Source organism: Canis lupus, chromosome 6 (assembly GCF_011100685.1).
Source record: "Canis lupus familiaris isolate Mischka breed German Shepherd chromosome 6, alternate assembly UU_Cfam_GSD_1.0, whole genome shotgun sequence".
Lineage (NCBI taxonomy): Eukaryota > Metazoa > Chordata > Mammalia > Carnivora > Canidae > Canis > Canis lupus.
The window spans coordinates 5,764,259-6,036,887 of NC_049227.1; the positions used below are offsets into that span (position 1 = coordinate 5,764,259).

The 272,629-nt window shown below is 53.6% G+C and overlaps 2 protein-coding genes, 1 long non-coding RNA gene and 1 other non-coding gene across 10 annotated transcripts; 1 reads left to right on the forward strand and 3 right to left on the reverse strand.

Annotated features, from left to right (window-relative positions):
• Nucleotides 1-40,434: 40,434 nt before the first annotated feature.
• Nucleotides 40,435-42,000, forward strand: LOC111096191. The gene is made up of 2 exons (XR_005360530.1): nt 40,435-40,650; nt 41,103-42,000. It is a non-coding gene; the product is annotated as an uncharacterized LOC111096191 (long non-coding RNA).
• GTF2IRD1 (GTF2I repeat domain containing 1) lies at nt 41,851-152,885 on the reverse strand. Of its 6 annotated transcripts, none has more exons than XM_038539071.1 (26): nt 117,560-117,682; nt 114,923-115,064; nt 112,322-112,477; nt 110,214-110,397; nt 109,091-109,392; nt 107,419-107,508; nt 105,324-105,407; nt 101,972-102,155; nt 96,736-96,761; nt 95,746-95,854; nt 94,771-94,808; nt 94,229-94,309; nt 93,508-93,597; nt 86,909-86,956; nt 85,916-85,981; nt 84,739-84,922; nt 78,613-78,662; nt 78,337-78,393; nt 76,992-77,075; nt 73,301-73,484; nt 72,718-72,746; nt 51,530-51,607; nt 49,490-49,682; nt 45,550-45,587; nt 43,221-43,354; nt 41,851-42,106 (listed from the first exon to the last, which is right to left on the reverse strand). In XM_038539071.1, the coding sequence occupies exons 1-26, from the start codon at nt 117,680-117,682 to the stop codon at nt 42,038-42,040; spliced, it is 2,823 nt and encodes a 940-aa protein (XP_038394999.1). In that variant the 3' UTR covers nt 41,851-42,037. The 6 variants fall into 6 exon arrangements, with proteins under 6 accessions (XP_038394999.1, XP_038395000.1, XP_038394998.1 ...); XM_038539068.1 differs by lacking the exon at nt 41,851-42,106 and adding an exon at nt 152,748-152,885 and having other exon boundaries at nt 43,104-43,354; nt 117,560-117,688; XM_038539069.1 differs by lacking the exon at nt 41,851-42,106 and adding an exon at nt 151,049-151,212 and having other exon boundaries at nt 43,104-43,354; nt 117,560-117,688.
• On the reverse strand, nt 64,112-64,254 carry MIR2387 (microRNA mir-2387). The gene has a single exon (NR_128826.1). It is a non-coding gene; the product is annotated as a microRNA mir-2387 (primary transcript).
• A 29,818-nt stretch (nt 152,886-182,703) lies between the features above and the next one.
• CLIP2 (CAP-Gly domain containing linker protein 2) lies at nt 182,704-254,893 on the reverse strand. Of its 2 annotated transcripts, XM_038539074.1 has the most exons (18): nt 254,781-254,893; nt 243,703-243,809; nt 235,053-235,240; nt 220,159-220,721; nt 212,083-212,207; nt 210,352-210,565; nt 209,225-209,422; nt 208,299-208,402; nt 206,665-206,725; nt 199,857-199,961; nt 197,304-198,239; nt 194,702-194,759; nt 193,085-193,168; nt 191,979-192,135; nt 189,839-189,998; nt 188,071-188,256; nt 187,665-187,727; nt 182,704-184,753 (listed from the first exon to the last, which is right to left on the reverse strand). In XM_038539074.1, the coding sequence occupies exons 3-18, from the start codon at nt 235,174-235,176 to the stop codon at nt 184,742-184,744; spliced, it is 3,150 nt and encodes a 1,049-aa protein (XP_038395002.1). In that variant the 5' UTR covers nt 235,177-235,240; nt 243,703-243,809; nt 254,781-254,893; the 3' UTR covers nt 182,704-184,741. The 2 variants fall into 2 exon arrangements, with proteins under 2 accessions (XP_038395002.1, XP_038395003.1); XM_038539075.1 differs by lacking the exon at nt 199,857-199,961 and having other exon boundaries at nt 254,781-254,892.
• Nucleotides 254,894-272,629: the final 17,736 nt, after the last annotated feature.

The following is a 272,629-nucleotide window of genomic DNA, read 5'->3' on the forward strand; positions in this document are numbered from 1 at the left end:
ATTCTTTGTTATTTCAAGGATGCTTTTTTAACTGATTATAAAACACTGTTTATGGACAGTTTTCTGTCTAGATAATTTGAATATTGAGAATGCTGGATAAATGACCTTTTCCAGAACTCTTCTAAAAGTGGGGAAAGAAAACACCTAAATCCCAGTTATAATTTATTCATAATAATTAATAATGTAGATGTGATATAAACAGACCTTTCAGCTCTTGCTGTGCCTTTCATGCAAGCATCTGCCCTATCCACTAAACCTAATATTCATGAAAAACTGGTTGAAATAAACAGGGTTTTTTGTGTGGGAGGGGTTAACAGGATTTAGATGAATATGGTTTTCTGTTTAGCATTATGTTCAGATGGCTGTAATCATGTAACTTAATTTTTAAAAAGTAAAATCTCTATAATATTTTCTCTGTCTCCCTCAGGGATTTGGGGGAATCAGATGATATGTAAACGAAAATACTTTAGAAACTCTAAGTGTTCTATAAATATTACATAGTATAAGTTAGCCTTCCAAACATTATTTTTAAATGTGAACAACATGGGCATGTTTCTTTTCTAGCTGAAGAAATACATTGCTCATTTCTAAAATGCTTTATATTCTAGTATCTGAGAAAATACATCTACCAAGACTGACTCTTATCATCGGATTAAGGTGGACCAGCAGCACATCCTTTCAGGATATTTTATCAAAAATATTGTAGAGGGCTCAGAAACCTGAGTGTAAAGTTGTGTCAAGGAAAGTTATTTCCAGGGCAGCCCTGGGTGCCCCAGCGGTTTAGCGCCGCCTTCAGCCCAGGGCGTGATCCTGGAGACCCGGGATTGAGTCCCACATCAGGCTTCCTCCGTGGAGCCTGCTTCTCCCTCTGCCTGTGTCTCTGCCTCTTTCTCTCTCTGTGTCTCTCATGAATAAATAAATAAAATCTTTAAAAAAAAAAAAAAAAGGAAAGTTATTTCCAAATAAAATGCATAACCCACAGCCTGACTTCCATAACACCGAGAGAAGGAAAGTCTGGTTTACATGCTGAAAGCAAATCTCCCCATTCCTTCTCTTTTCTCTTTATGTTTCCAGTGTCAATTTAAGGCCAGTGGTCCAGATTCTTGAATCTTTATCTTTCTATTTTACAAACCTTTCCTCTTTTTCTGGTGACTCATAACCACCTTTTTTATAACCCCCTTTCAAGACCTTGTATTTATGATGATAATTAAGGTAGATGCGTTGAGGGACACCTGGGTGGCTCAGCGATTGAGTGTCTGCCTTTGGCTCAGGGGTGATCCTGGAGTCCTGGGATCGAGTCCTGCATGGGTTCCCCACAGGGAGCCTGCTTCTCCCTCTGCCTGTTTCTCTGCCTCTCTCTGTGTCTTTCATGAATAAATGAATAAAATCTTAAAAAAAAAAAAAGATGAAAGATGCGTTGGGGAAATTTTCAATCAAGAATAAAGGGAATTTTTAAACAATGGATTAGGAAAAGGAAGAAGCTATGATAAGGAAACTTCACATGTGAAGTTAGCCACCATGGGTGTGTCAAGTACTTTTTTAATTGTCTTCCCAACAGTGGGAAGGTGTTAAATTATCCTCTTCCTTCCCCTTGTACCTGGGGAACAGGCTGGCCAGGGTCTCGATTGTACGTAGGGTCTTAGATGGACTTCATTTATTATAGTAAACTGTGTGTTCCCATCCCAAATGAACTCAGATTGGCCTTGAGATAATGGGGGAAGTGAGGGACACATAAGCAACTGGAAAGAATCTGAGTTTCTTTTAAATTCTGGAAAGCTTGTGAGACTGTCTCTGTCTAGATAAGATTGAGCATTCCTCTCTTTGATGCCATACACTGTGCTCCACTTTTAATTATCTCTTGCATACTGACACAACCCCCGCTATAGTGGGTGCTTGGAATCTCCCCATTCGCTAAAAGGCTCAGAAAGGTTAAGTTACTTAGCCAAAGATACACAGATGGCAAAATCTAGACTCTAAATCAGCCTGTATCCAAGCCTGAATTCTTAACTACTGCTGTCTATTTGTAGGCTCCAGCCATCTCATCCAAGCAGATATGATAAGTGAATTAAATACAAGGTATACTTAGGTTGATGCCATGAGATAGTACCAGAATGTTGGAGACGAAACAGGAAATTTTGCATGGAGGAAGTAGCATTTCCAATAAATATTAAAGGGGGGTGGAATTTTTAAAAATAAAATAACATGGGGCACCTGGGTAGTTCAGTCAGTTAAGCATCTGCCATTGGCTCAGGTCATGATCTCGGGGTCCTGGGATCGAGCACCCGGCCCCTGCGTGGGGCTCCCTACTCATAGGGAAGCCTGCTTCTCCATCTCCCTCTGCCCCTCCCCCTGCTTTTGCTTTTTTTTCTCTCAAATAAATAAATACGATCTTAAAAATAAAAAAGATTATGGTTTAAAAAAAGGAGGTGGGGGGGGGAGTCAACCTTCCAACCTCTTAACAGCAAAACAATCACTTCAAAGGATCTGTGCACCTAAAATGTTGATACGCATTGCCGATTTGCCCTTCAGAAAGATTGCGTCACTGGACATTACACAGTATGAAAATGTCCACTTCCTCCACATCTGCCAAATTCCAGTGGAAAGTAGCATTCCCCCCCACCACAGTTCTACTGTGCACATTGATTAGTCTTTTCATATCTTCTTTTGCGATTTGCATGCATGTTTCTGCAAACAATATTCATGTTTGCATTTTTTTTTCATGTTTGCATTTTTGCCATTAAGCACTTTGTTTCCCCACCCCCCACCCCCTATTCCTTGTGTGAGTGCTTTATAAAATGAAAGAAATTTGCGTTTCTTTCCTCGGGTGTGTTGCATATATTTTCTCAATTTGTCTTTTGATGGTGACATTTTTGTGTGTGTTGTGATACTGAAGTTTCATGGTTGACATAGCCAAATTTATCCCCCCCCCCCTTATGTGTTCAGTGTTAAAAATCAGTAGTGAGGGACACTGGGTGGCTCAAAGAGCATCTGCCTTTGGCTCAGGTCGCCATCCTGGGTGCTGGGATGGAGCACCCCGTCCGGTTCCCCGCAGAGAGCTTGCTTCTCCCTCTGCCAGTGTCTCTGCCTCTCTCTGTGTGTCTCTCATGAGTAAATAAATAAAATCTTAAAAAAATCAGTAGCGAGAAAAGCCTCCCCCAAACAAAGATGTATACAGACATAGATGCATATGGATATCCAGATATAGGCACGTATGCGCGCGCACACACACACACACACACGTTGTCCCCCAGCACGATTTCTGCATTTCCATCTCTATCCATCCCCCTGGTTTGCTTGGGCTGTGGGGCTCTCCCTCCGGTCCAGGTCTGGGTCTCGCGGTGGGCCCCAGGGCACCCCTCCCGCGGGGCCCGCGGGCTCGTCACTTCCCCTGCAGCCCCGGGCCGCGGTTCTCCGGGCGGGCGGAAGTCCTGCCCCGCCGGCACCTGGACTCTGCCCTCCCCGCAGCTCCCCCCGCGCGCCCCTCGGCCCCGCGGAGCCCGGAGCAGGCGGCTTCGGGGCGGTCCTGGAAATGCCCGAAGCACTCGGCCGCAGGGAGTTGGGGCGCACCTGCGTGGGGGGGGCGGGGGAGGAAGGGCGGGGGAGCCTCCTGGATGCGGCCGCCGCCGCCGCCGCCGCCGCCGCTGCTGCTGCTGCAGACCCTGGGGCAGCCGCCAGCCGCGGAGAAATCCCAGGCCAGGTAGGGATTTCCATTTCCATGCAGTTTGCAGACAGGACAGAAACAGCTGGGAACAGAGCCTGCTTCGGCCCAGCTGACCGCTCTGTCCATCTTCACAAACTGTGCCCGGGTGAACCGTATTCTGGTTTCATGGCTCAGTCGTTCGGCGCTTGCCAGACAGCATCATTGACCTGAAGAGTCGAAAAGGCTTCCCTTGAACACGCTCTGTCGATCTAACTAGTTCCAGAGAAAGCCTCAGTTTGGTGTGCCTTTTGGTTTGGCTTGGTTGTAATATATATATATATGATAAAATTTACCGTTTGAACCACTTCTGGGTGGACCGTTCTGTAGTATTAAGCCGTCCACAAGGTTATGTAACCATCGCAATGACCTATTTCCAAAGGCCCTATTTGTTTGGTCACTACCCAAACAACTCTACCATTAAGCTGTAACTCTCTATTCTCCCTCCGGCGCCTGCTAACTTCTATTATACTTTCTGCCTATTCTGGATACCCGGTAAAAAGAGGATGGTACGATATTTGTCCTTTTGTAACTGGCCGCTTTCATCTGGCAAGATTTCACTTTTTATTTTAAAGATTTTATTGGGGATCTCTGGGTGGCTCAGCAATTTAGCACCTACTTTTGGCCCAGGGCGTGATCCTGGAGACCAGGGTTCGAGAACCACATCGCGTTTCCTGCGTGGAGCCTGCTTCTCCCTCTGCCTGTGTGTCTCTGCCTCTCTCTCTCTGTGTCTTTCATGAATGAATAAATAAATAAAATCTTTTTAAAAATATTTTATTTATTTATTTGCACATGGGAGAGAGAGAGAGAGAACACAAGCAGCAGGGGGAAGAAGAAGAAGCAGGCTCTCCGTCCCCACCCCCGGCAACAGAGTCCTACCTGGACAGGACTCTGGGACCATGAACCGAGCCAAAGGCAGACGCCCAACCAACTGAGCCACCCAGACACCCTCATCTAGCCAGTTTTCAATGCTACATGTTGTAGCGTGCAACATAAGTTTCTTTTTAGGTCTATTATTCCATTGTATCTATAGATCATATTTTGCTTGTTCATTCATTGGATGGATCATTTCTACATTTTGGCTATTGAATAATAGTGTGAATAACGCTGCTATGAACATTCATACACAAGTATCTGTTTGAGTTTCTCTCTCTTTTTTTTTAAGATTTTACTTTTTAGTAATCTCTACACCTCAAACAGGGCTTGAACTCACAACCCTGAGATCCACCTTCGACCAAGCCAGCCAGATGCCCCTATTTTCATTTCTTTTAGATATGGCCCTAGAAGTGGAATTGCTGGGTCATACAGTAATTTCATGTTGAACTTTTAGAGGAGCCACCAATCTTTTTTCTTTTTTGTTTTCAAGGTTTAATGTACTGATTTGAGAGAGAGAGGGCCTAAGCAGGAGGAGGGGCAGAGGGAGAGGGACAAGCAGGCTCCCCACTGAGCAGGGAGCCCAAGGCAGGGCTTGATCCCAGAATCCTGAGATCATGACCTGAGCCAGAGGCAGACACTCAACTGACTGAGACATCCAGACACCACCAAACTTTTCCACAGGGGCAGCACCATTTTACATTCCCACCAGCAATATATGAGGGTTCTAGTTTCTCCACACCCTCACTAACACTTGCTATTTGCCATCCTGTTAGTGTGTGCTTGTTCACACGCGAGTGTCTAATAATAGCCATCCTCCTGGGTGTGAAGTGGAATTTTGTTGGGGGTAGCTTTGATTTGCATTTCCCTCATGACTAATAAAGTTGTGAGCATTAGTGTATCTTTGGAGAAATCCAGTCCTTGGTCTATTTGTTTGAAGTTTTTATTGAAATTCCAGTTAGTATAAAAAAAAAAAAAAGAAATTCCAGTTAGTTACCTATACAATGTAATAATACTTTCAGGTGTACAATATAGTGATTCAACACTTCCATACAACACCTGGTGCTCATAATGACAGGTGGGTACCTTAATCCCCATCACCTCTTTCACCCATTCCCCGCCCCCCCCCCACACACACACCTCCCATCAGGTAACCATCAACGTATTCTCTGTAGTTAAGAGTCTGTTTTTTGCTTTATCCCTCCCCTTTCTCTCTCTCTCTCTCTCCCTCCCTTTGCTTGTTTTGTCCATTTTTCAACTGGGTTGTTTGTCTTTTTGTACCCCCCCCCCTTTTTTTTTAAGATTTTATTTATTCATGAGAGACACAGGGAGAGAGGCAGGGACGGATCCCAGGACCCTGGGGTCACTCCCTGAGCCAAAGGCAGACGCTCAACCGCTGAGCCACCCAGGCATCCCCTGTCTTTTTGTCCTTGACTTGTAGTAGTTCTGTATACAATATGAACATTAATCTCTTATCAGATATACAATTTGCAAGTATTTTCTCTCATTCTGGGCACTGTATTTTCACTCTCTTAATAGTAAAATAATATGCACTTTGACACTAAATTTTAATCCTGATAAAGTCTCATTTAGCTATTTTTTTCTTTATTAGTGCTTTGGTATCATATTTAAGAAACCATTCCGAGGGGTATCTGGCTGGCTCGGTTGGTGGAGTAAGTGACTTTTGACCTTGGGGTTGTGATTTTAAGACCCACATTGGGTGTAGAGATTACTTAAATAAATAAATGTTTTTTTAATTGCCAAATCCCAGGACATGAAACTATCCTCCTATGTTTCCATCTAAGAGTTTCACAATTTTCCCTCTTGCATTTAGCTCTGGAACATTATGAGTTCCTTTTCATGTCTGGTGAAGTCAGGATCTTGCCTGGGTGGCTCAGTTAGTTAAGCATCTGCCTTTAGTTCAGGTCATGATCCCAGGGGACCCCCCCCCCCCAATCTGGCTCCCTGCTCAGTGGAAGAATTTTTTAAAACTTTTTAAAAATATTATTTATTTATTTATTTATTCATGATAGACACACACACACACACACAGAGAGAGAGAGAGGCAGAGACACCGGCAGAGGGAGAAGCAGGCTCCATGCAGGGAGCCTGACATGGGACTAGATCTCGGGACTCCAGGATCATGCCCTAGGCTGAAGGCGGTGCTAAACTGCTGGGCCACCCAGGGAATCCCATGAATTTCCTTTTTTAAAAAAATGATTTTATTTTATCGTTTGAGGGGGAGAGAGAGAGGAAGAATAAATGGGGCGGGGGAGGCAGAGGGAGAGAGACCAGTAGACTCCCCAACAAACATGGAGCCAGACACAGGGCTCCATCTCAGGATCCCAAGATCACAATCTGAGCCCAAGTGAGATGCTTAACCAAATGAACTGTCCAGCCACCCCTGTTTTCTTAATTTCCTTTTCAAGTTGTTCATCACTTAGTGTATAAAAGTACAACTCATTTGTTTGTGTTGATTTTGTATCTTGAAACATTGCAGAATTCATTTATCAGCTATAACAGTTTATTTGTGAATTCTTTTTTTTAAAAAAAGATTTTATTTATTTATTTATGAGAGACACACAGAGAGAGGCAGAGACATAGGCAGAAGGAGAAGCGGCTCCATGCAGGGAGCCCAATGTGGGACTCAATCCTGGACCTCCAGGATCACACCCTGAGCCAAAGGCAGACCATTGAGCTACCCAGGCATCCCTATTTGTGAATTCTTTAGGACATCCCTTATAGAACATCATATTGTCTGTGAAATGAAATAATTTTATTTCCTCCTATTCAATTTCTATGCCTTTTTTTCTTCTTGCCTAATTAACTCAGGTTAGAGCTTCTATGTGGAAAATAAATGGTGAAAATGATCATCCTTATTTTCTTTATTTTTTAAGATTTAAAAAAATTTTGAGTAATCTCTACATTCAATGTGGGTCGCAAACTCAAGATCAGGAGTCATGTGCTCTATGCACTGAGCCAGCCAGGTGCCCCTGCTTTGGCATTTCTTATAGGACAGATCTACTACTAATGAACTCCCTCAGCTTTTGTTTGTCTGGAAATGTCTTCGTTTCTTTCTTACTCATGAAGTATAGATTTACTGGATATAAAATTCTTGGTTAATAGGGATTTTTCCCTTTTTTATTTTAAAGATTTTATTCATTTATGCATGAGAGACACAGAAAGAGAGAGAAGCAGAGACATAGGCAGAGGGAGAAGCAGGCTTCCTGCAAGGAACCCCATGAAGGACTCCATCTCAGATCCCAGGATCAGGACTTGAGCCGGAGGCAAATGCTTAACCACTAAGCCATCGAGGTGTCCCAATAGGGCTTTTTTTTCTTTTTTTTTTTTTTTTATTTATTTATTTATTTTTTTTAAAGTATTTTTTTTCAATTTTTATTTATTTATGATAGTCACAGAGAGAGAGAGAGAGAGAGAGAGGCAGAGACACAGGCCGAGGGAGAAGCAGGCTCCATGCACCGGGAGTAGGGCTTTTTTTTCTTTTAAGACTTTAGATATGTCATTTCACTGCCTTTTGGCCAACATGGTTTCTGCTGAAATACCAGCTGTGATTTTATTTTATTTTTATTTTTTATTATTTTTAAAGATTTTATTTATTTATGCAGAGAGAGAGAGAGGCAGAGACACAGGCAGAGAGAGAAGCAGGCTACATGAAGGGAGCCTGACGTGGGACTCAATCCAGGGTCTCCAGATCACGCCCTGGGCTGCAGGCGGCGCTAAACAGCTGTGCCACCGGGGCTGCCCCCAGCTGTGATTTTAACGAAAGTTTCTTTGTACATGACAAGTTGGTTTTCTCTTCCTGGGCTTTCAAGTTTCTCTCTCTGTCTTTAAGTTTGATAATTTCACTATAATGTCTTAGCATGGATCTCTTTGAGTTTTTCCTGCTTGGAGTTTGTTGAGTTTCTTGGATGCGTGTATTTGTGTCTTTCATCAGACATGGGCAGTTGTGAGCCATTATTTCTTCAAATTTTTTTTATCCTTTTCTTTTCTCCTTCTAGAACTCAGAGGTATTACTCTTGGTACTGTCCCACAGGTCCCTCGAGTTTTACTAAATTTTTTTTCATTCTCTTTTCTTTTTAGACAGGATTGTTTCTATTGCTTTATTTTCAAATTTTCTGATCATTGCTCCTTGCTGAAATTGATTGTTAAAACTCCTCTAGTGAATTTTTCATTTCAACTGTTGTATTCTTTCACTGCAGAGATTTTTATTGGTTCCTTTTGATCATTTCTTCTCTTTATTGATAGTCTCATTTCATTCATACATTGTTTTCCCAATTTCCTTTTGTACTTTGTCCATTGTTTTCTTTATTTCATGCTATCTTACTTTTATTATTTTTTTAAGTTTATTTATCTTTTTTAGTAATCGGTATACCCAAAGTGGGGCTTGAACTCATGATTCCAAGATCAAGAGTTGCAGGCTTTACCAACTGAGCCAGCCAGGCACCCTTTTTTGTCCATGATTTTCTTTAGCTCATTGTATATATTTAAAATTGATTTAATATCTTTGACTAGGGGATCCCTGGGTGGCTCAGCGGTTTGGCACCTGCCTTTGGCCCAGGGCATGATCCTGGAGTCCCGGGATCGAGTCCCGCATCGGGCTCCCAGCATGGAGCTTGCTTCTCCCTCCTCCTGTGTCTCTGCCTCTCTCTCTCTTTCTCTATGTCTATCATAAATAAATGAATAAATAAATCTTAAAAAAAATATCTTTGACTAGTAATTCCATTGTCTTCACTTCAGAGATAATTTCTGTCAAATTCTTTTTTTTCCCTATGAATAGGCTGTACTTTCCTGTTCCTTCAAATGTTTTGTAATCATTTGTTGAAAAGTAGACATTCATCTGTTTTTATGTGATAGCTCCAGAAAATCTGATTCTCTCACTTCTTAGAGATTGTTGATTTTTCGTGTTGAAGGCTAGAACCATCCTTTTGTATCTTTTCCAAACTTTTTATAAGGTGTGTATGCCTTATTGCATGTGGTTACTGAAATACTTTTCCGTTATCTCTGTAGTCAGCCAGTAACCTGGAAAGATGCCGACCTTCCGATTTGGACGCCCCCCCCCCCCCCCGCCCCCATCAAAAGGCATTGTTCCTTTAAACTTTTCAAAACATACTGCCAGGAAAGCTCCTACAGCCTAAGGGCAGGCAGGGAAGGGGGAGGGTGTGCAAAACCAATGCAAGTGTCTACACTAGTTCCCTCAGGTAACCACCAGACTAACCAAAGTGCACAACCCCAAATTTTGGAAGGAGAAGATCACCACTGCCCATCCTGGCACCAGTCCAGCCTCTCCAGAAACACAGGCTGCTGTCCCCAGGCTCATGGTGGGGGCTGAGGAATGGGCAATAGTAGCTGCTTTGTGCACATTGGTTATGAAACAGCAGCCTCTCCCTCATCAAGCACTCTTTTGGTTGATACAAGGGTTTGATCAGGCTCCAGAGTTCTGAAATAGTTTATTACAGTCATTCTTTTCAGCTCAACGTTTGGTTCGGTGGTGGAGGACTGACCCCCAGAGCTTCCTACTCAACCATTTTGTGTGACACTGGAATGGATCCTTTCTTTTTGGGAAGGGGGGGAGTCATAGGAATGTATTTTTTATGTTTTTTGCCAGCCTTATTGAAGTATAATTGACATAACATTATGTAAGCTTAAGGCAGACAACCTGATGATCTCTCTCCCTAGTGAAGTGGTTATCGTAATAATGTTAGTTAATACATCCATCAACTCACATAGTTACCTTGTACGTATGTATGTGTGTGCGCTCATGATGAGAAAAAGATAGATTTGTAAAATTAACTTAAAGACACTCATTTTAGGAGTACAGATCTTTGGGGCACCTGAGTGGCTCAGTGGTTGAGCATCTGCCTTTGGCTCAGGTCCTGATCCCTAGGGTCCTGGAATCAAGTCCCACATCAGGCTCCCTGAAGGGAGCCTGCCTCTCCCTCTACCTGTGTCTCTGCCTCTCTCTGTGTGTCTCTCATGAATAAATGAATAAAATCTCAAAAAAAAAAAAAAGAGTACAGCTCTTTGAATTTTGACAAATAAATAACGACCATTGTCATCAAAGTATAGATCACTTGTAGCACCCCACAATTTCATTTGTGCTCTTCCCATTCAATCTTCATCCCTTACTCCCAGTGCATGAATCTTTTCTACACCATAGATTAAAATTCATCAATCTTGGGATGCCAGGGTGGCACAGTCAGGTAAGTGTCTACCTCTTGATTTTGGCTCAGGTCATGATCTCATGGGCATGGGAGTGAGCTCCACATCGGACTACATGCTCAGCTCAAATTATGCTTGAGATTCTCTCCCCTTCTCCCTCTGCCCCTCTCATTCATGCTCTCTTACTCTCTGAAATAAATAAATCTTAAAAAAAGAAAAATAAAATCATCAATCTTGATGTCTTATTTAAATGGAGGCATACAATATATAGTTTTCTGTATCTGTCTCCTTTTGCTCAGTGGTGTTTTTAACATTCATTTACATTATTGTCTATATTAGTGGGTTTTGGATTATTTTTTTTGGCTGAGTATTTTGTTGCATAGATATGCCACAATTTGCTCGTCATTTGACTCTTTTTTTTTTTTTTAAAGATTTTATTCATTTATGGGTAGCCCCGGTGGCGCAGTGGTTTAGCACCGCCTGCAGCCCAGGGTGTGATCCTGGAGACCCAGGATGGAGTCCCACGTCGGGCTCCCTGCATGGAGCCTGCTTCTCCTTCTGCCTGTGTCTCTGCCCCCCCCCCCCCGTCGCTCCTAAATAAATAAAATAAAATCTTAAAAAAAAAAAAGATTTTATTCATTTATTCATCACAGACACAGAGACACAGGCAGAGGGAAAAGCAGGCTCTATGCAGGGAGCCAGATGCAGGACTTAATCCTGGGACCTGGGATCACGCCCTGAGCCAAAGGTGGATGCTCACCAGCTAAGCCACCCAGGCGTCCCTATTTGAGTGTTTTCAAATAGTCTTTTCTATGTTCTAATCTTCTGACTTTTCTATTTAAGAATATTTTATTTTGGGACACCTGAGTGGCTCAGTGGTTGAGCGTCTGCCTTTGGCTCAGGGTGTGATCCTGGGATCTTGATCCTGATCAAGTCCCACATCAGGCTCCCTGCAGGAAGCCTGCTTCTCCCTCTGCCTGTGTCTCTGCCTCTCTGTCTCTCTCATGAATAAATAAATAAAATCTTAAAAAAAAAAAAGAGTATTAAAAAAGTATTTTATTTTACAATTGGGAAAAAATAATAAAGACCTCAGTGAGCTCTCTGTTAAGATATAATTTCTTCCTTCTCTGCTATTTTACAGTTCTGTATCAATCTGTTAGGATACCTATCATGTTCTGTCTTGTATTATAAATATCTGTGTACTTCTGATCTTATTTACTTGATTCTTTTTTTTTTTTTTTTTTACTTGATTCTAATTCCTTGAGAAAAGAGATCTCATCTCTTTCATTTCTTGATCCCCAGTCTTGGCCAGGGCAAGTGCCTGTCATATGACAGATGCCTGATAAAATAAATATGAGTCAGCCAGTTATTCCCAATCAGAAACATAGGTCCCTTGTCACCAGATTTTCTGACTCAGAGGAGCCAGAAGTTTGGATTTTGGTAGAACTCTCCTGATTTTTAATCATAAAATATTCAGAACTCAAAGTGAAAGAAAAAAGAAACCAGAAAGGAAGGAGTTTATGAATGAGCATTACTGAAATTGGAATGGTGTTAGTTCTTTAGATTGCAGAGTGGACTGATTTTCTGGGATCTGAAAATGACTCTGGGCCTCATTTACGAATCAGCCATTCTTGTGTGTGTTCACTCAGTCACATTTAATAGCTAAATATCGTATACTGAGCAAACAAAACAATAAACCAGAAGGTGCTAACTTAGAAGTGATCTTTAGGAGGGGCATCTGGGTGGCTTAGTGGTTGAGCATCTGCCTTTGGCTCAGGTCATGATCCTGGGGTCCTGGGATTGAGTCCTGCATCAGGCTCCCTGCAGGGAGCCTGTTTCTCCCTCTGCCTGTGTCTCTGCCTCTCTCTCTGTATCTCTAATAAATAAAATCTTAAAAAAAAAAAAAAAGAAAGAAAAGAAAAGAAAAAAAGAAATGATCTTTGGGAACATTTTTGTTTCCATGTATCATGGAGGTGTTCTTTTTTTTTTTAAGATTTTATTTATTTATTCATGAGAGACAGAGAGAGAGAAAGAGAGAGAGAGAGAGAGACAAGCAGAGGGAGAAGCAGGCTCCCTGCGGGGAGCCCCATGTGGGACTCAATCCCGGGACTCTAGGATCACACCCTGAGCAGAAGGCAGGTGCTAAACCGCTGAGCCACCCAGGGATCCTTAGGTATTTGTTTTTTAAACGAATTTGTAATCATGAATTAAAACAATCCCATTAGGCAAAATCTTAAGAAATCAATCAATTAAAATAGATCCAGGTAGGGATCCCTGGGTGGCGCAGCGGTTTGGCGCCTGCCTTTGGCCCAGGGCCCGATCCTGGAGACCCGGGATCGAATCCCACGTCGGGCTCCCGGTGCATGGAGCCTGCTTCTCCTTCTGCCTATGTCTCTGCCTCTCTCTCTCTCTCTCTCTGTGTGACTATCATAAATAAATAAAAATTAAAAAAAAAAAATAGATCCAGGTAATATCACTCAGTGGTAAAAAAAAAGGGGGGGGGGGGAGGAGATCTTGCCATTTGTGACAATGTGGATGAGCCCAGAGGGCATTATGCTGAGTGAAATAAGTCCGACAAAGAAAGACAAACACCACATGATTTGACTTATGCATGAAATCTAAAAAAGAAAACAAATGACCAAACAAAAAAAGCAGAAACAAACCCTTAAATAGAACAAACTGGTGAGGGATGCCTGGGTGGCTCAGCATTTGAGCGTCTGCCTTAGAATAAAATAAAACAGATACAGGTAATCTGATAGTTTAGAAGAACAACAGGTCCAAAATGTTGACCAAGTGAAATGAAACAGTTGTGTCTGGCTGAGGAGTACAGCGCTGTATGCTCTGCTGTGCCCCCGCAAGCGTGCCTGCCGTCTGTCACCATACGACACTATTACAGTACCAGTGATTATATTCCCTATGCCCAACCTTTCATTCCTGTGACTTAGTTATTTTATTATTGGAAGCTTGTACCTTCCACTCCTTTTCACCCAGGTTCCCCCTGCCCCCATCTCCCTCCCAAACCAAATTTTATCTTATTGTCACTATTTGCTTGTTTACAGAAGCTAAAGTGCAAATGGATGAAAGCCCCTTGTTTTATCTTGAAAAGGTGCTGAAATCTGGCTTTGTCACATTAACATTTTTATTTACAATGCCAGGCATACACACAAGAGCACACACTGGTGAACAGCTTTATAAACTTTTTTTTTTTTTTTTAAAGATTTTATTTGGGATCCCTGGGTGGTGCAGCGGTTTGGCACCTGCCTTTGGCTCAGGGCGCGATCCTGGAGACCCGGGATCGAATCCCACGTCGGGCTCCCGGTGCATGGAGCCTGCTTCTCCCTCTGCCTATGTCTCTGCCTCTCTCTCTCTGTGTGACTATCATAAATAAATAAATAAATAAATAAATAAATAAATAAATAAATAAAAAAGATTTTATTTATTTATTTATTCATGAGAGACACAGAGAGAGAGAGGAAGAGACACAGGCAGAGGGAGAAGCAGGCTCCCCGTAGGGAGCCCGATGTGGGACTCAGTGGGGGACTCCATGCAGGACTCCAGGACCATAGCTTGAGCCGTTCAACCACTGAACCACCCAGACACCCCACAGCTTTATAAACTTTAACAGTGAGCACAGTGTGGCCAGAATGGAGACCAAGAAATAGGACAGTGAGAACATCCCAGAAGACCCCCTTGGACCTTCCACCCTAATAACCATTGCCCCGACTTCCTTTACCACAGATCCATTGTTCCGCTTTCTGAACAGCTTTTTCCTAAGATTTTATTTATTTATTTATTTATTTTTTAATTTTATTTATTTATGATAGTCACATAGAGAGAGAGAGAGAGAGAGAGAGAGAGGCAGAGACATAGGCAGAGGGAGAAGCAGGCTCCATGCACCGGGAGCCTGACGTGGGATTCGATCCGGGGTCTCCAGGATCGCGCCCTGGGCCAAAGGCAGGCGCCAAACCGCTGTGCCACCCAGGGATCCCCTAAGATTTTATTTTTAAGTGATCTCTATACCCAGTGTGGGGCTCCAACTCACAACCTCAAGATCGAGAGTTGCACACTCCAGCCAGGCACCCTGCCTCTTTCTGAAATTTATGTAAACAGGGAATTATGATGTGTCTGCACTTTTTTGTGTCCTTTTTCTTCCTTCAATATTCTGTTTATGAGGGCAGCCTGGGTGGCTCAGTGGTTTGGAGCCACCTTCAGTCCAGGGCGTGATCCTGGAGACCTGGGATCGAGTCCTACGTCGGGCTCCCTGCATGGAGCCTGCTTCTCCCTCTGCCTGTGTCTCTGCCTCTCTCTCTCTCTCTCTCTCTGTCTCTCATGAGTAAATAAATAAAAATCTTAAAAAAAAATTATGTGTATGAGATTCACCCATGTTGTTATAAGTAGTATTTTTTTCTTTCTTTTTTTTTTTTTGTTATAAGTAGTATTAATTTGGTTACTTTGATGATAGGTTTAATTCTTATAAAAGCACAAAGTAGAACATAGGTGCCAGTTTCTCAGTCCCATTGTTCTGGGTGGTACCATGAAGTCAGATAATGTAGTGCAATTCTATCTATTATTCTACCGATAAATTGAGAAGGAAGAGAAAGCGAGTATGCCTGGCTCCAAATGAAAGGTTATGCTTTGTTTTCAAGTCAAGTAAAATTATCTCTGAGCAATTTCCTAACATATTGCAGGCAGACATAGGAAATGAAAGATTTTTTAAAAATCTGACTAGGAAAGTTGACTCTCCCAAAATCAAGTTTCAGAAAAGGAGATGGACAGAGTTACAACAAATATTGGAACATTTACTACATTCCAGCCCTGTTCTAGGCACTCCCAGAGCTATTAAATTTATGCAAGGTTCACATTCTAGGCAAAATGCAAGCGGTGCCAGCAGAAGCCTCATTAATAAAATCAAAAGGTTTTCATAATAGAGTGCAAAACACAACTGTGACTATAAGCCCAACAAAAAACTATGAATCCCGGGCGCCTGGATGGCTCAGTTGGCTAAGCGTCTGCCTTGGGCTCAGATTGTGTGATTTCAGTGCCCTGGAATTGAGCCCAGAATAGAGCTCCTGAAGAGCTCCCTGCTCAGTGGGGAGTCTGCTTCTTCTTCTCCCTGTGTTCATCTTACCTGCTCATGTGTGCTCTCTCTCTCTCAAACAAATAAATAAAATCTAAAAACAAACAAACAACAAAAAAAAACAACGATTAATCCATTGGCCGAACTAATCCCTGAGATCCATAGCTGGCTGTCTTTGAGATGGGGTGTGCCGAGGTTCCATGGGTTAGGTCCCTCTGAGGTGGGCAGAGGAGGGGGGAGCACCTGCTGCACTTATGGGTTCGTGCTCCTGCAGACTGCAAAAGGGAGGAAGGGCGACCCGAATGCCTTCATTCATTCACTCATATTTCCATTCAGTGTATGCTTCCCGCCATCTGTGAGTGTCTCTCCTCTAGGAGCTCACTGAAGTCATGGACTAAGCCCCACTCACTGTCCTATTCTCTGTGCCTTACACTTAATGATGCTGCATCTTGCCTTTGATATCTTCAGCATCATCGCCTGAACTTCCTCATCTACAAGTTGGGGAGAATAACATCTATTTTTTAAATAAATAAATAACATCTATTTAAGAGAGAGAGAGCGCACAAGAGCGTGAGCTAGGGGAGGGGCAGAATGAGAATCTGAAGCCAACTCCAGGCTCACTGCAGAGCCTGATGCAGGGCTTGATTCCACCACAGCGAGATCACGACCTGAGCTGAAACCAAGAGTCAGACCCTTGACCTACTGAGCTACCCAGGTACCCCCATATCTATGTTTTTAGGAAAGTTGCGAGAATTTACTTAGATTTATTTAGACCTACTGTATTGTGTAATAGGCATTCAGGGAAAGTGCTAGGTGGTTGGGGGAAGCAGAGAGAATGATGGCACTGTCCCTGACCTCACGGAGGTTACAGACTGTGGGGAGACAGGAGAGTAATAGATTATAATATGGTGTGGCTAGTGCAGCTACAAGGAGAGCCCAGCTGCTGTGGGGAAGGGCACCTGAGTCAAGCCTTTAAGGATGCACAGAGGTGGGGGGGTTGAGCGTATGCCTTTGGCTCAGGTCGTGATCCCAGGAGCCTGCTTCTCCCTCTGCCTGTGTCTCTGTCTCTTTCTCTGTGTCTCTCATGAATAAATAAATAAAATCCTTAGAACAAAAAAACAGAGACATTCAAGTGTCAAGGTGCCCAGCTCACAGAGGAAATGGTGAATAGTTTGAGCTGGCTGGGGCTCAGGGCCAGGTGCAGAACAGGCTGGAGAGAGACTCTGCTCTGATCACAATGGGCCTTCTGTGCCACCTCAGTGGTTTGTCCTGGCCACGTCTGTCAGGATGCCTGTCATTCCAGCTTCCATTTCCAGGCGAAATTGTGCCACCCACTCGGGGAAGCTAGGCTAAGCTGCTTATATTAAAAAAACAAAAAAAACAAAAACAGAAACAAAAAGCTCCTTTATTCAAGTGTTTTATTTACACAGCAGAAAACGATTCCTTTTTCTGTGTTTAGTGCAATGAGTTTTTGACAAATGTGTTTACCCGTGGAACTCATGCCACAATCAAGACATAGGACATTTCCTGTCACTGGAAAAGTTCCCCTGTGCCCCCTTGCTTTAGCCACTCCCCTCCCTCCGCCCCCCCCCACGCCCCAGGCCACTGCAATTTTTCATCTGTTCTCTGTCACTAGATTGCCTGCTCCAGAATTTCCCATAAAGGGGCTCATCCAGCCCATACTTGCTGTCAGGCTTATTCCCCTCACCCAGCCTAATGCTTTAGGGTTAGATTCAATGCAATTCTAGGAATTTGTAATACATTCCTTTTTACTGCAGCGCAGTATTCCTTTGTATGGATGTGCCCGACGACCATTTGGATTATCTCCATATTGGGGTCATTATGGACAAAGTTGCTGTGGATGTTATACGAGTCCTTGTGTGAAATGTTTTCATTTCTCTCGGGTAAATAGCTGGAAGTAGAATTGTTGGTTCTTAGGGTAGATGTGTGTTTAACTTTTAGGAAACCGCCAAACTGAGAGAAGAAAAGGAAGGGGAGGGAGAGAGAGAGAGAGAGAGAAGCCCTTAGGACATATAATCAGCCAGCTTCCTTTGGCTGGTGGGAGATGATTTTTTTTTAAGACTTTATTTATTTGACAGAGAGACAGAGAGCACAGCAAGGGGGAGAGGCAGAGGGAGAGGGAGACTCAGGTTCCCCACTGAGCAGGGAGCCTGATGCAGAGCTCGAACCCAGACCCTGGGATCATGACCTGAGCCAATGGCGGATGCTGAACCCACTGAGCCACCCAGGAGCCCCTGGTGGGAGAGGGGTGTAGGCGTGTGAGGGTCACTCATCCTCGCACCCATAGCTCTGTGCCAACCCAAACCACCATGGTCACTGCTGGCATCCTGAGGAAGTCCCTTCTTCACCTCATGTGTGGAATATTGCATCGGACCACAAGAGCCCTCATGAAAATGCCAGGGTGGGTGCAGTGTGGCCCCAGAAGGCTGAGACGCCTGCAGGCTGGGGGTGGGAGGCGGTCTGGGGCTGTTGGAAATGAGGCCTCAGGGAAGGTAGGTGGGGCAGGACGTAGCCAAGGGGCTGTGTGGACAAGCAGGGCCTTGTTAGGAGACCCAGTGGCCCCAGGAGCCCCATATCCCCATGCCCCCACCTCTGTGTCACGCCTGGGCACTGGAGGCCAGTCCTTGTAAGCCTTTATGGTTTAAAAAGGAATCACAGAGGGGTACTGGGAGGCTCCGTCAGTTAAAGTGTCCAACTCTTGGTTTCAGCTCAGGTCGAGCCCCAGGTCAAGCTCTGCACTCATGGGGAGTCTGTTTGAGATGCTCTCTCTCCTTCTCCCACTGCTCCTCCCCCTACTCTCTCTCTCTTTCAGATAAATAAATAAGTCTTAAAAAAAAAAAAAAAAGTAAGAGTAGAACTATCCAGACAAATTGCCACAAAGGGGAGAGGAAGAATAACAGTCCTGAGGTCTCAGGGAGGGCCCTCCACACCCACAGGCCTGCCACTCTGTCTTAGGAACATGGGTGAAGCCACAGGTCGGGCTGCCCGAGTCCTCTGGCAGTGCAGGCCACCCGGGCCCCCAAGCTGCTGGCCGATGCTGGGCCCCCACTCTGGCCCTGCCATCAGTGGGGGCAGCCGGCAATGATGCGTTCCACCCCAAAGCCACTTCCAGAACCTTTTGTAAAGTAAGAACACAGTGGTTGTCAGAGTGGAGACAGTGAGAAGTTGTTCCTGATGGGCTTCCTGTCAAAGTCCTCAGGTCCCCTGTGCCTCGGTTCCTCCTGGGTCCCGCCTTGACCCTGGACTTGGTGGCCATGGGAGGTGCAGACACCGTGGGGAAGCAGAGCAAGAAATCCTCGTATCCAAACCTGCAGAACCAGATGAGAGTCTTTTGTGGGGTTCCCAGGCAAGAGCTCTGAGCCCCCAAGGCTGCTTTGCACACAGCTGGCCCTGGGTTTGATCTTGGAGGGGGCCGCTCTCCCCTTTGCAACTGGTTTCATGTCAGGTTTCCGTTCCGGATTGCGTCCTGAGAAGCCTCTCTGCAGGCCCATTCTTGTAGAACTTGAAAGACCTTGACCTTCGCCAGCTGCCAAGAGCACAATTTTCTCTTCTGCTCATGCAGGTGAAACATGCAGAGCAGTAGTTTTGCTAAAGAGGCCTCCAGTGGCTCCCACGGCTGGACTTTGTCCCATGGGGCTCAGTTCTATTAAGAAATGTGTATCTGTCAGGATGTGTGTATGTGTGAGTGTGCACGAGTGTGTTTTACACACTTCTTCATAAAGTCCAAACTTTCAGATCTTCTTACTGGCTGTGCATCCGATGGGATGAAGTCGTGGTTAAAAATCATTTTGCTGGGGAACACCTGGGTGGCTCAGTGGTTGAGTGTCCTTCTTCATCTCAGGGTGTGATCCCAGGGTCTGGGATCAAGTCTTACATTGGGTTCCTTGCAGGAGAGTCTGCTTCTCCCTCTGCCTGTGTCTCTGCGTGTCTCTCTCTCTCTCTCTCTCTGTGTGTGTGTGTGTGTGTGTGTGTGTGTCTTTCATGAATAAATAAATAAAATCTTAAAAAAAAAATCTTTTTGCTGGGGCACCTGGGTGGCTAGCCGGTTAAATTGGCTCAGGTCATGATCTCAGGGTCCTGGGATCAAGTCCCACCTCTGGCTCTGCACTCAGTGGAGTCTGCTTCTCCGTCTCCCTCTGCCTCTCCCCCCTGCCGATGTGCTCTCCCTTCCCCCGAATAAATAAATTTAAAAATGAAATGAGTTCTGGGGATCAATTGTGCAATAACGCAATCATCATCTGATGAACTGTATACTGAAAAATGATTAAGATGGTATGTTTTATGTTGTGCGCACTTGACCACAATTAAGAAACAATCTGCTTGGTCTGCAGAAGATCGTGAATATGTTGCAGCTTTGTTAGGCCCCACACTGCAGGGCTTTATATGGAGGGATGGCTGTCAAATGCGGTCAGCAGTTAGAATGGGCTATCAATGTGGTTGGGATGCCATAACTGAGGTGCCACAGGTGTGCAGTGTGGCCATATCCCAGGGGATGTGTGGCCCCTACCAGAGGAATACCCGGACTCCAGCAGCCTGAATTGCTTTTGGTCAGAAGTTTTTCCTGTGGGCTGCTCTCTGGTTTCCACGGCTGCAGGAAGAGAGTATCTCTATTTTGAAGAGGGGAAGTTTGGTACACATTTATTTTTTTTACCAAGACATGTCAGGACCACACTTTACAAGAAAGCCTGGAAAGGAAAGTTGTATGAAAATTGTTTGTTTTGGTTTTAATACAGAATATATATTTTTTAATTTAGGGCATATTTAGAAAAATTATGAATCATGTCCAAATATATGCAGATACCTTCTAGAAAAAGTTAATATTATAGTAAATTAGTCTTGATGAAACAGCACAGAGAAAATTTCTGGAATAGTCACATTCAAAGATTCCTATTTAATGAATGCCTCTAAGGGGCACCTGGATAGCTCAGTGGTTGAGCGTCTGCCTTTGGCTCAGGTCGTGATCCTGGGGTCCTGTGGGATCGAGTCCCACATTGGGTTCCTTGTGGGGAGCCTGCTAGTCCTTCTGCCTTTGTCTCTGAATAAATAAAATCTTTTTTTTTTTTAATTTTTATTTATTTATGATAGTCACAGAGAGAGAGAGAGAGAGAGGCAGAGACTCAGGCAGAGGGAGAAGCAGGCTCCATGCACTGGGAGCCCGATGTGGGATTCGATCCCGGGTCTCCAGGATCGCGCCCTGGGCCAAAGGCAGGCGCCAAACCGCTGCGCCACCCAGGGATCCCTGAATAAATAAAATCTTAAAAAAAAGTGAATGCCTCTGACTTAAAACCAATATAACCAAGGGGGAAAAGAGAGAGAGAGAGAGAGGATAGCAAATCATAAGAGACTCTTAACAATAGAGAAAAAGGGACTCCTGGGTGGCTCAGTGGTTGAGCATCTGCCTTCAGCTCAGGGTGTGATCCTGGGGTCCTGGGATGGAGTCCTACCTCGGATTCCCTGCATGGAGCCTGCTTCTCCTTCTGCCCTGTGTCTCTTGCCTCTCTGTGTGTGTGTCTCTCATGAATAAATAAATAAAATCTTAAAAAAAAAAAAAAAAGACAATAAGAGAACAAACTAAGGGTTGATGGAGGGACTTGGGTGGGGAATGGGCCAGGTGGGGGATGGGCATTAAGGAGGGCATTTGTCAAGATGAGTACTGGGTGTTGTATGTAAGTGGTGAATCACTGACTTCTACTCCTGAGACCAGTATTGCACTGTATGTTAACTAACTAGAATTTAAATAAAAATTTTAGGGGTGCCTGGGTGGCTCAATGGGTTAAGAGTCGGACTCTTGATCTCAGCCCAGGTCTTGATCTCAGGGTTGTGAGTTCAGACCCTGTGGTGGACTCCACTCTGGGCGTAGAATCTACTTAAAAAAAAAAATCCTTTTTAAGATTTATTTATTTATTTTAGAGAGTGAAAGAGAGAGAGTGTGCACAAACGGGGGAAGTAGAGGGAGAGGAAGAAAAAGGATCTAAAGCAGACTCTGGGGGCAGCCCAGGTAGCTCAGCGGTTTAGCGCCGCCTTCAGCCCAGGGCCTGATACTGGAGACCCAGGATCAAGTCCCACATCGGGCTCCCTGCATGGAGCCTGCTTCTCCCTCTGCCTGTGTCTCTGCCTCCCCTTTCTCTGTCTGTGTCTCTCATGAATAAATAAATAAAAATCTTTAAAAAAATAAAATAAAGCACACTCTGGGGCTTAATCACATGACCCGAGCCAAAACCAAGAGTTGGGCACTTAACCAACTGTGCCACCCAGGTGCCCCCCACCAATTTTTTAAAAAAATTTTGGGGATCCCTGGGTGGCGCAGCGGTTTAGCGCCTGCCTTTGGCCCAGGGCGCGATCCTGGAGACCCGGGATCGAATCCCACGTCGGGCTCCCGGTGCATGGAGCCTGCTTCTCCCTCTGCCTGTGTCTCTGCCTCTCTCTCTCTCTCTCTGTGTGACTATCATAAATAAATAAAAATTAAAAAAAAATTTTTTTTGAAGAAAAAAATTAAAAGAGATCTGCAATTATAAAAAGATAAAACAAACAGATTTACCCAAAAACTGCTAATATTGTCATCAGAGAGGCTTTACAACTAGGTCAGAAGAAATAAAGTACTTGTGTCACTAAAAACAAACACACAAACAAAACAACCCACCTGAAATGAAACATCGTTTTGGGGAAGGGACAGAGAAGAGGGAAGGCAGGTAGGCAGGCATTGAAGTGATGTATTGGCATAGTCATCTAGTGCCTTTGGTTATTTGGACATTAATTTCAGAAGTGTCCTTATAATTATAGTAAATTAAAGATCTTGCAAATTATAGGTCACAGATTTCCCCTTTGAATGGTGAATAAGTCTGTAAAGATGCCAGCGAAGATGCTGCTCTAAGACCAGAATGAAAGTGTGCCCGTTTACCTCGGTGGGGTCAGGCCGGCTTCGTACCCCCAGGGATCTGCGAGGTTGAATTTGAAGTAGCTGCTTAACAGATTCATTTAAGCAAAATCTTTGGCTTCTGGGCTGGCAGTGTCCTTAGCAAGGACACCATGTGACCACTGTGGGTAAAGCGGAATCCCTTCAAGTTCAGAGGGTCTGTGAAGTGGCTGCTTCAGATTCACACCCCACCCGCAGGGACAGGGAAGGTGGCCGTTGCCCTGGGCTGGGACGGGGGCTCGAGGGGGATTGTGCTGTGCAGCCAGGGAGGACAGCCAGCCAGGAAGGGATTGACAAGAGGATTATTATGGCTTTGATTTTATTTCCACCGTCTTTCTTGCGTGGGAAACAGGCAAAGGGGAAAAAAGCCAGCGGGGAAGCATATTTTGATGGCCTGGTAAAAGATCTGCTGTGTCTCCACCTAACTTGGGTGGCACATACGACGCCCTCTTTGCGCTCTCCGCTCCTGTGAAGAGGTATTGTTGTCATTATGTCTAAGGTTGAAAACACTGGCTCAGAGATCAGGTGAGGGCCCAGCTGGTGAGAGGCGGAGCCGGGGCTCAGACTGGCCTAATCCATCTGCCCCTTTGTCCTGGGACTGAAACAATTCCCTTCTGTGCGGGCCCATCCATTCTACTTTTTGTTCTCTGGTGCACTTTAGCTAGCTCGGCTCCTTCTTCTTGTCTCTTACCCACAGCGTAAATGGAGATCGGTGGGATTTTGGAGAAAATAGCAGTTAACAGGGCAGCGGCCTGAGAGTGCCCAGGAAGGGACACACTCACTTGGTGTGAAGCATGAAACACTTCCAGATGCCAAAATCACTTACCACTTGCTTCACTTTGCTTGGCTGGGCTGACATTAAACACCGCTTTCTCCTAGCTGGGGTGGGAATCGCATTTTGCATCGTTCATTAGGCGGCTCAGAAATGTCGGAGTGACCTTGAGAGGTAGAAGAAAACCTCCCGGTGTCATCGTCGTCGTCCACCCCCCCACCCCCGCCCCCATTAGCTGGTAGAGAACAGCATCCAGAAAATAGCGACGCTGGAAACCAGTCTCCCTTTTTAAATCAAGGAACTTTTAAATCGCAGGTTTACTCAAAGATAGGCAACATTCCTGTGCATGAAAGAGATCTCATTTTAATGGCAAAACAAAAAAGAAACAAAAAAAAAGCCCCCAAACTTGAATTTTCAGCCAAGATCATTTTCCACAACTACTTGAAGAACTGCTGCCACCTCATGGAAAATTTTTATAAACTTCTAGTTGAGGCAGGAACCCATCCATGTTTGTTATCTTCCCAGGTCTTCTGGTTACTACTACTGTGTGATGTTGCCTCACCCCAGAAGCCCCCGAAGTCTTTGGTCTCCAAACTGTAGTTTTTATATTGTTCTGGGTCTGTTTGAAAGCAGTTAGGATATCATAGACACATGTGATGAAAAATCAGTAAATAGGGATGCCTGGGTGGCTCAGTGGTTGAGCGTCTGCCTTCAGCTCAGGGCATGATCTTGGAGTCCTGCATTGGGCTCCCTGCATGGAGCCTGCTTCTCCCTCTGCCTGTGTCTCCACCTCTCTCTGTGTGTCGCTCATGAATAAATAAATAAAATCTATAAAAAAAATAAAGAAGATTAAAAAATAAATTTTTCTTTTAAAAATATTTTAGGGGCACCCGGCTGGCTCAGTTAGAGGAATCTATGACTCTTGATCTCGGGGTCGTGAGTTCAAGCCCCTAGTTGGGTATCAAGATAACTTAAATAAATTTAAAAACATGTATTTTAATTGTGAAGTTTTTAAAATTTACATTTCATTTTTTTAAAACATTTCTCTCTCTCTCTCTCTCTCTCTTTTTAATTTATTCATGAGAGACACAGAGAGAAGCAGAGGCATAGGCAGAAACAAGCTCTCCTCAAGGAGCCTGATGTGGGACTTGATCCCAGACTCTGGGATCACAACCTGAGCAGAAGGCAGATGCTCAACCCGTGAGCCACCCAGGCTGCCCAACATTTCTGTTTTAAATAAAGAAATGTGGGCAGCCTGGGTGGCTCAGTAGTTTAGAGCCGCCTTCAGCCCAAGGCATGATACTGGGGACCCGGGATCGAGTCCCACATCGGGCTCCCTGCATGGAGCCTGCTTCTCCCTCTGCCTGTGTCTCTGCCTCTGTCTCTGTCTCTGTCTGTCTGTCTCTCTCTCTCTGAGTGTTTCTCATGAATAAATTAATAAAATCTCTTAAAAAAATAAGAAGGAAAGAAAAAGAAAGAAAGATGATCTCAGTTGTAATTGAAATGAGCAGAGACGACATAATGAGTAAGAACACAGGGTCGCTCCCTGCATGGAGCCTGCTTCTCTCTCTGCCTGTGTCTCTGCCTCTCTGTCTCTCACGAATAAATGAATAAAACCTTAAAAAAAAAAAAAGAACACTGTTCTCTGTAGCTCTTCCTCCCTGTTATTTTAAGGAGAGCACTTCTGTAACAAACAGACCGATGCTAACTGAATACAGTGAGCCCCTTCACGGCTGTCTGCTCTCACACAGACTTGAAACAACCTTCCCACCATTGGGTTCTGGTGAATTCTTTTTTCAAGGTTCAGCTAGGGAACGATTCCTCCATGGAAACGTCCTTCAACGCCTCCAGGTAGAGTGGACTGTTTCCTTCTTTGTTTGTGCAGGACTTTATGGCTACTGCCAGAGCCTTTTTTTGTTTTGTTTTGTTTTGTAATCATTACCGTATTTACCACTACCGTATTTGCTGCTTAGCACCGTATTTGTTCTGTTGTGATAGTTTTGTAGGAGTGAATAGCATGATAGCTGAGAGCTCCGGCTCCAGGTTCAAATCCTGACTGCTCATTATTGGCTGTGTCACCTTGGGCGAGTTTTCTCTGCTGCAAAAAGGAGAAAAAAGTATCACCTCTAAGGGATGTTATGAGCTTTAAATGAGTTCATCTTCATCAGGGGCTTAGAGCTGGGCCTGCCACAGAGGGAGTGCTCTTGATGTGTGATGTGCCACTGCTACTGCCCTCATATAATTGTCCTCACACAGGTCTGTCTCTCCCACCAGACAGGCTTCTGCAGAAAAGGAAAGCCCGATTCATCTCTGAAATCCCCCGTGCTTACAAAGGGCATCAAACATTGCTCAGTTGTGGTTGGTGAATGCAGGCGTACATGAATGAGACACACTAATATTGTCACAATAAAGATCTTAGAAGGGTGCCTGGCTGGCCCATTCAGTAGAGCATGCAACTCTTGATCTTGGGGTTGTAGGGTCAGGCCCCATGTTGGGTATAGAGATTGCTTAAAAATAAAATCTTCTCCGTGTGTGTATGTGTCTCATGAATAAATAAATAAAATCTTAAAATAAAATCTTAAAAAAAAGATCTCAGAGGGGTGCCAGGGTGGCTCAGTAGGTTGGTCGTCTGCCTTTGCTTCAGGTCGTGATCTTGAGACAGAACTCCATGTTGGGCTCCTGACTCAATGGGAAGCCTGCTTCTCTCTCTCCCTCTGCCTTATCCCTCTCCCCCAACTCCTGCTCATGCTCTGTCTCTCTCAAATAAGTACATAAAGTCTTTTAAAAAAACAAAGATCGGGGATCCCTGAGTGGCTCAGCGGTTTATTACCTGCCTTTGTCCCGGGGCGTGATCCTGGAGATCCGGGATGGAGTCCCACATTGGGTTCCCTGCATGGCGCCTGCTTCTCCCTCTGCCTGTGTCTCTGCCTCTCTGTGTGTGTCTCTTATGAATAAATAAATAATTTTAGGGATCCCTGGGTGGCGCAGCGGTTTGGCGCCTGCCTTTGGCCCAGGGCGCGATCCTGGAGACCCGGGATCGAATCCCACGTCGGGCTCCCGGTGCACGGAGCCTGCTTCTCCCTCTGCCTATGTCTCTGCCTCTCTCTCTCTCTCTGTGTGACTATCATAAATAAATAAAAATTAAAAAAAAAATTAAAAAAAAAATAATTTTAAAAACACAAAAAAGCACAAAGATCTCAGAGTAAGTATGTGTATTTGGAGACATGGGTCATTCACCACTGCCCTAGCATGTTCGAGTTCCACACACCAAGTCCAGTTCCAACATGCACATTATAGCAGGCAGCGTCAGGCGCGTAAGGGCGACAATAGCTAACCCACAACCCAGAACAGATGCACATGTTGGTAACACATTGGTGTCAGGAGCCCAACATGGGAAATAGGGTTTCCTTTATAGACACTGAGCCACAGACACTGCCAGTTGTCTCTATTACCTCTATTCTCCTTCTGTCTTCATTATTTTGTTAGTTTCCTAGGGCTGCCATGACAAAGTACTATGAACTAGGTGACTTAAAAATATTAGAGGGGCGCCTTGGCTGGGTCAGTTGTAGAAAAAGTGACTCTTGATCTTGAGGTCATGAGTTCAAGCCCCATGTTGGGTGTAGAGGTTACTTAAAGAAAATCAATCAATCAATCAATCAATCAATCAATCAGAAATTCCTTGTCTCACAGTTCTTGAGGCTGAAAGTCCAAGATCAAGGTGTTGGAAGTATTGGTTTCTTAGAGGAGTGGCAAGGAAGAATCAATTATATATCTTTCTCCTAGCTGCTCATGGTTTACTGGTCATCTGTGGTATTGACTTGTAGATGCATCACTTCAAATCTGTGCTTTTGGGGCACCTGGGTGGCTCAGTTAGTTGAGGGTCTGCCTTTGGCTCAGGTCATGATCTCAAGGTCCTGGGATTGAGCCCTCCATCTCCATGCTCAGCAGGGAATATGTTTCTCCCTCTCCCTCGGTCCCTCCCCCTGGCTATGCTCTTCCCATGACCTGAACCAAAGACAGATGCATAATCAACTGAGCCACCCAGGCACCCTTAGATTTATTTTTATTTATTATTTATTTATTTTTAGATTTTTAAAAATATAGTCTATGCATACAATGAATATTATTCAGCAACGAAAGGAAATAAAATACTGGAACATGCTATAATGGGGATGAACCTTGAGAACATTATGCTAATTGAAAGAAGCCAGTCACAAAGGACCACATGTTATATGATACCATTATGCAAATCATCCAGAATAAGCAAATCCATAGAGACAGGAAGTTGAGTAGTGGTTGTCTGGCTGAAATGTGGTGTGGCTGCTAGTGGGTACTGGGTTTCTTTCTGAGGTGATGACCATGTTGAAAAATTGATCACAGTAGTTGCACAACTCTGGGAATATACTAAAAACCATTGAATTGTACAATTGAAATGGGTGAATTGTACCTCAATAAGCTATCGTAAAAAGTAAATTATAGTATGTAACCTGTTGGACTATTATATGGCCATTTACTTATAAAAGTTTAAACCATAAAGTATATGTTCAGGGGTGCTGGCTGGCTCAGTCAGTAGAGTGTACAACTCTTGATCTCAGAGTTGTAAGTTCCAGCCCTATGTTAGGTGTAGAGATTACTTAAAAATAGAATCTTAAAAAAAAAAAAAAGAATACGTTCAAAATATGACATTCAGTTGGAATAATAAGGACACGAAATTGTATCATATCAACTATCTAAATATATTTGTATAGAAGACACTGATGGTAGCCACCCATCCTCCTTTTCCTCTTCTTCCAACCTTGAAGATCATGTGACTCAGGGGAAGCTGCCCCAGCTCTGAGGGTGATAGATCTAAGTCAATGGCAGTAATCCCACCACTTAACCAGGTCTACACTGGTCAGTTAGCCTATGGTATTCCCAATGATAGCATCGTGTTCAGGAGTGGGGATGTGAAGCAAGTTGGCCCAATCAGACTGAAAGGAAGACTTTCAGCCCCTCTGATCATCTCTCTGCCTTAAGGGGTAAATGGGATGCTGCCCTTGCTATAGAATGACCCTTGGGATCAAGTCAGTGTTTGGATGGCCCTGGAGAAGTCCTTTGGGTCCTTTAGGATATCATGGTTCTCAACCAACCCTAACATCTGGCCACCTTTATGTTTCCTGTTCCCTGGGGTCCTAAATAGCTTTCCTTCTATTTGAGCTTGTTCAAGTCAGGGTGGTTTTTGTTACCTGACGAAAACATCCTCACTAACATAATATGCATAGAAGAAGGAGTGGAAGGAAATGTATAAAAATGTAGGTGGCAATTATCTTTCAGTGGTGGGGTTATGGGGGTTTGAGATTTCTTTTGCATATTTTTCTGGGTTTTCAAGTTTTTCTAAAATTAGCATGCATTACACTTCCAATCAGGGTTAAGTACATTTTAAAAAAAAGATTTTATTAATTTATTCATGAGACACAGAGAGAGAGAGAGAGAGAGAGAGGCAGAGACACAGGCAGAAGGAGAAGCAGGCTCCCGGCCGGGAACTCGATGCAGGACTCCATCCCAGGACCCGGGATCATGACCTGAGCCAAAGGCAGACTTCAACCACTGAGCCACCCAGGCGTCCTTACATTACATTTAAAAAAAATTTTTTTTCTTACATTACATTTTAAAAAAGAAAAAGGCAATATAAAAGAATATGTGTCCACCTATCTATAGCCAGTGGGGGGACATGGCCCCCAGTGTTTCTTGCCTCCTCGTATCCACATGCCGGTGTAGTTCTCCCCTGTAGCAGATTCTCCCACCCGGATCCAGCAGATGACAGCTGCCCAGCCGTGGCTTGAGTTGCAGCCTCCTGGGACACGCTGATCCAGAACAACACATCCAGCTGCTCCTGGATTCCTGACCCTCAGAACCAATATGAGACAGTAAGTTTATTTATTTAGTTTAGTTTTTAAAAATAATTTCTATTCCCGGGACGCCTGGGTGGCTCAGTGGTTGAGCATCTGCCTTCAGCTCAGGGCGTGATCCCAGGATCTGGGATCGGTTCCCGAGTTAGTCTCCCTGCGTGGAGCCTGCTTCTCCCTCTGCTTGTGGCTCTGCCTCTCTCTCTCTCTCCATGTCTCTCATAAATAAATAAATACAATCTTAAAAAAAAAAAAAAAAAACAAAGAATCTCTATTCCCAACATGTGCTTGAACCCAATGACCCCAAGATCAAGAGCTGTATGCTCAACCGCCTGAGCCAGCCAGGTGCCTCAGCCCCAGGAAGTTTATTAGTTTAAGCTATTAACTTTGGGGGTCATTTGTTCCATGGCGATTGAGAGCAATAGACATGCCACTTTTTCACTCAGTAAGCCACATTGGGGAAATCTGAAGTTCAGAAACAGAAGCACCAGCACCAAAGGATGTTTCTACAAGGGTGTTTATTGCCACTGCCTTTGCTTTAGAAAAATATTGGATATAGTCAGAAATAAGGGTGATACCATTCTGTGGGACTGTTGTGCCATTTTTGGTAGGTCCGTAAGGTAGACCTGTATGTGTGAATCTGGAAAGATTCATGACCTATTAAGTGGAGAGCAAAAGGGTTGCAGAGTCTCACGTATGGTATCTGTGGAAGACGTTGCTGGACATGGCTCCCCAGCATCTATCCCCCTCCTTTCCTCCTTATTCACAGACCATGTTCCCAGCTTCAAAACTAAAACTCGGGCACTGGGGTGGCTCAGTTGGATGGGTGTCTGCTTTTGGCTCAAGTTGTGATTCCAGGGTCCTGGGATGGAGTCCCACCTCGAGCTCCCTGCTCATCAAGGAGTCTGCTTTTCCCTCTCCCTCTTCCTGCTGCTCCCCCTGCTTGTTCTCTCTCTCTGCAAATAAAGAAAATCTTTAGAAAAACCCCACAAACCTAAATCTTGATTTCTCAGCTTCTCTTGCAGCCAGGCACAACCATTTATTTCTGGCTAATGAGATAGAAGCAGAAATCCACAGGAAAGAAAATTACTGGTTTTTAGCAATATGTATACATTAAAAAAAAAAACATTTAAAAAATTTATTTGAGGGGCGCCTGGGTGGCTCAGTGGTTGAGCATCTGCCTTTGGGTTGGGGTGTGATCCTGGAGTCCTGGGATCAAGTCCCACATGGGGTTCCCTCACAGGGAGCCTACTTCTCCCTCTGCCTGTGTCTCTGCCTCTCTTTCTCTGTCTCTCATGAATAAATAAATAAAATATTTTTTTTAAAAAAAAGGAGGTCCTGAGGACCCTCAGAGGGGCAGGTGCAGCCCAGCAGATGAGGGATGCAGCCAGAGGGAGCTGTGCTCTGGAATCTGGGGCCAGGGGATGCAGGAGATGCAGGGAGGGAAGGGGGGACTGTGACCTAGCACAGCCGTGGCCTTTGGCATTGGCCCTGAGCTCCCCAGAGATGGGTCCTTCCTTTTGGGAGCAGGGCTGGGGCACCTAGGAGCCAGGTATCTAGACCAAGTCACAATGTCATGTGGCTGACTGGGGATGTGACAGTTGTCCTCTTGGTCAGTGGCTCTTTGCTTCTTGGAGCCTTCATGGTCCCCACTCTGTGCTGGGCCCCTGTGCAGCCCAGGGGCAGGGAGGAGGGTGACAGGGCTGCTGACTTGGACTTCGCCTCCCCTCCACCCTCCACCCTCCACCCTCCACCGCCTCCCGGCACGATTTCCTCTCTTGTGGCAGCTGGGGTTTCCTGTTCTCTCTGGCTGTCTGGGCAGCTTCCTCATTTCCCCCAGCCTTGCAGCAGGTGTCTGGATGGCTCCTGCTCTCGGAAACTCCGTCAGCCAGGGACCAAGCACAGGGGCCCTGGATGGCGCGGCAAAGGCGTGCCATGGAAGGAGCAGCGGCTCTGCTGGGCCAAGGGAGCCAGAGGAGGGAGGCTGCTGTTCTCCCGAACTGGGTTATGACCCAGATATCACATGGAACATATTCACACTAAAGAATTCTTTGTCGCTTATCAAAAATTTCCATTTAACTGAACATCCTGTATTTTTCTTTGCTAAATCTGGCAACCCGATCCGCAGACGGACGGTTCAGCTTTCAAAGTTCTAATCAGATTTTCCAGAAAGGGAAGAGAGGGAGGAGAAGAGAGTCAAGAAAAGAAGAAACTCCCCACGGATAGAGCCTGTGTGTGACTCACTAGTGGCTCCTCCCCGCTGTGGGCCAGAGACTGAGGCCCCAGGAGAGAGGGCAGGGCTGGAAGGGGCAGCCCGTGCCAATCCTGGCTCAGCCACCAACTTCCTGTGGTCACCCCACTCACTGGGCCTCTCTGGGCTTCCAGGCTGGCGTCCGTGGCCTCCAGCACTCATTCCTTCATTCCATTTGTCCCAAGCTCCCTCTCCGTGTGCCAGACCCAGGTCTGGGAGAGGAGCTGGACTCCTGGGCCCTTTAACAGCTGGCTGGCAGGTGGAACGTGGAGGATCTAGACATGAAAATGGATCCCTGTGATCCAGGAAGATAGAATTTCCACTTTCTTCCTTCAACAGGGGAGCTACTCAGTCCCTGCTGGGCCCTGTCCCTGCCCTCTTCTTCTTCCTGATGTCAGTGGCCACTAGGGGACCTGCGGGGGGCTGCTACTGGTGGCCTCAGCTGTCAGGGCATTTCTCATATATCATATAGTGACACCGTCATCCTCAACAGAAAGCCCTCCATGAAGCCACGCTTTTTCCAGTGACCCTCAGAATGGTGGGGGTGAGCTTCATGAGCTGTGAAGTGTTCTGGGTGACTTGCTTCCCCTGGACCAGCTGGGTTGGGTTGGATCAGGCAAGCTTGGGTCTCTCAGATGCCCACCTGTGTGCCCAGAGGCTTCAGATCACCTGGTGGACCCAGGATTAGAGGAGGTGGGAGTCTCTGAATGGCAGACCTAGGATGGTATGCTTAATACTACCTGTTTTTTTTTTTTTTTTGATAGTCACACACACACACAGAGAGAGAGAGAGAGAGAGAGGCAGAGACACAGGCAGAGGGAGAAGCAGGCTCCATGCACTGGGAGCCTGACGTGGGATTCGATCCCGGGTCTCCAGGATCGTGCCCTGGGCCAAAGGCAGGCGCTAAACCGTTGCGCCACCCAGGGATCCCAATACCACCTGTTTTTTTTTTTTAATACCACCTGTTTTTGCTAGCATGTGTGGATGTTGGGGGAAAATGGAAGGAGGGAATTTGATTTTGATGACCAGGGGCTAATCTAGAAGCCACCATTTTCTTCCACATAGCAGCCAGGGTGCTTTAAAAAATAATTTTTTTGGGGGGCACCGGGTGGTCAGTCAGTTAGGTGGCCAACTCTTTGTTTTAGCTCAGATCATGATCTCAGGGTCTGCTTGAGCCGAGGAGCTGAGGGTTAGGCTCCTCACTCAGCCTGGGAGTCTGCTTGTGGAGTCTGTCCCTCTCTCTCTCACTCTCTCCCTCTGCCCCTCTCTCTGCTCTTTCTCTCCCTCTAAAATAAGTAAATAAATAAATCTTTTTTAAAAAAAATTAAAATAAAAATTAATTAATTAATTAAATTAAAAAAGAATATTTTATTGTGATAAAAACTATAACATTTACCATTTTGGTATACAACTCAGTGGCATTAAGTACATTCCTTTTTTTTTTTTTTCTTTTTTAAAGATTTTATTTACTTATTCATGAGAGACACAGAGAAAGAAAGAGAGGCAGAGGCACAGGCAGAGGGAGAAGCAGGCTCCCAGCGGGGAACTTGATGCAGGACTCGATCCGGGGTCTCCAGGATCATGCCCTGGGCTGAAGGCGGCTCTAAACCACTGAGCCACCCAGGCTGCTCAAGTACATTCCTGATGTTATGTAACCATCACCACTATTTCTATAATTTTTTTATCATCCCAAGCAGAAACTCTGTACCCACTAAACAGTAATTCTCCCCCTCTTCCTCCTCTCCTCCCAGGCCCTGGTAACCTCTAATCTATCTATTGTCTCTGTGAATTTGCCTGTTCTCAATACCTCGTTCAAGTGGAACCTTATCCTATTTGTCCTTTTGTGTCTTACTGCTTTCATATAGTGTGTTTTCAAAGCGCACCCGTGTGGTAGTGGTGTCAGAGCTTCATTCCTTCTTATGGCTGAATAATATTCCATTGTGTGGCTAGCCTGCCTTTGGCTTATCAATTCATCCATTGGTGGACAGTCAGATTGTCTCTGCCTTTTGGCTGCTGTGAATGATACTGCAAGTAAGTGTGGGTGTACAGGTATCTGTTTGAGTCCCTGCTTCCAATTCCTTTTTTTTTTTAATATTATTTATTTATTTATGAGAGACACAGAGAGAGAGGCAGAGACACAGGCAGAGGGAGAAGCAAGCTCCCTGTGGGGAACTCAATGTGGGACTCGATCCCAGAACCCCGGGATCACGACCTGAGCCAAAGGCAGATGCTCAACCACTGAGCCACCCACATGCCCCATTTGAGTTTTAATCTGGTAAAGATAAGTCAAGAATGTGTGTCAGGTCAATCTTTACTTTTGAATCAGCACGGGAACTTTATCACTGATTTATTGTCCCTGGTATGATTAGGCTATCTCCTGGTTTGACAGTGGCTGTTTGTTCTTACATTCTTTTGTTCCCTTAAAAATCATTATCTAGTGGGGCCTATCCTTCTGCAATTTGCAAGATATCCCAGGAAGTCCTACAAGGAATATGCTTTGGGCAAGGAAACCTGGTCAGGCCTAGATCATAAAATGGCAGAGATTGGGGGTTGTGGGCATTAAAATGACTTATGTCAAGAAAGCCATGCCTCGGGGTGCCCTCCCAACCCCATGTGCAGACAACCCCTTCCTCTGTGGAAGGAAGACACGCAGAAATATCAGGAGCTTGTGCTTTAGGCCAGGGCTTCAGTATCTTTTTCAGGGGACAAGGACACAGGCGTTGTGAGCACCTGAGTTCTGAGAACACTTGCTGGGTTGGGAGGCCTGGGGCAGAGGGACCTTTCTGCTGGATCACAAAGCAGGGCAGACCCCTGTGGAGCAAAGGAATGAGGAAGAGCCAGTCCAGCAGAAGGCCTGGGCAGAGGCGTGGGGGTATGAGAGGCTCTAGAATGTTCAGAGGATGTGAGGACATGGTTTGGCTGGGGCCCAAGGTGCACAGGGAGATTCAGAGGTGTCGGTGGCCTCCGATGCCAGGGTGAGGCCTGTGGCTTTCTCCCTGGGGCAGCCCAGGCCAGAAGAGGCAAGCGCTATCAGGGGCGGAGCATGCTTGGAGCTGTGGCTGAGCTCGGTTCCTTGATGCTGCAGTTTCTTTTTTCAGAAGCCAATTTCTTTTCTTTTTTTTTTCAGAAGCCAATTTCTGAATGTCTGCAAGCCAACCACTACACTGAGATTGGGGATTGTGACACCTCCTCTAATTAACCAGTTTTTAGGTGGGTGTGAGTATGTGTCTGCGTGTATGTATGTGTGTGACTGTATCCATGTGTAGATGTGAGGACGTTTGTGTATGGGCCAATGTGAGTGTGACTATGTATTATTGTGTGTATGTATGTGCATGAGGAGGTGTGTGTGACTGTATGTATGAGTGTGACTGTGAGTGCACGTGTATACGTGACTGTAATTGTGAGTGTGTTGTACATGTGTGAGTGTGACTGTGTGTGTGAGCGATTGTGTATTGTGTGTATATGTACACACATGACTGTGTATGTTTGTATGTGTATGGATGTGACTGTGATTGTGTGAATGTGTGTACATTTATGTGCATGAGTATATGTGAGTGTGACTGTGTGGGTGGGTGTGATTGTGTAGTCTGTGTGAGTGTGTATGTGTATAGTGAGTGTGACTATGTGTGATTGGGCGAGTGTGATTGTGTGGTGTGCGTGTGTGTATTGTGAGTGACTGTATGTGTGTGTGTGGCTCAGTATATGTGTGTGTACGAGTGTGTTCCTCAGGTCCCTCCAGCTGTGGCCTCCTCATGAGATCCCTTACCCGTAGTGTGAGGTCTGAGCAAGCCTGAACTAGCTGCTGCTCATGTCTTCCTTTCCAAATGTACGTGTGTTCTTTAAACAAGGGGAAAGCCAGAAGAGAAGCTCCCCCCAGTGTGCAGCTGCTGGCTGCTTTTCCAGGCCTACCAGGAAGGGCAGTTGGGTGCAGGATCCACCCTGGGATGGCCTTGGTGGCCTGAATTTTTGCTTTTTTCTTTTTTAAACACTTAAAAAAATGTTTCTTTCTTCTTAAAAAGATTTTATTTATGTATTTGAGAGAGAGAGAGCAGGAGCAGGGGAGACGGACAGTGGGATAGAGAGAAGCAGACCCCCTGCTGAGCAAGCAGGGGCAGGGCTTGATCCCAGGACCCTGGGATCATGACCAGAGTGAAGGCAGATGCTCAACCTACTGAACCACCCAGGCGACCCTATTTATTTCTTTATTTAAGTAATCACTACACCCCATGTGGGGCTCGAACTCACGACAGGGAGATCAAGTCACACGCTCCTCTGACTGAGCCAGCCAGGCGCTCCTTGAATCTTTGCTTTGAATCCTGGCTTAGTGCTTAATTTGTTCTGGTTGTGTAACCCCGGAGCTAGCCCTGAGCTTCCTGGACCTCAGGTCCTTCATCTATGGAAGGAAGAAATACTCTTTACTTTGCAGGGCAGTGAGGATTAATAGTGTACACAAAATCTTGCCTAATGGCTGTGACATTGTAAACATTTAGTACATAGCAGCATTTATTTTTAATTTTTTAAAATTTTATTTATTTATTCATGAAAGACAGAGAGAGAGAGAGAGAGAGAAAGAGGGAGAGGGAGGGAGAGGCAGAGACACAGGCAGAGGGAGAAGCAGGCTCCATGCAGGGAGCCCAACACTGGACTCCATCCCCGGCCTCTGGGATCATGCCCCAGGCTGAAGGCAGCGCTAAACCTCTGCGCCACCGGGGCTGCCCCATAGCAGCATTTTTTAAAAAAGTATTTTATTTATTCATGAGAGACAGAGAGAGAGAAGCAGAGACACAGGCAGAGGCAGAAGCAGGCTCCCTGTGGGGAGCCCGATGCAGGACTCAATCCCAGGAACCCCGGGATCACGATCTGAGCTGAAGGCCGACGTTCAACCACTGAGCCACCCACGCGCCCCCATAGTGGCATTTTGACAACAATCTGCAAAAGTGTGAGCAAGGCAGAGTGCTTTCCATGCCTCTTAGAGTGGCCTCCTTTGCCTCTTCTGGCACCTAGTGTTTCTCCTGAATCCCATCACCTGCACCACGTGGGGTATTGCAGGGCCATCGGTGTGAAATCGAGGGCTTCTGGAGTCCAAACACTTGGCCAGAAATAAACAGCAAGTTTTAGTGGTGGAAGAACAGACAGAGGCACAGTTCATGGTTCCTCCATAATGGATCCTGGGGTGGGGGAGGTAAGGTGGGAGCAAGATTACTGGAGTCACATGGAAGGAGGACGTAGAGCTAAGGGATCATCCAGGTTCTGCTACCAGCAGGGATGAATGTGATGGATTCATGCATCCCTGCGGCTCCCACTGAGCAGAACAGGCAATGGCTGAGGCTCTGGGGTAAGTACAAGGGTAGGATGGTGAGCTGGCTCGACACCATCCCTGCCATCGTAATGCTCAAAGCGGGGAAGACAGCCAGAAAATGACTGCCCAAGAATAAACTAGGACACATGGTAGTAATAATGTGATTTGATAAAAAGGAGATAAAACTTAAAAATTATGTGCTGAGGGGGAGCATCTGCTGGGTGTTCTGGAAAGGCCTCTGAGGTGGAGACTTCTCAGTGAAAGGTAAAGCTGGGGGGTGCCTGGGTGGCTCAGTGGTTGAGGATCTGCCTTTGGCTCAGGTCATGATCTCCATCCTGGGATGGAGTCCTGCATCGGGCTCCCCACAGGGAGCCTGCTTCTCCCTCTCCCTGTGTCTCTGCCTCCTCTCTGTGTCTCTCATGAATAAATAAATAAAATAATAATAAAAAATAAATAAAGTAAAACTTCCCCCACTCTAAAGATGTTATAGTCATCTTTGGGGATTAAAAAAAAAAAAAAAAGGTAAAGCTGGAAGGAAGTGCTACGTTGAGCTGGGAAGGAAGAAGGACTCCTAACCCAATGTGCAGACAGCCCCAAAGATGACATCTGAGGATGCATGGGGCAGAGACCAAATCATGCACAGAGCCTTAGGGCAGTTGGGTTCTGTTTTAACCCACACCTAGCTTCTCCCCACATCCCCCTTCGTATCATCAGATATCATCCAGGATAGATATTTTCGACAAGGGCAGTGCATCCTGAGAGAGCTGGCTACCCTGAGACTCGCCTCCAGCCCTGCTCTTCTACTGATCTTGTGCCTCAGGTTCCCCACCGAAAAATCATTATTACTTTTTCTGAAGAGTATTTCCCCTTTCATTGGGCCACCACATGAAGTATTAAAAAAAAAAAAAAAAAAAGGCTACTTTCCCTCTCCATCTTTTCTCTTCTCTGGCTGGGCCAGGTGGGAGGGCAGAGAATTTGCATCGTTGGGCTTAGTAAACAACCTTCAATAATTTTTTAAAATTTTATTTTTATTGGGCAACCCGGGTGGCTCAGCGGGTTAGCATCGCCTTCAGCCCAGGGTGTGATCCTGGGAACCTGGGATTGAGTCCCATGTCGGGCTCCCTGCATGGAGCCTGCTTCTCCCCCTGCCTGTGTCTCTGCCTCTTTCTCTCTCTCTCTCTGTGTGTGTCTGTCATGAATAAATAAATAAAACCTTTTAAAAATTTTATTTTTACTTTTGGGGTGCCTTGGTGGTGTAGTCGGTTAAGCACCTGACTCTTGGTTTTGGCTCCAGTGGTGATCTCAGGTTGGTGAGACTAACCCCTGCATCAGGCTCCATGCTCAGGTGCAGAGTCTGCTTGAGAGTCTCTCTCAATCTCCTGCTGCCACTCCCACTTGTGCTTCCTCTCTCTCAAATAAATAAATAAATAAATAAATAAATAAATAAATAGATTTTTAATTAATTTTTGAAAGATTTCATTTATTTATTCGAGTGAGAGGGAGAGAGCACAAGCAGGGCAGAGAGGCAGAGGCAGAGGGAGAAACAGACTCCTTACTGAGCAGGGAGGCCTATGTGGGACTCTATCCCAGGACCCTGAGATCATGATCCAAGCCTAAGGCAGACACCCAAACGACTGAGCCACCCAGTGTCCCAATAAGTACACCTTTTCTCTTTTGTTGATGTTAGATTTTATTTATTTATTCGTGAGAGACACACGGAGACAGGCAGAGACACAGGCAGAGGGAGAAGCAGTCTCCCTGCAGGGAGCCAGATGAGGGACTTGATCGCAGGACTCTGGGATCATGACCTGAGCAGAAGTCAGATGCTCAACCACTAAGCCACCCAGATGTCCCCAAATAAAGAAATCTTTAAAAAAATAAATTTATTTTTAAGTAATCTCTATGCCCAACATGAGGCTTGAACTCAGAAACTTGAGATCAAGAGTCACCAGGCTTTATGGACTTAGCCTGCCAGGTGCCCTATAAGGTCTTGACTCCTTAAAAGAAGGCCCCTTGCAGGGCTATAGGGAATCCCTGCCACTGGAGCTCCGGCTCACCTCCTTTTTAGCAGAAGGGGTGCACCTGGGCTGTGAAGGAGGCTGGCTGCAGGGGAGCAGGTGCCTGAGAGCCACCCCTCCCTCAGTTCCCCTCCCGCCTCACCCTAGCTTTGTCTCAGCGTTGATTATTGCTTTATTACTGTTTTCAATCAGATATAATTCCAGCATTTTCTATAATCTTGATCTTTTCACTGATACCAGATTTTTGTACAAAGATTTGTATATAAAATGATTATGTACCCACCAGAATACATTCCCCGGCAATTAGGATGTTTAAGATGCAGATCCTAACACTCCTTCTGCACATTCCTCATTTATTACTTTTGAAAATGTTTTGTGATTTTTTTTTTGGTGGATGTGTTTACAAATCCAATAACAATCCTCATTTAGAGTTGCAAAACACGAAGCCATTTTGAACCCAGACAGATGGCAGCTAAATGAACTTTAATTAAAGAATGAGTGCTTTGAATCAAATCACTTTAAAAAGTACAGTGCACTGAGATTCTGGAGAGGTTGCATAAACAGCATCTGGGCTCTGCTGCAGGAAGCAGGGCTGCGAGCGGGGAAGGGGAAGGCATCCCCAGGGGCTGCGGGCAGCCGGCGGCCCAGGCACGCGCCGCCCAGAGCGCAGGGCTCCCGGCACGGGAACGGGCCCAGGCCGCCCCTGGCTTCAGGGCGGTGTGCGGGGGGCACCCTCCTGCTTTGACGCGATGGGGTCGGGCCCCAGGGCGCGGGGCCGCGCTGCACAGCCGGCTTAACTGCCCAGTGGGCCCGGCGCGGTGAGGCGCGGCGCAGGCGGACGGGCGCGGGAGGCTCCGCCGGCCGCCGCGCGCTTCCCGGGCCCTCCCCGGGCGCCCCGCCCCCCGCGCTGCCGCCCCTCGGGGCAGGACCCACTTCCGGCCGCGGGCGGGGCGGGGCTCGTCTCTAGGCGACCGGGAGGCGCCAGGCGGCCGGGGCGGGCTGCGGGGCGGCGGGGGCCGGGGGCGGGCTGCGGGGGCGGCGGGGGCCGGGGGCGGGCTGCGGGGCGGCGGGGGCCGGCGCTCCCGCTCGGTGGCCGCGGTGGAGGAGGAGGGGAGGGTGGGAGGCAGGGGACGAGAGTGGAGGAGAGGGTCCCCCGCCGGGCCGAGCAGCTGGCGCGCAGGTCTAGGGGGGCCGGAAGAGCCTCCGAGGCGTCTAACGGGCAGCCGGGATGGATGGAGCGCGGGAGGGCGGCCTCCCTCCAGGGGCCGGGGGCAGACGCAAGCTTGCCTTCTAGTCCAGTCTCTGCCCCTGCCGGCGGTGGGGGCTGTGGGGGCGCCCCGGCCCTGAGCCTGCGCAGGAGGGGCAGGGGTCTGAGGGTGCGGCGCGGAGCCCTCGTGGGCCCCCGGGTCCCGGGGCGCGGGGACGAGGCAGCGAGGCGGTGGCAGCAGCAGACGGGGGAGCGGTTTGGGCGCCGCGAGCCAGCCTTGCGGCTTCTGGGCTTCTGGCTTCTGGCATCTTTCCAGGACGAGCGGAGTCCGGGCCGGACGGGGCCTCCCCTCCGGGCGCTGCGCTCTGGGCACCGGGCTGACCCTGGGGGTTGGCAGACGCTCCTGGCCGGTTTTGATCACTTAATTGGCTGAGTCACAGCGCAGCTCCTCCAAGTGGTAGGCCCGCTTCTGGCCCTTGGCTTGCCCCTGTGGTCACCCTGACCCCTCCATGCCCCGGCCTGCCTGTCCAATGGACTTCCGAGTCCTGCTGGCTGACCTTGTTCTGCTCCACCTGGCTGGATCCGGGGCCAGCTCTCCTGGAGCCCCTACAGGAGCCTCCGGTGTGGTCTCCCAGCTTCTCCTTCCTTCCTCACCGCCCTCCAAGGCACTCCCTGCTGGAAGGTGGGCCCTTCCATAATGCAGATCCAGTGGTGGCCCCCCCAGGCTGCCTCTTCCTGGCCCACAAGGCCAGCAGAAAAAAGGGGTGCAGGCTGGCCCCAGGGTGCATGGCTCAGCTGAAGAACCCAGGCTGCATTCCTGCTGCACTCACCCCTTCAACCTGGCTCCCTGTGTGGGGTGCAGCGCACAGCCCACTGGGCATTCCCACTGATCCCTCATCTTGCCTCCAGGCACTCTCTGTTCCTGGAACGCCCAAGGTCTCGGGCAGCCTCCCAGCCTTGGCACAAGCGGCTCTCCTAGAACACCATTCAGCTTTGCCCTTGCCAACCCCGACTGTGCTCTTTAAGTCTCCTCTTCAGAGATGGTCCTGGATTCGGTGCTGAGGTCACCCTGCCTTGTGCTCCCAGGGTTGCCTGCCTTCCCCACCCCACGTGAATGGGCCGAGCAGCCCGGTGCCAGGCCCTTTTGATCTGTCCCCTTCCTTCATCTTCTGACCTGCCACCAGAGTGGCCTTTCTGAGACACAGCTGTGACCCATCACTGCTGCTCAGATGCCCTGAACTTTATCAAAAATCCCACCCCCCCCTTCAGCCCCAAAGCAGAGTCCCTTCGCCAAGCCACCTTCTCTCCAGCCATGGAGATCCCAGCCTTGACGATTATATTTAATACCTTAGACTTCACCTGTTACTCAGCACGACAGACCCCTGTTGCCACCCTGTGCACTCCCCAAGGCCAGGGGGTCAGTGTGCCACCTGCCCTTACATGGCACCTTCATCCGGAGGTCATGTGGCCCCAGCAGCAGAGAGAGAAATACGAGAAGTCAGCCCCAGACACCAGGACCCAGTGGGGGACAGGGACACTGCCTCTGCTTTGGCAAGGAATGGTGGGGGGACCTTGGTGGGTCATCTGAGCTGTGTTTCCTGACCTTGTCCCAGTGACAGCCGCAGTTGTAATTCCAAACGAGAAAACTCAAAAGTTATAAGCAAGCGCAATTTTTTTTTTTTTTTTTTTTTTTACTTATTTAAAAAGGCCGTGGTGGCAGGAATATAGTGTAAAAATCATTGGAAAAACTAAAAGGCATCGATACATATCCGAATATACACTTTGTACATAAATTACATTTCCTTTAGTCTTTCTGAGTGAGGTCCTGATTTCAGCATTGAGGTCTAGTAATTCAGAGGTCCTGGGAGCTGCACGTTCAGGCCGGCATAGTCCACCATGTACATTGGCCATTGCTAGAGAGAGGGGACAAATGGTCTGGGTTAGGACTCCAGATGACACGGAAAGAACGCCAGACCACTTAGCTCTGCTTTCGGAAGGGCCTTCTCAGATGCTATTCACTCTGAGGCGGCTGGAGGTCCAGGGAGGGGATGTGACCTGTCCAAGGTCACACAGTCCACCAGTGGCCATGGAGCCTGGGCTGGGGCCTTCTGACCTGTTCCCACCTGTCCCAGGCACTACTCATGTGGACCAGATGGGATTGAGGAGTGGCTCTGAACACTCCCAGGTGGTCACCCCCACAAACTCAGCCCTCTCCAGGGCTTATGCTCCAAAGAGTCCTGTCTCTTGGATGTGGGAAGAACTAGGGACCCCCTATAGGCACTCGTGGTGGGGAGAAAGGTACAGCCTGAACTTTGGGGTTTCCTAGGAAAGGGGTTAGAGGGAGGCACGGTCAAAAATAAATCCCCAAATCATTTTCAAATGTGCTCCAGCATTCTCCCCACTGGACTCAGGATTTCAAAGCTAGTATTTTGAGATAAGAAAGAACTGGCAAGTATGTGTGCCCCTAAAATGAGCTCTTCTCTTGGATGGGAGAGAACCCAATCCAACCACATGGCAGGATAGGAGGAGCTTGCAGGTGGGCCATCCATCCACCACCGCTGACCACAGTGAGGCCACAGTCAACCAGCCCTTGACCCTTGTTTCCCTCCTCCGTACCCTGTGGGTAACACCCACACCTCACAGGGCTGTGGTGAGGCCCAGGGCGCATGATATGAGCACAGAGATTAACTTAGCATCTGGCAACCCAGGAACCTGAGAGTCAGCTCTGGGTACTGCTCTGGCACCGCCCAGGGGAGTCCCCTACCCTCTCCCAGCTTCGGCTTGCCCACATGCCCAGTGGGGGTGTGGCTTCCTGCCCAGGTGCACGTGAGCAGCCCGATGACAGGCCTGGGCTACCTCTCCAGTAGGTCCGGCAGATGGGTGTGCAACCCTGAGGCCAAGGAGCCCCACTCAGAGCTTAGTGCCTCCCTGCACCCCAAACCCATGTCCCAGAGCAGACGGCCCGGCCCAAGCGCAGGGTGAAGGCCAAAGAGCAGGGCGGTCAGGTCCGGATCTGTGCAACTTTACCACGAGTGAGATCTGGTTGGTGGATGCCACGGACTCCGGGTTAGAGGATGAGGAGGAGGAAGACGAGGAGGAGGAGAAGGAGTTCCCTTCAGAAACCCTCTTTCTCTTGCGCTTGGGAATGCTGCTGTCTTTGGCTGGTGGGAGAAAAGGCTGTTGACATCTCATGCCGGCTGCTGTGTCTGCGCTCTGAACCCCCTTTGAACCCCCCTGGAGAAGGCTTTTTTTTTTTAAACCCAGAAAAGGCTTTTATTTTCATGTTTCAAGTCCTCTTCTCGGCATTCAAGGCTCCAGACCTCCCTGCCGCTCCCCCCACCCTGGGGTGGCCAAGGCCCATCCCTCCAACCTCCTGCCTTAGCTGGGCCCCACAGCCCAGTGGTCATCTGCCTGCCTTTGCTAACACAAACCTCATGCCCCAGGTGTGCCTCCCAAGTGGGCTCAGTTCAGGCCCAGGTCTTCCTGATACCATCCCCGAGACCATACCATCCCCAGACCACCCTATGGGGTCAGGCCTCCCTGGAACTCCCAGGGCCTAGCATCCCACAGGGAAGGGCTCGGCCTCGGGCCTTGGAGAAAGTCACTTCAAGTTACTTGGCCCTTGTCCTTCATTTCCTCTCAGATGAAATATGAGTCAGATCCTGCAGGGTTGCTGGGAGGCTCCCGTGGGTGACCTGCCTGGGCCTCCAGATCTACTTAACAATCAAGAACTAGTATCTGTACTGTCGCTATTGTTAACTGTGGATAATGCTGTGACAAATGACAGTTCACAAGTACAGCAGTTCACAGCAGGCAGTGTCCCCGTGGAAAGAGACTGTGCTTTACAATCGAAAGTCCTAGATTCAAATTCCATTACCGCCAATGCTAGCTCTCTAGCATTAACCTCTCTGAGCCAAATGGGGAAAACAGTGTGATGTGAGACTCAAAGGAGATTATGTGTATGAAAGAGCCCAGCACAGGGCAGGACTCAGCAGGTGTTCTGTGGCTGCAGAATTAAATTGATATGAATATAAGAGACTTGGAAAAGATTTGCAACTGTGTGTCACACAAGTAGGGTTTGGTGCTTGACTGAGCGGCCAGCTCACTGAGTAGACACCAGAAGGGTTGTGATAACACAGTATGAACACTGGGTGGGCCCATGAAGTGGCTGTTTGTCCAACTGGCGGAGACAAATCAGAGGCTGGGGGGTCTGTGACATGGCATAAACAGACATCCTGGGAAACAGAAGACTCAGGGCAGAAGGAGCTCAGGGAATGGGCCAGAGACAAGGGATTTTTGTAGGAGGTCTCACATGAACAATGAAGGCAGAGGTGCTGGCCAAGGGCCATGGCCAACCTGGGGTCACTCTAAGACCCCAAAGATGGCCTTGGTGGAGTGGTGGATGCAAGTTATGGCATCTGTGCTCCGAGCATTTGTCCTAAACTCTCCTCCCGAGGCCTCAGCAGAGTCTTCTCCCCTCTGCCTTTGACCTAGAACAGCTCCCAAACCTGTCACCTCCCTACTACAAATCTGGTGTGACCAGTGCAGGACAGAGGGAGGGGGCTCCTGGTTGGGCTGTGCCACCCTAGGCCCATTCTAGAGGTGGGGCCTTGGGTCTCAGGCCAGGATGGGGGCTCATCACAGTGCCCACTGGGCACTTGCTGGGACTGCAGCTTAGATGGATGGCTCAAGGTGGCCACCAAGTCTCCTTGTGGCCCTGCTAACCCCCCTTCCCTCTCCGGGCTTCAGCTTTCCAGCCGCGCAATGTGTTTGGGACTATATCTGTGTATTTTAATCAGTGGTATGCCTCCAAATCACCCACCCAGGGAAACACCCCCCCATCCCCAGGGTACATCTTCTCAGGCAGAACCATCATACCAGACGGTCTCCCAGCTTCCTGTGAACTCATAGGTTCTAAGAGACAATGTCTGGTGCAGGTGTGTGTTCTGCAAATGCAGGGAGAATGGTGGGGTATCCCCTATGCCCAGCCCATCTCAGCCACTCGGCCTGCCCCCTCTGCTGGTATTGTCCCTGTCCTCCCCAGGTGGCTTCTATGATCCCACCTACTGTCCTCTCCTCCTGGCTCTGGCCTGCTCCCATCATCCCTAGCTGAGGTGACACACTCAGCTGTGCTATAGCAGGGTCCCCCCTTGACGGACACCTGCAGGCTCCCTGGGGCCTTCCAGGGACACTGGCCTGCAGGGGGAAGTCTCAGGCTCCCTGTGGACGTACTGGGCAGAGGGCACTATACTTCCTCAGGGTGGTCAGCTACCTATCACATGCCACCTGGGCCAGATCTGCCCACAGACCTGGTCCCCAAGAGGCAGTGAGGTGGTCTCTTCAGTCTCCACCTTACCTGGCACCTTGGCATCATTGCAGATTTCTGTGAAAGGTCTAAAACAGAAAGAAAGGAGGTGGCAGTTAGAAAATGGGGCTTCCTCTCTTTCTTCTCACCTGCCCCCTGAATGTGGATGACACCTCTCATGAGATGAGAGGCTGTGGCTGCCACTGGAGTGCCAGCTAAGACCCGGATGGAAATGGTGAGCACCCCTGAGACCATGCAGTGTCCTGCCAGGCCAGCTGCCCCTCCGCTGCTGGGTTCCTGGTCTAGAAATTGACAGTGTCACCTGACCAAGTGATCAGAAATATGTGCCCAGGGTGCCTGGCTGGCTCAGTTGGTCAAGCATGAGGCTCTTGATCTTAGGGTCATGAATTTGAGCCCCCTGTTGGGTGTAGAGATGACTTAAATAAATCAATTAAAAAAAAAATGTGTGCCTGGATTTAGATAAATGTATATTCATCAAAATACTATTTTTATATATCTTTTAGTTATAATTTTATTATTTTACTTTTAGCATTATTTATACAAACCCCCCCTCCCAAATGAGATGCAGCCTAAGCGTCCATCAGTAGAGGACATTATGGTCCATCTATTCAGATGATGGGTCAGTCACCAAAGGGAATCATGAAGGATGTGGATAATGTTCGAGCATGTACAAGACAGCCAGACGAGAGGGCGCCTGGGTGGCTCAGTGGTTGAGTGTCTGCCTTCGGCTCAGGGCGTGATCCCAGGGTCCTGGGATTGAGTCCCACATCAGGTTCCCCACAGGGAGCCTGCTTCTCCCTCTGCCTATGTCTCTGTCTCTCTCTGTGTGTCTCATGAATAAATAAATAAATAAATAAATAATATTAAAAAAAAAAAAAGGGGGGGGGGCAGCCCCGGTGGCGCAGCCATTTGGCGCTGCCTGCAGCCTAGGGTGTGATCCTGGAGACCCGGGATCGAGTCCCATGTCGGGCTCCCTGCATGGAGCCTGCTTCTCCCTCTGCCTGTGTCTCTGCCTCTAGTCTCTCTCTCTCTCTCTGAATAAAAGAAATAAATCTTAAAATAATAATAATAGGGATCCCTGGGTGGCGCAGCGGTTTAGCGCCTGCCTTTGGCCCAGGGCGTGATCCTGGAGACCCGGGATCAAATCCCACGTCGGGCTCCCAGTGCATGGAGCCTGCTTCTCCCTCTGCCTATGTCTCTGCCTCTCTCTCTGTCTCTCTCTGTGTGACTATCATAAATAAAAAAATAAAAAATTAAAAAAAAAAAATAAAAAAAAAAAAAAAAAAAAAAAAAAAAATAATAATAATAATATATTTTAAAAATTCTTTTAAAAAAAAAAGCCAGATGAGAAACAGCAAGTTGCTCTGCCCCTCCCCCCTGCTCGCTCAAGTGCTCTCTAATAAATAAATAAAATCTTAAAAAAAAAAATCTTATGTAAAATTGAATAGAAAATGTGAGTAGGGGAAAAAGTTCGAAATCAATGCATCACACGGTGTTAGCCTTAAAGAGGAGAGTTAGTTATGGTTATCTCCTTTTTTTCTTGGAAACAAGAAAAGTTTCCAAGAAATGTTTTTGTGTTTTCAAGTTTGCTGTATTTTCTTTTTATCGAGGTATAATTTTTTTTAAAGACTTTATTTATCTGAGAGAGGGAGCACATGAGAGTGAGCACAAGCCAGAGGCAGGGAGATGGGCACAGGCAGGCTTCCAGCTGAGCAGAAAGCCTGACTCAGGACCCGATCCCAGGACTCTGGGATCATGACTTGAGCTAAATGCAAATGCTTAACTGACTGAGCCACCCAGGCACCCCTTTATTGAGGTATAATTGATATATGACATCATAGTAGTTTCAGGTGTGCAACATAATGATTCAGTATTTGTATATACTGTGAAATCACCACGTAAGTCTGGTTAATATCTGTCACCATACATTGTTACAAATTCTTTTTTTATTTTTTAAGATTTTAAGTACTCTCTACACCCATGTGGGGCTTAAACTCACAACCGTGAGATTAAAAATCACATGATTGGGCAGCCCCGGTGGCGCAGCGGTTTGGCGCCGCCTGCAGCCCAGGGCGTGATCCTGGGAACCCTGGATCGAGTCCCATGTCGGGCTCCCTGCATGGAGCCTGCTTCTCCCTCTGCCTGTGTCTCTGCCTCTCTCTCTCTCTGTGTCTCTATGAATAAATAAATAAAATCTTAAAAAAAAAAATCACATGATCTACCGACTGAACCAGCAAGACACCCCACAAAATCTTTTTTTCTTCTGATGATTTTTAAGATCTACTTTCTTAGCAACTTCCAAATGTGCAATAAACTATTATTAACTATAGTCATAGCAACTATGGTGTGATTTATTTTTATTTGTGTTAATTTTTTTTAATTTTTTTTATTTTTAAAGTAATCTCTACACCCAATGTGGAGCCCAAACCGACAAACTTTAGATGAAGCATTGCATTGAGCCAGCCAGGTGCCCCTAAAAATAATCTAATAAACTATTGTACTTTTAAAAAAAGACCATAAGGATACATGGTGGCAGTTATCTCTGGATGATGGGAGTACTAAATATTATTTTATGAATATATTGAAATGGGTAAAAATTAATGGTATAGTTAGAAAAAGCCAAACACCCATGAATGTTGGGGCTGTGTGTCTGAGCAGGAAGGGGCTAGAATCAGAACACCTGGAGCTATAGACTGAAAGTCTGTGTCCTCTCCACACCCCAAATTTGTATGTGGGAACCTAATCCCGATGCAATATTGGGAGGTGGGGCCTTTGGGAGAGATGAGGTCAGGAGGGAGAAGCCCTTAGAAGGAGATAGTACCCTCAGAAAAGAAGCCCCAGAGAGCTCCCTTGCACCTTCTTCTTTTTCTTCTTCTAAGATCTATTTATTAGAGGAACGTGCTCATGAGCAGGGAGAGGGGCAGAGGGAGAGAATCCTCAAGCAGACTCCTCACTGAGCACAGAACCAGACTCTACTCAGGGCTCAATCCCACGACCCGAAGATCATGACCTGAGCTGAAGCCAATAGTTGGATGCTTAACTGACTGAACCCCCAAGAGCCCCTCCCTCACCCCTTCTAACATGTGAGGACTCGTGCGAGATGGTTGTCTAGGAACTAGGAAGCAGGTCCTCTCCTGGCCCTGAATCTGTCACCACCTTGATCTTGGACTTCCCAGCCTCCAGAACTGTGAGAGGCAAATGCGTGTTGTTTATAAACCACCTCGTGTGTCTGGTGTGTCGTATTGTGTTACAGGGACTTGGATGGAGTAAGATAGCTGGGTTTGCGTTCCAGCTGACCCACCATGACTTACACCAGCCCTTTCCTCACTCTGGGTATCAGTTTCCTTATGTTTATGTGTTGTTGTTGTTGTTGTTGTTTTTTAAGATTTTCTTTATTGGGGCATCTGGGTGGCTCAGTGGTTAAGCATCTGCCTTTGGCTCAAGTCATGATCCGGGGACCTGAGATTGAGTCCTGCATCGGGCTGCACACAGAGAGCCTCCTTCTCCCTTTGCCTCTGTCTCTGCCTCTCTGTGTCTCTCATGAATAAATAAATAAAATCCTAAAAAAAAAAATCTTAAAAGAAAAGATTTTATTTATTTGACAGAGAGAAAGAAAGCACAAGCAGGGGGGAACAGCAAAGGGGGAGGGAGAAGCAGGCTCACCACTGAGCAGGGAGCCCAATACAGGACTCAATCCCAGGACCCGGAGATCATGACCTGAGCTGTAGTCAGATGCTTAACTGACTCACGCAGGTGCCCCCCCGTTTCCGCATATCTAAGATGAGACTGTTAAGCTAGCTTGTCTCCTAGATTCCGTGCAAGCAGGAGGCACTTGCCTGCCTATCTGTGTCTGTCTCTCTCGTCTCCTGGCTGCACCTGCTTTGGGAACTTCCCGACCGGATGCAAGCAGTCTTCTTCCCATGGCCCTTGCCCACTCTGCCCACCCCACCCTGGGCACTGGGGCACTCACTGGAGCTGGTTGATGATGACCATGCGCACGTGCTCCCGGGCCTTCAGGATCTTCTCCAGCCGGTGGATGTCATACGTGTTGGGGTTCCGGAAGGGGATATCGTCAGGCAGGCCCGTGACCTCAACGGCGTCAGGGCTGTCCCGGATCAGTTTATAAGGTACCAGCACGGGCCGGTTCAGCCCCAGGGCCTCACCTACAGGACACAGTGGGTCAGCGCAAGGAGAAGTTGTCCCCAGGTTAGAAGCTAAGTAAGCCCTCTAGGGAAAGGGCTGGATCCTGGCACATTCTAGCTCAGCAGCCACTGTACTAGAGCTTAAAAAATCAAAACACACACACACCCTTTTTAAAAATCCACTTAGCAGAGTAAAAATCTAATGCCCAGTGCTGACCATTAAAACAGATGCTTCCACACGTGCCTGGTGCAATGATTTCACATGTGCCTGATTTGTGAAGTGTGCATACCTGGAACTGACAAATGAGGATGTCTGCCTAAAATCTACTATCATGTTAGAAAAAATACAAAGTTCTTACTTAAATATTTATGGATGGGGATCCCTGGGTGGCGCAGCGGTTTGGCGCCTGCCTTTGGCCCAGGGCGCGATCCTGGAGACCCGGGATCGAATCCCACATCGGGCTCCCGGTGCATGGAGCCTGCTTCTCCCTCTGCCTGTGTCTCTGCCTCTCTCTCTCTCTCTCTCTCATAAATAAATAAAAATTTAAAAAAAAATAAATATTTATGGATGATATGAAAGGGTGTCTTGGGTTTGTTTTCAAAAATTTAGAAGTGTGTACACGGAAAGAGAAGTGACATTGGCAAGATGCTAGTGATCATAGGAGCTGGCTTTGGGTGATGGGGTGGCTCACTACGCTGTCCTCCCGCATCTGTACACGTTTGAATTTTGATTTCACAATAAGTGAAAAGGACAACCCCCCAACACCCAACCACCAGCAGAGTTGCTTCTCACTCTCAAAGTGAAACCCCAACTCCTCGTTAGGCCTGCCTGGGCCTCCCTGCACATCGGGGGCCTCCCCCAGCTGCTTACTCCAGGCCCTCTGGCCTCCTAGCTGGTGTCCAGTCACCCAGCTGTCCCGGCCGCCTGGCAAGCTTTTCATGGCCTGTGTGTTCCCTCCTGACACTAGGTCTGGGCTAATGTGTCCCATCTTCCCAGGGGCTTTCCTGCTCCACCCATGCCCAGCAACCCCCCTTGTCCTGCTACTGGGGTTTTGAGTTTTGTCTTCTCCTTTATCACTCTCCAAAATTCTACTTAAACATATTTTTTATCACTGCCTGTCTCCATGCAACAAAACGGAAATAATACTAAACTCATCACAAATAAAATGTAACATATACAAAGTATCTAGCATACACAGTCTGGCAGCTCAATGATCTAGAAAGCTCCACTGTACTTGGCTGTAACCATATTATTATTATTTATTATCTTAAGATTTTATTTTATTTTAAAGATTTTATTTTTAAGTAATCTCTATACTTAATGTGGGGCTTGAAGCTGAGACCCTGAGATCAAGAGTTGCACGCTCTACCCACTGAGCCAGTCAGGTGCCCTGTAACTGTATTAATTGTCCCACCTGGGCTGCGCCCGAGCACCCAGGATGCCTTCACCTAGCATCGCATGGCCCTTACCTATTCTGTGTCCACCTCCCTTCACAGATTCTGAGCCCCAGGAGGGCAGGGATCGGACCCTGCCCCACAGCTCAGTGTGTGTTGGGCAGATGCAGGAGCCCTGCCCTTGGCAGTGGGCATGGCCTCTGCCGCACAGCCCACCCCTACAGGAGTGGAGATGCTGACCACCACCATTGCCCTGGGCGCTCCTGACAGGTTCTTTCCCCTTCCTCAGACGGGTAGGCTCCCACCAGTCATGGGCAGGGTAGCTGTGTCCCCAGGAAGCAGGCAGGCCAGCTGGGGGGAAGTGGAGGAGACCAGGTTGGCTGCAGAGGGAAGGAGGGGCAGCCAAGGAAGGCGGCCCCGCACACCCTGCCCCGCACACCCTGCCCCGTGGGCCCTGCTCCTCATGCACTGACCGTATTTCTCATTGAAGAGCTCCTTCACCTGCTCGCGGAGGATCACCTTCTCCCCTAGTCTGTTGGCGTCATCTTCATCTACAAGAGGAAGACAGGGGGGCTGTGAAGGGTGGCACCCAGATGGGCCCTTGGATGGGCTCCTGCATGGCATCCCCAACCCTCACCTGTTGGAGCCTTCGTGCCAAGCCCTGCCCACCGAGATGATCATCAGGCAGCTGTGTTTCTGGCCCCGGTTGTCTGTTTATATCAACCCATCCATCCCTACTTCTCTGAACAACTTCCCCAGCACAGGACCCCCTACCTCCGACCCATGTCAGGCATGGAGCACTCTGAGGCTGGAGAGGCAGTGAGCCTCCTTGGAGGAACCCCCAGTCTACTGGGGGTGGTACACACAGTGTCCAGCCATGAGTGTGACAAGCAACACGCGGCAGGAGTCTGGGTGCCCCCCCCGCCCCGCTCTGCAAATCTGGGCAAGCCTCCTGGGGGAGGCTGTTTGAGTGTCCTCTCAGAAGGCAGGCAGGCAGCTTCTGCTGGATGGGGGTGGGCTGGGAAGGTGTGGAAGGAAGTAACGCAAGCGAGGGCACCAAAGGGTGAAAGATCACGGTTTGTGGACCTGGGCTGATGCACAAGGTGGTACCAGGGGCGCTGGCAGGATTGAGCGGGGCTGTCAGATACTAGCTCCAGCTGCCTGGCAGGGCCTGAGCCTGAGGCTTGTGAGCAGGGAGTCAGGCATGCAGGGGGAGTGTTGGGGGCTGCAGCCTCTGCACCCAGGGCCCAGGGCAGACCTCTGTGGGCACCTGCTCTTGGACCTTTGGCTCCCCTCGCTCCCATCCTCGGTCTGAAGGAGCAGCAGGTCAGGTGAGCCCTGAGATGGGGCCTGGGCCAGGCTTGGGGTTGTGGGGAGTGGGGAGGCAGAGGGTGTGGATAGGATGGAGGGGTCCCGGGGGCAGAGGGGCCTGCAGGCTATTGCCCCGGGCTGGGGAGGGAGTTGACTGGGCCTCCGGGCAGGCGGGCAGACAGGGGTGGGTGTGGGGCGCAAGCAGGCCGGGAGCCAGGGGCCTGGGAGACGCGGGGCAGGACAGACAGAAGGAGTTTGTGCAGAAAAACAACTCCTGTGTTAATGTGGAAAATCTCACAGAACTCAGTTCAGCTTTGGAGGCCAAGTCAGGAGCTGCGTCTAGCGGGCTGGGCTGGGCTCTGCGCCGCGTCTCTGCCGCCCAGGACGACCCTGGCCTCGGGGGTGTGTGTGTGTCCAGCGCTCCCCACGCACCCACCGCCAGGGGAGGGCCCCCCTCCCAGCCTGATGCCCTTCTTCCCGGGGCTCCTGCCCTGCTGCCTGGGCCCCCGAAGGCCGGCGGGCCGGCTTGGTCCCGGTCATGCCCACGCTCCCCTGAAACGAGATGTGCCGTGTCTCGGACTTCCTGCAGAAGAGCCTTCGACCGTGGCCACCCGGCCCCCGGGGTGCCCGAGACCCTGCACACGTCACGCATCCCACACAACGTCCTCCTCGTGTGTCCCCCTCTCGGGGAGTAAGGCCCCACCAGCCGGGCCAAGCCACGGAACTCGGCCCCACGTAGAGCCGTCCTTCCACATCGCCCTCCAGGTGGTCCCCAGGACCCCACACTGACAAGCATCTACCTGACCCTCTTCCAGGTCCTGTGGACAAGCTGACACAGTCCTGGGGTCAGGGCCACAGGGAGGCGGCAGAGGTTTTCCACACCCACCCCACCCCCTTGCCACCGGGGATTCCTCTGGTGGCCGGGATTCCGAAGAGACATGCGGCACCCCACAGGACAGGGAAGGACGGCCTGGATTCCCATTAATGAGTGTCACTTGCTCTGCTGGCAGCTTGCCCGGGCACCATCATGGCCACCCCTCCCCACAGCCGAGGATGCAGAGGCTCAGAGAGGTTAAATAGCTTCCCCAAGACCACACAGCTGCTAAGTGCCTGGAATAGTCCATCTGTCTGACCAAGAGCTCTGGGTTCCCCAAGAGCTCGGTCTCCCTGTCTGTGGAAAGAAGGGCTGATCTTCGGGATGTTTCCTCTAAATCTCTTGTCCTATCAGCTGACAGTCCTGAGTCTCTGTCTCTTCTAGGGCCCAGGGCAGGGCCAACAGGGCTGTTCTCCCCAAAGCCAGGCAGTGCACAGGACCTCAAGGACGAGCCCGGTACGCTGAGGTCACTGTGGCTGGGGACACGGCGGTCTCCTGTGTGTGCAGGTGTGTCTCTGCTACCCTGCCCTGGCCTCGAGGCTCTGGCGGCTGCGTGGACAGAGAGAAGCACACATGGGGCAGGCCTGAGCCTCACCTTGGTAGAAGCCACACCAGGCTCCAGAAGGGCACAGAACCTGAAGCCACAAACCCAGGCTTGTGCCAGCCCTGCCACGTGAGGGTTGTGTAATGTCCCCTCTCAGTGTTTCTGTTCACTGTCCTGACACAATATTGGTCTTGGACAAATATTTCACGAAGACCATCCCGCCTGGATATGGTGTTGTTCCTGGGCATTTAGCACAGACCACAGAAGACAGCCCTGGTCCCAAGCAGGGGATGGTGAGTGACACGTGGTGACCCACTGGCCTTGATAACTATCAGTCCAGGGCACATAGGGGGGACTCTAACCCAGCTGAGAATCAGGGAGGGCTTCCCAGAGGTGATGGCCACACTACCCATGGGATGCAGCCTCCTCTGTGCTGGGGCTCCCGGCATCCTGTGGGTGCTAAAAACACATCAGTGTCTAAGTCCTGCTTGGTCTGGAGGGGGAGGGGAGAGCACCCCCAGACTAGGCTGTGGCTATCAAGGAGGAGTGACACCATGGGTCGCAAAGAGGAAGAGCAGTCGGGTCCTGATGGAAATGGTGGGAGCAGTGAAATGTCAGCAAAGTGGGACCTGGGCGGCCTGAGGGATGCTGGTAGCAGTGGGAAGTGTCCCTGACACCTCTGGAGGGTGCTGGGGGGCTAGGTGCTGCTGGGTAGTAAATACATCCTGTGTGCACACCACCAGGCCTCAGAAAGGGTGTCTCCTGGCCTCTCCTAACTCTTCATTTTTATTAGTTATTTATTATTTTAAAAACATTTTTATTGTTCTGTTTTTATTTAATTTGAAGGAAGGGAGTTACATTTTTCTTAAAGGACATGTTTTTGAATGAAACAGGCTAGGGTAGGCTCTGGCTGGGGCTGGAGGGGAGACAGCCCTGCCTGTCTGGGTGCTCAGAGGGAAGCAGACGTGGGGTGGTAAAGGCGGACCACAGGGGCGGAGAACCCCCGCCCCTGCCCAGCGTGGTGTCCCTGCTCCAGCCCCAAGCAGGAGAGCCATGCTCCCTGTTGGCCTGGGTGGCCCAGCCAAGTGGCCCACTGGGTAGGTTGTGGGCAGGTCCTGAGACCCCTTCCCAACAGCCAGGCTCCTGCCACCACTGTCACACACTCATCAGCTGGAGAGGGTGTGGCCAGGCCTGCTGGGTCACTGGGGAATGGTCCCCCGGAGTCTGGTCTGCTTGCGGGCAATAAACGACCAGGAAACTGCCTCAGAGGACATGGGGTGGGGTGGAGAGAGCTCAGTCACTGGGGCCCTGTGGGGCCTCAGCCATAAACCCAGTCTGAAGGGCAGCCCAATGGCCAGGAGTTAAGTGTTTACTCTGAGAGCTGACAGCTTGGGTTCAAATCCTACCTCTGTTATTAGCTCGTGACCTTTTTTTTTAAAATAAATTTATTTTTTATTGGTGTTCAATTTACCAACATACAGAATAACACCCAGTGCTCATCCCGTCAGGTGCCCCCCTCAGTGCCCGTCACCCATTCACCCCCACCCCCCGCCCTCCTCCCTTCCACCACCCCTAGTTCGTTTCCCAGAGTTAGGAGTCTTTATGTTCTGTCTCCCTTTCTGATATTTCCCACACATTTCTTCTCCCTTCCCTTCTATTCCCTTTCACTATTATTTATATTCCCCAAATGAATGAGAACGTACACTGTCCTTCTCCGATTGACTTACTGCACTCAGCTAGCTCGTGACCTTGAACAATTCCCCAAACCACTGGATTTCCTCATTTGGAAAGTCGCTACCACAACAGAGAAGGCCACGAGAACCAAGTGACGACATTACGGCCGTGCCTGGCATGGTCCCCAGGGCTGGTCTTACTGCTTTGAGGCCCAAGTCACCAAACCTATTCTGGGGGGGACCTACCTGAGCTCCCCTGAACCCAGGCTGGCTATAAAGGACACTGGTGTCTGCAAACATTTCAGAATGTTCTCCATTTGGAGAGGTCACAGTCAGGGCTCAAGGTGGAGTGTGCGTGCCCCCAGTGTATCCGCCTGGATACCTGTATGCAGTGGGAAGAAAGGGGGGCCTAGGACTGGTGACATGGGAGCCCCTGGCTCAGCAGACTGCAAGGCTATCTCGATTTTTCTACACCTAATGCTATATGGTGTTTGGAGAGTCACTCAACCTCTCTGGGTCTGTTTCCACATCCCCCAGATGGGAATCCCGGCCTGCCCAGGAGGATCCCGTGATGTCACATGTAAAACAGCTGAAGGCCTCCCACCATCAGAGTCAGGCTGTCCCCGACATTATTAGCAGATCAATGCTTCAGTTATCCTGGAGGCTCGGGGAATTAAACTTGACATGTGAGACTCTTTCAGATAACAGGTGCTTATTCTCTCAAATCCCCTGGTTTGCTGGACCCATCTGGGGGCAGGCCATTGACTCAAATGCATCAAATAGCTCTTTCTGATGTAGCACACGGTGGGGCAGGGGGCGGGGATAAGGGGGGGGGGGTCGGCCTCAGGACCCTCCCCCACCCACCAGGGACCTTTACCCCCTACCCCCAGGGCAGCGACACCCTTGATGACAGGCCCACCCTGTGGGCATTTCTGCCTCTCTTCCTCTTATTCCGGTTTATTGGTCTCCTCTCTGGCTCCGCCTGCCCCAGTAGCTCTCATTTGCTCCCTTCTAATCCGCCGTCTGTTAGCCCCAGGATTAAGGCAGTTTTGCCTGAGGGAAGAAAGCAACCAAGCTTATTAAATCCTAGCAGAGCCAGGTGCGCAGTGGAACCCAGCTGGCTCGGGGGAGCTGCCCGCAGTGGTTCCACAGCCCTCTCCCAGGGCAAAGTACGAGAGCCCGGGCCTCTCCACCAGCTTGAGGTCGGCAGCTCAGACTGGTGTCTGCGCGCAGGAGGGGCGGGGGGGGGGGGGGGGGGGGGAGAGGGAGGAGCCCGATTCCTCCTCTCCCCTCTCCCAGGGCTTCCACACATCCCCTCCCCTCCTCTCTTCCAGGCCTGGGCTGGGTCTCCACAGGGGTCCCCACCTGGTTGGAATAGCTGCCTCGTGCCCTCCCCCACCCTTGGTGGGGGGCACCTTGCAAGCAACACCTTCCTTTCCTGGCTCTGGGCCTTCGTCAAAAAAGAAGATGGGCTCAGCATTACCTTTCCACCTGCCTCGGTGCAGCAGGAATTCCGTCATTGTTTTAGAGACGGAGAAACGGAGGCTCAGAGGCCAAGCATGTGCGGCAGTGGGGTGGAGGCTCTCACCCCCCAGAGAAACTTCTTACATGTGTCAAAGGAAGTACGGTCAAGAGTGCTAGGGGCACTCTTCCTAACAGGAACGGCGCGGAAGCAACCCAAGCAGCTGAGGACGGCAGAGTGGCAGGGTCACCCGCTGGAACCCCACGGAGCAGCGACCGGCAGCCGGCCCAGCACCGCATTACATAAGGGCAAGTGAGGAAAGCAAGTCCAGACCTGGCACATGAGGACACACCTTGCTTAGAGAAGTAAAAAGCGGGGGCCGCCTGGGTGGCTCGGTCGGTGAAGCGACCGACTCTTGGTTTCCACTCAGGTTGTGATCTCGAGTCATGAGATCGAGCCCCGTGGGCTGGGGCCCCACGCTCAGCGGGGAGTCTGCTTGAGAGTCTCCCTCTCCTCTCCCTCTGCACTCCCTACCCGGCCCCTCTTTAAAATAAATAAATCTAAAAAAAAAAAAGTAAAAAGCAAGTGAAAGGAAACCATTTTGGTTTAGGCAAATCACACATAATCAGGCCACTGTATATGCACTAGATGTTTTTTCCTAGACGTACACACCGATGACAAAGTATCAGGCCCTGTAAGAGATGAACAATAACAAAACAGAATTCTAACTGTACCATATTGTAACAGAAGTCGTGGGAATGTGGTCTATTTCTCTGTCAAAATACCGGATTGTAGTGTACTTCCCCTTCTTGTGATGATGTGAGAGGATAAAACGCCTGCGTGGGGAAATGAAGGAATGTGAGCGGTGTGGACGTCAGGATGCAGAGTTAGGCTACTATTGGCCTGATGACCCATCAAGAGGACAATCCCTGCTCCTGGACCACAGTGGACTGCGAGTGGCCAAAGCTCGGAAAACGAAACCGCGGATAAGGGGAGAGAGGAGGGCAAGATGAGGGAGAGCATGGGGGTGGGGGCACCTTATTGGAGTGTTCTAATTCTCGGAGGGTGGTGGGCTCACGGGATTCACTGCAATATTCATTGACAAGTAGACGAATGAGCAAGAATACGAATGAAAGACTAAAAACGGATGCATGGGGCGCCTGGGTATCTCAGCTGTTGAGCATCTGCCTTTGGCCCAGGGCGTGATCCCGGGGTCCTGGGATCGGGTCCCACATCAGGCTCCCTGTAGGGAACCTGCTTCTCCCTCTGCCTGTGTCTCTGCCTCTCTCTCTGTGTCTATCATGAATAAATAGATAACAAAATCTTTATTTTTTTATTTTTATTTTTTCTTTATATAAAATATTTAAAAACAGATGCATGCTACATGCAACATAGTACCTAGAGTGGCTTTTGGAAGGTGAAAAATGTTAGTGGAGAAACTCACGGAATTTAAATATAAAGCCTGCAGTTTAGTTAATCTTGTTGTACTGATCAAGATTAAGTTCCTTTTTTTTTCTTTTTAAAAAGATGTTATTAATTTCATTTGAGAGAGAAAGGATGAGTGGGGGAGCAGTAGGGGGAAGCAGATTCCCGGCTGAGCAGGAAGCCCGACTTGGGGCTCAATTCCAGGACCCTGAGATCATGACCCGAGTTGAAGTCAGACGCTCAATGGACTGAGTCACCCAGGTACCTGGGGATAAATTCTTAGCGTTGACAAAGGCACGTGGTTCTGCTGACCCTAGGTGGGTCAAAGGGGACTCTATCTCATATCTGGGGACTCTATGCTATCTTTGCAACTCTTTGGAAATTAAAAATTATTTCAAAATGAAATAAATATTACATCAATCAACCAAACAATGGTCACATGCAGGGATGAACAATGGCAGAGTGGGTCTTGAACCATGGATCATGACTGATCTGGTCCATGCATGAGGTCCAGAGGAGATGGGGAGAACAGAGGGAAGAAAGCAAGCCTTCTCCCCCAGAGTTTCCTCGGGCATGGCTCTGTGTCCACATCAGTCCATCTCCTTTCCCTGGAAAGGCGCTCCCTGCCCTTCCCTGGAGCCCAATTCTGTGACCTCTAGCTGACAGGCTGCACCCAAAGAGCCGTAACAATGGCTGATGGGGCTCTCTGGCTAGAGCGTCCTGTGTTGGGGCTACCAGGCCCTTCCACTGCCCTCTCAGTGGCCAGACACTGGGATGCAGATCTCACACCTGCTGATGACAAGCCCACCGGAAACCGTGCCTGGAAATCTGCCCTTCACTCCTCACAACAAGCCTGACCTCCAGGTACTATGGTCCCCATTCTACAGATAAGGAGACTGAGGCTCACAGGAGTCAAGGTGCCTACTCAACGTCACCAAGGCCACAAGGTCCATAATCAGTGGTGCTAACACTAAGACGTGGTCTCTCTAACCCCTGGGTACTGCTTTCCCATTGAGGACGGCCCAGCACCTCCTCTGGGGTGTTCTTACAAAATCTCCTGCAGCCCTATGGCTTGAACCTGTCAGCCAGGCTTGGCAGGGCAAACACCAGGTTTTCTTGTGGGGGTTCACCCAGGAGAGGCAATCCTGCCTGGTGCCAGCCATGCACATGACCCTTCCCAAGGGGAATCACCTCCTTCTGTCTCCGCTCCCATTCCTTCCTCCAAGGTCCCAGCTACACAGCAGATGTCACTGACGTCACTGCCCCAAGGCCGGCCAAGCCCTGGGCTGAACTGTGGCCATGACCGGCCAGGCACAGAAGGCTGTGTACTAAGCATGATGCACAGGACGACAGCGCCCCTCTTGGGAAAGACGACAGATCTGGGCACTTGCACAGGCCAGCGGTAGAGAGAATGCACGTCCTGCTGCATCCCCGGGGGGGTACGGGGGTGATTTCCAGAACACGATCCAGTGACTGCACAACAGCATCCCATGCTACAGCCCAACACAGAGTGTGGTTGCTCCCTGTTGGCTGACACCTGTCTGCTTTCACCTGTGCATGATTAAAGCCCTAGCACCTGCAATGATGCCCAATACCACGGGCATGCCATGCTTGTTAGAGAAGTCAAGCACTGTTCTTCGAGCTCTGCATAGGTTTGCTCACTTAATCCTTCCAACAACCCTCTGTGGCTGGCCTTGTGAACACCTCCATTTTACAGACTAGGAAACTGAGGCACACAGACAGCTACCTGGCCCGGGTTACACAGTGTGAGTACGTGGGGGCCGGGACTTGCCCCAGATGTCTAACCAGCTGGCACGGCAGCCTCTCCCGTCCAGCCTGGAGGACAGAGTGTTCAAAACCCAGGCTTGTGATCCTGTTGACTGCTTATCAGGACCTTATTTCCACTTGTGGGGGGAGGGAAGAAAGAGCAGGTTCTCCTACTCTGTCTACACTGCAGTTTTTTTCTCCCCCTCTCTGTACCCCCAGTCCCCAAACCCACATTTCCAACTGCCTCCTGGAGCACCTGTGATTTTGCACATCCCCAAACAGCCTCTGCACAGCTCCCTCCAACCTGTCTCCCTCCTCTCTGGGTTTCCTTCTCTGGGGTCCTCTCCTGGTCGCTGCTTCCAACCCAGGAGCAGGCTGAGTAGTGGCCCCACACTGTTCCCATCCTAGTTCCCCAAATCTGTGGCGACTTTTCTTTACATGATGGCAGACACTGGCTGGTGGGATTAAGGTAAAGATCTTGAGATGGGGAGGTTATCCTGGATCATCCAAAGTGGGTCCTAAATGTAATCACATTTACATTTAGAGAGTCCTTCTAAGAAGGAGGCAAGAAGGTTGAAGGCAGGAGTCGGGGCAGTGAAAGCAGAGGTCAGAGTGAAGCCCTCCCCAGACCGAGGAACACAGGTGGTTTCTAGAAGCTGGGAAAGACAAGGCAACAGGTTCTGCCCTCAGAGCCTCCAGAGGGAACCTGCCCCTGACATCCTGATTCGAGCCTGGCAAGGCTCATCTGGGGTTTCTTAGCTCTACAACTCTACAGGGAAAAATAATATCTGTGCTGCTTTAAGCCACTAAATCGGGGCACTTTGGTTCAAACCTGTCCCAGCCCCATGTGGCCCCCTCGCCCACAAATGCAGATGGTCACCACAAGGGCCACTTTCCCAGAGGAACTTCTGGCAGGCCCACCCCACGGCCAGTTAGGCCTCCAAACCGCTCATCTCACTTGCTCTCTGCAGCAAGAACTTCCCGCTTGGCCTCCCCAAGAGCGTTCTCTGCTCTGCAAGTCACGTCAATCATTCTCAAGATCAAGAGTCTAGGGGACCCCCGCCATCCTTTTGCTTAAAACTTGCTGAGGACTCTGCGTTGTCCGTGGGGGCAAATCCATCCTCCTTCCCCTGGCAACCGGGGACCCTCTGCTGGTGTCACTCTTCCTGTTCCCAACCACCAGAGACATCACGGGGACATCATCTCAGTTGCACAGAGCACATAATGGGAACTCGGGGCTGCCTTATTTTCTGGAGTGGGCAGGGCACACCTTTTTCTCCTGCCCCATCTGTGTGGCATCTGTAACTCTGTGGAGGGGGCCTGGGCTTTACTGAGGAGCCACCACTGCTGTATCCCAGGACCCCGAGATCATGACCTGAGCTCAAAGCAGATGCTTAACTGAGCCACCCGGATGTCCAGTTTTAGGGCTTTAGAAACCAGCGACATACTCGTGATTCCCCAAATTATACTTCATTATATTTGATACTACCTCTGATCCCCCACTTGTGCATCGAAGTGCTGCTAGGGGACACCCTGCACTCAACATCCCACAAACCACGGGCCTGATTCCCCACACCTCCCCAGCTGGCTCCTCCTGCACGAGCCCTGTCTCAGCTACCGGCACCACGATCCTTCTGGAAGCCCAGCTGGAATCCCTGAGGTCAAACACCACTCCTCTGACTCATAGCCCACACCAGCAAATTCTGTTGGCTTAACTACAAACTCTACCCGGAGCCCCTGACTCCCCACGGCCCTCCCACTTCTGCCCGCACCACCAGGCCTAGTCTGGATTGTCACTAGCGCCTCCCCACCCTGTCTCTTCGTGCTTCTAGCCTGGCTATCCTCACCCAGCAGCCAGAGGGATTCTGTTCAATCCTGAACTGGATTCCCTCTCTCCCCTGCTCAGAGGCCTGCACTGGCTCCCACTGACCTGGGAGCAAAAGTCAATGTTCTTTTTACTATTATTAGTTTTTTTTTTTTTTTTTTTTTGAGAGAGAGAGAGAGACAGAATCTCAAACAGACTCCACACTGAGCACAGAGACCACCGTGGGGCTCGATCCCATGACCCTGAGATCATGATCTGAGCCAAAATCAAGAGTTTGCCGCTTAACCCACTGCACCACCCAGGCGCCCCAACAGCCAATGTTCTGATCCAGCCTCACACAATCTGCTCTCTCTCCCCATTTCTACCTCCTCCCCTACCATGTCCTCCCCTTCTTCCTCTGACACCCTGGTAGGTGAACTTTTGCAGTTGTTTTCCTTGCACGCACTGCTCTTCCCTAGCTCCTCGGCTCACTACCACCCCCTGAGTACACCCCGAAGTACTCCCAGGCCACGGCCTAGCTAACATGCAACCCCCCGACAATACACACCCCGTCTACCATCTGCTGGCCCGCTTCTCCTGAGCACACATCTAACATACTATTATGCTTTGTGCCTTATTCTCTGCGCCCACACCATATGTCAGTTCCATGAGGCAGGGTTTGTGTTTTTTTCCAATTGGTGTTGATCGAAAGCCCAGCACCCAGCCTAGTGCCCTGGCCTCACTGCAGCCCTGGAACTGCCCAGCACCTGAGCTCCCAAATGGGAGTATCTGGTCCCCGTGCTTGCTGAGGGCTTCAGAAGGATGGGACTGCCTGTCTCCTACTCTCACCTCCCACCAGGAGGCCTCTTTCGTCACCAGACCTCCCCGCCATGAGAAAGATGGAGTCCACCCAGTAAACCACACAGGCTGAACCATCCTAAGTGCCCATGCCTCCACCCCTGTGGCTCAGAGATGCATTTCTGCACCAGCGAGAACGTCTGTTCAGCACGTGGTGCCTGGTGGCGACGCTTCCCATCTCAATTCCAGCCCAATTATAAAGGCATTGGTTGTTTCTGAGAGCTTGGGTGGTCCCAGCCGGAGAACTGGTTTCAATGTGGTTTTCTGGAATGTGGCAGGAGCATGAAGCCGCGCCCCCCCTTCCGTGGAGTCCCCAGTCCTAACAACCTTCAGGAACCGCGGGGTCCCCCTCCCCAACCAGCAGGGCTGCCACGACCCTGCTGGGTCGCCACAGGCCAGGAAAAGGCAGGGGCCTCCCGACAAGGCGCTGGTCAGCGGCCCCCACCGCCCTGCCTGGAAGAAAGGAGGCAGAGGGCCAAGGCCGGCCTGGCAGCTGGGCACCTGCCCAAGGCCTCCGGGCCCCGCCCTGCAGATGCCAGCTCTTCCCGGGAAGGCAGCAGGGAGACTGCGACTGGAGCCTAATTAACAAAGAAAAGCAGAGATAATTAAGTGGAGAAACATGTGGCTGGCGCTGGAACTGGGATATCTTTAGAAACTCGAGAAAGGGGTTTTATTTTGAGCTCTCCAGAGCGTGACAGCGTCGGGCGCGAGGGTGTGGGGAGGGCCCCCCGGGGGGGGCACATGCAGGTGGAGCGTGGGACCATCTCCAGAGGCTGAAATGACCGTGGGGGCGGCCGAAGGGTGGAGGGCCTGGGGACCGTTGGTGTCCCCCCTCGCTCCGAGTGACCTGGGGGTCCAGAGACGGGAGGTTCACTTATCTGCCATCACACAGCCCAGAAGCGATGGAGTTGGTGCCGGAGGGGGCAGAGGGGGCTTAGCACCCCCCACCCCGGCAGACCCCTTCCCCCTCCCCTGCGCTGAGAGCAGCCCCACGCCAGTCCCCTCCTCCAGGAAGCCCACCCCACGCCGCACCTGCTGAACGGGAGGCCTCGCAGAGACCCAGCAGGGGCCCCGGTGGGGACCAGGGCGAGCAGAGCCCTCCGTGCGCCTCCCCCTCTGCTCTGCGAGCAGATCTCAGCCCCCTGCGTGGGAGGCCCTCGGCCAACTCGCCGCTCAGCTTCTCCAACTTCAGCCTCTGGGGCGTCAGTGTGATGGTTTCCTTTCCTCAGCAGGATGGAACTGAACCCGTTCCTTCAGGTAAAATTCACACTAAGGCTGTGAGGGGACTTTCCGGAGACAGCTGGGGACCCTTCCCGAGACGTCGGCCCTGCCCTGCAGGGGCGCTGGGGCTCCGGCCGCGGGGACGTCAGCGGAAGAGCTTGCCAAGGCCGGGTCTGCAGAGTCCAGAACACGCTGCAAAGCCAGGCCTTCCAGGCCCTCCACGCTCCGCCTGGCCGGCCTCTCGCCCCCGTGCTCCCCGCTGCCCTGCCCTGCCCTGCGCCCGGGGTGCCCCCCGCTGGGACCTTCCCACTTCAGTGGGAGCTAAACCGAGGCCCAGGCAGGCAAACCTGACTTGCTGGAGTCACACAGGAAGTCGGCAGCTCTGCTCGGTCTCCGTCTCCGGGACCCGGAGCCCCTGCTCTGGGGTGGGGGGGCCGCTTCCTGGCTTCTTAGCGGAGGGTCCCCTCGCCCTGGCAGGGTGGGGGACACCTGCGCTTGCCCAGGAGGGAGCTGGGCGGCACTGGGAAGTGATGTGGTGGGTGAGGACCCCCCTCCCAGCCCTTCCTGCTTCTAGATGCCCAGGGCTCCCGTCTCCAGGCAGGTGACAGTCAAGCCACAGTGGCTCCTGCTGGGAAACCCAGTGGGCCCCTGGTGGGAAGTGGCTGCTCAGTATCAACTCAGATGCCCCCAGGGACAGGGACCTCAGTACCCAACAAGCCTTTCTTTTGCTACTGCTATTTGAGAATAGTTCTAGAAAGTTATTTCCTTTCCCAGAAAGGCCTTGCTCTCAGATCTTCTTACCAGCAAATCCCTCCATCTCCTTTCCCTGGGGCTCCGCCTCTCTCTGGTCCTTCGCAGGCCCTGTCCACTGACCATGCGCTGGTCTGAGTGGTGGTGGCAGCGGCCACCCTCACAGGGACCGTGCCCAGCCCCCTCACCACCCTGTGCTAAAGCAGCACCAGTCAGGTCCCACCAAGGCTCCCTGGCCCCTGGAGGTCCACCGGCCCGGAGACCCTGCCTGCAGCATGGGTACCACTGTGATCCTTCCAGAACTTTCCCCCGGCTTCCCTCCCACACTGCTGCCACCTCTACATCCCAGCACCACCCACCTCCGGCTTGGGGTCAGCCTCCTCACCCCTCCCTGGCTTACCCGCCCCAGTGTTGCTTTTCCAATCCACCCAGTGGTGGGTGGAGGCGTGGTTACCATGGTAATTGTAAGACAATGCAAACCTGATCCTATCATTTTGTTGACTGAAAAAAAAAAAAGCCTCCAATGCTACAAGATAAAGCTTGAGTCACCAGCAAAGTTGTGGTCTCTGCCTTTTCTAATCCTGGCCTCATTCCTTCGCTACCCTCCTCCCCCGCTGCCCAGAAGAGCACAGACCTGGGGGTGTCCCAGGCCCCGTCCTAAGCCAGGCCGCCTCCTGCAGCTTCAGTGTGCTCAGCCGCGACGCGGGGATGACAACGGCGTCTACCCGACAGGCTTGTGGAGGGCTCCGCGGGCCCTGGCATGTGTGGGCGGTGCTCAGCAGAAGCGGGGCACAGTCATTTCACAGCTACCCGCGCTTGTGGAATGCCTGCCTTCCCCTGGTCTCAGATTCCGGTGGCCTGGCAGGGAACTAGGTCTCCAGGGGGCAGAAGGGCTGGTCTTTGCCTGCAGGTGGCACTGACCTTAGGCTCTGGTGCTCAGGACGCCCTCAAGGCTCCCGTTGCATTTCCTGGGGACCAATCCACCTGCGCACACACGTTTTCCAAGCCCCTGGCCCTCTGTGCCTCGACCTGCTGTGTCACCTACAGTGGCGACCATCTTCTAAGGTGGCCCATAGGATGGAACAGGACTGTCCCTTCCCATCTTTCTAACCCTTGCCTCTGGGACCTGACACCACCAGTCTCTCACCCCTACTGGGACCCACCGCCCCTGCCCCATCACGTCCCTGTCCCCCTAGGAAGAGTCGGCAGGCGATCTCCCCTGCAGTTCTCAGCTCCCCTCTTCCATCCATCCTGTTTTGGGGGGTGGGGAGGGGAGTGTCCCTCTTCTTGCCTCCCTCCCCCTGACTCATTTCTCTAAACTCATGCTGTGGCTATTCTTACCTCTAAAACCCGCTCCTGATCCCATTTCAGCTGGTAGACCCGCCCCATCTCTCTCCTGCCCCTCAAGGGCCATCTGTCCCTGCTGCGACCCATTTCTCTGCTCTCATTCCCTCTGAAGCTTGCTACTCCACTCAGGTCCCCTCCCCAGAACTGCTCTTAACCACACTGCCCATGACCTCTGGGGGACACTCAACCCCCATGGTCCAGTCTCAGGTCTCCCATACTTGACCTTGAATGCAGCACGTGGTTCAGTGGTCACCTCCAAGTTTCTCACTTGGCCTGTCCCTGGCCGCCCGCCTGTCTCTTCTCCTGTCTCCAATATCTAAATTTATTTTTATTTTTTTTAGGATTTTATTTATTCATGAGAAACACACACACACACACACACACACACACACACACACACAGAGGCAGAGACACAGGCAGAGGGAGAAGCAGGCTCCATGCAAGGAGCCCGATGCGGGACCCGACCCCGGGTCTCCAGGCGGCGCTAAACCGCTGCGCCACCGGGACTGCCCTATCTCCAACATCTAAATGCGGGAGGGCCCAGGGCTCTCTTGGACCCCTTCCAACTGTCGACACTCATCCCCACGGTGATCCAGTTTCATGACTCAAACACATTACATGTGGAATAGCTCCCACCTGTACGTCTCCAGCAGGACACTCTCTGATTTATAGTTTATAGATCTGGTTTGACCTGGTCACTTTGGTGTCTAATTTGCCTGACACTCAGATCTGGACCCTTCTTGCCCTCCAGCTGCTCAGGACAAAATCTTTTGCTCACATCCCATACTCTCCACCATCAGCAATCCTGTTAGCCGTATACTTTCAAAATATGTCCAGGGCCTCAGGGCCTTTGCACTAACTCCTTCCCTGGATGCTTCGACTGAGATTTTTCTTTTTTTGTTCCCCGATGGAGATTTCTACATGGCTCATACCCTTATTTCTTTCAGGCCTCAACTCCTGCTGGCCTATCTAAAATTGTCTTTTTGACAGTCCTGTGTTGTATGTCTCCATGTCGCTTCTCACTATTGAATACATTGCTTTGTCCTTCTTAGCTTCCCCGTTAGAAAATAAAGCTCCACAAGGGTAGAAATTTTTTGTCTATTTTGTATTCCTAGATTCTGCTTGCGATAAAGTAGGCAGTATAAATACATACATACATACATATATATAAATATATGTATATATAATTTTTAAAAGTAATCTCTACACCCAACATGGGGCTTGAACTCACAACCCCAAGGTCAAGAGCTGTATGCTCTTCTGACTGAGCTAGCCAGATGCCCCTTCAATAGATTTTTGTTGCACAAATGAATAAACTCAAAGGATTAATTTTGCGCCTAAGGAGGGAGAGGCAGGGTCATTGTTATAGATGCTGGCAGCCAGAAGGCAGCAGCAAAGTGCTGCCTGTTGTGGAAGAAAGATCCGGAAGCAAGGGCACGTGCTGTGTGACCTTGATCAAGCTTCTTTTTTTTTTTTAATTTTATTTATTTATGATAGTCACAGAGAGAGAAAGAGAGAGAGAGAGAGAGAGAGGCAGAGACATAGGCAGAGGGAGAAGCAGGCTCCATGCACTGGGAGCCCGACGTGGGATTCGATCCCGGGTCTCCAGGCAGGCGCCAAACCGCTGCGCCACCCAGGGATCCCTTTGATCAAGTTTCTTAACCTCTCTGAAACTCAGGTTCTTCCTTTAAGATTGGTTATTGGGGGGGATCCCATGTGCTGCTATGGGAAGGCTTTGTAACTGGCAGATCATAAGCATGACGTAGATGTTAGGTGTCCACAGTGTGAGGTGGTGTCCAATGTCCACCCCTTGGGGGACAGGACAGTTCCATAACTATGAAGCAGACTGATGAAGGAATATCATAAAGAGTTTTAAAAACATCGGGGAATGCTTATGTTTTCATTGTGTATGTACATTAATTTATAGAACAGTGAGATGTAAAATTAAAAAGCTTGGGGAAAAATCTGGAAGAAATGTATCATCATAAAAATGAACAGCCATCTGGGCACTTAGAGTTCTGTCTTCCAAATTTCCACCACGGGCGCATATCTGTGTTTCCCTTCAGGTTTTTATGACCTACTAGAATGTTCTGTGGTGGTTACGAGGGCTTCTCCTTCCTGCACTGCCCCTGCTTCTTCCCAGCATTACCTTGAACACCCTCCTCTGCTGTCCTGGGTGTTGATGGCCATGGGCCCTTCTGGGTTTTGAGAGAATGCCTTGACTTGGTGCCAGGCTCACCCAGATCCCTCTCCACAGCAAATACTACCACTGTGCTCTGTGGGGACCCGTGGCCTGTGGCCCCTGATGCACATCTGTGCCCGAGAGCTGGGTGCCTGGGGCTAGGCAGGCAGGGACTCCTGTGCAGTCCCCAGGCAACTGCCTCCCTGCTCCATGCCGGGCCTGGCCTCCCTGCTTTAATGCAATGCCCCTGGGCAGGTAGGTGTGTGCTAGGTGAGGAGCCGCCCAGTGAGGAGGCAAGCAGCTCCAAGGGTGTGCACCTTTCCTGGGCCCACACGCTAGGGCTCCTGAGGTCAGGCCTTGGTCACTTGGGCCACTGCGGGCAGGGCTGGAGCTCAGTCCGGTACCAGTGGAGGGCCTGGCCCTGCCATCCATCTGCAGCCCTGGGCTCCCCCCCATCAGACCCCCTCCAGCCAGCATCCCCAACCCCTAGGGATCGATCAAGCTCCTGGCCCACAGCTCTCCTGACCTGAGATCCGAAGTCCCACCCACGGTTTCAGATTTGGCCCAAGCCCATCTTATATTATAAGCCAGGCACCTGGCCAACACTCAGCAGGAGCAGAAAGGGCTACTAGACACCAGGGGGAGAACTGAGGCCCCAGGGCAGATGTGATGTACCCAGCTGGGACAATACTAAAGGTCCCTGGGCTCATCTCTTTTGACCCAGAACAAAGCTGGCCCAGGAGCTGACATACCCTCGCCCCACTCCGCCCAGCTCACATTCCAGGAAGCACTGGGAAAGCCCCAGGTTTAACGACCCATTGATCTTCAAAGTATCATTTCCTTTAGAATTCACTTTCTCAGGATGGTTCTGTTAGGAAAGGCTTCTCTGGGAGGCTTTAATAAATGACCTAGAAAATCTGAGAGCCATCCTTCACAGGCTTCCCCTCCCAGGGATACCCCCCCCCACCCCCCCCCCCCCCCCACCCCCGCCGCAAACCTCACGCCCCTGCACCTCCCCAGCCCCCAGCCCACCCCTGATCCGCCCTCACATCCTTGTACCGCCTACTGGCCGTGCCCTCTCTGGTCTGCTCTTGCTCAAACCCTCTGCTGTATGCAAGTGGCTGCACGGGTGGGCTTCATAGAAGGTTCCAGGCCTTGGGAAAGCCTCAATGGGGAGCAACAACCATCTGCATGGACAGTTGTCCAGGGATGTCTTATAGGTACCAACGTGGACACACAACGTTCAAGACTTGGTAGGCCCTCCCCTGTCCCTATCTCCCTGGCACTATGAATCTTTCCGGAACCTGCACATGAGTTCAGGGAAAAGGGGATGAACATGGACTCAGATTCTCCCACTGTGCAATGAAGGTTTTTGGTAGGAATCTGGTTTAGTTTTACAAATCCTGTGCTTCTGAGTTTTCATTCCGTACTTTTGGAAGCGGACAAAAGAAACAGGAAAGTATCTTGAAGGCCCTGCTGTGCCCAGGATAAGGCCTGTGTCTTTGCCACGCCACACCACACCCTCCTGGCCATGCTGGTTTCACCCCCTACCTGTGCCCAGCCACATCCCCTGACAGCCCCTCTGTGCCTTCACTCAGGCTGGGCCCTAGGTCAGCACTGCACGCTGTTCTGCTCATCTCCAAGGCTCTGCTCAATGCCACCTCCTCCAGGAAGCGTTCCTAAGCCTCAGGAATAACAACCGTCACCCCCACTGGCTGAGCACTTCCTATCACAGCGGGTCCAGGGCTGAAGGACTTACAAATGTCTCACTTAAGCATCACAATGAAGCCCCTCCGCAGCCTGCCTGTCACTGCCCACCTTTATCCAAGTCCATCACCTAAGGAGGCAGGTATGCCTTTCTCCATCACACAGATGAGCAATTAGAGGCTTGGGGGTGTGAAATTATGAGCCCAGGGTAACAAGGCTAGTAAAGAGGGTGCAGGGATTTGAACCTGGGTCTGTCTGAACACCAGCCTGTGCTTTCCTATGGCCCACGTGCTGCCCCCGACCCACAACACAAATCAGATTTTCTGTAACCCCTCCACATGCCCAGGACACCTGCCATCTGGTTCAGCCCACCTTCTTCCAGATTATGGCACCTGCTAATGTCCTGCCCCCTCCAGAGACCTGAGCTCCTGCTCCGGTTCCCCGGGAGCTGGCCTGTGCCAGGCTTTTGCGATTATCTGATGGAGGGTTTGGGGACAGGCTATGACCTCCAGTGAGCCCTCGGAGGCCCCTGTGAGCCTGGACGCCTTCCCAGTCCAGCAGGACAAGTGGCATGAGTAAGCACAGAGCTGGCTGGCCACCCCGTCTGTCCCGGCCCCTCCAGGGTGCCACCCAGACTGGAGTGCCAATGCCTGGAAAGGCACTGGCAGACGCACCCTGAGGGCTGGGCCAGGCCTACTTTCCCATCTCCTCTTCCAGGCAGCCTGCCACCCTCTTCCACACCACGTGGGCCAAGAAAGCATTTCCCAGAGCTCTCTGCACACAGAGGAGCCAAAGCAAAGGCCGAGGGGAAGGCAGACAGCCAGACTGGCTGAGAGGCTTCAAGAAGTTGCTCTAACAGCAAATGGGCCACCAGCTCCCCTAGCCGGAGGGCAAGCCCTTGTTAGTGGAAGGGCCCGGAAGCTCCGTGCTCAGTGTGAAGGTTGCTGGCTGCCCCTCTGCCCCGCTGTGTTCATCCCCAAAGCCTGACATTCCACCACCCGGCCGGCGGCTCGGAATGACATCGCACCCGAATCACTGGGCCTCCCTGCAGGGAGCCAGGCTTTGGTGCCAACAGTTCCTTCACTACAGGTGGGGCATCCGGGCAAGGTCACTGATATTCCCTGTGCCTCAGTCTCCTCCTCCATCAAAGGACACAGGAAAAGGTCACAGTCAAAGCGCTGCCCCTGTGCATTGCCCCTGCCCTGCCCGAGCAGCTACTGGTTCAGGCCCCCACGAAGACCCTTCCTTCTGGAAGCAGGGGCTGGGAGCACTGACTGCCTTACTGCCATTCTGCTGTCCCTCAGCAGAGGGAGGCTGGCCATTCTTCCCACTGCTGGGTCTGTGCTTCCTTTTCTGCTGCCCAACACTGACCCCGACACAGGCACAAACCCCCTTTGGGCTGGGAGCTGAGTCGAAGGAGCTCAGCAATCAGCCCCAGGGCCTGGCAGATTGGGGCCCCTGCCACAGGGCAGGTGAGCAGACCACAGGCTGCCCACCATGGTCCCGGAGCAAAGCAGGTCCACAGAGGGCTGGGCATCCTGTCCCAAGGCAGGCATGGGTCAGGGGCCACGGGTGACACCAGGAAAGGTGTTTCCTGGCTCCCATGGCTGGAGAGAAGGGAGTGGTGCCAGCCCCCAGTCTCACTCCTCCTCTTTGGGGTCCCTCAGCACAGCAGCAGTGGCCCCATCTCTACGCCCCTCAGTAAGTCCTGCCCTCTCACAGTTTGATGGCCTCTTGCCCCTTCCCTAGAAGCCCACCAAGTCAGGCCTTGACCCAGGGACTGGAAGCTCTGGGGTGCAGGGGTCAGTGTGCATTGGGGTGGGAGTGGGGGGGGGGCATTACTGTGACCATGACATTGGATTCCTGTTCCACAGGGCTCTCTATGTTCCAGATATCCCCCCATTCTCAGCACATCAGCAAAGCCTCCGCAAGGGCCTGGGGCAGCTGCAGGGTCTCCCGGGGTGGGGCTGGGGCTGGGGCTGGGCCGCAAGGCTTCCCATCTCTCCATACACAGGACCTGCGGTCAGCAACTCGGCATCTGCAGCCTCAGCCCTGGGGATCCTGGCCAGCCCAGAGTGCTCACGACGTAGGCACATCACCCTGCAGGGACACAGACTGTCTCTGCTCACTCAGGGTTTTTTTGGTCTTTTCTCACTTTTTGTTTTCTTGTAGTAATCTCTATGCCCAACGTGGGGCTCAAACTCACGACTCCAAATTCAAGAGTCATGTGCTCTACCGACTGAGCCAGCCAGGCACCCCTCTCATCCGGGGTTTGGGAGGCCAGGACACAGCCCATGGAGGAGATGGAGGGGGTGGCCGCTTTGAAAGGTGGAAGCACTTACCAGCATCTTACCACTGAGCTTTATGCGGAAGCCCCTCCCTCTGTGATTAGGAACCACCTGTCTCCAACCTCATCCATGCACTCAGGTCATCCAGGCCCCTTCAGCAGGCTTGGAGGGCACTGACCTGGTCTGGCCCCTCCCTCCCTCCTGAACCCTGGCGGGGTTGGAGCACATGAGTCACACTCGCCCCCCTGCCACCCTCTGCTACCCCCTTCCTCTGCCGCAGGTTCCAGTGTGGCCTTCCTCCTCCGACCTGGGGCTGGTACCCAGAGGAGGTGGGAGACAGAAGGGCAGGGCCTGGCATCCCACAGTAAGCTGGGCTCCAGCCTCTGGCCCCCAGCGCGGCAGCCGGCCTCCCACGCCATGCGGCCCCCCCGCAGCCAGTGCCTCTTACCAGGCTTTGGGATGAGTCCTTGAAAAGGCCTGGAAGAGAAACAGAGATGGGAGTATCAGGGCAGGGGCGGGGTGGGGACCTGGGAGCTCTCCAGGAATGTCTGGGGCTACCCCACACCTGCTGCATCAGACTGGTGTTTTAATAAGCTGCCCAGGGACTCACTACTGGGGCTGACACCATGACAATGTGGCAGTGCTGCTGTGTGGGAGGGTGGCCAGGGCCTCCTGCCAGCTCCGACCAGGCTGGCTCTGTGTGACCCCAGACAAATCACCTGTCTCAGTGTCCTCCCCTCCAAAGTGGGCTGACTACCTCTCCCTGGGGCTGGGAGGGCAATGAGTGGGTGCTGCAGGTGGGCAGGAGGTGACAGGAAGGCCACCCCTGTTGTGGTGGTGGAGGTGGGGTTCCTTGCACCCTGGCTGGCCTGCAGTCACCCTTCTGCAACCTCCTCCCCCACGCCCACCTTGGAGACCCAGGATGGCACCAGTCAGGAGGGCAGAACAGGGCAGGGCAAGGTCAAAGGCAAGGCCAAGAGCCCCCCCCAGCCCCCATGCTAGCCTGGCCTCCTCGCCCTTCCCCTGAGTACCTGGTGACTGTGAACTTGATCTTGTCAGCCACTGCGAGGATCCTCTCCAGGTTCTGGGAGCCAAAGGTGCAGGGCTTCCGAAACGGGATTCCTGGGGGGAGCCCCTCAATGATCACTGAGCCGGGGTTACTCTTGATCCGCTTGTAGGGGACTTGGACTGGGTATTTGATGCCCAGGGCTTCTCCTGTTGAGAACGGATAGAGGAATTGTCATCAGGAGCCAGAGCAGTGCTGCTGTGTGGGCACAGGGGCGCAAATGTGATGGGAGGGCATGCACGTGGCGGTCTAAGGGGGCTGGTGTGTAGCCCTGTAAAAAGGCACAATCAGTGGGGACCAGGAGTTAGTGAGTGGGTCGTGTAGGGGTCCAGAGTGTCCAGGGGGACTGAGGAATGGGCTGAGCACGTATGGCTTCAGCCACGGGGGAGAGGGCAGCTCAGGTTCCTCAGCCTCACAGGCTGAGAATCTGGAGGCCCACCTGGAAGATGGGACCCAAGGGCATGGCTAGCCCTTCCCTACAACGTCTGGCCCCCCAGAAGTCCCCCGACCCCAGGCTCTGCCTCACCCTGGTTCAGGACCTGCCTGGTCTGAGGGCAGATTGCGTTTGGGGTCCCTCCTGGACAGAGGGAAGGCGTTCACTGGGATCCCTCCAAGGGGCTCATTGAGAGCATCATCCCCTGCATCGCAGGATGTCCCTTTATGAAGACACAATGCAGAAATCTCTGCACGTCTCAGCTCAAAGGGCAAAAGCAGAACCTTCTCTGTGCAGTAAACTAATTTTTATCTCAGGGACATTGGGAATGGTATTTCCCTTTTTGTTCTGGCTCCCAGGAAACTCAGAGCCCGATTTGTCATCTGCATCCATCAAGTACAGAATCTCGAGGGCTTCCTATTACGCCTGTCTTGGTGCCATCATTCCAGCCCAGTTTTGTGGTTTTTTTTCATTGAGAGAATTTCCAAACCATACAGCTGGCCATTTTAAGGTTCACAATCCAAGGGTTTGGGGTATACACGTGAGGTGGTGAAATTATCACCACTAGCTAGTTCCAGGACATATTCGTCACTCCAGGAAAAAAAACCTGTAGCCATCCACAGCCATTCCCTATCTTGTCTCCCTGAACCTACTCTGTCTTGATGGATTGTCAGCCTGTTTAAAAAAATTTTTTTTTAAAGATTTTACTTATTTATTTGAAAGAGAGAGAGAGAGAGAGAGAGAGAGAGAGACTGTGTGCACGAGCAGGGGAGGGGGTAGAGGGAGAAGGAGAAGCAGATTCCCCACTGAGCAGAGAGCCTGATGACAGGCTTGATCCCAGGACCATGACCTGAGCCGAAGGCAAATGCTTCACCAACTGAGCCACCCAGCTGCCCTTTGTTTTTATAATTTATTATTATTATTTTAATTAATTTATTTATTCATGAAAGACACACACAGAGAGAGGCAGAGACACAGGCAGAGGGAGAAGCAGGCTCCATGCAGGGAGCCCGATGTGGGACTCGATTCCAGACTGGGATCACACCCTGAGCTGAAGGTAGATGCTCAACCACTGAGCCACCCAGGCATCCCTATGTGCCCCCTTTTTAATTCTTTACCCTGATTTTGCTGCTAACTAGTTTACATGCAATTGCTAGGAGATCCTTTTTTTTTTTAAGTTTTATTTATTTATTCATGAGAGACACAGAGAGAGAGCACGAGGCAGAGATATAGGCAGAGGAAGAAGCAGGCTCCATGCAGGGAGCCCGATGTGGGACTCGATCCAGGACTCCAGGATCACGACCTGAGCCAAAGGCAGACACTCAACTGCTGAGCCACCCAGGGGTCCCTAGGCAATCCTTTTTGAAATGAAAAAATAATTGGACACACAGGAAAATTTATACCCACAATCCACTGGTGCGAGGGAGCACTACGGTCTCCATGGTGCCAAATCCAGTAACACTTGCACTTCTTTCAACAAAGTCTGGCACTGATGACCATGCTGCCCTCCCTGAAGCCCTCTTCTCGATGTCCATGGCCCCATTTTCCCAGTTTCCCCCCTTTCAGGTCACTCTGCTGCCTCTGGACCTGACCTCTAAACACCAGGGCTTCTTGCCTTTGGTCTGGATAATCTTTCTTGCTCCTCTACCCTCATGGCCTAAGGTTTACATCCAATCCAGACACTTCTGAACAGCAGACCAGATCTCCACTTGCCTATGGGTCATCTCCACTCAGCCCTCAAACTCAACACATCCAAGATGGAACCCATCATCTCCTCCTGGTTTCCCCTTGGTGAGGGCGCCGCCCCTTCTCTCTGGCTGACAGTTTGGGTGTCCACCTGTCTCCAGGCCCACGTGCTCTACCCCCCAACACCCTCCATGTCACAGTGACTGGGTGAGGAATGGACATGTGACTCAGGGGGGACCAGTGAGAAACAAGGAGAAGGCTCAGGGAATTCTAGGAAAGAAATCCTTCACTCTCTGGAGAAAGCCCGTGGAGCAGCCAGCTCTCTTTCTCCTTCCCCAAGATGTAGGTGGGATGTCTCGACCAGCTGTGGCCTTCTGCCAGCAAGTGGGAAGCCAGCCTGAGATTGATGCCAACATGGTGGAGAGACACCAAGGATACTTCTGACCTGCTGGAACCAGTGGATCCTGAAGGCTGCTGGACTTTCCATGCTATGAGCTGTGGCCGATTATACTGTCCAGTGACAGCTGCACCAATATTTCTCCCATCCCACATGTTCCTCTTAGCAACACGTCGACACTCCCTCACAGAGAACTGGGGCCTTTGTCCCCACCCCTTGAACCTGGGTGGGACTCTAATGACCTCGACCAACAGCATGTGGTGGAGGTGACGATGCATAGCTTCTGAGACTGGTTCACAATCCAGCCACCTTGGGGAAGCTACGTTGGAGGGTCCCTGTGGAGACAAGGCACAGAGACGGGGAGAGATGCCCCAGGGGCCTGGCTACTCCAGCACCAGCTGCTCCCCCGGCCCAGCCGGCAAACACCGGAAGTGAAGATGCTGGCAAGGGGACTCCAGCCTTGGCCACCTTCTGCCTACAACCTCAGGCCAGACTCCAGAGGAGAGCCACCCAGAGCTGCTCCCAGACTCTGGACTTATTGATCCCATGAGAAAGAATAATAGCCATCGTGATTGTAGGCTGCTCAATCTGGGGTGATCTGGTCTGTGGCCATAGTAACTGGATTGGGAGCCTCTACGGGGCCCCTCCGCTCCAGCCTGACTCCCCTACTTCAGCTTCCTGTCCCTTCCGAGGACAAACAGCAGGGCCTTTGCACGTGCTATTACCGCAGCTGGACTGTCCTGCCTTCACACGCTGCCACATTAACTCCTTACCCACCCTTCAGTTCTCTCCTTAGAGAGGCCTCCCTGGTTCCCAGTCCAAGGTAAGTATCCAAATTATCCTCTCTCGAGCAGCTTGCTCTTTTCCTGCAAAATCATGGAATAGGTCCTCCCTGTTAGTAGATTCCATGTGTAGTTCCTGAATATCTGTCTTACCTCATTGGTTTACAGGGCCCAAGAGGGCAGGGGCTCTGTTTCCTCCACTGCTCTACCCCCAGAGTCTAGCACGTAGTAGGTGCTCAAGCAATGTCCGTGAACGAACGAATGGTTTTCCCAGAAATGACCACGGCTCTAGGTGGGAAGCTCCTGCCTCTCTTCCCAGGGCGCCGGGCTGCTCCCGCCTGGGTGCCCCGGGGCTCACCGTATTTCTTATTGAACAGATCCTGGACTTGCTCCCTCAGCGTGTTGGCGATGTCGATGCGCGAGAGTCTAGTATCATAATTTTCTGCGAAGTGAAAAACAATTATGGATTTGGGCCGTTAAATTAAAGGGCACTTGGGGACTTTTAAGGAATATGATTTTCTAATTATGGGGAACTCCTTCTCTGGCAATTATCAGATCCTCCGAGTGGGCCCCTCAGAGTCCTTCAGAAGGAACATCTAGACAGAGATGTGTTTTTCCGGAAGGACGCACGCGGTTGTGACAACAGCCATGAGTGGGAAATTAAGTTAATTGTTGACATTTGAAAACCACCAAACCAGTAAATAAGCCTGAAAGGTAAGAGGCCCCATGAGAGGCAGCAGGTTCTGGCGCCCTGGTGGGCTAGGGGCAGGGCCTTTGGGGGGGGCGGTGGGAAGGACCACTCTGGGTCGCTCCCCTTTGCTGGGGGCATCAGCTAAGGACTCCATGGGCCAGCCTATGCTATAGGGGCCCCAGATGGGCCACGGACCTCAAGAGGTTGTAGCCTGGCACTGCCTGGGGAGAGAATGGGGAGGGAGGAAGGGAGTGGACCTCTGGGTGACTGGGTGGTGGGGGTGTGGTGAGGACCCCCTCTGCTGTGAGGCTGGGTATGAGGAGCTGTGAGTGGGCTGAGAGCCATCAGGGTCCCTCGTCACAGCTGGTGGTTCTGCTGCCCGGGGGGCAGGGAGACAGGGCAGGGAGCAGCTGCCCCTCCAGGATCTGGGTCCTACCTCTGGACGCCCCACTCCCTGGGCTGGCCCTTCCTGTCACTGGTCTCGCTGGTCTGTCCCCTCAGAGCCACAGGGATCAGCCAGGGGCCACGTGGGGAACACCCGGCCTCGGGGACACATGGCCACACCCCTGAGCGGTCCTCACATGCACACGGACTCCCTGCTTCTGTTTCTCCTGCCTGCCACCCCGCCTGCATTGGTGCAAGCTTCTCCTACCTTCCATCCATCTTCCTCCCTGCTCACTGCCTCTCAGTCCTTCTTGATTCTCCTCCACAGACCCCCTGGCCCTTGGGGACTTGGCCTCCTTGGGCTTCCGCATTTAGACGACAGCTAACTGCCTGGTAGGGAGTGGGTCAGATGGACAGCAGGCCGGCCCCTGCCCTGCGCCCTGCCATCCCCTCTACACCCTGATGGAGACTTCTCTTCCTGCCCCACCTGCCAGCCAGCCTCACCCAGTCCCCCAGGCCCTGACGTGGGGAGGTCAGCCCCTCCCACCCACAGCCTGGCCCTCCAAACCCAAGCCAGGTCAGATCATGGCACTGGGACAGCTGACTCCATCCTGAGCTGCAACCTTACCTTGAAAACCCTGTCTCTTCAGGCTCTCGTCCACAAGGGGGTCCCCGGAATCCCTCTCTGGGGGCGGGGAGGGGGGGAGAGAAGCCAGGGTGAGCAGTCAGCTCCTGGGACCCAGGCACAGAGGTGGTATCTTTGGGGGGGAACCCGACAGGGAGGGTGGTGGGGGCACCAGGGGAGGCGGGACCAGGAGAGAGGAAGGATGAGGGATGGTGGCACAGACCGGGGACCCCCCACCCATCTGGCCGGTGCCTCAGCCCATGACCTTGCGCGGGGTACCTTGGCTGTCCGTGATGGGCTCTTTGACTCCCTCGGTGAGCAGCTCAGGCCTGGAAAACACAGCAGGGCAATCACTGAGGCCCCTCCGGGTCTCCCTCTGCAGCCTCATTCCACACCCCTGAGTCTACACAGCTATGCAACAGGCCCTCCCAGCTCTGGACAGCCCAGCTCTGGGGTTCCTGTCCCTTCACCCACACCAGCATCCCCCCAGCCTGGCACCTGTCCTGCCGACCCACACCTGACATCGGGGGGCTGTGCTGGGCTCTGCGGATCTGGCCCAGAGGGAGGCCGGCTCGACCCACACCAAGCAGAGCTGACACCGCCCCTTGGCTCTGGGATGCTTCCCACAGGGCCAGCTGGAAGTGCAGAGGCAGCCGGGCTTACCCCATGGCAAGATCTTGAAGGGCAGGGAAGGTCCCCATGGGGTTTCTGGAGGGTTCACTTGGAGTTGGGGCCTCGGGGACCAACTCCCTGCTTTGCATTCATGTCTGTAACTCTAGACCCCACAAAGGCCTTCCTGGATGTCCTGGAGGCCTCTCGACCTGCTTGAGGCGGGTACTGTTTCCATCATTTACAGGATGAGGAGCCAGGCACAAAGAAGGTGAGTGAGGTGCCCTGGCCCCCTCACCCGGGCGTCTCTCCAGCCAAGAGACCTTTCATCTGATGTGTCGGCACAGAGCACTTTAGCCTGGGAGCCCTGCTCTGCTCCTGACTCTCACAGGTGACAGTGGAGACGCCATTCTACTTCCTGGCCTCAGTTTCCTCATAAGGAGAAGGGGGAGAGGTAGTGGCGGAGGGGTTCTACATGCAAACTTCTCTAGCTCCTGAGGCTGTACTCCAGGGCAGGGCTGTGTCTCCTTCCCTCCCCACTCAGCCCTGTGAGCCCAGCTCTGGGCAGATACCCAGGTGCCTAGTGCCAGAAGAGGCACCAAATCCTCATCCATTGGCTGCCTGATTGGGGGGGGTGCCCTGTGAATCTGGCCTTTGGCCTCCCTTCTAGGCAGGGTCTCTGTGCCACTGCCTGGCCACCACTGTGACAGAGAGCTCATTACCTCTCCTGGCAGCCTCACCCACAGACCCATCCTCTCACTGAACCCCGGTCGGCATGAACCCCCTGCCCCATGACACCCTTCGGGAGATTTGAAGGAATGGTGTCCCCATTCCACGGTCCCCTGGCCAGCCTGATCTCCTCAATGCCCTCGGCCTGCCACTGACTCCAGACCATGCCTCCCTCTCTTAGAGCGGATAGGCCTGCGTTGAAAACAGAGCATTTACTTACTTACTTTATTTATTTATTTTAAAGTTTCTATTTATTTATTCATGAGAGACACACAGAGAGAGGCAGAGACACAGGCAGAGGGAGAAGGAGGTTCCCTGTGGGGAGCCCGATGTAGAACTCAATCCCAGGACACCGGGATCACGCCCTGAGCCAAAGGCAGACGCTCAACCACTGAGCCACCCAGGTGCCCGAAAACAGGGCATTTAGAATCAGTGCTATATAACAGAGTTTGTTTCCTGTCTCTGGCTTCTGGGAGGTAACCTCTCATCTTTGGTATTTCTCCAGTGACAGGAGTGTCTGAGTTATTATTCCTGGCGGGGACACTGGGATCACACACATTTAAGTTTATGCTAACGAGATGACTCAGGATTCTGGAAGATGCACCCTGTGATCAGAGGGCCGGGGCTTTGAGCCACCTGATATCCGCCCACCCTCCTGATTTCTAGAGGCAATCAAGCATGCCAACATAATGAATCCCAATAAAAATCATGGACACTGAAGCTCGGTGCTGAAGGGCGACATGCCCTGATACTGTGGGGACCTTGACTTCTGTGTCCCTTCATTTGGCCTGTCTTGATTATTATCCTTGACACAAAAGTAATTGTAATATAGCACTTCCTGAGTTCTATGAGTGGTTCCAGCTAGTTATTGAACCCTGGGGAGTCATGGAGGGGGGGCCTCAGATTCTGAGCCAGTTGCTCAGAAGTGTAGGTGGTCTAGGGACCCCTGAACTTGCAGCTGGGGTCTGTGGCCTGAGCCTCTGGGGTCTGCAAATGCCGGGTGGTCATGGTCAGAATGCATAACATCCACCAGAACGTTCCACCACTACTTCCCTGGGCATGTTCAAGGGTCAACTCTGTATTTTTTATGGGACGAACTGTGCCCCCCCTGAATTTCATATGCTGAAGCCCTGACCCTGCAGTACCTTGGAATGTGACTATATCTGAAGACGGTGTCTTTAAAGAGATGGTTAAATTTAAATGAGGACATGGTGGGGGGTGTGCCCTTATCCCCTGACTGGTGCTCTTATAAGCAGAAGAGAATAGATCACATGGAAAGAGACCCCAGGGATGTGAGCACACAGAGAAAAGGCCCCCTGAAAACACAGTGAGCAGGTGGTGACTTGCACATGAAGGAGAGAGGTCTCTGGTGAAACTGAACCTGCCAACACATTGATCTTGGACTTCCAGCCTCTAGAACAGTGAGAAATAAATCTCTGTGGTTTCAGTGCTCCCCCCCCGCCCTGTCTGTGATCCTTTGTTACAGCAGCCTCAGCAGACCAATACGCACCAGTATCTGTATCCATACATATATAGAAGATAAATGCATATACTTAATTGAGATGGAACTTACATGCCATAAAATTCACCTCTGAAGCATAACCCGGGGTTCTTGGGAGGTTCACAAAGTTGTTTATACAGATGTATGTCTACCTGATTCCAGAACATTTACATCACCCGCCAAAGGCACCCTTCTCTAAAGTAAAATAAATGACAAGTGGCTCCTTTACACTTAATATTCCCAGCAGTATTTTCTGATTTTTAAAATGAGAAATCACAAAATAAATATACTAAGTGCTCAATCTCTCAGAATCACCCTCAAATGTCACACCTAGCACAGCTCAGCGCTCTCTCAAAATCATAGACTTTGCTTGACTTTCAGGAAACTCGAATCGGTTAAACTTAACTTTTAAAACTGATTAAAAATAAATAAATAAAACTGATAGATTTTGAGGGCACCTGGTTGGCTCAGCTGGTTAAGTGTCTGCCTTCAGCTTGGGGTCATGATCCTGGGGTCTTGGGATTGAGCCCCACATCTGGCTTCCTGCTCAGGACAGGGCAGAATCGACCTCTCCCTCTCAGTTCTGTCCCTCTCCCTCCTCCTGTGCTCTCTCTCTCTCAAATAAGTAAATAAAATCTTTTTTTTTTTTTAAGATGTATTTATTTATTCATGACAGACACAGAGAGAGAGGCAGAGACACAGGCAGAGGGAGAAGCAGGCTCCATGCAAGGAGCCTGACGTGGGACTCGATCCTGGGTCTCCAGGATTACGCCCTGGGCTGAAGGTGGCACTAAACCGCTGAGCCACCAGGGCTGCCCAAGTAAATAAAATCTTAAAAAAACTGATTTATTTTTAAAGACATGGAAATCCTCATCCAGGCAAAGCACATGAGCAAACCTCAAAAGCTAACTCAAAAGGTGGCACATTGTCACTGCATTTGTAGGACATTCTGGAAAAGGCAAAACAATGATGGAAGATTGATGGGCGGTCGCCAGGGGCTGGGGGGGTGGCCCACAAAGGGACACAAGGGAACGTTTTGGGGTGATGGGACTGTGCCATATGTTTTATTTTCCTAAGATTATTTATTTATTTATTCATGAGAGACACAGAGAGAGAGGCAGAGGCACAGGCAGAGGGAGAAGCAGGCTCCATGCCGGGAGCCTGATGTGGGACTTGATCCCAGGACCTGGGATCATGATCTGAGCCAAAGGCAGACGCTCAAACACTGAGCACTTAGGTGCCCCGATCATCTTGATTGTGGTGGTGGTTATATGACGTATGAACTTGTCAAAGTTCAAAGGACTATACACTTAAAACTGGTGAATTTTACCAAATATAATTAAACTCCAATAAACTTGACGTTACGAAAAAAAAAACAGACCTATCTCCATTGAGTATTTACAGTGTGCCAGGCCCTCTGCTGAGCCTTGACCTCCACTGCCACTCCAGGAAGTGGCATGGTGCTTCCCGTTTAACACCCTGGAGCCACCTACCCAAGGTCACGGGGAGGAGCGGGACCCTGGGCTCACACCCTGGAGAGGGCCTCTCGGTCTGCGGAGAGCCACCCAACTAGTCCGCCTCCCTTTCTAAGTGTAAAGCGGCATGATAAAATGCTCGTGAGACCGCAGAGGGGAGCTGTGTCCGCACTGAACAATGAGAAAGGTCAGCTCGTGAGGACGTGCTGTGAACTTGGCTCCTACCTCTGAGCTGCCCAAGTGCTTCTGGTTCTCAGTCTGGAGGTTGGATGTGGCAGGCGCCCCCAGGGATCACGTCCTTCTGGATGTGTTCAGAACATTCAGGCCCCAAGGTCCTGTCCCCGCCCCGACCTCTCCCCTGAGCAGGGAGGTGAGTCCCATTATCCACCTGCCGTCCCCCCTGCAGGAAGACCCCACACACTGCAGACAAACCCGTATCAGACCCGACTCCAGACTGCAGCCTCTGCCTGCACCCCCTCCATCGCAGAGGATGGCATCACCGCCACCCCAGGTGATCAGACCCGGAGCCATTCAGATCCCTTTTTTTCTCACATTCCACATCCAACATGTCAGCAAATTCTGACAGCTCATCTTCAGAATACCGCCTGAATGGGACTTCTCACCAAGCTACCACCTTGCCTGGGGGCCAGAGGAAAGCTTCCTCGCTGGTCCCTGCTTCTGCCCCTGCCTGCCCACAGCCCCCAGATCCTCTTCTACCTCACAGCTGGAGAAAAAAAAAAATAAAGACCAGATTGCATCATATTCTCAGAATCTTCCTTGGATCTTCCAGTGAGTTGTCATTAAATATAAGATAAAATCCCAACTCTTTAAGCTAGACCAAGACCCTGTATAATCTGGCCCCTGCTCCCTCCTAGGCTTTACTACTCTTCCCTTGCTCACTGTGCATGGCCACGCCACGCTGGTGCTTCACTGGTCTTCAGACACGCAAGCATGCCCATGCCTCAGTGCCTTTGCACCTGCCATTCCCTCTGCCTGAATGGTCTCTCACCAGGTATCAGCATGCCATGCTTCCTGATAGGCTCCTCCTGCCCCTCTCTGCCCCCAGACCATGGGTTATAGCATTTATCTCTACCTGACATCATACGGTAGTTTTAGTCAATGAGACTGGCCAACTCGAGGGCAGATCTCGGCATGTGCTGCTTCTCACAGCCTAGTGCACAGCTGGCACTCAAGATGTATTTGTGGAAGGCAAAAATCACATGTCCATTATTTGTATCTCTTGGAGAACCCCATTCCTTGTTCCTCCTGGCGCAAATGAAGCCCTGTTGGGGGCCTGCCCCCAACAATGCATCACCTGCCAAGAAGGTATGCCATGAATCTCTCAATTTGGGGGCCTCAAATCCCCCAGGGGGAAGAACCCTTAGGACTCTCCTCTTTCCTGCCACTTTCAACCAAACCAAGCCTAAATTCACATGACACCACAGTAACACACAGTACCAACAAACAAGTCACCCCAGAGCCCCCTCTCACTCCCTGCCCTAAATCAATAATTGCCTCCACCTCCACAGGGGCTTTATGTCTGAGCTGGGCACACAGGCTGGATATGTGGAGCTCTACTGGGCCCTCGAAGACAAAAACCCTGGGGTAATGGGCATTGCCCTCAGCAATACCTCTGGCCCAGGATACCAACACATGCCCAGAGAATCCTCAGAACAGTCCAGGATCTCAAGCCAGCGGACAGATTTCCATTCCACATGTAGGTAAACAGTAGGGTTGCTTCGGGTCCAGCAGGCCTGGGCAAAAACCTCATGCCTGCCCAACTGTGGCCAAACCCCCCCTCCCCCTGCCAGTTTCAAAACAATAAAAAAGCCTGCCCCAATCTAAAGATGAAGATGGCAATCTGGTGCTACCCCGAGATGCCAGGCAGGCCTGGAGGGGCCCCCTGTGGCTGCAGCCAGGCCTTACCTCTTTTTTTTTTAATTTTTTAATTTTTTTATTTATTTATGAGGGAGAAGCAGGCTCCATGCACCAGGAGCCCAACATGGGATTCGATCCCGGGTCTCCAGGATCACGCCCTGGGCCAAAGGCAGGCGCTAAACCGCTGCGCCACCCAGGGATACCAGGCCTTACCTCTTGATGACAAACTGGATACTGTTGCTGGCTTCCAGGATCTTCCGGAGCTTGGCGATCCCGAAGCAGTTGGGCCTGCGGAGGGAGATGCCTTCGGGCAGCCCCACCACAAACAGCTCCTCTGGGTACATCAGAAACTTGGAGTACGGCACCTTGACGGGCTCCGAGATGCCAATGGCCTTGGCTGCAGAGACACAGCTACTGTAGGGGGGCCACCAGGGCTCCGAGGCCACGAGCCACGGCTCCAGCCTCCCACATCTGGGTGGGGGTGCAGGTGCCAGGGCTCTCTTGAGAGTCAATGCTTAGTTGACCTCATCCCAACCCTTCTGAGAGCTGGGTCCTGTTGCCCCAGTCTGCAGGTAAGGGACCAGGACTCAGAGTGGATGTGACGCAGGTAGCAGAGCCCCAGAGCTGAGGAATGCGAACCTGAGTCAGGGGGACCCCTAAACCCCCACACTCAGGCACTGCATGAGAAACCACCAATGGCTGGTGAGGCCTGGCATCGGCTCTGCCCAAGCCCACTTGTCCCTGTGATGCCAGAAAGGATTCCAGAGAGCCCCCTGCTACCATACATGACACCAAAACCCTGGGTAGCCCAACACCATACCTTGGGAATGGGACAGGTCTGAGGCCCAGGCCGGGCACCGCCACTCACACTTTCCCCAGGCCTGAGGTCTCCCTGTCCGTCAAATGGGTATGAGGACACAGGGATTTTGTTGGACTTTGGGAAAGGTTGCGTGAAGCCCCTAGCCAGCGCCTGGCAAACCATTGGGGGTCCTAATAAAAGAAAAGCCTCCCCTGCCCTGCCCCCCAGCCTCCTTCCTGGACTCTCGAGTAGGGAAGTTCTTGCTCTGTGTGAGTCCTCTCGAGGACCCTGAATGAAGGTGTCCCTGAGGACAGAGGTCAGTTACAGCAGTGGACAGAATGGGCTCTCCGACCTGCGGCCAATTGTGATGGAGAAGGCCGGGGCCACATTTTGGTGGTGGTGGTGGGGGTGTTCTGGGCAGTGTCTCATCTCCCTGGGTGTCCCCATCCCCTTCCCAATGGGCCCCAGCCCCTCCATCTCCTCCCTGCCTTGTCCCAGAGCAGGGCGCAGTGGGATCCAAAGTCCCTCTGAAAACAGGGCAGCGGGAGGGAGTGCCACCTGCCCTGGGGCCCTGGCTGGCTCCTTGCTCACCATATCGTGTGTTGAAGAGCAGCTCCACCTGCTTCCGCAGGGGCCGGATCACGTCACCGTGGCTGTCTGGAAGGCAAAAGGCAGCCTATTGGGCCTCCCCAGGGGCAGCAGCACCCCACTTCTCAGCTCATGTCCCAGCTCTGCCGGCACCAAGAATGACCCTGCATTGGGACCTTGGAATGGGGGAAGGCCGGGGTGGTGGAGGCAGGTAAACTGTTTCCTCAGGAATGACTCCCCAAACAGGTCTGCAATTCTTGAATTCAAACATCTGCTTGTAAAGTCAGGTCTAAAGTGTCACTGGGCCTGAATGAAGGTTTGGAATATTTTGCAGCCTAAGAATGACCACAGCCCTTTCTAAGCGTTTGTCACTCTAGACCAGCCAAGGAAGTGACTCAGCTATTGGGGGCTGGTAAGCCTGCAAATTGAGTACACCACCACCAGGTGGCAGTGACTTTTCTACTCCCACCCCAGGGCAGGCTGAGTTTAGGGAAATGACCCTTCTCTCCTCTCACACCCACTCGATTCCATTTCTGGGGCAGATACTCCCAAGAGGAAACAGAGCCATCCCCACTTTGATCTCTCCCTGCACTACTCTCACTTAGCAGGAAGGGAATGAGTGGTGTTCCTGAGAATGGGCAGATCTCTTGGACACAAAGCCAATTTTGTGCTTCTCAGCCTCAATAGCACTCTCTCAGACTCCAGACTTCAAACCTTTGTGAAAGAAGCAGGGTGTGTATAAAAATAAAGACAGAGAATGCTCTGCATTTCCCTTGCCAGAAACAGCTGCTTGTACTGACCAGGTACCTCCTAGTTCTGGAAGACAGGTCTATAAACCTCCGCCCACCTTAGGCTGCCCGCAGGACTCTCACGTCCAAACAGGGTGTTGGGGGATTTGGGATGGAGAGAACCAGAGACAACAGGGAGGGGAAGCATGCAGGAGGGGAGGAGAGATGGGGTGATGGGGTGAAATGTGAGAGGTGGACAGCGCCTCACCCTCCATGGGCCTCTCCTCAGGCCGCGGGTCCTCGCTGGGGCCTTTCTCTGAAAGAGAACAGAGGGTGCCAGGAAGCCACGGGCATCACCTCCTGGGCTGAATGCTGCAAAGGTCAGGCCAGACAAGTGGGGTGTGGCATAGCAACCCCCCAGAAGGGATCAGGGACCTCGATCCTGTACAGGCACCCCACCCTTGTCTTCACACAAGGAGGGCAAGTTCAGAGCCAGGTGCCTCACACATTTGGCATGTACCCCTCTGGAGACCAGACCCCAGTTGGTCCTTTCCATGTTCTAGGTTCTGCCCTAGGTGCTAGGCTACTCAGGGACAAGACAAAGCCTTGTCCTGCTGTAACACCAGATCGAACACCTAATGCCCATCAGCAGCGATGCCGTGAAGACCGTTGGCTAAGGAGATGGCACCGACCCTCACCTAAGCTCAGAGCAACAGATCCAGCCTCGTCCCCAGGCAGCCAGGCCATGGTGCGTGAACAGGGGAGTGTTGGAGCTGTATGGGGGTGGGGGCCCCTGGTGGCCTGGGAGGGGGCTGAGGGAGGCTTTCTGCAGGAGAGGAACACCAAGGGTGGAGACCAGGGTTTGGGGAAAAGCAGTGGGGGGAGAGAGGGGTGCAGTGCGGGGGGTGGTTGCAAACTGAGGTTTGGCTGGAGGAGGAAGTACACGTGCACAGACAGCAGACCGGGGTGCACGGGGCCGGGGGGTTGGACAGGCACACTGCAGGGCCTCCCTCAGCAGCACCCCCTTATTGCCAGGGCCAGAGCCAGGAAGGCATCAGGGCTGTTCAGTATTTGAAACCACCGGAAGGAGGCTGTAATTTGGGAAGTGTCACCAGGTGCCTTCACACAGGACTAACTAAGCCTTCAAGGGTCTGTTTCGGCCCATGACGGGTAGCCGGGCTGGAGAGCGGTGGAGCAGGTGACCTCAGGTCTGCCAGACTCCTGGCCAGTGCCCATCTGCTCTCCCGCCTGCTCCCGGAGGGAGCACGTGGGGACGAGGGCTACAGGGCATGGTCCCTTGTCCCATACAGGACGCTGAGCCAGAAATCAAGGGGCTGATGTCGGCAGAGCTGCCAAGAGTCAAAATTCGCTCAGGATGGAGGGAACCATGAGCCTGTGCCCGGGATCACCAGGCAAGCCTGAGGGTTGGGGCGTAGCTTGGAAGGCGCTGGAAGGTTCTGGAGGGTTGCACCTATGCTCAGCAGACTTGAAAAGGCAGAGGGCCAGCCCTGGGCCTCAGGCCTAAAGCTTGGTCAGGGAAATAGACACACTGTGGGCAGCGGATGCTGGGCCCTCTGGGCTCTGCCTGAAGGCTCGACTCTGGCTGCAGTGGCAGCCCCAGCAAGCTGTGAGGGCAGAGGAGCAGAGCCTGGCAGGCAGCTCTCCGCCAGCGATGCAGGGCGATCCAGAGGATCACTACCCCAGGTCCCTCCTCGCCCGGCTGCGTAACTCAGTGTGCGGCTGACGCAGCCCTGGTGGTCCCGACTCAGCTGTCCACAGCGGTAATGGGCCTGGTACCACTCCTGCACTGTCCCTGTCCCACTTCCACCCCAGGTTCGTGTGCCTGGACCTCCTCCCATGCAAGTATGCGAAGCCTTATCTCAGGGTCAGCTTCTGGAAGATCCTGCAAATACACTGTATTTTTGCTATTTCTGGGTGAAGAGGGCAGGCAGACAGAGAGGAGTCTAGTGAGACCAGCAGGGCCATCAGGGAGTTTTCCTGGGCAGGGACCCATGACAAGGAGTCAGGTGACTATCAGTCCCTGGGGTTGGGGCACCAATCAAAGTTAGGAGGTGGGTTGGAGAGGGGGAGACCTGGCCAGGGTGTCTGTCCCTGCCGTGAGCTGTCCACGTGCCATTGTCCTGGCTGTGGCAACAATCTGGAAAGCCAAAGCAGGAGAGGACCCATCTCTGCCGTCTACCAAGTCCAGGTATCTTCGGCCCCGGTAAGGAGGGCTAGGTTCCACTCCTGGGGGGCCGTGACCCATGTGTTTTGGGGTTCCAAATTCCAAATGTGGGGAACTTGCCAGATTCTCCACCCAGGTGTTGGAGACTGGGCTATTTACCCTGAACGAGCCCACCCACTTGGTCACGGCTCCCACATTCTCAACTGCAAGTAACTGGCAACATCCTCCAGAAATGATCAATAACACGCCAAACATCACAGCGCTCTAGAGGTGTCCAAGGCACCAGGTCAGGGAAGGCGGGACAATTTGTGCAAAATCGTAGTGATGTACATATGCACATCTGCAGAAAAGACATACGAGGGATGGATGCTAAATTGGTAGCTGCCCGAGGAGGGGGCAGCGGAGCGTCTCCTCTATGGGTGACATAGCCCTGCATCATTTACTTTACGATGTACACATGTAAGCAGAAAAAGCACACACACGGACACGCGTGTGCACACACACACCCTTCTAATCCATGGCAGTCCTGAAAGCCTCAGAATCTTCCCGCTTCATAGGTTTTGAGTGGGGCTTGGAAAGGCGCCTTGGACAGGCGGTCAGCAAACCTGAGTTCCAGCCCAAGGCTGGGTGACCTTGTGGGGGGACTGGCTGTGCCAGACCTCAGGCTCCCCTTCTCTGTCAAACCAAAGAGGAGACGCCTTTCCAATAGAAATGGACCATGGCCATAGGCTAGTCCTCGGTCGCCTAGCTCCCTGGTGTCCCGATGGAGAGAGACACCCACAGTCTTCTCTTCCAATGCTGTGCCCACAGCCCGGTGCCCTGAGACCTTGGTGGCCCGCCACCCCTGGTGCTCAGCTCATCCTGAGCCTCAGGTCATCTCAGCTCATCTCAACTGTTGCCAAGTCCGGTCCTGCCCCACCCATCCAGAATATTCTTTCTCCCCGACCGAGGTATTAAAAGCACACCCTAACTGACTTAGGAAACAAAAAGACACACCACGTAACCTCATATAGCTACTATGGCGGCGATCCCTTCCTTTTTGTTTAACCGGTGATTATTCTTTCAACAGTTGCACACAGCTCAGCTTTGTGCCCTTCCGTGCTCCCCCTTCCTGCCTATTTTTGGCGGGGCTGACAGTCCATCAGGAGGCTGCCACCAACAATTCCCTGATGGCGCGGCTGGCTCTCTCCAGTTCTCCACCGTCCCCCGTAACACAGTCATGAACATCTCCGTGCGGGAGACGCGATCCGTATTTCAGATCATTTTCCCAGGACTGGATCCCCGGGAGCTACCAGAAAAGTGCTTGTTTTGACAGCTCTTCAAGCTGACGTATTTCTTGAAAAGGCAACTTGGCAATCTGCATTCTTGCCAGCACCAGAGGAGCACCCATTTCTCACTATGCTCAACAGAGGTTCGGCCCGATTAAGGGGTGCAGAAGAGATGCCTCTTTCTGTGTCTCTGAGGCTGCCCTTGTTTGTCTTGCCTGCTCTTTCTTTTCTGTGTGCAATCGATCATCCGTTCATGTGGGGCCGGACCCTGGGATGCGCCCCTCAGGTCCCCTTCCAGGAAAGGCGTATGGCCGCAGCAGCAGGGAGTGTGCTTGGCGAGGGGCCGTGGCAGCTGCCCCTCAAAGCACTGCCCTCCCAGGGCGACTCCCATCCCATGACCGAAGGGAAGATATCCCACTTCAACCTGGAACAATACCAAGGGGCCATTCAGCTCCAGAGCTTTTCACGGGACTGGCGGGGCTGTGTCTCCCTCTTGGTGCCCCTGTGCTCCCACCTCCTTTCTTGCATAGATGCTGATCTCAAGGGCAGCCCCGAATAGCCCCCCACCCATTAAACTCCAGCTCAGAGTCTGGTCCCTGGGGAACACTACCCATGACACACATCCTCAGGCCGTGAATTTTTCTTGTGGATTCCAGCCCAGTATCTGGCCTCCGAAGGCCACAAGTAATGTCATTCCTGGGTACATTGTGCACCCTTTCCCAAGGCATCTGCCAACTGCAACACCTTGCAGCTACCTTTACCCAACTGATAAATATGAGAGGAAGTACCGAGCTTTCCAAGACAGTGTGGGAAAGCTCCCCCAGGAAGAGGCTGGGGTCCCCGTGCCGCCCTGCCACCCCAGCTGGCCCACGGTCGGTCCCAGATCCTGGTGTCCCATGAGTCAACTCGGTCCTAAAGAATGTGCCTCCACTGGGTCCCTTCTGATGGTTCAGTCATCTGCGTGGCAACCTGTTTCAGAACTGAGCCCAGGATGGGCAGGTGTTCGACCTGTCTGCCATTTGGACAAACGCTCTTCTGGAAAAGTCTGTTTTCCATGGACACCCCATGACTTCTCAAGTGCTGTGGGAGGGGAGCTTAGGTAGTATCTGCCTGGGATCCAACTCCTCGGAAGCTAGAGACTGACAGGCATCCACAGCTGCTCTGACGAGCCTGCACATCTCCTCACTGAGCAGGAGTACGGGGTCCTTCTGGGTCCTTCTGACGCTTTCCCGTGTCCAGGCCATGCTCCCTGACAGAGACGACGGAAGCGGACAAGGAGCAGAGACGTTCTGCTTTCATTCTGTCACCAATTAACATGGCACCACCCGCCTGGGCCTGCAGGAAACCTTATGTTTTTCCAGTCATGTGTCTATTTTTGGTTGGGGAAGAATTTCTAAAGTGCAGAAAAGCACACAGAATATTTTAACAAACAGCCAGAGTGAACACAAGTTAGCATTGTCATTTTTGCACCTGATTTTTTAATAAAACATAAAGCAGCACTGTTTTTACGTTTCCAAACTTACATAAATGCCACACCGCCAATACCTCTCTGCAGTTGCTCTTCATGATGAGCATTACACTTCTGACACCGCTTTGCACTGTTCATTTATTTAATTTCACCATTTTAAGTGATCTCTACGCCCAAAGTGGGGCTCGAACTCATAACCCCAAGCAAGATCAACAGTTGCACGTTCCACCAACTGAGCCAGGCGGGCGCCCCTGCGCTGGTCATTTAAATGCCACCTGCTATGCCTCGTACCCTTAGGCGCCCCCACCCTCTACTTCCAATCAAGCCCATGCCGGATACTGCACACACGGGAAACAAAAAAAGCCAGTCCAGTCCCCTTGAGTTTCGTGGCCTGGCCCTGCAGCCTGTACTACAAAGCTTTCCAAATTTGAATTATTTGAGTACTAACATCATTTTCTAGCATATCTGCGAACGTTGACATGCTATTTGTCTTTGTGATAACCAACCTCTAAAAAACTTCCCCCGGGGGAGCCTCACTGGCTCAGTGGGTTGAGCATCCAACTCTTGATTTTGGCTCAGGTCATGATCTTGGGGTCCTGGGACGGAGCCCCACACTGGGCTCCACACTCAGTAGAGTCTGCTTGAGATTCTCTCTTCCTCTCCTCCTGCCCCTCCCCCCTGCTCCTGCTTGCTGTCTCAAATAATCTTAAAAAAATAAAAAACTTTTTTATCTATAGTAATTCTTACTTTTATGATCTATAAGAAATGCAGAACATCTGTTGATAATGGCTGGAGATGGGCACTTGGTGCACAAGATTCATTAAACTACTATTTTAAATTTTGCATGTTTTTGAACATTTCCTAAATGAAGTTACAAACACAAAACCTACAGAATCCCATGCCCTCCCCTTTGCTATCTACCTGCTGGACCTGTCGTGTTGGCTAGGATATTACAACAATCTGTTTCTACCTTTGTCCTCATTCTCCTGCAGTTTATCCTCAACCCCACGGGCAGAGTAAACACTGTTAAAATGTCCGTACTTGCCCTGCATAACCCACACCATCACCTATCTTCCTGATCTCATCCTTCTCACCTCAATCCGTGCCAGCCACCCAGGCTGCTTTGCTTCTCCTTGGACATGCTGGGCATAACCCACCTCAGGGCCTTTGCACATAGTATTCCCATTGCCTGGAAAGCTCTTTCCTGACGTCTAGTGGCCCCCACCACCTTCCAGTCTTTGCTCCAGTCACTTTCTCAGTGAGGTCCTCTCTAACCACCCAAGTCCACCTACCCACCACCACTGCACCCCCGCCCCTCACACCCAGCCCCTTCTGGCTTGGTGTCCCCCACTGCATTCAGCACCATCTGACTCTTTTTCTTTTTTTTTTAAGATTGTATTTATTTACTCATGAGACACATAGAGAGAGAGGCAGAGACATAGGCAGAGGGAGAAGCAGGTTCCCTGCAGGGAGCCCGATGTGGGACTCAATCTAAGGACCCCGGGATCACGACCTGAGCCAAAGCCAGACGCTCAACCACTGAGCCACCCAGGAGTCCCCACCATCTGATTTTCTATTTTACCTACTGATTTGCTTACTCTGTCTCCGCTGGGAACACAGGGACCTTGATGTGTTTGGTATTCTGTTCTGTCCCCAGCACTGTATACAGGACCTCCTGGTACCTAGTAGGTGCTCAGCAAATAGGTGCTGAACAAATGAACAAGCTAATTCACACAGGGGCCTCTGGGAAAGATGTAGAAGCCAGACTTAACATAACCAAGACCTACTTTAAGTCTCCGGAAGGGAACCTAGGCTGCACAGGGAGTCAGGCATATACTGGGTTTTCCCTGAGGGGAGCAATCGATACCAAGGGAAGCCTGGGGGTTTCCTGGCCCACCCTTCTCCCCCTTACGCCCAGGAAGGTGGGTCCCCAGTCCATTTCTTACCAGTCAGCATCTCCATCCCATAACCAGAATCTTCTGAGGGCAGATGCCCAGGCATTGAGTCTGTCATTTCCTCAGAGGTGGGCGAAGGGTCTGGAGACAAAATGACAACAGCAACTTCTGCTTGTGCCACCTCATCACGGTCCCTCAGGGAAGCCCAGCCCCACATGCCCACAGAGCAGGACCCCTAAGGAAGCCGAACCTGGGAACTCTGGGAGGATGGCTTTAGTGACCAGCTAGGCCAGAGGCCAGGCGGGAGCCTGAGAGCTGTGGGACCCCACGCTGAGCATCCAGAGACCAAGCGTACTCTCTTTTTCACAGATATGGAGACCAAGGCTCAGAAGATTCCAAGTCTGGTGTCAAACTCAGACCCTCCCATTCCCATACCTTTTCTTCTCCTCCCTCCTGCCTTATAAATCCCAGGGGAGTCAGGCCTAGGAGGGAAGTTGTGGGGGACCTTCAGGATGGCCAGAGCCAAGGGATGGGACTGCCAGCACAGGGGCAGACACGGCTGCAAAAAGCACATTCCATACCCCACTGTTCTCAGGACCAAACTAGAGAAACAATGGCTGGAAACCCCTTCTTGGCCCTCAGGAGACAGAGCGGATAGCCCAGAAGGGGACACGGGGTTCTGGCCAGTTCAGGAGCCCTGCTTTGGGAGCTGTTTGATTCCTGGAGGTCCTTGCAGTGCAGCAGGTCAGCCCTTCAGACATCTGTCCCTTACCTGGGACGGTGACCTGAATAATATCTAGATCCTCTGGCTCAATTTTAATGGGCCTCAGCCCACTCAACTCCCCAGAAGTTCCTGCAAGGAGGAAATGAGGGAGCCAGTTAGGTGTGGGCGTGAGCTTGGCCGGGCAAAGCAAACCTTCCAGAACATTCTTATGTCTGTAACTTATTAGTGACACCCCAGGGAAAGTCATGCTGGCCTCAAGCTCCTGCCCAGCCCAGAGAGGCAGAGACTGGTATCCCCAGTTTACAGGCCTGGCGCCTGAGGGAAGCCACTTGCCACAGACACACGGAGAAGCAGTGGTGATGCCAGAATCCGGGTCTCCCGACTACTGTGCGTCCCACCTGCCCCTCCAGCCCCCCAGTGAGCTCCCAGCACCCTCTGAGGCCTCAGGAGTGGGGGCAGGAGTGGCAGGGTAACTTATTAGGACTTCAGGCTCCTGGTCTGAGCTTGCCTCCTCCCCACGGCGGCTGGGGGGTGCTGGTGGACGCCCTCTCACCCCAGGACACACACAGTGGGGTCTTCCTCCTCCTCACCTGGCCCACAGTCTTCAGAGATACTGTTCTTGTCTGACCTGTGGGAAGGAAGGAGGCCAAGAAACGACATGGCATCAGCCCTAGGTTCCTCCTCCAGGCAGTCAGGAGCCCACGATTGCAGCCAACTCTGCTCCCCTGACCACATTCCCTCCTATCCCCACATCACAGTCCTCCCCACGGGCAAAATGCCCAGCACTGGCTTTCCCAGGACAACAGTCACCTGCTGCCTGAGCCAAGATTCTGTTCGCGATCCTGGGGTGAACGGTCTGGGCGTCCACCGTCCCCCACCCCAGCTGGGAGTTCCTGAGGCCTGGCTCTGGCGAGTCTGGGAGCCCCACCACTTAGTACAGTGGTGACCAGCACTTGCTGGGGGGACTGGGAGCTGAAGGACCACCAGCCTGGAGCGAGTACAGAGGTCTAGGAAGAGGGGTGGGGTGCAAAGGTGGACAGGGCCCCCGGAGGGATGATTCACTTAATTCACAGAGCACCGTGGGGGCATCCTGGGCTGGACATGATGATTCTGGGATAAATGGGCCATCCTTGGTGTCAAGGAGCCCGGAGCCTGGGTGGGGGGCACTGGCGGATGCTCTCACAAGCTGAGTGCAGGGCCTTGTAGACACACAGGGCAGGTGCCTGACCGAGTCTAGGTGCCAGGGAAGGCTTCCCAGAGACCAGGCAACATCTGGCTAGATCCTGAGGGGGGACAGAAGCTCTCCAGGTAGAAAGAAGTCAGCAGGGCCTTTGCTCTCCTCTGTCCCTTTGGATTCTCCCTGGCCCAGAGTGGGGTGAGGACACAGGGTGTGGAGGGGGTCTGTGGGGGAATGACCTTGTGCCTACACAGGGCGTCGGGGTGTCAGGGTGTCAGGAGATGCTGAGCACCGCACCCTCTAGCCAGCTCCAGGCCGTGCTCCTCCCCGCAGGTAATACCACCCACCCAGATTGGGGAGGTGGGCCAGGAGCTGGGTGGGGCCTTACCGAGTGGTCCCGGGCAGGTCGAGGACCGTGGCACGGGAGAGTTCTGTAGAGGTATCTTCTGGCGGGCTGGCTGGCTCCAGCTTCGTGGGGTCTTTGGTAAACTTGTTCCCTGGGTGGAAAGGGTGGGAAGGTCAGGGCAAAGGCCTTCCAGCCTCCTGCCTGCCTGCGGGGCACCTGGGCAGGAGCCTGTGTGAGGCTCTTGAGGACACCTTTTGTGTATTGGCCTCTGCCAAGCCAGAAATAGGTCCTGGGTAGAGATGCCTCCCCTGGGAGAAGGAATATAGCCCCAGTGCCAGAGGAGACCAAGAGATATAGGAGGACTGCAGGAGGAAGGAGCAGTCAGATATGACTGTCCTGACCTAACATTCCACTACAAAAGCCAAGGGAACCCTTAGGAAAGAGACCAACTTGCCCCCAAGGCCGAACTATGGGACCATTCTCCCATTTAATTATCCCAGGAACTCAGGGGAAAGGGCTTCTCAATACCCCCATTTCACAGATGTGGAAACTGAGGTCCCTATGACCCTGCCCAAGGTCACCGAGCTGGTGGGACATAGGCTGGGACCAGGACCAGGTATGTCATGCCCCGAGATCTGCACTCCCTCTGCTGCACCAGGCAGAGCCAGCCTCTTCCTCATGGGAAGGGTGCTGCCTCCTGGCTGAGGCCTCAGAGCCCTGGGTTTACAGCCAGGCCTCAGGACGGGAACAGAACCCGCTTCAGAGGGCTGTTCCAAATGAAATCAAAGTAACATTGAACATGCTCACAGCTTAGCAGAGTACCTGGCACGCAACAGCGTTCAGCCAACATTAGCTTTATTATTACCGGATTCCCGGGACGGGGGGTGCTATCTACCTGGGAACCTGGCACTGTGTCTACCCTGGGTGCGGAAGCCATACCCAGGCTCCCCCTCAACCCCGGGGTCCACTGTGATGGCAGGTCAAGCACTTACTTGGCACCATCAGAAGGGACAAGATGGTCCCTACACGTACCTGTGAAAATCCGCTCATCAAACATCCTGGGGAGAGAGGAGACAGGAGTGTGAGAGCCATGCAGGCCTGAGGGGCCCCCCAGGCTCAGGGTTAGGCCTGCAGGCCCCCTCGGTGATGCTCACTTGAGTCCCACACACAAGGCTACTGCTACAGACCTGGGTCTTGGGCTGGCCATGCCCAGGGACAGGAGAGGGCACACCCCAGGACAGCCAGGTACCCCAAAACACTCCCAGCCCCTGGCTGATCCTAGAGGTTTCAACCTGTTCAGCCTGGTGACCGAGGGGCCGCTTCCAGCTGTGAGCTCCCCTTGGCCACAGCTGGAAGATGACATACCATTTCCCACCAGAGTCCCCTAGGCTGTGTCCTCACTCCCAAGGAGCTCTCGGTTATCTGCACAAGCCAGGCCTGTTACCAGATCACAGCCACGCAGGGTAACAACGGGACCCCTCACGGTGTCCTGGAAGCCAATGGGGCCCAGGCAGGGAGAGGGTCAGGGAAGACCTCAGGGAGGAGGTGAACAGCGTCCAGTGCTGTGCTCAGGCAAGTAGGTAATGGGAGGGGGGCCCCCAACGGCCACTCCATCACACACAGAGCACAGACTGCAGGAGGGATGGCTGGGGACCTGCGACCATTTGGGATCCCTGCATAATCCTGATAAGATGCCTGGAAGTCTGGGCCAGAAACATGAAGGTGGAGTGAAGGTTGGTGAGGAAGCTGGGATCACCCAGCCCACTACCTCTAGTGCCTGGTGTTCTTTTTATTCCACTCCAGCCCCCACCTGGATACTACCCAGAGGGTCGGGGGAACCTTATAGGCAGCTGGTGTGGGGGTGCCTACAGCAAAGCCTGCATGCCACAGAGCGGCCGGACAAGGGAATGAGCCCATGGTCGTGGGCTCATTGAGGCTCATTGTAGCCTCATTGAGGCTACAGACGCTCCATGGGGCCCAGGAAAGGATGTCTGAGCCTGGACACAGGAGCCAAACGATGTCCAGGGTAGGCCCAGTGGGAAATTCAAACGGAGGCCAAAAGTGAGTGTGGGAGGCTGAGCTCGGGCCACCGGAGCGGAGCACCAAGGCCCCAGACGTGATGTCCCGTCCTCATTCTGAAAGGACCCCAGCTCCCCTGCTCCTGGGGCCCACATTCATCTGGGTCCCATGAGGTTGAGCAGCCATGGCAGCCCCTATGGGGAAATCAATTTTCTTCCTCAGCCCTACCTGGTGACAAGGAAGCTGCCCGCCTCCACTCTGGTTTTATTTTATTTTTTGAAGATTTTATTTATTTATTCATGAGACACACAGAGAGAGACGCAGAGACATAGGCAGAGGGAGAAGCAGGCTCCTTGTGGGAAGCCCAATGTGGGACTCGATCCCAAGACCCCAGGATCATGACCTGAACTGAAGGCAGACGCTCAACCACTGAGCCACCCAGGTGTCAACTCTGGTTTTATTATTGACGGCGTTACCCATTTATCGGTGAGCCCAAGAGGCAGAGGCTTGAGGCAGCACCGGGCCTGCCCGGGTTCCTGGGTGGAACTGGCAGGCAGGCGACAGGGAGGTCTGATGTGGCTCGGGAACTGTGACAGGTGCCCTCACGGGCTGCCCAGCCTGGAAGGCCCACTGGACAGGCGTACTGACCAGGGGCTGCTGTCAATCTTCCAAACACAGCCCAGACTTCTAGGGTCCCCTCCAGATACTCTTCCCCCTTAAATTCTGCCTGAGGTAGAACTGATATGCCTGCCCCTCGGGCGGAAGCTTGGATCCTCTCCCTGGGGGCCGGTGTCCTGGTGGGAACAGGGGTTTGGGCGGCTGGGGAGCCCCCTACCTCCAATAACAAGATGCGCAGTCCTCGTCGAGTGGCTTCTCCCCTTGGCCTCCCTCCAGCCTGGGGCAGAGACCCCATCTGCTGGCCGCTCCTCAGCCCTTTCTCCCAATTTATTTCTCCCGAGCATTTCTCAAATGCTCCACTAATCAGGCTGCGATGTGTAACAGCAGAAAGTGTCCAGAGGGCTGAGAACAGAACAGCCGCTGCTTGGTGCGCTCCGGTCCCATCCAGCCATTCAGTCTCCCGTTAGCACCGTGAGGCATGGACAACCACTAGCCCCATTTCACAGATAGGGAAGTGAGACGCAGAGCAGTTACGTAACTTGCCCAAGAACACATAGCTGGTAAAGGCGGGGCCAGGACTCAAACTCAGGCTGTCAGCACCAATGCACTTCACTGCTTTCTTGTACACGAGGGAGATGAGGTCAAGGAAAGCACTCATATTTATTGAGCATCTACTATGTGCCAAGAGTTATGTCTGCCTCATTATATGTCGAGAAAAATCGAGGGATGGACACGTCATTGTCCTTATTTTTGCAAACCAGGGAAAAGGCTCAGAAGGGAGGCACTATTCAAGGTTATCCTGCTTCAAGTGACTTCAGGCCTAATCTGCCCGATGCCAAAGCCTCCTCCTCCAGGAAGCCCCCTAGGCTTGCTGCTCAGATGCCACTGACTTGACACCTGGAAACCTGCCATCCTCTCGTGCCCTGGACTCATCACAGGAGTGACACTCGCCCCCCTCACCCCCATGACTGGTAGTGGCCTCTGGGGACAGGTGTGGCTCTGCCTACTGTTTGTGAAGTCCCCAGTAGAGCCCAGTGAAGGGCGGGGGCCTGCAGGAGGCCCGTGGCAAAACCCAGTCAAGAACTGAATAAACCACAGTCTAGACTGGGGTAGATCGAAGTCAGCCCGGGTGAGGACCTAATACCACAGGGACTAATTCAGGTGAGGACCTAAATACTACAGGGATGCTGGGGTGTCCCTACAGCTTTCTCCCCACCTAGTCCCCCTCCCCCTATACCAAGAGTCATCTGAAGGAAACAGGTGGCAGCAAGAGAGATTTAAGCCAGACAACAGGAGGCACTGCCTGACAGAGGGGCGAGTCACTTCAATTCACCTCCAGAGTCATTTACCAAGGGGGACCCCACAGTCAGGGTTGCGAGGGCACGAGACAGCTCAGAGGCGGCCCCACTGCCGCAAGGGAGCCTGCCAGGAGCCTGGCAGAGGGAGCAGGTGAGGCCAAGAAACCATCTGCTGCAGGAGGGTGAGTTTTTTTCTGAATGAGGACAAGGGAGGCCTTCCAGGCCCAGAGATAAGCAAGCCTTGAAGGGTGAAGACAAAGGCGGAAGGCAGGTAAAGCAGCAAGGACTCAGACATGGGGCTGCATGTGTGTGTGGGGCTGCGTGTGTGCGGCACCCCAGGGGCAGGAGACCCCGGGGGCCCAGCTGACTTCTAGAATAATCTGCCCACCCCCCACCCCCAGCACTTCTCAGCCACCTTTGCTGGCAGTTTCCCTTCCCCCACCTCTCCTCCTTTTCCTCTTCCTCCCCTCCTCCCTCCTCCTCTACCCCCGCTCCATGGGGACCCCCATCTCACCTCTGAGTCTGCCCTGGTGACCCTCCCTGGCGACCCCCCCTGGCCCATGCTGACAACTCTCAGACTGTCTGTCTCTGACACAGACTTCTCTAGAGCTTCTGACTTCTCAGTGTGGTCTCTGAAAATCCCATCTCCCGAGCACCTCCAAGTTAGCATACCCGGCGTGCCCTCCCCACTCCACCCCCGCTTCCCTCAATCACACGCAGGAATGTAGAGTGGCCCTGGCCTCCGTGCTCCCCCACACACCCCCACATTCCACCCACCGGCAAATCCAGCAGAGCTCAGAATCCACCCCTAAGGCAGCCACCACGTCAGCCCCTGGCGCTGGCTTGTGCCGCGGCCTCCTCCGGAGTCTCCCCACCTCCAGGGCCCCAGTTGCCCTAGAGCTTGCTGCCCAGCCCGCACCCCCTCTCCCCTGCAGCCAGAGAGCCCCACAGACAGCACACACACACACACACACACACACACACACACACACACACCCGGCTTCCAGCAATCCTGCCAGGGTCCTTCCCATCACCTCCCATCACTCGGGCACAGCTCCACAGCCCTGTGCTCTCAGAGTGATCCCCAGCCTCTGCCCACACCCAGGCTCCTTGTACCCCTGGGCAAGTATCCGTTTGTTAGTTTGTCTGTTCATTCATTCATTCATTCATCCATCCATTCCACACATACACTCTGAGCATGTACTACATACCCAGGGCTGTTCTAGGCGCTGGGGATTCGGCAACGAGCCAGAGTCCGTGCCCCCAGTGCCTGCCTTTGGTCTAACAAGCACGCGCACACTGGCAGCACGCCCTCAGAGAGCTGGCGGACAGATGCCTGGACACTGCCGCAGCAGCGCTGCCTGGAGGTGGGGGGCTGGATGCCATGGCCTCCGGCCACCCCTCCATTTAGGAGGAAGCACCCTGGGAAGTCTGGACATTGCCTGGAGACCCCGATGCTTCCTGGGTGGTGAGCCCAACCAGCCATGAGTGCAAACTCCCCTGCAGGAGTCGGGAGAGGAGGCTGGGTGATGTCCAAGAGCAACCCCCCTCCCCAGCTCCGGGGGAGGGGGGTGCGCAGTTCTGGAATGCATTGTCTTCTGCCTTCTCCCCACCCATCCACAGATGCACCAGGGGAGGCCACCAGGGAGGACAGGGGAGGAGGCCCGACCACCACCACGTAGGGCAGCCACAAAGCTGCATGTGGGGTGCGAAGGGGAGAGGCAGGCCCACCCCACCTGAGCTCAGGTGAGCTCCCCTCTCATTGCAGGTAAGTTCGAAGGCCTCGAGTCTCTGTAGTTGGGAGGAAACCATCTTACTAAAACCTGGACGCCTGGGTGGCTCAGGGGTTGGGCATCTGCCTTCAGCCCAGGGCTTGATTCTGGAGACCGGGGATCGAGTCCCGCATTGGGCTCCTTGCATGGAGCCTGCTTCTCCCTCTGCTTCTGCCTGTGTCTCTGCCTCACTCTGTGTGTCTCTCATGAATAAATAAATAAAATCTTAAATAAATAAATAAATAAATAAATAAATACATACATACATACATACGTACATACAAACAAACCTGACAGAGTGCCTGCTCAGGACAGGCACTGTGCCTCCATTTCCCTGCTCAAGCCTCTGAGGAGCCAGGAAGGAGGGCCCCACACGGCTGTCAGGCTAAGGAACCCGACTCCTCTCCCAGACTCGCCTGTCCTCTTGGTTGAGTCAGAACCCATTGATTCCACCTCTGCACCGTCATCACCCGCCAGGGCCCCTCCTCACCGCCTGCGGATGCCCCTGCCCAGCCCTGACACCTGGTGCCCTGAGCCCAGGCGCCACACCCCACCCTGTACCTCTTAATGATGAAGTGGATGCTGTGCCGCTCCTCCAGGATCCGCTTCAGCTTAGGGACCCCATAGGTGCAGGGGCGCTTGAAGGGGATCTTGTCCGGGATGCCCACAATTTCCACAGCCTCCGGGTCGCAGGCAATCTTCCTGTAGGGGACGGGGACCATGTGGTCCAGGCCCAGGGCTTCCGCTGGAAGGGCAACAGCAAGGCTGAGCACGGGACGGAAGCAGCGGGCCATGCGGGGGCCCCAGGGCCGCGGTCACCATGACCTTCCCCCGCCCCCTCCCCTGTGCCACCCCAGCCAGGCAGCAGCATGTCACTTCCTCTTGAAAACTGCCCACAGGCTCCCATCCCCCTCAGGGACAGCCAGAGTCCTACTAGGGCTTACGAGGCTCCACGTGACTGGGTGCCCATCACCTTTGACCTGATGCCCCTTTCACCCCTCTGTTCACCCTAGTCCCTCCAGCCTCCTTCCTACTTCCCTAACAGGTGTGGGCCACGCACACACCTGCCCCAGGGCCTTTGCACGTGCTCTTCTGGCTACTGAGACATTCTTCTCCCAAATCACCATACACTTCTCTCTCTCCCTCTCCCCATTCAGGTGTCCCCTCCAATGTCACCTCATTAGCTGACAACAGCCCCCTCCATCTCCCTGTGATAAACCCTACTCTGTGCTCCACCCCATGTTTACTGAAACCTGATGCTATAGACACATTCATCTGTCTGCTGGTTCACTACCTGGAACCTCAGCTCCAGGGGAGCAGGGGTGGTCACTGGGATCTCGTCTGGGATCTAGACAGGATGGGACACAGGCTAGCTGCTCCCTACATTCCCCTGAGTGATGGAGTGGCTGAAGGAAGCTCCCAGGATTGAGGTGGGTGGCTCTCTCGGGGGAACTCCTCCAGTCCTCCACACATGCTCTTTCCTCCAGGGAGGCGTCTGGCATTCCTCTCACTCATCAGGGACAGAAACTGGACACGGACAACTCTGCCACCAGCAGTGTAGACAGAAACCAGGCTTATGAAGTGGTGTGACTTGTTTCCTTCTTGCTTCCAGACACTGGGGTTTGGTCTCGGGCCACCTCAACTATTCACTTCCATCCCATCTGGTCGTTCTCACTCGTTCGGGTGCCAGGTGCTTCTTGGGCACCTACTATGTGCTGGATGGTACTTCCCCGGGTCCCTGTTCTCCCTGGGGCCTGGGAAGTCACCAGAGTCCTGAGTGGGGCTGGGGTCCATTACCCTCCTGCCTCATCCCTCCAGACTCCCCCAAGGATCTCCTCTGGCCACTGTGCCTGTGTCCTGGCAAGTGGCAGCCCCAAGCTGGCGTCCCATGCAGCCGTGCCCTGCCCGGGACAGCGCAGAGCCGCCTGGGGCCCTCCCTGGCATGCCTTCAAGATTGTTTTTCTGTTGATGCAGCCAGGTCTGCGTCGGCGGCTTTGGCAGCCAGATCCTACTGTGAAACCACGCTTAGCTCGTTGTCAAATTAAACCCTTGAAATTGCAACAGCTGTCAAACCACTTCTTTCCCCCACCTCCCACCCCCAGCCCCAGCCCCAGCCGGTGAGCAATGGCTTCTGCGATGTCTGTGTGCATTCGTCTCCACTTGGGGTCATGTCATTTGCTGGGCCTGCTTCTTTGGTGGTGAGGAGACCCGGTGGACAGAGCCGACCCCGCCAGGTCTCCAGCCTCTGCCCAGCAAGGAGGGGAGAGCCAGCTGCCAGGCAGGAACCTCAGTTCCTCAGAGTCTCAACCTCTTCCCAGGTGAAAATGTTCTGGAGGCATCCCGGAGGCTGGGGATCCCCCCATTTCTTCTCTTATTTTTCCCCCGCTGCACCCCCAGCCCCACTGCTGGCCCACTTCACCCAGAGCTGGTGGCTGAAAGGGCAGACCCAGGAGCACGATCCATTCATCGAGGGTCTGTGGGATGCCCCAGGCTGCCACACGAGGTCCTCCCCGACAGGGACGTCCCCAGGACTCCCGAGGGACTTCCTTCTCCCCAGGGCAGCTGCAGGGGAAGCTGAGACGGAGCTCTGGCCTGAGAAGGGGAAAGGCCTCAATTACACCAAGCCCAGCCTTCTCCTTGGATTTGGACATGGCGGGGCCAAGTGCTAGCATCCACAAAAGGCTCAGTGCTCTGGAAACATCTAGGGTACACAACAGGTAGGAAGACTGGCAGCTGCCGTGCCAACTCTGCTGGGGCAGCACGTTCCCAAGGCAGACGGAGCCAGCCCTCCCCAGACCCCCTCCCCCTACTGCCCATCCAGCTCGCACCTGCCTGCCTGGAGCGGTACCAAGCAAGGGAGTGGGTCTGCCAGAGAGACCACATCAAAGGTTATCAAAGGCGCCCAGGCTATCCCAGACCCCTCACTAGGCCTCGAGAGCTCTGCTCAGCCCCACCCCAACCCAGAAGGCACAGCCTACCAAGCCTTAGCGTGGATCAAAGGGCACTTCCTCCATGAAGCCACCCCCGACTCAAGCCTGAGATCTTGCCTTCTGAGCTGTCCTGTCTTTCTGAGGGTCCCCACCCCTGCGTACTACTGTATACTACCTTATGCTCCTGCACGCCCCTGCATACACACCTTCAGGCACCTGCTGAAGCACCGTGAGGCTAGCGTTGGCCTGAGTGCCTGGCACAAGGTGGAGTTGGTGGGGCACTTAAGATGTGTGACTGAGTGGCACCTGGGTGGCTCAGAGGTTGAGCATCTGCCTTTGGCTCAGGGCGTGATCCCAAAGTCCTGGGATCGAGTCCCACATCAGGCTCCCTGCATGGAGCCTGCGTCTCCCTCTGCCTGTGTCTCTACCTCTCTCTCTGTCTCTCATGAATAAATAAATAAAATGTTAAAAAAAAAAAAAAAAAAGCAGGATGTGTAACAAAAAGGAGCCCATCAAGGCTTGGGGTCCCCACTTGGCTGAGGCTGAGTCTCAAAGAACAAGTAGGAGTCTGCTCCCCCAACAGGTGAAGGGCATGCCAGGCAGAGGGCAGAGCACAAAGGCAAGGAGGCAGGCAAGGGGGCACTGCTGTGGGGAAGTCTGCAAGTGCATGAGGCCAACGGCCATTCTTCTGGGTCTTCTCTCTGGATGGCCTCCCGGACAGTCAGTTTGCCCCCTACCCGCCCACCTCCCATAGGTGAGTTGAGGTTGGGGCTCTGCCATCAGTTCCGCCCCCTGGAAAAATCTGGAAGGGAAATATTGACACAACCACCCCCAACCCAGACAGGAGATGACATGAGTGCTGCCGGTGCGCGGGTGCCAGCATATGGCTCCCGCTGTCATGTTAGGGAACACGAGTGATTGCCACGTAATGAGATGCTCAGCACGCTGCCGGGGCCACACGGCGGGCCGTGCCACCCACTCACCATATCTGCTGTTAAACAGGATCTGCACACACTCCCGGAGCGTGTTAATGTCCTCCGTTTCCTTTATGAAGGCGTCCCACTTCTCTATCAAAACACAAGAGGTACGGGTGAGGGCGGGTCAGAGCAGGGAACCCACAGCCTCCAGCTGCACTCCCGCACGGCCGGGGCCGCTGGCTTTCTCCTCCAGAGTCCCACAGAGGGGCTCGGCTCTTCCCCCCACTCCCACCTCGGAGCCTGACACCCCCGTCTCCTCCAGGAGGCAGCCCTATCCAAATCCAGGGTGCTCCGATCGCCGCCCCCTTCTCTCTCTTCTACCCCCAGGCACAGCCTGTCCATGCTGGGTGTCTCCTGCCACCAGACAAGCAGGAGATTTGAGGGTGGTCTCCCTGAGTAAGGAGACGCCGAGTCCTAACCTCAAAGCACTAACCCTCATGCTTTGTGCAGCTGGGGTCTCACCCAGCCTTGACCCCGAGGCCTGCCTCAAACCCTCATTCCTGCTGGCCTCTTCCATGAAACCAAAGCCTTGGCCTCCATTTACTATTAATAACTACGGCGATCATCATAATGGTTCATCACATTGCCATTACAGATACCACCTTTAATTCAGTAAGTGATTATCTGTGTGGGCTACTTTATACATAGTATCCTATCTAATCTCTCATGACACCTTTTTTTTTAAAGATTTTTATTTATGTATTCATGAGAGTCACAGAGAGAGAGGCAAAGACACAGGCAGAGGGAGAAGCGGGCTCCACGCAGGGAGCCCGATGTGGGACTCGATCCTGGGACTCCAGGATCACGTCCTGGGCCAAAGGCAGATGCTCAACCTCTGAGCCACCCAGGTGTCCCTCTCATGATGCCTTTTAAGCATAGATAGTATCCCCATTTGTCAGCTAGGAAAAACCAGGCTCAGAGAGGCTGAGTATCTGGCCTGAGATCACCCAGCAAGGACCCAGTGAGACTCCACTCCTTGCCCACCACGGCCTCCCATGATGCTACTGCCCTCCCTCCCTGCCAAGGATGGACCCTGTTTGGGGCAGTAGGGATCTCCATTCTGATCCCAGGGGGCTGGGTCTTCTTAAAGATGGTGAGGCCAAGACCCCAACCCCACCCCACACATAACTACTGGAGAGTCTTGCTTCATGCCTTTTGGTATAGAAAAATCCCAAATACAGTGTGGTACTTTAAAAAAATCTGTCCACATAATTTTTCAATTCTCCCGTGTTCAGGAGGTGGAGTTTAATTCCTCTCGCTCCCTGTGAGTGCGGACGGATCATTTCTGGCTTCTTAAGGGTAGAAACCGGAGAACTGATGACTTCTAATGTAAGTCATCAAAGACCTGTGGCTCCCTCCCTACTCTCTCTTGGACTGTTTGTTGGTTTTAAATTTATTTATTCATAAGAGACACAGAGAGAGAGAGGCAGAAACACAGGCAGAGGGAGAAGCAGGCTCCCTGCAGGGAGCCAGATGTGGGACTCGATCCCAGGACCCCAGGATCACGCCCTGAGCCGAAGGCAGATGCTCAACCGCCGAGCCACCCAGGCACCCCTCTCTCTTGGATTGTTAAAGTCAGGGAGCCAGCCGCCACATCCCGAGGACACTCAAACAGCCCCATACAGGCCTGAGTGAGCCTGGGGTAGATCCTTGGCACCAGTTAAGCCTTCCAATGACCACAGCCCGTGCTGCCATCCTGAGTACAACCTCATGACAGAGAGAATCTAGCCAGAAGCACCCAGTGAAGCCGCTCTTGAAACTGGGACCCATAGAAACTGAAACTATAACTGTAAAGGCCCACAGCAATGCATAACTGTCACATTCCGGTTTTACTCATAAGTCCCTGGGGCGGGGCTGTCCTCCCTTCTCTCTCAAAGACCCAGTGGATGCATTTCCTTTATTTTATTTTATTTTATTTTATTTTATTTTATTTTATTTTATTTATTTTATTTTATTTATTATTTATTTATCTATTTATTTATCTCTTTATCTATCTATTTATTTATTTATTTTTTAGTGGATGCATTTCCATTTCAGGAAGCACCACCCCCAGCCCCGGAGCCCCACTCTGGGCAGGGCACCGCTGTGGGCACCGTCCTACCTGACTTGTCATGGACGATGGAGAACAGGATGCGCTTCGAGGCATGGACATTCTGGATGAGAGGACCACCAGGCCCAGGGGGCTTCTGTCCTGGACAAGGGAGAGGAAAGGCACAGGTTCAAGGTGGGCCCCCAGATCCAGCCTGGATGCAGATGCCAGCTCTGGGCTAACACCATCAGGGAGGCCTCACAACTCAGCCCTATGATCATAAACTCAAGGCAAGTTCCCTGCCCAGACATTCTTTAGCAGAGTCTGCTCTCCAAACAGCAGATCAAGGAGGCCAGGATGTCCGAGGACACCTTTTACCAGTGGGGACACCCATTTCAGGTGCATAAGTCTCATCCCACTGCTCAGCGCAACATTTGGCGGGGTAGTTCTTTTTTCTCCTTCTCATGACAGTGAGTATGACTTATGAGCACCCACTATGTACCAAGCACTGGACTCTGCTTCTTTTTTTAAAATTTATTTTTAAGATTTTACCTATTTATTTGAGAGAGAGAAGATAGTGGGAACAAATGGGGAGAGGGACAGAGACAGAGGGAGCAGGGAGCCCGACCTGGGGCCTGATCCCAGAGCCCTGAGATCATGACCTGAGCCAAAGGCAGATGCATAACTGAGCGAGCCACCCAGGCTCCCCTGGACTCTGCTTTAATACAGCAGTTCTCAAGCCCGAGCACCCATTGGAGCCACTCGGCAGATTTAAATACACAGACGGCTGGGCCCCCGGCAGCCCCAAAGCTTCGGATTCAGGGACATCTGGGTGTCTCAGCGGTTGAGTGTCTGCCTTCAGCCCAGGGCGTGATCCAGGAGTCCCGGGATCAAGTTCCACATCGGGCTCCCTGCAAGGAGCCTGCTTCTCCCTCTGCCTATGTCTCTGCCTCTCTGTGTGTGTCGCTCATGAATAAATAAAATATTTAAAAAACCAAAACAAACAAAACAAAATAAAACAACATCAAAAAAAGCTTTGGATTCAGCAGGACTGCAGCAGGGCAGTTAGAATGTGCATTTCTAATTTGCCCTGTGCTTTGACCCTGATAATAACCTTGTGAGAGGTCATATCGGCATCTCCACTTTATTTTTATTTTATTTTTTAAAATATTTTATTTATTTATTCATGAGACAGAGAGAGAGACAGACAGACAGAGGGAGAAGCAGGCTCTATGCAGGGAGCCTGACGTGGGACTCAATCCTGGGTCTCCAGGATCACACCCTGGACCAAAGGCAGTGCTCAACCGCTGAGCCACCCAGGGCTCCCCCATCTCCACTTTAAAGACGAGGAAACTGAGGTTTGTGGAGGTAGAGATTTGCTCTGGGACACATAGCCACGAAGCAGAGGATCTAGGATATGAATCCAAGTCTTTCTCATACCCAGTTGTCCATTCTCTTATGCTGTCAAGTACCCCAAATCCAGGCCGGGTCTGTAGTAGGTGCTCATTAAATGCCTGTGACAGATTAGCCTGATTACTCCCTCCACAGACTCCTCTGTGGAGTCTCTCCAAACATCTCTGGGTTCTGGGCCAATGATACCGTTCACAGATGTCCCAGCCCCTTGTCCCAATGTGCCTCCTTCAGCCTGGGGTGGGCCCAGGCACCCCGATCTGCCCAGGGATATTACCCCCATAGGAGTGACCTCTGCTCACCCCCAGACTTAGGGGTCTCAGCAGCAGCTTACCACAGCAGTCTTGGGTGCCAGAGGCCTTGGGTTCAGGCCCAGGCCGGCCAAGGCCCAGGTCACTGGGGGCAAGTGGGCAGGCGGACGCCTCCTGCTTGAGCTCTCTTGTGGTGTGGTTAGGGAGCGCGGTGCTGTACAGGAAGCTGGCCACAGAGGAGGAGGTGGCGGTGGGGGGGAGGTCCTGGGGTGGCCCCTTGGGGGCCTGGCCGTGCAGGCCACAGTCCCGGGACCCCTTGGCTATCAGGGAGACACCGTTCAGTTCCACCAGGGCCTTAGAGTCCCGCCCGCCGTCCTCAAGCGGCCTGGGTGAAGGAAAGGACACGGGACAGCTTTATACACCTGGCCTTTCAGTTGTCTCTCTTCTTCCAGGCCCCAGCCCACCCTCCGTACAACATGACAGCCTGTGAAGTACACAGGACAGAAGCCGGGCCCCAGCTTATAGGTGTGGGTACAAGCCCAGGTGGCCTTGTGATGTGCCCTGGGCCACATAGCTGGGTCACATAGCTGGGCCACTGGAAGAGCCAGGCCCTCCTCTTGGCCTCTGTGACCCCTACACACTCATCACATGCTTGGTCACCCCCCGCCCCGTTCCTATCACAGCCCTCCTCTGCCGGTGGCGCCTGAGTACTGCTGGGCAATGCCAGGGCCTCAGGGTGGCTTCTGGGTGGCCCCAACAGTCAGTACCCAGCTGGGCCAGCCTTTGCATCATCTCCCACCAGCCCCTCACATAACCCCATGCAAGCGCATACACCGTGGCTCCCCGCTTCCACTGTACAGCCACTCTGGACACCTGCATGGCCATTGGTGCTGTTTCTCTTGCACCCAGTCTGTTCCAGCCTCTTTACAACACAGAAGTCCCCTGGGGACTCCCACGACACAATGCCTGGTTCAGATCATGCTCTGCAACTGGGGGGCTTGCCTCCCCTCCACTGCCAGACTGGGAGCTTTGACACTTGAGGTCCCGCGTGGGTGTCTGAAGTCCCATCCTGGTGATGGGGTAAGTGGCTGCAGGTGGCTGAGCCAGCATGGAAGCAGGTCGCCCTCTACCTGGCCGTCCTGGCCAGGACATCATGGTCCAGCCACCAGGCTCTGGGCCCGCTCCCAGGCTGATGGCCTCACTTACCTCTTGAGCTTGAAGCGGATACGGTGGCTGTGCTCCAGGATGGCCATGAGGGCCTTGGGGTCATAGTCTGCTGGTCTCCGGAAGGCCAGGCCCTCGGGTAGCCCCTGCACGGCCAGCAGCCCCGGCTCCCTGAGCAGCCTCTCATAGGGCAGGGGTACCACGCTGGCCCTTCCCAGGGCCTCGCCTGTGGGGAGGGGGTCGAGGAGAGGGTCTAGTGTAAGAGGGCAGCCAGGTGGGGGTGGGGGCTGGGCATGTTCCACAGCTGGGGCCAGGCTAAGACCCCCTGTGATGCCCAATTCCCGGGAACCTGGACTCCACGGGCCCCTTTGTTGCAAGCTTGACAGAACAAGGCCCTGTGGGCTGAGTCGGGTGGGCGCGTGGGCACTGGGGACAGGCCCTGCTGCAGGCCGGGGCCCCCCCATTGACGGGGCTCCCAGCTTCACTTGCCATTCTCTTCTCTCCTGGCACCCGGGTGGAGGGGAAAGCAGGGCACAAGGCTGTGCAGGAGCTTAGGAGGGGACATAGGGGAGAAGGGAGGGAGGGCAGGAGGGAGACTGCAGGGAAGAGTCACAGGGAGGAGAGGGAGGGGAGGGAAGAGCAGATTTAGAAAGGAGGAAGTAGGGGTGCCTGGGGGGCCCAGGTCATGACCGGGGTCCTGGGATCGAGCCCTGTGTCCTAGCTCCCTGCTCAGTGGGGAGTCTGCTTCTCCCTCTCCCTCTCTCTCTCTCTCCCTCTCTCTCTCAAATAAATAAAATCTTAAAAAAGAGAAAGGGGATGGGGATGAGGAAGAGGTGAGTGGAGGGGAGACTGGCTGGGGACTGAGGAGGTGAGATGGCCTGGGCTCAGGAACGCCTGTGTCATTCCCACACTGCAGCCCCAGCCAGAAAGGGGCCACCCCCTCAGATAAGGCAGGCAACGGAGGCGGACAAAGTGTGGGAGTGAGGGGGGGCATTGTGGGCACAAACCCTGTGGCGGCAAAAGTGCAGTGGCCTAGCCAACCAGGTGTGACAAGTCCTCCCACCCAGCATGCTGCCCGTCCCCACCGTGGGGCCTCTGGGCCTCCTCTCCACCTAGGCTTCCTCTGCCTCCTTCCTTCCTCCCTTCCTCCTCCTGTCCTGAGCTGGACAACAGCAGGAGATTCCTCAGATCTCTGCTCCAGAGACCCAAAGGCCACAGTACAAAAGGAATAAAGCCAGAGGTGGAACCCCTAGGGACCAAAGGGACCTGCCCCACGTTACCTAGAGACTGCAACGGCTACCACTGGGCCAGAGATTCTGAAACTTGACCCTTCTGAGGGAGGCCAGCCAGGCCTGCCCACATCCCCACCTTCACCCCCCTGCAGGAAGGACGTGGCCATGTAGTCACATTAGCTTTCATTCAGGCATTCAACAAACACCCTGTGAACATCGGCCGCCATTGCTGGGGACAGCGGAAAGGGCAGGCACAGACCCTGGCCCCAGAGGGCCCTGGGCTAGCCAGGGATCAGGGTCCAGCAAGTGCCCACAGGGGACATTAAGCCAGCAGCGGGGGCTTCCCAGAGCTGAGCCTTAGAGAATAACATGGTGTCCACCAGACAGAGGGGAAGGCAGCCCCAAAAGGCACAGTGGTGCAAAGGCGAGAGGGCGTGAAATGGAGACAGAGTGTGCGGGGAACAGGAAGTGGTCCCCTGAGGCAGGGCAGCACGGCTGGACACGGGCAGGGACCAGCCACAGTGGGTGCTAATGTCACAGTGAGGGTGACAGGGAGCCACCAGGGCAGTGGAAAGAGGAACTTCCTGGTCAGACTTGTGCTCTAGGAAGGTGCCCTTAGTCACAGGACAGGTGGGGGCAGCAGGGAGCCGACCTGGAGGCAGGGAGACCAGGGCCAGCCCAGAGCCATTTCCAGGCGACAGGTGGCAGCCACCAGCACCAGGGCGGGCCTGGGGAAGTGTGGACAGTGGTTCAGGAAATGGGGCTGGGGCAGAGGAGCCACCTCTGGGGATGCAAGATGAGGGAGGGCCTTGAGGTTTTGCCCCGGGCCCATATGCAACAGGAGGCGCACCTCACCAGGCCAGGGTCTGGGGCTCCCACCCGCCTGGGGGCCCCAAATGGAATGAGGAAGGATCTTACTATAAAGAACATCAAACACCTCCTCTACCATCTTCCGCAGAAGGTACACATCCGAGCCATGTTCCAGGGAAGACCGAGGGATGTTCCGGCCGCCACCCTCGCCCCGCAACACCTTCTTGGGGTGCTCTGCCTCCGGCTCTTTCCACGGGGCCCCTCCTGTGGGACAGAGCATGCCGGGCCATGATAAGCACCTGTGTCACCCCCTGCCCAGGGCCAGGGCTGGTCATCTCTGAGTTCCTAGTGCCTAGCCTAGGGCTTGGGTCTCATCCTGGTCACCTCTAATTTGCTGTGTGACCTTGGGCAAGTCCCTTCCCTCTCTGCGCCTCAGTCTGTGAGCTTTCACCGAAGACCAGCCGGCCCAGCACCCCTTTCTGCGCTCCGACACTAGTGCTCTGCCAAACGAGGAGACGACGGGGACTGCTCCAGGAGGCCAAGGGGCTGCAGAGAGGCAAGTTCAGGCCAGGCTGGGCCTGGGCTGGACCCCAGGAGTGTCAGGGAACTCCTGGGTAAGGAGATGCTAGAAACCACATTGGAAAGGGGGAGAGAAGAGGGCCCGGAGGCCTGCTCGTAGCTTGGAGCCTGCTCCTTCTCCCGGGATCTGCCGAGCTTGAAATAAACCAGCCGAGCTCCGGGTGCTATAAATAGCGGCTCTGCCGGGCTGCAGGAAGCCAGGTGCACCTTCCCCAGGCCCCAGCCTGGCCAACTGGGGGCCACAGGACCCTGCCACTGTCTGCCCTGGACTGGCCCCCATCCAGCCTCGGACAGGGTACAGGCTCTGAGAGCTGGGTGGGGGTGGGGGTGGCAGGAAGAAGCAGCTGGACTACAGTGATGACATGCCCAGTGCAGGGGGGTGGGGGACAGCCTTCCCCAAAACAGCCGATCTAAGCTCCAGACCCAAGTGTAATGCAGATGTTAATAACAGCAAGGACAACAGCTGGCGTTTACTGTGTGTGCAGTCAGTGCCAGGCACTGTTCTAGCCTGTATTAGATTTACTTAATCCTCAGATTGAGCCCCAAAAAGTAGCACTGTCCTCCCCTTTCACAGACAGGGAGGTTGAGGGCCAGCGGCCAGCAGGTGGCAGAGCCAGGAAGAGGACCCAGATGTCTGACTTGAGGGCCTGCTCTTAACCCCAAGAGCCAGGAGTCCCCAGTCGTGGGCTCGAGCGGCCGCTTGGGGGCTGCCCTTCAGTGCTGGTGGCAGGCCCTGACCCTGTAGGACCTAATCCACCACAAAAGTGGAGCTGACATCGCTCAGGAGCTCACCAGGAGCACGGATGGGAATTTAGGGCCTGAGAAGCTGGCATGGTGTGGGGAGTAGCCATGGGGTTTGGGGTGGGGGACTAGGGGTGGCGGGGTACAGATGGGGGCCCCAGGCAGGAGGAATGTGCTGGCAGAGGAGAGGAAGGAAGGCCTTCCAGGTGGGGGGAGAGCAGGGACACAGGCAGAGGTGAGAACGCACATGGAGACCTAGTGCTTGGCCCAGGGCTGCCTGCAGAGGAGTGAGGGATGCCGGGAGGGGCAGTGAGGAGGCAGGGGCTAGGGTACGAGGGGCTAAAGGCCCTGGCGTAGCGTGGAGGAGTTGGGGGCTTCAGAACGCTCCCCCATGGGATGCCTGGGTGGCTCAGCAGTTGAGCATGTGCCTTCAGCTCAGGGTGTGATCCTGGGATGGAGTCCTGCATTGGGCTCCCCGCAGGGAGCCTACTTCTCCCTCTGCTTGGGTCTCTGCTTCTCTCTGTATCTTTCATGAATAAATAAATAAAATCTTAAAAAAAAAAAAAAAAAGAACACCCCCCCCCCCCCCCCCCCCGCCCACAACCCAGGGCTCCTGGCTCACAGCTCTGCATACTGTTCTCTTCCACAAGCAGCCAGGATCCCCTGGCAGGGCTCCCGGGGAGGTGGAGGTGTCCTACTGCACCTCCCTGATTCTGAAGGGGGGCAGAAGGAGCATGGGTTTCACAACAGAAACCTTGCCTCCATCCCTTGGCGGCTGTGTGTCCCCGGGCAAGTGGCTCAGGCTCACCGTGCCTCAGTTTCTCACTTGTAAACTGGTCACTGTTTCCTGACCCTACTGGGGAAAGTAATCACTAACTGCTCGATTTAGCAAGCACTTCCTTTGTGCTGCCACATGTCCTCAGTCACTTCGGCCCCAAGAGCCACCTTGAGGTATCTCCAGGATTGTTACTGTAATGACAGTGACTACCTCACAGGCTTGATGCCAGGATAACTGAGCGTGGCAAAGGGTGCTGCACACAGCAGGTGCTCAATAAGTGTTGGTTGAACAAGTGCACTTGGTCCCCATGTCAGAGAGGTATAGGGATTGGGCAACACTGGGCTCAGTGTCCCCTTCTGTCAATGAGCAGATGGAGGTGTCTGGGTCTGGCCTCCCGGGGTGGAGTCAGCCAGTCTCTACAGACCAAGGGGCTGCTGTGTGATTCCAACGATGATGCCACACTGGGAAGCCTGCCTTGCCCCCTCCTGTCCGTGCACCCCTCGCCCCCGACACACGGCCACCTGCTATTGCTCTGGGGACCCAGAGATGCACCAGAGCTCCTGCGCTCAGGGACTGCAGGCCCCCGCCCCCCAGAGCCCTGGGCTACTCACGGCAGAACCTGAGGAAGTCTGACTGCAGCTCCTTCCGTGCATTCAGGAACATTCTCCCTTTCTCGGTACCCACCACGAAGGCGCTCTCATCATGCACAGCAACACAGGCCACCTCTGCGTTCAGCTTGGAAAGCGCTGAGCACTGCAAGGGAGGGGCAGAATATGTGAGCCAGTGGGAGGACTGGGGACACCTCTAGTGACAGCTTTGGGGGTGAGCCAGAAGCTTCCAGATGCCTAAGAGCCCACCAGCAGTTCCAGGGAGAGGTCACCCCTCCACTGTTCACAGCTGGACTCTGCAGGAGGAAGGAGTGAATGACCCCCACCCCACCCAAAGCTTGGCCAAGGTCAAGGGAGCAGACAGGTCAAGGAGCCCTGAGAAGGATCCCTGGGTGGCGCAGCGGTTTGGCGCCTGCCTTTGGCCCAGGGCGCGGTCCTGGAGATCCGGGATCAAATCCCACGTCAGGCTCCCGGTGCATGGAGCCTGCTTCTCCCTCTGCCTGTGTCTCTGCCCTCTCTCTCTCTCACTGTGTGCCTATCATGAATAAATAAAAATTAAAAAAAAAAAAAAAAAAAAAGGAGCCCTGAGAAGAATAAAGATACACGGCCTCTGCCCTTCCCTCCTCCCACATCCTCCCTGTCCTGGGGAGGTGGGGGGGCTTCCTGCCTGAGGCTTGGCCCCAGCCCCAGGGACAATCCTGTCTTCAGTTTTCTTAAAGTCCTAAATGAGGAGGAGATAAGGGCCCCAGCAGAACCACGGCTTGGGCAGATCTGGGGTTCAGTTCCACATCAGCCGCTTCCTGCTGCAGGACTGGTGCAACTCACTCCCTGCTCTGGGCCTGTCTCTAAATGTGCAGAAAGGGGGCAAGCAGCCCAGCTCCCAGATTTTCAATGGGCTTGGCTGTGGGATTCATGAGGCCTGGCAGGCAGGAAAGAATCTCTAAGCCGGGGTATCTCATGTGGGTCCAGAGAGAGGTTTTTTGCAGAGTTGAGGGGTTGGCAGGCCCACTGCACAGGAAGCCCTAACTGAGGGGCCCTGCAACCAAGACCACCAGCATTTCAGCCCTTCGACCTAGGTCAGCGGAAAAGCTCTGCCTGCAAAGCTCTCAGCATGCAGTCAGTGCCTCATAAATGCTGGGTTTTATCTGAGTTAGGTAGCGCTCGGCGGGCACCAGGGAGTCTGGCTTCTCATCATAGTTCCGCGGCTGCGTGACCTAGCACAGGCTCCTCAACCCCTCTGGGCCATGATCATGCCTCTTGTGGCAGCCTCAGTCCAGAGTCGCTCTGTTGTGGAAGCAGGGGACCCTGTAGGCTGTAGAGCCAAAAGGCCTGTCCCCTGGGATCTCCTATGGTGAGGGGTGTATGTTGACTTCCTGCTAAGATTAAAACAAAAGCCTGCTGCTCGCTCTCCCCATGCCAATGCTGCAGAACATTAACAAGCGAAGGAGACAAATAGAGTCCAGTTGTTTCCAACAAAGGAGTGGCCATCACTGCTGGAGGAGATACTTACTTCCCTGTGGGGTCACTCTCCAGGTAATCCACTTCCCCAGAGGCACAGACAACGGGGCTTCGAGGAAAGGTCTGGAAGAGGGTCTGGCCCCATACCCACTGCAGACCACCCACAGACCCGGGCCCCAGCCCCAGAGGACACCAGAGTCAAGTCTGCCAAGCAAGGGTTGTTACCCTTGGGGGTCTCTCAGGAAACCCAGAAAGGGACCCAAGGGCAGGGGAGTGAATCTCATCCGCGCCCCAGGCTAGCTACAGGGGCAGTGCTCCTCCCAGGAGTGTCTGTAAGGCCCTCTAGAGCAGGGCTGTCCAACAGAACTTTCTGTGATGATGGAAAAGGTCTGTCGGGGCACCTGGGTGGCTCAGGTGGCTAAGTGTCTGCCTTTAGCTCAGGTCATGGTCCCAGGGTCCTGGGATCGAGCCCTGCATCCGGCTCCCTGCTCAGTAGGGAGCCTGCCTCTCTCTCCCTCTGCATCCCTGTCCCGGCTTGTGCACTCTCTCTCTCAAAAGAAATAAAATCTTTAAAAAATCTGCAAAAACTAGTCATGCTGTGTGACTCCAGGCAAGATGTTGCCCTCTCTGAACTTCAACTTCACCATCCTAAAACACAGGGGTGAAGCTAACTGATGCCAGACAGATTCTAACACCCGCCTATCCTCTGTCGAAGAACATTCCCCCAAGAAAAGGCTACAGGAAAATGACGGTATTATTTCCCCATTTGGGATAAACTACTACAGGTCGAGGTACGTAGGTAATCGTGCCAGAGGAATGATGTACGAGGCCCCATTTCTCTCTCCTGGGCCTGAGAGGCAGATACATCTCTTGCTGTAACATCAGGGGCTGCACCTTTCTCACGAACCACTGTCCCCACAGGTCCTATCCTTCTGATGGGAGGGATGAAATGAGGATGAGGGCTGAGGGGTCCAGGGGACAATGGGCAGCACCAGGGTTTCTTTCCAGGGCTGGATTTTTACATACATGGCCTCACTCAGGCCTCCCGCCCCCCTGATGTAGGTAGGGGACCTGTGGCAGATGGGGACAGGGAGTCTCAGGTGGCTGATGGCCCCCGAGGTAGCAGGGCTGGGACTTGAGCTCCGACGTCTGCTGATGTCCAGCGTAGACAGGGGCACTCACCATGGAATCTAAGGCAGACACGAGGCTGGTGATGATCTCGTCTTTGCGGGTAAAGGCAGAGTTCCAACGGTCGGGTCCGCAGCCGTTGGCGGGAATGTCACAGCGCTTCCCCAACAAGGCCATGGTCACCTGGATGGAGCGAGGAAGCAGAGGTGGGTGTGTGCCACCACCACCCGCCAGGCGCCCAGGCACCCAGGGCTGCCTCTACTTCCCCGGGTGGGACAAATCAAGAGCTGGCCTCCCCTCCACTCAAGGGGCTGCATGCATGAAAGCATTAGCACCCCGCACGCAGCACCATGCACTGAGGACCGCGCTCCATGGCACGTGCCCCAAATCTGCAACGCCAGGGCCAAGCCCGGTACCATGGCCAGTCTGCCTGGCACTCAGCTGCCAACTCACCCCCGCACTAGCTCTGGCCATGGCTCTCCGTCGCTCACACACCTTCCATGGCTCCCTACTGCCCACATTAGCTCTGGACTCCAGTCCCTCGGCCAACTCCCCCTTTGCACCCCACACTCCAGGTACTCTAAGAATCACCATCGCCCAAACATACCCACGTCCCTCATGGCCCTCCAGCTGTCACAGGTTCCACTATCCCTGACCTGAGTGGCTTCCAGCCCCTTTTGTCATCTACCCACTCAGCTTTTAACTATCACCTCTGCTGAGAGTGTGCCCTCGAGTGCCCCACCTCCTGCCCCTTCCCGCTGTGGCTGGGTCAGCTGGCTTCCCACATGTCCCCAGGCTCCTCCATTACAGCTTTCTATCAGGCTGTAATGAGCAAGGCCACTGCCTTGAGGCCTGGGAGCCCCAGTCTCAGAGGTCCAGAAAGATACTGTGGGGTGGAGGCACTTCACCTCAGGACATGGTTTTCCCAAGACGGGACTCTGTCCCCTTGTCATGAGGCCCCTGGAGGACTGAGATGCACCCTCCCCCTGCTGGGGTGCCCTCAGAGCAGGGCTCAATGCCAGGGCTCCCCCAGGCAGGGGATAGGCCTGCTGCCCCTGCACCATCCAGCCCAGCCTGGGCACCCACTAGACACAAAGGTCAGCCTCCCCCAGTTCTAGTTCCATCCTGCCCCTCTCATACCAGAACCCCAGGAGTCAGGTCCAGCGGGGTACCCGCAGGCTGCCCCACTGCCAGAGCCTTCCTCTTAGGCAGCTGCTCTCTGGCCAATCCAAGCAGAGGAGAGGGCAGAGAGCACAGGGGAGAGGAAGAGATCCTCAGTTTCCTTCTCTGGGCTCTGCTTCCCCTGGTGCTGTGTGCACAGGTCCCAGACCAGGTCCTGGCAGCCAGCTCGGGGGCTTGAGAAGGGAGCAGGGCTGCAGGCCTCAGAGGGACTCTGTGGATCCTGGTCTCCACTTCCTGCGGGTAGGGGCACTGGGCAGGCCGACAGCCATACCTGGTGTCTTCGAGGCTGCCAAGCCCACAGCTGTCCCTGGACCGCAAGCTCTGTGAGGGCAGGGACAGATATGCCTGTCACTGCTGCACCCCCAGGGCCCAGCACAGGGCCAGACGACGTGTGACGGGCCAGGGCAGAGTGTGGTCGAAACCACAGACACTGAGTCACAAAATCGGTGACACAGAACAAGTGTCAGAGTGCATCACACATAACAAAGTGAGAAGTGTCCCAACTTTAGGGTTATGGAAACATGTAGAGGAATTAGGAATGCCCTCGAGCTTGGCTCTGGCCTCAGGTCTGGCCCGAGTCTGCTATTTGACTGTGAATAAATATTGATTTTAACAAATGTCCAGTCAGTAGCTGGCCAAAATGTGAATTGGGTTCACTTCTAGATGTTTGGAAAATTTATTTCTTCAACCAGGTTGCAATTTTATAAACGTTTGAAGTTCACAATATAAAGACCTGCCGAAGGCATGACAGGCAGGATGGGGGACATCCTAGTGGGCCAACAGGCAGCCGGCGGCCACCGCCTGGGGCCTCCTGCCCCGTGAAGCCCACCTGAGGGCCTGCCGTGTGACCAGCTGAGAGGTCTGCCTGCCTGGGGGCCTGACGGCTCCTCCCCTGCCTTCAGCCACCCCTCGAGCCATTCCCAGAAAGACCTCAGCCTGCCAGCCTCCCAGCCCAAATTGAATCAGGGCAAAGCCAGAGGCACCAGACAGCAGGGCCTCTGGGTCGCCCCAGACAGCTGTTGGCTCCTTCCTGCAAAGTCCTAATCCATTTAGGAAGGAACCAGGGACTCAGAGGCGGAGGGAGGGAGGGAGGGAGGGAGGGTGGAAGGGGGGCTCGGCTTGGGCTAGCCCCTGAGTCCTTGTCCAGGATGGAAGGTGGGTGCACTTAGGGAAGCAGGGGGAAGAAGACCCTCCTGCAAATGCCGGGGGGCCTCGGGGAGGGGGGCAGGTCCCTCGTGGCAGGAGCTGCTGGGGCTGGGGCAGAGGTGCAAGAGCACTGGGCCCGGAGCCGAGAGCCAGGCCCAGGTCTGCCAGGACTATGCTGGGTCAACCCACCCCAAACTGTAGTTTTCTAGGTTTGTAAGGTGAGGTAGCTCTAACATGAGGCCGGCAAGAAAACCACCCAATCAAAGCACCACAGAACACAGAACACGAGGATGAGAGCAGTTAAGTAGGAGGTAAGTGGCCACCATGAACAGGACAGAGGCCCGGGGGCCGGGAGGGGAGGACAGGAGCCCCAGCCAGAGCCCCATGCACCGGGGAGCAGAGGCCAGGGCTGGGCAAGGCCAGAGGCACCCAAGTGTTGCTCTGGGACACCCAGGGAGGGACACGAGAGGCGTCACGTTGGGTGATGGGCAGCTGGCTCCTGACGCAGGGCACAGGGGGCGAGGGGCTGCCAGGGCCATCGGGTTCCCGGGTGGACAATGCCTGCGAGGCCCAGGAGGCGAGCAGGGAAGCCGAGAGAAGCCCCTCTCTGCCCCGACAGATACTTCTTGTACCTCCCGGCCCCTGGGCCTGCTGGCACTGACTGCTGCCCTGACCACGGGCGGGCTCGGGCTCCATGCTGGGCCCTCCTCCCCCCTGACCCATCCTGCCCCTCGCAGCTAGGCAATCTTTGGCTCCAGTGCCACAGGCTAGTGACTCTCTCCCTTCTCTCTGAATGCCACCTGCTGCACCTGCTGCACCTTCATGTCTAACAAGGAACTCACGGAGCAGGGCGCCACGGCTCTCTCTGGGACCAGCTCCTCCCCGGCCAGCCACTGGGGCGCTCAGGCTCCAACCGGGGCCTCGTCCTGCTCCCTTCTCCCTCGTTTCTCAAACGATCCGGGGAGAATCCAACTTGTGTGGCTCCAGAAAGCACCCGATCTGCCCGACTCTCATCACCTCCAGGGCCACCACCCCACCAAGGCCACCATCCTCGCTAGCTCACCCCATGGCGAGGGCCTCCTCACCCTCCTCCTGTCCCCATGGTCCATCCTGCTGACAGCAGCCGAGTCAATCTCATGCCACTGTCCTGCTTAGAGAAGTCAAAATAACACCCCCTGAGTGTCTTGCCGTGTGAGCTGGGCCCACCTGCCTTCTCCAGCCCGTCGGCCCTCTTGCCTGTGTGCTGGGCTCTGGCTCTGTCCTCCTCCTGTCCCTTTTATGCCACCTGGGCGCCCCTCTCCGGCCTTATGCCTACGGGACACCCCCACCCCAGTGCAGTGGCCTCCTTCAGGTCTACACCTCCTGCCTCCCCGGCTCCATCAGCCCCATCACCAACTCCTTGGGGCACTGTCCTTGGCCACACCGCAGTCCCACCCTCACACCAGCTTCCTATCTCTTCTCCCCTCACAGAACCTGCTGCAATCTGAAGGGACTTGCTCCTGGGCTTCCCCAGTGGGACTGTTAGCTCTGGGAGGCCGGGGCCCTGCCTGCCAGGTTGACAGGATGCCCACTGCCTTGCACGCCTGCTTGGGTTCTTGTAGGCATACAGCAAATGTTCGGGGGAACTAGCCAGTGTGACGCTTGGCAGGAACCAGGACGGTCACAAGCTGTAAGCAGAGTGACCACTTGGGCCTTGGAAGGCTCTCAAAAAATAAAAATAAAAAAAGAGGCCATGTGCAACACTGCGGGTCTGGATGTGTTAGGATCATGGAGGAACAGCCCAGAAACTGAGAGTGACAGAAGCTGCTGGGTCAGTCAGGTGTCCTGCTGATCCTCTGCGCGGCTGCAGGACCCACAGCACCCACAGTACCCACAGCAGCAGGCCCATGGCCACCTGTCTGGGTGGAGCAGCAGTGTGTGTTACTGTCTCTGCTTACATCATCCTCCTTGGCAGGGACAAGGAAGGGGCTTACCCAAGACCCTGGCCAGGGGGTACTGGGGATGAGGTCTGTCTGCCTGTCTGTCCTCAAGGCCACTCCCATCCTTCAAGGAGTGGCAGGAGGACTGTACTCACACTGGGACACGGGGAGCAGAAAGATCAGCTGACTGAATCCATAGCTGATGCATGGCGAGTGTGACCCACTTGCCCTGGTTTGCCAGGAACCTTCCTGAGTTTAGAACAGAAAAGTACCCTATCCTGGGAGATTCCTCAAGCCCAGGCAAACTGAGGCAGGCAGTCACATCACGACACAGGGACCAACAGGCCCAAATGCCCTTCCCAGAGGCTGAGAATGAGACGGACAGACAAGAGGGCTTAGTGATGGACAGTAGGGCCTGTCCTTGGGTCCCAAAAATCAATTCTATCTAATCAGGTAAGAGACAGGCTTGGTGGCTCCCGGGGGAGGGGACAGGACTGCCTTCTCCAGGGAGATCTTTTTTTTTTTTCTTTAAGATTTTATGTATTGGGATCCCTGGGTGGCGCAACGGTTTAGCGCCTGCCTTTGGCCCAGGGCACGATCCTGGAGACCCGGGATCGAATCCCACATCGGGCTCCCAGTGCATGGAGCCTGCTTCTCCCTCTGCCTGTGTCTCTGCCTCTCTCTCTCTCTCTCTGTGGTGACTATCATAAATAAATAAATTAAAAAAAAAAAGATTTTATGTATTTATTCATGAGAGACACAGAGAGAGGCAGAGACACAGGCAGAGGAAGAAGCAGGCTCCCTGTGGGGAACCCAATGTGGGACTCGATCCCAGGACCCCAGGATCACGCCCTGAGCCAAAGGCGGACGCTCACCCACTGAGCCACACAGGTGCCCTTCCGGGGAGATCTTGAGGAGGGAAGGAAGCCACTCTCTTGACCTGGCCAGAGTCTCGTTTTATGAAGCACTAAGAGACAGAGCTGGGGAGGGTGAAGATGCTGGGTGCCTGGTCTGCAGGAATACTGTGTGACACCTGCCCCATCACTCTGCACCTGTGAGAAGGCATTAGCCCAGCTGCTGCCAACACCTGCCTCCCACCCCCAGCCTCCTGGGCCCCACCCCCTAGAAGCCCTGAGGTGACAGGTCAGCAGCAGGGCCAGGACACTGTGTCTTTAAGTTCCCCGGGGGAGTCTGACCCGAAGCCAGGTACCGCCTGGATGATCTCTGGGCACATTTCCAGCCCCAGCATCCCGATTCCAGTTTCCGAGCAGCTCTGCTCTTCCTGCCTGCTGCCCACCTCCCCACCCCCCGCTGGGGAGTCGTCGCCCAGACAGTGGCGGCTTTGCTGGCGACCGAGAGCTGGAGGCCAGCTGGGTCTCGGAGCCAAAGATTAGTGAGGTGCTTGTGTGTACGTCTGAGTCACTACTGCCCCCACCCAAGGCAGACCTGTCTCCCATGGGGAGGCACCCATGGGGCTCAGGCCCAGAAAGCCCACCCTAGCCGGCCCTGGGGCCAGCACCAGCAGCTCAGCCGGGGTCTCTAAGCTCCAACACCTTGCACTGGGTGCTCCAGGCCAGCTGGGAGGCTCAGTGGGGGGTGTCCTCGTGCCTGCTCTTTCTGCTGCCCATGGCCTGCAAGCCTGGGGAGACAGGTGCTTGCTCTGGCGGGTACCCGATCTCTTGCAGTGACATGTGGCCCAGCAGAAGTGAACGTGGCTGATGCTGTCAGGAGGTGGGCGAGTGGTGTGCCAGCAAAAACGTCAAGGCTGCAGAGAAACCTCCCAGTCCGGCCCATTTAAACCCCCCTCCCCAGGGCGCCTGGATAGCCCAGTGGTTGAGCACCTGCCTTTGGCTCAGGTCATGATCCTGGAGTCCCGGGATCGAGTCCCACATCAGGCTCCCGGCATGGAGCCTGCTTCTCCCTCTGCCTGTGTCTCTGCCTCTCTCTTTCTTTCTCTGCGTCTCTCATGAATAAATAAATAAAATCTTTAAAAAAAGAAAAAACAAGAAAACCCCCCTCCTTCCCCACCAGCATCTGATGCTCCCTCATCCAAGGGTTCAACCCTCCCACTCTGCCTTGTCTCCGTGCCCTGCTTCCACTGCCAGCTCTCCCAGGCTGAAGAGCCACCCTTGTGGCCACCGACCAGCCGTCCACCAAGGCCCCCTCAGACGCTGCTGTCCCATTGTGAGCACTCTGACACCGGTGACCTCTGTCCAGTGAGCAGGCAGGATGGAGGCGACTCTGCCCACTTTAAGGGCGAAGAAACCAAGACCTGCGGGACATTCCTGTTCAAAGGGAAGGACAAAGCCAGGATGATGTTTGGGACATCTGACACAACCAGTCCCCTTTTGCTCCTACTTGGGGTAAGACCCCTAATTCTGAGGCCTGGGGCTCATAGTGGAACCCCAGGTGCAGTGACAGGCCAGCAGGGTGGCTGAAGAGACCCATGCAGCTGGCCATGCTCCTGGCTGGACGCCAGCAGAGAGAGAGAGCTTGTGCGTTCGGGAATAGGAGTCCAGGTGCCAGTCCTCCACACCGTGGGCCCAGGGGCTCAGAGCAACCCACGGAAGGCACCTGAAGGGTCCAGATCTCAAACAGAAGTGCCAAGGAAGTGGGACTGGCCAGCCATCCAGGGACCCGGCTGCCACTCTTCCTGCCAGGGAACCAGCAGAGGGGGAGTGAAGGAGGGAGCGACAAGGCCCAAGTACCCAGGACTGCTTAGACCCTGATGTCTGGCTAAGTCTCCCAACAGCCCTCGTTTTCCAGAGCAGGATTTTGAGCTTCGAGCACCCTGCTCACAAACCCCAGAGCCAGGATGTGCAAAAGGCAGGATCTCTGCTCCTATCATCCAGACTAAATCCGGGTTCCCCTGATGCAGCCTTCGACGACCTCCCTCTGGGATGCCAACAGATCGGTGGGCTTGGCCTGGCTGGCAGGGCAGGGCGGCGCACCCAGCACTCTGCTTCATCGCATATGGAGCCCAGGTGGGTGCAGGCAAGGAGACCCCAGGAAGGCCTGTGGGAAGCTGGCCTGTCCCGACCCCAGGACGCCTTCCCTGGCCAGTGGCCCTACTGGGAATATGGAGATTGCTCTTCCTTTCCCCTCAAGTCTGCCGGAGCCTAAATATGTGCGTAAGGAAATCAGGAGCATGAGTGGGCATCTGTGAGTGTGTCAGCGTGAGGGTGCAGATGTGATGGTACGTGTGTCTGAGAGAGAAAGCACAGTGGGGGAACGGATGGGTGTAAGAAACGAGACAGGGTGTGTACAACCCACAAAGCAAGAGCAGGCCCCCCACCCTGGCCCCGGCCATAGTGACAGCATGTGGCACAGCCCACCAGGCTGGAGAGGGTCTACTTGTCCCCATGGGTTTGGGACTGAACCAAGAAACCTACACCACCACTCTCCTATGACCAACGCTTTTAGGGAGTGGTAAGCTGGGGGCGACCCAGGGGCTGAGTCTGCTCCAGGCCCCTCTGAGTCAGGGAAGTGGGCGCCCCTCCCTCCCCCCTTCCCTCCCACACACTTGTTGATCCCCAAGGGCTACACGAGGTGTACATCAGCTACCCAGACAGGCCGTCCTGGGACAGAACAGAAGCACACTCCACCTGGCCGTCAGCCTGCAAAACAGCTCAGCAGACCTGAGGCCCGGCTACCGCTCAGGAGGCCCCAGGCAGGATGCTTCCCTGGCCTCCCTTCACCCCAACCTGTTTACTCAATCCTCCTGGGAGCCTGCCCTGGGTTAGGCAGACTTGGAAACGACTCAGACGGCCCCACCTGCCCTCCTAGAGCTCACAGGGCCAGCCTGTCCACAGAGAATTATCAGACCATGAAATGAGGACAAGCGGGGAAGTTTGCCCTAGCTACAGAGCTTGACATGGGAGAAAGGGGTTTGACTCACATCTTCTGTTGATCTAACTTTGGGGGAGTAGGGAGTCTCCAAACAAGGTTTCCCAGAGTTGAAGAATACTGAGATGGGTTTTGAAGGGTGAATAGGAGTTCTCTGGGAGCACAAGTGGAAAGATGATTTCTGTAAACAGGGAAGAAGCTTGGCTTGTGGAAATACAACCTTCACTCCATAAGTAAAGCGAGGTGTCTGTCTGGAGGGTCAATCCTAAGATTAGGGTGGGTGCTCAGTGGCCTTTGCTGGAATGTAGTGGGGGCGGGGGAAGGGGGCAGTGCACCGCCAGGCTTATCTCTGTCCCAGAGTGTGAATGCTAGCAACCCAAATACACATACACACTCACACACATGCACGTACAGGTGTGCACACAGCTGTGCTCAGCCTAAGTCCTCCTGGGGCCCATCCACGCACAGTGAGTACGGGGCAACCCTCACAGAGAAGATGCCAGCCCAAGCCCAGGCAGGAGAACCCTGCCTGGCACACAGACAAACATGACACAAGCCTTGCCCTTGGGGGGGGCCACAGTCCTGGCCAGCTGATCCTGCCTCTGCTCCCAGCCTCACTCTCCTCCCTCCAGTGCTCCCCCACCCCCAACAGCCTGCAGGCCTCTAGCCATGCCTGTCGGCTGGCTTCTGGGACCCAGCACCTCTGTGTCCTCTGTAAGAGACACCCCTCCCCTTCGCCTGGCTCACTCCTAGCTGTTGTCAGGGACACTGGCGCCTCTGGTCCTGACCCTCCTAGCTGGCCCGCTGCCCCTTGGCTGGACACCCACAGCTCTTTCCTCCCTCCCTGCAACTCCACCCCCACTAGGACGCAGAGGCATCTGGGCCCCTGTAAGCCCACCACCTCCACCTCCTATGTGCCACCCCCCCACCCCCAGGCCTGCTGAGAACCAGCCTGGTGCACAGAACTGGGCCAGGAAAGGAGGAAAGGCGCTCGGTGGGGAGGGGCCGTTTATGCATGTTTGGAAGAATCAGGAGACAAGAAGAAAGTAGGTGGGGAGGTGGGGGGTACTCTGGACAAGGGGCAGCACTAGTGAAGGCGATGAGCCAGCAGGGCAAGGTATGGGGGTCCCCGCGGAGGCTGGGAGGGGACTGGGAGCTAGACCAGATCCCCAAGCCCTTTCAACCGAGACCAAGGTCAGGTACTAAGACTGTCCAGGAGGAAACACGCAGTGCTTCTGTCCCGGCCTCAACCCCAGAGCCTGGGCCTGCGCTCCAGAGGGCTCTGCTCCAGCCCTGCTCCAAGGGACAGTAGTGTGCAAGCCTAAGAGGACACACCCCACCCAGAGAATGATTCTGCCCTGGGATACCTTCTGGCTGCTCAGGGCCCTGGAGTCCACTAGGCAAACAAATCCCTGTTCTGGGCCCCTGGGGGCCCTTTCTCTGGCATGTCCTCTGCCCGTGGTTTTCAACATGACAGCAAATTCTGATACGTCTCCCAACAAGTGGAGACATCCACTTCCCCTCCTCTTGAATACGGGACTTAATAACTCACTTCTAACCAAGAGAGTGCTCTGGCACTGCCGCCACGCGACCTCCAAGGCCAAGTCCCAAAAGGCACTAGGCTTCTCCTGACTACACTCAGCATGGGAGCTCCGAGCCGACACATAAGCAGTCCAGCTATCCTGAAGCCACTGTGATGGACAGGAGGATCTAGTGACGCCTGGGGAGACCCTGCTTCTTCTCGCTCCAGCCACCAACAAGTAAGATGTCTCTGAGACAGCCCCAATCCCAGGCATCTTCTGACTGCGAGTGCTGAGACCGTTGGCAAGAACCGTCAGGCCGAGTCCAGTCAAGCCCCAAACTGAGAGATTAAAATACGAAATGACTGCTGTCTGACACACTGAGAAGGTTGGGGGTACTTGTTACACAGTGATGGGTAACCCTACAGGCAGATCATGCAGTGCAGGTGCACCTCCAACGGGCAGCTGTTTGGGAGGGTGGCTAGAGCTTGGATAGATATTTGGGGTATCACATACATGCACTCAAGGGTGCCCCAGGGCAGACATAGCTGAGTTGGGAAGAGGGGAACCTCCATTTGCCCTCCTCTTCCTAGACAGCATTATTATGAGCCTGTGTCCAATAATGGCTGCTCTAATTTGCTCTTAGATGGGCGCCTGGTGGCTCAGCGGGTTAAGCATCTGCCTTCAGCTCAGGTCATGATCCTAGCATCCTGGGATCAAGTCCCGTGTCGGGCTCCCTGCTCAGCGGGAAGTCTGCTTCTCCTTCTGCCTCCGTCCTTCCCCCTGCTCGTGCTCCTGCCCTTGCGGATGTGCTATCTCAAATAAATAAACAAAATCTTTAAAATAATAATTTGCTCTTAGAAACTCATGGTAGGCCCAAAAGTGGCCCCCAGAAGACACTCATGCCCTAATCCCTGCAGCCTGTAAATGTCACCTTAAATGGAAAAATCACTTTTTACAGATGTGATTACATTAATGACCATGAGGGACGCCTAGGTGGCTCAGCAGTTGAGCATCTGCCTTTGGCTCAGGGCATGATCCCAGGGGTCCTGGGATCGAGTTCCACATTGGGATCCCTGCAGGGAGCTTGCTTCTCCCTCTGCCTGTGTCTCTGCCTCTCTCTGTGTGTCTCTCATGAATAAATAAATAAGATCTTCAAAAAAAATTAATGACCATGAGATGGAGAGATTATCCTGGATTATCTAGGTGGGCCCTAAATGCCATCACATGTATCCTTGTAAGGAGACAGGAGATCTGACACACAGGGAAGAGACGGCCATGTGAAGCAGAGCAGAGAGGATCTGCTGGCCTCGGGGAGTAGGAGCCACACGGCCACAAGCCAAAGCATGCCAGCAGCCACCAGAAGCTGGAAGAGGCCAGAGAGGGGCTCTCCTCTACAGCCTCTGGAGGGAGCATGGCTCTGCTGACACCTCAATTTTGACTCAGTGGTCCTGATTTGGGTTCTGGCCTCCAGAACTGGGAGAGAATAAGTTTTGGTGGTTTTAAGGCACCATGTGTATGGCAATTTGTTATAGGAGATGAATCTGGGACACCTTCACTCCTCATACCCCAGCCCCGAGTCCTGGTCCGTGTCCTCAACTGCCCTGGACACACATTCCTCAGCTCAGACCTCTAAAAAGCTCAGGCCTGGGTTTGCCAGAAAGTTCACCCATCCCTCCCTCACTGGAAACCCCAGCACCAATCAGTGTAAAAAGGGCTGGATTTCTCAGGATGCCAGGGGAACGCCTCTGATCCAAGTCTCAGTGCCCTAAGAACCAGCTGGGCGCAAGAGCCAGTGGGAAAAAAAAAATGCACACAACCACGCAAAAGGCAAAGGCAAGAGCACACACCACCCAAACACGGCCCCCGCACCATCCGCCGCCATATGCTTGTGTTTCTTGAAAAAGAAGCCTGAGAGAACAAACAAAAAAGAATATTCTCCCCTGGGGGGCAGAGGCATCTCTCCTCCCCAGAAGCCCCCCCCCCCCATATTTCCTCTCCTCTCCTGAGGGCTCCCCAGTGGGGATGGAAGTGCTCGGAGCCCTGAAATCCTGCCGCCTCCCCGTGTCCACCATCACTGCAGCTGGCGGAGAATACAACAGGCCAAAGCCCTGTCTCCCACTTCTATCTGCCTGGGAAGGATCCAGGCAGGGCAGCCAGAGGGGGTCTTACACCAGCCACAGTACCTTGGAAGGCAGTCCAGACTCAGTCAAGACACTGAGCCCCACCTCCGGCTCTGATCCCTTCTCCCTGCGAAGAGAGCCCTCACTGGGTCCTGGCATCTAACGGGAGGTTCTTGGGGCAGTGAATCTTGGTGATTCTCTATCGCTTAGATGCAGGCAATCCCATTCCCCCACCTGGGATTGGTTTAAAGAGAAGCATATAACCCCATTCTGGCCACTGAGACTCAAGGGGCTTCTTGGAAAGTTCTCCTCACTCTTAGAGTGTGCCTGAAACCAAGGATGCCCTCCTCCTTCAACCATGACATCATAGGAGGACCCTGAAAGGAGCCCGCCCAGGAGGTGAAGCCATCACACAGGGGGCAACGGTGTAGACCATCAGAAGAACCGGGCCCTTCAGGACTTGAAATCGACCACCTCTGGGCTTCAGGTGAGATGATAAATGTTCAATTTCTTTAAGCCTTTTTTTTTTTTTTTTTTTAAGATTTCATTTTTAAGCAATCTCTACTCCCAATATGGGGCTCAAACTTACCACCCCAAGATCAGGAGTCATATGCTCACTCCACCAACTGAGCCTGCCAGCTGCTCCATTTAAGCCCCCTGCAATGGAGGTTTCTTTTCCCTGTGGCTGTATATACAGGTATATTCACAGGTAAAAACCTCATCACACTGGACCTCATACTTTTTTTAAAGGTTAGAAACAGAGTGTCCTAGTAAGTCAACACCTACTGGTTATCCATTTGTTTGGGTGTCCTGGTCTATTTTATAACAGACCAAGATTCCTTTTCCAATTGATGGGTAGAGAGTGTATGTTCCATTTGGTGCCACAGCAAGAATCTAGGAGTCTGGGGCACCTGGGTGGCTCAGTCAGTTAAGCATCCGCCTTTGGCTCAGGTCATGATCTTGGGTCCTGGGATCAAGCCCCGTGTCGGGCTCCCTGCTCAGCGGGGAGAGTCTGCTTCTCCTCCTTCTGCTCTCTCTCAATCAATAAATAAAATATTAAAAAGAAAAAGAGAATATAGGAGTATGTAGCAGACCCCCACATGACCCTCATCTCCCTTGCCCAACCCCTGCTGCTCCTTGAAGCCAAAGTGACCAAAGTCACCACTTAGGATGAAGCACCAGAAAACAGTGCTGCCCCCCCTGACGTCTCTGAGCTGGTGTCCAGGGCTGGGCTGTCCACCTCCAGATGTCTTGTTATGGGAGGAAACCAACCCCTCCCTTCCCAAGTCCTATCTATCAGGTTACTTGCAGCTGAATACACTCTTAATGGAAACAGATTCCATGGTCTGGTCAAATTATATTCACTTCTGGCTCTATCTGAAGCCATAACTCTTGTTTTACTGCTTTTTTATTCCATCTTACTAGAGTTTGCGTTTCTTTATGCCTTTCAAATTACTTCTGAAACAAGGTATGCTACAAAAAATGAAAAGAAATCAATCTGATAATCTTTTAAAAGCCCTAGTGCTGGGCACCATTCAAGGAAAGACCTGCCTTCCAGTTAGTCTAATGAGAAAGTTACTTAATTTCCCCAACCCTGCTCTCCTCATCTGTAAAATGGGGCAACAGTGCAGACCAACGTTACTATATTCCTGGCAGGAGCATGGGGGCAGGGGGTAAATAACATTAGTTGCAATGGACTCTATTCTTAGAGACCTGAGTCTCTACAACACTCCTGATAAATGTCACCATCCCTCAATCCTTGTCACTGAGGCATTTGTGCAAGCACCAAATAAAGCAGTTTGTCCTGCCACAGCCTCTTCACCTGCTTCCTTCTAGTGGGGCATGTGGAGACACAGAGGAATGCCTGCTTGTCCCTCCCTTAGGTGGCTAGTGGTGTTAGAAGGTATTGGGGGCTTCATCCCGTTCCTGGCATCCATCCCAGGCCAGAAGACATCTCAGCTGGATGCTGCATAAAAGGACCCAAGCACGAACAACAACAACTACAAAATGACCCAAGCACTGGGTAGGGACTACAAGAGGTGGCTTATCAGATGCATTCCAAGTGGAAGAGCTTACAGCAAGTTGGTAATAATTACAGTCTCAAAGAGATTTTTATACACCCAGGTTCATAGCAGCATTATTTGCGATAGCCAAAAGGTGGGAGCAGCCCAAGTGCCCGCTTATGGATGAATGGATAAAGATGTGGTCTTTACGTACAACAGAATATTATTCAGAATATTACTATTTTTTCAAAGACTTTACTTATTTGGGGAGTGGAGAGAAACAGAGGGAGATGGATAAGCAGACACCGAACTGAGCATGGAGCCTGACACAGGGCTCAATCCCATGACCCTGAGATCATGACCTGAGCCAAAATCAAGAGTTGGACGCTCAACCAACTGAGCCACCCAGGTGCTCCCCCCAGAATATCATTATTATTTTGAATATTATTTATTTATTTATTTATTTATTTATTTATTTATTTATGATAGCCACACACAGAGAGAGAGAGAGAGAGAGAGAGAGAGGCAGAGACAATAGGCAGAGGGAGAAGCAGGCTCCATGCACCGGGAGCCCGACGTGGGATTCGATCCCGGGTCTCCAGGATCGCGCCCTGGGCCAAAGGCAGGCGCTCAACCGCTGTGCCACCCAGGGATCCCGAATATTACTATTTTTAAACAAGAAGGAAATTTTGGCAAATGTTACGACATGGATGAACCCAGGGACACCATGCTGAATAAGCGGGTTGCAAAAGGCAGATACTGTACAATTCTACTTGTATGAGGTCCCTAGAGTACCCATACTCACAGAGACAGGAAGGAGGATGGTGGGTGCCAGGGGCTCGGGGGAGCTAGTGTTTACTGGGGACGAGTTTCAGTCTCATCAGGGGCAGATGAGAAAGTTCCGGAGACAGGTTGCACCGTAACGTCAATGTACCCAACGCTACTGAACTGGATACCTAAAGATGGTTGTGATGGTCAATTCTGTGTGATGGGTGTTTTACCCCAATTAAATAATAACAGCCATTTACTAAGAGTTATCTAGAAACACCCATGACACTAAGTCTGGTGATGCACATGGGTCTCCCCAAGCCTTGAGCCCATGACTGGCTCTTAAGTTCCAAGCCAGCCCCAGGCTCACTGGTGTCATAGCAGTAGAAGTCACAGGGATACAGGCTCTGGTTCAACCCAAAAAATATCTCCCAGCCAGGAGGGCTGTCCACGAGCAAAATAAGCAGCCAGGTAGGCATCGAGCTCCCCGTCCCTAGAGGTCTGCAAGTGGAAGTCATCCATTTGTCAAGACCTTTTATTTATTTACTTGAGAAAGAATGAGAGAGGGATTCCAGAAGGAGAGGGAGAAACAGACAGCCCGACGTGGGGCTTGATCCCAGGACCCCAGGATCATGACCTGAGCCGAAGGCAGATGCTTAACCGACTGAGCCACCCAGGTGCCCCTCTCAAGACCATTAAAAGAAGGTCTGTGCACATTTTTTGAAGGACAGACTTCCACAAGGCACCTGGCAGGGGGTCACATGGGCAGCGGTCAAGGGACGCTCATGTTTGCTTTGGGTAGAAAGGCCCTATATGGAAATCGGACTGCAAGAGCAGGCTTCAACTACTTTGGGAAATAAGCTCTCAGTGCTTCAAAGTATATGATGTTGGAGCGTGTAGAGATGGATGAGCCCCTCGCCCAACCATCTCCATGTGCATCTGGAGAAGCTGAGGCCCAGGGGGGACAGCCCCCACCCCAGATCGCTGCGTGACCCGCGCACGTTTGCACCAGAACGCAATGTGCTCTCCCGTGTGCATAACTGCTATGCCAGTTGCAAATTCTTTCTTATTCACTGGCTAGGTCCTTTGGGAAACAAACTTGATTTCTTTGTAAATGGGCAACAATTCTAACAGTAGGCATCCTGGATCTAGAGCGGTGCCCATACATGCTTGCTTCCGGTGCATTCTCCCCAGTGGCTGGTCTGTTGAAAAAGACATCAGACTTGAACAAACCACAACTACCCACAGCAACACGGCCGAGTCTCTCAAATATGATGAAAGCATCCAGGAGCCAAAGGTCACACTGTAGGATTCCATTTATGTGCAGCTCAAACACATCCGAACTCCGAAGGTAGAAGTCAGGATGCTGGTCATTTTGGTGGGGCCGGGGGGGGGGGGGGGGGGGGTGGAAGGAGGCATGAAAGGGGCTCCTGGGGGGCTGGGAATGTTCTGTCCTCGATCTGGGCTGTTACCTGGAGAGGATTCAGTTTCTAAAAACTTATCGAGCTGTTGACTTAGAACCCATAGCTTTTTTTTTTTTTTTTTTTTCAGTAAAAAGTTTTAAAAAGATGTCAGGTATGGGATCCCCGGTTAGGTGGCAGACAACAGGGGCGCTGTCCCGACATACCTAAAGAGGGTGAACCGAGTTCCCACCCTGTGACCAGCACTTTCAGTTTTCTCGCTTCATCCTGAGAAAACTCTCCGCAACATGAAGACTTATGTGCAAAGGCATCTCACCAAAGCATGTCACACATCCGTAAATACACACAGCACACACACCAAAGGGAAACAGCAGACAATCCAAGCGCCCCATGGGGGGTGGAAGCGACGTTGGGGCGATGACCGGCCCCAGGTACCCATCTTGGAAGAGCCAAGAATGGTCCCCACACAGGCCGTGCGCCTTGCTGGGCTGCATCCACAGGTGACCTCTCTTCCCTCTACTTTTCCATCTTTCGTAATTGATCTGAGCTAAGGACGCGTCATTTCTGCAATCTGGAGAGAAATAGCAGAAAGCTCAGGCCTTCCCGCCGCCCCGCCCCCCGACAGGAAAGCAGGCCCGCCCCGGGCAAAGGGCAGGCAAAGGGCAGACGCAGGGAAGCACATGCCTCCTGCAGCTTTCCTGGAAAATGAGGGAGGCCTCGGCCTTCTCTGCCGAGGGGTGCTGGGGGAAGGGGCAGGTCTGCGAGCTGGCTGTGGGAAGCCGGTCTCCTCTTAGTCCAGGGCTTCCAGAAGGTACGGCCTTATCCCCATGGGGTGGAGAGGGGTTCATGAAGCGGGGCAGCCTCCCCACAGACGGGGCTCCCCGAGGCCAGGCCTGGGTGCCGGGCATGGAGACCGTGAAGGGAGCCTACAAATCCAGGTTTTGTGGGGTTTCGGCGCCCCGCGGGGGATCAGGGGGTGCTGCTGGTGGGACGGGGTGACCAGCTGGCCCCGTGCCTGCCTCGCCAGGAGGGGAGACTGGGCTCCGGTGGGCAGGCGGCTCTCCAGGGTCAGGTTTCTGCCCCGTTATTTAAAGCCCGGCTCCGGGCTCCAGGCGGGCAGGGCCAGCCGCCGCCTGCGTGACTAGGATGAGAAATCGCAATCCTGACTCGGCCCGCGTGCCTATGGCAACTGGCGGTGTGGCCTTGGAGACTAATCTCCAGGCTGCCAGCCTGCAGGGGCCTCTCCAGGCGGGGCCCCTGCTCCCCGTGGAGGCCCTTGGCCAGGAAGGGGACCCAGGCCTCTCCCAGCCGAGGACAGGGCATCTGCCCTTGCAGGTGTGCCCCTGGCCGGTCTCAAAACATACAAATTCCAAGGGCCCCGCCACAACCCCCCACTCATAGTCACACACACGGGACGTGACCACTGTGCACAATCACCTCTGTCATGCTTCATTCGATACAGCACGGGACCCACGGCAGGTGCTCCTGCCTGTGAGAGTCCCTCCCAGGCTGGAGGGGGTGGGGATGACAATAAAATAGACTATTAAGAAGAAAAAAAGATTAAAAGTGTGATCCAGGGCACCTGGGTGACTCAGTTGGCTCAGGTCATGATCTCGGAGTCCCAGGATTGAGCCCCAAGTCGGGCTCCCTGCTGAGTCTGCTTTTCCCTCAGATTCTTCCCTATCTCTCATGCTGTCTCTCACTCTCTCTCAAATAAATAAAATCTTTTAAAATCAAAACAAAACAAAACACCACTATGATACACCTTGATTTAAACGGTTACATGGGTATACACAGGTAAAAACTCATCACTATGGACACTTAAAGTTTATGCATTTTATAGTAAAGGTAAAAATGAGTGACATGCAAGAAGCACAGGCTAGAGGGTGGGGAAGTCAGGGGAGGCTCCTTGAAGAGGTGACACCTGAGCCGAGTGGAGTGGCATGCCACCGGGTAGCAGGAGTTCGCAGGGCAGGAGCATAGCCAGGGGAACGGGGCCCAAGCTCTGCTCATATGCAGGGGATGTGAGCAGCCCCCCTCCCTGGAAACAAATGCTCAGCAAATACAGCTAGACCCGTTTGAAGGAGTGCCAAATTACTGGCTGCCCGGGAAACCCAACCTCCAGTCCAGCCGCCCACGTGTCTCGACTGGGCCTGAGCAGGGTGGTGGGTGGGGTGGGGCCGGCTCTGCGTGCCTAGAAGGTCCAGCACAGGGCAGGAAGTGGTGGGCAGAGGGGCAGGCTCGGCCATGGGGGTCAGGTCAAGAACCTCAGGTCATCATCATTTAGGGAGCAGGACTCACTGAAGAGTTGGGAGCAGGGGCAAGATGTTAGTTTTAGGGAATCCTGGCAGGATTGGGCAGACATGGATCCAGAGCCAGGGAGCCGGTGGTAACCAAGCTTCTTTAATGGTCCAGGCAAGAGATGGCCAGGTCTGAGGCCAAGGGCAGCAGCAACAGGATGGAGGGGAGGGTGGTTGTGACCAAGAAAAGGGCAGAGATTTGTGACAGCATGGATGGGGGAGTCCCCAGAAGGGGACACCTGGAGTGATGCCCAGGTTCTGATTCTGGGGTGGCACACCAGATGGGCAGGGGAATGGGTGCAGAGGGCTCCAGAGGGCTCCATTCTCTAGGATGGGAAAACCTCAAGAAATGGGATTGGACAAACACACACGCAGGCCTCCTACATCCTTCCAGCTAGATCTCAGAGCCTGAGCCAGGAGCCTCTCCCCGCTGGCCCTCTGCTAGTCTAGGACGCTGAAGAGTTGCTTCATCCCATTAGATGAGGAGGTGTGTGCAGGACAGGAGCGGGGGAACCACAAGCCAGTGGGGGTGGTCTCAACAACACCCCCAACAGAACATGCACACATGGGGACAGAAAATTAGTTTTGTTCCTGGCTAAGCCCCAGAACCACAGCAGGCACTCCATATATACTTGCTTGGTGAATGAGCAAGGACTCAAAGAAGTCAGAGCAGGGACTGCAAAATGAAGCTTAACCAGAGTAGACCATCCTTGGCCTCCATGGCCCTCCCAGGGCACCTCCAGCCCCACTACATGGGGTCCCCCTAAGGCTGAGGCCCTGTCCACACCAGGCTGACCTCTCAGCTGGAGGAGCAGGGAAATGTCTGGGCTTGGGGGTCAATCCAGCCTGGGTCTGAGTCCCTACCCAGCTATCACCGGCCTGTGACGTCAGTGGAGGCAGACACACCATGCCTCAGTTTCCTTATGAGCAAACTGGCGCCACCAATTCTGCTGCTCTCAGCGTTTCGAGGACGGCAAGCTGACATGTGAAGAGTGTCTGGCCCGGGGCCTAGAGATCACAGGTGCTCATTAAAGACACGGGAGTGATGATGGGGAGGAGGACTACAGAGCTGCTGTCCCGCCCTGACGTCACCGCATCCCATCAACTCTGAGTTAGCTCACGCAGGTCCCCGGACAGGCAGCACACGGATGCTTCTGCTCCCCCATGTGAGGGGGCTCTGGGGTAGGACATGCAGGCCCGGCACTGGGCTGGGTATCAGGGGACCCCAGCACCTGTCCCCTGGTTCTGGCTGAACCTTAGCAACTCAGCTGCAGGAGGTGAAAGTATGTATTGGTTCTTAAGCTTCTGGAGCGCTTGGGGGCTGGGTGTCAGGAGGTGGTGGGAAGAAGCCAGCACTGGGGTGGTGCCAGCCCCTGGGGCGATCCCATCTCCCGAGAGCCCCCCTGCCAGACGTAAACAGGCCTTCTCAGAAGGATGAGCAACGTTGATGAGGAGCATCAGGCCCTTTCTTGTCGGGAAAAGGCTGGGCGGAAAAAAGCTAATCACAGTGGGTGATCTAATCTCAAGGCTCTGGCTCACAGGCTCCCACCCCAGCCAGCCCTCCTGAGCTGGCCCGCTCCCTCCCTCCTCCTGCTGCTGGCTAATCCCGCTCAACCCAGTCTGCCAGGGGTAGGGGGCAGGGGTCCCAGGGAAGGTCAGGCCCTGCCGCAGGTTGGGATGAGGAGAACTGGCTTCTAACTCCAAACACCACCCCAAAGTGGGCCTCAACTACGCCTTTGGAAACTTATCTCAAGACCTTCTTACCCTCCACCCCAGGTGAACGGACCACCACGCCCCCTCCCCTGGCCTCTGGCCTCCATACCTGCCCCGATCCATGCAAGAGCAGTCATCACAGTCACCCTGCGCCCACCCCCAATGCCCTGCGATCCCATGCCTCTTGTTCCAGCTCCTTTAAATCCCAACGCCACAGCCTGCAGGACCCTGTCCTCCCACACTCCCCAGCCCATGAGCTGCCCTGGTCCCAGTCCCGTGTGCTCCCAGTGGGAGGCACTCCGGCCGGATGCGTGGAGCACCAACTCATCACGCGGCTCCTTCAGTGCACCCGGATCCCCCAGCCCCAGAACTGGGGTAAATCAGACCCAGGCCCTGACCCGGGGCTCCCAGGTGGGGAAACAGCAGCTGAGGTATAAATGGTGACGGCACTCGAGAGAAGAGGCCTTTTCCATCAAGGTCTGTCCAGCAGGTACTCGGCAGAGGCACCTGCCGCCTGGGGCCCTCGGCCGCTGGCTGCTGCACAGGCCGGTGCCGATGCCTGCCCGCGCCCCGCCCACTCGCCCACAGGGGCCACTGGGCCGCGCGGTCTGTCCCGCGGGCACCGTGCCGCAGTCCCCGCCACCTGCTGGCTCGGGGGCTGGTACATATTAGTGACCTGGTCCCTGGGGGATGACACACTTAATTCGGTAGCTGGAGGGTCAGAGGCGTGAACACGCAGGTGAACCAACACCCCCTCACACATACACTCCGTCAGGGCTTTCATCCTCCATCACATCCGACACCCCAGCATCCCCAGCAGACATGGGCAGGGACCGTCACCCATCCCTTGCTGGACGACGGAGCCACACTGTGCATGCGACCTTCCTATGATTCCACAAGAACTGTGGGGGAGCCAGTGTGGACATGTTCACACTCTGTTGCCCAGCCCTCCCCTCCCAAAGCCCACACAGGCTCGTGTGTAAAGGCTCGCTACGGCCCTGCTGTGCTCACACTCCCTCACGTGGGTGAGGAGAGCCTGGCCACCTCGATCCACCAGGGCAAGCCAGGCTCACCGGCAGCTCTGGCCAGGTGGTGGTAGTCCATTGATTTCTCCCCGGGGATGGGAAGAACCTGCAGCCCAGCCCAGGCCGCACCATCCCCCACCTAGAGCCCAACGACTGATGACAGAGCAGCCCGTCGCCAAGCCTGAGTCTCAGGAGTGTGCACAGGGCCACTCCTTGTGAGATCTGGGTCTAGCCGAGTCTTTGCCAACCCACTGGCTGTGTGATGCTGGGCAACTTGCTTCCCCTCCCTGGGCATCATTTCTGTCTCCAAAAAAGACAAACATCCATGGCACCCTGCCCCTTCCTCCCTCCCAGAGCAGTGGTGGGCAGTGGAAGCAAGGCCCAACAGAGCCTTTCTTTCTACCCAAACCCTACCTTGGCCTTGAGCCTAGCTGAAATGCCACGTCACGTTATGGTCACCATTACCATCAACAGCCACATGACTGCCCAGTGCTGTGCTGTGAGCATCCTTTTAATCCCCCACAGCAACCCTAGAGCACAATGGCATTCTTCCCATTTGACAGAAGACAGGGATGCTCAGAAAGGCTGAGTAACTTGCCCAATGTCACACAGCCAGAAGAGTCAGGGGCCAGCTTCAAAGCAAGGTCTGCTGGAAAGAGCAAATGTGCACCCAACCCGTGACGTCTCGGAAGCAGCCCTCCAGAGGCCCCTGGGCACGGCTCGCTGCCCAGCGGCTGACAGGCAGATATTCACAGAAGATCTCTTTAGCACAAACTCCTTTTCTGCCTCCCCCAGAGGGTAAGGAGCTTCAGGAACGGGGCCAGGCTTCCTGACTGGGGTCACAGTGAGGCCCTGTGAGTCCTGAAAACCAGAAGGGACCTCAAAGTATGGAGACATCATTTTCTGAGCCAAAAACAGGGCTTAGGGCTCAGAAAAGGGTCCTGTGTTGCCAAGATCATGGGCCTTCCAGGACAGTGGGGGTTAGAGAGATGGCACAGCACAATTCCAGGAACTGCTTGCCCTCTACACAGACCCCAGACTCCAGCTCAGCCAGTCTGCCCCTGGCCCCCACCACCAACCTGCAGCTGCACAGAGCCCAAAAAATGGGAGCAGAGAGGCACTGGTTTCCTGCCCCAGGAGACCCATCTGAAGCCTGGGATGAGAAAATCACTCCTCTTCCAAAGCCGTGTCCCCACAGAGGTCCAGGTCGGCAGGGAGGCGTCCCAGTCCTTACTTCTGGCATCCTCATGGCCCCGTCCAGGGCACCCGCTGGCCTTGCACAGCCTACAGCCTGAGAATCTTCCTCATGGGGCTCACGTGGCTCCAAACTGTCTCCCTGAGCACCAGCTCCAGCTCCGTGCTGCAGGTGCACCTGCCTGTCCCCCCCCCCCCACCCATGCTCACTCTCACAGTAGCTTCCAGACCTCTCAGCCACACCTCGAGGGTGGACGCAGCCCACACAACAGCCACTCAACATCAACACCAGGATAAACCCAGGGCCTGCATCTCTGAGGCTGGGTCTCTCCTGCGTCTCTCCTGCCTGAGAAGAGTCACCACCCAAGAGAGCCCACCTATCCCTGTCAGGGTCTCCTGGAGTTGCTCCTTAAGATTTTTCCAGGTTGTCAGCCCCACCCTGCACACCCCAAGGACCAGGTCTGTTGGGATTTACCGGGACACATAATGGGGCATCAGGGTACCCATCAGGGCAGAAGCTGGCGTGCCCCCACCCTCCCGCCCCTAGCCTGTCCCCAGGGGCCACCAGCCATTCCTACACATTAAGGCAACCAACCACGTTCCACCTCCAGCCTGTGGGCAGAATGTGTAGCCACCATGAGCTACACTCTTTTCTCTCCTCATTTGGGGGTTTTAGAGGCCCTGACCACCCCACGACCCCATCTTCCACCTCATCTGCTCTAAAACTTCCCGCCAGCTGTTTGGCCTTGCTGTGCCCACCCAGTCTCCTGGAACAGTCAGACAATGGAGGCTCCGGCACCCGCAGGAGGGCAAGGAGTCCTGGCCCAGGAGTCACAAGATGTGGTTTTGGATCTTGATTCTTAGAACTCTGGAATCAGCCGAGTGCCTTCTCTGCCCTGGCCTCAGCTTCCCTGTGTGAAAAAGGAAAGGTCTTCAACCTATTCTGAGGTCCCTTCCAGTTCTAATGGTTCAGGGATCAACAGCGGACCGCACGGCACACCCCACCCAGGAAGCCCCAGCCCCAGGTATGAGGCCCAATCCGAAAGACCCAAACCCCACAGTCACATGTATAAGGAGGACTGGCACCAACTAGAGCAATGGAAAGAGTAAACCCTGCACAGGGGTTAATCTGAGAGGGGGCCAGCTCCAGGTTCGGGATGGCTTTCTAAAGCCGAGAGGTGGGCAGCCCCGGTGGCTCAGCGGTTTAGCGCCGCCTTCAGCCCAGGGCATGATCCTAGAGTCCCGGGATCGAGTCCCGCGTCGGGCTCCCGGTGCATGGAGCCTGCTTCTCCCTCTTCCTGTGTCTCTGCCTCTCTCTGTCTCTCTCTCTCATTCTCTGTATCTCTCAGGAATAAATAAATAAAATCTTTAAATAAAAAAATAAAGCCGAGAGGTAACATACACACAGTGAAAGTCACGCTCTTTGGCTGCCAGTCCTGGGGGTCTGGAGTTTTTATAAACGCACGCTTGCTGGAGTAACTGCCACCATGATCAAGACACATGGCAGTCCCACCAACACCCTAAATTCCTGCAGGCCCAAGTCAACTCATCCCCACGCGACTCCGGATCGGCTCCATTCCTATGGTTTTGCATTTTCCAAGATGTTGTATGAACGCAACAGGACCTGGCTTTCTGGGTCTGCACCCTCCAGCCAGCCTAGCACGCCTACGGGTCACCATGCTGTCTGGATCAAGTGCTTGCTCCTTTTTGACGCTGACCAGTACCCCACAGTCTGCATGTATGGGGGTTTGCTTATCCATGCACCAGCAGCTGGACACGGACATTATTTCCAGTGTGGGGCAATTATGAATAAAACCACTGCAGGTAGCTCTTTTCTTCAGGTTCTTATGTAAACCTAAGTTTTCATTTTCCTTGGGCAAATACCGAGGAGCAGAACTGCCTGGTCATATGGTAAGCATGTGTTTTAACTTACAAAAAGCTGCCCCCAAATCCACAGAGACACCATTAGTGGTTGCTAGGGGGTGGGAGTGGGGGGAACAGGGAGGGACGGCTAATGGATATGGGGTTTCTTTTGGGGGTGATAAAAATTCTTCTGGAATGAGACAGTGGTGACAGTGGCCCAACCTTGTGACTATACTAAAAACCACTGGATAGAATACTGACATGGTGACTTTTACCTTTATGATGTGATTACAGGTCAGTGAAAATAATAAACCTTTTTCCAAAAATGGCCACACCACTGGACACTCCCACCAGCTGTGTCTGAGGTCCGGCCCAGGCCACTTTTAAAGGCAAGATGTTCCATAGTTGGGTACAGGGAAGGGAGGAGCAAAGGCCCTGAGGCAGGATGGAATGAACCTTAGGCTCACAGGCCTCCTGGGCTGAGCACAAAGGAGGTGACTGGATAGGGACAGGGTCAGGGAGGCATGCAGGTGACTGGTACCGCCCTCCACAAACTGGAATCCCCTGGAGCCTCAGATGGGCAGTGGTAACTCTGGACCCCAGAAGAGCCAGGCACCCATGATCCAAGTCCCCGCCCTACCTGTTGAGGGGGTGGAGTGCTCCACATCCCTCTTCTTGCTCCTGGAGAAATGAAGATGTCCACACTGGTCTGGGCCACAAGGGGCAAAAAGGGGCGATGCCTGCCCACTAGCATGCTGCAGGCGCACCTCTAGCTTCCCAGTTAGGGGGCACCACAGGACCAAAGTCTGACATATGCGAAACTGAAGAAACCACTGAGGAGAACATATGTGAAGGCAAAGCTTTGAGAGTAGAAGCACTCTGCCCTCACTCCTTCTCTCCATCTGGGCCATGGGTGTGAGGGCTGGAGGGGATGTGGCCATTCCGTGACCATGAGGTATTAACATAAAGATAAAAATCCAACAAGCTAAATCAAAATCACGTGAAGTAGCACTTCACCCTTTCCAGGATGGCTGTAACCAAAAAGACAATCCCAAGTGCTGACAAGGATGTGGAAAAACTGGATCCACATACACTGCTGGTGGGAATGTAAAATGGCACAGCCACTTTGGAAAACAGCCAGGCAGTTCCTCAGTATGTTAAACATGGAACCTCTAAAATGACCTGGCAGTCCCACTCACAGGTGTTTAGCCGAGAGAAGAGACAACAGAGCTCACTCAAAAACTTGTATACAGGGCAGCCCGGATGGCTCAGCAGTTTAGCGCTGCCTTCGGCCCAGGGTGTGATCCTAGAGACCCAGGATCAAGTCTCAAGTCCCACGTCAAACTCCCTGCATGGAGCCTGCTTCTCCCTCTGCCTGTGTCTCTCCCTCTCTGTGTCTCTCATGAATAAATAAATTAATTAATTGAGAAAAAAAAAAACAAACTTGTATACAAGTGCTCACAGCAGTGCTATTCACAACAGCCAAAGAGGGGAATGACCCAAATGTCCCTCAGCCAATGAATGGATAAGAAAAGGTGGCCCAGGGACGCCTGGGTGGCTCAGCGGTTGAGCATCTGCTTTTGTCTCAGGGCATGATCCCGGGATCCGGGATCCAGTCCCACGTCGGCCTCCCTGCAGGGAGCCTGCTTCTCCCTCTGCCTGTGTCTCTTTCTCTCTCTCTCTCTCTCAGTGTCTCTCATGAATAAATAAATAAAAACCTTAAAAAAAAGAAAAGAAAAGAAAGAAAAAAAAGAAAAGAAAAGAAAAGAAAAAAGAAAAGAAAAGAAAAGAAAGAAAGAAAAGAAAAGAAAAGAAAAGAAAAGAAAAGAAAAGAAAAGAAAAGAAAAGAAAAGAAAAGAAAAGAAAAGAAAATGTGGCCCATCCACACAACGGAATATTATTTGGCCATAACAAGGAGCGGCACTCTTGACATCTGCCACACATGGATGACCTTGAAAATATGATGCTCAGCGAAAGAAGCCAGATGCCAAGGCCACATGTTACAGTATTCCACTGATTCGAAACATCCAGAATAGGCAAATCTGTAGGGACAGAACATGAATCAGTGGTTGCCAGGGATTGGGGGTGGGGAGAGCAGAAGGCTGACTACTTAATGGGTCAGGATTTCTTCTCCTGGTGATGAAATGCCCTGAAATTAGCGGTAAATATCACACAACTCTAAAAGCACACTTTAGGGTATGCTTCAAGGAAAAATAATTTTTAAAGCAACTTAAACAACCTAACAAGTTAGGGAGGAAAAGAAGCGAGCCCCTTACAGCATCGCCGAGCCCCCGTCCCAGCCTCCGACTGCCTAGACACCGGCTTTTCCTTGGGAGGTAATAAATAACCCCCCTGCCAAAGCTGTTCACGTGAGATTTTCTATTACCTGGAGCCAAACGCACTCCTAACCACCAGACTCGTCCCCCTGTGCCACCTGCCGGGACTCAAGGGGGCTCTGCACACTCAGCAGTACCTGTCCCAGGCTGGTGGCTGGGATTCGCCTAAACCCCAGGTTATCCGACACAGTCACCACCAGCGGCCCCCAGAATGCCACACATGTGTGTGTGTGGGCACGCACGCACACACACAAGTACACGCACACAAGCGTGTGTGTCTAAATAGCCCAGGGGATTAACTGTACTGACGCTCCACACTTGTGCTCTCTCCACATACACCAGCTGCCTTCACAGGGGGGAACCCCCCAAACTGGGTTGCACCCAGCCCAGGGAGACACAGTGTCCCCCCCCCCCGGACCACCACCCTCCCCCACCACCACCCTAGATGCCTCCAAGAGCCACAGCCAGGCCAGCAACCGAGGAGGATGGGGTGAGCCAATGAAAATCAGTATTGAAGAGTGGACCTTCCAAAGCTCCACCCGAGTGCCCTGACACCTAGCCACTTCTAACTCACTTAGCAAGTCTGTACTGGATATTCACTCTGTGCCAGGCAGGGTGCTGGGGGCAGGGAGGCGGAGGGACAAAGCTTCAAGGCCTGGACCCAACGGAGGGTGACAGACAAGCGCAAGGGCAGTTAGAACCCAGTACGTGAGGAGGCCTGTGCTGGGGGACGTTCAGGGGTTGTCGGAACACAGAGGAGAGGCACCTAACACCAGACTTGGAAGGGCGCACGGGGAAGGCTTCCAGAGAAAAGTGCCATCCAAGCTGAGACCTGCAAGCAAAAATCAGCCCAATGAAACCGACCAACAGGGAGCATTAAGTACGTTCCAGGCAGAAGCCACACCACACAGGGAGGCAAGACAGCAGCACAGTATGTTCTAGAAACCCAGGGAAGCTCATTGTGCTGGCACGGAAACAGGCAGGGGCTGAGCATGCCCAGTCTGGGAGGGAGGCAATCGGATGAAGGTCTTCACCTGGACCCAACACAATGGCCAGAGCTGGGCCCTGCCATCACTTCAACAGTAAGATGCTCCCGTGGCCACCTGTGCAATCACTGTGGTCTCTGGACCCACACACTTCTGCCCTTCCCCAACCCCCATCCCCATCCCCTCCCAACCCCTTGCCTGCATTTGGAATGCCCACCCCAGACTACTCTTGGGTTCAGACTCCACCCACCCTCCAGGGGCCAGTGAAAAGTCACCTCCTGCAGGCTGTCCTCAGGCACATCCCTCTGGGAATAGAGGGTTCTCCAAAAACCCACCACAGGGCCACTGCCCCTGGGTAGCCACAGCTCCAGGGGACTAACCAGTTCCCCCCACTCAGGGGTTTTCCCCAGCTGACAGAAACAGAAACTGAGGCATGCCCACTTGCTCTGTGGGCAGAGGATGTAAGAGCACAGCAGAGAAGGACGGCAACCAGTTCTTCTCTGGGGAGGACTGGGGTCGTCATGCGCCAAGGTGAGAAAATTGGATTGGCAACCAGCTTCCCCCAACCGGATGTGCTGATCCTCCCAAGAGCACTGCTACAGAGGGAGAAGCACCCTCATCTGTTCTGATGAGGCTCAGAGAGGCGAAGCCACTTGCCGGAGAGCACACAGCAGGTCAGTGGTTAGAACTGAGACTTGACTCCATGTCTGGCTGGCTTCAAAGGCCCTGCTGGTTCCATGGGGGGCGGGGGGGATCACTCCCTTGGATATGCATGCAGGGCAATGGACCAGAGGGAGAATGTGCTTAACCTAAGCTGGATGCCAGGATGCACAGAGGGGTACAGGGGCAACTGCCCCCCTTCCCAAAGGCCCTACCTCTCCCAACCTGGGCCTCTCTGCTGGAAGCCGGCACACCTGAAAAACCAGCTCCTGGATAAACATGAGAGAGACACTAGACTGGGCCCAGTCATAAGACCCCCCTGGAGCCCGCCAGGACCACCTTGGAGCTGGGTGGGTGGGTAGACAGAGATCCTGCCCACTTCCAGGGAGCCACCCAGGAGCCTGCCACAGGCTTCCCACCAAGTACAGCCCAAGGGTCGGGCCGAGGGGTGCAGGCTTTGAGACCGAGCCAGGGGAGTCAGGGGGGCAGGAGAAGGAGTGCTGGGGGGCAGCTGAGCTCATCAAGAAAAAAAAATGACCTGTTTACCAAAAACAAAGGTAAAACTCCTGAAATCTCTCAAGACACCCATGCAGGTCATGTTAACACCCCAGGAGCTCCTTTTCCTGCGGGGCGCACATGCCCTGGGAGGCCGTCAAGCCCCTGTTGGGCCCCCCTTCACTCAGACACCACCGTTCATGACGCCCACCTACAACTCTGCAAGGTACTGCTTTCTTCCTTCTCAGATGGTCAAACTGAGGCTCAGCCGGCTTGGCAGCTGTCCAAATCACACGAAGCAGGCAGGTGGCAGGGCTGGAATCAACCCACCTAGAAGCTTCTGCGCCCAACCGAAATCTCAGTGATGCCCACAGAAATGTTCAGAACAGCCACTGTCCACTGTCCTGGGGCGGGCCACAGGCAGAGGTAGATGGCAAACATTTGTATTTAGAACCCCACCAGGTAAATGTGGATGAAAGTGGCCCTACCCCGGCTCCAAGAGAGACACGGGAGGAGGTCTGCATGGCCCCACTCCTCCCCGTCGGAGGCCCACTGCCCTGTGTGACCACAGCTGAATCCCTCTCCGGCCTGCAAACCAGAGGCTCTGTTCTCCCATTTGCAGATGCCCCGATCCAAGCACAGAGATCAGAAGTCACTTGCTGGAGGGCACAGAGCCCCCTTCCATATGACCCTAAATCGTGTTCCTGACTGTAACACCAGCCTCATTGTCCCTCCCCACCCCACTACACCCCCAGAACAAGCCCTGCCCCTGCTTCTGGAAAACACAGACCTTCTACCTCAAGCTAAAAGGCTGCAGGAGCAGACCGGGGACGCACAGCCAGAGACCCCCAGATCCCGGGGAGCGGGGCACGTGGAGATGGGGGAGACAGCACAGGGCACAGACGGCTGCCCTCGCCCGCCCCCCAGCTGTCCTGGCCTCAGAGCATCACTGTCCCAGGAGCCCACCTGCACGGCGGAGGGTTGTGGGTGTGAGGGCAGCTGCGGGCAGGTGTAATTTCATCGCAGGCTCGCTGGCTCTGTGAGTCACCAGAACCAGAGGATGAAATTCTAGCTCTGCGGACAGAGGTGCGCACCTCTCTTGGCTCAGGGTCAGCTCTCTATGGGGGTGGGGATGGGGTACAGGCAGTGCCTTTGTAACAATGAGCAAAGGGTACCCCCTCCTCCGGGCTGGTCCCAAGCAGGGCTCTGTACACCCAGTGTCCCTGACCACCACCACCACCACCACCAGAAAGGGGGAGCCGTGTGGCACAGCCCTATGATGGAACAGTACTCAGCAACCAAAAGGTCTAAGACGCCAGACTCAGGCTGCATTCTGTGTGACTGCATTTATGTGACATTCTAGAAAATGCAGAAGTACAGAGACAGAAAACACACAGTAGTTAAAAGGAGAGCAAAGAAAAGAAAAAAGAAAACACACAGTGGTTGCCAAGGGCTGGGGGAGGGTAAGAGGTTGGCTGCAAGTGAGCTTAAAGGAACTTTAAGGGGTGATGGAATGTTCCATGTCTTGAGAGGGGCTGGGCCATGTGAATGTGTACAGAGTCAAACCCCTCAGAAGGCACATTTACTAAAACTTGAGCATTTCACTGGATATACCTCATCCCTTGATAAAACAGGAGAGGGGCATCTGGGGGCTCAGTGGTTAAGTGTCTGCCTTCGGCTCAGGTCGTGATCCCAGGGTCCTGGGATCGAGTCCTGTATCGGGCTCCTCACTGAGAGCCTGCTTCTCCCTCTGCCTGTGTCTCTCATGAATAAATAAATAAAATCTAAAAAAAAAAAAATAAATAAATAAATAAATAAATAAATAAAATCTTTAAAACAAAACAAAACAAAACAAAACAGGACAACCTATGGGGTGAGACCCTCCTACTTGCTGGCCTGGGGCCGGATGCCAGGACCTGAGACCCTGCAGACCTGGGGTATCTGTAAGTTTCTTACTGGCTGGTTAAGAGTGACAGACGGATGGACAGAGACTCCCCTCTATGGTGGTTCTACCAGAAGCCAGAAAATGTACCTGAAGACCACCCTCCCACTCCAATCGGCAAACAAGCCTGGCCCTGCCCAAGCCTCCAGGAGAGAAGCAGCCTGAGGGGGGCTCCTTCCAGCTCCAGGTTCAGGCCCTCCATCCCCAACTACGTAGCCTTGCTGGGCACCTGCAGGCTGCCCAGAAGCCCAAGCCCCCGAGCCAGGACCACTCACCTCTGGCATCCCACAGTCTCCACTCCAGACCCGCACTGGGGTGACCCACATATCCAGCTCTGGAAGCTCCCCCACCCCCCAAGCCACAGCAGCTGAGACTCTGGCAGGACATGGGGTATCTTCTCCACTTCACATGTGAGCATACAGCCTGGATTTGGGGGAGGAGGGACATGGTACCTGAGACCCTGCCCCTTGCTTCCTGGCTACAGTCAGTTCACATTCCAGGGGCCTCAGCACAGCACAGAGGCTGCCCTTCACACCTGTGACCCTGACCAGCGAAGACCCTCCCCTACCAGGGCCCCCAGGTAGGATCTCTAAGCCTTGATGGGGTGGGGGGAGGTATTAGAGAAAACAGCCTCCCAGTGCTCAGGCCTGGCTCTGCAAACCCTAACTCGGGTGTCTGATTTGGTGCACCCTACCACCACCCTTCCCCCTACCTCCCGCCACAGTGAACAGAAATCTCTGAAAACCAGGGGTTCCCAGACTGGGGGATCCCTGGGTCGCCCACACCACCCAAGCTAACAGGGGATCTGGACCCTGGGACCGCGGCCTGGAGAAAGCCCAGCCAAGGAAACAGGAATGAGACCTGCCTGCTGCTAACTGACCCAAACCGTTCCGGGAGCTTTAGGCTGAGCCCTGACCCCAACCCCAGACCCAACCACACCCTGAGCCTCTCCCCAGTCCCCAACAGTCCCACTGCCCAGAGGTCAGAGCTGTAGGGCTGCCAGATCAAACACAAGACCCCAGTTCAGCTTCAGATAAACAAGTAAGTCTTTAGTATACGTTACGTCTTCAATCCTGCATTATCCATGGCTTATCTGAAATCCAAATTTAACTGGGCATCCCTATTTTTATTAGCCAGATCTGGCAACCAGAAGCAGGTGGTCCTGAAGGAGGGAGACAGGTGGGCACACAAATAGCTCTGTGTTGGCCAAGCCCGGCTCCGGACCAAGAGGATGGGAGTCAGGAGCAAGACTTCTGCCCGGGACACCCCCACCAGGCATCCCAAGCCCGGGCAAGGACAAAGTACGGCCTCACTCAGCTCATTCAGCAAATCTAACTCCCCACAAAGCGAACAAGCGCTGAGCCCCTTGCACATCCTCGCCGGGGGCTCTGAGCCCCTTTGCTGTCATCAGCCATAACCCACAGCACTGAGTCTGAAATGATACAGTATCCACCCTGGTGAGCATGAGGATCACTGAGTCCCAGCCAGATCTGCCTGCAAATGAGGGACCTGGGAACCAAGCGAGGGACCTGGCTCCTCGTGGGCCCTGCCTGGACACCCCAACACCTACCCACAGAAATCTCCACTGTCACCCACCCACAGAAGGGGGAGCATCTCACTGCCTTATAACCATTTTTATCTCTTCCAGTTCTCCCACATAAAACGATCCTTCCACTACTCTGGCCCGGTTTATGAATTCCTGCTGGGAATTCCCTTGCAGGTGCCTCAAGGGTCTACATCTTCTGGGCCTCACACTTTTCTGGAAGGTTCCAAGCCCTTGGCCCAGAGTCCTGCTCTGTTCCTCTTTGTCTGTGAGTTAACTCCGCAGGTCTTGTTCCGAGGTGCCCCTTGAGGCCTCCATGGGCCCAGGGGGCTGGGCACACATTCCTGCTTGTCCCAGAGAACCCAGCCGTGAGGCATCACAAAGAGAGCACCCACAATGAGCCAAGAGTTGGAGGGCTGAGAGAAGCGGGGCAAAGGACATCCTGGGAGCAAAGCCCCAGGCTCAGGTTTGAGGGGAAGACACAAGCTCGGGGCACCAAGGAGGATAAGGGGGCAGGGGAAGATCCTGGATTCTCGCCACCATGGGGAAGGGAGTGCTTCCTCAGAGAAGGGGATTCAGGAACAGGAGAAGCTCCTTAGCAATGTGGGCCCAGGGCCTGAAGCTAGACTTCATTCATTCATTCCCTCAGGTAGTCGTTCCTCAAGTATTTGGGGACCAGCCCCAGGGCACCAGGGAATCCAAAGCAAGCCTCGGACCCTGCCCTGTTCCTAGAGCAACTGGGAGGCAGATGTGGAACTTCTGAGTGAGATCAACACTGGGACAGAGGAAGGACAGGACGTCACGGGGGACACAGAGGTAGCCCCTGGGCCGGCCCTGGGATGGGATGCCAGCCCGAGGACACAGCAGGCAGTTAAGTCTTCACAGAGAGGCGACGAGAGCAGCAAATCCCACCGCGCATACCCCCACTCTGGCCAGGTCAGGACATCAGAGGAGGTCTCCCACTCCTACAGGGGAAGGATGGGAAGAACCTTCCAGTGAAGAACAGCATGTGCGAAGGCCATTCAAGAAAACTTCGGGATTCCACGAGCCAGTTGATGGATAGAGGAGAGCCAGAGCGGATGAACCAGAATCCAGAATGGGGACGGACCAGGAGAAGCGATCTGTGCCTTCAGGATATAAACGCCCCAAGGCGTCGCCCGTCGCATCGCCCCGAGATCCTCACCTGGGTTTCTGACAACCCAGCTGCCACCAAAACGCGCAGGCCCTGGCTGCTGGAGACAGGCTGCTAGAACAGCTGCCTCCAAGACCCCTATCATTATGCCCGCCTTTCCGACCATTTCCAAGCACCGAACGCTAACAACCGCCACTGTGTCGGAAGGCTCTGGGAGACTAGCCTTCAAGAACAGATAGAAAGTATTTGTGATTAACACATTGCACGTAAATGACCCTTCCTCCAGCACCAAGAGAACAGTCAGTCCTCTTAAGTTGGTTACGCTTGTCCCTACAAGGCCATCTCCGAGACCCAGTTTGGCAACCTTCGGCCCCAGGTCTTCCACATTTTAAATGTGCAGGCAACCAGTGGCCACAGAGTTCCCACCTTTGCTTGGTTCCTCTGCTGGGACCCTCTGAGTCAGAGCCTCAACTTTCTAGGTCACTCTCAGAGCAGGCTATGGCACGGGGTGTGGTCTTAAGCCTCTCACATCCCAAAAGCAGGTCGGGGATTCCGACATCCTGTCACCTTGGAGCCGGGTCTGTCCCTTGGTCCAGCAGTTCCTGTTCAGGAGAGGTCAGAGTCTACCTCGAAGCCTCCTGTGCTCCCACTCGCAATGGGTGGCTCGTGATGGGTACCTGACCACCCCCTCTTTGCCACCTCGGCGCCCAGATCTTCCCTGCCGGCAGCCACCAGCCGCCACCAGCTTCCCAGCCACTACTACCTCCTGCTCCGAATAAATAATCAATGCCCGTGCCCTTTCCCTTTGGGAATGACGCTGCTGAAATAAATGGCTGCTTGGAAAGGCACCTCCCAAGCCCCGAGGACCACAGCAGTGCCGAGGAGCAAGCAGTCCCAGCTGCGGGGCAACCAAATCCCGCCAAAGGAGGTCAGAGCAGCTTCTGGCAGCCCCTTCCTTCCAGTGTGACCAAACGCCCACTCCTCTAGCTGTCCACACCTGCCCCACACCCCAGCTACTGGGGCCGAGGGAGGGGTCGGGGGGATTCCCAGGGCAGTCCCACGCCCCCCATCACCAGTCCCATACTCCATCCAAGGCGGGTGCTTCCCCTAAGGGGCCTGGTGCGGGGACCCCTGCAAGCCAGGTCCCTCACTTTGGCTGCGATGGGAACGGAAGAGGCTCCCACCCCAGGTCTGGTCTTTTGAGGCTGGGTCATATGGCCAGATGTGCAGGGCTCCTCCAGCACCGCCAGGAGGGCAGAACTCTCAGCTGCAAGGCCCCCCTCTGCCCTGGGCCCAGGCCAGGGCATCGTCCGGCATCGTCCCTGTCCCTGGCCGCAGGCCGTGGCTGGAGCCCAGGAGAGGCACCAAGCCCATCATTTCCAAGGACTCGGGATGGGGGGGGGGGGGGTGGACGCGGAGCACCCTGTGGCGCTCCACAGGCCTCCCTGCCCAGGTGCAGGAACTCAGAGACCACCACGCGCCGGGCACCCCCAACTTGCTCCTCTGGAAGCTCGGTGGCCACCGCCGCCCTCCGAGGCCGGACTCTCCCGGCTCTCCCCGGAGCTTCAGCCGCCACGGCTCGGACCGGCCCCCTCCCGGGGGACCCGCGGGAGCCGCTGCGCCCGGGCAGTGCCGGCTGTGCGGGGCCTCGGCCTGCGCGCGGGGGGCCCGGCCGGGAGACGGCCCAGCCCGGGAGGCGGGGGGCGGGGACCCGCGGCCTTCCCAGCCCGCTCCAGCCCCCTCCGCTCCCACACCGGCGGCCGCCGCGGGCAGCACGACTGACCTCATTCGCCAACCGCAGCAGCCTGCGGGCGCCCGCCGCCCGCCCGGGGCCCCCCAGCTCCGGCCGGGCCGGGGGGGCAGCGCCCGCCTCCCACCGCCTCCCACCGCCTCCCACCGCCTCCCACCGCCTCCCACCCCCTCCCGGCAGGTGGGGGGCGGCCGGCCCGAATCGGAGTCGCAGTCACGTGCCTCCCCGGCACCCGAACGCCGGACCCGGATCCTGGCACACCTGGAGGGGGAGGGGAGGCAGGGGAGGGGAGGGGGAGGGGCGGGGGCCGCGGCGGGGGGCGGCGGGCCGGGGAGCAGGGCCTCGGCGCCCGCCCCCCGCAAAAGTTTCTCCTACCTTGGAGGATCCCCAAGCGCTCCTGCCAGCGGCGCCCCGGCCCCGGCCCGCGGCCAGGACTCAGCCTCCTGCCGCTGCCTCCTTAATTAATCCGGGAGAATGGGGGAAGGCGCGGCGGAGGGAGGCGCGGCGGCGCGGCGGGGGGCGGGGGCGCGGGGCGCGGGGCGCGGGGCGCGGGGCGCCGGCCGGAGGGGCGGGGCCGCGGCGGGGGTCTCGGGCCGGCCGGGGGGCTGGCGCTCGGCGGCCCCCACCCCCGGCGCGGGCTGCGGCGGAGGGCGGGGCGCGGCGCGGGGAGCGGAGCCGAGAGCGGGAGCGCAGGGAGGCTCTTTGTTCTGTAATCCCAGTAAGATTGCCAGCCATTCGCCCCGGCCCTAATCCCAGCCCCGCGCAACACCACCCTCCATTGGCTGCCATTTACATACGGGATTAGCCCGCCCGGCCCGCCCCGCGCCCCGGCCTGGGCACCGCGGGGGGAGCGCCGCGCCCCCCGCCCCGCCCCGCCCCGCCCCGCCCCCGGCGCCCCGAGCGCGCCGCCCGCCGCCCGCCGCCCGCCGCCAGGGGGGCCTGCGGGAGGGGCGGGAGGGGCGGGAGGGGCGCCCGCGGCCCCGGCGCCCCCTGGCTGCCCGCCGACGCCCCTCCGCCTGCCCCTCCGCAGCGCGGGGTGCGGGGTGCGGGGCGGACTAGGAGGCCGGGGCGCGGGGTCAAGGTCACCCGGCGGGCGGCGGGAGGCACCCGGGAGCGGGGAGCGGGGAGCGGGGAGCGGAGGCCGGCGCCAGGGCCAGGCGGGGCGGCCGCGGCGGCTGCAGAACTGAAGTCGGCCGCCGGCTGGTCACTCCCACCTTGCCCAGGTTAGCTTCCGGCCAGGTCCAGGTACCTCTTTCAGCCTTTGTCCCCCGGGATGTGAAGGAAGGCAGTGGCCTGCCCAAGGTCGCAGCAGATCCAGTCGGAGGCTCCGGGGCCCATCCTGTCCGGGCAGCCCTCCTTCTGATCCCCGGCTCGGGCTTTTGCCACCCGCTTCCTCTACCATACCAGCGTCCTGCGGAATCGGGGAGCACACTTCCCATCCTCTCCAAAGCCCTGCATCTTAATTCAGCACAAGGAGTGGTGCCCTGAGTCCTGTGCTAGGCCCTGGCTATGCTGGGCACTCCTGGGAGGGACACAAGTCAGGCAGGCCCGGACCCCAGGGAGCTCCTGGCCTAGATGGAGAGAGAGCGGCACAGAGATTGAGAATCTTCAGGGTCCCAGCAAAGCCCTCGAGGTCTTCCCCCAGCTTCCTGGGGCCCCGCTGGGCACTTGGTAAAGGATAAACTTGGCTGACCAGGTCTATCCCACAAGCCTGTCAGACAGCTCCTCCTGGGCAGGCCAGGTCCACAAGGCCCAGCCAAGGGCCAAGCCCCAGGAGCCCTGGTGCCCACCGAATGCCTTGCTCACAGTGTTGGCCAGAGGACTGAGGACTGGGCATGAGGCCACGATGCCCCCTCCATCCCACACTGCTTTTTGCCCTCTTGGGGGTACCACCCTATCCCCAGCATCACTGTTGTGTGCCCCCCCCTCCGCCCCTCCAATCCCCACCTGCCCTCTGCTGGCCCTGGTGTGGCAATGTCACTGAAGGGAAAAGCTAAGATCTAGAGACTGTGGGTTCAAATCCTGGCTCTTCCTCTTAACACCAGGTGACCTTAGGCAGAGCAGTTCACCTCCCTGAACCTCTATTTCCCATCTTTTGCAGCCTCTCAGTAAACCACAACGTGGCCCCACTGTGGAGAACAGTGATGATGGATGCTTTCTAAGCATCACTAAGCCTGTGGGGGTGTCTTGTATTGGCCTCATTTTACGATGAGGGGAAGTGACTTGCTTAGGGACATACAGCACCAGCATCGCGTGGCTGGGACTGTCATCATAGCCCTGGTTCAGCCCACTGGCCTACTGTTCCTCTACCCCATCTGCATCAGCCCACGATATGTTGGAGGTAAGGCATGGCCTTTGTGGGCCCACCTGGGGCACACTGGTCCCCAAAAGGGCTGTCTAGATGGGCTGTTGGTTTCTAGGGAGAATGCTTTCCAGACCCTAAGTCCTGGGGCAGAGTGCCAGAAGCCTTTGCACCTCAAGGTGGAGAGTAGCTAAGCCCTAGTGGGGAGGGAGCACCAGTGTGTGCTCAGTACTGCCCTCTGCAGGCAGAATCCGGAGCAGCAATGATGCAAGTGGAGTGCTGGGGTTAAGTGCCCTCTTCCAGCCTCTGGGCTGCTCTTCTGCTGGTCCGGTAGAGCCAGCCCGAGCCCAACCTTGCCTAGGTAGACTGGGTGCAGTGTGGTCAGCAGAAGGCCTTGGCCCGGCATGCGTAAGCTCTGCTCCCCAGGGGATATGACACCAGGCTTCACATTCACTCACTGTGTCTCCTGGGCCAAGTTGATTGACCTCTGTCCTAGGCCAAGTCTCTCTCAGCCTGAGCTACCTCATCAAGAATATGGAGACAAGATAGTCCTTACTCTGTGTGATGGCTGTGGAGACTGAATGACATGTGACACAGGACAAATGCTTGGTGTAGTGCCTGGTACTACATCTAGAGGCAAATTTGCAGTCTTGGCCTTTGCTTGAGCTGCTCTTCCTGAGGAGGTGAGAATTCTAAGGACAAGGTCATGGACATTCTAATTTTGTCAAGTTCACTTCTTTCCCCTGAGTAGGGCAGCAGAAGCTCGCGCAGTTGGGAGGGGAGCTTGGCGAAGAAGTCCTTGCTGGTGACTGCTCCCCACCTGAAGGGGCTTCTTTCAGCTTTAAGAAGCACATTTGCGGGGCGCCTGGGTGGCTCCATCGATGGCTCTGCCTTCAGCGCAGGGCATGATCTTGGAGTCCTGGTATTGAGCCCTGCATCGGGCTCCCTGCTCAGTGGGGAGACTGCTCCTCCCTCTGCCTCTGAGCCTCCCCCTGCTTGTTCTCTCTCTCTGTCTATCTCTCTGTCTCTCTCAAATAAATAAATAGGATCTTTAAAAAAAGAAGAAGGAGAACGTTTGCACTGGCCTTGCCTCATTCTCCCTCAGACCTGGCCGCATCCCCCTACTACACAGATGTGGAAATAGGCTCTGCTCACTGCCTACTCCTTATCAACCTCGAAGCCACAGGACCTCCTCCATCACAAAGCCTCCTCCAGCCTTGTCACCCTCCCAACAACCCTCCTGGGGAGTCACGTGGGCCTGACAATCCCATTTCACAGATGGGGATGGAAGATGCCAGGGCACTGGCGGAAGTGAGTGCATCCCTGGGTGTCCTGTATCCCTGTCAGTCCAGGGACTCCCTGGCAGGAGCTAGTCTCTACCTCCTGGCCCAGTGTGTATATTCCAGGGTCTCTGATGAGCAGATCTAGCCAGCAGGAAAAGCTGCCCACAGGGACTCAGTCCCCATGCCTCACTGGGGTTTGGGCCCAGTCCTGGGTCCCTGACCTCCTGCATGCATCATTGCCTTGTTCCACAATTCTGGGCCACTTCTCCTGGCTTCTTGGACGTAAGACTCCAGGGGGTCAGGGAGCAGATAGAGAGACAACCCTGCTGTCCCCAGTGAGGTAACTCTTAGCTTGAGGCAAGCTTCCAGGGAGCCTGGGACTATGCTACCCTGGACATGACCACAGGAGCCTAAAGGGGAGGACGCTGAACCCAGCACTTTAATCTTATAGGTAGGTCAGGAGCCTGCATTTTGGGAGGGCAGGATTGGGTCCCAGCAGCCCAGCCATACATGTCAGAGGTGGACCTCAGACTCCCAATTCCCCAACCTGCCATTCATTTTTCCCATCTCCATGGGTTTCCTTGGATTTTCAGGAAATGATTTTTCTCTGATAATTAGTATTCATCCTTTTAAAATAAGACTTGAACAGCTTCTGGAACCAGCTACTCCTCTTTCTCTTCAGAGACTCTCCTGCTCCATCATAGAAATCAAAGGGAAAATAAGATTCATTGTATGGAAATGTGCTTTGAAGGCAGCAGGCAGGGAAGCCTTGGTGGCTCAGTGGTGGATTGTCTGCCTTCGGGGCAGGGTCCTGGGATCAAGTCCTACATCAGGCTCCCTGCAAGGAGCCTGCTTCTCCCTCTTGCCTATGTCTCTGCCTCTCTCTGTGTGTCTCTCATGAATAAAAAATAATAATAATAAATGTTTTAAATGAAGGCACCGTGCAGGGTCTGTTCAACCAGGACAGACAAGGTGGGCATAGAATCTGGAGCCTAGATGTTAAATGTTATCCCTACCAGCCAGAGCATTCAGGCGATAGGGAGGCCCCATCGCACCAAGGGTAGGTAGGTGATGGGCTTGCTGCAGGGGAGGGCAGCCTCCTGAGTCTGTGACCCAAATCACCCCCCTCCACAGACAGGCCATTCCCCCAGGCCACCAGCATCTCCCTTCATTCCCAAATATTTGTTTCCATGGCGCCTCCAGGCCCATAAGGACAGAAATAATTTCTTTCCCTGTGGTGTCCCATCAGCAGAGTAACCTCTCAGAGTCCTCCAAGGCTTCCGGACCCAACAAAGTACAGCGCTCTTTCTGGGACTTCACACACCCAGGCTGGCAAGCTGCGGCAGGAGGCAAGGAGGTCTGCCATCAGGACATGGGCAGATCTGCAGCCTTGGCCTCCTGGGTCCCTGGGTTTGCCCCCCATGAGGAGTGGCGGGCAGCACTGGCCAACAGAAATAGGTGGCGAGCCACAAATGCACACCACAGAGGAAATTTGAAATTTCCTAGTAGCTGCATTTTAAAAAGTGAAGAAGAAACAGGTGAAATTAATTTCAACAATAAATTTTATTCAACCCAGCCTTGTATTTGGTGTATTCAGCCCAGACTGTATTTGTTTCAGCGCATAATATTTTTAAAGATTTAAGATGTTTTATATTTTTTGTTACAAAGTCTTTGACTTAAATATCCACTTACATCTCAGTTTGGATGAGACAGACTTTCATACGTAGCTAGTGGCTAAAGGGGTCACCTTCTATCTCAGCTCACAGCTGACTCTGTTGGGGCCTGGGGCTCAGTTTTTCCTTGCCCTGCATACCTGTTAAAGGTGCAGGCTCAAGACCTTCCAGATGTGTGGGCTCAGACCCTGTGGAGGGGTGGGAGGGAGGCCCGGGACTTTGCACTGTAGAACATGGTCCCTAGCTCTTCTGATACACATTCAAGTTTAGGGAGTGCTTTCAAGCTCTGGCATCCGTGATTTGACCACACTCAGCCACGCAGGACTGGCCCACTGCCATGTCTCTTGTGCCATGGGGCACTTAGTGCCGGCTCCTCTGTCACAGACAGGCCTGGCATCTGAGTCAGACTGGCCCTGAGATGGGAGGGCCTGGGATCTACACCACAGTACCCTGTCTGTGCTGGGTATCACGTAGCCTCAGAACTTGGGGACTCTGGGCCAGCAGCTGTGGCGTGTGTACCAGTGAGCCAGATAGGGCATCCACCTGAGCCTCAGGTCATGCCCCCGGCCCCATGGGGAATGGCAAACCAACCAGACACCCCCCGTCTGGCCTCAGTGCCCCCTAAAATATTTCTCTCCCACCCTGGGATTTCCTGGGGCCCCAAGAGGAGCTATAGCTCCTCAGCTCCAGGGGAAGGGTCCTCCTTTTCCCTACCAGCCTGCTATACCCATTGACACCCCCCCCCCACCTCCCTGAAAGGAGGGATCTGCTTAGGCCTTGGAGTCATAGAAGGAAAGCCACCTTTGCATGGTGTCCTGACCCCAGTGTCCTGCCCACCCAGCTCTTAATCCTGTAGATCTTAGCCTTCCTGACCTCACTGACCAGACCAGCCCCCTGAGTGAGGCTCCCAGAGCCCTTAGGCACTCTGAGTACTCTGGCCCGTTGATTTGACGTTGGGTGAGTGATAATTTGATCCCCGTTTGACTCACCCCAATAAACTCTGCTCAGTTGGGGGAGAGGAGGTACAGGGATCCTCAGGCATTGCTCTGTCCTCAGCACCCACGTTAGCACACAGAGCAAACATTTGCTGAAGGAAGGAAGGAAGGAAGGAAGGCAGGCTTGGGTCTCCTCTGCTGTCAGGTGCCTTGTTGATCTGTTTGCTCTGTGTTTCCCTCCGTCTGTTGGTCGCTGCCTTTGTAGGGAGCTCTTCCAGCAGGACCCCTTGCTCTGTGCACCTCCCTGCCTCGCGCCTCCTCCTCCTCCGACTCTCCTCCGCTGGAATCTGTCAAGAAGAGAGAGAGCATGTAATTGAGTTGGGGCCGTCTCCATGGCTGCAGCCGCAGAGTAACTGAAAGATCAATTTGGAAAGACTATCTCAGTAATAATTGCACCTTAATAGTTTCTGTGAGGCAGAGAGGGGCTTGGTGCGAGGGGGTCAGGACAACCCCGGGCCCCTGGCAGGAATAGGCCACCCAGAGGCCCTGGTGTCCCTGGCCAGGGCTCCGGAGGGGATTTGCCCTTGGCCAGACACAGGATGAGATGGGAGAAAGGGGAGGCAGGCCAGTCTCACCCCCCACCGCCCCCACTCACACCTCCCAGAGGTGGCCCTGCCCCTGCTCGTACCTGCTGTGCCCTGCTCCTGTTTAAAATTTATGCTTATGATCGGAATTATCAGCAATAATGATAACATGATTATAATTGCCGAGCTGCCTGGCTCAATTGCAGCACTGTTGGTAAATATTATGATAGAGAGTAGCGTGAGGTCACTGCCTCCTAGAGCTTGAGGGATAGGGTGGGGATGGGAGGGCCATGAGGGGTCGTGTGACCCCTCCCCAGCCCCCACCCTCTCCAGAAAACTCAGTACTCCTCCCCCATTCACTCATCCATTCACCAACAATCCTGCCTGCTTAAATCTAACTGCAATCCCTCCTGCTTTAGGCTCAGCTCAGCAGTGAGCATTTAGGAGCCTGTGAGGATGTGGGGGCATGCCATGTGTCGCCCCACCAACAGAAGGACTCCAAGGCTGTGGTGTGACTCCCACCTGGGAGGTAAGGAGGCCCAAGGATGGTCCTTCACACCCACACTGGTGTGCCTGGTGACTCAGGCCCACAGGAACTCAGAGGTGGCCTGGGGGTCTTGGTGGGGGGCCCTGGGACAGGGCCACTGCCCCAGGCACACCATTCCAGGGGGACAGGGATACTTCTGGCATCCAGAGGTCTTCCCTTCTGCTCAGGAGAAGCGAGCCTGGGGCCCAGGGTGGGAACAAGGACAACAAACAGTTCACCTCAAACATAAAAATGGCCCTTTTGAGAGACCCACCAAGGTAGCCCAAGGCTGGGGGGAGAGGTGCCAGCGCAGAGCTCCGGCAGGCCCCGCTTCCAGCTGAGCCCGCAGCGCCCAGTGGGGCCAGGCGCTCCCTCGGCCTGCGCCCTCCAGCCCGGGTCTCTGCTCTGTTCCACGGTGACGTGCTCAGAAAGGGCTGCGGGCGCCGACAGCGGATGAGGACCCCGAGCAATGCCCAAGGGGAAGGCCACGGCCCAGGACCGGACGGTGTGCGTGGGCCGCCCCGTGGTGAGGAGGGTCAGCACCCCCATTTATGGCTGGGGGCTCTGAGGCCCAGAGAGACTCCCCCAGTCCCGTCCCCCCCCAGCAGCAAGTGACAGGGCGGGACCTGCCCTGAGCCCGTGTGTGGCGACTTCTGGAACAGGACGGAGCCCGAGCCCGCCGCCCCGCAGCCCCCGACTTGCTGCATTATTCATAAGCCCGACATTCCCCCAGGGGTAAACATGCAGGAGGAGCGTTTCAAATCCACTTTCCTGCTCTGAAAAATAAATAAATGAGCAGAGAATGCCAGCGCACTCGGAGGCGGTGGGCCCAGGCTGGGCAGAGCCCTGGGAAAGCTCACAGATGGCCTTTTTCTTTTTTTTTTCTTTTTTTTTTTTTTTTATTTATGATAGTCACACAGAGAGAGAGAGGCAGAGACACAGGCAGAGGGAGAAGCAGGCTCCATGCACCGGGAGCCCGACGTGGGATTCGATCCCGGGTCTCCAGGATCGCGCCCTGGGCCAAAGGCAGGCGCCAAACCGCTGCGCCACCCAGGGATCCCCAGATGGCCTATTTCTGTCCCCTCACCCGGGGCCCCTGAATGGCAGGCCCGAGATCCACGAGGTTGGCTAGCCGACTGTGGGCTGGATGTCAGCCCCCACCTGTCCCCGGGACCCCTTGAGATCTCAGAAGGGAAAGATCTTTCAGGGACAGTGGGGGCTGTTTGCTCCCATAGGAGCCTCTTCACTCCAGCGTAGGGAGTCAGGAGTTGCTGTGCAACCACAGGCAAGTCTCTTCCCCTCTCTGGGCTTTTGTTTTTTCATTTATAAATGAGGGGAGTTCTCTAACATTCTAATGAATTCCCCTCAGTTTCGTCCTATACGGTGACCATTTGAGCCAGAAGCAGAGAGAAGCAAGCAATCAAGAGAAAGAGGTTGTTCAGCCCAGTGGTTAACGGCGTGATTTCCAGGGGCGCCAGGGTGGTTCAGTTGGTTGAGCGTCTGCCTTGGGCTCAGGTTGTGATCCTGGGATCCTGGGATTGAGCGGAGAGTCTGCTTCTCCCTCTCTCTCTGCCCCTCCTTCCCACTCGTGTTCTCTCTCTCTGCCCTCTCTCTCAAATAAATAAATAAAATCTTCAAAAGAGGGGCACCTGAGTGGCTTAGTCAGTTAAACATCTGCCTTTGGCTCAGGCCATGATCCCAGGGTCCTGGGATGGAGCCCCATGTGGGGACCCCTGCTCGGTGGGGAGTCTGCTTCTCTCTCTCCCTCTCCCCCTGCTCGTGCTCCCTCTCTCTATTAAGTAAATAAAATCTTTTTTAAAGAAAACTTAGAAAAAGGGATGCCTGGTTGGCTCAGCAGTTGATTGTCTGCCTTCAGCCCAGGGCATGATCCTGGAGCCTTGGGATCGAGTCCCACGTCGGGCTCCCTGCATGGAGCCTGCTTTTCCTCTGCCTGTGTCTCTGCCTCTCTCTGTGTGTGTCTCATGAATAAATAAACAAAATCTTAAATTAAAAAAAAAAAAAACTTAAAAAAAAAAAAGAGTGCGAGTTTTAGCTCAGCCACTGGCTTGCTTGCTAGCTGTATGTCTTTGGGCAAATAACCTCACCCCTCTGTGCATCAACGAGTGACCTCTCTGATTACGTGGGGACCAGGAGCTTGCACGCCTGCAGGAGGTGCTGTGGGAAGTAAATGAGTCCTGCAAGCCAAATAATCAGAACTGCGTCTGGCTGGTATAAGGCCTCAGAGCATTAGCTGTGGGTGCCCCCACTACCTGCCTTCTGCCCCCCAGCACCCTGCAGCCTCAGGGACCTTTGTGAGGAGGCAAGCCAGGCACCTGAGAGGACAGACACACTAACGTCTAGACCTACTGCTCCGGGCTTCAGTGGCTGGGCAGGCTGTAGACAGGCAAGCCGTGGGCATGGGTAGCTCACAGGGGCTCAGGGCGCCAGGGTGCCTCCATGGTTAGCACATCACACTTATCACCCCAGCACCACACCTGACCACATTCTAATTTGTTCAGAGGCCGCCAGCACCCTGCCAGCTAGGACTGCCTCAGACATGCCCCTTGACATTTGTGGGCATGTGGGTCCTCTGCCCAAGCTCCTGAGAGTGACATCCAGCTCTGAGAAACAGTTCTGTCCAGGCCGGAGCCCCGCTGGACCAGGAGCTTCCTGTCACTGCAGACGTTCACGACCCGCTCACAGCTAGCTCTTGGTCCTTTCCAGCCAGCTGTCCCGCTGATGCCAGGGCCCTCGTCTGTGTTATTCTCTGCTCTACATCCTGCCTCCAGAACACTGCCCAAAGAAGCTCAATAGATGTGTGTTTATTGGATGAGGGGTGGGTGGGCCTCTCTAGGGCTTAGCCTGGACCTGGAGTGCTAGGCCCCCACCCCTCAACCAAGGGACAATCTTCAATTCTGGATTTGCAGTAAGTCCCCGGAATGGGTGCTAATTCCCCCTGGAGATGCTGCTTAGGTGGACACACGTGCCACGGCCACCCTGGACTCTCAGAGAACCCCGAGGCCCTGAGACCGGTGGCCACTGGGTGGGTCCTCAAAGCCCTCTGGTCTGCCTGCCAACATTCTGATCACCTCTTCTGGCCCTCATGTCACTGCCTCCAGGAAGGAGTCCCTGATCTCAGGCTGGCCAGCTGCCTATCCGCACACCCTCCGCCCCCAACAGCCACAGTGCTCTGCGCCTGCTCAGTCAGGTTTGCAGATAGTTGTGTAAAGGAGAAAAGAGAACCAGAAGACACACTTCTCTTCCTGCAGGGCCCCTGAATAGTTCACACCCCAGGGCTTGGGCCAGCTCTCCAATTGCAGAATGAAAAATGGGGTGCGCACTGTTCAAAAAGCAGGAAAATGTATCTTTAAAATAAACTTTTTTCTTTCTCCCACTATCTTTCAATAGATGTTGGTTTCTTTTAAAAAAAATATTTTTATTAATTATTCATGAGAGACAGAGAGAGAGAGAGAGAGGCAGAGACACAGGCAGAGGGAGAAGCAGGCTCCCTGCAGGGAGCCCGATGTGGGACTTGATCCTGGGACCCCAGGATCATGCCCTGAGCCAAAGGCAGACACTCAACCACTGAGCCACTCAGGCGTCCCTAGATGATGGTTTCTTAACAATTTGCTACTTAAAAGTGTTGTAAGTAAGGAAAAATTTAAATTTAAAATTGCGGGACACCTGGGTGGCTCGGCAGTTGAGCGGCTGCCTTCAGCTCAGGGAGTGATCTCAGGGTCCTGGGATCAAGTTCCACACCGGGCTCCCTGCAGGGAGCCTGCTTCTCCCTCTGCCTGTGTCTCTGCCTCTCTCTCTGTGTTTCTCGTGAATAAATACCTAAAATATTTAAAACAAAAACAAAATAAAATTGCATTTTGCTATCATTCTTTACCATTCATCTTCACATTGCTCAAGGCCATTATTTAAAAAGTTCTTATTTATCTCTGCACCCAACATGGGGCTTGAACTCATGACCCTGAGATCAAGAGTCACACACTCTTCCCACTGAGCCAGCTAGATGCCCCCAAATGCCAGTTTTAAACAAAGCTGTGAGGGCATTTGACCCCTACTTGAAATCACCAAATTTACACAGTATCATGCTTTGTACCTGTGGAGATGCACAGGCACACCTCAGAGACACTTCAGGTTTGGTCGCAGACCACTGCAACAAAGCGAACATTTCAGTGAAGCTCTTATCACAATAAAGTGAGTCGAATGAATTATCACAATAAAGCGAGTCAAATGGTTTCTTGGTGCATAGAAAAGTTATGGCCATGCTATTCGTAGCCTAGTAAGTGCAATAGCGTTATATCTCAAAAAATGGACACATCTTAATTTTAATACGCTTTGTTGCTAAAAAGTGCTAAGCATCATCCGAGCTTTCAGTGACTCATAATTACTGATCACAGATTGATTGTCATGACAAATATAATAATGAAAAAGTTTGAAATAATGTGAGAAGGACCAAAACGTGACTCAGAGACACGAGGTGAGCAGAGGCTGTTGGAAAAATGACATCAAGAGGCTTGCTCAGCACCAGGTTGCCACAAATCTCCAATTTGTAAAAAACATATCTGCAATGTGTGCAACAAAATGAGGTAGCCTGTATTTCCCTGTTTCTCCAACAGTGGGAAAAACTGCCCCAAACTAACTCAACTCTATTTCATGGTTGTTGTTTTATTTTTAAAGATTTTATTTATTTATTTTAGAAAGCAGGCATGCACGAGCAGGGGGAGGGGCAGAGGGAGACAGAGAGGGAGGAGAGAATCTTCAGGAGACTCCGTGCTGAGCAGGGAGCCCCATGTGGGGCTTGATCCCATGACCCTGAGATCATCATCATGACCCAAGATTTGGATTCTCAACCAACAGAGTCACCCAGGCGCCCCTCTATTTTACTTCTTGATACATACACATTCAACCAACTTCCTCTACCTTTGGCTTATGATGTACAGGTGACCCTTGGACGCTTTCTGAGAAAGTCATTGTCTCCCTTCTGCATTCAGAACAGGCTTGAACAGAAAGTAGGGCCTCTCAGGGCTGTCGGCAGCCCCCCTTTTTAAAAGATTTTATTTTATTTTAAAAGATTTTATTTATTTATTCATGAGAATATACAGAGAGGAGAGAGAGGCAGAGACACAGGCAGAGGGAGAAGCAGGCTCCATGCGGGGAACCCGACTCGACCCGGGTCTCCGGAATCACGCCCTGAGTGGAAGGCAGATGCTCAACCGCTGAGGCACCCAGGTGCCTTGGCAGCCCCTTCATATGACATGTGTGCCTTGACCTGCTTGAGTCTCGCTGAACTCCTGCTCACCTTGGGCCCACTGGGACTCCATGCCCACGGGTCATCACCAATGCTGTATGCGAGTATGACAGCACAGGACACGGACACACATGTTCTGAATACGCCCTCTGCTCCCATGCATGCTCATGATCTTGTTGGACTTCACTAAAACACACACTCAAAGATGAAATGATTAAGGATTCTTTTTTAAAAAAAAAAATTATTCATGAGAGACACAGAGAGAGGCAGAGACACAGGCAGAGGGAGAAGCAGGCCCCATGCAGGGAGCCCGATGTGGGACTCAACCCCAGGACCCCGGGATCACGCCCTGAGCCAAAGGCAGATGCCCAACCGCTGAGCCACCTGGGCGCCCTGATTAAGGAGTCTACGACAGCAACAGCAGAGCACGTGACCAGGGGTGGAGCATGTCTGAGCAGCCGAGCCCTCTATGGCCCAAGAAGCGGGCTCTGTTTGCATATTAATGGCCACCTGCAGGGCTGGTTCCTTCTGGTGACCAAAGGAGTGTGCTGTGGCCCTGGGGACCCAGTCCAGGCCAGCCTGGGGCCTCCACTCCAAAGCCAGTCAAGGCCATCACCTCTAGCTGTCCACCCTGAGCAATGGCCCCGAATTTCTACTCCAGCTGATCTCCCACACCCCTAGCTCTTCATCCCACCCAGAAACCAGAGACCTGCCTCCCCACACCCGCCTCTCCCGAGCTGTGCAATCTTGAGTCGGCACCTCCCCTCTCTGAGCCTCACTTTCTCTGGGGTGCCAGCGGCGATGCTGCGGGCTGCTGGATCCGCTCTGCGAGCTTGTGGCCAGCCAGGTCAGGGGAGCAGTTGTCCTTCTATCTTGTCCACCTCTGTCACACTGGAGATACTTAAGGGAACTCTCAGAGTTCATGGTCGCCCAGCCTGGCCCCCTTCTTGGGGTGGGGGGTGTTCATGCCAAAATGCATGGGTTTCCTACCCAGTTGGAGTTTCTGCTGACACAGCTGTATTTTCAGCACTGGCATTGTGCTTGTATTTGGGTCAGACCTATTTTAACTCTGCTGGGACCAGAGCTGAGCAGGGCTGACACAGGGAAGTACTGGTTGGTTCAGCCCAGCTGGGCTGCCGAGGGCCCAGGAGGCGGCAGAGGGAGGAGCAGGGAGGTGTGAAGGGAGGCAGCAAGGGGCAGAGAGCCTTGAACCCCACGCTCCCTCACCCTCTCCCTTCCTGGGAGACCCTGATACACACTTAGCTGGGGAGGAGGGGAGGGAGCCCTGGTCGGAGCATGGTTTAGGTTCACCAGTGTGCGGTATGACTTTCCCCACCTGTGTGATGACGAGCTGCTTCAATGATGCTAAGCAACATGTCCAGGTTCTTATGTCCTTGCAGTAAAGAGGAGTCCTGACTAGGACACCTGGGTGGCTCAGTCAGTTAAGTGTTTGATCTCAGCTCAGGTCATGATCTTGGGGTCCTGGGATCCAGCCCCGTGTCAGACTCCTCGCTCAGCCTGAATTCTGCAAGTCCCTCTTCCTGTGCCCCTCCCCTTTTTCGTGCTCTCTCTCTCTCAAATAAATAAATAAATAAATAAATAAATAAATAAATAAATAAAATTAAAAAAAACAAAAAAAGAGGACCCCTGACTGTTGTCCTGGTGGAGCCACCTCCTAGCTGTGTGACCCTGTCCAAGTTACAAAACCTCTCCGTGCCTGAATGTCCCAGCTGCAAGATGGGGATAAAATAGGACCAATCTCATGAGGCTGTTAGGAGTGAGATGACAGATGGTACGTGAGGATGGTCAAGTGGTTACCACGTGCCAAGTGGGGGCCTCAGGAGGAGGTAATCGGTGGTGGTGGTGGTGGTTGTGGTGGTGGTGTTCCCATGATGGGTCATCCAGCCAAGGTGCCCCTCACCTCCCTCCCCTCCTCAGCCCAGGCCTGGGCTGTGGAGACCCTGTGCTCATTGACATTCCGACCACTGGGATCCTTACCCGGCCTGAGCAAACCTAACCCTGGCGTCTATCTCCAGATCTGGTAATTAATACCCTTGACGGTTTTTATTGGAATGAAGCAGGCCTGCACATGACTTGCTTTTTAATTAATAACCAGCCTCTCTCTCCACTCTCCTCCCCTCCCCCTGCTGTCCTTGAGGACAGGCTGGGGTGAGGGGCCCACAGCCACCCAGGCCAGTCCAGCCAGCTACTGAGGGAGGGGTGAGTTGGGGGAGCACAGGGAGGCAGCCCTGTGGCCATTCCCCTGCAACCGCCCCAGACATTCTCTGTGCGGGGTGGAAGAGTCAGCTGCAGGCAGGGCTGGGCCCCAGGGATGCCCCAGATATGGGGGGCCCCAATCTTGGGGAGCTCATAGCCCAGGATGGCCAGACCCACAGGCACATCAACCTCAAGAGTTGGTGCTGTAAGAGACGTGTCTGAAGAGCAGAGCCAGAAACAACCAGCTTGGCCCAGAGGTGCTGGGAAGGTGCCTTTGAGCTGGAGCTGGAAAGATGACGTAGCTCTCCTGGTGGAGAAGAGGTGACACTGGCTGTTCCCAGAGGCAGGAGTGGTCTGTGCAAACGCTCAGTCAGGATGAGGCTGGGGCGATGAGTGGATGTTCCCTGGGTAGGAGCTCTGGGGAGCACTAGGGACTGGGTTGGGGTGAGGCGAGGGACCAGGCACAACAATAGGTCTTGAGTGCAGACTGAGGCTTTTGCCGGGGGGCAGTGGGCAGCCTCGGCCGGTTATATACAGAGGAGTGCCAGGGGCAGATCTGCTATGTAGAGCCATCGCCAGGGTGTCCAGTGTGTGAGAGGGAGGAGCGGGAACAACCCAGCAGGGGAGGCCGCGGGATGCAGACACCAGGGTCCAGGCTGAGGCCCTGAGGCCTGCTCTCCACACCAGGGGCCCCCCGGGAGCCTGGATCTTCTCAGCTACAGCGCCTGGCAGCCTCTCCAAACCCAAACTTACCTCCCTGCTCCTGCTATTTTTAATCTAGCCACCTTGTTGAGATTCAAATGAGCATCTCCAATCTGGGCTCCTTTGCATAATTTCTCTCTCAATTAACATTTCCAAGGTGTTAAAGAAGACAGCACACACACAGCCCCAAGTGGGGACCCCCCTCACTCTGAAGGGACCCAGGCTTCCTGGGAGAGAAGTACACTCCCGTTGCCCTAAAAGCTGAGCCTCAGACGAGGACTTGAACATAAGTGCACTTGGGCGGGCTCTTGGCTTCTCTGGGTCTCAGTTTCTCCATCTGTGAAATGAGGGGCTGAGTGGTGTGATTTGCTCACTCTAAGGAGATTTGCTCACTCCTGGCTCAGAAACCACACATATAGATAGTCTCCTTTCCTCTTGGCAAACTTGTGAGGGTAATGAGAGCGATGAACCCATTTAACAGATGAAGAAAGAGACTAGAGAAAAGGAGGGATTGGCCTGTGGTTACTCAGGGCTTCATTGTGGAATTACACCCAGTGCTTTCATCTCAAAGAGTAGGATTTCCTGCATGCTGTGGGCTCCTGGGGTCTTTGAGGAGACCAGACCCTCACAAGAAGACCATGTACACAAAAGCGAGACTGGTGAGCCAGCGCCATGGTCTCTGAGGGCTGCGGCAGCCAGGAAACCTTTCCTTTTGTTCTCTGGGTCTCAGCTCCAACTTGCCTCCTCCGAGAAGTCTTCCCAGATCTCTGGCTTCTCTGAGCTACTTTATCCTCCGCTGTCCACATTGCTCACCATAACTTGAACTTCTCAGGTGGTCTTCTTCTCCCAGGATGCGCTGGTCTCCTCTCTGGATTGTGGCTTCCTTGAGGACAGGGATAGAGTCCCTTTCTTTCCTGGCCTTCCTGCCTCCTAGTCCCACATGTGGCCTAGCGCAGGCCTGGACGATCAGGACTGGCCGATCCCGAATGCTTGCATTTCCAGCACAGAGCAGGACACTCGACGCGCCCTGGATGTGTGAATGAGCCGTGCCCCCCGATGGCAAAGACCACGCTATCTCCCCTTTTTTGGCCAACACCTCCTATGCCAGGATTTCCTTGGGTGGGGCTGAGTTTACTGTTGGAGCTCCCTCCATAGATGTTTGGGGATTTAAGTCAGTTTGCTTCTCATCTGAAGGACAAGAATCCTTGGGCATTTTATGGAGCACCTACTATGCGTAGGGCACAGCGGCGGACCCTGGGCCCCACGGGAGAAGCAGGTCTGACTATCCCTGCTTTCTCAGAGCCCAAGGCTAGCTGGGGAGACACCCAGCACACCTAGGAATAAATACCAGGTAATTAGAGAGAGAAAGAGAGAAGGAGGGACGCCTGGGTGGCTCAGTGGTTAAGTGTCTGCCTTTGGCTCAAGGCGTGATCCCGGAGTTCCGGTATCAAGTCCCGCACTGGGCTCCCTGCATGCAGCCTCCTTCTCCCTCTGCTTGTGTCTGCCTCTTTCTCTCCCTGTATCTGTCATGAATAAATTAAAAGAAAAAGAAAAGAAAGATAGAAGGACGGGGTGGGAGGGAGAGTGAGAAGAGAGAGACACTAGCATCTGAACGGGACATAAATGGTGAGAAAGGAGCCAGAATAGGATGAGAAGGAAGGAAAAGCCTGAACACTGCCCAGGAGACAGTGCGCTTGGCCGAGTGCATGTTGGTGTCCCTCTCGGGTGTCCTCGGGTCACCTGGAGTCATCTGCCAACAGCTTCCTGGGACTCTGCCTGAGGGCACTGTCCGGCTCCAGGTGAGTTCCTGAATTCCTCTGGGGAAAAAGGGGTGACCCTTAACCACTGAGGGGTGGGAGCTGGTGACCAATCCCGAGGCATGTAGTCACCAGCTTTCAGAGGGTCTCTAGCAAGACCGAACTCCCAAACTCACCTGCTCACTAATGCATTCTTCACTGGCTTTCCTCCCTGTCCTCACAGACATCCCACGGTCACCCAACCACTTGCACCCAAATCCTGGGGGAATCCAAGTGAAGACAGCCAGAACTCCTATTCCTCTGAGATCAACTCTGCCAGGAAGGAGAAGAGGCATTGTGGACAAGGGGGGAGAAGGAGCCTAAGGTGGAGCTGCAGAAGCCACGGGGAAGATGAGGTATCTGCAGCTATGAAGGTTGAGACCTCCCAGAAGTAAGGGGGAAAGGGGAAGAGGGAGAGGAAGAGAGAGAATCAAGGAGGCTCCATGCTGAGCGAGGATCCCCTTGTGGGGCTTCATCCCACAACCCTGAGATCATGACCTGAGCTAAAATCAAGAGTTGGACGCTTAACTGACTGAGCCACTGAGGTGCCCCAGAAGCCTCATTCTTGATATCATTGTGAATCGGTCACATTTCTGGTGTTATTTTGTTTTGTTGCCTACTTCCAACATGATTATCCGTAGATAGAAATGATCATAAATAAGAGAGTTTACTGGAGCCACTATGGCTCTGGGTTTTTCCGATGGAATACACTTCCTTACCCCATATTTTCTTATAAAGTTTACAACTTTACTTTTCATAGTTCTTTAATTCATCGGGAGCCGGGTTTTGTTTATGTGGGAGGTGGAGATCTAATTTTATTCTTTTTCCATATGGACAGCTAATTGTCCTAGCATCATTTATTAAATAGTCCAAAACAAAATATACGGTGTTTTGGAAGAAATTTAGTACAAGTTGCTCCAGGCCTTTATAGATAACATTGTAAAATTAATGTAAAATTTAAAAACACTTAGATAGGGGCAGGTGGGTGGCTCAGTGGTTGAGCGTCTACCTTTGGTTCAGGGCATGATCCCAGGGTCCTGGGATCGAGTTCTGCATCAGGTTCCCCACAGGGAGCCTGCTTCTCCCTCTGCCTGTGTCTCTGCCTCTCTCTGTGTCTCTCATGAATAAATAAATAAAATTTGAAAAATATAAGAACACTTGGATAAATGGAAAGTCATACCATGCTCACAGATGGAAAGATAATTCCTGGGGTCCCTGGGTGACTTGGTCGGTTAAGCATCTGACTTGATCTCAGCTCAGGTCATGATCTCAGGGTCGTGAGATCGAGTCCTATTTGGGCTCTGTGCCGGTCATGGAACCTACTTAAATAAAGGAAAAGATTGTTCTTTCCTGAGTTAGTCTATAAATTCAATGCCTTCCCATTCAAGTCATGATGTGGGTTTCTCAAGTTATATATGCAAAGATAAGATAAAACAAAAGCAAGCTAGGAAATTAGGGGAAATAGGACAGAAAAATAAGAGGTTGGCCAGAGGCTCATGAATTTGTCAGAGGCGGGGTCACACATTTCCCTTTGAAATTTCTGGCAACCAATACTCAGGGAAATCGGATCCATTTTTATTTAAAGTGGGGGTGGGGGGGGGTAGAAAAGCGCATCCAGGTAAACACAATTCTTCCTGGGAGCAGTGGAGGGACTGGGGGGTGCCAGCTGAGGGGCACGGGAGTTTCTTTCTGAGGTAATGAAAATGTTCTGAAATGTCGTGATGATGGTTGCACAATTCTGTGAATACGCGAAAAACCATCAAATTGCGCACTTTAAGTGGGTGAGTTGTATGGCATGCGAATCATATCTCAAGAAAGCTGTTAAAAAAAATAAGAGAACAAAGAACACACAGTAAGGCATCGTAGATGTGTGGGTGTGAGCCATGTGGCTCCCTGGCAAAGCCTCTGGGATAAATGGGCTCTAAACCAGGCCTTTGCGACTCAGTGGGGCGATTTGCTGAAATGAGTTGTTACCTAAAAGTCTGTAGAAGCCTGGAGAATTTCCAAGAGTTGTGACCCCGGATGGTGGGTCTGATGGAGATAATTAATGGGCAGGCCAGATCTGGTTCAGGCCCTGGGAAAGCCATATCCTCTGCGGGGAGGAGAATGCTTCCTTTTTTGTTTAAAAAAATTTTTTTAATTGAGGTGTTACATACAGGAAAGTATATAAATCATCTGTGTGCAGCATATTGGATTTTATAAACTGAAAACTTCCATGTGATCAGCACCCAAGTGAAGAAATAGAATATGCTAGACCCCCAGAAGCCTCTTTATACCTCCTGCTAGTCATTACCTTGGAGGAAGACTACTCCGACTTCAATTACTGTTGCCGGTTTTATTCCTGATACACACAGAACCCTCCAGCATGAACTGTTTTATCTGGCATCTTTCATTTCCACAGAACAGTACTTTAAAAAGAAAAAAAAAAAAAAAACTGTCACCCAGTTACTTAAAAAAAATGGAAAAACAAAAAAAAAACAAAGAAAATTTATACTTTTCTGTTTTGTGTGTGTTTTTAAAATATTTTATTTATTTATTTATTCATGAGAGACACAAAGAGAGAGAGAGAGAGAGAGAAGCAGAGACACAGGCAGAGGGAGAAGCAGGCTCCATGCAGGGAGCCCAATACAGGACTTGATCCCAGGACCCCAGGATCACACCCTGAGCCAAAGGCAGATGCTTAACTGCTGAGCCACCCAGGCACCCTCTTTTCTGTTCTTTATATCTGGGGGTGAGAGGTGGGAAGGAGGTGACATAAATCTAAAGGATGGACATCCTAGGGCATCCTGGTGACAGTGCAGAAAGTGCTGCAGTGGGGCATCCCACTGGTTGGCCTGAGTTATGAGCCCACCTGTGAATCAATGTAGGTGACCCCAAAGATGACTTCTGTTTGGGATAAACCCTACAGGAGTCCAGGGCTCCTTGACCCTCAGCCAACTAGGACTATCCTTGCACAGTATCTCTGCATGAGGCTCTGGGAATAGGTCCCCCTGGGGTCATGCAATATGATGGCCCACTTGTCACATTGTCTTCTGGAGAGCAGGACTGGACCATCAAGGAAATCAGTGTGTCAGGGTAGCCTGATGTAGAGCCTTTGCTGTCCTCCCTCGTGCCATCTATCAGGACTCCAGCATCAGGTCTGGCCAGCACCCCACCAGAGGGTGGGGGCAGAGGCAGGACATCCTGCCCAGTGTCTCCTCCAGGATGGTGGGGTGCTAGTGGCAGACTCTACTCTGACTCCAAAGGTGTGGGTGTCAGACAACACAGATTCCAAGATGTGCAAGGGTCTTTAAACAAAGCCCAGGTGGCATGAGGTTCTAGGCGGCCATGTGCTTTGGTAAATCAAGGGGGACATTTGCACAGAGAGGCCAGTGAGACTCTGGAGTCTCTTGGAATGAGGTTTTGGAGAAAAGTAGTTGTGAAAGGCAGGGAGATTCCCGGGGCAGCCTGGGGGGGGGCACCTACAAGCTCATGGAGGGGCATGAGCACCCCCCTCCCTGGCCTCCTGGAGGGCTCTGTAGGTGCCTGGAGAGAAGCAGAGGCAGGAGCAGGGAGCCGGGAAGCAGAGGGTGAGAGCTGGGATCCCGCCACATGGCCTGGGTTTGTCACACCTCCCGCCACTCACTAGCCCGCTGTGACCTCGAGCAAACGCTCCCTCTCCTTGGGACTCATTTGCTCAGCTGTAAAACGGGATTGATGACAATCCTAGAACCCTGATTGCACACGGGGGAGGGGGTTGTGAGACCCGGACACCTGGATGATTAAGGAGGAGTCAGGGAGAATGAGCATTTGAAACAGAAAAATCAAAAGCCAGGCAAAGACTTAAAACTGGAGATTTTCTTTTTTTTTTTTTTTTTTTAAGTGGCAAAAAAAAATCTCAGGTGAAAATAAATAAAAGTTCGGGAGCGATATGATGTAAACCGTCAAATAGAAACGTGGGGGCTAGGCTACATTTTATCACAGCCAAAAGCAGCAAACACGAAGTTAAAATGTAAAACCAAGAGGTCGAGCTGACAAGTTACCCTGAACAAGAAACAGGAGTTAAGAGGTTTAAAATAACGGTAGAATAAAGTGACAACGTGAATTTGATTTAAGGTGGAGGATCAAAGCCTGGAGTCCCAGATTAAAAGATTAAACATGTGAGCATTAAGATGTAAGAATTTAAGAAGGTCCGACGACCACCCGCGGGACGAACAGATTTTCCAGAAGACAGGACGGTGAACAACACCAAGAATGAAGACACTGATGTTTGTCTTCTAAACAAGACATACACTTTATTTTTTTTAAGCAATTAATTAATTTTTAAAAAGGGTGAATTAAAAACTTCATTTAAAAACTTCATTCCAGGGCAGCCCCGGTGGCGCAGCGGTTTGGCGCCACCTGCAGCCTGGGGTGTGATCCTGGAGACCCGGGATCGAGTCCCACATCGGGCTCCCTGCTTGGAGCCTGCTTCTCCCTCTCTCTGTGTTTCTGCCTCTCTCTGTGTGTGTCTATGAATAAATAAATAAAATCTTAAAAAAAAAAAAAAACCTCATTCCAAAAAAATAAAAAATAAAAAAAATAAAAATAAAAACCTCATTCCAAGAGACTCCAGAGTCTCACTGGCCTCTCTGTGCAAATGGCCCCCTTGATTTACCAAAGCACATGGCCGCCTAGAACCTCATGCCACCTGGGCTTTGTTTAAAGACCCTTTATTTAATTATCCATTCATGAGAGACACAGAGAGAAGCAGAGACACAGGCAAAAGGAAAAGCAGGCTCCCTGTGGGGAGCCCGATGCGGGACTCCATCCCAGGACCCTGGGATCATGCCCTGAGCCAAAGGCAGATGCTCAACCCCTGAGCCACCCAGGCACCCCTATTTTTAAAAAATTTTAGAGGGGAAGGGGGGCAGAGAGAGAAGGAGAGAGAGAATCCCAAGCAGGTTCCATCCCCAGCATAGAGCCTGACACCGGGCTCACGACTCAGAGGTCATGACCTGAGCCTGAAATCAAGAGTTGGACACTTAATCAACTGAGCCCCCCTTGCACCCCAAGACGGCTATTTATTGAGCACCCACTATATTCCAAGCCCTGGGGTGAAGGTCAGGGATGTGAGTGAGCTCATCACGGGGCCTGCCTCTGGACAGAGACAGGTATAAGGCAAGTTCCCCCAGAGGCTGTCCCCTCGGACCTTGGTATGTGCACGAGGGCCGAGGGGTGGAGGGAAGGCAGGGGGAGTGTGTGTGGTCCCTTGGAAGGGCTCCTCTGAGGGTGTGGGGTCTGAGCCAGGATCTAAGAACCTAGCGGAGGGCAGCCCGGGTGGCTCAGCGGGTTAGCGCTGCCTTCAGCCCACGGTGTGATCCTGGAGACCCGGGATCGAGCCCCACGCTGGGCTCCCTGCGTGGAGCCTGCTTCTCCCTCTGTGTCTGTTCCTCTCTCTCTTTGTGTCTTTCATGAATAAATAAAATCTTAAAAAAAAAAAAAAAAGAACCGAGGGGAGGAGGACCCCCTGAGGGGGAGACAAGGACACACAGCGTGAGGTGAGCAGACCGGAGTCCCGGGTGCACACGGGGTGAGGGGCCAACGAAGATGCTCCCGGTAAATTTCCGGCTCAAGGCCTGCGGGGAATTGGAGACAAAGCTGTTGGTGCGGCTCAGGGTGCGGCTCAGGGTGCGGCTCAGGGTGCGGCTCAGGGTGCGGCTCAGGGAGCGCATGGCCCCTGTAGCTGGACACAAGGCTGTGAGGGGCAGGTCCGGCGGCTGCTGGGGCGGCCCTGGAGACAGCAGGCCGTCCCTCCCTCTGCTGGTTCGCTGGAAGGAAAGGGCAGAAATCTTGGCTCCCGGCTCCAGAGAAGAATCTAGAACTGTTGCCTGGTTATTTGCCCTTTGCCGTGTTGCCTCCTGAATTTACTCAGGACCCCAAACCACAGTCTTAGGACATTTTTCAGTCACTCGCAGAGAGTAGGAGAGAGGGACGGGGGAGGGGGGGTGAGTGCCCGGGGCTGGGTTTGGTGAAGGGGAAGTGGTGACAGGGTGGGGCAGAGCCTGGGGGCGGGAGGGCAAATCAGCCTGAGGTCCTGGGCTGGGGCGGGGGGCAGGTTGTGTGGGCGGGGAGCCTCCAGACGGGAGGGGGGACACTCCCAGTCCTGGCCTGTTGGGGTCCTGGGGATAGAATGTACCGTCCCAGGCGGACGCTCATAGCGGGGTCAGAGCCACAGCGGCAGAGGCCTCTAGGGCAGGAGCGGGGCCTCTGGGTCCCCCTTTGGCTCAGGCCTGGGATCCGCGGCGGCCCCTCGCTCCCGGCCACGGACGGGGCTTGGGAGAGCCGAGGGTGACACCTGGCGGGGAGCGGGCGGCATCACAGGTGAGAGGGCCCGAGCCGCGGGAACAAAGCCGCGTGGGGAGTCCCACTTTCTGGGCGACGGTGGCCTTTCCATCTCCTGACCCGAGCCAGGGCTGCAGGTTTCACCCACCCTCCAGCTTTCTCCCACATTCCCTCCCGACCTACCTGGCTGGGCTGGTGAGTGTCTCCCCAGGCGGGCAGAGCAAAGCCCGAAGCCCAGAGAGAACCCCCAGGTCTGGAGACCACCCCCTGCCACGTGACAGACCCTGTGTTGAGGGGGTGGGGGATGCGGTTGAGCCCCTGCCTTCGGCCCAGGGGGTGATCCCGGGTCCTGGGATCGAGTCCCACGTTGGCCTCCCCTGCAGGGAGCCTGCTTCTCCCTCTGCCTGTGTCTCTGCTTCTCTCTTTCTCTGTGTCTCTCATGAATAAATAAATAAAATCTTTTTAAAAATCTTAAAAAAAAATTAACAACCGCATCCAATGTATTTCATTGTTCTGATCCTACTGGAGATGGCAAAAAAGGGACTCAGGGAGTTTGGGGGCTCTGGCGAAAGTCTTCACCAGCTAAGTGGCTGAACTGGAATTCAAACCCAGATGGTCCCATTCTTAAGCTTGCTTTTCATGCCTGGGGGCCAGTGCTGTGCTCTGCTACCCGCCCCCCCCCCCCCCCCCCCGGGTCCCGGTGCTGGCACCTGAACACTGCTGCTCCAAGTTCTACCAATTCTTCCCAAAGCAGGACCTAGGGCCCCACCTGACCCCATCCGAGGAGGAGCGACCCAGGGAAGGATGCTCCTCCCACACCTGCCCAACTCAAAAGTGCCAACATTTCCCTCTGTGACCCCCATGCCTGAGGATTACACGCCCCACTTTACAGGTAAGGAAACTGAGGCTGGGGGAGTGCCCAAGGTCACAGGTAGGTTAGTGCCAGTGCCAGTGCCAGTTAGTGCCGGGTCTCAGCCCCTTGGTGACAAATGGGGAGCCCTATGAGCTCTAAGACACTGTTAAGTGATTCACACCCATCAGGAATATAAAAGGGGACCCCAGCCAGGGATGGTAAGAAAGAGTCAGAGGAGGATTCCTTTCTTGCAGCATTTCTCACCCTTGGCATTACTGATGTTTGGGGTAATTCTTTGTTTTGGGGGCCTGTCTTGTGTATTGTAGGGGATTTGTTTGCTTATTTATTTAAAGATTTTAAATGGTGGACATTTTTTTTTAGAGGTGGGGAGGGGCAGAAGGAGAGAGGGAGAAATTCTTAAGTAGGATCCACACCCATCATGGAGCCCAATGTGGGCCCGATCTTAGGACCCCGAGATCATGACCTGATGGGAAATCAAGAGTCCAGACACTTAACCGAGTGAGCCACTCATGCCCCCCTCAAATGGTGGACATTTTTGTGACCACCAAAAATGTCTTAAGACCTGCCCAATGTCCCCTTAGGGGAAAATTCAGGTTGGGTTGAGAACCACTGGCTTCAACGAAGCTATGTGGGGAATTGCACTTTCTGAGCGAGGGTGGGGTTTCAATCTCCTAAGTCTGAAGGCTCCTAAGAGAGGCATTAAGAAGATCCCCAGGAGGGGCACCTGGGTGGCTCAGGGTTGAGTGTCTGCCTTTGGCCCAGGGCGTGATCCTGGGGTCCTGGGATCAAGTCCCACATTGGGCTCCTTGCAGGGAGCCTGCTTCTCCCTCTGCCTGTGTCTCTGCCTCTCTCTCTGTGTTTCTCATGAATAAATAAATAAATTAAAAATAAAATAAAAAGAAGACCCCAGGGAGACTTTGTTCTGCTGTCCTAGAGGATGGGGGACACAGTGGATAGATACCCAACATTTTAAGTCCTGACTTGAGACTATTTTTGCAATCAAAGTGACCATGGTACTCTCTTATACCTATGAGAGGCTGGTGAGGTGAGGAGGGGGGTTGCCCCAGTTTTCATGCAGGGCAGGGCAGGAGCATCACCTCTTGAACAGATTTCACTGGGAGACATGAATCAAGTTGCTGTTAGGATCATATCCTGTAAATCCTGCTTGGCTCTTGGTGTCTGGCATTCTGCAAAATTAATATAACGTGCCTATGTGTGGATTTCTTTTTATTTATGCTGCTCAGGAGTCTTTGTATTTCACATCCATATCTTTTATCAGTTCTGGAGATTTCTCAGCTGTTTCTTTAAATAATGCCTCTCTACAAGATACCTGGCTGGCTCGGTAGGAGGAGTGGGTGATAGATCTCGGAGTCTTTTTTTTTTTTTAAAGATTTTATTTATTTATTCATGAGAGAGACCCAGAGAGAGAGAGAGAGAGAGGCAGAGACACAGGCAGAGGGAGAAGCAGGCTCCACGCAGAGAGGAGGGGTCGATCCAGGGTCTCCAGGATCATGCCCTGGGCTGCAGGCGGCGCTAAACCGCTACGCCACCCGGGTTGCCCGATCTCGGAGTCTTGAGTACCAACCCCACATTGGGTGTAGAGATTACTAAAAAATAAAATAAATAATGTGCCTCTCTGCAATTCTATTTTCTTTTGGAACCCAATTAGAGATGTATGGCCTTTCTTTTATTCTTTCCGTCTCTCATTTATTTAGCAAATATTTATTGAGTGCTATGCCAGGCATAATATGTGGCTTTGGCATATTTAAGTTCCCCTTTTTAAAAATATTTTAAAAATATTTTTAAATCTCTTTTTAAACTATTTTTAACTACTGATTTAAGTTTTTTAAAATTTATTTACTCATTTATTTATTTATTTAGATGGAAAGGGGCAGAGAGAGAGAGAGAGACAGAATCTTAAGCAGACTCAGATAGAGCCTGATGCAGGAGTTGAACTCACGACCCTGAGATCATGATCTGAGCCGAAACCAAGAGTTGGACACTTTAAACGACTGAGCTACCCAGGCACCCCAAGTCCTTATATCTCAGGACGATATAGCTCTTTTGTTTTTGACTTTTTTTTTTAAAGATTTTATTTATTTATTCATGAGAGACAGAGAGAGAGAGAGAGAGAGAGGCAGAGACACAGGCAGAGGGAGAAGAAGGCTCCATGCAGGGAGCCCCATGTGGGACTCGATCCGGGGTCCCCAGGATCACACCCTGGGCCAAAGTCGGTGCTAAACCGCTGAGCCACCCTTTTTGGGGGCGGGGGAGGGGGGACTGCCCTGTTTTTGACTTTTGGCAGGCATCTTGGTTCCAATTTTCCACCTTTCAAAGCCTTGTCCTCTGAACCCCTTGAGGCCATGAAATCCTGTGCCTTTGGGCTTTCAACATCGGCAAACGCCCCAGGGCAGCTGCTGCTCACAGGCAGCTAACCACTCTCGTCTCCAGATCTTTGTTTTTGGCTCTTGAGGATTTCCCGTACTTTCCCCCAGGCTCAGCTGTATGCTTAAAAGCATGTGGGTTGTAGGCACCCCGCACAATGCATCAGGAGAAATTCTGTCAAGAGGGATTGGGCGGGAGGACCTGGGTGGCTCAGCGGTTGAGCGGCTGCCTTCAGCTCAGGGCGTGATCCCGGGGTCCTGGGATCCAGTCTCACATAGGGCTCCTCACAGGGGACCTCTCCCTCTGCCTATGTCTCTGACTTTTCCTGTGTGTCTCTCATGAATAAATAAATAAAATCTTAAAAGAAAAAAGAGGGTTTTTTTTTTTTAAACGGCATTTAGTCTGTTATACAGACAGCAATGGATCCCACCGTGTTTGCAATTCTTCTGGATTCCTTGGGCAGATTGTCTTCAGAGGCTTGTTCTGCTCAGTGTCTCCCAACAGCTGCCCTGTGGTAGCTTCTGTCTACACTGGTCAGCTTCTCTCTCTCTCTTTCCTGCCTCTGGTCTGGGCAGTGCAGACAGAAGGGGGTTCTCTTTATGCCCCGGCTTGGTCCAGTCTGAGATTCCTAGCTGGAGTGTGGATGGGAGCCTCGCCAGCAGGGGACCCTCAGTGCGAGCTTCTGCTCAGTCTCCTGGGGGTGGTCGTGGTGCTGCCCCTGTCCCCCAGCCCTCGTGCAGCTGCCTGCAGGCCGAGCCCGGAGTCAGGGACCTGGGGGCTTAATGGTGACAGACCTCCCAGACCCTGGTGCCAGGTTGTCTGTCCGTCCCCTTTTATTAGTAATACGATTACCAACATTTCTCTCCTGCCATGTCTTCATGGGGAGAGTATACATTTCTCAGCTCACTTGTGCATCCAGAGAAGAATGGATGAAGACAAATGCTGTATGATCTCACTTATCTGTGGCATAAAATTTTTTAAAAACCCTCATAGATACAGAGAACAGTTGCCAGAGGCAGGGGGTTGGGGAGGGTCGGTGAAATGTGTGAAGGGGATCAAAAGGGGCACAAACTTCCAGTTATAAGATAAATCAGGGGCACCTGGGTGGCTCAGTTGGTTAAGTGTCTGCTTTCAGCTCAGGTCATGATCCTGAGGTCCTGGGATCGAGCCCTGGGTCAGGCTCCACGCTTTGCAAGATTCAGGCCTTTTGGCCTGCTTCTGCTGCTTCTCTTGCTTGTGCTCCTTCTGTGTGTCAATTAGATAAATAAAAGCTTTTTTAAAAATGTAAAAAACAAAACAAAACACCACCAATCCAACAACAGTCTCTGGCGTAGACAATGCCTCTTGCACTCTGTCCCGTCCCACGTAATCTCCAGCCTGAGATTGTGCTGAGCTCGAGGGCTCCTCCCCTAAGAGGGCTCCTCCCCTACGGTGGAAGTGATCTGATCTGCTGACCCTAAGCTGAATTGTGGAGGGGCATACCCAGAGGGCAGCTGGGGCTCCCACGGGCCTGCAGGTGGAGCAAGGGAACCTCCCCCTCTAAGCTAGGAGATGGGGAGAAACAATCAGTAGAGCTTTTTAATCTAAGGGCTTCTTCAGGGGTCTCATTTAGACCCTACAGAGATTGAGCTTTATTTTCTGTAGCTTGCTGAGAAGGAGGCTGAGGGTCAAGGAGGTGGAGCCAAGGGCTTGGTCTGCAGGGTTGGCATGCAGGGTGGATGTCAAGGAGGGTGGCGGCTGGGCTGGATGTCAAGGATGTCCAGTCTCTGAGCTCTTTCCACACAGACCCCACATCCCACCCCAAACACACACACACAGGGTCAAGGCCACCCCTCCAGCCCTTCTAAAGCCCTCCTGCCTTCCTAAAGCCCCCACCCCCATCCCACTTCCGAGCACCAGCATGTGAACCCCTGAGGACAGGACACTCCCACACTCAAGTTGGGTATCTCATGCTGGTTCAGGGGTCTTCCTTCCTTCTGACACCTCCTGGATGCCGACCCCTGGGCAGACAGACTCGAGAAGTTCCTTCCTCAAGATTCAGGCCCTTTGGCAGCTGACCTCGTGTCCCCCACACTGTCAGTGCTGGTGACAGTAAGCTGTGTGCTGCAGGCCTCTGCCTGAGGTCAGGCCCCCCACTCTCCCTGTGACCGTCCCTGCCTGCTGGCGTGGGAGCCATGGCGGGAGGTGTTCCTTTTTTCTGACCACAAACCCTCAGTGTGCAGTTCCCACTGAAGGCTAAACCAGTCAAAGAAATGCTCCCCCAACTCCACACCCTCCCCGGGGCAGGGTGATACATTTAGCGCCCGCAGCCACCACCCCATTTCTGTGACTGGGCCTGGGGGGCAATGAAAAAAAACCAGAAATCACAGTAGTGTTTGATAAGCCTGGAGAGGAAAGCATCTTGTTTGCAGAAGCTCTTTGAATTTCAAAATGCTGGGTGGGTAAGGTCGGTTCTGGAAGGACAGAGCCCAAGAACACTCGAGGCGGCCGAAGCCAAAACCAGGGGGCTGTAGAAATCTATCCAGCACATTATTGTGATGGATACTGCCGATTGCTTCCTATTTGTTGCCACCTCCAGGCCCATCTGCACCCCCTCCATCGGGGCTGTGTGTGCCCAGGGGCCGGCCTCTCGCCCTGCAATAGGCTGCTATGCTCGGCTCCGGGTTGGGTTCAGGCTTGGGGAGGGGCAGCCGGAGGAAGGCCGGAGAGCTGGGGGCATCACTTTCCAGCATCTTCCCACCTGGGGTGGGATCCTCTGGACAGCTGCAGTTCCAGCCACAGCTGCTTTGCGATGGTTTCCACGGAGTCCCTGGGGGTCCCTTAGCCCTGGCCGCACCTGTGCACACAGCCCTTTCCTCAAACTCTTCACCCAAGGGACAGTTCCCCCTGCTTCCTCCTTCTCTGCTGACGCAGCGCCTGGGAGCCAGCGCAAAGCTTCCAGACACGTTCAGCTGTTAACCTCCTGTTAACCTCGAGAGGTTTGCATAGTCTCCCAGGGCGGCGGCGTCAAGTGCAAGGCCTATAAAATGACCTTGGAGCTCCCAAAACCTTGACTGTTCACTCGATCTCTGGAAAGCTGGCTGCAGGAGATAGAATTCGCTCTCTGAGGTTCTCTGTGTTCTAGCTGAACTCAGGGAACTCATGTTAGTTCTTCTGCCCATCAGGGAGATTTTTACCTTTTCCTAGGGGCTCCCTCATACTTCTAACAGAGTCGAGTCCAAATCCCCAGCGCTCTCTGGCAGCCTTGCTGAGCCTGCCCCCTGCTGCCCACTGTCTCTGGTCCTCGGCCCATCCCTGCTGGGTTCCTGCTCCTTGGACAAGGCCAGGTCCCAATCTCCTGGACCTCTTTTTTTTTTTTTTTTTTTTCCTGGACCTCTTAATGCCAGGCTCTCTGAGGCATCAGCCATTCACAACTGAGTAGGAATTAGCTGGCAACTAATAGGATGAGACTCACTCCTGGCACGCCCACAGAGAAAAGCAGACAGCTCGGGTCCTGGACGTCAGTCACAAGCTTTATTGTCTCGAGCACGGACTCGCCACACTTCAACAATTCCACTTTAGGGAGAACAAGGGTGCGGGAGGGCTTGGGGATGGGGCATGGCTGAGCCTACACCGGCAGGTGGAGACGCTCACAAGCAAATGGTTTCTTTCCACCTGACACCTGCCAGCCGCCCTGGGGGGCTCAGCCCCTCCTGTGTGGGCCTTTGGCTGTTAGTAGACTAATCAGTGCCTCCTGTAGGCGGGGTGAGCTGCCGGATTTTGCTGGAAAGAGTAGTATTTAACTCCGGGTTAGGCCACTAAAGCATCGCTTCTAGACTGTTGTTAATAAAACCGCATGCGAGAGCTACCAGAAGCCAGTGGGGAGTGGGGACTGATGGGACAAACTGGCTGCCCCTCCAGGATGGGCTGCGTTTGGGCAAGGATGGGAGCCATACACACCTGTGCCGAGGAGCACCCAGGAGCCACCCAAGGCACAGATGCCATACCCTTCCCGACGTGCTTCTGGAACGCCTCCGTGGGACAACAGGCTTCCCCCTTAAGGCCCTGGCAGGGGAGGGCCCCGAGTGAAAACTCTCCCTGAGCTGGGGGAGGTGGAGGCAGGCCCTCCGTGGGGACGCTGAGGCACGAGACAATGACCTATGGGTCCTCCAGCTCTAGAGGCTTTTGTATTGGCTTTTCCCACCACACACAGGCCTGGAGGAACTCAGCGGGGCTCAAGGGGCAGAGGGGAGAGGTGGTTAGATGTTTCTTATCACCAATGTCCCTTGGGCTCTTTTCTTGGCTACAGGGGGACAAGGCTTACAGAGTTCTGGGCAGGTGCCTGGGAAGCGAGGGGGCTGTTGGTACATGTGCGTTCTGATGGATGTGCATGGCACACACGTCCTGAACACTTGCCCACGTGTACCTGGGTGTGTACACAGGAACGTGAGCAGTGTGTGTGGGCACGGCACTGCTAGGCTGGGGGCTCGGTCCTAAGGGCATGTGTTCTGGGCACCCAGGCCTGTGCATCTTATGTGGCCCGAGAGCATGGCTGGCCGCAAACACCCCACCCACAGGGCCCCGTGTGTGTGTGTGACCCACTGTGTGGATGCCAAAGTCAGTGGGTGTCTGTGTCAGAGCCTGCGTGGGTGTGTGGACAAACAAGAGGCCCAGTTTTGGAACATCTGGTCAGCCCAGGGGACACCACGTTACTGCCCAGTCAAGACCTGCCTAGAGCCCTGGGCTCCCCGGTAGCCGCCCTGCCCCAGCTTCGAGCCAGGCCCATGGCAGGGGCGAGGGGAGGGGCTTCCAAACTCTCCTAATACTGTGGCTCCTGGCCTTGGTGGTGACCCTCTGGCCTGCAGCTTGGAGCTATGCATAGGAGTTGGTGCTGGGGGGTCGAGGAGGGGAAGGACCTTGCCGCCCAACAACTTGAATCTGGGCCTTACTAGGTAGATGGGCTGGGGGTGGGGGGCTTGTACCACTGTCTGTGGGGACAAGAAGCCTGGACACCACCTAGCCTGGAAGTGGCTGCAGAAAAGGGGGCCCCACCTGGCTCCCGAGGACTGGACTCCCCTCCCTGGTGCCTAGCTGGGCCTCCTTGGACCCTTTCCCGGGACGTGGCTCTCTGGGGTCAAAGGGGAACCCGGGAGAAGGAAGAGAAGAAAGGGAGGCAGGGACATGCCCGGGGTGCCAAGATGGTCCGCAAGGCAGCTCCTTCTGGGGAGAGGGGGCCTGGCCAGATCCCCTCGGCCTCCCCCTCAACAAACTCTGGAAACTGCTGGGGTATCCGGGGTGTCCAGGCCAAAGGTCCCGGGGGCCAGGCCAGGACTGTACCGCTCTCTGTGGAAGGTCGTGCTTGAGGAAGCCTCCTGGTCCGGCAGGTGGGTCAGGGATGGGGGATTGTCCGAGGCAGTGGGCACGTTATTGTTACAAACACTGTTCTTGTCTCCAAAGTGACAGTCCTGGCCCCTGCCTGGAGGGGGCGCCACCGGGGCAGGCTGCAGGGGCTCTGGTGTGGACGGGGCCGCTCCATGGGATCCCTCAGGGTCAGTGCTTCTCCTGGAGAGAGGAAGAGCTTGATTAGCAGGTGTCTCCAGGAGGGGTGGGGATGGGGGTGTCATAGGAAAGGGGGTGGGTGGGCTGTATGCCTGTGCCGGGTAGCTGAAACAGCATATGCAAAGGTCTTGGGGCAGAAAAGTTTCTCTTGCCATGTTTGGGGGGCTTGGTAAGACAAGAGGCGGGGTGGGAGCAGGTGAAGGGAAGAGGCGAGAGCAGATGGGTTTTACAAAGAGCACGGGGCGCCTGTGTGGAGGCCGGATCCAAGGCAATGAAAACTGGAGTGGAGACTCCTGGCCTCAGTTTTCATGTCTGTAAACTGGGATGAGCCCATGCGCCTTGCAGGGTTATTGGAGGGACAGAGCCACACAAAGTATGAACATCACCCATCTCCGCTGTTGGCAGGTCTGGTGTAGGGTTCCCCCCCCCCCCCCAACTCTCTCTCTCTGCCTCTTACCCACAGGCCTGGCTCCTGGCAGAGTTGGCAGCCAAGGTTCTCCTGCCTCTAAGGGAGCATGGGGGCCAGGGGCTCCACTGTCCCAGATGGAAGGACCTGCGTGCCTTCCCATGTTCCAGCCTCACTCGTGCAGGTCACATGGCCAGCCAGGGACAGAGCCGGTGCTGGATTCCTGCCACTTCATCAGGCTGGCACTGGGAGTCAAGTGGGTGCCTGTCACACTGTGGGGGACTCCTGGGGTTAACTGTGGGGTGGGACATGTTAGAACATGACAGTCAAGGGGCGCCTGGGGGGTGCAGTCAGTGAAACCTCTGACTCTTGATTTCAGCTCAGGTCATGATCTTAGGGTCCTGAGTTCAAGCCCCAAGCTGGGCTACACACTGGCCATGGGGCCTACTTTTTTTTTTTTTTTTTTTAAGATTTTATTTATTCATTCATGAGAAACACAGAGAGAAGCAGAGACATCAGCAGAGGGAGAAGCAGGCTCCCTGCAGGGAGCCCGACGTGGGACTCGATCCCAGGACCCCAGGATCACAACCTGAGCTGCAGGCAGATGCTCAACCGCTGAGCCACCCAGGTGCCCCTGGCATGGGGCCTACTTAAATAAATTAAAATTTGGGGTGCTGGGTGGCTCAGGTGGTTAAATGATTGCCTTAGCTCAGGTTATGATCCCGGGGTCATGGGATCGAGTCCTGCATTGGGCTCCCTGCTCAGCAGGGAGTCTGCTTCTCCTCCCCCTCTGCCCCTCCCCTTGCTTGTGCTCTCTCACTCTCTCTCAAATAAATAAATAAAACCTTAAAAATACGGGATCCCTGGGTGGCGCAGCGGTTTGGCGCCTGCCTTTGGCTCAGGGCGTGATCCTGGAGACCCGGGATCGAATCCCACATCAGGCTCCTGGTGCATGGAGCCTGCTTCTCCCTCTGCCTGTGTCTCTGCCTCTCTTTCTCTCTCTGTGACTATCATAAATAATAAATAAAAATTAAAAAAAAAAATAAATAAAAATAAAAAATAAAATAGGATAAAAATAAAATATTCTGGGCAGCCCAGGTGGCTCAGCGGTTTAGCACCGCCTTCAGCCCAGAGCCTGATCCTGGAGACCCAGGATCGAGTCCCACGTCGGGCTCCCTGCATGGAGCCTGCTTCTCCCTCTGCCTGTGTCTCTGCCTCTCTCTCTTTCTGTGTCTCTCATGAATAAATAAATAAAATCTTTAAAAAATATATTCTGTAAAACAACTAGGAGAGAATCTTGAATATGGACTATGCCACCTATTCCATCAAGATGCTGCAGGAGGTGCTACTTTACAGTCATCATGGTCATCACAGTGAAGACTGCTCAGGCAAGAGTCATCAACAGATGCTCAATCCAGGGTGTGCTTTGGGGAGGCGCAGGGTATTCATGGGATCATAAAGTCTCTCTCCACAGACTGCTTGTTAGGAAAAAACCAGTCACTGTACAGTGGAGAAATCAGACAACATCTTGACCAGGTGATCAAAATTCACATCAGGAGTGAGGGCAGGTGGACATCATGTCCCTCAAGCTGTGAGGCCCAGAGAAGGACACAACATTGAGGATGTATTCTAGCCTGAAATGCATAACCTGGCTCAAATCACAAGGAACCATTAGCCAAACCCCAAATGAGGAATCTTTGCTTAAAAAAAAGGAGCATGGGGAGCGCCTGGGTGGCTCAGTGGTTGAGAGTCTGCCTTCAGCTCAGGTCACAATCCCGGGGTCCTGGGATCGAGCCCCACATTGGGCTTCTGGATCAGCGGGGAGTCTGCTTCTACCTCTCCCTCTGCCTGTCTCATCCCCCTGCTTGTGCTCTCCCACTCACTCTGTCAAATAAATAAAATCTTAAAAAAAAAAAGCCAATCTTGGTCATCTCTTTGAGTATCTTCTATTTTGGGTTTTCCCCCCAAAAGTTTCCTAATAGGAAACCTAAAAACTTTTATTATAAAAGGTTTTGAAAAAGAAACAAGGCTAAAAGACAGGGATCCCTGGGTGGCTCAGCGGTTTAGCACCTGCCTTCGGCCCAGGTCGTGATCCTGGAGTCCCAGGATCAAGTCCCACATCGAGCTCCCTGCATGGGGCCTGCTTCTTCCTCTGCCTGTGTCTCTGCCTCTCTCGCTCTCCGTGTCTCTCATGAATAAATAAATAAAATCTTGAAAGAAAGAAAGAAAGAAAGAAAGAAAGAAAGAAAGAAAGAAAGAAAGAAAGAAAGAAAGAAAGAAAGAAAGAAAGAAGGAAAGCTAAAAGAGCAGATGATGGCTGAATTGAGTGTGACCTCCCTGGGATCCCAGCACGTGAGACCCCACTGCAGAGCCTCTGGCACAATGCACCTCTGTGATTTAGGTGGCTTTTCAGGATTTTTTTCTATGGGGAGGTCAGCCGTGGTCCCAGGGTGTGGGAGGGCCGTGGGTGTGGCAGGGTGTCCCCCGGGGGGCCAGGGCATCCCTTACCTCTTGCTTATGGCCCTTGTCTTGCTGGTGGATGCCGTTTGCGGAACTGGAATTGCTGATGGCCTGTTAAAGAGTCCCGGGCAGGGGCTGAGCGAGGGTCACCAGGCGGCAGTTCCCGCTGTGGCCACTGGAGGGCCGGGCCTCCCCCATGGAACCATCAGAGGCTCTTCAGAATAGGGGTTCCAGGGCCCCAAGGGACCAAGGCTCTCAGGGCAAGGCTGCATCCCCAGCTGAATCTGAGCTCTTCAGGATCAAGCCATGTGCCCCCCTGGGCTGGGACCCCCAGAGGACGGGGCTGAACCTCCCCATCCAGACCAGGGTTCCCAGGACAGGGCCACACTTCCCGAGGACAGCGAGCACCCCGTGGCTCGCCCCCTGGCCAGCCCAGCCCTGGCCCACGGCTCACCTGGGACTTGTCGGGGCAGCTCCTCATGGCCTCCATGAGCTTCTCCACCTGCTGAGCCTGGTCCAGCGCGTCCCGCAGCGCGTCTTCTGTGCTCATGAGCTGGTGCTGCAGCCGCAGGAGCTCGGGGGCCGAGGACGGGTCAATGAGAGAGTAGCGCCTCTGGTCCGACAGGGACTTCTCTTTGTCCTGGAAGCGGTGGGGGAGAGGAAGAGAATGTGCGTGAGCGTGTGTGTGTACGCATGTACGGATGTGTGCATGTGTGTGCCGGGAGAACGCACGCTCTCCTCTAGGCCCACCCTCTGGCCCATTTCATCCCCGGGTCAGGCCTTCCTCCCTCACTCGAGGGTCCCCACTGAAGTGTCCAGGAAGGTCCCCTGCCCTGAAATCCCAGCTGGCAGATGCTTCCCTATTCTCCAGGTCCTGAGATCCAGAAGCACCTCCTGTCTTTCCTTCCTGTGGCCCCACTCCCTCCACACTGCGTCCATGTGTGTTCCTTCACCCCCAGAGCCACAGCCACACACCCCCAGAGCCCTTGCCCTCCAGCACATCTGAAGTCCTCCTCAGAGCCCTCCTCCCCTCTCCTTCTGGAGCTGCTCCCTGCTCATCCCGGCCCTGGAGATGCACCTGCCAGCCTCCCTGCTCCCACACAAAGCTACTCTGCTCTGCCCCTGCACCAGTGCTTCCAGATCCTTCTGCTCCACTCTGTTCTTCCATCCAAAACTCCCTCACTCCAGGGAGTGTCTAACCACCAAGCCCTTCCCTAGTTCTCCTGTGGCCCTGGGGACAGTGCAGGGGGGCACAGGACAGGCTGCCTGGGAAAGTTTCCTGTATGAACTCGACCAGCCTGGGCCCCATGGAGATCACCCAGAAAGGCACTGCCCCCCACCCCAGGAGGCTCTGGGAAAGTCTCAGAGAATCAAGACCTGAAAGTCCTTGCGGGCCCCAGGACCTTGTCTTCTCCAGAGTTATGCCCAGACTCAGAGCCACAGGGGCAGCAAATGGCCCTGGAATCTTGCCTGCTGGCTAGGCCTGCCAGGACGGGAAGGGTGTGCAGTGAGTGACCCCGACCCCCTGACCCTACAGGAGTCTTGTGCCGCCCTCCTGCCCGTGAGGCCTCCCTTCTCCCGTCTCCTGCGGTGGCTGAACCCACCAGCTGCCTGGGAGGGCAATGAGGGGCTTTGCAGCAGCTTCCCACAGCAGCAGGGCTGTCTTCCCGGAACCTGTCCTGTCCACACTCTGGATTGACGAGGCCCGGTCGCTGGCCACAAGGTTGTCCTCCATGCTGACCACAGGGGGATGGGTGGGGACGGTTCTATTCTGTGCTCCCATCATTTCTCGTCTTTTGTTCCTGATGGAGGAGCCTCAGCTCTAGAAGCTCAGTGTTAGAAGGAGCTCCAATAGGTCCCATCTCCTTCCTGAAACTGATGCATGAATCCTCACTGCAAAACCCTGAGGAAGGAGCTGGTTTCTGGTTAATTACTACCCTAGATGGGGAGCTCACCACCCTGCAGGAGCCCATCCTAGCTCTGGACACTGGGTCTTCAGAAGTCTTCCACACGGTCAGCCACGATGTCTGCAAAGGGGTTGCCCACGGCCCCTCCACCAGCTATATCACTGACCGTGCCTGTGATTCTACAGTATCGTGCACCTGTCCTGGGATTTGACTGTCCCTGGGATGGCCCCAGGAGGTCTCCAGTCTCCATGGCCAGAGTGGCCTTCGCCCACCCTGGCATTCCCCCTCCCCCAGGCTACCCCCTTGCCTACGCACCAGCCCAGTCAGCTTTTCTCGCAGGCTCCGGATGTCATCCTTGAGTTTCTGCTCCTTGATCCTCCACTCAGCCTTGTGGAGCTCACGGCTGAGGTCCCTCTCCGGCCCCGGGGAGTGGCGATTGGCCTCCAGTAGCAACACTCGAAGTTCGTTCAGGCTCCTGGCGGGGATCGACAGATGGCACACAGAAAACCTAGTTAGCCCTGACCCTCTGCTCCCATGTTCCAGAGATATGCCAGGTGCCTACAGGCTGACCACCCTGAGGGGGGCACTGGCTATCAAAACAGTACCTGTGCCAGGAGGGGCCGCAGTAGAAACATGGAGCATGCAACCATTTGGTGACAGCCTGAGAGGGGTCGGGATTTGGGGATGGGATCATGGTTAAGGGGACTGGGCCTTTTCCTAGAATGTTTTTTAAGTTTTTAAAAAGAGACAACAGAGCCTTTAATTAAAAATTAAATAAAATGTGAGTGCCTGGGTGGCTCAGTCAGTTAAGCATCCAACTTTTGATTTCAGCTCAGGTCATGATCTCAAGGTCATGAGACTGAGCCCCAAATCAGGCTCTGCACTCAGCGTAGAGTCTGCTTAAGATTCTCTCCCTCTCCCTCTGCCTCTTCCCTCATGCACATGTTCATTCACTCTCTCAAAAAGATAAAAAAAAAATAGAGTACGTTTTAAAAAATTGTTTAAAAAATCCATTTACCCAAGAGCCCTTGTGTAGCAAGATATTCTATTTTTTAAAAAAATTTTAATAAGATTTTTAAAAAAGATTTATTTATTTATTCATTTAGAGTGCACGTGTGCAAACACAAGTGGGAGAATGGGGGGAGGGAGAGAATATCCAAGCAGACTCCCACTGAGTGTGGAGCCCAATGTGGGGCTGGATCCCACAAGCCATGAGATCAGGACCTGAGCCGAAACTGAGTCTGACACTTAACCAACTAAGCCACCCAAGTGTCCTTAACATTTTATTTTTAAGGGATGCCTGGGTGGCTCAGAGGTTGAGCATCTGCCTTCGGTACAGGTCCCAGATAGAGTCCTGCATCAGGCTCCCCACAGGGAGCTTCTCCTTCTACCCGTGTCTCTGCCTCTCTGTCTCTCATGAATAAATAAATAAAATCTTAAAAAAAAAAGTATGAAAAGGATATTAAGATACTCCTCTCTTTTCCAACTACATAACTATGTAAGCCCAGATTTTCATTATATACTTCAAATCATTCAAATTGAATGCAGAGGAAGATGCGAGAATCTTGCTGTCCTCTATCAAGCTGGACATTCAAAAGAAATTTGCACAAATGTAACACAATGCCATTCTTTTCTGAAAGAAAGAAACTGAAAACTGAAACAGTTTTTGTTTTGGAAAACGGTTACTTTTTATCAAAAGAATATTATTTATGGGACCAACTGACTTGTTACAGTTTTTTTTTCTATTTTTTTTAAAGATTTTATTTATTTATTAATGAGAGAGAGAGAGAGAGAGAGGCAGAGACACAGGCAGAGGGAGAAGCAGGCTCCACGCAGGGAGCCCAACGTGGGACTTGATCCTGGGTCTCCAGGATCAGGCCCTGGGCTGAAGGCGGCGCTAAACCGCTGAGCCACCAGGGCTGCCCTACAGTTTTTTTTTTTGTTGTTGTTGTTTTAAGATTTTATTTATTTATTCATGAAAGACAAAGAGAGAAAGAGAGGCAGAGACATAGGAAGAGGGAGAAGCAGGTTCCATGCAGGGAGCCCAATGTGGGACTCGATCCCAGGACCCCAGGATCACGCCCTGGGCCCAAGGCAGCACCAAACCGCTGAGCCACCCGGGCTGCCCCAGGCTTCTTGCAGTTTTTGAGAGCTCTTTGGAAATCTTCCATAAGTTTGAAGAGTTTAAAGGGGTCCCAGAGACTAAGACTTTTGGGAACCACTAGTCTTTCTTTATAAGCTCTGCTTGGAGATCTGTGTTGAGAAGGATTCTGAGGCTTCATCTGAGCTCAGCAGAGGAGCACGGCGATCACTGGTGAGGCCAGCCACCTGTCCCACCTGCCCTACCCCTGCCCTACCTCCAAGGACAACTGGTTAATGTCAGGTGGAGTGGGGTCAGGGTCGGGGGCAGGGTTAGGGTCAGGCAGGCTGCCCACACCACCCATGGTCAACTCACCGCTCCTTTCTGAGCAGCTCCTGGCTGATGAGGACCAGCTGGCCTGAGGCGTCGTGGGTCTTGCGGGACACAGCTTCCAGCTCTGCCTCCAAGCGCCGTTTCTCCTTCTGGAGGGCATCCACCTTCTTCTCTCCCGACTTGCACTTTGTCTCCAGTGCTGAGGGTCAGGCGGCGGGGAGAACAGAGAGCAGAGAAGTCAAGACCTCCGTGGAAATCTGTCCCACTGGGGCAGGGGCCCAAGGCCTGGGCTGGGAGCTGGTTTTCTTGGAGACCATAGGGACACAGTTTACTGTGTGGTGTCTCTAGTCCTGCAGAGCCAGACAGCAAGGGACCAAGAGAACAGATACACAAAGCAGGCCACAACCCCAAGCACAGCAACGTGGGCCCTCTGATGTTGGGGAAGCAGGCCACCATTCCGGAGACAGGACCCAAGCATTTATGTGGTGTCCTGGGCAGGGGAAAGCTAAATCTTCAACTGAGCCTTGGAGGGGTTTGAGGTCAACTGACCTTTGCCAGGACCAATTAGGCCACATGGATAGAAGTGGGGGCGGGGACCATTTCGTAGGATGGGGGGCAATCTCATGGACAGCACCATTGGCATTCTGGCAGACAAGAAGTAGGGCCAGTTCACAAAATCACAAATTCAGACCCATGCTTCAGTCCCCAGGCCCCCTGCCCACCCCGCATCCCCCACCCCATCCTGGTGTCCTCTGTGTCTTGTTCACTGTTGTGGCTGGCATCCCCCCACCCAGGCCCCAAGTCTAAAATCCTGGCATTTCCTCATTTCCTCCAGAAAGGGGCTGGGGGCACCTACGTGAGATCTGTATGATCTATGAAGAAGTCAAGATGAGAGAGAGAAAGTGGATAGAAATGCAGAACACAGACAGCACAGAGCTGGCTCGGGAGGAAGAAGCCAGCTAGGGTCCTCGATCATCTCGTGGAGGACGTGGGGGCTCCACCTTCCTGCTCGCTGCTGCTTAGGTGTAAGTCTAGTGCAGGGGGACTGGCCCACGTCGCCTTCTCGAGGCAGAGCACCCTGACCCACCCACTCCACGCCCCACTGGCATGACCGCCCCCCGCATCTGCCCGGCGGGAGGGAGACTTACCACTTACTTGGGTCCTGAGCACCTCGGTCTGGGACCTCAAGGCTGTCACCTCCTTATCCCTCTTGTTCAGCTTGTCCTGTAAGCCTAGGGAAGAAGGGAGAGACAAGGGGTACAGTAGGTGAGGGGGTGGCCCTCCCACAGGAACCCGAAAACAAGGCCACGCTTGGCCTCTAGGATCCAAAGTCCTCCCCACATCAGCCCCCTCTCTCTGGGTGACCTATTCTGAATAAGAAACTCCAATACTTTGTGGTCTCGGGCCATTTAACTCTCTCTTAGTCTCAGTTTCCCTGAGTGAAAAATGGGGATCATAATGGTGCCCATGTCACCCAGTGTGTGTCCAAGAGCCTTAGAACAGTCCTAAACAAGATAATCTATGGAAAGTGCTAGAAATGCATATTTCTGAAAGTTACTTTATAAATTTACCAGAATACCAATAAAAATACCAACAAAATTTCAGCTCTTGGGAAACCAAATTTGTGGGTTCTAAGCTCACTTGGAAAAAGAGCAAGACTAGCCAAGAGAGTTTGGCAGACACTTCTTCAATGAGTTAAACACAATTACCATATGACCTAGCAACTCCTAGGAGCACATCCCAAAGAACTGGAACAGACACTTGCCAAAGACGTCCACGTGTGTGTTTATGGCAACGCTACTCACAACAGCCAAAAGGTGGAAACAGACCCAATATCCACCAACAGGTGGATGGATAACAAAATGTGATGGATGCATGTGATGGAATATTACTCAGCCATAAACAGGAACGGAGCACTGACATATGCTATGTTATTGAACCTCGAATGTAGTATGCTAAGCGAAAAGAGCCAGACATAAAAGGCCACGGACTGTATGAGCCATTTATATTCAATGTCTAGAATAAGCAAATCCATAGACAGAAAGCAGACCAGTGGTCATCAGTGGCTGGTAGAGGGACGGATAATGGACATGCGGTTTCCTTCTGGGGAAATGAAAATGTTTTGGAACTAGATAGAGGTAGTGATTGCATGACACTGAACATACTAAATGCCCACCAAATTATTCACTTTAAAACAGTTAATTATTTTTTAAAAGATTTTATTTATTTATTTGACAGCAAGAAGAGGGAGAGGGAGCAGACTCCCTGCTGAGCAGAGATCCCGAGATGGGGCTTGATCCCAGGACTCCGCGATCATGACCTGAGCTGAAAGCAGACGCCGAACTGACTAAGCCACCCAGGAACCCCTAAAACAGCTAATTTTATGTTAATGTTGCATCAATTAAAAAAAAAAGAACCAAAAGAATTTTGAAAAAGCAGAGCAGGAAGGACTAGTCCTACAGTGATTAAAATATAAATAAAGCTTAGGGATGCCTGGGTGGCTCAGTGGTTAAGCATCTGCCTTTGGCTCAGGGCGTGATCCTGGGGTCCTGGATTGAGTTCCACAATGGGCTGCTCCCCACAGGGAGCCTGCTTCTCCCTCAGCCTGTGTCTCTGCCTCTCTCTGTGTCTCTCATGAATAAATAAATAAAATCTAAAAACAAACAAACAAAAACAAACCCAAACAAGTAACAAGAGTCTTAGCACAATGCCCAGCACTTCATACACTGAAAGCCCAGGGTCCCACCCAGCCCGCAGCCACTCACCCTCTATGGTCTCTTTCATCCTGACCTTCTCCCCTGAAATGTCGTTGGACTCAATCATCTGAAAGAAGAGCCTGGTAAGGGGGATGCTCAGTGCCCGCTCTTGCCCCCTGCCCCTGCCCACCCAGCCAGCACACCTCACCCCTCTACAGATTGGCTCTCAGGGACTGGATACAGTGGCAAGGAGCACAGATGTTCTCCATCCTGCCTTCCTGACAACAGAGGACCCCCCTCCTGCTCCCAGTGTCCCCCATGGCTGTTTGTGCGACTTCCACGTGAATGTCTCCCACCCCTTCCTTTGTTGAAAACATCTATTATATTAAACACATGTCTCCTTCCCTGGGACGCCCGTGGAGATTAGTCCTGGAAATCTGTTTCCGTCATCATCTAGAGGCAAAATCCCAGCCTTCGTTTCCCATCCATAAAGCAAGCATTGGCTGCCACAAGGCAGTGTATACAGAGCATGCCCTGGGCCAGCTCCCAGTGGGACTTTAAGAAATGCTACTTCTTTTCCTCCAAGACTTCTTTTTAATAATAAACCCAGAAGCCACAGAAAAAGATCAATTAAGAAAAAAAAAATCTGGATGGCAAATACCAACAGGCTCCTGATGGCTCCTGGGAACAAGTGTCCAGCCTCCCGCCCAAGCTGGCTGTCCTCTGGGCCTGCAGTTAGCAGATCAGGGTGGCACAGAGCTGAGTAGGCAGTCACCTCCATCAACCACCTCTCATACTTCTGTTCACACATCCCAACCCTTTTTAAGTCTCAGCCAGTTGTCCCTGCACTTAAACCTTTGCATCTGAGAGTCATGTGGGTCCAGAGCGAGGTTCCATGTGTGTGGAAATCCAGAGATGGGCCTTCCTGAGGTCATCGCCCACTCCTTGGCCTAAGGTCTGTGAGGCAACTGAGGGGAAGGGGGCTGTCCGAGGGAACCACAGCAGTCCAAAACTTCCTCTGCTAAGGGACCCTCTCTGCTCTGAGCAGCCAACCAGGCCATGTGCACACAAGCTGCTCTGGGGCTGTTCCATTACCCTCTGCCCAGGATCCTGGGAGAGCACTTGTTAAAAATGGTCCCTCCCTGGGAGAAGAGGGCAGAAGAGATGGCTGCCACAATGGGACGGCTGCCACAGTGGGACGGCATGGCAGGACACAGGGAGAGCTTTTGGAAAAAAAGCATCTGTACTTGAGGCTCCTGAACACTTACTGCTAGAAGTTATCCTAGTGCAAATGCACAAGGGAAATGGGAAGGTCAAGAAGCCCTGGGGCCTGTATCGAGGCAACGATCATACTGCTTGCTGTTCTTCATATAGGATTTGCCTCATGTCACCCTGAGCACCCTCTGTCGGCCCTCCAGCAGTGGAGCTGGACTTGAACCCTGGCAAAGTTTCTGTCTCAGTCTTGCTTTGCTCACCTATGAAACTGAGCCAACATCGACCTTGTAAGAGTTAAGAAAAGGTGAGGCAGGTCTTGGTACAAAGGTTTGGTCAGAGCTACTCAAAAGGCCCTTCTAGGCTGGTGGGGACACAGCCACCCAAGCCTTGGCCTCCCCAGCGGGCTGAGCCATTTGGAGGACTTTGTTTGGAGGACTTCTAGATTTGGAGCAGAACCGATACTGGTGGCAACAGCCTCTCTAGAGCTATGCCCCTCTAGCCTCCCAGCGCCCACTCGGGGGACCCTCCACACTCGGGCCATTGGACTGTTGCTGTCTCATCAGCACTGGCAAAAGCAATAGGCACCTGGGTGGCTCAGTCAAGCATCTGTCTTTGGCTCAGGTTATGATGCCAGGGGTCCCAGGGTCAAGCCCCACGTTGGGCTCCCTGCTCAGCATGGGGTCTGCTTCTTCCTTTGCCCCTCACCTTGCTTATGCTCTCTCTCTCTCAAGTAAGTAAATTTTTAAAATCTTTTTTTTTTTAATTTTTTTATTTATTTGTGATAGTCACAGAGAGAGAGAGAGAGAATGAGGCAGAGACACAGGCAGAGGGAGAAGCAGGCTCCATGCACCGGGAGCCCGACGTGGGATTCGATCCCGGGTCTCCAGGATTGTGCCCTGGGCCAAAGGCAGGCGCCAAACCGCTGCGCCACCCAGGGATCCCAAATTTTTAAAATCTTTAAAAAAAAAAAGGACTGGCAAAAGGGGGCTGCCCTCAGGTCACCTAGGTTGGCACTCATGTTGGAGATGGGACACCCCCACCCCTGCCATCACCCGGGGTGGGCAGGGCTTGCCCTCCACACCATATGACCCCCATGGAACTCCTGGTGCTGGCGCCTTGGGGGGTGTCCAGGAGCCTGCACAATGGGACACATCTGGAGGAAGCAGAGAATAGGGAGGAAGCCTATGCCCTGTGCTGAGCGAGATACACCATCTCTCTAGGCCCCGGGTGGAGATGCAGCCAGGTCAGCTCTGGCTACTTTGGGTCCCCACGGTCATGCTGCTCTGCTGAGGAGGGATGAGAGGGACCCTCTGTTCTCACATGTGCCTGGCTGGGAAGAAGGTGGCAGCCAATGCTGGGGTCCCCATGCCTGTGCCCCCCTCCCCCTCCACCCTGCCCCACCCCTGCTCCCGCCCCCACCCCCACCCCCAGCCCAGCAGGAGAAGCAGCTGCCTACATTGCTGTGCTGGGAAGAGCATAGGGACTCAACGGCCTGCAGTCTGTTCTCAGCGACCAGAAGCCTCTCCCGCAGCCTCTCGGCCTCCTGTTTGCTCTGGGCTTCCGACCGCTGCAGCAGCTCGTGGTCTAGCATCTTCTTCTCTGCCAGGGAGATCTGCTCCTTGAGAAACTCGATGGCCTGCGCCTGGCCCCGATACTCCACATCCAGCTTCTCCAGCTCGTGCACCCGCAGCTCGGCATCGCGGCGCTGGTCCTGGGCCTCCTGCAGCTCCAGCCGATGCTGGCTGGCCTGCGCCTCCAGCTGTGTGCGCCAGTGCTGCCGCAGCCCCGCAAGCTCCTCCTGGGCCTCCTGCAGCTTCTGCCGCAGCCCCTCCTTCTCCTTGACATGCACGGCCGTCTCCAGGTCATGCTTGGCTTGCAGGTTGCCCAGCTCCAGCTGGTGCTCCATCTTGATGCCCTCCATCACGGCCTTCAGCTCCCCGATCTCCTTCTGCTGGGCACCCGGGCCCGAGTTCAGGGTGGCCTTGAGGTCCTCCAGGGACTTCTGGTGGTCCGAGGCCAGCGAGTCCAGCTTGGACTTCCAGTTGTCCATGAGCCCCATGTTCTCGCTGGTGGCCTGCTGGACCTTGGCCTTGAGGTCCACCACTTCCTGCGCGTACTTCTCGTTGGCCACCCGGAGCTTCTCCACCTCCGCCTGGTAGGCCCTCAGCGCCTTCTCGTACTTGTCCCGCAGCACGCCGCTCTCCCTCTGGTGCTCCTTGCTGGCGGACAGCAGCCGCTCGCGCAGCCGCAGGGTCTCGGCGGCCTCGGGGTGGTCGGCAGGCGGTGGGCCCGAGTGCAGCAGGCACTGCTGCAGCTCCTCGATCTCGCCGCGCCGGAGGTTCAGTTCCTCCTCCAGCTGCAGCACCCGCGACTTCTCGGCCACCGTGGTCAGCTGCCGGGGAGAGAGGGAGATGGAGGTCGGCTGGCCGGCCCCCAGCCCTGATGGGGGGAAGGGGTGGGGTGGGGTTCATGGAAGGGAAGGGCGCCACCTCCCTACCCTCCACCCCCCTCAGAGTACCAGCTGTCCTCAGCAGCCTTGCCCACCACAGCCTCCAGAGACACTCCCTTGGCTTGGAGCCTGGTGACTCGAGGACCTGACTGTCCCTGTGGCCCTATGTGGCTCAGGACAAATCTGTGGTTAAAAGAAAGCACCCATTTGGGGTTCTGGCTTTCTTTAGGAGGGAATTTGGCATTATCTTGCTCTGGGCGGGTCTGCGGCCGGAATGGGTCGATTCACAGAGGGCCTGTCTGGAGCAGGTGGCCAAAGAAGAGTCTGGTTTAAGGCCAAAGGCGGAACAAAATCAGTGCTCCCAGACCCACCTCCTGCTGGTAACTGAGATCAGAGGCCTCATCCTCCAAAAACCCATCCGGGTCATGATGAGGGTCACAGATTTGGAAACGATACAAGTTTTAAATCTTTTATTAACTTGGAAAAAAGACGTCTGTTTCTCAAGGTGACCTGTAGTTTAGTAAATCTGTTTTTGTTTTTATAATCAGGTTGAACCTTAGATCAAGGTGCCTTGGGGTAGGGGGGGCTCCAGCCCGTCAACGGTGCCTGGGTGGGTTTCTGCAGAGCAGCATCCACATGTGTATGTGTGCATACTGCACAAGCACACAGGGTCACCCTATAAAGGCCAGCATGTGCAAAGGGACCGCTGTGTGTCTCCAGACATGCACACACTCACTCATGTGCTGAGGCCGACCTGCAGAAACAGACCATTGCTCATCCCACCCCCACCCCACTCAGGTGGTTTAAACCAATCACCGCAAGCCATTCAGCTCCATGGCCAGGACTGCAGCCAGGCCGGGCTGGCCAGCTGTTTGGACATGTCTGCCTGCACAGGAGGCCAGCCCCAGGGCCCAGACCCAGCCTTGGGACTTGGCGGGACCTCACTCCCAACAGAGCTCTCCTTGATCTCCTGTATCTCAGCAGCCCCAACCCTGGGTCTGACACAGAGTCTCATGCCCTAGAGATACCCCCACACCCCTAAAGCCCCAGGCCCTTCAGGCTAGCCCCTCCCACCACCATAATTAACACCCCCCGCCCTAGGCTACAGAAACCTGGATCTGCAGTCCCCCGGACCTTCCACCTTCCTCAGCCTCCCAGCTGGGGAAGAAGGAAGGCATGTGTGGACAGGTTGTCACTGCACCTGCCCATCTAAGGGGCAGACCATTCCCAAGAGCCCCACCCCCATCCCATTTCTGAACTTGACAAAGCCTTGTCTAGGCAATGCATGGGGAGGGAGGGAGGGGAAGGGTCTCACAGGACATTCCCAGCCAGGGGATCACAAGCTGGAGCACACGGTCCGGTCCGGGAGAGCCCGACCCCCTCCTCCTTGGTGGAAAATTGTCCCTAAACCACGACTTTCCTTCTAGGAGGGGCGCAAAAGGCGAAACACAATGAGGATAGCAGCCAAAGACAGAGAAAATAATAAAACAGAGAAGCCGAAGGAGCCGAGAAGGAGCCAAGGCGCCGCAGGGGGCAGTGGGGGGACGCAGGCGGCGTTACCCTGTTGTCGGCTAATTCGCGGAGCAGCCGCTCGGCCTGCGCCTTCTCCAGTAGCAGGCTCTGCTCCAGCTCCCCAATGCGTGCGTGCTCCAGCTGCGTCTGGGTCTGGTCCACCCGGGGCGGGTGGGAGGCGGGCCAGGGGAGAGAAGTACAGGGCAGAGGAAGCCGGAGGGAGAAAGGGAGAGGGAGAGAGAGAGGGAGAGGGAGAGAGGGGGGAGAGAAGAGAGAGAGAGAGAGAGAGAGAGAGAGAGAGAGAGAGAGGCGGCGTCATCTTCCGTGAACAAGACAGGAGAGCAGGTCAAGGACAGGAGGCGGCTTGGGGAAAGATGATCTGGGGAGGTGGGACGGGCTGGGCCTGCCGCTGCCCCTTGCTGGGTCCCCAGCTAGGTTTGTTTAATGGCAGAGGAGGGGCTGAAGCAACCCGGCCCAAGCCACCCCACCCGGGAGAGGGTAGCAACAGGGCATCTGGTTCCCTTCGGTCACCCGCAGGGGGTTCTTCCCCTTGCAGCTCTGGAGAGGGGCCCCAGCCTACTTCTGCTCCCCATTAGGCTGCTGCTCATTTTAGGCATAGGGTCCTGCACACCAGAGCTCCCCAGATGGATGGGTCAGTAAATGAACCCAGGACTCCAGCCCCCAGGCCTGAGCTGAAGGTGCAAGAACCAATCGAATGGGAAGGTTTGAAAAAATATCTCTACCCCATTGATTCTCCCAGCCTGGCCTCCCTGGTGCTCTGGCTGAGCCCGGCATGTCCCCAGAGCCCTCAGGGCTCCCCCCCCACCCCCCCGTGGAGGATGCCTGGTGTACCCAAACCATAAGAACACTTTTGTTTTAGCTGCCCACGTTCATGAAGCCAGACGTTCTCAGGACATCCAGGCTGGCATTTGGGTTTCTCATAACAGATTTCCAAGGGTGGCAGGGGCCAAGGGAGCTGGCTCCAGGGCACCCGAGGCAATCTGGAGCCTGAGTTCATCGTAAGGAGAAGCCAGAGGGTCCTCCTCAGCCTCCAGCAGAAGCAGTTTAAAGCAAATCTGGGGCGGTCCCCGTGGTGCAGCAGTTTAGCGCCGCCTGCAGCCTGGGGTGTGATCCTGGAGACCCGGGATCGAGTCCCACGTTGGGCTCCCTGTATGGGGCCTGCTTCTCCCTCTGCCTGTGTCTCTGCCTCTCTCTCTCTCTCTCTCTGTGTGTGTGTGTGTCTCTATAATAAATAAAAATAAAATCTTTAAAAAAGTAAATAAAGCAAATCTGTACTGCCAGTCTGAAGAGGCAGGACTTAGCCACACTGCACACGGGCATAAAAACAAGAACGCATACCCGTCACTAGCAAGGGTGATGGGGACATGTAAACCCATCGGAGGAACACTTGCGATTCCTACAAAGCTAGAGAGATGTTTATGTGCTTTGGCCTATGATCTTATCTCTGCGAATTTTCCTAACAGAACAACTACAAAAGTTCTCTGTTTCCCTCTCTCAAGAGGGCAGCGTGCCACAGTGCTAACAAGCAGCCATGCGCAGGCTATTCCAGGAAATTACAGACTGACAATGGTGTCTGGATGTCAGCCCCGGGGTGGGAGGGGTCAGGGGGTGGTCTCCACCCTTCTCCCCCATAGAGGGTGGGCTCCACAGCTCAGCTCAGCCCAGGACCCACGCTAGGGGGCGCAGGATCATATATGATGTGCTGCTGGCCCTGCAGCAAGAAAAAGCACCGCCCCCCACCTCCCCCAGCTTCCCAATTCCAAGACAGCTTTATTTGGGTCTCCCAAAAGAATACCCCTCCTACCCGCGCCATATCAACCAAACTTCTAGCCTCCTGGTCTGCGGGTTGGGGTCTCCATGGTGGAATCCAGTGGAGTTGCTTCAGATGTTTGCTTAATGAAGATAAATTCAACCACGGGAATCCGGGATGGAAAACCACCCCTAAGGCTACATTTTAGGTGGGGTGCATGATCTGGCTACCCATCTGCTCCTGGGACACTGCCCAGGGTGCGAGCAGTGGGGCCATCATGTCGTTCCTGCTTCTCGCTCTCAAGCTCCCTGGAGTTGACATTCATAAACCCATGCCCACGGTCAAGGTGCTGGAGGCAGCATAAGGGTGGATGCAACTTCTGTCTCATGCGCTAACTTTAGAACCTAACCCACGCATGAAGGGTGTCTCAGCCGTCTCCCCATTTCACAGGAGGGAGCGACTACTCCGGAGAGACAAAGCTTCAGCAACTCGGGGCAGCGCCAGGCCTGGCACTCAGACCACTGTCCCCTGAGCCAGCTGGACTCCATGGAGGCGGGCCACAGATTTTCAGCAGCAACATGGACCATCGAAGGAGGCTCCTGTTGGGAGGGATCCCCATTTACCTGCTGCAGCTCAAATCCAGGAGCTTGGCCAAGCCTTGCCTACGCTCCACACCTGCAGCCCTGCCTCTCCTCAGAGACACTGTGTCCACACCCCTGCGAAGCAGAGCTCCCACCTCGGGATACCCTCTGGGTAACTGAAGGCAAAGGCTGGAATCGTTAACTAGGGGAGGAGATTCCACAGTAGCACCAGGGGCTCCTGAAGGTCAGAGGCACACGTCACTCACTGCCCTTGACCTCTCTTTAGTTCTCATACCACACAAATCAACAGAGCTGATTCTGCGTCAAGCCCAGCCCTCCCTGTTACCGTCGGCACTCCCATGCAAGTGAAGACTAACATGTGCTATTTAATTAGCAACATTGATACACAGAACCCCTGGATGATCGATTCATCAACAACCACCGAGCACCAGTAAGGTCGAGCCTAAGGCGGTGACCTGACGTCCCGCTCGGGCATCATCGGGAAGGAGCACACACATTCTCAGGGTGCAACGTGGCAAACATCTGTTCAAGAACCAGACAGCCTGTACCCAGCCTGTGACCTGGGATTCCCACTCCAGGAGAAGCACCTTCCCTGTGCTCTTGCCCTGTTCAGGCAGGGAGGACATAAAGGTGCAGGAAAGAGACAGGGTCCCTATCCCCCAGGGGCGTACACTGCAAGGAGGGTTGGAGCTGAGAATAGAGCTGGGGGTGGGGAGCAATAGATGGACACAAAATGAAGAGGCAGAGGTGCCCTCCCTGGGGCACTTGAGTGGCTCAGTCGGTTAAGCATCTGCCTTCAGCTCAGGTCATGATCCTGGGGTCCTGGGATCCGGCCCTGAGTCAGGCTCCCTGCTCAGGGTGAGTCTGCTTCTCCCTCTGCCTCTGTCTGCAGCTCCCCCTGCTTATGTGCTCAAGCTCTCTCTCTCTCTCTCCATCAAATAAATAAAATCTTTAAAAAAGAAAAAAAAAAGTGGCCTCTCTGAAAAATACAGTTGAAGGTAAGCCCTGAAGGAGAAGCAGGAATTAGCAAAGGAGCCGCTCAGAGGCAGACAGAGCTTGGGGTGTCCAGGGACAGACAAGCTCCACGTGCTCAGAACACAGGGTGTGCAGGGCTGGGTCCCCCCACGGTCTCCTCTGGGACACCTTGGAAGAGCCTACCTTTACCTGGGGTCCTGGCACCAGACGTATGAGCAGGGAAGGGGCAGGGTCTGGTTTATCTTTTTAAGAGATTTGGTCAGCAGTTTGCTTTAAACTAACATTGAGAGGGGGCTGTGGGTGTGGGTATGGCGGGAACAAGACTGGCCGGGGTTGACATGATCACTGAAGCCGGCTGATGGGCAAAGGATGAGGGCTCACACATCATGCCTTCTTCCCTACTTATGCATAGGCTTAAAATTTCCCAGCATTGAAAATTACAAAGCTATATTTTTCAAGGCTATCTGGCTTCAGTGCAGAGAATGGCCAGTGGAAGGACACGGGAGGTGCCAAGGAGGGGCTGGCGCGGGTGTCCAGGGCAAGGTGTTGGGGCCTGGCCTAGAAAGGTGGCCATGGGGAGGAAGAGGGTTTCAGAGGCTAGGGCAAGGTCAGGAGCATTTCTGATGGAGAGATGAGGGATGAGTCAGCTGAGCAACCATCTGTGGGATTGTGGGGCCAACTGCTGAGATGGGGGGCAGGGTGCGGGTGTTCTGTACATGTTACATTTGGGATGCTCAGTGGTGTCCCCCCCTAGACCTCACAGTGACCTGGAGCCTCCAAATGGGACTTTGTTTTGGAAGAGGGAGTCTTTGCACATGTGATGGGTTAAGATGAAGTCATATTGAATTAAGGTAGACCTCAGACCCAGTGACTGGTGTCCTTATCTGAAGGCCCAGTCAGAGACTCAGGGACATCTAGGGACAAAGGCCATGTGGGGACAGCCAGTGACTCAGTTATAAGCCAAGGAGTCCTGAGCAGAGCTGGGAGAGAGGCACAGAGCAGATTCTCCCCCAGAGCCTCCAAAGGGAGCCAAGCCTGCTCATCCTTTGATTTCAGACTTCGGCTTCCAGAACAGTGAGAGAATAAGTTTGCATTGTTTTAAGCCACCAAATTGTGGTCATTTGTTACAGCAGCCTCTGGAAACTGCCACAGGTGCCCGTCCCTCCCTCCTCCTGGGGGAGATGTCCAGTAGGCACACCAGTGGGGTGCTCAGGGGGAGACTGAGGGAATCGTGAGCTCACAGAGGACCCCAAATGACACAGACGGGAAGCTCTGGGGGACACCGTAGACAGAGGGGCACATGGGCCCTGGGACAGGCCAACATTTAGAAATCAAGAAGGAGACTATGAGGCTGGAACTGGGGAGTGAGGCCAGGAGGAGGACAAGCAGAGAGATGGGGTGACAGCTGGAGGGACACCAGGAGCTCACAGGAATGTTCTGGGTTTTATTTTTGACTCTCAAGATGGGTGGGGATGAGTGGAACTTTGGGATCATTTGTATTCTGGTCATTATGAATATGGTCACAGTAAAAACAGCAGCAAGGGGACCCCAGTGCCCCTTGACAGACTGTCACTGTCTGTCATTGTCTCTCCCAGCCTCTCCCAGTTGGAGCTGAAGGTGCTGGGATGCAGACCTGATCCAAAGCCAGCCAGCCCACTGGCTAGCCTGTGGAACCAATCAGATTCTCTCCAGGGGACAAAGATGAGTGCTATAGGAGGTGGGTGCTGGAGCCTGGGCGGGGCCAGGAGGCTGGTGGGTGCGTGGCCAGGAGAAGGGAGCAAATGTGCCAGGAGCCCAGGAGACACAAGGAGAGAGACAGACAGACTGCAGCCTGACCACGAGTCAAGAGAAGAGGGACGCCTCTGAGCAGAGAAAGAATGGGTTTGGCTTCTGATGCTATTTCTTGCTTTGGGTCCTTGAACTGCTGGTGATAGGTCCCTACAGACTTTCAGTAAACCTCCTGTGGAATGGAGCAGGGGTCTCTGTCCCTTGCAGGCACAGGTGTTTTTTTTTTTCCAAAAGCCCACGGCAACCCCCGCAAGAGGGCAGCCACTCAACAGGAAAGTCAGCCACATGCAACCACGTGACCTGTCTCCTTGGCTAAACGTACAAGAGAACGTCCTATGCTGGGCTAAAGCTTCTACATCGGGGCTGTACCCCGACATCCATCCTGTAAGTGCAGATGGCAAAAACTGCCCCATGAGGGGCAGCTGGCAGTGACCCTATGCAGATCACACATGTCCCTCCCCTAGCCGGGGTCATCCAGGGACAGGACAACCAGAGGCACACTTTTGCTGGGCAGTGATGTCATGGGCTCCTAAGGCAGCTCCTTCACAAAATCAGAAACCATAATTTCCAATTTGAGCTCGGTAATGATCTAGTCAGGGGCACACGGCTGGCTCAGTCAGTGGAGCCTGCGACTCTTGATCTTGGGGTTGTAAGTTTGAGACCCATGCGGGGTGCAGAGATTTCTTAAAAATAAAATCTTAAAAAAATGGTCTAGTGCAGGGATCCCCAAAGTATGGCCCCTAGAGCAGCATCCCCTGGGAACTTGCTAGAAATGCAAATTCTCAGGGTCCCACCTAGACCCTCTAAACAGCCACCCTGGGGCTGGGCTCAGCACCCTGTCTGAACACGCCAATTCTCAAGTCTGAGAATCACTGACCCAGTTGGGCCAGTGTGGGTCAGGCCAACGTATAGAGGGCTGAAATCACTGTCCCCTGCCCCAGCTGGCAGCAAGGCATCCTCATCCCTTGTCACCTCCCAGGAAGCTGGAGGACAATGACCGTGAGGCATTCCTGCCTACCCAACTGTGGCCTTGAGAGCCCTGAAATCTGTGGTGTGGTGAGGACAGCTGGGGGTGGTAGGGAGCTTTCACTAACTGATGGGAGCACCCTCAGTCCCTCGGCGCAGAGAGGGTGGGGTGGAATGGAGAGTGAAAGGTTCACCTTTACCAGATCACCTGTCCACCTGTCCAGGTATGGTAATGGAGGAGGGGCCGTAAGGGCTCATCCTCACGGGCTGAGCTCAGGAGCCAGGAGTCCTGGGTCCTGGTCCCAGGACTGTTTTGCCATCTTTGAGTTCTGAGACCCAACAACAAGCTACTTCCAGCTAAAATTTCTCCTAGAATCCAAGACAAATGAAGGACCCAAGGGATACCTTTAAGGCTACTGTCCAACAAAGAGGGAAGGGACAGGGGAGTCCAGCCACTATGTCCTCAGGCCTGGTCCTCTGGCTTCCCTTGGTCCATCCCATCTGGTTGCCAAACCAAAGGAACCATGGCCCCTCCGGGGCTCTGGGAGCTGAGCCATCCCCACCTCTGACACCCCAGTCTCTCATGACTTTTCCCGGGGGCCCCTTCTGGCTTTTCTCCCTTGAAATGTCCCCAGCCCCCTCCCAGGGAGGCCAGAGCTGCTGCCTGGCCCTTGGGACCATTTGCCCTGCAGGGCGGGGCGCGGGGAGCAGAGTAGAGCGAGGGGCAGGGGCGGGGCGGTTCTCTGACCATTACCTCCAAGTCTCCCTTGGTGATGGACTCCTCCTCCACTCGGAACTGCAGGTCCTCCACCTTCCTGCAGGGGGAGAGGGGGCTGAGCGGGCTGGGCCCAGAGCAGTGGGCCTCACCTCCCAGCAGCAGAGACTGACCCCAAGGCCGTGCTGAGACTGCACAGAAGGCACCGTCCAGGAGCCCCAGCTGATGGGGACAGAGCCTCCCAGCACCTCCAGAAGTCCCGACCTTCTACTCTGAGACCCTCAGCCTCTCTAAATGGGGGTTTGTCAGGCAACATCCCTCCTCCCTGGGGCCGCTGTGGGACTGGGTGGGAGGACAAGGGAAGATCGGGGGTGCTAGCCACTGTGCGGTGGGGAGAGAGGGGTGGGGGGTGCGCTCTTGCCCTGCCAACCTCATTCTCATCCCCGCCCCTCAAAATCAGAATCCAGGGTCCTGGGGCTGCTCCCTGATCAGGGCCCCCCCACAGCCCTGCTGCAGGAGTGGAAGCCACCCTCGGGGAGACATGTTCACCCTCCTGAGCGCCAAGACAGCATAAGGGAGACACAGGCGCCTTATGGCTCACAAAGCTGCTCTTTCTGTGGCCTCCTGACAGCTCCCAGCACACAGATGGGGACCCGGAGGCCCAGAGACCTGCCCAAGGCCACCCAGTATGTCCAGGGGCCTGGACGCAGGTCCCTCTGGAACGCAAACCCCAGGACATCTTCAAGTCTTTTGCTTGTCAGCATCCTGCATGTCGCCATGGGAACCAGATGTGTGGGCCCCAAAAACAGTCTCAGGCAGATATAAATAAGCGCTTCTCTCTTGAACTCAGACGGTAACAACAGCCTGTGGCTCACAGGCCTCGGCTGGAAGCCTCCAAACAACCCCAAGGTGGGGGCAAAGGGTGGGGGCTGCATGAGGCAGTGCGGGGGGACAGAGGGGGCCCCAGAAATCTGGGTGTCAGCTAGGGGCCAGGGAGAGGCCCTGGGCCAGGAGAGGCCCTGTCTCCCATAGGCTCTGTCTCACCAGAGGACCCAGGACCAAGTCAGGCCAGAGGCCCCACATATGGGAAACAGCTCCACCGGCTACAGGGGCAGGACAGAACGGGTGTCATCGCCAACTGGCCCGTGGCCTCAGGCAAACCCCTCGCCTGTTGTGAGCCTCAGCTGCTTCCTCTGTCACATGGAAGCAACACCCCAGTCCCGGGCTCATGGTAAGACTGTAACAGCCAACACAGGGAAGGCCTCAGCAGGGGCTGACTGACATCTAGAAGCAAGGGATTTCCAGGGGCCTTCTGTAGCTGCTTCTTGGAGCCTCGGTCTTCTGACACAGCCAAGTTGGGAGCTCCATGCACGGCTCCCAGCCCAGCAGGGTGCTCTGCAGATGCAGCTGGCATGAGAGGGGGCCCCCCCTCGTGTGTTCCCCTCAGGATGCACTCCACAAGCTAGGAAGGCAGGAGCCCCAAAGCCTCTCCCCCACTCAGGCAGGAAGGAAGGAGTGCAGCGGAGGAATGTGGTGACTCCTGTATGTTTAGCACCATGTGGGGTGCTTTTCTCAAGCCTGCAGGGATGGGGATCGTCACCCCACTTTACAGATGAAGGGCAGGCCTGCAGAGGTCCGATGCCCCCCAGGACTAGGGCAGGGGTGGCGCATACCTCCGCTCCTCCTCCAGCTGGTTGGACAGATCTACCTTCTCCTTCCGCACACTCTCCACCAGCAGCCGAGCCCGCTGCAGCTTCTCCTCGGCTTCTGTAACATACTGGGCCCCGAGTGAGGGCCAGGGCAGTGTCAGCCTCCTCCTGGGACTGGGGTCCAGGTGGGGAAGGGCCGCGAGAGAGGCGGAGTGATGCAAGGAGCCAGGTCGGCCGCTGCGACCACCTGCACACCCCCACCGGCTGGTTGGGCACAGAACGTGAGCGGGCACCTCAGGTCCACCTGCACCCAATAGCCAGCACCCCAGCACCTACCACATCCCTCAATACCCAGGGGCTGATGACCTGCTGTCTTGTGAAGGCAGCACACGGAAGCCTGGCCTTAATCAGTCCAGCACTTGAGGGTGGGCCAAGCCAGACTCCAAATGGGGATGGGGATTCATTTCATGTAGGAAATGAATGTCTACATCAGGAAAGAGTAAGCAAGTGACAGTAGCAGACCAAGTCTACGGGCAAGGGCTCCCTTCCCAGAAGCCCTTGAAAGAACGATATGAAATGTGGACAGCTGTACAGCAAAAAATGTGTACATGAGTATATTTAGACAAAGTGAGTAACTGGAACCACCGCAGGGGACTGGCCACGTTGGTGAGGACACAGACCACAATAGATGGCAACGTGGCTGCGAAAATGGAAGAATTTTCCATGACCTAGAATATGCTCCTATTGTAAGTAGGAAAAAGCATGATATATCCAGGTTCTGGATCCATCATCAGGAGGAGGAGGAGTCATCATCATCATCGTTGTCATTATCCTCTTAGGATTCCCCGTACACACCCAGTTCTCTGCATGAGGGTGGCCCACAAGGCTGACCCGGGGAGGCTGTCGGTACCCTCTGGGCAACCCCCCCCAAACCCCTCGTGCCCAGCCACCTGCTCGTGCTGTGCCTTGAGCAGGGCGATCTCCTTCTCCACTTCACAGATGTGGCTTGTGGCTTTGGCCACCTCGGCCCGCTCCAGGTCCCGCTCAGCCAGCAGCTGCTCGATGTGCTGCTGCTTCTCCTTTAATGCCTCTTGCAAGGCAGTTGTGCCGGATATCTTGCGGGCATAGCGCGAGGAGGTCTCTGTGAGCTGTGGGGAGGCATGGGGGCAGACAGGTCTCAGGGATTGGCAGCACCATCGGGGCAACAGCTCCAGTGCCTCATCTCCCAGGGTCCCGCTCCTAGATGCACTACACAGGGGGTGGGGGGATCATGATGTTTGAGATCCAGGGAACTCTTGGCCCTCAGGAGAGTCACAGCCTCTGGGCTCATGGTGGATTTCCTCACACATCCTAGACTCCCAACCTAGATGCAGTGTGCACAGAAGGCCCTGTGCCCAGCAGGGCAGCCTCACTCAGCCCCCCTCGCTCAGGGTGATTGTAGCAACCCCTAACTCTCTGCCCTGCACCTGCCCTCCACCAATACTACCTGTCCAATATCTGTATGACCCTCCTTAACTCCCAGGAAAGGAGTTAAGCTACTGATACATCAGTAATACAAAAATTACAACAAATGTAAGTGGATCAATCTTTCCTATTAAAAGATATAAACTTGGGGCGCTTGGGTGCTAAGTTGGTTAAGTGTCTGCCTTTGGCTCAGGTCATGATCCCAGGGTCCTGAGATCGAACCCCACGTCAGACTCCCTACTCAGCGGAGAGTTTGCTTCTCCCTCTGCCTCTGCCCCTCCTGCTGTTTGTGCTCTCTCTCTCTTGTTCACTCTGTCTCTTAAATAAATAAAATCCTAAAATAAAAATAAAAGATACAAACTTTCATCTTATTTTTTCTTTTTTAAGTAAGCTCTACACTCAACATGGGGCTTGAACTCACAACCCTGAGATCAAGAATCGCATGCTCTACCGACTGAGCCAGATGGGGGCCCCTAAGCTTTCACCTTTGTTCAAAAATCCCACCAGCAAGTCAGGGGAGACTGGAACACCCGGATCTTTCTGTCCCTACCCTCCCCTCCACCCTGCATGCACACACACACCCCAGGGTCCCCCTCCCCAGCTCCACCCTCACCAGTCCACTGCGGCTGGGCCGGCCCCCAACAGAGGAGGCCACAGAACTGACAGAGCTGATGGAGGAACTGCTGGGGCTGTGGGTCAGTGCTGAGACACCCATTGCCATGCGCTTGGTCTTCTTGGCCTTGGCCGGACTGGTGGATGGGAAGCCGATGCGGATTACCTTGTGGATGGGCGCGAAGAGACCAAACTTTGGTGGGCACTGGAAGTACCTGGGGGAGGCAGGAGAGACCCACACTGCCATCACAGCCCCACAGCCCGGAGCCATCCCTAGCCTCCCCCAGCAGAGATGGGGGCTTGTCCTTAGGGCCCTAACACCCTCACCCCATGACCAATAGGCAGGACTCCCAGAAAAGGAACAGAGGTAAGTAGGGCCTGAGATTCCCCACAGACATAAATAACCACCGGGCATATTTAGCGGGGGTACAACAATGACCCAGCACCCACTCTGTGCCCATCCCCTTACATGAGTGCTCATCTCTATCCCCAGCCACTCTACTCTTATCCACATTCCACAGATGCAGAGATTTAGGCTCAGAGAGGTTGAGGAGCTTGCCTGTGGTCACACAGGTGGTTAAGTGGCAATACCAGGATGGAACCCTTCTGGTCTTCTGGGCTTGGCTCCCACACACCACTCAGAGGCCCCCGCCCCAGCCATATCTGCAGCCCCCACTCTTCAGACTGCCCCTGAGCCACCCCAGACCCAAGGAACCCCATGACCCTTGGCCCATGGGGCTCCCAGTTTGGAGCAATAAAAGCCTAAAGGAGATATCTGGGGAGGGGAGTAAGGGCTGCTGCCCAACCTACCCCCCGAATTCTGAAAGCAAGAGGGAGTTGAGAGAAACATTACATCTTGCAAACAGGAAGGCAAAGTGTTGTCATGGAAACTCAGGACTATCTTTTCTCAAAGCTCTCTGGGCACAGATCCTACACAGACTGGGGAGCTGGGCCAGTCCAGCTTCTGCCTCTCCTTGAAAGTGCCTCCCCATCCCACCTCTCCCTGCAGGTGGGTCTTCACTGGGGCCATCTCCCCTGCACAGCAGACCTTTCTCAAGCCTACTTCAGAAGCAAAAACCCTACTCTCCTGCAAGAGCTGGTTGAAGCATGGCTCCTCCCCTGGTGGCTTGGCCTGCACTGAGGTGACCATTCCTTTCCAGAACTGTCATGGCCTCACCTGGGCCACACAACCCAGCCCAGGGACAGCCAGCACAGGCAATGGGGCCACCAGGCCTTAGCCCCACACCCCTGCCAGACCCTGCTCACCCAGAACATCACACCCCCGCCCCAGACCCTACCCAGCATTCCTAGCAGTCAGTTCTCTCTAATCAGAGAGGGTGTGAGACCTGGAACCCACGCATGGCTCCAGGGCTCTGGACAGTGTGGGATTATTTCCCTGTGTCACCCAGGGGGACTCCTGGGAGGCAGGGGACCACTCCCTCATTCTTTTCCCACATAGGCACATGTGGCATGTAAGAGGGAGCACAGAATCAATGACTCCCCTAGCACTTGCCCGGGACTCTGTGACCTTGAGCGATGACCTCTCTGGCCTCTGTTCTCTCATCTGTAAAATGGGGATGCTATTCCCACCACCTGCTTTGGACGGCAACTACACCGTGGTGCCTAGCACAGCCACCCAGAGCCTCAACACCGGCTTCCTCAGATGCCCCAGCACCCGTCCCAGGTGAAGAGGAGCCCCCTCCCAGATACCCTGGGGTAAAGTCCAACATACCTGGTGCCCGCCACTGCCCCATCGTTCTTCCCAAGGGGCTCATCCAGCTCCACGCCACACCACTCGCCCTTGGCAAAGTCTGTTTCCCCCACGTACCGCACCACACCGGTCTTCGTCCCGCCAACCTGTTGGCACACAGAGAGAGTCGGGTCCGGAGGATGCGGTGGGCACAGGCGGAGACAGCATGGGCCCATCTCTCCCTTCCAGTGTGCAGGGGACAGGAAAGATGGAGGAGGAAGAGGAGCGGCCCTAGGACAGTGGGGAGGGATTCGGGGAGAACCAGGGCTTCCCAGGGCTGTCCCATACAAGCCCTCTGGAGACACACAGACAGATCTGCATTGAACTCTGCCATGTACCAGCTGTGTGAGCCTGGCTGAGTCACCTGACCTCTCTGAGCTTCAGCATCTTCATCTGTAAAAAGCATTTGTTTTCCTTAATTTTTCTCCCTGAGGAGGGACACCTGGGTGGCTCTGTGGTTGAGCGTCTGCCTTCAGCTCAGGGTGTGATCCCAGGGTCCTGGGATCTATCCCACATCACACTTCCCACGGGGAGCCTGATTCTCCCTCTGCCTGTGTCTCTGCCTCTCTCTCTGTGTCTCTCATGAATAACTAAATGAAAATATTAAACAAAATTTCTCCCTGAGGATTAAGTACTTATGTGCAGCATCTGGCACACACTAGAGTGTCAATAAACACCATCCTTAAAAATGGTTAAATGGTGGTTGCCAGGAGCTGGGGGGAGGGGGAAATGCGGAGTTGTTTAATGGGAATAGAGTTTCAGTTTTGCAAGATGCAAAAGACCTGTAGATTGGGTGCCCAGCAATGTGAATATACTTGATATTACTGAACTGTACATTTAAGAATGGTTATGAAGCTCGATTTTATGTGTATTTTGCCGTAATTTAAAAACACTCACAAGACAAGCCAGTAAGTGTGACTATTACTTTTAAAAAGCTTAAATTTTTTAAAATTACACTTTTCTATATAGTTGACCAACCCTTGAGCAACACAGGTCCACTTACACGTGGATTTTTTTGATAAATATGATACAGTACCTTGAATGTCTTTTCCTTACGACTTTCTTATATTTTTTCTAGCTTGCTTGCTTGCTTTCTTTATTCATGAGCGAGAAAGAGAGAGAGAGAGAGAGAGAGAGAGGCAGAGACACAGAGAGAGGGAGAAGCTCTACACAGGGAGCCCGACGCGGGACTCGATCCCAGGTCTCCAGGATCACACCCTGGGCGGAAGGCGTCGCTAAACCACTGAGCCACCCGGGCTGCCCTCTCACTTACTTTATTGTAAAAATACCACACTTAACATATGTAACATACAAAATAAATGTTAATCAACTGCTTACGTTATTAATAAGGCTTTCCATCAACTGTAGGCTATTAGTAGTTAGGGTTTTGGGGAGTCAAGAGTTATATGGGGGGACACCTGGGTGGCTCAGTGGTTGAGCGTCTGCCTTTGGCTCAGGTCGTGATCCCAGGATCGAGTTCCACATTGAGCTCCCTGCATGGAGCCTGCTTCTCCCACTGCCTGTGTCTCTGCCTCTCTGTGTCTCTCATGAATAAATAAATAAAATCTTAAAAAATATAAACCTCATAACTCTATGAGGTGGGCAGCATTACCCTACCCCTAGGGAAGAGCCTGAGGTTCAGAGTAGTGAGTGAATGGCAGAGTCTGGTGGACTTCACTCTGCTGTTTCTTCAATCCTAGCTGAGCACAACGACCAGGCCACACCGTCCCGGATCCCCTCACCCCCAGGTGGGGGTCTGTGGCACTACTAACCCCTGGCTGCCCCAGGGAGTCCCTGCTTCACCCTCGATCCTCAGCTGCCCCCAGACCCCAGTCTTTGCCTTGTCACTCCCTCCCCTCAGAAATGGAAGCAAGGCAGTAACAGTGGAAAGGCTTCCGAAGGGGATGGATGTGGCGCTGACCCCCCGCCAGGTCAGCACCACCTTGGGACACTCATCCTCCGCACCCCCCCCATTCTGGGTGTGGCAGGCCCTGCCTCCAGACTAAGGATCTGCCTCTTTTATGTATTATATTTTAATATTTTCTTAATTCATTTAGTATTTAATTTCCTAAAAAATTAATAGACTTTTGGGGAACAATTTTAGGTTTATAGAAAAGCGAGCAGAAAGTACAAAGCATTCCAGTAATAGCCACTTGCCTCCTTCCCAGCACAGTCCCCTCTTGTTAACACCTTGTGTTAGTGTGATACATTTGTCACAATGAGGAGCCACTACTGACACATGATTAAGAACTAAAGTCCATGGTTAACATCAGGGTTCACTCGTGGTGGTGGACATTCTGGGGGTTTTGACGAATGTATAATGACAAGTATCTACCATCACAGGATCAAAAAACGTAGTTTTTCTGCCCCCGTTCATCTCGCCTTTCCCTCAACCCCTAGCAACCACTGATCTTTTTACCATCCCCAAAGCTTGGCTTTTCCAGAATGTCAAGGGTTGGCATCAAAGCACCGTATGGAGCCTTTTCAGATGGGCTTCTGTCACTAACCAATGTGCATTTAAGGTTCCTGCATGTCTTTTCATAGCCTGATAGTCTTGAAGAACCTTCCACGGTCTGGATGGAGCATGGTTCTGTTATCCACTCACCTACTGAAGGATGTCTTGGTTGCTTCCAATTTTCAACAGGTATGAAGAAAGCTGCTATAAATATTTGTGTGCCTGATTCTGTGTAGGTATATCTTTAATTCATTTATGTTTATACTAAGGACCATGACTGCTGAATCTGGATGGTAAGAGAACATTTGGTTTTGTATGAAATGGCTGAACTGCTCTGTGAAGTGGCTGTGCAATTCTACATCCCCACCAGCAGTGCGTGAGAGCCCCTGATGCCCGCTAAGAAAATACCCGACTGTGCACCAGGCCCCCGCCTCCCTGGGGATGGGTCCCACCCCTCCCTTCTCCACCACCTGTGGGTTTTCTGGGCCCAAGTCTCTCCTGGCTGGGCCAACCACCAGCTAGGTCCTGGCTCTCAGGGAGCAATGGTAGTGAGCAGGCTCAGTTCATCTGTCTCTGAGGGACTTTCCTCTGGGAAAGTCAAAACTGGTGATTCACTTAACCCACCTCAGCCGCCGATCAGGGTGTCGCCCACAGGATGAGAGAAAAGGGTCCCAGAGCTGCCTGGCTCTGCCATCAGTAGGGGAAGCAAACCAGCCCCCTCTCACAGGGCTGCTGAGGGTACAGCTAGGGGCTCTTGTCTGAGGCTGGAGCAGGGGTGCCAGGGTGCTGGGGAGGGAGGGTACAGAAGCAGGGATGGGGGTGTTGGCAGGAAGCAGGCTGGTCGGGGAGATGGATCGCTCTCAGGGAATGGAGGGGACAGCAGTGGGAAGCCCCTTGGAAGTCCTCTCTGAAGGTGTCCACAGCTGCTGACCTGAACGACAGCCAGCGAGGGGACACTGGGGCTCAGCTGGCCTGTGGAACAGGGACATGGTGCCAGCGGGGTCTTACTGGCTCAGGACCACCCACAGGGCCCTGAGTCCTGCATCCAGCAGGTATGTTCCAACACCTTCCTGGCACCAGGCTCTGTTGTAGGCACTCAGGGCATAGCCACGTGAACAAAAGGGCCAAGACCTCTGCTCGTGGGGCTCCCAGCTATGGCAGGAAACAGGCAGTAGGGGAGGAAGTGAATAAATGCTATTAATCCAGGTGGTTGGCAGGTGCTGGGCAGTGTGACATCAGAGGCCTCTATCTCTGCGGAGAGCCCATGGTGAGAAGCCAAGAGGAAGTGGGAAGCCATTGGGGACAGTGTCTTGGAGCTGGAAACAGCCCGAGACACTGGAGGAGAGGAAAGGAAAGTAGGCAGGTGCAGTCAGGCCTGGCCAGGATGGAGGGAGGGGCTCTGAGTCAGCCGATGGTGGGCCACAGGAAGGCAGATGGGTTGCCTCCCAGATGAGATGGAAGCCTCTGGGGTGCTGGGACCTGGGTGGGGGCAGGGAGACCAAGGAGGAGGCAGATCCGTTGTCCAAGAGAGAGGAGTTGCTGGGGGGAGGACACCGTTGGCTGGGGATGGATTTGGGGGTGTCTTAGAGATAGCAGCAGAGCCCTCCTGAGGGGTCCCAGGGTCAGGGAGGAGAATCAAACAGGGCACGAGGCCGAGTCCCAAGTTCCTGGCCTGGTCAGCTGGAGACACAGGTGTGTGTTCAGAACGATAGGGAGGAGCAGGTCAGGGACAGGTGTAGGGGGATAAACAACTGAGTTCTGTTTTGGATATGTGTGACAGGTTGTGTCCCCTAAAAGATACACTAAAGTGCTGGCCCCCATACTTATACATGTGACCTTATTTAAAACTAAGGTCCTGGGGCACCTGGGAGGTTTAGTTAGTTACACATCTACCTTTGGCTCAGGTCATGATCCCAGGATCCTGCGATCAAGCCCTGTGTCGGGCTCCCTATTCAGTGGGGAGTCTGCTTTTCCCTCTACCCCTCCTCCCTCCTCGTGATCTCTCTTCTCTCTCAAATAAAGAAGATCTTTAAAAAATAAAGAGAATAAAGGTAAGATCCTTTGGATGGGATTGAGTGAAGGTGATGTCATCAAGGTGGCCCTAATAGGATATGACTGGTGTCTTGTAAGAAGCATGAAGGCACAGGTGGAAGCTGGGATGATGTGGCTGCTGGCTAAGGGATGCCAGCAGCCTCCAAAACTGAAGAGAAAGGCAGGAGACAGATTCTTCTCTTGACCTTTTGGAAAGCCGGTGGCCCTGTGGACAACACTGTGGCCTGTGGACTGCGACAGGACACGGTGGCCCTGTGGACTGCGAGAGTGCCAATTTCTGTTAAGGACCTAGTTGGTGGCACTTGTTACAGCAGCCACAGGAAAATCATACACACTTAGTGGGGATGCTGAATAAGAGCCTGATGGGACAGACCAGCCAACGCTGGAGATCCAAGCCTGAGTGTGACTATCCTAAGTCCCAGGCCCGGACAGAAGAACACGAAGAACACTGGGGAGAGACAAGCTGAGGCCAGAGCTCTGACCGGCACTGACCTGAGAAGGGGAATAGCAGGGAGTGGTGGCCAGGGAGGCAGGGGAAACCAGGAGAAGGTGTGGAATCCTAGAAGTAGAGGGAAGAAAGTGCTTCTAAAAGGAGGCAGGGAGACACACAGTGGCTGATTCTGCTAGGCCTGGGGTCGGGGGTGAAACAAAGCCAGACAGAGAACGGGCTGCTGTATTTGCAACGTGAAGATCCCCGGCAGCCTTGGGGGAAACGGTGTCCCCAGAGCCGAGGGTGCAGGAGAGCGGGAGTAGAGACCCGGTGCACAGGCAGGCCTTTCAAGGGGTTTGGCGAGACGGAGGACAGAGAAGTGGGCATAGTTGAAGGAAAACACAGGGTCAGCGATCATTTGGTTTTTAAGGTGGGTGAAGCTGGAGCAAGTGAGTGGAGATGTGCAGGGAAAGAGGAGCCATGGCGGGGAAAGAGGTCCTGCGCAGGGGTGGGTAGGAGCCGGCAGCTGGGGCCCCAGACAGAGAGCTGAGGGTGGTGGGTGCAGAGGCGGAGGTCAGAAAAGCATGGCTCATGGCTGGAGGATGTCCAGGCTCTGGTCGGAAAGGTTTCCTGTGTGTCCTAGGGCAGGGGAGAGGCAGGAAAGGACAGAGGCAGGGCAACCGGCCTGTGGGCCCCAGCAAGTGCTTGACCAATGACAGCCAAGGCCATCAGGTCATCACGAGCCGCTGTGCGACCTCAGGGAGGCTCTCTGAGCCCTGAGTACCTCACTGCACCTGGGACCCCCGTGGCCGTGTGGACTGCCCTTCATGGACTTTAATGCAGACAATAGCTAACACTTCCGGGAGCTCACTCGGAGCCACACCCCTTCTAAACACTGCGCACAGGGTAGGTGAACTATTATCCCATCTTACGGGTGAGGAAGCTGAGACACAGAGAGCATCAATAACCCAGCCATGAGTATTTAGCCAGTACATGCATGGACCCCAGAGGGTAGCGGAGAAGCCCCAGTGAAACCAGGAGCCACAGGTATCTCTGAAGAGCAGCATAATGTAATGGACACAAATACTGCTCATGCCTTGGACCCAGCTCAGAAGCAGGTTTTGTATAGCTGGTGAAGCTGACAGAGCTCTACACCGGCTGCTTCCACTTCCCTGGGAAGGGCCCTGATAATGCATTTATAGGATTACACGATTTAGAAAATCTGCAAAGCAGTATTTTGGGGGCATTTTCCTAGAGTCCCTGTCCTCAAATAAGTTCTGGCCTCCATAGTCACCTGCATCCAACATATAATTTTTTTTTAAGGTTGGGGTAGGGACAGGAAGGTGACGTGGCAGGTGTTTACAGCAGGCACAGAGGAGAAGCAGCAAGTTCTGGGGTCAGTCAAGCCAGCTGGATCCTGGCAGTGAGCAGTGCACCGGGCTACAGGACTAACCCTGGCAAAGCTGCAGATGAGGGTGGGATGGGGCCACAAGGGGCTCCATCCCCTCAGCAGAAACAAATCCCGTATCCAAATTCTTCTCCCCCCCCAGAATCCAAGGCAGTTTCTAGGGCAGTCACAGGTGATGAGTGTAAATAGAGGAATGAATGGTCTATCACCTCATGGCTCTATGATCCTGAGCAGGCTGCGTGATCCAGGGCTGAGCTCAAGTTTTCTCATCTGTAAAATGGAAGGATGACTCCCACCTTCTAAGGTAGTGGGCAGGACGCAAAAAAAAGACTTGGTACAAAAAGTGCTGGGCCCAAGGCACAGGGTGAGGTATGCCCCCAAGAAAGCAGTGGAAAGCCCACAGGGCCCATCTGTGCTGGCTGCTGCTGGCCCTGTTGGTAGGCTAGGACCTGGTGGACACGTCTAGAGCAATGCCCACACCACGCAGGTTTGTATGCCCCCTGCCCTGCACACCCCATTTCCACTCCCTGAAGGGGGAGCAGATGCAAGGGGGAATTCCAGACAGGATCAAACTGGGGTTCAACCTCCCTGCTCCCCCAGCATGGGGACCAACCAGAGCTGGCCAACACCCTGAGCCTCCATTTCTTACCCCAAAGAGGTTGCAGACCACACTGAGGGCACTCACATGACACTAACCAGGCCCTGCCAGGACAGAGCCCTTAATAACTGTGAAGACTTCAGCCTTCCACCAACCTTCTTAATGCTCTCAACTATAGCAGCATGATACTCTCTGCTCATTTTGCTGAATGGACAGATGATGAATGAATGAATGAATGAATGAATGGGGATGAAGGTCAGTTAAGTGACCTGCCCAACATCACACAGCTGGGCAGTAGCAGAAAGGGCACAAACCTGTACCCAATTTCCCCGTTGTGGTCATGGGGAAAGGGGCCCTGGGCATCCCCAGAGACAGCTCAATGAGGCTGTAAGGCAGCGTGCCTGGGTCCCGCTGGCCAGGCAGGGATGGCTTCTCTGGGAGCCATGGTAGGAACAGCAGACAAGAGCCCTAACACAAGGACAGGACACTGAGAGTCCAGCCTCCCAGTCCCATAAGCAGCCCCCAGGGACACTCCCCTGTTCCACTCCTGACCCCTCCCATCCTGTCCCTTCGAAGTAGCAAGCAAGATGTGCTAACAGCATGGATCTGCTCATGCTACTGCACCAGCCTCTCATAATTCCCTCTGCAAACAGAACAAAACCCCTCCACCCCAGGCCCCACGGCAATAGTGATCATCGTGTCACAGCTGATTAGGCGTCTCAACCACCTGACCCTGGGCCCGAGCTCTTGAGCACTGCAGTCCTCAGCTTTTTCCAATACAGACCTGGCTCATGGACGCTGGTAGGCTGGATCAGTGGATGATTAGCAGAGCTAATACCCAAGGCGCACTTCCCTAAGTATCCTGGTACCAGCTGGAGGCATTTCAACCCATTTTATAAGTGGAAAGCTGAGGCCCAGAAAGGCTAAGACACTTGCCCAGGGTCATGTAGCAACAGTCTCCAGAACTCACTTTACCTGTGTCCCTGGTCACTCTGTGATTCTGATGAGGACTGGGCGCCCCAACCTGGATCCTGCCACAACCCCCTCCAAATATCCCTCTCCCCCCACCCCCACCCCAGAGGTCCCGTGTGCAGGGCTGGGGGGAAGAGACTCACCAGCACACGGTCTCCCAGGCGCAGGTCCTTGTCGCCACGCTTCACGGAGCCGCTGTCCGAGAGGTTGGAGCCCGACTCGTTGCCCGTCTTGACCGAGCTGTTGAGGACGCTCTCCCGCAGCGGGATGACCCTGCTGCTGAGCGGCGGTGTGGCCGTGCCCGAGTGCAGTGACAGGTTCTGGGCGGTGAGCGACTCCACCGAGTGCGCATCGCTGCCCGAGCCCTCGGCCGTGGGCTGCCGCGTGAGCTTGGAGGGCCGCGTGAAGATGCCCTGCAGGGCCGGGCACTCGAAGTAGCGCACACCACCCACGGCGCCGTCGTTCTTGCCCACCGGCTCGTCCAGCACCACACCGGCCCACTGGCCCGGCGCGAACTGCGTCTCGCCCAGGTACTGCACCACGCCCGGCTTCACGCCGTTCACCCACACCCGCTCGCCCACCGCGAAGTCCCCCAGGAAGTCATCGCCCACCTCGCCCGCCTTGGGGCCTGGCTTCTCAGTGGTGGTGGCGGCGGCAGCAGCGGCGGGGGCCACAGGGCCCGAGGCCTGCTTGTGCAGGGGGGAGCCTGTGGGGCGGGAGAGAGGCAGCGGTCAGGGCCCTGAGCACCTCCTAACTGGTGGGGAAACTGAGGCAGGTGTGGCTGGCCACAGGGCCTTGGGCAGCCCGAGGTCTCACCCTATCTCCTAACCCTGGCAGCGGGTTCCCGGGATTCAAAGCTCAGCAGAGTGCTTCCTTGGGAAGTAACACCTTTCACCACTCAGGGGCACCCACGAATGAACCCATTCTCGAGGGTTACTTGCAGCCACCTGCCCATCCCAGTGGGTGCCAGCCCCTGGCTGTTAAACTGAGGCCCCCCTATGGCCTCCGGCTGGACTCAGAGCCTGAGGGTGCTCTCTGTATCCCTCCGCCTCTGCCCCAGTCAGCTGGGGGCCCCACCAAACAATCTCAGACTGTTCTTTGACAGCTGGTGACAACCAGACACCTCGGGGCAGGAAGGGGCCAGAATACTGTCTTGCTCCACTCCCGAGTCTCACCTCCCCTACCTGAGCTGCAGCCCAAAGGGTCAGGGCTGCAAAGAGCAGGGAAAGTAAGGGGGGAGTGCGTGGGAGGCAAGCCCTTCAAGCCCACATTCCTGGGGCTGAACTCTGGCTCTCTGGACTCAGGGGTGCCCTGGCCTAGCCCCTCTTTAGAGGAGAAAGGACCCTGAGGCTCAGAGAGGCCACATAGCAGAAATGGGACTGAAACCCAGGTAGAGGCCTGTCTCCCCAGCCTGGGCCGTGATGTTCTACAGCCCGCTGAAAAGATGGGAGGGAAGGCAAGCAACTAGCTCAAGGTCACTCGTGAAAGACAAAGCAGGGCCCCACCCCACGTGCTTTGTGTGTATCTGGCCCTTGGGCCTCACGGAGGGCCTCCTGTGCAATGGGGCTCAGGAAGCCGGCCTGTTTGCACCGCAAGGTTGGGAGGCTGCCTTCTACTTTCCACCAGACATAGCATCAAACAGAGGAGGACTCCTTCTCTGCTCCAGAGACTGATGCTTTTGTGAAACAGAGATGGGAACAGGAGGCAAGCACATGCTGCCACACCCCCAACAGAGCTGCCTATGTTTTTAGTCCTTTCCGAGGCAGCCAGTGGAGGGGCCGCAGGGCAGTGGCTCCCACCACACTCTTCCTCTCAGCCAAGGCCAAGAAGCCCTGGGCACTAGGCCTGGCGGGATGCTGTATTAAGATTGGAAGCCAGAGCTTCTGGGGGCTGGGGGGAGCCACACAAGTCCAAGGTCAAGCCGGACATACAAGACCAGCCCCACAGGTTCTCTCTGAGGGTCACTGGCAGGGGTAACGGGGAGCACGTGGCACCCAGGGCCTTGGCAGCCAGATGGGGGGTCCTGACCAAGGGGATATCTGAACTGTGACCTAGGTGCTTATGAGATCAACGGGCTTCACTGCTGAACTTCACTGACAACCATAGTAATCACTCCCATTCACTGATGCTCTGTGCTAAGAGGCGGACATACAGCAGCTCATCTGACCCTCGTGGTTAATCCTGCGAGGTGATTTTTGTTATCTCTGATTTACAGATGAAGAAACAGACTTGGAGAGATCAGGTACTTTATCTAGGCTCCCAGGCAACAGGCAGCAGAGCCTACTGGCCACAGGCTTCTGGCTCTTGATGTAGGGCCCAGATACACATCAAACCAAAAAATGTGCACTAAAGCACCTACCGTGCCAAGCCTCAAACTATAATCACCCCAAATCCCTTGGACTTGCTTGAAAATGGGTGCATTTTCTAGAATCTGGCCTAACCCCAACTTGTCTTTTACTCCATCCCATGTAGGGATGTTCCCTTCTACTTTGTTTAGAGAAAACCCCTGTGTGGGGGTGGGGGACCCAAGGCTCTCTTCCACCACCCAGGCCCCACCAGGCCGATGCCACAGTGGCTGAGAAGCAGGCCCTGGAACCCCAGGGAGGCTGTTCTCAGTGCCTGGCCCATACAAGTTTTGACGAGAATAACTTATATGAAGACTAAAGAATTAAAAAAATAAAAATAAAAACCCACAAAGGGCCCCAGGAGGCAGAAGAAGGGCTTCCAGACAGGTTTTGGTGACCTTGAGCGAGTGGCTCTCCTCTGAGTAAAATGAGGCAGGTGCTGAGCTCTCTGCAGCTGGCATAAAACATGCAGAGTATCATTAGCTTGGACCTTGTCCTGCTGGTTCCCTGTGCCCGGAGCTGAGCTCCTGGGGGCCCCCAGTCCTGATCTAGGGCAACCCCGTATTATAAGGAACTCTGCAGGGATCTGGGAAGTCTGTCCACCCTCCCAACCCCCTACAGATCCAGTGAGCAACTTCCTGAGGAAAAGCTGCTCTGAAAAGCAGCTGTAGGTGGAGGAAGCCACACACTGGAATATGGCCCAGCCCTCCCCTCCTCGTGACACTGCCCAAGGAGCCATGGGGTCCGTCAACACGGAGCCAACGCCATGGTTATTAAGATAGCCGCTACCACCTATGAAGTGCCGATGGCACGCCCCTCGACAGACTGGATACTTTCTCTACGTTATATTCTTATCGTGCAGATTAGGAAGTAGAGGTCATGACTCTTGTCCAGAGCTGCCCAGGCAGGAGTCAAGCCCAGCTGGTCTGGCTCAAAGCCCTCCCCTTGCCAGGCCCCCATGTGCTCGTGTGTATGGCACGCACCCTTCCCTTATCCGTTTCTAGAATGCTTCCCCGTGCCCTGGGGCTCTATGATGCACGCTAACTGATCTGGGCAGCTGTGCCTACCTGGCCTTGATGCTTAGAGCACAGAGGAGGGTCCCAGGTCGAGGGGGACCAAGTGTGGCTATTCTTGGCGAGAAGCTGCCCGCCCAGCTGTCGCCCTCCCCAGCTGTCCCGAACCAGGCAGGCCCTCAGGTAATCTTTCTTCCCCACCCTTGCCCCTTCCAGGGTCACAGTCCAGAGACCAGCTGTTCCAGCAGCTGCTAAAATCCAGGTCCCAGGCCTGTCGCGACGATCATACTTGGGGGTTTCACATCATTTTTCCTCTCTGGCGCCCTGGGCTGCCCCAGCCTGGTGGGGACAAACCCCCGTCCAATCCCTGACTCGCACTGGAAAGCCTCCAGAGGCCTGGGCTTGGGAAGGTAAGGAAAACCTGGAGAGAGCCCCCTTCCCTCCAGGGAGCCATAGGCAACCCATGGGCGAGGCCTGGCCAAGCCCTTTTCCCTATCTGGGCCCGTTTCCACACAGGGCAACCAAGGGCTGAGCAGAGACAGCCAGGACCTCACAGTCTCCTGTCCCACCTGTTGTCCCAGAGCTATCAGACCTGGCTGGCTCCCCCGGCACACCCCCTGGGTCTCTGAGGCAGGTTCCTGAAGCTCCCTGAGGGTAGGGCCTGGGCCTCCCTCCCTCCGAGCCCCCCAGCATGGAGCAGCCTGGCCCCCACACCCAGCAAGCCCCCAAGAAAGCAAAGGGTAGCAAGAAACTTAACCCTCTGTGTAACACTTGGTCCTTTTCCCAGACCCCAGGCACAAGGGAATTTACTGCTGGTTTCAAGTTCAAAGCAGGACTTTGAGGAAAAAGGCTGAGGGGCCTGGTGTGTGTGTGTGGGGGGGGGGGGGGGGGGTAGCAGCAGCTGGTGGCCTGCTGCAGTGGAAGGGATGCCCAGGCCAGAACACATTCCCCCCGCTCCTGCCGCAGCTTGGGTCCCACCCTGCCTGGGGAAGTGGGGAGAGACTTGCCCACACCTGCCGAATCTCAGCTGCCCGGGACCCCATTCCCAAAGCACCCAGGGTCAGACGCTAGGGACTACAGGCACTGACAAATGGGGTGCAGATAACAAGCTAGATTCATGGGGGCCTGGGGCTGGAGAGAGAAGGCTCACTGTGAATGGGGGCAGGAGCGCCTTCCAGAACCTCTGCCCTGACAGTCACACAGCTTACTCCTCACCTCCTCAGAGAAGCCCTCCCTGACTGCTTCTCCTAAAAGCCAGTCCACCTGCATCGCCCTCTACCCGCTTCATCCTTCCAGAGATCTACCTGTGTTCCACCTGTATGCTTGCCTCCGGTACTTAAACAGGAGCTCAAGGGGCTCTGCTTACACTCTAGTGGCCAGGCCAGCAGCCCCTCAATGCAAGCTCCCTGCTCAGAGCTGGTCCCGTTCCCAGAAGGAGGGGCCGCCATGGTTCTTCCCGTCCCATTCCTTCCACTAAGGACAGAGGCTCACTCCACGCAGCTCTTGGTTCACAGGGTCTCCCTCCCACCTCTGCACCTCCCTGAGCCCACCTATTTGCCCTTCATTTCTATAGGAAAGCTATGAACGCTCTCCTCCTTTTAGAAGCCAACCTCTATCCCCCTTTGGTCTCCCCACTATCTCTCGCCTCTCCCCCCTCAGTGGCTCTCCCTGCGAGCCACAAACACCACCCCCAGCCCACAAAATAACAGATTCCCCCACTGACACCCCACCTGCGGTCACCCACTGTCCTTCCCACAAACTAGCTTTTCTCCTTCTATTTAAATGTTCATGCTACATAAGATCATTCATGTCCACTGCAGAAAAAAATACAGTCACTGACTTCTTTTGAAAAAAGGAAAGCATCTATAGCTCCACCATACAAACACAATTACAGTTATTATCTTGGAACACGTTTCTCCGGACTTTATCCTGTGCACATACGGGCATACATATACTGCGCACCTTAAAAAACACACACAAAGTGGGGCCGTATTTCAGGGCACCTGGGGGGCGCAGCCAGTTAAGCACTGGACTCTTGGATTCGGCTCAGGTCGTGACCTCATGACTCATGAGATTGAGCCCTAGGCCGGGCTCTGCGCTCAGTGGGAGTCTGCTTGGATATTCTCTCTCTCTCAAATAAATAAATAAATTTTATTAAAAAACAAAAGAGGGCAGCCCAGGTGGCTCAACGGTTTAGCGCCACCTTCGGCCCAGGGCGTGATCCTGGAGACCCGGGATCGAGTCCCACGTCGGGCTCCCTGCATGGAGCCTGCTTCTCTCTCTGCCTATGCCTCTGCCTCTCTCTCTGTGTATCTCTCATGATTAAATAAATAAAATCTTTAAAAAAAACAAAACAAAGCAAAACAAAACACCAAGTGGGGCTGTATTTACATTACTTGGTTCTCTGCTCTTCTGGACTCCTCTCTGCCTCCTCTGCCCATGCCTGCCCCCCTGGTGGTCCTCTGTCCACCTGTGTTCCAGCCGGTGGGGTGCTGGGAAAGGCTTACCAATGAGGTCTCCAGGAGAAAAGTAATAACCCCAATTTGTAGCGTTTGCCAATTTCCGTGGTCAATTTCAAGCTACCAGCATGGTGTCGCTGAACACAGAGTTGAAAAGAGATTATATAGTGTTTCCACCATAGAGCAATAACCTCAAAAACACAGATACGATAAAATCCTAGTTCTCTCTATAGACTCCCTGAATGATGGACAGGATAGAAGACCGAGATGCACCAAGTCTCTGCTCTGTCTCCAAAGCAGGGAGCAGGAGGGGCGAGAGGCAGGAGGAATGTCCCCCTTCTGTGGTCGGGACCTGGGGAGCCCTGGGAGCGCTCCCCCTACAACCTAACCCACTCCTGCACCTTGAGCTACTGCTTACATGCTGCCTTGTCCCTGCTAATCATTCTCCTTGTAAAAGAGAAGACTTAGAAGTTGAGCCCCAACTGCTCTCCAGTCCAGATCCCTTCCCTGGCTACCAGACGTGCCCTTCTAACAGCTGCCCCTGCCTGGAAGTCCCCTAGGACTTCACACTTGACATTCTAGATCACAGTGACCCCTTGCAGGAGCTCCTCCTCTGTACACCCCAATTGTACAGAGAGTGTATCCCCCAACGCCCATTTATTCAGAGCACAAGTCCTCATTGCCCCTTCCCCCTCACCATAGCCCCTAATCCAGTAATTCATCATATCTAGTAATTCCACAGAAGAAACAACTCCACCTCCCTCTAGAGTCTCAGAGGCCCCTCTAGAGATCAGGCCCGTGAGACTTCACACCATCTGACACAGCAGCCTCCAGAAGGGTCTCTCTCAACCTCCAGCACCCCTTGTCCTGCTTCACCTGCCCCCAGAGACACTGGGGAGCCCCCCCTAAACACAAACCCTCACGTCATCACTCCCCACCCAGGTCATTTCAATGCTAGACAGCAAACACTTTCTAGGTTAACCTAGGACTTTTAGAACAAGCCTGTATTACTTTGGTTAAAAATATCATAAAAATGAAATACAACAGGGACATCTGGGTGGCTCACTGGGTTAGGCGTCTGCCTTCTGCTCAAGTCATGATCCCAGGGTCCTGGGATCTGGCCCCACATCATCACATTATCCAGCTCCCTGCTCAGTGGGGAGTCTGCTTCTCCCTCTGCCCCTCCCACTGCTTGTGCTGGCTCTCTCTCAAATAAATAAATAAAACCTTTAAAAAAAGAAATATATTTTTAATTAGAAAACATTAAATAGGGAATGTAATCTTTGGTCCATTTCCCAAAGAAATAATTCAGAAAGGAAAAAAACCTGACTCCATGTCTTATCATTCACAAAACAAACAACAAAAAAAACTCCAGGGGTGCCTGGCTGGCTCAGTCAGTGAAGCATGTGACTCTTGATCTTGAGGTTGTTAGTTTAAGCCCCACACTGGGTTTAAAATTTACTTAAAATTTTTTAAATCTTAAAAAAAAAAAAGCAAAACCCTGAATCTAAGTGTCCCCAAAATAGGGGAGTATTATACAAATTATGGTCAAGTCTTTCAGATTCTTAAGCAACTTTTTTTTTTAAGATTTTATTTTTTTTAACTAATCTCTATACCCCACATGGGGTTTGAACTCACAACTCCAAGATCAACAGTCTCGTGTTCTACCAACTGAGCCCACCCAGTTGGCCCCTAAGCAACTTTTAAAATAATTCTTCCAGGTTATACAGAAAGGTGTTTCTAATGTGATACTTGGTCAGAAAGCAGGGCTCAAGAGTGTCCCAACATGGACACAGAAGCCTGGATGTGGGAACACGATAAAAAGGTATCAATTTTACAAAAACACAAGATGGGCCTTGCAGGGACTCACAGTGACAATATGCTATGAACTGAGGAGTAGTAATAAAGTCTGCCCTTGTCCCTGAAGGCCAGAGGGAAAAAAGTGTGCCTATGCTAAGACCCAGTCCCTCAAGGAAGCAAGCAGTATTTTATTTATTTATTTTTTTGTTTTGTTTTGTTTTTTTGCAAGCAGTATTTTAAATGTTCCATAGAACACAGTTCCACGTGGGATTAATAGATATTACAAAAATAAGTAATCTCCAAATTCAAACAAGTCTGAGAAATAGTAGCTTAAACATGGTTATGGTTACTTTGCTGCAGGACTTGTCTGAGCCTTTAACGTGCTAATGAGCACCACGGGGCTATAAAGAAGGTGACCACATGATTTGTCATCCCCAACCAGACACCCTGAAGAGAATGGATGTGCTACTAATATAGCGTCACACCAAGACCACAGACATAATCCAGGGCTGTCCCAGACAGAATGGTCACCCTGGCCTTTCCCTCTCTGTGTCTTCTAGGGAAACCCTGCCTGTCTATCAGACCAGATCCGACACCCCTCCCTGGCACAGCCACTCTGCAGAACCCCATTTTCCCAACCACCTCCGTTGGATGGATGTATCTCAGAATGCAGGCCTGGGAGGCGGGACCCACACCAACACCCCCTCCTTTCCATCCTCGGAGCCCATGACAAAAGCTAAAATGCAGATTGGCCACAATCCTGACCCCAAAGCAACAACAGTAAATGTGCCACAAACCCCAAAGCAGCCCTGCTGCTCTAAGTCCTCTCCAGGCCCCAGCAGGTGCTCAGGGCAGAGGTCATGAGGAAAAGGAGAGGGTCTCCGTAGCATTTCTCAAGGGAGCCAGATTTCCCACAGTGCATCCCCCAGCCTGGCCCACTCTCCAGCAGTCCTTCTGATAGCATAGCGAGGGCTGATTCTGCCCCCTCGGCCCACCATGACCAAGGCAGGGCCCACCCCTTGCAGCCACAACAGGCCCGGCATCCCCCTGCCACGCGGCCTCTGGCCGGCCACCCCTGAAGAAGGAACCCTTTATCAATCCACTCTGAGATGGGCCCCATCCCAAGGGTAGCTCAGCATCCTTGAACCAAATGGAACCCAGAAGTCCCCTTTCATTCCCCCTACTCCCAAACCAAGAGGACAGAGTCCCCACCCAGCAGACTCAGGCGGGGACAGAGGGGAAGAAAGACGTGGGATGCTTACCCTGGAAAGAGCAGAGCCAGCTCCCCATGGAGAAGCCCTGCTACGGCCACACCACAGCAGGCAGGCGCTGGCAGATGGGCCCCTGCCCCCCAGATCGATAATGGGCAACGTCAGGAACGTTAGGAGGCTGCCCTGCCCCCCACCTGCTCTGCAGCCCAGCCGCAGAAATGCTCAGTGTGGCTTTCCTCATCCTGATGCCATTAAAAAGTTTAGGATGTGGTTAGGGGAGGAGGGCCAGAGAAGTTGACCTTGAAGGGAGTGGGAGGCAGCCCAGGGCTTGTGCAGGCTTTGCGGGAGCAAAGGCTGGAAGTCTGTGTTGGTTCTGCCCACGTTTGCACAGCAGCTGGGACAAGTCACTTAAGATGGGGATGATGTCGTCTGCCCTCCCAAGGAGCAGAGAACCAAGGTGAAAGACATAATCCTCCAGGGTGCACCAGGGTAGAGCCAGTGTCCAAGACTACAGGCCAACTCCAAGGTCTGAGGGTCCCACCTGGGGGCATAGGAGGCTGGTGCCCATCTCTGGAGCACCCACAAGGTATGAGGGCATCTGAGCCCCAGCTCCGGAAGCCAGAACTGAAAAGCTCTGGGATCAGCCCTGTGTGGACCCCTTGGGGGGATCACAATATAGAAGGTGGACCCTGGGGACGTCCGGGTGGCTCAATGGTTGAGTTTGTCTGCCTTTGGCTCAGGTCATGATCCCGGAGTCCTGGAATCAAGTCCCACATCAGGCAGGGACTTCTGCTCCTCCCTCTGCCTCTCTGTGTCTCTCATGAATAAAAAAATAAAATCTTAAAAATAAGAGGTGGATCATGTCCCATGGGGTCTGCTCCATGCTTGAGGGGGGAACACCCATGCACACTCACCCTTGACCTCCCATATCCTGGGTCCCCAGCATGAAGAAAGGCCCATAGGCAATTTGGGGCACATTTATGACTGACCTAATGAGAACCAATCACTCTTCCTGCTTGCCACCTGCCCAGGATGGGAGCCCACGACAGGAGGCGAGAGTGTGGTGCTGGGACTAAACTGGGGGGCCAGCCACCACCCCTCTCTCCCGCAACAGGGCAGCAGGTGCCAGCTGCCTGAGCCAGCGTTAGACCTGGCCCAAAAAAAAAAAAAAAAAAAAAAAAAAAAGACCTGGCCCAGTCTGAGTCTCCACAGCAGCCCCACCACTCTCTGGCCCTATTGTTCTGGGCAACTCAGATGACAGCTCGAGCCTCAGTTTTGTCATCTCTATTCTTTCAATAGTTCTCGCCCTGGGCTATGAGTGAGAAGCGGCATGGTAAGATGTCATGGTGAAGTAGAGTTGTCAAGCACCACCCTTCCTGAATGGGACACCTCTGGGGCCTGACCACAGCTCCGGGGACGGGAGAGGCTCCTCGAGGAGCTGCTTGCGGTCTGTCCCTTGGTCCAGCAGCCCTGGGTCCTCCCCATGTCACTGCAGCCGTTCTGGTTGGGGACAGGAGGGACACCCACAACCTGGCCTGGCCTGCCTCCACCTGAGGCCCAGAAGCAGACTCCAGGGAAGGGCTGTGGGCTTCTGGTCACAGCCTGCTGTCGTCCCCTCTTGCCCACCACTGCAAGGCAGTGGCGGACCGTGCCCCACCCCTGCAGGGTGCTCCAGACTCAAAAGGAGGGCTGTACCCCAGCAGAAGCCCTGGCCACCAGCCTGGAAGCCTGGACCCTCGGGATGGATTCCAAAGCCCCAGACGGCCCTGGTGTCAGCTCCCAGCTCCCCGATGGGGCTCCTGGCGCCTGCCCTGGCCCATTCCCAAAACTTCCCCTTGCCCACTTGAGCTGCTCTCCGGCTCCCAGACATCTCAAGACTCAGAGCCTTTGCAGCCACTATTCTGTCTGCCTGCTTGCTCTTCCCACTTGGCTGGGCTGGTTCCTACTTTTCCCTCAGATCTTTATACCAGTGTCACCCCCTCAGCAAGACCTCCCTGGCAGCCTGATCTGAAGCAGCCCCCAGGGGTGCTCTATCCTGCCTGGCTGGGCTGCCCCTGCCCTCACTGGGGTTCCCAGACCACCCTCCAGCATACCTGCTGCTCTGACCACCTTGGGGCCACCTCCTAGTGTGACGGTCCCCCCCAACAGCCCCTGGTTCCTGCCACTTCCTGTATGTTATAGCTCTGGGGACTGACAGGACAGGCTGAGGGGGCAGGGGCATCAGTCCAGGTCCAGTCCCGGCCCTCGGCCAGACCCTCTGCCCAGAGGCTGAGCTCATACTTTGGGTGATAGCCATTGCCCTGATTCCCAGAGCAGAGTCCAGCTTATTGCTGGCCCCCTCCCATCACCCCCAGACTCCAGCCTCCACCAGACCCACCCCTGGGGCCCCGGGGCCCCTCACAGATGGCCAGTGCCAGGGGGTGGGGGAGGGGCCACCCTGTCCTCTGGGGCTTCCACCTGCCCCTCCTCCTCTCCAGAGGCTCTTGCTCCGAGAGCCGAGAGCCCGAGAGCCAGAGCAGAGACAAGAGCAGCTGCGGGCCTCAGAAAACTACCTTCTGGGACGCCTGGGTGGCTCAGCAGTTGGGTGTCTGCCTTTAGTTCAGGGCATGATCCCGGGGCCCTGGGATCGACTTCCACATCGGGCTCCCCACAGGAGAGCCTGCTTCTCCCTCTGCCTGTGTCTCTGCCTCTCTCTAGGTCTCTCATGAATAAATAAATATATTTATTTAAAGTTAAGGAAGAAAGAAAGAAAGAAAGAAAGAAAGAAAGAAAGAAAGAAAGAAAGAAGGAAGGAAGGAAGGAAGGAAGGAAGGAAGGAAGGAAGGAAGAAGGAAGGAAGGAAGGAAGGAAGGAAGGAAGAAAGAAAGAAAGAAAGAAAGAAAGAAAGAAAGAAAGAAAGAAAGAAAGAAAGAAAGAAAGAAAGAAAGAAAGAAAGAAAGAAATCTGCCTTCCCCTCTCACCAGGCCCATTGCTCCAGGCTCTCTGCTCTGTCCCCACCACCTGGGAGTCTTGCTGGGGTCTGGGGAGCTGCAGCAGCAGCAGCAGTGCCAGAGGGGGATGATGACACCAAGCCCAGCTGCAGCTGAGGCCGCCTGTATGCCCAGCGGTGGGCACAGGGGTGTGGCTCTGTAATCAATCAGGCCTTCACTGAGCAGCACCTCCTCTCTCTGGAACAGTCCCTGCAGGGGATGCAGAGGGGAGTTGGGGGCAGTTAGACCACCAGCCCCCACCCTCAGAGGCTCTGCCCCGGGCAGGGTAACTAGGAAGCAAGCAGCAGGCCACACAGTATAGCCCATTCAAGATGACAGCAAAGAGTATAGTAGCACCCGGGGCACATCCCCCCAAAGGCAGGAAGACGTGGAACAGTGAGGTGGAGACCTGGGCACGGCCCACGATCTAACTGCTTAAAACAATACATCCGATAGGTGAAAAGATTAGGGGCGCCTGGGTGGCTCAATGGTTGAGCATCTGCCTTTGACTCAGGTGGTGACCCTGGGGTCCTGGGATCGAGTCCCGCATCGGGCTCCCTGCATGGAGCCTGCTTCTCCCTCTCTCTGTGTCTCTGCCTCTCTCTGTGTCTCTCATGAATAAATAAATAAAATCTTAAAAAAAAATAGGCAAAAAGACTAGAAGGAACTCTATCACAGTAGTGGCTCTGATTATTAGCTTAAGAAGGAGGCTGATGGATGCTTCTCCTATCACACTTCCAAATTTTTCTGTGACGGGACTATGGATGGATGGGGAAAGGAAAAAAAAACGAGTCTTTAATGAGTTTTATACCTACAGGCATTTCACACTCATTAACTCTTGATCCAATCGGAGAAATGATGTGATCCCATAAGTCACTCTTAGAGGGTCACACAGCAGGGGCCATTAGAAGGGGTATGAAGGGCTGGATCAGAGCCAGAATTCAGGCCCCTCTTGGTCAGGGAGAGAACAATGAAGGAAAAACCCAGAAGGTGCCATGGAGCTGTCTCCAGGAGACAAGAGGATCAGGTCAGGCTGCTGACCTTCTCCCAGAGAGTGGCTACAGGCCCCTGCCCCCACCACCCCACTGGACCAGGCTCAGCTTGGTGCCTTTGCTCATGCTCTTCCTCCACTGTAAGCAGGTCCTTCTCCTCTCCACACATCCTGAAGGCTGAGCTCATTCCCATTCCCCTGATGCCCCACTCTTGGTGGCCACCCCTGACCTCCCCCAGCCCCGGCAGTGAGTGCGGGCCTCCTGGCCTGGGTGGCCACATTTCTCCTCACCCCATTACCCAATCTCCACACAGTGGGCTGAGGGATGTGAGCACCCAGTCATTCCTCTAATACCCTCCAACAGCTCTGGTCACCCCGAACACCTACCCGAATCCCTGCCCTTCACCATCTGCCCTCTGCTACCCTCCCCAACCTTCTTTCCAACTCCTTTCCACCCAGACTTGTCTGCCTTCCCTCTCTAACAAACCAGGTCCTTTTCTGCAGCAGGGCCTTTGCATCACTCATTCCATCCACCTGGAACATCCTTTCCCCTTTGTTTTCTCTCTTTGGCTTCTTCCTGTTACTCAGGAATGTCTCTCATGAGTAGAGGATCTGCCACGTTGTAATGAAGTCTGGGCCTCCTACAGGGCTGTTCTGGGCAAGCCCAGCTACAGAGGTCTGCCCAGGAGCTGTGCCACACAGCTTCTTTACCCTCCCACCCTAGCTCTGCTGGGGCCCTGGCTCTGCCAGCTGGTTCAAACTTTCCTTGACTCCACCCAGGGCTCAGATTGCCTAATCTGGCCCCTGGCAATTTTTTTTTTTTTTTTTTTTTTTTGTCTCTCCAAACTTATGTACTAAGCAGATGAGACCGACAGTGTCTTACCCTGCTAGCTGGAGTGTAATCAAAACCAGGATTTGTTGCCCAAAGACATTCATCACAGCGTCATTTATCAAAGTGAAAAATAGGAAACAGTCATCCTCAACTGCAGAGAATGAGCTAAGAATATGCTTCCAATTCTTTTTTATCATATTCCTTTTGATTTAAGACTTTCCAAAGGTTTTCCAGTGTTATTACAACAGAAGTGAAATGCCCTGGACAGCCCCAAGCTGTCCCCACTTCGGCCCACCCTCTCTTACTGGCACACTTGTCACTGGCCACGTGCCAGTCACACTCTCTTTCCCTCTCTCATATTTGCCATGTGCTCTTCTGCCACTGGGCCTTTGCACAAGCTATTCCCTCTCCCCAGAACACCCTCCCCTCTTCAACTACTATACTGTCACCCTCTGGACCTCAGCTCACATGTCTATCCTCAGGGCTGACCTCCCAGACCTGGTCAGGTCCTAGTTCTAGGATCTCACAACCCTCAACCCCCCTGCTCCCCACCAGAACGGCAGCCCCGAGGGCCGAGCCCACATCCGGTTTTGCTCAGAACAAGAACTCTGGTGGTGAAGACTGTGTCAACAAAGCAAGTCTTTGATTTATATTTGTTGCATGGATAGGATATTTTACAGCCATTAAAAACGATGTGGAAAAATCCACTTGATCATCTTAGAAGGAAAAACCAGATTCTTAAGTTGTATATGCAGCATGATTGCAAATAGGTAAGAAGAAGAAAAAAAAGTAGGACATAAACCGAAATAACAGTTGCCTCTAGGGGGTGAGATTACAGGCAATTTTACCTCTGCACCTAACTTCCTAAATATTCCACCATGGGCTACCTTTCTTTCATCTTCAGAGAAGCACGTAGCTGACAGCTGTCCTCCGCCCCTCTGCTGTCCAAGCTGCACCCCCAGCCCGGGCACCCGGCCCTCACGCCTGCCCAGTAGCAGAAGATGAAGGAAAGGTCAGATACCGAAAGGCTAACGGGCATGGTTCTGGGTGGCAGACAAGAAGGCTGACGGGAAATGGGGCTGGCTCCAAGGATAAGCCCTGACCCCAGAAGGGAACGAGTGGAGGCAGAGAGGCCAGTGGAGGCTGGAGTCTGAATCCTGGCTGAGTGACTGGGGCACAGCGCCATGCCCACCTGGATCCCCACTTTCTCATCCCGAGCAGAGCTAACAGTAGGACGTGCCTCCCAAGTCGGGGGAGTGTGAAAAAGAACAACATGCATAAAGCATGCCGAGTCAAATGTGAAAGGGAGGACGGCCAGACAGAAAGAAGGACTTCCGTGTACTGCTAGCCCAGGCTGGTCACCAGGGGGGTCTTCCAGGGGAAGCACTCCCCACCCCGGCCCTGCAGCCCCGCGCACCTTCCTTGGAGCCGGTGGCCACCGCCGCAGCAGACATGGAGGCCGAGCCGGTGGATGTCCGGCCCATGGGGCTCGAGTGCTTCCCCCCACGGCCGGGGGGCTTCAGGCCGCTGGGCTTCTGCATGGTGGTGCCACTCGGTGTGTGAGGGGTCCGCGTGGGTCACGTCCTCTCTGCCATCGTCACTCACCTGCGGGTAGATGAGAGTGATCACATCATGATATCACCACTTGCCAGGGCACCCCAATGGTGACACGGCAGGATTCCTACACACACCCCCCGCCCAGGGGGGCAGGGGCCACCATGCCCACCCTCTTTCCTTAATAGGGAAACCGAGGCACAGAGCAGTGGCAGCAAGCATGGGCCTGGTGTGGCAATGGTGTGGCCTGACATGTGTCCTGGCTGCTGGACTCTGAGGCCAGGTGCACGCTCTCTGCCCACCTCCTGGGTTTGGGGGTCTGCAGTGATACAGCCCTCCACCAGGACCACGCAGCTCAGCACGTCCACCAATAGCCGAGCGTGACTCTCACACAACACAGGCTGGTGTGGATTCTGACACACGTGGGTAGCCTGGGGGTCGCTGTGCAATGGCTCCCAGGCCCTGTGGGACCAGGGAACCACTCATGGCTCCTGACACAGGAGGGACAGAGCAACACCTAGTTTCATCAACTGCCACACTGTCCCACCTTGCCAGCTCTGCTCACCGTCCCAGCACCTGCCACCCCACACCAAGGGTGGGGATCCGTGCACACATGGAGGCCAACACCTGCCTTGGTCCCCTGCCAGGATGGATCTGCCACGTTCTCTGCCTGCCCTGCACCCTTACAGCCCCTGCCCTTCTGAGAAGGCCGAGGGGGACGACGCCCAGCCCTATAGGGCAGTAGTGCTTGACAAAGGTGGCTCCTGAGACAGGAAAGCCTCGTCTTCCAGGTGGTCAGCTCAGGGAGCCACATGGCAGCAAGACGAGGCCGGTTGCAGGGGGACCGCAGGAGAGGCAGACAAGACAGGCCCGCCGCACCCTGGCCTCTCCCCCACCACCGCGCCCTGGCCTCTCCTCCGCCATCCCCTGGCCTCTCCCCCGCCGTGGCGCTCTGGCCTCTCCTCTGCTGTCCTGGGCACACACCCTCTTCTGCACCAGACATTGGTGAAGGGCTCGCTACAGCCAGGCCCCATCCTGCCCCGGAGTGCTCTATCTGGGGAGCACACAGTCCAGCTGGGAAAGCGGATACAGAGCACCACCGGAGGGGCAGAGTTTCTGGGCAAGGGTATCACCCCTGGGGACCTCGGGAACGGTGCTCTCTGGGTGCTCGGCTCTGATGCAGTAGGAGATGCCCCCTCTGTCAGGCCAGCCACACTCCACATCCTTACCCCAACCCTTTGCTCCTTTCTCGATCCGTAAGATTTATATGAGCTGACCCACCACACACATGGGGAGTGGGCACATGACCCAGGCCTGGCCAGAGTCCACGTGGTTAGTGAAGGAAAGATCACATGACCCAAAGAGCACCAGGGCCTGGACTCTGGCTGGTACCTTTCAGGAAGGTTATTTCCTTTCTCTGGGGCTGTCGGGGTGTGGGTTGGATGCTAGGAACTACAGGGCCATCCCAGTTACTACATGGAGGAGTCTGCCAGGGAATGAGGCCAACATGGAGAGAGCAGAGCTGAATTGCTGGATTTGGATGGCCTGGATGCAGCTGAGCCTGAAGTTGATCACTTGAGCTCTTCACTTATACCAGTCAACAAATCCTTATACCCGTGTATCATTTTCTCTTTTCGCCTAAACATATTTGAGGGACACTGTCACTTGCAACCAAAAAAGTTCTGACTACTGTAGCAGCCAACCCACAATGCTCACAGCAGGAATCTGCAAAGTGGTCTCAGAACGCCCCTCAGGTCAGCAAGTTGAGCCAGCAACACTATGACCTGAGCATGGGACAGACGGCTCCTCATGCAGGGCTGCCAGTCCTGAGAGCAGAGACAAATAAGCTCAAATAAGCTCCCCCAAGGCACACAGTGATGACACCCACATACCCAGGTGAGCCAACAGGAGTATGGAACATGGCTGTCAGCCTTAGCTTGGTCCTAGAGCCTTCTAAACCCAACATTCTAACCCTCTGCTGGATGACTCTGACACCCCAGGAATTCTGGGGCCTGGGAGTTGCTGGATCAGTGGGAGTATGAGGCTGCTCCCTTGCTCTCCAGAACCTGGCCCTCCAGGAAGCACATGCCCTAGGGAAGTACCTGTGGGTTGCAGACATCTCTCTCTGGTTCAGTTAGGCCCCATCGGCATCCCCCCAGCACAAGCTTGAGCCCAAGCCTGAATGACCCAAACCCCAATGACTCACTGAGCCAGCAGGGGCGAGGGAGCCTGCTCTCTGGTGACAGGGAATATCCCACCTCTGGGTGGCTAACTGGCCTTCTGCTCCAGCGACTTAGCAGGGGAGGCCCTCTGACCTAGGAAATCCTGAGGTAGGGCCCCATGTGTGTGGGGCAGAGGAAGACCTCTTGCTGGGAACAGAATGAGATGCAAGGAATCCCTTCCCTGTGCCTTTTGGGCCCTTCTCTGATGAAACCCCCCCAACCAGGGAAAAATGTTACAAATCATACATCTAATAAAAGACTTCTATTCAGAACACATGGGGAACTCTGATCACTCACTCATCAGAAGACAAACAACCTAATGGAAAAGGAATAAAAGATTTAAATACCTAGGGTGCCTGGCTGGCTCAGTAGGGAGAGAACATATGATGCTTGACCTTGGGGGTTCTGAGTTCAAGCTCCACATTGGGGGCAGAGATTACTTAAAAAGTAAATAAACTTAAAAACAACAAAGTCAAAATAAGTTAGAGACCCCTGGGTGGCTCAGTGGTTGAGTATCTGCTTTTTGCTCAGGTCATGACTCCAGGGTCCTGAGATCAAGTACTGCATCAGAGTCCCCACAGGGAACCTGCTTCTCCCTCTGCCTCTCTCTGTGTGTCTCTCATGAATAAATAAAGAAAATCTTTTAAAAATAAATAAAAAAATAAATAAAATCTAAAAAAAAAAAAGTTAAATATTTATCTACCATATGATCCAACTGCCCAAGAGAAATAAAAACACATGTTCATATAGAAGTCTGTAAAAAATGTTCATTGTAACTTTATTCACAATAGTCAAACAATGGAAACAATCAAATACCCATCACCTGGTGAATGGTAAGCAGCGTATCTATATAATAGAACATTCCTTGGCAATAATAAGTGACTATAACATATGCAACGATATTGACCACCCTCTACAAGGTGCAGCAATAAGAAGCCAGACACAAAAGACTACATATTGCATGATTCTTATTTAGAGGAAGTTTCAAAACTATAGACACAGAAAGCAGATCTGGGGTTGCCTGGGGGTGGGAGCTGGAATTGACCACAAATAGGCATGAGAGAACTTTCCAGAAGGCAGAAGTGTTCCAAAAGTGGATTGTGATGACCACACAATTTGTATTTATACTAAATATCAATTTGTCACCAAGTTATACATTTAAAATGGGTGAATCTTATGGTATATAAGTTAAATCTTAACTTCTAAATATTATATAAAAAAATAAAATCCTTGAAGGTTCTCCATAGTAGTGTGCCAGCCTTCAAAGCTCTCCTCATCTTCTTCCTCCAAGCACTATGGCCCTTGCCCACTTACACTGGCCATGGCTGGCCTCCAGCCACTCCTGGACTACACTAAGCATTCTCCAGCCTCAGGGCCTTTGCACATGCTGTTCCCTCTACCTCAAATATCGAGGTTCATTGGTCATCACCTTCAAGTATCTGTTCCAATGTCCCCTTCTAAGATTACAACCCCTACTCAGTCTGCCCCCTCTCCATCCTGCTTTGGCTTTCGCTACTGCTCAAGGAAAGGGACTAGGGTCTATTTTGTTTGCTGTGGTATCCATTGTCCTGACAAGGGACCTAGGAAGCCCCCCTTCACATCCTCAGTCCTACTCACGTAGGACTAAGTAGCTTATGGTGACCAGCCCAGCAGGCAGTCTGGTGGCATGGCGACCTTCCGGCTAGCCAGCATGTCCTCTGAGGCAGGGACCAGGCACTCTAACAGTGTCCCTAGCATCGGAGGCTTCTCAACCACACTGCTACTAATGACCCTGCATTCCCTCACTACGCACCTGACACCTTCCCACCTCCCCAGACCCCACTTGTGCTTTTTCTCCTACCTGCTTCACTTCACCTGTTCCAATCACCATGAGACACCTGGCCCAATGCTTCCTCCTCTGTAGAGTCTCCCCGAAACTTTGGCCCACAGAGGCCTCAGGATTGCACACTGAGCCAAGGAAAGATGACACTGTTCTCATTTATCTTCATCTCGCCTCCTGGGAGCTCACGGGCAACCCCAGGCGGGGCCCCAGCTTCTCTGAGAACCCAGCCCCAGCACAGAGCCTGGCACAGAGCCCGTGTTCCGGAAACCCTGTGTGAGGGCACACCTGCCATTGCCCAGAGGACAAAGGCCTCCAAAGCCACAAATCTCTAGGACACTCCTCCCAGGGGAAGCTTCCGGAGGCTCCCAGAGTTGCCCTCCTCCCTCCTAGACCCTGAAGATCCCAGCAGCTTCTCCTTCCTTATAGGAATGTGGCCTTATTATTCCTCCCAAGCCCCGATGAGCCAGAAGCCATCTCAAGGGAGGAACACAGAAAGCTCAGAAAAGTTGAGGGACTCACCCAAAGTCACAGGCTGCTCAGTGGCCATGCTGGACTCAGCCCCGGGACTGGCCCTCCCCTGCCTCCCTAGGCTGGCATCCCCCAGCCTGGACTAACATTTGTGAGACCCCTGGCCTTCCGCGGAGAGCGCCTGGGTGCCTCACTGACAAAGGAGACCAGAGGAGTTGGCTGCATTCGCTAGTCCCACCACCAATGGGGCGGGGGGGAGGACCAGGCAGGAGAGGCCAGCAGCCACTCCCACCTAGGGTCTCCGAAGCTGGGAGAGCCTGTGAAGGGGAGAGGGGAGGAGAGAAGAAGTGGTGAGCAGGAAGAGGGGGAGGAACCCGGGGCCAATCACCCCTTTGTGACTCAGCCCTGCTTGTGGGATTGAGGAAGGAAAGGCTTTCTTGGGAAAAGCCAGGACAGGGTGATAAATTGACCTCCGGCCACCCTGTAGGGGGTGGGGCAGGCCTGGGAGACCAGGAGGGAGGAGACTTAAGGCAATGTGGGTCCAAAGCCCACCCACCGCAAGTGGCTGTGGGTCTTCAGCTGGTGTGAGCCTGCTGCATCGCCTGCAGGACAGGGCAGGGAGCACGGACGAGTGAGTCCGACCACAGGCCCACGGGCGGCCCTCCACGCCTAGCACGCAGCAGCCGCCACTCCGATCGGTGTCTACTCTGATGTCGGGAGGCCTGGGGTGCCAGGCAAGGCGGGCACGGGAGGGGAGAGGAGGGCCGGCAGCATTCAGACCAACAGGCCCCCTTTTGTGCTGCCCTCAATGGCCATTTACCAAAGACAAACCCGGGCTGCATTTCAGGGTTTCCATTTCAGCTGCGCTGGGGGTGGCTGCTGCAGTCGTGGCGGGGACGAGGCCCAAGAATGTTCCGCCAATAGGAGGCTCAGGGTGTGGCCTCGACGGAATGGGCGGAAAGGTGCCAACTAGGGCAGTGGAAAGCCCACATCCGGGGCACTGGCATCACCCAGAGGGCGAGGGAGGCGGGCGGTGGGAATCCCACTGTGGAGGCCCGGCCACCGCTCACACCGCATCCTCGGCTGGACAGACACTGGGCCAGGACCACTGCGGGGACAAGCCCAGCCTTCAAACCTAGGCCCACCACCTCCACCAACCCCAGGGGCTCTCCTGGCTTATTCGTCCTCCTCCTCCCTCAGGGGTCAGCAGCCAGGGGGCCCACATACCCCCTCAACCCTATGACCTGAGTGCCAGGTGATATGGCACCCAGAGGTGAACTCAGTGTGGCCCCTGAGCACTCCCCACGAGCCCTGAGGCTCAGGCCACAGCAGCCCCATGAGAGGAGGGAGTGGGGTGCGGGGGGCGGGGAGGGGAACTTCAGGCAGAGACCGTGTTCTGCTAGGTCAACCAAACAGTTGAGGATTTAGTGGTTAAAATGTGGGGAGGAGGGGTATCTGGGTGGTTCAGCGGTTGAGCATCTGCTTTTGGCTCAGGGCATGATTCTGGGGTCCTGGGATCGAGTCCTGCCTCAGGCTCCCTGCGAGGAGCCTGCTTCTCCCTCTGCCTGTGTCTCTGCCTCTCTCTGTGGGTCTCATGAATAAATAAATAAAATCTTAAAAAATAAAATAAAATGTGTGTGTGTGGGGTAATCCAGAGGCAGAGAGGGAGGGGTGGGGATCTCCCAGTCACACATTGGCATCAGCCCTGAGTGGATAAGGGGCCTTGAAGGATGTCAAGCAAAGGGTGTGACAGATCAGATGTGCCTGTTGGCAAAACCACCAGGTAGCTGATGAGGGCGCTGGGGGGAATGAGGGCAGGGAGGCCACTGTCCTGGGGGATGTTTGACAGACAAGGGACACGACCATGCAGCCTGAGCCACAACAGAGGCAGGGGCTGGAGGGGCCAGAGGAGGGGAGAGGTATTGAGCCGCATTTGATGGCAAATGGTGTGGGTGTGGAGGGAGCACCCAGGGTCCCAGCAGGAGGGGGAACCTCTCCATGCTGGGAGGGACCTCGGAGAAGGTGTCCTTTTGGGACATCAGGTATGAGGTCCCCAAGGGACACCGAGTGGGGGGATAGGAGGCCAAGGGATGGAGCCCTTAGGAGAGTCACTGGGGATGGCCAGGGTGGGAGAATCAGAGGCTGGGTGCATCCCCATATGTGACATGAGGGAAGATCTGAGGGCACCCCAGATAGGCAGGTAAGAACCAGACAGGTAAGAATAGGCAGCTTTCGAGGAGAGGGTGCCACGGGACAGCAGGGACAGCCGCTGAGTCTCTCAGTCAGCAGGGAAATGCAAATGCAAGCCACAAGGAGATCCCATTTCCCACCCAATCAGATGGGCACAAAGTCAAAAAGCCAGGTGACGCCAAGAGTTGGCAAGGCCATGCAGCAGGGGCCGGTGGCCACGGAGCCTGAACCTCCCTGCGCAGCCCTATCACAGTGCTCCATGAACCAGCTGGGGAACGGGGGTGGGAATGGGGTGGGAACAGAGCTGGGGCCGGGTAACTGGGGGCTCGATTCCTAGTTCTAAGATCGATTTCTTACTTACATTTTTTTTTAAGATTTTATTTATTTATTCAGGAGAGAGTCAGAGATACAGGCAGAGGAAGAAGCAGGCTCCCTGTGGGGAGCCCGATGTGGGGCTCGATCCCAGGACCCCAGGATCACACCCTGAGCCAAAGGCAGACACTCAACAGCTGAGCCACCCAGGTGCCCTCTAAGATTCATTTCTTAAGTCCTGTAGGATATACAGGGGTGTTGATCATATTGTCTATTTCTTTTCTTGAGTGTCTGAAATATTCACAACCATTTTTTCAATAAAAAAAAATGTAGAACTCTACTTCTGAAACTAATATATGTTAATTAATTGAGTTTAAATTAAATTAAATTGAATTCTTAAAAATGTAAAGATAGACACAGGGGAGGGGAAAAGCTAAGAGTTCCTCTCCTCCCTGTACACACCTACCCAGAAAAATGGGGGGGCAGACCCCAAACAGAGTGGACCCCACAGGTGTTGACTGCCACCCCAAGGCTCCCCGTTATGTTAATGTAGGGTGGGGTCCCCTGGCCCTGCCCTACCAGGCACCTCAACACTCCCCCCTGCACTAGAAACCTGGTGCCAGCCCAACCCCTTAATCTAGCCGGCGGGTATGACCACCACCCTCCCCTACAGGCCTGCTCCCCGCTGCCACTCACTGCTTGTCCCATCCTGCTTGGAAGAGAGGCTCATCTTGCCTCCATTTGACCAAGGCTTGGGGACTTTCACTTGGTAGTGAAGCTAAAATCCCCATGTGGGAGCACAGAGCACAGCAGGGCTGAGACAGGCCCCCTCCCTGTGAGTCCTGCCAGCTGGAGGGGAAAGCCAAAACCTGGAGCTTCACACCAGCTGCCCCCTGGGCCCAGGACGTCCAAGGAGATGGTGCAGATCTGCCTGTGTCCACCCTTCGCTCTCATGCCATCAGCGAGGCCCCAGGGAGCCAGCCCAGGCTGTACAACTTTGCCACACATATTGCTGCCAGCCAAGGGCAGGAGATAGTGGCCCCAAAAAGGACAGGGAGGCAACGGGCCTTGCTCGGGGTCCAGAGTCACCCAGGGAGTACCAAAGGGCCCAGGAGCCACCCAGGACCAGGATGGGGAAGGGACCAGCCTGAGCCTCACAGCAGGGCTGGGGCCAGAACCCAGGCTCCACTAGCCCATGTGGCTGCAAGGAGATGCCGGCTGAAGCAAGGAAGATGGCATGTCGTGCCAGCAGCATGGACACAGAGGGCAGGGCACCCAGGGGCTGAGCAGGGGACAACGTGGGGGCCCCACTGGACCCCAGCTTCTCTGACACTCAAGTCTGGAAGACAAGAGGGGCCCAATCTGGTGTGCTCACCATCCTCACAGCCTCTATGCTCAGGGCTGGAGATCCCGATTTGTAAAGTTGCCATTGTCCCCATCCTGCCCATGGCCTGGGGTGACAGCAGAGCCCCTGGAAAAGGCTGGCATGTCTGTCTCACCTGAGCTGGACACACTGGAGCAGGGTCATCTTCTCTCAGGCCTGGAGGTGGTTCAGAGCCTGTCTCTTGGAGCAGCAAAGGGAATCAGGGCCAGGGCTGTGTCAGGTCTAGGAAGAGGAAGGAAAGTCCATGTCAATATACTTCCTTGCCTCATGTGCACATGTGTGCGTGCACACACACACCCCACACACAGATGTGGTATGCTCAGAACCAGGGGACAGCCAGGGCTCCAGAGCCAACTCCAGGCTGTGTCACCACCCACAGCCCCAGCGAATGGACAGCCAGGCCCTCCTGGCACTGGCCCAGGATGCTGGGCAGGCATTGGCTGGCTCAAGTGGCCCCCTGACCTACCTTTATTCCCATTTCACAGAATTGGAAACTGAGGCCCAGGCTGACGGCCACAGAGCAAGTGAACAGGACAGTGAGATTCAGGTGACAGAAACTGGTGCTGGGCAAGGGGGTCTCCAGATGGAGTCAGAGGCCAATGGAGGGAAGGGGCCTTCTGAGGTCACTTAGTGATCTGGGCAGAACAGGAAGGAAAGGGCTCTTGTGTCCTGGCCTGGGAGGATCTATTCTCCTTTTACTATTGTAGCTCCATCCAACACATACAGGCCAGGGAGCTACAGGAAAGCACCCCATCACCTGGGTTCCCCTTCCCACCCTAGCCAGCTGGACCTCCTCTCTAGGGTCAGAATTTGTACAAGAAGCTAAAAATACCCCTGAACGTCAGTTAAGCATCTGCCTCTAGCTCAGGTCATGATCCCAGGGTTCTGGGATTGAGGTCCACATTGAGCTCCCTGCTCAGTGGTGGTCTGCTTCTCCTTCTCCCTCTGCCCTCCCCCCACCCACTCATGCTCTCTCTCTCAAGTAAATAAATAAAATATTAAAAAAAAAAAAAAAAAAACCCTGAGCAAAGGATGGTTTTTACAGTAAGTAATGCTGAGTCAACTGGATAACTACATGCAGGGAAAAATCATGATCCGGCTATAGTGGATCCTAACAGTGTTTATGTCCCCATTCCTGGAACCTGTTAACACGTTAGCTCACATTTGGCAATGGGGAATTAAGGTTGTAAATGGAATCAAGGATTTTAGTCAGCTGACCTGCAGATAGAAGGATTATTCTAGGGATCCCTGGGTGGCTCAGTGGTTTCGCGCCTGCCTTTGGCCCAGGGTGCGATCCTGGAGTCTCGGGATCGAGTCCCGCATCCCAGCATGGAGCCTGCTTCTCCCTCTGCCTGTGTCTCTGCCTCTCTCTCTCTCTATGTCTATCATAAATAAATAAAAATAAATCTTTAAAAAAAAAGATTATTCTGGATTACCCAGGCGGACCTAATGTGATCACAAGGATCCTTCTAAGTGCAAGGGGGAGACAGGACAGATAGAATCAGAGAGATGGCAGTGTGCCAAAAACCGAGTGCAACATGTGTGTGGGGGGGTGCATCAGCCAAAGAATGTGGGTGGCCTCTAGAAGGTGGGAAAGTCAAGAGACAGATCCTTCTCTGAACTTTTAGAAGGAATACGGCCCTGCTAGCACCCTGATTTTAGCCTGGAGTGATCCATTTCAGACTCCCAGCCTCCAGAATTATAATAATTTGGGTTGTTTGGGGAGCCACCACATTTTTGGTCACTCGTCTGAGCAGCAAAAGGAAACTAATACGTTGACTTCACATCATACACAAAAATTAATTCCAGATGGACGCAGATCTAACTGTGAAAGATCTAACTACAGTTTTTAGCAGAAGACAAAAAAAGATCTTCATGACACCACGACAGGCAAAGATTCCTTAACTAGGACACAGGAAGCACTGGAAAGCAGGTAAAGGCTGGATAAATTGGACAAAATTAAGATTAAGAGCTTCTGTACATCACATGGTCCCGCTGAGGGACAGAGTGCATGTCAAGAGCTCGCCACAGAAGGGAAAGAAGGTATCTGCAATTCCCACATTCGACGGAGGATTCATATCCAGAATATAGAAAGAAGTCCAGTAAATCAAGTTAGAAAGACAAGCAAAACAACTGAGTGAGCACCACACAAAAAGAGGGCACTCAAAAGACCAGCAAGGGGCAGCCCCGGTGGCGCAGCGGTTTAGCGACGCCTGCAGCCCAGGGCGTGATCCTGGAGACCCGGGATCGAGTCCCACGTCAGGCTCTCTGCATGGAGCCTGCTTCTCCCTCTGCCTGTGTCTGCGCCTCTCTCTCTCTCTCTCTCTCTCTCTCTCTCTCTCTCGTTGTCTCTATGAATAAATAAATAAATAAAGTCTTAAAAAAAAAAAAAAGACCAGCAGGCATAAGGAAAGATGCTCGCCTTTGCTGGTCCCCCGGCTGACTCCATCCATTGACCAGAAGGTTTAAAGCGAAGCAGACCGGCCACCCCGGGTGTCCTGAGGGCGAGGAAGACCCAGAGCGCCTGTGCACTGCCGGACCAGCGCAAACTGGTCAGCGATTTGGAAGCCGGTTTGGCCTCACAGACTAAACCTGAACGTGACCCAGTGACGCCACTCCAAGGCATGCCCCCCCCAACAGGAAGGCAGACGGGGGCCATCGGTGCCCCAGAAGACTGCGGTTTCTAATAGTCCCACACTGAATTAACCCAGATAGCCATCACAATTAGAAATAGTAATTAAGTTGTGGTTTCTTCAGCAAAGAATAAACTACAGCAGTGAAGAAGTAGCAACTATAACTCTATGCAACGATGTGAGTTCTGTGGTTCTGATTGAATGAAAGAAGCCAGGTGTAAGGGGGCATACAGCATGCTGGGGTGCTTCTGTTTAAAATGAAGTTCTAGGGGCGCCTAGGGGACTCAGTCGGTTAAGCGTCTGCCTTCAAACTCAGGTCATGGTCCCAGAGTCCTGGGATCCAGTGCCACATCTTCAGGCTCCCCTGCTCAGTGGGGTGGGAATGGGGTCTGCTTCTCCCTCTGCCCCTCCCCTACTCATGCATGTGTGCACGCAACTGCTCTCTCTCTCTCTCAAATAAATAAATAAAATCTTTTAAAAAAATTAAAATAGGGCAGCCCAGATGGCTCAGTGGTTTAGCGCCGCCTGCAGCCCAAGGTGTGGTCCTGGAGACCTAGGATCGAGTCCCACGTCAGGCTCCCTGAATGGGGCCTGCTTCTCCCTCTGCCTGCGTCTGTGCCTCTCTCTGTGCCTCTCATAAATAAATAAACAAAATATTTAAAAATAATAAAAATAAATAAATACATAAAATGAAGTTCTAACAAACAGATTCATAAATGCAGGGAAACAGACTGGTGGATGCCAGAGGGGAAGAGGGTGGGAGGATGGGCAAAATAGGTGAAGGGGATTAAAAGGTATAAACCTGCAGTTATAAAATAAATAAGTCACAGGGATGAACAGTACAACATAGGAAATGCAGTGAAAGATATTGTCATAACTTTGGTGTGGTGACAGTTGTGAGGAGCACTGAACAATGTACAGACTTGTCGAGTCACTATGCTGTATGTCTGAAACTGATAATAGTCTGTGTCAACTACAGCACAATTAAAAATAAAAATATAGGAGTACCTAGGAGGCTCAGTCAGTTAAATATCCGACTCTTGATCTCGGCTCAGGTCATGATCCCAGCAATGTGAGTTCAAGCCCGGAGCTGGACTTCATGCTGGGCATGGAGCCTACTTAAAAATAAACAAGCAAATAAATAAAAACAAAGTTGCCAGACCACCTTTATTGATGGCATCAGAAATCAGGGAAGGGGTTTCCTTGGGTCAGGGTTATTGACTGGAAGGACAAGTAAGAGGAGCTTTGGGGAGCCAGCAGTCTCTCATATTCCTGATCTGGGTTCTGTTATACAGGCATTTCAGTTGTATTTTAATTAAAAAAAAAAAAAAATTGAAAAAAAAATATATTTGGGGGTTTTTGTTTTTTTAATTTTTTTTAAAGATTTTATTTATTTATTCATGAGAGATACGGGGAGGGGGGTGGCCAGAGACACAGGCAGAGAGAGAAGCAGGCTCTATGCAGAAAGCCCAACATGGGACTCGATCCTGGGTCTCCAGGATCACGCCCCAGGCCGAAGGCGGCGCTAAACCCCTGAGCCACCCAGGGATCCTGGATTTTTTTAATTACCTGGACTAGGGGTGGGTGGCAGCAGAAGTGGAGGAAACAGGTGTGATCCCTGCCCCCCTGGGGCCTTCCCACTCATCAGACAGCCCCAGGCGGTGGTGCCTAACCATGGGGACCCACTGGAGCACCTGTCTCTCCACCGTCCTCCAAGCTCCCTGAGGGCAGGCCCAGGCCCCAGGGAGTTCAAGCATACAGGCCCTGACACGCAGCAGTGCTGTGCTCACAGGACAACCTTCCAGAACACCAACCTTCTTCCAACGTAAGACACGCACATCAGCACCCAGGATCCTCTCTTGAGCCTTCCCCTGCAGACAAGGCGCAGGGAAGAGGCTGAATCCACTGAGATCTGGGCCTGCCCCTCACTGCCATGATAGGGCCCACGCAGCAGCCTGGAGAAGGGATGGACCAGCTCTGGGGCCGATGGGCACCATCAACATCTCTGAACGGCAACCCAGAGCTGTTGGCGAGGGTTGGAGGCGGGATGGGTGGAGGAGGGGCAAAACCTAGTGGCCTCAGGGATGAGGTCAGTCACTAGCAAGCCCTTACACTCAGTGTTTTCTTTTAGTGCTTCCTGGAAGGCAACCACCACCCCCAGCCACCAAATGCTGCCGAAATGCCGCAGCTGCCCATCCACACCCATACGTATTCGGTCACATCCTCAGGCCTTTGCACATGCTGTTCCCTCTGCCTAGAATGCCTTTCCTTGGGATGCCTGAGTGGCTCAGTGGTTGAGCATCTGCCTTCAGCTCAGGTCGTGATCCCAGGATCCTGGGATTGAGCCCCACATTGAGCTCCCCGCGGGGAGCCTGCTTCTCCCTCTGCCTTTGTATGTGTGCCTCTGCCTCTCTGTGTGTCTCTCTCATGAATAAATACATTTAAAAACAAAATGGAATGCCTCTCCTCTCCCCAACTGGCAAACTCCCTCACCTCTCACTGGAAGCAGCTTTAAGGGGACAGGTACTTTGCCTCTCTTGTTCTTTGCTGGGCTCTCGGTACCTAGGACAGCGCCCAGCACACACAGCAGCTCAAAATGTTTAATGAATCCAGGAATGAATGAAAGAAACATGAATGAACGGAAGTGCCCTCCTCTACCATCCTCATCCTGCCGACACTCAGCTGGAGGCCCACGGCAGCTTGTTCACAAACCATCGCTACACTCACTGGCTGGCTTGGGCAATCTCTGGGAAGAGCAGCACATTTCAAACTATGAGCATCTAGCACACAGAGTGGATGCTAACCATCTGTGGGTCCAGTGAAACAAAAAAAGCAGGCAGTGAGCCTCCCTTCACTGGAGGGAATCAAGCTGAGAATGAGGCCTCTTCTCAGAGCTCGTTTCTGCTCCCCTTGGTACAGTTGCCCTGAGAGGCTCTCCCAAACTCACACAGCTACTGTTACTGTGTTAACAACATTACTGTTGTTACTGTCAATAACAACATTAACCATTAATGGACCGTGCTGAGCACCCCCATCCCCTCAGGGCCGGCCCACCACAGGGGGAAGGATGACCCTGTGTCCACATTCCCCCCCCCCCATCACTGAGAGAGCTTGCTTCTGCACTGTGCTGGACTCAGATCCTGTGTGAGTGTGGGGATCCACTAGGGTGGGGGGCTCAGGTGGGATGAGCCCCCGTCTTCTACTGAACTGCTCCAGCCTCAGGAGCCACAGACATGCACGATCTGTTTTGCTCCAGACACCAGTCCCAGTGCTTTATAAATACCAACTCATTTAACCTTTACAACAGCCCTGTTATGAGCTCCACTCATTTTACTAGTGGGGAAACTGAGGGTCTGGAGGACTCAATTGTTTGCCTAGGGTGATAGGACCAACCAACAGCAGGTGTGGAATTTGAACTCAGGCCCTCTTGGACACGGAGCCTGAACTTTTAGCCACCTTCCTGACTTTCTCAGAACCAAGACCAGCTATCCTCCAGGCACCTGAGTCAGGGGCACAAGGGCAGAGGTTTAAGCAAGAGGTCAGGAGGGCACGCCAAGGCCACATGGTCTGTAGCATGTCTGCCCACCAGCCCAGGCACTGCCTGACTCTGGCCCCTCCCCACCCAGCACCCTTTGTTCCAGCTTCCCTGAACTTCTCATTGCTCCTAAAGACACCTCACCCCCATCACTCATCCTGCCAGAATGCCTATGTCCCTCTTCTATCCCTCAGTTAACTACTGGGGCCGACTGGGTGCACACCAAGTATCATGGCCCCAGTGCCTCCTCGTGAGATGGAAATTCTTAGGCAGAGACCAGTGTGCCTCCTGGTTCACTGGCTCTCACTCTCGCCTGGGACTAGTCACACCTCGGTGGAGGGGGCCAGCTGTGCACACGAGCCCCAGCTCTGAGCTGTTCACAGGGACCCTCCAGGAGGTGGCTGCTCCCCCGCCCCCCTGCATTCTGGACCAGGGACCACACTGGGGACCACGCTGCCCCACCCCTCCCTACAATTGCACTGCATCCCTTAGGCTTTAGCAGTATATATAGTGGGGCTCACACAAGGCGAGGGGACAGTACAGCCCCTCCAAACTCCCACTTCCCCCTCAGATCTGGCTGCTGGAAAGCTCAGAGTCAAATTACCTCCAGTAGAAGGGACAGCAGCCCCCTCTGGCTTCATCTGATTTTCAATTTCCCTCTTGTTCAACCTTCTCACCCCATTTCCATTCCGTTATACTGTGTTTATCTTTGCAAATCACCACTCCTCCTCATGCTGGGCTTAGCCCCAGGTCCAAAAGCAGCTAAACTGTGAGCTGTGTCAAGGAACCAACGAATTTATGCAAGGAACAGTCTATAGCAGAAAAAGGTAACAGCCAGAGCAGAATCAGGATACGAGGCAGCAAAACATCCAGAGACCCCAAACATTGCTCCCTCCCTCATGGCAGCGTCCAGCTTCACACTCCACTTGGAAGAATGGTGGGCCGTACGCTGAGCCCCCAGCCAGCAAAACAGGGACCCTGTGTGGGCCTGAAATTTCACCCTCTCATGGCAAAGAGACCATGAGGGCGAAGAAGGATGTGAACCCGGAGCAGGTGTTTTCCTGGGCAGACAGAGCCAAAGACTAGATTCTAGGGATGCATCAAGAGCTGCCCAGTGAAGACAGAAGTGTTAAGTGGACAAAGCCCCAAATTTATGCCTTGTTAATAAAAACCACCTGGCATGCTCTGCTTTCTATTCAGGAGGGAAATGTTTCATTACCATTTTGAATCACTTCCTCTGAAAACATGAGCTTTGTATTACTGTTTCTGCACACTGACCCTGGCAGCCCTGCAAGGGAGTGGTGGGGCAGGGTGGGTAGTGGGGTGACCCAGGTGCCTGGCTGGCAACCAGATCTCCAGTCTCCAGATCCTAAAGGGTGGAACCTCATCAGCTTCTGAACCAAGGCTGGGGGTGGGGGGAAGGAGCTGTGGTTCACACTCCCCCACTCCCTACCATTCCCCACCCTCCTCCCCACACAGGCCAGTCTGATGCACTCCAGCTACTCCCAGGAAATCGCACTGACTAGTAGTGGAGACCACAGTTAACTGGCCCTGGGTCTGCCTCTCCTACCAGATCCTGAGTATCCAAAGACAGCAATGTCCCAATTCACCCGCCCTCCCCTAGTCCTCCTCCAGCACATACCACGTATCATACAGCAGGCAACACCAACACTGTAGCAGTATTCCCAGCCCCTGGCCCCAGAGACCACGTGGCCTGGCCCCCCACCAGCTGAGCGACACGGTGGGTACCCCCACCCAAGCCGGGCCAATTGGTCTCTCTAGCACCCCAAGACTGAGAGGAGAGCCCACAGGAGGTCCTGTGGCCTCAAGTTAAAGCCACCACTCAGAGCAGCCATGCCAACAACCCAGAGAGCCAGTCTATAGGGAGAGGAGAAGGGACAGATGCATCTAGAGAGGCAGAGAAAATGAAACCATAGTCCAGAAAGAGGAAAGCCAAAAGGGGGGCAGGGGGCTGCCAGCATCCTGGCTCCTCGGGGAGCCAGGCCTCCTGCAACTGTTGGCTGTGTAAGCTTCCATTCCCTCCTAACTCCCCTCTCACTTAACCTAATTGGAGGAGCTTCCTGTGCCCTGCAAGAAAATCATCCCGGAGACATGGTCAGGGCCCTCCCTGCCTTCCTGCTCACCAAGGCATGCCATGCCCACCACTCCCAGTTCATCAAAGCTGAGGTTCGCCTGGGCCCAGCCAGCACGAGACGGGGGTGGAGAGCAGGAGAGCCTGGCCGGGAAGCCAAGGCACAGCCAGCTACGGGTGGGCCCTGGGAGCCAGACAGTGTGCGGACTTTGTACTTGAGAGAACGAACAGGGTGGTGTCTGGGGCACAAACCACGCTTTACTGAAATGCACATGGTAGCATGTCTCCCAGGCACACGGTAGCGGAAAGGCAAACAGGGAAACCTCTCTATGCCCTGATTCCCTCATCGGTAAAATGTGGGCAGCATTGTAAAGATCTCCACAAATGAATGCATGCGCTTGGCGAGCTCGAAACAGTTCCTGGCACAGAGCAGGCACTCGGTATGTGTTGTTTTTTTCAAGCCTACACAAAAGCTGCCGTTCTCTCCCGACAACCACTGGGCAGGTGCTAAATGTGCCTGTGTCCTAATCCCCAACGTGACGGTATCAGGAGGTGGGGTCTTTGGGAGGTGATAGGGTCGTGGGGGAGGAGCCCCCCTGAAAGGGATTAGTAGCCTCATAAAAGGGACCCCAGACAGCTCCCAGGTCCCTTCTGCCACGTGGGAACATAAGAAGTCTGCACCCCGGAAGAGGGCCTCCCCCATCCGTGCCGGCAACCTGATCTTGGGCTTCCGGCCTCCGGAACCGTGAGAAATCAATTTCTGTTGGGCATAAACCACCCAGTCTGTGGTATTTTGTTTCAGCAGCTCAGACGAAGAAGGCAGGGGACCAGCTGGGTCAGGATTGCTGCCCCCGCTCCTCTGGGCATAGAGGCAGAGGTGGAAGAGATGGCATCAAGGGGACCCAGGTCAATCTTCAGGGTGGCAGAGCTGGGGAGGGGAGGCCAGGAGGAAAGTGTCCCCTACATCACAGAACACAGCAGAGGGAGCGGCCTGGGGAGGAGGGCACAGGGAGCGGCTAACAGGCAGGACTGCCCCACGGTGGACAGCTGGGGAGGGGATGAGCACACGTGTGCCCAAGGAGGCGACACCAGGAACAGCAGCAAAACAAACACTGGGCACTCTCCCTGTCACAGCGCACACCCTTCACCCATACCCCATCCATCCGACTCCCACACCAACCCCAAGAGACAGACACCATAAGCACCTTCATTTTATAGATAGGGAAACCGAGGCAGAGGGGCACAGTGACTCATCTGAGGTCACACAGCTGGTAAGTGACAGAGCCAGAACCCAGGCTGTCAGGTGCCAGCATCCAAACTCTCAACCACCAAAGCAAGTAGCAGATACTGAAAAGGGACTGGTGCCTCTGGGGATGGATCCCCTCCTTGGGATTTCAAGCTCTGTGTGCAGAACTGCACACACCACCTTCGCAGCCTGCAGGGTACACCTAGAATCTCGCTGGTACACGCTCGTGTGTGCAGAGGCTCCCTCAGACTCCCTCTGCCAGGTGTCCTCTGCCTCTGAAGCTCTGCTCCGTCTCTCCCCGCTTCCCCCAACCTGGAGCGGGTACCCCAACATCTCTCCTGGGCCAGGAGCAGTAGATGCCAATACAGCCTGGGGGGTGGGGCATCTGCAAAAGTAGGAGGGACAGAACAATCCCTTCCCTCAACAGAACTTCTCCTGACTTAAGCCCCATACGCAGTCACCTAGATCCTCTACTGCTCCTCCAACCCAAGAGCCACCTTTTGGACTCCAAGCGCCCATGCCGCTTTGCCTGCCTGAAGCCCCTTCTGGAATCCTAGCAGCAAACTCCCTGCTCCACCCCAACTTCCAGGTGTCCCCCCTCTGTATTCCCAGCTCCCCCACCATGACCACCGCACTCAAGGGCTGCTGGGCTGTTCTCCTAGGGAGGAGCTGAGGCCAGGTGACAGCAGAGGGATGAATGAAGGGCTCATTGTTTACATTACCGCCGGTGGGGAGTCTCGCCCCACGTGGCGTTCCCTGCACTCTCCTCCTCCTCTGCCAGCAGCCCTAGGCCAGTGCGACCCCCAGTGACCTCCCCTGGGCATCTTACAAGGGTGAGGACATCGCCCCCTCCTATTGGACTCCTACTTGTCTCCCAGGTGGGAGCGGCGGGGTATCATCGGTGGGGGATGCGCCGCTGGGTGTGTGACCCTCCCCAAGGTGCCCCCTCTGTCCATCCTTCCTAGGGTGGGGTTGGGGCCCGCGTGGCAGTGCCCAGTGGGCACCCGCCCCGCCCAGGCCCCGCCTGAAGGGCCCAAACGGGCGCGCCCTGGAGGCCCAGCAAAGCATCTCGGCGGCGAAGGCCCCTCCCTGTGGGGAGGGCAGGAAATCTGCTGCCTCACCAGCTCGAAGCGCCAGCCTCGGGGTGCACCCCCTGCGCGAAGCCGCCCTGCCCCGGTGTCCCCTCACCGCCTCCACCGTGCACTTCAACCAAGTTTTGCAAAGGCGACCGGGCGGGCGACCCCAGCGGGGGGCGCGGGCTCCGTGTTCCCCCAGGCCCGGGGTCTGCAGAGGGGGTGCTGCGCGGCCGCGCCCACCGGGCCGGGCGCCCCCACCCCTGCCCACCCCTGCCCACCCCTGCGGCGCCTCCGGCCGCCCCCCCGCCGCTGCGCCGAGCCCGGGTGCCGGCGGTTGCCCGCGGAGGGAGGGCCCCGCTGCCCGGGAGCCCCCACGCCAGGCGCGTCCCCTCCTCGCCCGCGGGCGCCGGGGCAGTGGGGTGCGGCCGGGGCGGCCCTCGCCCTCGCCCTCGCCCTCGCCCCGCGCCCGCGCCCCCGCGCCCGCCCCCGCCCCGCCCGCCAATGCCCGCGGGCGGCCGCCCCGCTGCAGCCCAGGCCCCGCCGCCTCCCGCGGCCCCCGCTCCTTTGTTGCCCGGCCAGCCGCCTCCCCGGGGGCCTCCGGCGGCTCCTACCTGGGCCCCCGCGGCGGGCGGCTCGCAGCCCGGCCTCCTCCTCCTCCGCTCCGGGCCGGGGCGCCGCGGGGGAGACGATGCTGCGGCCCCTCCCGGCGCCGGGGCTCCGCGCTCGCGCTCCGGGCCGGGCCTGGCGTGCGGGCGGCGGCGGGGAGGCGGGCGGCGCGGACCGAGCAGCCCCAGCCCCAGCGCAGCCCCAGCCCCAGCCCCAGCCCCAGCCCCAGCCCCAGCCGCCGCCGGCGCGCCCCGCGGCCGAGCCGAGCCGAGCCGAGCCGAGCCGAGCGGGAGCGGAGCGAGCGGCCCGGCTCCGGGAGGGAACAAAAGGGGCCGGCGCTGGGGCGGGCGCGGGAGGGCGGGGCCTGGCGCGGCGGGGGGCAGGCGCGCGCTCACTTGGCCTCGCGGTCCTCGGGCCGCCGCGCCGCGCTGCCAGCGGGCGGGCGGGCGGAAAACGCGGCCGCACCTCGACCTCCGCGCGGCCGTCAGCCCCGGGGCTCGGGGGGCGCCGGTGGTGCGGGGAGGGAAACGCGCGGCCGGGGGCGCGCACCCGCCACGCGCGAGGCCGTCCCACGCCCTGGGAGAGGTGGGGGCTCGGGATGCTGGGCGGGGAGGGATGCGGAGGCTCCTGGAGTTTCCGGGAAGGCTCCACAGAGGAGGTGACGTTTGGACCGGACGGGAAGGGATAAGGAAGGGATGGTGGAGCCGAGCTGAGAACTCCGGGTCTTCCCGAGCTGTCCTGGGGCCAGAGCGGAGGGAGGCAACTGGCACGGGTGTCTGGGTGATAACGCTCCCAACACGTCTTTGGAAAAAGTGGTACCCAAGTTCCAGAGGAATGTTGCATCCCTCCTCCCTGGAGTAACATCTGTCTCCTGTGGTGTCGGAGGAGTCCGCACAGCTGCCAGCCCTCCCCCGCCATGCCCCCGTCCCCCATGGGGAGCCAGAGGTCAAGTGGCAGCCCAGGAGCAAGAAGTAAGGGAACCCTAACACCCATAGGGGCCTGCACTGGGATTGGCCTTCCTGCCTTCGTTCTACCTGCACCCCCTGCCCCCTTGATAAGCTAACCTCTGAGCCTTTGCCCTTACAGTCTTTTTCTACCCGGACTAGTGCCTGTTCTCCGTTTGAGAAATCATCCTTCCCTTTCAAAGCCCAGCTCAAATTCATCTCCAGTCCCTTGAATATGGAAATATGGATGTGTTGGGGGACACTGTGGTCCACACAGTGACACATCAAGGAGAGCAGGCATCAGGCAGGCTTCATATCCCCCCAAGGCACCCAGTTCAGTGCCTGGCCAAGGGTAGACACTCAATGACACTTGAATGAATGTATTGGCTTAATTACCACCACCATCCCTCCACTCCTCTGGTATCCATAATCTTTAAGGAATGAGTTAACCTCTTGAACTCAGTTTCCCTGCCTACAAATTAAGGGTAGTGTTTCGGTTCACTTTAGCTAAAGGGTAAAGGTATGATGATGGAGGCTGGGCACTGGCCAGCCCTGAGGAGGAGGTCTCCAGCTGGTGGGTAGAGCCAGACCTGGAGACCAAGAGGAGAGGAGGGTGTAGAGTGGGCCCAGAGAAGAACACTCTGGAGGAGGTGTCAACCTGATGGGAGGAGATGGAATTACAGGTGGCGAGGGCTGTGTTCAGGAACCAGGGAGCTAATGTGCCCATGTGGCCAGGTTGGACAGTCTAAAAATTAGGAGATAAGCCACAAGGCACAGTGCAGAGGTAAAAATCCAGCTCCAGGGCACCTGGGTGGCTCAGTGGTTGAGCGTCTGCCTTTGACTCAGGTCATGATCCCAGGGACCTGGGATCGAGTCCCACATCAGGCTCACCTGCATGGAGCCTGCTTCTCCCTCTGCCTGTGTCTCTGCCTCTCTCTGTGTCTCTCATGAATAAATAAATAAAATCTTAAAAAAAAAACAAAAAAAAAACCAAGAATCCAGTTCCATCACCTAGCAGCTGATGGGCAATCCTCTCTGGGCCTCAGTTTTCCCATCTATAAAGTGGAGCTAGTGATAGACTACCTCCTAGGGTTGTTGTCAAGATTGAGTACATTACTCTGCATGAAGTGCTAAGAGCAGTCAGTGTCTAGTCTACAGTTAGCATTCCACAGGTGTGCACTTCAGGGCGCCTGGCCAGCTCAGTCTGTAGAGTGTGCAACTCTTGATCTTGGGGTGGTGAGCTCAAACCCCACGCTGGGTTTTGTTTTTTAAGAAAAGAAATGTGAGGGCAGCCCTGGTGGCTCAGTGGTTTAGCACCGCCTTCTGCTTGGGGTGTGATCCTGGAGACCCGGGATCGAGTCCCATGTCGGGCTCCCTGCATGTATGGAGCTTGCTTCTCCCTCTGCCTGTGTGTCTCTGCCTCTCTGTCTCTCTCTGTCTGTCATGAATAAATAAATAAAATATTTAAAAATAAAAGAAATGTGAGGGGCTCCTGGGTGGCTCAGTGGTTGAGCATTCTGCCCTCAGCCCAGGTTGTGATCCCGTGGTCCTGTAATCAAGTCCCTCATTGGGCTCCCTGCAGGGAGCCTGCTTCTCTCTTTGCCTATGTCTCTGCTTCTCTCTCTGTCATAAATAAATAAATAAATAAATAAATAAATAAATAAATAAATAAAAATTTTTAAAAAAGAAAAGAAATGTGAATTTCTCTCAAAGAGCAAGGTCATTGGAGGATGTGTTAAAGAGTTTGGATTTCCTCCTGTGAGCAGGGGTGAGGGAGTAGATTTCAAACAGAGTCCTCTCTAACCAGAGAGAGGAGGAAGCGCACAGTGAAGGGCAGGGCTCTTTTGGGTCCTGGTCTCCTAGATTCGGCCACAGGCCTCCCTCCCTCCCTGTGGGAAGGGAGCCCAGGATGACTGTAGAGACCCTGGGGGCCCTGAAGATGCAAACCAGGTGAGAGCCAATCAGAAGCAATTCGGTGGGCCCCTGCTTGGCTCAGCTGGTTGAGCATCTGACTCCTGGTTTCAGCTTAGGTCATGATCTCAGGGTCCTGGGATGGAGCTTCACATGGGGCCCTGGGCTCAGCGCAGAATCTGCTCAAGACTCTTTCTCTGCCTCTCCATCCTCAAAATAAATATAAGGGATCCCTAGGTGGCGCAGCGGTTTGGCGCCTGCCTTCGGCCTAGGGCGCGATCCTGGAGACCCGGGATCGAATCCCACATCGGGCTCCCGGTGCATGGAGCCTGCTTCTCCCTCTGCCTGTGTCTCTGCCTCTCTCTCTCTCTCTCTCTCTCTGTGACTATCATAAATAAACAAAATAAATATAAATAAATAAATAGCTATTTAAAAAAAGAAGAAGAAGCAACTCAGCTGAGTTGCTGAGGGGTGAGCAGCCTCAGAGGCAGGCTGAGACCCCGAGAGAGACCAGCTAGAAGGCTGTGGGAGTCCAGGCTATACCTTAGGGGCTGGGACGCTGTGTGGGGGGCGTGCAGCAAAGAAAACAGGGCAGGGGGAGGATCTCTGGGTGGCTCAGCGGTTTAGGGCCTGCCATTGGCTCAGGGTGTGACCCTGGAGTCCTGGGATCAAGTTCTATATGGGGCTCCCTGCATGGCACCTACTTCTCCCTCTGCCTGTGTCTCTGCCTCTCTCTCTCTCCGTGTCTCTCATGAATAAATAAATAAAATATTTTTTAAAAGAATATTTAAAAAAAAGAAAAGAAAAAAAGAAAAAGAAAACAGGGGAGGGGCCCAGGCCCTGCCAGAGGTTCTTAAGATTTTAGGGGCACTGGTGCCCTTGAAACTTGAGACTTGTGGACTCTCCCAGAAACATACAATATGCTGATGCATGTACGCGTGTGTACACACACACGTACCCATGCACACGTATACACACGCAGAGTTTTGCAGACAGGTTCAGACAATTCTTGGACCTTTTGAAGCTCTACCTAGTTTGTATATCCAAGGTTTTAGGGCAGAGAGCTCAGAAAAGATGGGTGTATGCTCATTAGAGGGGAATAGGGCATAGCAGAGAGTATGATTTGCCCAAATGGATGGGTTTCTGACCTAGATGAAGTGGCACCTGGGTCCTGAGGTCACTTCTCCCTCCTTTGGCACCTAAGGCTTCTGGAATCAGGAAAATGGCCAAAGTTCCCAGGACATCAGCCTATCAGAAATAGGCTAAGAAGTTTCTCGGTTGGAAACTAAACCAGAGTTTAGTCCTGACCCCTCCTTTCAAAGATGGGTAAACCGAAGCCCAAAGAGAGGCAGGGCTAAAAGTAATAAAAATTAGAAAATAAAGAAAAGCAGGGATCTATCCAGGGCAGGGTCTGGCCTGCTGTGATGCACCTGAGCTCAGTGATGCCTGACCAGGTTCAGACACCCCCTCCTGCCTTCCACCCACCCCTGGCCCCTCACCAGCCCTCTCCCTTCCTGACAGCCCCCAGCATTCTTCATACTAACATGCAGGCAGGGCACTAGCTTCCCCTTCCCTCGACACCATGCGCGGAGCTGCAAAGGGGCGACTCACCTGTCACGCTTGTTCTATGTAAGAAAAGAGAGTTTCTACTTTGTGGAAGCTCAGATTGGGGTTTGCTGCTTCCTGCAGCTAAGTGAATGTTGCAGAGGTAGAGAGTGGAGCTGGGCATGATGCCTGCCCCTGGACATCAGGCCTGGGGGGGCGGTGGCGGTGCAGACCAGGGGAGGAGAGCCCTCCCAGCTGACCTCTCACCCAGGACTTTTGTCTCCACAGAAAGCGCTGATCGGGCCATTTTCTTGCTGACACTGGCCCTGACTAGCAGCCCCACGAGACGGTGGCGGGGGGCGGGGGGGCTTTCATGGGAAGAGCGCCCTGGGAATAACAGGGGTGCCGGGGCAGAGCTCTTGGAGGCAGAGACCACAGGAGAGGCCTGGCTGCCCTGCAGGTTGCCACCGCTCTGGTGGACTTTTTATTGTTTTATTTTATCTTTTAGGACCCACAGGACATTGGCATGATGGAATATTTTATAGCCTTGCTCTTTACAAGGAATTTGTAATAACATGGGGGAAACAGTCCCATTTTTGTTTTGTTTTGTTTTTTTAAGATTTTATTTATTTATTCATGAGAGACACAGAGAGAGAGAGAGAGAGGCAGGCACAGACACAGGCAGAGGGAGAAGCAGGCTCCATGCAGGGAGCCCAACGTGGGACTCGATCCCGGCACTCTGGAATCATGCCTTGGGTTGAAGGCAGGTGCTTAACCGCTGAGCCACCCAGAAATCCCAGCGGTCCCATTTTTATGTCAATTGAAACATGCATGTAACATACATCTGAAAATAATGTGTTATGTTAATTATGCTTCAGTTTAAAAAATGCATGTGGTAAAACTGTGTGTATGCTAGACTCTCAATCTTGTAAGCCACAGATGGGGGGAGAAAACTGGCAATGGTGGTGGGCTTCGGGTGGAGGGAATCTCTAGGATTTTTCTCTCCCTTTTTCTGCATTTTTCCACAGTCGACGTATGTGTTACTTAACTAACAAAAGGAATTTAAACCCGTTTCTGTTAAGGTGATTGTTTGGATGTTGTGTTTCTGTTCAAAACACAAAAAAATGATTGTTCAGATGTGGTCCCTGGCTGGGGCTGGGAGTGACATCACCATGGAGATATCAGCTGAGGCCATCACTCTGAAGGCCACACCCTTACTTGCAAACACGTGGACTCTGCCTTCCCGGCCAGAGGATCCTGGCACCACCCTCTGGGTTGACACAGGCCACAGTGTCATGAGCCCCAGCGGTGAGGGAAGGTCTCTGCTACCACTTCTCTCTGTCCGGGGTTTTCAAGGTCCTGGGGACTTTGTCCGTGTGGCCTCCACCATTTCCTAAGGACAGATGGTAAACCAAGGCTGGCCAAGTGAACCCAAAGCTGGCATTGCTGAGTACTTATTACAGGGTAGGTCTCGAGCTAAGAACTGCGTGTGGGTTGCAGGAATAAATGAGGACCACTTAGATGAGGACAAGCAAACGGGGTTGACCCAGAGCTGGCTGTATCGCAAGGGAGTTGGCCACATGGCTTGTGTTTTGCAGACACTCCAGGCTGGACAGGGAGCCAGAGAGCCTGAGGGCGGGCAAAAGGGAAGGTGGTAGCTATGTCTGGGTCGGAGGCTGTTGGCATAGGGAAAATGGAGGCAGGATAACTAGAATCAGGGTGGAGATCACCTCTGCGATGGAGCTGGGCAATATATTTGTTTTTTTCTGGTTGGTCCTGAGTTGGAAGTGAAGGCAAGAATTCAGGAAGCTGGCGGCTACTGATGGAGTCCCTGCCATCTGGGGCCGATCACTAGTAGGGGAGGGTATCATTTGTCTTCCTGGACCGCAGGCTGCGGATTGTGGGCCAGTTCTTTTTATATGTGGTCTGGCCCTTGCATTTTAGAGAGGAGGAAACTGAGTCATGGAGGGGTTAAGGACACCCTCAAGCTCACACAGCTCACGAGAACAAGGTTAGCCAGGCCTCTGCGCTTCAGTGCTGGGTGTAGAGAGGGCAGGGAGATGCCACCTTGAGCTCCAATCTGAGGTCCCGAAGCTTCCAGCTTTGGGACTAGGACGGAGCAGGTAATGTGGGAGACCGGCTCCCTCCACGGGGGACCGCCAGAGCCACGCTGAGAGGAGCCTCTGCATGCAACGTGCCAGTTCCAGTTCTACCTGCACCCACTGAGTGCCTACGTGTGCTGCATTTATTCTTTTCTGTATGCCAGGCTTGGTTCTAAGCAACCGAGAGTCTATAAATTCATGTAAACCTCAGGATGCCCCAGGAACGGGATCTGTTTCTGGTCCTGTTTATGGGAGGGGGTCCAACACATGATCTCCGGGCAGGTAGGGAGTGGCACCCAGACCACCCCAGGGCCAGAGTTGGTGTGTTAGTGATTACACCTCCTGGGCCTCGAACCAAGTAGAGACGGTGAAGGGGCGGCAGGGGCTCCTATCTTAGGGCTTTGCTGCTGAAGGGGAGACCCCCCTCCCTGGGAGGAGGCCTTAGGTGCTCATGGACTCCACTCCTTCTGGAGCTACTTCCTCTTTGGGTCCCGAGTGAGCTGGGCCAGACACTTGGTCTCCTCTTGCCAAAGGAAGTCTCTAGAAGGTGCCAGCTGCAGGGCCTCCTCCCAGGCTGTCCCTTGGCTTCCGACCTTCACAGCTACTATTCCGTATTCCTCTCTCCTCGTACCACAGTTTGCACATCTGTGCATTGAGTCACTCGGGCCGGAGTGGAGACACACCCTGGCGAGCATGGCTGTTCTGTGTGTCTGCGAGCCTCTTGCCCAGGTGCCAGGGACACCACCCACTGGCCATTCCTCCTCTAGGGCTGCCCACTCCCTGCACAGGTGGCCTGAGTCCACAGGGACATCTGGAGTTCTTCGGAGATATCATACAGGTCACCCAGTGCTCCCACCAGAAACACAACTAGAGGCTGGCAGATACATTCCCGGTCTGTTATTTTATCATGAAAAGTTGCTGGAAAAAAACAACTGTGCCTTCACCGATTCCTATGAGAAAGGATGTTTTGGCACCAGGAAAAGGTAAGCACCTCCCTTGGAGTCAAGGACCAGCCCTTTAAATTAAGTGCCTCTGGCTTTCTGGAAAGCTCTTGCTTTGTTCACTTTCCCGCTGATGGGGAAACATTGGTCAGTGTTGGCAGCTGTTCCTGGAACCTTTGGGACCAGTGTCCTGTGGAGGCTCACTCTGGCTTTGAGGCCCAGGGCAGTGACTTTCCTGGTCCCACCCCAGTCCTGGTGTCCTAAAGCCACCTTGGTTTCCTAAGAGTTACACTGCCCAGTCTGGCTTTTCTTGGACCAGCTCACACATCCTTCCATTCCCCCCTGCCTTCTGGGGCCCTCTGAACCCTCGATGTCATCATGTTCCCAGGTTCTGTGAGCCAGATGTTTGGAGAGAGGTCATTTGTCCAAACCCTGTTGCTTTTCAGCAACAAAGATAAAGTGCCACGAGGCACAGCACCGTCAGGAGAACTACCAGCCCTCTAAAAACGGCAGTCTCTTTCTCTACAGCTTACCCTGTGGTTTCAAATTTCATAAACCGCCCCTGCATCCCACAGATGTGGTCCACGTGTGCATAATATACAAAAGCTAGGGACGCCTTGGTGGCTCAGTGATTGAGCATCTGCCTTTGGCTCAGGTTGTGATCCCAGGTCCTGGGGTCGAGTCCCACTTTGGGCTCCCCGCAGGGAGGCTGCTTGTCCCTCTGCCTATGTCTCTGCCTCTCTGTGTGTCTCTCATCAATAAATAAAATCTTAAGGGCAGGCCGGGTGGCTCAGTGGTTTAGCGCCGCCTGCAGCCCAGGGCCTGATTCTGGAGACCCAGGATCGAGTCCCACACTGGGCTCCCTTCATGGAGCCTGTTTCTCCCTCTGCCTGTATCTCTGCCTCTTCCTCTCTCTGTGTCTCTCATGAATTAATAAAATCTTAAAAAAAAAAAAAAAAACTTAAAAAAAAAGAAAGCTAGAGCTCATAGTCAAACTGCTGAAGTCCTAGCAACAAAACCCCTTTTACTGCTTTCAATCCTTCAGCCCCTCTTCTGCCCAGTGTGTGGCTACAAAATTGCTTTGCTAGTGCATACATAGTATAAACCAAGAAGAGCTCTGATGGAGGTAGGGAAGCATGCTTTGGACCACATCTAATTCTTAATAGCAGCTTCCTAGAGGAGGTGATAGCCCAGAGGCATCTTGAAGGATAAGTGTGTGGCAGGCTGAGGGGGCAGCCTGCAGGGGATGTGGGGAGGGGTCCTGAGCTCATGTGGCAGGAACATAAGGGAACTAGGGCTCACTTAGGTGAGGGTGGAGGAGGTGGCTGGCCTGGTCAGCGAGTGCCTCCTGTCCCCCAGGGCAGGGCTGTGGAGGTGGGTTTTTTCCTAATGACAACAGGGAGCCCTGAAGGGTTCTAAGCAGGGGAAGGACATGAATTTTAAATATTTTTTAAAATTTTATTCATGAGAGAGAGAGGCGCAGAGACACAGGCAGAGGGAGAAGCAGGCTCCATGCAGGGAGCCTGACGTGGGACTCTATTCTGGTCTCCAGGATGAGGCCCTGGGCTGAAGGTGGCGCTAAACCGCTGAGCCACCAGGGCTGTCCCAGGGACATGAATTTTAGACCTGAAGCCTGACTCCCTAGACCACACAGGGCTAGTGCAGTGACAGACAGGGAGGAGAAGCAGGGCAGTCAGGGACAAGGGGTGGGCCCCAGCTGTGTAGACGGAAAGGCATGGCCTCTCAGCTACCCAGGGCCTCAAGCTCTGGCTGGGACTGGGCTGAGGAAGCACATCATCAAGGACGGGACCCCCATACTCTGGGCTCCCGGCTCCTCCCAGCCAGAGGAGGCTCCCCAGCCCCTGATGCCTCTGAGCAGGGGAGAGTTTTGTTTCCTGCAGTGGGGTGCAGGGTGGGCCCCAGGGCCTGCCTAACAAAGCTCCTGGTGGCCTGGGCACTAATTAGCCCAGCCTGGCAGGGCAGGGACAAGGCACACTTGTTTTCCAAGCCTGCTGCCCTGCCGTGACAATCTGCATTCTCGCCAGCTCCTGAAGGGACATTGTGTTAGAATCCCACTCTCCAGGGACAGAGCTCCCTGTGGCCTCAGAACCAGAGTTGGACCTGAGGAAAAGTGGTGCCCCAAACAGGGACACTTCCAGGGGGTCCCAATCAGGGTGATCAGGGTGGGGAGCACCTGGCTGGGTGTCCCTCTGGGGTTGTGATAACAGCGATGCCGATACATCCTTCACTTTGAGAGGCAGCACTGGGGTGGGGTGTGCGGTGGAGGGCAGAGACCAGGTGGGGAATTAGGAATCAGCAGGACCTGAGCCACCTTGAACTTCGGGCAGTGCACTAGCTGGGTGACCCTAGATGAGGCACACATGGCCCAGGCTCAGTCTCCTTGTCTGCAAAATGGGAATGACTGGCTCCTCCTCCATGCAGACAGACAGACAGTCCCAAATCATGAGGGCTCTGATGGAGACACAGCCCAGTGCTTGGGCCTGACCCTTCACCCCATAGGTGCCAGGAGGGGCAGTGGGGTTGTTTCCCTGCTGAGCAGTCACTCCTGTCCTTTCATGTTGGTGGGGCTGGGGCAGCAGGAGCAGACATGGCAGTCTGAAGCTGTCAGCTCTGATCAGGGCAAGGGCAAGGAAAGAGGCCAGGGGAAAAGGAAGGGAAGAGGCCAAAACCCACCTTCTGGTCTTCGGCAGGAGGGAGGGTGTGTATGTCATCAGCAAGCTGCCTCCTTGCCTCCCCAGCCTGGGAAGCTGGAAGCAGCCCCTGCATGAAGCTTCCCTGGGGCTCTATGCAAGACACAAAACTGCCCCTGCCTCAGTTTCCCCATTGAGGCACTGTGTCTCCTTTTCCTCTTTCCTGTCAAGCTCTACAGGATCCCAGGGCTGGTGACCTGTATGGCCCAGGGGGCTTCAGCCTTGTGCAGGGGGAGGGGATGCTGATGTGGGGTCAAGGACCCACAGCTCCCCCACACACCCCTCTTCTTCTCTGTACCTTAGACCTCCCCTCTGGCCAACCAACGCTGAACTGAAATTTCCAGAGGCCCTGGAGCAAGTCAGAGGGGCTGCCATCAATCTGTAGGGTATTACCCACCCAGGCCATCCAACCTTATCTACCAAAGGACCCCCACCTATTGGGTCATGGGGTGCCTGCCTGCCCACCCCCAACCTGCAGCCAGGTTTCTTGTCCACCGGGATCTCTACCTGAGGCCCAGAGAAGAAAGCCAGGTGGCCTCGCCCTGCTGTTGTGCCCAACAATAGCCACAAGTAAGGGACGGTTCATCAGCTAGAGTCTGATTTGCCCTCTGGCCTTTTCACCCTGGGTATGGGGTCAGCGCATTGACCCTGGTCTCCTCACTGGAGCCTCCTGGAAACATTTGAGACCAGAGTCACAGTGGAGCCTCTAGATCAGGGTAGCGGTGGGTTAGAGTCCCTCCTCCATCAGGATAGGGATGAAGTGGGGGGTCCCTAAGTCAGGGTGCAGCTAGGGCTGGGGGTCCCTAGGTCAGGGTGGGGGTGGAGTGGGGGTCCCTAGGTCAGGGTGGGCTGGGAATCTTTAGGTCAGCGTGGGGGCAGGGTGGGGGTCCCTAGATCAGGATGGGTATGAGGTGACAGTCTTTAGATCACAGTAGTGGTAGTATGAGGGGGTCTTTAGATCAGGACGGGGCTGGAGGGAGAATCCTGGGCTCTATTCCCAAATCTCTGGGTGACTTTGGGCAGGTTTCTCACCCCCATCATCCTGGTCTTTGGTTCCTAAGATGGAGGGCAGGATATGGGGGGTAAATTATTTTCAGGTGTTTTTTTTTTTTTTTAAAGATTTTATTTATTTATGAGAGAGACACACACACACAGAGAGAGAGAGAGAGAGAGAGAGAGAGAGAGAGAGATGGGCAGAGACACAGGCAGAAGGAGAAGCAGGCTTCCTGTAGGGAACCTGATGCTGGACTCAATCCCTGGATCCCAGGATCACACCCTGAGCTGAAGGCAGACCCTCAACCACTAAGCCACCCAGGCGTCCCTATTTTTTTTTATTTTAAAGATTTTATTTATTTGACAGAGAGAACGAGAGAGCAGAGGAAGGGCAACAGCAGGGGGAAAGGGAGAAGCAGGCTCCCCGCTGAGCAGGGATTCCTGAAGCGGGGCTCATCCCAGGACCCGGGGATCATGACCCAAGCTGAATTCAGGTGCTCAACAAACTGAATCACCCAGGAGCCTCTTAGTACTTGCTTTTAAATGACAAACGTGGGCAGCCCTGGTTGGCGCAGCGGTTTAGCGCCGCCTTCAGCCCAGGGCGTGATCCTGGAGACCCTGGACCAAGTCCCATGTCGGGCTCCCTGCATGGAACCTGCTTCTCCCTCTGCCTGTGTCTCTGCCTCTCTCTCTCTCTCTCTGTCTCTATAAATAGATAAAATCTTAAAAAAAAAAAAAGAAAGAAAGAAAGAAAGAAAGAAAGAAAGAAAGACTATAATCCTTATTTTAAAAATGACAAACGTATAAATGACACAAAATCATACTCTTTGGGAATGTTCTAAGACCTTGGAATATTTTGACCTGATTTCCTTATTTTATGAAACTGGGGGGATCCTGGGTGGCTCAGCAGTTTAGTGCCTGCCTTCGGCCCAGGGCGTAATCCTGGGCTCCCGGGATCGAGTCTGGCATCAGGCTCCCTGTGTGGAGCCTGCTTCTCCCTCTGCTTCTCTCTGTGTCTCTCATGAATGAATAAATAAAATCTTAAAAAAAAAAAGAAAGAAGAAAGAAAGAAAGAGAAAGAAAAAGAAAGAAAGAAAGAAAGAAAGAAAGAAAGAAAGAAAGAAAGAGAAAGAAAGAAAGAAAGAGAAAGAAAGAAAGAAAGAAACTGGGGACTAAAATTCATCTTCTGAAGATCTTGAAAGGTCAGAAACCTCGATGAAGAGTTGCCTGGGGGTGCCTGATTGTCTCAGTCAGAAGAGCATGTGATTCCTGATGTCAGGGTTATGAGTTTGAGCCCCATGTTGGGTGTAGAGATAACTAAAAAATAAATTTAAAAACTTAAAAAACTAAAAAAAAAAAAAAAAAAAAAAAAAAGAAAGAAATAGAAAAAGAGTTGCCTGGAAGTAAGGGGGGTGCGTTGGTAAAAAGTGAAGTCCCTCAACTTGGATGGGCTCCTCAGACGTGGGCCATATGTTGGCCGGCTGCAAAACTGACCCCCCTCTCAAAAAAAACACAAACAAAGCCAGACCCCAGCCTTGCTTGAGGGGAGCAGCTAGTTCAGCTGGGAGCCTGTGTCCGGGGGCCAGTGCCTGCAGGGGCCTGCCTTCCTCCCCTGTGCCAAGTGCGCTTTGGGCCTGATCTCCCCCACCTCTTTGGCCCACGCCTTGCGGGAAGGTGAGGGTCCCTGCCAGCCCAGCCTAGACCATCCTTCCACCTGGTCACACTCCAGCTGTCTGCTAAAACATGGGTCTGGCCATTTGTCTTCCTGCTGGATGACTCAGTCTCGGTGCACTGTTTGCCAGGGGGTGGGGGCCGGGTGGGGAGTTGGACGGGGGCACAGTCCACTGGGCCCCATCAGCTTTTCAGCCTTGAAGCCCCAGCTCAGGGAGCCACCGCTGGGCAGAAATCTGTGAACCTGGGATGCCTGGATGGCTCAGTGGTTGAGCGTCTGCCTTTGGCTCAGACGTGATCCTGGGTCCTGGGATCAAGTCCCACACGGGGCTCCCAACAGGGAGTCTGCTCCTCCCTCTGCCTATGTCTCTGCCACTCTGTGTCTCTCATGAGTAAATAAATAAAATCTTAAATAAATAAAAAAAAAATCTGTGAATCCTGTTTCCCCAGAGGTTGGCCTTCCATGGCTGCTGCCGGTTCCCCAGAGTACTCCTTCCTAGAGTCCAACCGGACTCCAATGCTCCAGACATTTGAGAAGCCTCATCCTTGGTGCCCCATTTTTGCCTCAGGTAGGAGAGGAGATTGATGTGGGAAACAAAGGCAGAGGAAAAATTAAATTTCCTACTGCCTACAGCCCACTGACAAGTCCTTGAAACAGGCAGAGTGACATTCCTCTAGGGACTCAGCTGCCTCGATGTTGACACTTTGCTAAGGGCAAAGGTAATCTTAGCCTGACCCCCCAGGACCCTGTAAGTCTACTTTAACATATAAAAATTCCTTTAGAAATTTCCTTTATCTCTGGGCCCCTGGATGGTTCAGTGGCTGAGCATCTGCCTTTAGCTCAGGTGTGATCCCAGGGTCCAGGGATCAAGTTCCACATCAGGCTCCCTGCAGGGAGCCTGCTTCTCCCTCTATGTCTTTGCCTCTCTCTCTGTCTCTCATAAATAAATAAAATCTTAAAAAAAAAAAAAAAAGAAATCTCCTTTATCTCTACTTCCACAGTACATATTGGGGATCATCCTCCAAGCATATGGCTCACGGATACACATCTGAAGGGTCTCATGACTAAGGTTTTATTAGACAGTAATAGATGACCTTTTCCCAACAATAGCTAGCCCCCTCAAGGTCCTGGGAACCTTGCTTCCAAAACTCCTTGGAGACTTACACGCTCTCCCTAACATCCTCCCAACTTGAAAGTACATAATGGGCCACTCTTCATGACCCCAGGGCAGCTCTCTCTACCCATGGGTCTTGTCCCCATGTTTTAATAAAATCACCTTTTTTGCACCAAAGACGTCTCAAGAATTCTTTCTTGGCTGTTAGCTGCGAACCCTAACGTCTTTTCCTACATCAGAGATGACACCCCAGGCCCAGGTACTAGGGTGTTTCCTGGGAAAGCAGATACAGACGGGGTCTAGGGGGTCTTTCCCAAGACACAAGCCATAGTGTGGGGTTGTGCAGCCTCTGGGGACCATCAGCCACCCTTAGAATCCTGGTGCCATGTAGCACCCTGGGTGGCTCAGTGGTTGAGGGCTTGACTGGCTCAGGTCATGAACCTGGGGTCCTGGGATCGAGTCTCAGATTGGGCTTCCTTGCAGGGAGCCTGCTTCTCCCTCTGCCTATGTCTCTGCCTCTTTCTGTGTCTCTTGTGAATAAATAAATAAAAATCTTTTAAAAAAATCTTTAAAAAAAAAAAGAAGAATCCTGGTGCCACTTACTGTCTTTGTGACCTTGGGCAACAATCTTTGCTGCTCTGGGCAGTTTCTCTGGGGCTGCAAAATGAGGTAGCAGTTTCTCCAGAGTTCACAGGGCGCGGGGCATGCAGTGAGCACTCTGTAGGAGCAGTAACTGTGCTCTCTCAGAGTTCGGAATTGCCAGGGATTTCCACCAGAGGCCAGGAACCAAGGGGCAGGGCTCCCTGAGACGGAGTATTGCCTTACGCATTGCAAGAACCTACTAGCTCCAGCCTGGGAGGCTGTCCAAACGCCCCGTGGGTGATTCACCCACCCCTTGCCTGATGTCAGCCCCCACCCCGAGCACTGTTCCCCATTAGCACAGTGGCTGGGTCCTCAGCATCTGCCTCCCTAGCTTCTCCCTCTTGTGTGCTCTGTGCTCCAGTTACTGCTCCCCACCCCCACCTCGATTTCCAGCTCCTAGGAGGGCAGCAGGCCCCATGACTGTTTGTAGTCTTGAGTCCTCTCTCCTCTGAGCCTGGGCTGAAGCGAACTGCCAGCCGCTCCCCCCACCCCCACTCCGGACTGATTCTAGTAGAGTCCCAGATGGTCCATTTAAGCCAGGAATGCTCAACTTCCTGTTTGGTTTTAGGTCAGCAGTTCCTAAACCAGAACTTTCTTTCCCAGGAAAAGTATTTCTTCAGGTTACTGACACTGTTATGCCACTGTGAAAACCAGGGAAATTTGAGACATTTTAAAAAATTTGGATCAAAATGAAAATTAAGGCCTGCCCAAGGAAGAAGTGGAGGTTTAAAGCCCCGGCCTGGTCTGGTGACCTAGGTTCAAATCCATCCCACCGCAGGCACTTGCTGGCCGCCTGGCTTTGAGCAAATGGTTCATGGCCTCACTGTGTTTCTCTCGTGCATTAAACAAAGGAATAAGGATTTCTTCACTAATGACTTGTAGAGATTAAATAAAATGTCAGAGGAAATGGATTCTAGCACATGGCTGGCGGAGGAAAAACAGTGTCCAGAGAGACAATAGTCTCTCTCTGACCCAGGGCCACTCAGCTAATCATCAGTGAGCATCTATCAGGGTTCCCCATCACCTGGTCCAACATTGTCTCCAATCGAGGTTTTACAGAGTGGTCAGAAGAGAAAATAAGACCAAATGAGAGGCAAAAATTCATGAGGAAAATGGTTGGTGAAGAAATGTTTTGAGGAGAAAGCATCAGAAGGACTAGGGGAAAAATTCTCTGAAGGTCCAAGAAGCAGGTCCAGGCATCAACCCGAATCCTTCTCTGATTATAATTAAAAAGAAATTTGTGTCATTTTCAAAGAATTTCCACATCTTTGGAAGGAGTGCGACTGGACAAAGAATGTGAAATATTCAACCGACCTGTAAGGTCTCCATTACTCATGATGGAAGTTTCTATGGGTCCTTGAAAGAAATGTTTAATATATATTGCTAATTGAAAGAAGCCAGTCTGAAAAGGCCATATACTGGGTAGTTCTAACCATATGACATTCTGGAAAAGACAAAACCATGGAGAACATACAAAGATTAGTGGTTACTTGGGGCTGCATGGGGAGGAGGAGGTAGGAGGATGCATAGGTGGAGTGTAGGTGATTTTTAGGAAGGTGAAAGTATTCTAGAAGATATTGAAATAGAGGATACATGACATTATTCATTTGTCAAGCCCCATAAAACTGTTTGAACATAAAGGGAGAATCTTTATGCAAACTATGAACTTTAATTAATACTAAGTTTTTTATGAGCATTTAAAAAATTTTTATTTGATGGTGAAAGGGAGCACACGAGGGAGCGAGAGAGCATGAGCAGATGGAGGGGCAGAGGGAGAGGGAGAAGCACCTTCCCTACTGAGGAGGGAGCCCAGCATGGGATTCAGTCCCAGGACCCTGGGATCATGACCTGAGCTGAAGGCAGATACTCAACCAATTGAGCCACCCAGGTGCCCCTAATTAATGTGTTGATATTGGCTCATTAATTGTAATAAATGGGGGCACATCAGTGGCTCCTACTTTTTTTTTAAAGACTTTATTTATTTATTCATGAGAGACACAGAGAGAGGCAGAGACATAAGCAGAGGGAGAAGCAGGCTCCCTGCAGGGAGCCCGAAGAGGGACAGGATCCCAGGACCCCAGGATCATGACCTGAGCCTAAGGCAGATGCTCAACCACTGAGCCACCCAAGCCTCCCTTGTTCTGACTCTATATCTCAGCTAGGGTGTTGATTTCAGGTTTATGAATTCAAGTTGTACATCAGGCTCCATGTTGGGTATAGAGTCTACTTTAAAAATAAATAAAATAAAAAAAATAAAAATTTAAAAATTTAAAAAAATTTAAAAATAAAAATAAATAAAATAAAATAAAAGTGTTAAAAAATTGTAATAAATATACCAACCACATCACCTAAGATGTTACTAATAGGGGAAATTGTGCCAGGGGAGAGGGTATATGGGAAGTCTCCATACTATCTGCTCAATTTTCTGATAATCCAAAACCATTCTGTATAGACTGTCTATGCATTTCAAAATTTTGTACTTGTAGGAAGTGTGACGTGGTGGGGAGAATACTGGACCAGGGGCAGCCCGGGTGGCTCAGTGGTTTAGCTCCACCTTCAGCCCAGGGCCTGATCCTGAAGACCAGGGATGAGTCCCACATCGGGCTCCCTGCATGGAGCCTGCTTCTCCCTCTGCCTGTGTCTCTGCCTTTCTCTCTCTCTCTCTCTCTCTCTCTCTCTCTCTGTCACTCTTTCGGTATCTCTCATGAATAAATAAATAAAATCTTAAAAAAAAATATTGGACCAGGTGACAGGGAACTTTCGGTATCTCTCATGAATAAATAAATAAAATCTTAAAAAAAAATAGTGGACCAGGTGACAGGGAACCATAACCAATTATGTGGCCCGGGGCAAGACCCTTGCCCTCTGAGCCTGGGTTTTCTCTTTTTTAAAAGGTGGCTCAGTCAGTGAAGTGTCTGTCTTCAGCTCAGGTAGCTCAGGTCGTGATCCCAGAGTCCTGGGATTGAACCCAGGGTGGGGTTCCCTGATGGAGGTGGTGATATCTGCTTCTCCCTCTCCCTTTGCCCCTCCTGCTCATGCTCTTGTTCTTTTTTTTTTTAATATTTTATTTATTTATTCATGTGTCTGTGTGTCATGAGAGACACAGAGAGAGAGAGAGAGAGGCAGAGACACAGGCAGAGGGAGAAGCAGGCTCTATGCAGGGAGCCTGATGTGGGACTCGATCCCGAGTCTCCAGGATCACGCCCTGGGCAGAAGGCAGGCGCTAAACCGCTGAGCCACCCAGGGATCCCCTTGTTCTCTGTGTCTTAAATAAATAAA

Bases quoted from the DNA above. Each gene is read 5' to 3' on its own strand.
- GTF2IRD1 (XM_038539070.1), bottom strand. From the start codon at position 117,682: ATGGCCTTGTTGGGGAAGCGCTGTGACATTCCCGCCAACGGCTGCGGA. The intron at 115,065-117,559 runs GTGAGTGCCCCT...CCTCCCTTGCAG, and splicing joins TGTCTGCCTTAGATTCCATG to TGCTCAGCGCTTTCCAAGCT. The intron at 102,156-105,323 runs GTGAGTGGGTGG...TTGCCCTTCCAG, and splicing joins CCTGTTTAACAGCAGATATG to CGGAAGCCCTGGGCCTGGAC.
- CLIP2 (XM_038539074.1), bottom strand. From the start codon at position 235,176: ATGCAGAAGCCCAGCGGCCTGAAGCCCCCCGGCCGTGGGGGGAAGCAC. The intron at 194,760-197,303 runs GTAGGCAGCTGC...CTCTTCTTTCAG, and splicing joins GCTCTTCCCAGCACAGCAAT to ATGATTGAGTCCAACGACAT. The intron at 187,728-188,070 runs GTGAGCCGTGGG...ACTCTTTAACAG, and splicing joins GCTGCCCCGACAAGTCCCAG to GCCATCAGCAATTCCAGTTC.